This window comes from Tamandua tetradactyla, chromosome 5 (assembly GCF_023851605.1).
Source record: "Tamandua tetradactyla isolate mTamTet1 chromosome 5, mTamTet1.pri, whole genome shotgun sequence".
Lineage (NCBI taxonomy): Eukaryota > Metazoa > Chordata > Mammalia > Pilosa > Myrmecophagidae > Tamandua > Tamandua tetradactyla.
In genome coordinates, this window is record NC_135331.1 from 155,715,646 (window position 1) to 156,004,003 (window position 288,358).

At 37.2% G+C, this 288,358-nt stretch overlaps 2 long non-coding RNA genes across 5 annotated transcripts; both read right to left on the reverse strand.

Annotated features, from left to right (window-relative positions):
- Window positions 1-53,067: 53,067 nt before the first annotated feature.
- Window positions 53,068-54,976, reverse strand: LOC143682828 (uncharacterized). The gene is made up of 3 exons (XR_013175308.1): window positions 54,753-54,976; window positions 53,349-54,105; window positions 53,068-53,255 (listed from the first exon to the last, which is right to left on the reverse strand). It is a non-coding gene; the product is annotated as an uncharacterized LOC143682828 (long non-coding RNA).
- A 35,372-nt stretch (window positions 54,977-90,348) lies between these two features.
- On the reverse strand, window positions 90,349-203,085 carry LOC143682827 (uncharacterized). 4 transcript variants are annotated; one of them, XR_013175304.1, is made up of 8 exons: window positions 202,939-203,085; window positions 200,148-200,223; window positions 193,034-193,103; window positions 151,964-152,031; window positions 151,499-151,609; window positions 149,947-150,035; window positions 99,964-100,071; window positions 90,349-91,224 (listed from the first exon to the last, which is right to left on the reverse strand). It is a non-coding gene; the product is annotated as an uncharacterized LOC143682827 (long non-coding RNA). The 4 variants fall into 4 exon arrangements; XR_013175306.1 differs by lacking the exon at window positions 151,499-151,609; XR_013175305.1 differs by lacking the exon at window positions 99,964-100,071.
- Window positions 203,086-288,358: the final 85,273 nt, after the last annotated feature.

The following is a 288,358-nucleotide window of genomic DNA, read 5'->3' on the forward strand; positions in this document are numbered from 1 at the left end:
CTGCATCCTGCTCCACATCTGTCCCATAAATACAAAGCTTTAGACTACTGAAGGAAATAAAATTCCAAAGTAACCCTATCAAGATATTTACTTGTCACAAAGACAACAGAAGATCACGAATCACATGAAGATGCAGACAGATATAGCCCAGTCAAAGGACCAAATTGAAACTCCAGAGGAGAAACAGCCTTTGGAACAACTAATCAAAGATGTACATATAACTTTACTATACAAAATCAGTGTGATGGCTAATGACATAAAGGAGATCAAGAAGACACTAGAAGAGCATAAAGAGGTATTTGAAAGAATAAGTAGAAAAATAGAAGGTATCACAGAGATTAAAGATGCTGTAGACTTTAAAAAATATACTAGGGACACACAACGGCAGATCTGAAGAGGAAGATGAAACAATAAGCAAACTAGAGGACAGGACAACTGATTTCAAACACACAAAAGAGCAAATGACAAAAAAGATGGAAAATTTTGAATTGGTTCTCAATAAAATGATGGACAAAACAAAGCACATGAATATAAGAATCACTGTATGCCTCAGAAAGAGAAGAGAAGAGTAAAGGGTTGGGAAGATTAGGGGAGGATATAATGGGGGAACATTTCCCACACTTTAATAAAAGACATAAATATGCAAATCAAGGAGATACAATGACCTACAAATAGAATAAATCCAAATAAGCCTACCCAAGACATATACTAATCAATCTGTCAAATATTGAAGAGAAGCAGAAATCCTGGAAGCAACAAGAGAAAAACAATCTACTACATACAAGGGAAACCACATAAGACTGAGTTTCAACTACTCGACTGGCCCTATGGAGGTGAGAAGGTAATGGAATGATGTATTTAAGATCCTGAAAGAGAAAGAATTCTGTTCCTAGCCAAATTGTTCTTCAAAACTGAGGGAGAGATTAGAAGTTTCACAGACAAATAAAGGTTAAGAGAATATGTCAACAACAGACCAGCCCTACAAGAAATACTAGGGGAAGTTCTGCTAGCTGAAAAAAAAAAAAAGACAGAAGAGGGAGGTCTGGAGGAGAGCACAGAATTGAAGAGTACTAGTAAGGGCAACTTAAAGAATAAAAAGAGAAATATGGAAAAGAATATATAGATCTGACAAATAAACCCCAAAGGATAAGATGGTGGATTCAAGAAATGCATTTACAGCAATAACTTTGAATGTCAATGGACTAAACCTACCAATTGAAGGATACAGATTCACAGAATGGATTAAGATAATCCAGCTATATGCTGCATTCAAGAGACTCATCTTAGACACAAGGATGCAAATAGATTGAAAGTGAAAAGATGGAAGAAAGATGTTCTGCACAAGCTGTAAGCAAAAGAAAGCAGGAGTAGTTATACTACTATCAGACAAATATAGTAAAGACATCATAAGAAACAAAGAAGGGCACCATACATTAGTAAGAGGAACAATTAGCCAAGAAGAACTAATGATCATAAATGTCTATGCTCCCAATCAAGGAGCTTTAAGGTACAATGAGATAGAGATTGACAAAACTGAAGGGAGCAATAACATTTTAACAATACTAGTAGGAGACTTCAATACACCACTCTCCTCTATAGATAAAAAACAACCAGACAAGATGAACAAGGAAATAGAGAATTTAAAGAATTTGATGAATGAATTTGACCTAACAGATGCATATAATTCATTATACCCCCAAAACACCAGGATTTACATTCTTCTCTATGCTAATGGAACATTCTCCAAGATAGATGATATGTTGGGGCACAAAACAAAGTGTTTATAAATTGTAAATGATTGACGTACTTCAAAGCATTTCCTCTGATCACAACAGAATAAAAATGAAAATCAATTACCACCAAATAACTAGAACTTTCACAAATATATGTAGATTAAATAACACTCCCTTAAACAATGTGTGGGTCAAGGAAGAAATTTCTAGGGAAGTCGGTAGCTATCTGGAGAGAATGAAAATGAGAATATAACATATCAGAATTTATGGGATGCAGCAAATGGAAATTTATTGCCCTAAATGCCTTTATTAAAAAAGAAGAAAGAGCAAAAATCAAGGACTTAGCAGCTCACCTGGAAGAACTTGAGAAAGAACAGCAAATTAACCACAAAGCAAATAGAAGATGAGAAATAACAAAGATTAAAGCAGAGTTAAATGAATGGGAGAACAAAACAATAATAGAAGGAATCAACATAATGAAAATTGGTTCTTTGATAAAATTGATGGGCCAACAGTTAGGTTGACAAAGAAAAAAAGGGAGAGGATGCAAATAAACAAAATCAGAAATGAGAGAGGAATCATTATTACCACAGACCATGAGGAAATAAAAAATAATCATAAAAGGATACTATGAACAACTATACACCAACAAACTAGACAACTTAGATGAAATGGACACATTTCTGGAAACACACAAACAAACTGCACTGACTCAGGAAGAAATAAAAATCTCAACAAACCAATCACAAGTAAAGAGATTAAATCAGCCACCAAAATCTTCCATAAAGGAAAGCCCAGGGCCAGATGGTGTCACAGGGAAATTTCATCAAACATTCCAAAAAGAACTAACACCATCCCTGCTCTAACTTTTTCAAAAAATGGATGGAAAAGGAGCACTACTTAACTCATTTTTATGAAGCTATCACCTTAATACCTAAACTGGATAAAGATACTATAAGAAAGGAAAACTACAAACCAATCTCCTTAATAAACATAGATGCAAAAATTTTCTATAAAATATTAGCCAATTGAACCCTACAGCACACTTAAACAATTATACACCATGACTGAGTAGCCTTTATACCAGGAATGCAATGACATTTCAATACATGAAAATCAGTTAAAGTAATATAACCCATTAACAGATCGAAAGTGAAAAATTATATGATCATCTTGATTGATGCTGAAAAAGCTTTTGACAGAATTCAACATACTTTTCTGATAAAAACACTTCAAAAGGTAGGAATCAAGGGCAACTTCCTCAATATGAGAAAGGGCATATATGAAAAATCCATAGCCAGCATCGTACTCAGTGGTGAGAGACTGAAAACTTTCCCCCTAACTTCAGGAACAAGACAAGGATGCCCTCTGTCATCACTATTATTCAACATTGTACTAGAAGATCTAGTTAAAGCAATCAAGCAGAAAAAAGAAATGAAAGGCATCCAAATTGGAAAAGAGGAAGTAGAACTTACATTGTTTGCAGATGACATGATACTATACTTGGAAAATCCTGAGAAATCTACAACAAAGTTACTTGAGCTAATAAAGTCATTAAGATGGCAGGTTATAAAATTGATGTGCAAAAATCAGAAATATTTCTACACAGAAACAATGATCTAACTGAGGAGTCAGTTAAGGAAAAAAATCCATTCAAAATAGCAACTAAAAGGATTAAATATCTAGGAATGAGCTTAACTAGGGATGTAAAGGACTTGTACACTGAGAAGTACATAACATTGCTAAAAGAAATCAAAAGACAGTTTGAAAAGGTAGAAAGATGTTCCATGCTTATAGATAAATAGGGTAAATGTAGTTAAGATATCAGTTCTACCAAAATTGATCTACAAATTCAGTGCAGTACCAATAAAATTCCAATGACCTACTTTGAGGATTTGGAAAATCTAGTTACCAAATTCATCTGTAAGGGAAAGAGGCCCCAAATAGCTAACAGCATCCTAAAGAAAGAACAAAGTGGAAGGATTAACACTCCCTGATTTTAAAACTTTAAAGCCACAGAGGTCAAAATGGCATGATACTGGCACAAACATAGAAGTATTGACTAATGGAATGAATCAAAATAGACCACCAAATCTATAGTCAATTGATCTTTGGCAAGTCCCCCAAATCCACTGAACTGGAGCAAAATAGTCTTTTCAAAAAATGACATGGGAGAACTGGTTATCAATAGCCAGAAGAATGAAAGAGGACCCTTACCTTATACCCTACATAAAAATGAACTCAAATTGGACCAAACACCTAAATATAAGAACCAATACTGTATAGCTCCTGAAGAAAATGTAGGGAGACATCTTCACAACTTAGTTGTGTAAAGTTTCCTAAATTTTACACCCAAAGCACAAGCAAGAAGAGAAAAAATAGACAAATGGTAACTCCTCAAAATCAAATGTTTTTGTGCCTCAACAGACTTCATTAAAAAGGTGAAGAGGCAGCCATCTCAATGGGAGAAAATATTTGGAAATCACACATAAGATAAAGGTTCGATATCCTATATACATAAAAAAAAATCACACAACTCAACAATAAAAGAAAAAACAACCCAATTATAAAATGGGCTAAAGATATGAATAGACATGAAAAAAAGATATGAAAAGCACATGAAGAGATGTTCATTCTCATTAACTCAAAGGGAAATGCAGATCAAGATTGCTGTGAAATACTGCCTCACACCTATAAGAATGACTGCTATTAAACAAGTAGGAAACTATAAGTGTTGGAGAGGATGTGGAGAAATTGGGAAACTTCTGCACTGCTAGTGGGAATATATAATGGTACAGCCATTCTACATTATGGAAGACAGTCTGGTGGTTCTTCAGAAATCTAAATATCGAGTTGCCCTATGATCCGGCAATTATCACAATTTGGTATATACCCAGAAGAGCTGAAAGCAGTGACACAAACAGACATTTGCATACTGATTCTCATAGCAGAATTATTCACAATTGCCAAAAGGTGGACACAATCCAAGTGCCCTTGAACACATGGGTTGATTAACAATATGTGGTATTGTTCTAGTTTGCTAGCTGCTGGAATGCAATATACCAGAAACGGAATGGCTTCTAAAATGGGGAATTTTATGAGTTGCTAGTTTACAGTTCTAAGCCCGAGAAAATGTCCCAATTCAAACAAGTCTATAGAAATGTCCAATCAAAGGCATCCAGGGAAAGACACCCTGGTTCAAGAAGGCCGAAGAAGTTCAGGGTTTCTCTCTCAAGTGAGATGGAACATGGCAAACACAGTCAGGGCTTCTCTCTCAGCTGGAAGGGCACACGGCAAATACGGCGTCATCTGCTAGCTTTCTCTCCTGGCCTCCTATTTCATGATGCTCCCCGGGAGGCATCTTCCTTCTTCATCTCCAAAGGTCACTGGCTGGTGGACTCTCTGCTTCATGGTACGGCAGCATTCTCTGCCCTCTCTGAGTCTCTCATTCTCCAAAATTTTTCCTCTTTTGTAGGACTTCCGAAACTAATCAAGACCCACTCAAATGGGTGGAGACATGTCATCCCCTAATCCAGTTTAACAACCATTCTTAACTAAAACTCATCAATCAGGGAGATGATCTCATTACAGTTTCAAACATACAGTATTGAATAGAGATTATTCTACCTTTATGAAATGGGATTTATAGTAAAACATGGCTTTTCTTAGGGGGCATGCTTCCGTTCAAACCAGCACAGGTATATACATATGATGGAATATTATGCAGCAGTTAGATGAAATGATGTCTTGAAAATGGATGAACCTTGAGGACATAATGCTGAGTGAAATAAGCCAGACACAAAAAGATAGATATTGTATGATTCCACATTTGTGACCATGGTAAAGGTAAAATAAAAGACTTATAACACAGAATATGGGGACCTAGTGATACATGGAAGCTTGAGATGGGTGAAAAGCTAGCTAATGAGGTTGAACTTATTTGTAAGGGAATAGATAGAAGTAAAGTTTGTTCACCAGGGGGTGTATAAGTAATATTATCATATTGAAGGTGAACATAATTGAAATGGATGCCCCAGCAATTAACGCTACAAATATAAATAAGTTTTTGCATTAACTACTGCAAAGATATGAATCTCGTAAAAAAAGCATATAATTTGGGGCTATGGGGCAAAATGTTTTTGCATGCTATGAGCTATGCTTAACAGGAAAACATCAATGGTACCATATCAATACCAAGGGTGCTTAGTAGGGGCAGAGACAAGAGTTAAGGAGAGATTTGGATTTCCCGTTTGGTGAGGGTCTGTTTATTGGTTATCTTTCTCTTAGAAACAATGAAATTATCTAAAACTCAGAGTGTTGATGGACTGTTGACTTTGGACATTACACATGAGGCTCAGTGGATGAAGGTGGCTGAAAGATGCACTGACTGAGAGGTAGATTGGTAAATAATAGTGTGCACATATGACCAAACATTGTGCTGCTACAGAAAGGAAAGAAGTTGTGAGGTATACAACAATATGAATGAACCTGTGGGACATTTGATGAGGCAAAATAAGCCAGAAACAAAAGAGAAATATTGTATGATCTCATTTAGAAAATACTTATAAGAAAACTGGGGCCTAGATTCTGAGCTCGTATAGCAGTCACATTTAGTCCAGAGCAGTAATTGTTATTTCTCAATTTTAAGAGGCTGTTTTATGTATGTATAATCTGATATTTAGAGATAAGAATGAAGCTGACCAGGTCGGAATTAAGGTCATTCAGAATACAGAATTAAGGAAGACATTGTATTTTAGAACTTCATTTACTCTTTGAAATCAAAGAAAGGAAAGTTTATTTTGTTCAAAACCTAAATTTCCTGTAGCACGTAATCTAAGTCAACTTCTCTGGATAGATCATTTAAACAATCCAAACACGGGGAGCCCAGAATAAGAATGACAGCCTTTAATCCTATATAGCTTAATGTAATGCCTGGAGACATCCCAGAGCATATTAAACAGATAATCAAAAAGTATTGGCAAAGTCCCTTGAGGGGTAGGAGAAAAAATATGGACCTATTAAACTTTACCACTGGGGAAACCCTGGATACTGTGTCAAACATTAGGGACACTCAAATCAATAGGCCAAACCCTTGATCTTGAGCCTTGCTCTTGTGAAGCTTACGTATGTAGCAGAGATGCTTGGCCTACCTACAGGAATGCCAAACAGTCGCCTCCCGAGGATGTCTTATGTTACTCAGATGTGGCTAAGTCTAACTCTATAAATGAAAACACCGCCCTCCCCTCTTTGTGGAACATGACATCCAGGGTGAAAGTCTCCCTGAAGGCATGGGAGATGACCCCCAGGCATGATTCCGTCCTGGCACCATGGGACCGAAAATGCCATCCTGACCAAAAGGGGGGAAAGAAGTGTAACAAATAAGGTATCAGTGGCTGAAAGAATTCAAATAGAGTCAAGAGGCTACTCTAGAGGTCACTCTTACACAAGTTCCAGTTAGATATTGCTACCGATCATAGCTTGCCAACCCCCAACCAAAATCATTCCTGCCAATCCTAAAGAATACCTAGGGCATTATATAAGATTCTATAAATGTTCCATGCACTAGGGTAACTTTCCAGAAACTTACAACCTCCAGATGGGTCCCAGAACTAGATAAGTCCTGAAATGCAGAGGGGACAGCCTCTCCAGAACATCAACTAGTTCCCTCCCATTATTCCATATTATCAAAAACTCCTTCTGACATGGAAAACGTTAGAATGGGCATAGCAGAATGATAGAAAGTATGTAAACTTCCTTGGAAGCCGGGGTGCCCAAGACAGCCAGGAGCAGCAGGGGTGGAGATTTGGAGCAGGAGGCTCCTCCACCTGAATGAACAGAACATGGAGAAGCCTTGTCAGGTCAACAATGTGTGATTTCATCGCAGGTTCCCAACCCTGTTTCTAACTATGAGCTCTCCCAGGAAGACCTAAAAGGATAATAGATCTAATTTCTGCAAAAATATAAAAACAGATATATTACAAAAATATGTTGGAGTTGGAGTTGGAGTTGGAGTTTTGTGGTTTGTAGGCTTACTTCTTTGCTGTCCTTAAGGAAAAAATGTTAGACAGTATTTCTGACAAGCTATGCCAGCCCACTGGGATTCAAGTGGGGTTACCAGAGGATCTGAAAACTATACTTTGAAACATGAATCTACTTGTCCTTTCTGTAAATAAGTGATAACAAAAAGGAACATGTGTGCTGTGTATCCTCAACATCTAGCACAGAGCTGGTGGGTGTTCAGCACTCTGCTTTGTTGAATGACTGGCTGCTTTGTTAGGCTTTGAGCGCTTTTTCTTCCTGGTCAATAACATTCATTCCTGTCATTATGACAGCCTTCCCCCAAACACACACACACACATACATACACACTCACACACAAATATTTGCTAAAAAACAATTGAAGTACTTACTATCAAATATATTTTTCCTGAATTTTTCTAGGACACACTAATCTTTCTCTTCTGGGAATTTGTGTTAGTCATTATTTGCACATCACCTTCCCCACCCCCCACCCCTGCGCCACACAGAGCTAATATTGAAGTTTGAATATTGGTTTTGTTCCCTAATTGTTTCCTATGTGTATGTCTTGTTTCTCTTCCTCTGATTAGTAAAGCTTCTTGAAATCAGGAACCAAGTTTCATACACACTCTCATATCCCCCAAACAACCTGCTAAGGTGCTAAGGTAGGCTTTATAAACTACATACTGTCAACAAAGAGAATTAACCTTTCAACTCATGAACAAATATCTTCAGCAAATATTCCCTCCACATAAGCACATTCCCCCAATATTCTTCCATAACTGCACACACATACACACACACACTCTTTCTCATACACACATACTCACACACTCCCATGCATGACTCAGATCTTCAGCTTCTGTTTATATAGCCTCAGCCTATAGGCAGTGCTAGAAACACATGACATAACTCCCCCCAGCCCCATTGCTAAACTTCTCTGCCATATGATTTTAAAACTACTTAATTAACTGTAAAATCAGGTATTTTAAAATGCATATGTATTTTAGTTATCAATGCTGCTCAAGCAAATACCTTGAAATGGGGCAGCTTAAACAATGGAAATATATTAGTTTACAGTTTGAGATTAAAAAGAAAGACCAAACGAAGGCAACATCAACGTGATGCTTTCTTCCTGAAGGTCATTGGTCTGGGGCTGACTGCCAGCAGCCCCTGGCTCCTCTGTCACATGGCGATGCACGTGGCAGCCTCTCCTGGCCTCTCTTCTCTTCTGGGTTCCTTTGATTAGCTTCTTGCTTCCTGTAGCATTTTCCTTTCAGTGAATTTCTCTTATAAAGGTCTACAGTAATAGGATTAAGACTCATCCTAATTGAGGTGAGTCACACCTTACTGAGGTAACCTTATCAAAATGCCTTATTTACAATGGGGTCACACCCAGAGGAATGGATTAAATTCAAGAACATGTTTTTCTAGGGTACATACAGCTTTAAACCACTACAGTATATTCTTAACATCCATGGTGAAGTTAATAGACTCCTATTTTAGAGATGGAACATTGGAGACAGAAGTTCAGAGACTTAGTGAGGAAATAAGATCATCTACAGAAAGATGATATATCAGAGCACTACCTATTTAATATTACTTCTTTATTGCCAGGTTTCTTATGTTCTTAAAAATCCTCATTATTTTTAATATTTAAAACTCAACATTTAACTATGAAAGATGATTTATGAGGAAGACAACAAAAAACTTATTTTGAACAAATTACAACAATATACCTGGCTGCATTTTAAAAACTGTTAAGTCATATACAAATGTACAGTTCTATGTTTCTAAGGAAGCCTGGTACCCCTAACAAATTCTGTGAACCAGGATTGATTGCAACAGAACCTGTTAAATGTTATCCTTCATTTTCAATGATACACATTGAAAGATATAATTGATAGGAACTATCTGTAAAGGAGTAGGTGATATGCTGACAATAATTCATAGATTAAAATGTTCTGGTCTCCTACAGAAAGCTGAAATATTATAGCTATAAATTGTATACCAATATATTATACATGAACTAATAACCATATACATTTACACAAAATAAGATTGCACAAGAACTTTGCTTTAGATTGTTTTTATTAGTGTTATCAGGAATGTGTTCTTACATCTAAATAACACTCACTCTCAGTTCTAAAACAATAAAGTAAAATGTAGTTTTCAACTTGTCAAAATAACTGAATGAATTATCCTTTACCCAGAGGCCTCTGAATTGCTTCTGGCCAAGAATGTCATGCCTTTATATTTAAGTCTTGCTATTTCTTATTGCTTCTATTACCAGAATTTTATCATTTTAAGGAGAAAAGTTAGGTGATAGCTTAAAGGGAGAACTAGCATGAAAAAATTCTAAATACTTTAACTGAGAATGATAAGTCTTTCTCCCTGGTCTGGGTTGGTAGGAAGGGTCATGTGCCTGTCATAAGAATTCTGCTCCTATCTCCCTGCAATTACACAACCCCAGAGAAGGATAGGTGAGAAAACTGAAAGGGCATTCAACCAGGCAGAGTTTTCAAAATGGCCAAGGGAAAAGAACATTTTACAAAATGTTCCACCACCTTGAAAGTGTTCCAGGACATTTAAACTACCATTTAATTTATCAGCCTTTGATTTACTAGGATACATTTATTCCATTGAAACACACGAATTACTCCACATATATCCACTCTGGTGGTTGATGGAATACTTGAGTGATGTGAGATCACCTCCACTATTCTAACCTGAATCTGGGTACTAAATGGAGACAGCCCATTTCTTCCCCATTATTCAACCAGGTACTTTGTATCATCTATTACTTTATTTCAATCATATATGCTTTTCCTCAAAAAAGGTAAAATTCTGGGAATCTAAGCTAACACGGCTTAGCAACAACCAAATCTGCCATGTCCATACCGTGCAATGTCTCAACGGTATGTAGACATGCCCCAGTACAGCAAGGAGCCTTATCCAATCCAATCACTTGAAATCAACTGTATGGTACAAGTTGGGCTTTGACTTTCTCTAATCGATTTGGTTTTTATTCTTACAAAAATAATCCTTGGAAGTCCAAGTGGCATCCTTTACTCATGTTATGTTCTTCCTCTTTCTTTTTCTGATACTCCTTTTACCCTCTCAGATCCCAGCTTCATTCTGCCTCCAGCTTCTGAATTTGGGAGAATTGCTCCTTGTGTTTCAAGTTCTCATGTTCTTTTCCACCATTATGGTCAAAGCAGCAGAGTCCATTCACCTGTCCTTTTCATCTAGGTTTTCCCATTACTCAGCAATTATGTGGAAAACATTGTTAGTTTCAGTCACCACAAATAACTTTGCTTTGTTATTAGGCTAAAACAACCCCTCCCTAGTGTGGGTGAGGACAGAAAGGATGAGGAGATGAAGGGGATAGAGACATCTGTCTTGTCATATTCTCTACCTATTTGGGTCCTCCCAAAGGAGAGAGCCATCCTTTTTCAAATTCAGCTGGGATCCTGTCCTGGCTTCATACACACCTGGCAAGTGTCTCCATGGACACAGAACTAGTTTTTGAATATTCACCATTTTGCTAACTTTCCCTAAAGCTTCTTTAGGGAGCTGTCCTTGTATCATTAATGCTCAAACCTTCTGACACAGTACATTAGGCACCTTCCTGCCCAACATAAGACAAGACCGTGTAGACTTGATATCTGGAGCTTCCAAATTATGGTCTGGGTAGGGAGGGGATTTGTCTTCTAAAGAGTTTGTGGAAGATTCCCCCCCCCCATCCAAGGTGGGAGTGTTATTGAGTCAGTACCTTTAAGGATTGCTCATGCTTATCCCTTCTTTCCTCTCACATTTTCTCTCTCACTCTTCTGTGAAGGTGATGATGAAATTTCTTTCTTGTCTAGTTGGACACTGATAGTCAATTTAAATTATCTTTTATTTTCATTATCCTGGAATAGCATGAATTCACAATCACCTCCTTAAAGCAGTTTTCCATGTTGAATTGCAGATTCCTAATAGTCACCATTTGGCTTTGAGATGCATCTTATAGTGGCAATGGTCATAATAGACACACTAACACATACAGAGAACACTTTTGGCAGACTCTCAATTTTGCTGATCTCTTGTTCCCAAATCTTTCACAGGATCCTCAAACCTGATTGAAACTCAGGACATCTTACCCAGGTGTCACAGTGCTCAGTCTGGTGCTCAGTGTTATGATATACTGCCATAGCTGCCAGTCACAAAGGATCTTAGAGATCTGTTCCTTTTATAGCTGCATCCTGAGTAAAACCTTCCAATTGGTGCGTTTGTCACTAACCACAAGACATGGGTCAATTGGCAGCTGAATTTTCTTCTAAATATCCAGACAAATGTTGTAAAACTAGTGGTTTCTTCCATGGCCTGGTCTACATGGGTCCTGCCTTTTCTGACCTGCCCAAGTGTATCAGCAGATTTAACAAAGCCACATTAGATTCTTTTGGTTGATATGGGAGGGCTCTTTTGGGAATAATAGGCATGAGTCTAACTTGCCTATTGGATTTCTTTCCAAAGACACAATTCTCATAATTTCCGCCTAGATTAGAATGGATCTGTAAACCAAGAAGAAATTTGCCCTCCACACCTGTGCCACAGCAGAGCAATTTGGCACATGTCTCTGAGTAAGGGAAGAATAACCAATTGATTGTGCAGATTCTAATTTCATTTCTAATATCAATGAAGTCGCTAAATTTATTCTCTTGGGTTGGTGGACTGGTTTCTTTAATCAAGGTTCCTAATGAAACTGTCTTCCTACAACACCAAGTAATTGATTGAAGTCCAACCTGTTCTTCCTCAAACCTAAAACTCATGAAGTAATATACTTGCCTCCTGTTTCATAGGCTCATATATATATTTGCACTGGCAAGCACCAGAAGTTGAACCTGGGTCTCTGGCATGGCAGGGCAAGAATTCTGTCACTGAGCCACTGTTGCACTGCCCTTCATAGGCTCATCTGCAAACTCTGTTTCCTTCCTTGAGTTCTATAGATACACCTGAATCAAAGCAGCTACACTGAGCTCCCAATTCTTCACATTTGGGAACATGCTAGCTAAGGAATTGAGAAGGCTGCACTGAGCATCTGTCTCATCATTCTTCTTAGCCATGGAGTGACTATACAATCATACAATCACAGCAGTGAGCACAGTCATGGGATGATGTACAATAGAAGATGACCTCAGTTAATACCACCATGGCCAACAAACCCACTTATGACACTCAGCCAAACAAGTGTGTCCATCAGCTCTCTTACCCCATAAGGTCCTCAGCAACTCCAGGCTCAATAGAATGCACCTCAAGTAGATAAAATTACAGACTTAAACAGAAAATGTCTAGAATGTTGTCAGATCTTGAAAGGGAACTGGAGCAGGAACTCCTCAAAGGTAGAATAGTTGAAAAATAATCATTATTTTAGAGCCACTGTTTTGGTTTGTTAATGTTGCCAGAATGCAATATACCAGAAATGGGTTGACTTTTATAAAGGAAATGTATTAAGTTATAAGTTTATAGTTCTAAGGCCGTATAAATTTACAAACTAAGGCATCCATGGAAAGATACCTTGACTCAAGAAGGGCTGATGGGTCCAGAACATCTCTGTCATCTGGGAAAGCAAGTGGCTGGCATCTCCTTGTCCTTTGGCTTCTTGATTCATACAGCTTCCCAGGGATGTTTTCTTTCTGCATCTCCACATGTCTCTGTCTGTGTCAGCTCTGAACTCTCTCCAAAATGTTTCTGTTTTTAAAGGACTGTAGTAAATTAAGCAAGAGCCACCTTGAATGGGTGTAGTCATGTCTCTATCCAATCAAAAGGTCATATCTATAATTGGGTATGTCACAAATACATGGGAATAATCTAGTCAAAAGGTCACACCCACAATTAAGTGGGTCAGTCTCCATGGAAACAATATAATCAAAGGTTCCACTCTAAACAAAATTGAATCAGAATTAAAAGAAACATGGCTGTCCCCATATAATTGGATCAGAAAAAAAAGCTTTTTCAGAAAAAAAGGTGTATGTAACAGCCACCATATAACCTTGCTTGTCATATGTGGTGGGCAGAATTGTAAGATGGACCCCAAGACTCTCATTCCCTGGGTACAGCACCTGAATAATGCCCTTCTCTGGACTGTGGGCAGGATCTGTGAATCTGGTAGGATATTCATCCTGTGAAAAAGTGAAGAAATTTTGCAGATGAATTGAAGGTACCTGTTCTAGTTTGCTAGCTGCTGGAATGCAGTATACCAGAGACAGAATGACTTTTAAAAGGGGAATTTAATAAGTTGCTAGTTTACAGTTCTAAGGCTGAGAAAATGTCCCAGTTAAGACAAGTCTATAGAAATGTCCACTCTAAGGCATCCATCCAAGGAAAGATACCTTGGTTCAAGAAGGCCGATGAAGTTCAGGTTTTCTCTCTCTCATGTGAGAAGGCACATGGTGAACACAGTCAGGACTTCTCTCTCAGCTGGAAGGGCACATGGCAAATACGGTGTCATCTGCTAGCTTTCTCTCCTGGCTTCCTGGTTCATGAAACTCCCCAGGAGGCATTTTCCTTCTTCATCTCCAAAAGTCACTGGATACCTCTCGTGGCTATGTCGTTCTTCTCTGCTCTCTCTGAATCTCTTTCTCCAAAATGTTTCTTCTTTTATAGGACTCCAATATACCAATCAAGACCCACCCAAATGGGTGGAGACATGTTGTCACCTAATCCAATTTAACAACCACTCTTGATTGAATCACATCATCCAGGGAGATGATCTGATTTCAGTTTCAAACATACAGTGTTGAATAGGTATTATTCTACCTTATGAAATGGGATTTTGATTAAAACATGGCTTTTCTAGGGGGCATACTTCCTATCAAACCAGCACAGTACCAAATCAGTTGATTCTGGGTTAATCAAAAAGGATGTTTATCCTGGACAGGCCTCTTTTAATTAGGTGACAGCCCTTAAAAACACTAGGATCTTTGTGAAGAAAGACATACTTTTCTGCTGGTTTTGAAAAAGCAAACAGCTATTATGTGAACTACCTATGGAGAGGGGAGTGTCTGTAGTTGTTGATGGCCTCAGTCTTACAGGCATAAAGAACTCAAAAGAGATAAATGCAGAGAATCTGAATTCTGTCAACAACCCAGATGAAGTTGGAAGAAAACCCTCAACTTTGGGTAAGAATACAGCCCAGCCACACCTGGATTTCAGCCTTGTGAGATGCTGAGGAGAGAACCCAACTAAGTAGTGGCTATGGGTTGTAAATTGTGTGACAATAAATTGTGGAATAACATACGCATGTTCTCTGAAGCAGCTGAATTGTGGTAATCTGTTACAAAATAGAAAACAGCATACCTCTTTTTTAATTGTTGTTGACACATTTTCCTGGAGTCCCAACCAGCCTCCATGAGAATGATCTCATAGGAATTCTGTAGTCTGTTTGAAAGGTTTAGAGCTTGTGATGCTGGTGTGGATTTGAACCATGTGCTTCTTGTTTCCATATGATCTGTCCTGAAGCCCACACCGGTTTCCCAGGCACCTCCTCCATTCCCATTTTCCTCTAACATTAGGGAGGATCTTCCAGTGTTCTTGAAATTTGCCAGCATGTGCCCTTCTAGCTACAATAGTCAGCAGGAAGAGAATCATGCTCACTACAGGGTGGAGAAGAAAAGAAGTGGAGGGAGATGACCCCAACTTCCATCATCCTGTATAAGAAATGTTTATAAATTCCCCAAACCAGCCATTTTTTAAGGCAACAGGCAAAAACTAACCTCTCTACAGTTACTGTTACCTTATTTATTAAGTGATCTGAACTGAGATACCATCCTGTTTATTTCTCATTCATGATAATCTTAGTTTTATCTTCTTTCAATTAGAATTTGTTACAATAACAGGGAGAATCCAGAAGTGCACTCAGATCTGTCAAGCTTTCTAAGGTTGATGTACCAGTTTGAAGCTATTTTGCACCCCAGAAAAGCCATGTTTTAATCCTAATACACTTTTATGGGGGCAGTGAGAGAACCCTGGTTGCACCCCATGATTCTGGAGGGTTTGACCCTGTGCCCCAAAGATGGCAGAGATCCCTGTTATTGCCCCAAGCATTTGGAGACAGCAAGACTCTTGCATAGTCCCTTTGAAAGGGTGGGACTGCCTCTTTCTAAAGCTCTGAGTATGAATGACTCTCAGACTTTGACATCCAATGGAGTTTGCCCTGCAGGTTTTCAGAGCTGTTTTCGTCCAGTAACCCCTGTTTACCTTTCAATTTCTCTCAATGGAAACATGTATCCCATGACTGTCCCTCCTTTGTATATAGGCAGCAGATAGAAAGGCTGATGGGTCCAGAATACCTCTGTCAGCTGGGAAAGCAAGTGGTTGGCATCTCCTTGTCCTTTGGCTTCTGGATTCATACAGCTTCCCAGGGATGTTTTCTTTCTGCATCTCCACATGTTTTGCATTTCAGAGGTCCACAACTAGAGGAGAATTTTTGCCTTAGAACAGACCAGACCTTTGGCTGACTCTGATGAGATTTTTACTGGTTTTGACTTTGTATTGTATTTGTATTGTAACTGAAACCATTTAAGGCTTTGTGATAGTGTAAGGAATTTAATGTAGTTTGTATAAGGAAGGAATATGTCCTTTGGGGGTCTACAGGGTGGAATGTGCCAGTTTGAAGCTATTATGTACCCCAGAAAAGTCATTTTTTAATCCTGATCCAATCTTGTGGAGGAAGTTGTTTCTTTTAATCTGGATTCAATATTGTAGGGCAAAAACTTTTGATTAGATTATCACTGTGGAGATGTGGCATGCACATTTGTGGGTATGACCTTTTGATTTCAAGGTGAGTCCTGATTACTTTCCTAGAGTCCTGTAAAAGTGGAAACATTTTGTGGAAACTTTAGAGCACATGCAGACACTTGGGGAATGGTTGCTTCAGAGCTGACAGAGCCAACAGGAGACCCAGACATTTCAAGATGCAAGGCCCAGTAGACATCACCATGTGCCTTCCCCTGAGATGCTAAGCAACCCAGAGTCCAGTATTGTGTCTCAGAGAGGCTAAGTAAAGGTCAACAGATGCCAAGTGGGGAACCCCCACAGGAAACAGAAGCTGAAGGCAGCAGAGCCCAGGAGCAAGGGACCAGCAGATGCCAGCCATGTGACTTCTCAGCTGACAAAGGTGTTTCAGACAGCATCAGCCTTTCTTGAGTGAAGGTATCCTTTTTTTTTTTTAGTGCTTTAGCTTGGACATTTTCTCAGCCCTAGAACTGTAAACTTGTAATAAATTCCCCTTTTAAACCTGTTCCATTTCAGGTATATTGAATTCCAGGAGCTTACCAAACTAACACAGTTGATTACTGAGCTTGAATCTATGAGCTCTTACAGAACTCATTTTGATTCTTGTTGATTTGTCTCATCTCAACTACTCTACCTTATGAGATTTATCTAGCCTTATAGTAAAATTGGCACTCTTTTCATCTTCTTTCTCCCTGGATATCAAGAGATTGACCTATGATCCCTCATGAATTTCTATTCTAGTCAACAGCCTGTCTAGTACAGGTGCTGCTTTCTTTTAAACTTGTACTTATATATCACACTGAGGTGGGAGTTTCTGTGCTTCCCAATACTTACCTGCACTCTCTGTTTCTTTAATGTTCTAATCTTGTGCCATTATCTTAATTTGTTCAAGCCATAGTTCACATTCTTTTCCCCTTAGCATCTGATCTACCCTCTCCCCCACATTATGCACTTTGAACATCATCTCCTATCACTTCTTCTGTTGCTCTCCCCAAAGCCAGATCTCCTGTCAGCTACAATTCATCCACCAGTACAACCATATTGGTCCTAGATCTTCCATATTTCTCTGTGAACAATTATTTCTCTTTAAAAAATTCTTTGCTTGGTGTTTATTACTCTTCATGAGCTTTCCTTCTCAATATATAGCCCACAGAAAATGCTGGGATTTTCTTTTTTTGGGGGGGTGCATGGTCCGGGAATCAAACCCAGGTCTCCCGCATGAAAGGTGGGCATTCTAACCACTGAACTACCCGTGTACCCTGGGATATTTTTAATAAACCACGCAATAAAACATGATTCAATTTTTTAATTTACCTAGGGGAAAAAAATAAAAAATTTTAGTGAATGCAGTTAATAGATGAGAAAACTGCACCCAAAGATAATGATTTGCCAGGATTGCGTTTGTAGTAGTGACAGAAGCAGGATTAGAATACGATTTACCTCTTTGCCACTGCCCCTTTCTCCAACATCATATATTTCCAATTGTTTGGTATCAGATGCCAAATATTTGATTTTCTTTTAAACAAGTAGCTGTAGCACTGAGCAGGCAACGTAGGAGTGACATTTGCACAGATTTATCAGAAAAGGGAAAAATAATCCTGAATGTAAAATGGAGCACTGGTAGACCTCACCCAACTTTCACAAATGCAGCAATGCTCAGCTTTGAATAAGTAGCTTGGTTAAACACCAACTTAAAATCAATCGTACTGCAGAAAATATATGAAAGTCCATGTGCAAGAAACATATAAAAATATGTTCCAGGCACCAGGGCATCAAGATGGAAAAGTTCCTGTTCCAACTAGCAAGAAAAAAAATCTTATAGTTAAAAAATTCTCTCCAGTTTTCCTTCTCTTTTGTATCCTTGAGTCCGAGGAGTGTAAATATATAACAAGTTCAATGGCGAACAACATATTATTTGAAAATTTTTCTTAAAATTTGAATTTTTGCCATCTTAAATCTATCATATATTTGAAGATGCATGCAAATTTCTGAAGTGCCTAAGTATAAAGTGATCCCAACTTCTTTGCCAATTATTCCTAATCTTCCTGACTTGTGAACATAGGAGTGCATCAAGATTCAGCCTCAGATACTTTCTTTTCTACCTACATTCATTAGATGGGAATGAATGTAGTGATTAGTGACTCCCACTGATCTTAGGTCTTTAAATACCATCTATATGCTGACAACTTACAAATTTATAACTCCACCCTAGAACTTTTCCCTGAATTCTAGGCTCATATTCAACTACCTTTGGACACCTCCACTTCAACATTTAAAAAACTATTTTAAAAAAACCATCAAACTTGCACCTCCAAAACCATGGTCCTGATATTCTCCATTGTTCTTACAGGTATCCTCATCTCTATAAATGGAAATTCCATCCTTCTCTTGCTCAAGCTAAAGCCTTAGAGTCACCTTTGACCCCTCTCTTTCCTTCTCTTCTATCTCACATGCAAACCATCAGCAAATCCTGCTTCTATTTTAAGGCATAACCAGACTCCCCATTACTTGTCTTTACCCCACCCCCACCCCACCCCTGCTACCATCCTAGTCCAGGCCATCCTAAGCTCTTTCCAGGGTTAGATAACCGTCATCTCCTACCTGGTTTTCCTACTTCCACTCTTGCTTCCGTGCAGTCTCTCCATCAGTGCAGCAACCAAGGTGGTTGTTGTACGTCTCTACTCAAAACCTTCCAACAGCTTCCCATCTCACTCAGATAAAAAAAGAAATCAAAGCTCTTACAATTCTCTTATGGCCACGTTTCCCACATTAGTTGCCTCTTTTTTTCATATGCTGTTTGGCAGGCGTCCCATTTCATTCTTTTTCCACATGAGTATCCTATTATTGCAGCATTGTTTGTTGAATTTTTGTTTGTTTGTTTTTCTTTCTTTGTTCACTCATTTGTTTACTTGTTTGGGGGGAAGAGCATGGGCCAAGAATTGAACCCAGGTGTCCCACATGGTGGGCTAGAATTCTACCACTGAACTACCTTTGTACCCCCTAGTTGCCCCTCTCTTTATCTTCTTCCTGACCTAATCTTTCTCTACTGTTTGTCTCCCTTTATCACCAGACACCATCGGCTGGAAATCCTTTCACAGCATAGGATTCTTCAGGGCCTTTGCACCTGCAGTTCTCTCTGCTGGATGACTTTTGCTACAGATGTCAACATGACTTATTCACATCCTGTAAGTCCTCACTCAAATGAAGATTGCCTTAGCCATCTTATCTAAAATTGCAACCTCTCCACCAAAACACACATATCTACTATCCCCATTCTTGCTTTGTTCTTCTTCTTAATAAATATTTTTTATTTATATTTGTTTTTTTTTATTTTGTTTTGTTTTTGTCTATCCTCCCCACTAGATTTTTGGCATCAGCAAACTATAACCCACCAACCAACTCCAGCTCTTCACTTCTCCGGTTCTTCACTTATTTTTGCAAGTGAGGTTTTATTGGAACATAGTCACACAATTCCTTTATATACTGTCCATGTCTGCTTTCGTGTGGTCCCCAATGTCAAAATATTTACTATCTGGATCTTTGCAGATAAAATCTGCTGACTCCTGTGAAGATAAGCTCCAGAAGAGAAGGAAATTTTGTTTCTCTTCCTTGTCTCCAGAGAGTTGTAAAGTAATGCCTGGTACATATTAGACACTCAAATAGATTTCTTACCTGATGAGTAGAATAAATGAATTAATGAATAACCTGCTCTGCATTTTAAGGGATATCATAAGAGGGTAAAGTTGCATTGAACTTTCATATGAATAAGGATCTACAGGAAACATTTTAAAGATTTTGGTCGAAGTTCTTTTTGCTGTTTTTATTGTTTTTGTTTTTCTAAAATAGGAATTTCCTTTATGTCATCCATTCTATGTGACAGTGGTCATTTCCTAATGTTGACTTTAAATGAAATGTAAAACAACTGGTAGAGGTATTATTATTAAGCCAATTATATTGTTACAAAATTACATCTATAATAAAGCCATAAAACAGGTCCTCTGAGAGCAGTTATACAGGATTAAAAGTGTCTTAAGGTGCCAACTGAAGTCACCTGTATAACCTTTTCAGGCCTACTTGTGTCTTGTTACCCTCCAAGTGAGAGATAAGAGCTAATTCATTTTGAATGCAGCAGTGTGGTAGGTATTGATCATTTGGGTCCAGCAGAAGAGGTAGGGTCTACACTGGCTTTATGCTTTTAGGCAACAAAACAACCTCTTGCTTCCAATGAAAAGATAAGGTAGAGAATATATTTGGTTTGATGTCTGGCGGCACGAGATATTTCAGAAGTGAAGCCAAAGCAATTCTTTTCTCTTTCACCCTAACCATTCACAGAGACCCTAACATGTAAGCCCCTTCTCTTTAGAGAGAGGACTTGAAACTTTTTATGTGACACCTTCAATACTCCGTGCAAAAATCCCAGGTGTCTGGGTTAGACTGATTGATGGCAAAGATCGCAAATCCTTCAGCAGTCTGTTAGCTTGAACAGAAAAATGTGCTCTGTTAACTGCCTTAAACATTTTAAAATATATCTCTCTAGCTGTAGTAAAGGCTGTCGAGCTAAGATTTGGGATTAATTGTTCACTGTTCAACATGATTTGTGAATAATTGCAGAACCATAGCAATTAAATTGTACTTTCTACAAAACAGGCAGCACATTCTTTCTGCTTTAGAAAGAGACCCACATTTTTGCAGATTAGCAAACCTCTGTAGACTATTTGGATGTACAGGTGACATCTCTCTTTGAAACTACAGGACCCTAGGACCTCTGGGATATGTGCTATTTCATAAATTTGAATGATAAAAAAGCAGCAGGGTCCCTTCAGCCTGTAATTGGAACCACTCTATGAGGCAAAAGAATTGAACGACTCTTCATTATTCTATTTAATGGGTCTTTTTTACATTCATAAATCATTTATCAGTATCATCTATAAATGAAAAATGTTAAGCTCAGTAATATTTGGCACAATTCATCCAGTTTGTTACCCAAGAGTTGGTGTGTAGGTACAAAAGTATTAGCGATGAAGTCATACCCTGGAGAGGATGCAAAAAGAAACTTATTCTTCAAATCTGGCTGAATTCCCAGACTGTGGCCAGTGTGAGCCTACCGGAATCAGTGATAATGTTTTCTGTCATGGTTGTAAAATACTTTCAGAGAAACATAAAGTTTTTATGAGAAGAATAGTAAAAGAGATGACTTTTTCTATGCCTTGGGGTTAATATTTGTTCTTGTTGGCTCATTTGAGGATGGGAGAGGTTGAGATGGGGAAATGAAGGCACAGAGCCTAGAGTTCTCCTTTCCCTCTCTCTGCTTGTTACAAACAGTGGCTGCTAGAGAGGCTGATTTGAGGGCACAACAATTCTCTAAGTCACTAGGTTCAAACATTTGTACTTGCTGGTTTAATCTAGTCAGAGGCCCAATCGCATTTTCTTCCTCTCTCTCCTATTCCTTCTTTTTTTACATTAGGATGATAGAATTATTTCTCTGATAAGTTGCCCCATTTCCATTAATATTTATTTAGAACAGCTTAATGCAAAATGTCAGTAAGGTTTAGAGACCTTTCCAAAGAATGGCGACGTTAGGATGCTCAAACCACATGCTGTCAAAAACTATTTTAAGTGCCCTGTTTCATCAAGTAAATGCAGTTAGTTAAATTGAATTTGGAGGATTTTCCCCTCTTTGTGATGAACAGAGAATGATTATCATACCTGCGATACTCTCTTTTATACAAATAGAGTAGTCGTACTGATCTTGAAGTTTATTAGAGCTTTAAGCTGTCAGGTTATTACTGTCAGTTTCAAGAAAAGAAAGAGTTACTGATGTAAAATTAATTTATTGAATGGAATTGTTTTGCCCTCAGGGAATAACATCACCATTTAATTTAATTTCCCCATCATATTGTCTCATTTGTAGAGGAAAAAATAACTTTCCTTTTTAACAGAATAAAGTGCATTATGCTGAATGGTGTACTTCATCCTTACAGGTTTTACTTGTTCTAGATCGTCAGTTGTCATAACAACATGATATATTGTGCACTAACTCTTGCTTGCTGAATTTGGGAAACAGCACTGATATGGTTATTTACATATGAGAAAATGTTAGAAGAATTTAGTAACATTTTAAAGTTTTTCTTTTGTTTCATATTTCATATTTCAATATCAAATATGCTTACTATGGACTTACTATTGAAAATATACAAAAAACATAGCCCTGAAATCACAAACATCCTAGTCAGTAGTCATTTTCTCTGTGTTTGTCCAAACATACAGCTGTGTGCCGCTGGAGTTCAGAATACATGAGTACTTGGCCTAGTAGTGGTATTGCAAGGACATAAACACGAGCACAAAACAAAGAGCATAGCATTTCATTTATTATTAAGAAAGAAACCTACAGAAGAGCTGCAGGCAAAGGTGGGGTGTGAAAGAAAACATGTTCCCTTGATGCTTGAAACACAAAAACTCTTTCTGAGCCTTGTTCACAGAGGACATTTCTTTATAGTCAGCAGACCAGAATCATACTAGATTCTTCTAGCATCTAGCATACTAGAAAGTTCTAGCATCTATAGGTTTGGGAAAATAAACAACCCATGCCACTTACATCAGAAAATCTTCAAGGACTTCACTCTTCTCTTTGTACATATTCTAACTGAGCAATATAGTCTCAAAATCTTTTGTCTTTCTTTTCAAAAATAAGCCATAATAGAAAATCAGTATTTATTTTGCAAACATTTATTGAGCACTTACTATGTAAAATACTTAATACTAAGCACTTAAACTGTAAAAATACAAAGAGGGCACAATTTCTAATCTCATTAGCTTGCAATCATATAAGGAAGATGATAGTGTTACACAAGAGCACAGATACAGAATGGAACATGGTAAAAGAGTAACATTCAGGCCATATAATGCAAAGGTACATAGCTGCATTAGTTGTGAGAGTATGTATGTTGGTGCAGGCTGGTAAATAAGTGCTGTTCTAAACCACACAAGGGCCTACCCCTGACTGTCCCAGTCATCCCCATCTAACCCCTTTCCCAGGATACTCATTTCCCCAACTCTATCTCTAGTAGCTGAAGGACTAAAAATCTACACCACCTGCTCCAGAGAAGGAACCTATTCTGATTGATCAAGGGCCAAAGTAGTGCCTGTTTTTAAATGTAAATAGCATCTATAGTAAAAAGTACTATTAGAGACTTCATAGCTTGAACCATTTGAAACTGCCACACCTCAGCAATTTTACCTGGCTCAATCTGTAGTAACCAGGTACTATAGCCACTCAGAGAGAGGAGTGATCACGTTCTGTTGTGTTGAGAAAGGATCTTGATTCTCTAGTTTGGCGGTCCTCCAAGTTAAGCACGCATCAGAGTCATTGTTAAAACAGCTTGTAGGGTGGTGCAACGGTGGCTCAGTGGCAGAGTTCTTGCCTGCCATGCTGGAGATCCGGGTTTGAATCCTGGAGTCTTTCCGTGCCAAAAACAAAAAGCATAAAACATAAAACAGCTTGCAGTAGATATGGGGTGGGATCTGAGAATTTCCATTTCTAACAATGGTCCCAGGTGCTGTGCTGCACAGAGTCCTGGGACTGCATAGTGAGAACTACAAGTCTTATGGCTTTATATTGTTCCTGGGAGAAAATGTTAGTGCTTTTTGTATGCAACACTTACAAGCCAATAGAAAAAAGATGAGACCCTTGATTTAAAAAAATAAATTATAAAAACGCTAAAGAAGAAAATCACAAAAGGAAAATACAAATGGACAATTTGTATAAAAATGCCTAATCATTAGCTATCAGAGACATAACTTAAAGAAACAAACTACCATTTTAAAATCTTCAAGTGCCAAGACGGGAAAATATTAACAATACTACTCAATGTTAAGGAGGGTAGAGAGAAATGGAAACTCTCGTACACTGTTGGTCAAATAACATATCGCTCAGACCTTTCTGAAGGTTAATTTGGCAGTATGTATTAATTTCTATATTACTTACATTCTTTGCCCAAATTGTTCTACTTCCAGAAATTAATGTCAAGCATCTCATCAGAGCTGTACAACTGAGATTTATATATCCAAATAAATGCTCATCAAAACATTATTTATAATAAAATTAGAACTAACCTACCTCAATATTTAATACAATGATTAATAAATATTTATCTATAATACAAATACAGGATTAAACATTATGAACCATTAAGTAAAGATACCATAAAGATTATTTTTATACAGGAAAAGTGAATGAAATGAAGCTATTGAGAAACAAAGCTCCAATTAAATTAAATATATATATACACTCAGGAATATAGAAAAAATACTCAAAAGGTTAAGTACTGAAATGTTAACCATAGTCACTTATGGCTGATGCGATTATAGAACAGTTTTCATTTTCTTTCTTCTATGTTTCTGACTTTTCCAAAATTTTCATAAGCGTTTCACCAGGAGGGTAAACTGACTCGAGGATTCTATTGGTTCATTGCTTTGGGTAGAGTAAATTCCTAAAAGCTTCCTAGTTAAAATATTTTACTTCTTGACCTAGCAATTACTCTCCTAGGAGTATAACTTATCAAAATAATCAGAAGTACATGCAAAGTTTAACATATGGAGAATACTCATTGGAGAAGTCTTATAATAAAAAATTAGAGCCTTAGTAAATGCTCATTAATTAAGGAATGGTTAAATAATTTATGATTTATCCATAGGATAGAATTCTAAGTGGCTATTTGAAAGTACATGCTGTTGAAGATTAATGACATGGAGAAATGGCTGTTGTCTAACATGAAGTAAAAAAAACAAAAACACAAACTATGTAAAATTTAATACTACTTTCTAAAAATACCATAAATACACAAATACAAAGACTGGAAGGAGCACATCCACATTATTATGGGTGATTTTATTGCTTTTAGTTATATTTTTCCAGTGTCTTTAAAATTTTTAAATAAGCATGTAATATTCCCAAAATTAAACAAAAAGTATTTTTAAAAAGATTGACAGTTTTTTTCAATATCAAAGCTCTTTTTCTTAGGTTATAGCTGTCCTCAAATTATTTGTGCTGCTATATTTTTGTATCCACCACTTTAAAAGTAAAAGCTCAATTAAAGAAAAAGAGTGAGGGCGGGCCGCGGTGGCTCAGCGGGCAAAGTGCTTGCCTGCTATGCCGGAGGACCTCGGTTCGATTCCCGGCCCCAGCCCATGTAACAAAAACGGAGAAACAGAATACAATAAAACAAGAAAATGTTTAAAAATGTTTCCCTTTCTTCCTTCCTTCCTTCCTTCTCTCTGTCTTTCCTTTAAAAAAAAAAAAAGAAAAAGAGTGATTCCTATAAAAATGCAAAGAGAAATAGCTAAAATTATTTTAAAAGAACTTCATGCTTGAAATGATTGGAAAAAAGTAACACAAGCATCAGTTTCACCTGAGAGACTCTCTTTGCATAAAGATCACCTGAAGTAGGGCCCCTGAGGACATCAGTTGGGAGTTCCAGGCACAAATCCAGAAACAAAGCCCTTAAACTTACCCAAGAGTTCATACCTTAACAAGTCACACCTACTTATTTCTACTTGTAGTCACTGGAAAGCAGCGGCCAATAAACACTGAGAGGAAGTTTAAGTGCAGGCAAAACAGGAAGTGCAGGTGGTGATAATGAGCAGCTTCTGGGTAATGAGACCATTCCAATATGCCCAGCATCCCTTCCCTGAGTGAACACTTCTCTCCTCCATCTCTAGCAGGGAGCTGCAATGTAATTCTCCTGGAACTGGCAATCCGAGGGCCTTTCCTCTGGTAGACTTAGAGACAGGCACTTAGCCCAAGATAAGACAATCAGATTTTTCCCTCCTAGGACAAAACATGGTTGAAACTGAGCCATCTGATAGCATGGCTTAAAGGGGCTCCCTGGGAGTTCCTACTACTTAATTCCTTGAAATTGCTCTCATTGCTTCTCTGAGTCCTGATTATTCAACTCTCCCTTTAGTTCCTAAGTTACCCAGTTTCAAACCAACAAACTTCTTGTTCTAAATTGTCAGTGAACATTTGTGTTATTTATAATCCAGGGATCTCTCAAACGTGTTTGGAAACAGGCAAGCTACCCCTAAAAAGTATTATTATAAGACTTTCCTTCTCTCACTCTGCCTACTGTTCGGGTTTCAGCTGCTCTGGCCTTCTTCCATTTCCAGATGAAGGTTGTTTCTTGCCGTACGTAAGGTCTTGCTAGATGTTCTCCCCCTGCTTTGAAGAGTTACTACCATCACAACCACAGTCTTTGAAATCACATGCACTACTTGTCCTTAAGTCCCTAGTTGAATGTCATTTCCTTAGAGGAATCGTCAGTGACTACAAAGACAAGACAAGGTCAGATCTCCCACACCCCTTCAAAGCATCCAGGATAATTGCAATTAAATAATTCACTTTATAGTTAGGTACTCACAGGTTGTCTACCCTGCTATAATGTAAGCCCCATGACTATGTAGAACCACGTCCATTGGTATACAGCCTGTGCCTAGCATAAGGTCTTTAATCTCTTTGGTAGTTAAATATCTGTTGAAGGAAGAAATGACCTGATGAAATAATGCACATTGAACCTTTTGAAAACACAATACACCAGGATGAAAACATAAGGTGGTACAGTTCCACATTCTATAATAAGAGTATTTTTTTTTTTTATTAACGGAAAAAAAAAAAAAGAAATTAACACAACATTTAGAAATCATACCATTCTACATATGCACTCAGTAATTCTTAACATCATCACATAGATGCATGATCATTGTTTCTTAGTACATTTGCATCGGTTTAGAGGAACTAGCAACACAACAGAAAAAGATATAAAATGTTAATATAAAGAAAAGAAATAAAAGTAGTAGTAATAGTAAAAAACAACAACAACAAACAAACCAACAAGCAAACAAAAACAAAAAAAACCCTATAGCTCAGATGCAGCTTCATTCAGTATTTTAACATGATTACTTTACAATTAGGTATTATTGTGCTGTCCATTTTTGAGTTTTTGTATCTAGTCCTGTTGCACAGTCTGTATCCCTTCAGCTTCAATTACCCATTGTCTTACCCTGTTTCTAACTCCTGCTGAACTCTGTTACCAATGACATATTTCAAGTTTATTCTCGAATGTCCGTTCACATCAGTGGGACCATACAGTATTTGTCCTTTAGTTTTTGGCTGGATTCACTCAGCATAATATTCTCTAGGTCCATCCATGTTATTACATGGTTCATAAGTTTATCTTGTCTTAAAGCTGCATAATATTCCATCGTATGTATATACCACAGTTTGTTTAGCCACTCTTCTGTTGATGGAGATTTTGGCTGTTTCCATCTCTTTGCAATTGTAAATAACGCTGCTATAAACATTGGTGTGCAAATGTCCGTTTGTGTCTTTGCCCTTAAGTCCTTTGAGTAGATACCTAGCAATGGTATTGCTGGGTCGTATGGCAATTCTATATTCAGCTTTTTGAGGAACCGCCAAACTGCCTTCCACAGTGGTTGCACCATTTGACATTCCCACCAACAGTGGATAAGTGTGCCTCTTTCTCCGCATCCTCTCCAGCACTTGTCATTTTCTGTTTTGTTGATAATGGCCATTCTGGTGGGTGTGAGATGATATCTCATTGTGGTTTTGATTTGCATTTCTCTAATGGCCAGGGACATTGAGCATCTCTTCATGTGCCTCTTGGCCATCCGTATTTCTTCTTCTGGTAGGTGTCTGTTTAAGTCTTTTTCCCATTTTGTAATTGGGTTGGCTGTCTTTTTGTTGTTGAGTTGAATAATCTCTTTATAAATTCTGGATACTAGACCTTTATCTGATATGTCGTTTCCAAATATTGTCTCCCATTGTGTAGGCTGTCTTTCTACTTTCTTGATGAAGTTCTCTGATGCACAAAAGTGTTTAATTTTGAGGAGCTCCCATTTATTTATTTCCTTCTTCAGTGTTCTTGCTTTAGGTTTAAGGTCCATAAAACCACCTCCAGTTGTAAGATCCATAAGATATCTCCCAACATTTTCCTCTATCTGTTTTATGGTCTTAGACCTAATGTTTAGATCTTTGATCCATTTTGAGTTAACTTTTGTATAGGGTGTGAGAGATGGGTCTTTTTTCATTCTTTTGCATATGGATATCCAGTTCTCTAGGCACCATTTATTGAAGAGACTGCTCTGTCCCAGGTGAGTTGGCTTGACTGCCTTATCAAAGATCAAATGTCCATAGATGAGAGGGTCTATATCTGAGCACTCTGTTCGATTCCATTGGTCGATATATCTATCTTTATGCCAATACCATGCTGTTTTGACCACTGTGGCTTCATAGTATGCCTTAAAGTCAGGCAGCGCGAGACCTCCAGCTTCGTTTTTTTTCCTCAAGAAGTTTTTAGCAATTCGGGGCACCCTGCCCTTCCAGATAAATTTGCTTATTGGTTTTTCTATTTCTGAAAAATAAGTTGTTGGGATTTTGATTGGTATTGCATTGAATCTGTAAATCAATTTAGGTAGGATTGACATCTTAACTATATTTAGTCTTCCAATCCATGAACACGGTATGCCCTTCCATCTATTTAGGTCTTCTGTGATTTCTTTTAGCAGTTTTTTGTAGTTTTCTTTATATAGGTTTTTTGTCTCTTTGGTTAAATTTATTCCTAGGTATTTTATTCTTTTAGTTGCGATTGTAAATGGGATTCGTTTCTTGGTTTCCGCCTCAGCTTGTTCTTTACTAGTGCATAGAAAAGCTACAGATTTTTGAATGTTGATCTTGTAGCCTGCTACTTTGCTGTACTCATTTATTAGCTCTATTAATTTTGTTGTGGATTTTTCTGGGTTTTCTACATATAGTATCATATCGTCTGCAAACAGTGATAGGTTTACTTCTTCCTTTCCTATTTTGATGCCTTGTATTTCTTTTTCTTGCCTAATTGCTCTGGCTAGAACTTCCAACACAATGTTGAATAATAGTGGTGATAGTGGACATCCTTGTCTTGTTCCTGATCTTAGGGGGAAAGTTTTCAATTTTTCCCCATTGAGGATGATATTAGCTGTGGGTTTTTCATATATTCCCTCTATCATTTTAAGGAAGTTCCCTTGTATTCCTATCTTTTGAAGTGTTTTCAGCAGGAAAGGATGTTGAATCTTGTCAAATGCCTTCTCTGCATCAATTGAGATGATCATGTGATTTTTCTGCTTTGATTTGTTGATATGGTGTATTACATTAATTGATTTTCTTATGTTGAACCATCCTTGCATACCTGGGATGAATCCTACTTGGTCATGATGTATAATTCTTTTAATGTGTTGTTGGATACGATTTGCTAGAATTTTATTGAGGATTTTTGCATCTGTATTCATTAGAGAGATTGGTCTGTAGTTTTCTTTTTTTGTAATATCTTTGCCTGGTTTTGGTATGAGGGTGATGTTGGCTTCATAGAATGAATTAGGTAGTTTTACCTCCACTTCGATTATGTTGAAGAGTTTGAGGAGAGTAGGTACTAATTCTTTCTGGAATGTTTGATAGAATTCACATGTGAAGCCGTCTGGTCCTGGACTTTTCTTTTTAGGGAGCTTTTGAATAACTAATTCAATCTCTTTACTTGTGATTGGTTTGTTGAGGTCGTCTATTTCTTCTTGAGTCAAAGTTGGTTGTTCATGTCTTTCCAGGAACCTGTCCATTTCTTCTAAATTGTTGTATTTATTAGCGTAAAGTTGTTCATAGTATCCTGTTATTACCTCCTTTATTTCTGTGAGGTCAGTAGTTATGTCTCCTCTTTCATTTCTAATCTTATTTATTTGCATCCTCTCTCTTCTTCTTTTTGTCAATCTTGCTAAGGGCCCATCAATCTTGTTGATTTTCTCATAGAACCAACTTCTGGTCTTATTGATTTTCTCTATTGTTTTCATGTTTTCAATTTCATTTATTTCTGCTCTAACCTTTGTTATTTCTTTCCTTTTGCTTGCTTTGGGATTAGTTTGCTGTTCTTTCTCCAGTTCTTCCAAGTGGACAGTTAATTCCTGCATTTTTGCCTTTTCTTCTTTTCTGATAAAGGCATTTAGGGCAATAAATTTCCCTCTTAGCACTGCCTTTGCTGCGTCCCATAAGTTTTGATATGTTGTATCTTCATTTTCATTTGCCTCTAGGTATTTACTAATTTCTCTTGCAATTTCTTCTTTGACCCACTTGTTGTTTAAGAGTGTGTTGTTGAGCCTCCATGTATTTATGAATTTTCTGGCCCTCCGCCTATTATTGATTTCCAACTTCATTCCTTTATGATCCGAGAAAGTGTTGTGTATGATTTCAATATTTTTAAATTTGTTAAGACTTGCTTTGTGACCCAGCATATGGTCTATCTTTGAGAATGATCCATGAGCACTTGAAAAAAAAGTGTATCCTGCTGTTGTGGGATGTAATGTCCTATAAATGTCTGTTAAGTCAAGTTCATTTATAGTAATATTCAGGTTCTCTATTTCTTTATTGATCCTCTGTGTAGATGTTCTGTCCATTGATGAGAGTGGTGAATTGAAGTCTCCAACTATTATGGTATATGTGTCTATTTCCCTCTTCAGTGTTTGCAGTGTATTCCTCACGTATTTTGGGGCATTCTGGTTCGGTGCGTAAATATTTATGATTGTTATGTCTTCTTGCTTAATTGTTCCTTTTAATAGTATATAGTGTCCTTCTTTGTCTCTTTTAACTGTTTTACATTTGAAGTCTAATTTGTTGGATATTAGTATAGCCACTCCTGCTCTTTTCTGGTTGTTGTTTGCATGAAATATCTTTTCCCAACCTTTCACTTTCAACCTATATTTATCTTTGGGTCTAAGATGTGTTTCCTGTAGACAGCATATAGAAGGATCCTGTTTTTTAATCCATTCTGCCAGTCTATGTCTTTTAATTGGGGAATTCAGTCCATTGACATTTAGAGTTATCACTGTTTGCATAATATTTTCCTCTACCATTTTGCCTTTTGTATTATATATATCATATCTGACTTTCCTTCTTTCTACACTTTTCTCCATGTCTCTCTCTTCTGTCTTTTTGTATCTGACTCTAGTGCTTCCTTTAGTATTTCTTGCAGAGCTGGTCTCTTGGTCACAAATTCTCTTAGTGACTTTTTGTCTGAGAATGTTTTAATTTCTCCCTCATTTTTGAAGGACAATTTTGCTGGATATAGGAGTCTTGGCTGGCAGTTTTTCTCGTTTAGTAACTTAAATATATCATCCCACTGTCTTCTAGCTTCCATGGTTTCTGCTGAGAAATCTACACATAGTCTTATTGGGTTTCCCTTGTATGTGACGGATTGTTTTTCTCTCGCTGCCTTCAAGATCCTCTCTTTCTCTTTGACCTCTGACATTCTAACTAGTAAGTGTCTTGGGGAACGCCTATTTGTGTCTAATCTCTTTGGGGTGCGCTGCACTTCTTGGATCTGTAATTTTAGGTCTTTCATAAGAGTTGGGAAATTTTCAGTGATAATTTCTTCCATTAGTTTTTCTCCTCCTTTTCCCTTCTCTTCTCCTTCTGGGATACCCACTACACGTATATTTGTACGGTTCACATTGCCCTTGAGTTCCCTGATACCTTGTTCAAATTTTTCCATTCTTTTCTGGATAGTTTCTGTTTCTTTTTGGAATTCAGATGTTTCATCCTCCAAATCACTAATTCTATCTTCTGTTTCTTTAAATCTGTCATTGTAGGTATCCATTGTTTTTTCCATCTTTTCTACTTTATCTTTCACTTCCATAAGTTCTGTGATTTGTTTTTTCAGTTTTTCTATTTCTTCTTTATGTTCAGCCCATGTCTTCTTCATGTCCTCCCTCAATTTATCGATTTCATTTTTGAAGAGGTTTTCCATTTCTGTTCGTATATTCAGCATTAGTTGTTTCAGCTCCTGTATCTCATTTGAACTATTGGTTTCTTCGTTTGACTGGGCCATATGTTCAATTTTCTGAGCGTGATCCGTTATCTTCTGCTGGCGTCTGGGCATTTAGTCAGATTTCCCCGGGTGTTCGACCCCACAGCTTGAAAGATTTTTCTGCGCAATCTCTGGGTTCTGTTCTTCCTATCCTGCCCAGTAGGTGGCGCTCGTGGCACACGCCTGTCTGTGGGTTCCACCAGCGAAAGTTGCTGTGGGCCCCTCAACTCTGGAAAACTCTCGCCGTAGGGGAGGTTCGGCAACCTAAGCGTCTTGGAAGAATGCCAGCCGGCCCGGGGTTCCAAACGTGGGGAGGGTCGCCGGCCGTCGCAACACAGGAGAGCGTCCGGCCAAATTAGCCAGTCGGCGCGGGGCACCAAGCGTGGCGGGAGGGCGCCAGCTGTCGCAGCCCGGGAGAGTACACTGTTCCCAGCCGACGGGGGAGTCACATGTTTGGAAGGGATCCCCCGGTCACTGTTCTCCGCAGTCTGGGGGTTTCCGACCCAACTATCTCAGTTGTTCCGGGGGGCCTCGTGTGGTGGGGGCACCAGCCGCCGCGGCCTAAGGGGACCGCCTGTCCAATTCTACCAGCTGGCCCAGGAAGGTGGAAGGGAGGGACTCCGGTCGCTTGTCGTCCCACCCAGGAAAGCCCGTGCCCCTTGGTGATCTCACCGGAGCTGGTTCTCCCAGATAGTCAGCCGTTCCAGGATGGGGTCCGCTGTCCCTTTGATCTCCGTCGTGGGTCCGGGAGCTGCTCTGTATTATCTCCACTCCCCCAGTAGCTGTTCTGGAGGAGGAAAGGTGAGGGCGGCAAGGCTGTCGAGGCTGGTGGCGGAGGAGCACGGTGAAGGCGGGGGAAGAGGGCACCGTGGTGGTTGGAGAGCAGCCGGAGCAGGAGGGGGAAGAGAGGGGAGAGGGAGGTCGGGCGGCTCGGCTGCTGCGGGGCTTGGGCGCCGCGCGGCGGGCCGGCGGAGAAAGAATAAGAGTATTTTTGTTGCTTATTTTTCCAATATCATTACATTTCTTAAATATCACTGAGGGTCACTGAATGTCAGCAAGCTTAATTGCATTTCATTCTGAGTACTGAGTATTGGGAGGAGGGGATAGTTTAGAAAGTGCAACCTTATAGGTGGCCACGTCTCCAAGGATAATTAGCAGAGTCTTGGGGTAGCTTCAGCTCCCTACCCTGAAGAAACTCCAAAAGCACAAAGTCAGATTTAAAACTATATGTTTTCTAAGCAAATGGAGCTTCCAGAGAAGTATCTTTCCCTCCACTAACCTCTCTTATGCAGGAGCTCCGGAGATGACACTTTCAGTAAGGACTGGTCAATCTGATTTCTCCCCTGCTATGGATCGGATAGAAGACCTGTGCTATGGCAGATAGTGATCTTGACCCAACAGAACCTGAAGAATTAATGTTTTTATTAAGACAGTAATGAGAATCGGAAGAATTAGACCTGGATGTTATCACCTGAACTGCGGGAGAACATTTTAACCTATCGAGTGTAAGAACAAAGAAAATTTCGCAAAAGGTACAACAAGCATTAAAGACACATCTTTCAAAACGGACTTTTTCTTGTCAGTTTTAGTTACACCACTTGAAAGGTAATAGCAATATTTTTCTATGCATCCAAAGTGCAATATTACATTTATTTTCACGATAAAAACAGCTTATTTCTGGCCTAGCTGTCTTTTAAGGCCTATGTTTGCTTATGAACTCTGGGAGGAGAGCTTGAAATAATATGAATTTGAGGGGTGAGGAAAAATAAGCACAAACATTCCTTTGAAATGTTCTTAATAAATTTTTAAATTAATTTTAAGGCTGATAGGTCTCAGAAATCAATTGAAGCTATTTAACTCACCATGCAAGAATGAAATTGTAAAAAAAAAAGGCAAGCTGAAAAATGTCTAAGGCTATGCGTAGAGAGCCTTCAGCAGACAGCAGGAAGGAAAACTGCAGGCTTATAATGGAATTAGGAGAGTTTTTTTTTTCTTCTCTGGGAAAAGTGCTCACTGAAGAGTAGTAAGAGGTACAATTAAAAATACCATTATACTCTTATGAATAGTTGAAATTTCAGAAGCTCATCTTAAGATAAGGGTTCTTAATGGGCTCAGGCTAGCTTATCCTATCTTGGTGGAAGGTTTTCTTGTTAACACACCTTGAGTCCTATTTTTAAAGGGGTTTACATGTAGCTGCTAGATGATATCACTTCCCCTTCAAATTTTGTCTATTCCAGGATCCTCCACATATGCAAATAAATGCAAAGTCTGTTTTTGCCCATCAGCTCCTCTCATGAAAAGAAAAGTATCCTTGTCATATCATAGCTTTGGATATTGGGTTGAACACAAAAATGTAGACACATGGAGGAAATCTGTAGGCTTTTCAGGAGATTGAAATGGTTTATGAAAATATAAACCTCTGCCAAAAGTTCTCTCTGGGACTTCACCTAGATCATGGGTACAGAAACTCTTCCACACCCAACTTTTGTGTTTCCTGCTAGGTGGAAAATGCAAGTTCAATAAACATTTGAATCATTTGATGGGAATAGGGACCCTCCTGGCAGTACCTTGTTCACCTTCATATAATAAGTCCAATCTTCAGATTGCAAAGGTCTAGTATTGCATCAAAAAAAGCAAGAATGGAGTAATGTCTCAGGTCCAAGTCTCTAACGAAATTCAATTTCAATTACATTTTGCAACTAATTATTAAATATTTCCCTGTCCTAAACTGAATTGGTTTCTATCAAATAAAACCAAGAAACTTACCACTTATGCTGTCTCTTGGCTTCTTTACTTACTCATTTACCCTTCATTTGAAGGGAAAGAAGTAAAATATTCATCTAATTGAGCATACAAATCTGTCTATCAACCTCAATCTGTCTGTTTTTCTATCTATCTACCTACCTACCCTTCTATCTCTATGTCTGTGTATCTGTCTATTTATCTCTCTAAATAGCTATTAAAATCTATATAAACATGCTCTTATCTACCTATTTTAGAAGAATTTTATGAGGAATTTTTAGAAGAAAGCTGCAAAAATTAGTTTTACTAATATAGTTTCTTACCTCACCTACACACACTTGCACACTCATTCACTCACACCCACATCACACTCACACTTTTTTTTTGTCTTATTTGAATCAGCCACCACAGCTGCCAGTGCCTCAGGGGCTTTAAACATCAATCAGTTTCACAGCTGGAGGCAGAGTGATCTACAGCAATAAAGCTTAAAGTGCTTCCTTTTCTGATATAATTTGATTCTTCCATTAGTGCACACATTCCTTTTTTAAAGCAAAAGCAAATATTCTCTGTCCATACCAGGGCACATAAATAGTTACCTTAAAGAAGCAGAAGGTATTACTCACCGGTTAGGATGCCAGGTAGGGGAAATCTGTCCAGTAGCCCCTTACTTCTGTACTGCTGAGGGTTTTGTTCTTTTAATTAATTTATTTTTTGTTAGAGAAGTTGTGGGTTTACAAAATAATCATGCATAAAACACAAGATTCCCATTCGCCAACACCATGCATTGATGTGGAACATTTGTTATAATTGAAAAAAAGATTATTAAAATTGTACTATTATCTATCATCCATAATTTACATTAAGTGTATCTTTTCCATTTATCACCAGTTAATAACACCTTGTATTAGTATCAAACATTTTCTATAATTCCTGAAAGAACATTTCTATACGATTAACTATAGTACATTGTCTATAATAGGGTTTACTGTGTTGTACAATCCTATGTTTTATTTTATAATTTTTATTCTAGTAATATTTATATCTGGTAATTTACAACCACATTCACCACTATAGTTCAGTGCTGGTGACTAAATTCACAATAATGTGCTATCATCTCTACCATCTTTCTAAACCTTTATCATCAAATTAAATAGATACTTGGTACAAGTTAAGCATCCACTCCCCATTTTCAAACACCGCTTTTATCTCCTGGTGACCTATATTCTAGATTCAAACTCTATGAGTTTGCTTATTATAATTGATTCATATCAGTGAGATCATACAATATTTCTCCTTCTGTATCTGGCTTATTTCACACAACATAATGTCCTCAAGATTCATTCATTTTATCACATGCATCAGGACTTCAATAATTTCCCGTTGTATTCCTATACCCCATTTTGTTTATACATCATCAGTTGATGGACACTTGGGTTGCTTCCATCTTTTGGCAATTGTGAACATGCCGTAATGAGCATCAGTGAGCAGATGTCTGTTCGAGTCCCTGTTTGCAGTTCTTCTGGGTATATACCTAGTATCAGGACTGATGGATCATGGATGGCAATTCTATACATAGCTCCCTAAAGAACTGCCAAACTATCATCCATGGCAGCTGCACCATTTTACATTTACATTTCTACCAGCAATGAATGAGTGTTCCTATTTCTTCACAACCTCTCAAATAGTGGCCTAGTGGGTGTGAAATGATATCACATTGTGGTTTTGCTTTACATTTTCTTAATAAGTAGTGATGCTGATTGAGCATCTTCTCATGTGCTTTTAACCATTTGTCTTTCCTTTTTGGAGAAATGTCTATTAAAATCTTTTGCATATTTTTAATTGAGTTGCTTGTCTTTTTATTGTTGAGTTGTAGGATTTCTTTATATATTCTGAATAATAAACCCTTATTGGATATGTGTTTCTAAACATTTTTTCCCACTGAATAGGTTGTCTTTTCACTTTCATGACAAAGTCCTTTTATGGAAAATTAAAAAATCAAAAAATTTTTAATTTTGAGAAGGTCCCATTTATCTATTTTTTGGTGTTGCTGCTTGTGCTTTGGCTGTAAAGCCTAAAAAACACCATTGCCTCCACAAGATCTTCAAGATACTTCCATATGTTTTCTACCAGAAGTTCCCTAATCCTTGTTCTATTTAGGTCTTTAATCCATTCTTAATTTATTTTTGCATATGGTGTGAAGTAGGGAGTCTGCTTTCCTTCTTTTGCATATGAATATCCAGTTCTCCCAATACTATTTGTTGAAGAGCGTATTCTGTCCCAGTTAGGTGGACTTGGCAGCTTTGTCAAAAATCAATTGGCCATAGATATGAGGTTCTATTTCTAAATTCTCATGATTATGTTAGTCAATGTATACATCCTTATTCCAGTACCACATAGTTTTGACCTTTGTAGCTTTGTAATATCCTTTAAAGTAAGTAAGTGTGAGGTCTCCTACTTTGTTCTTCTTTCTTAAAAAGTTTTTTCGCCTATTGGGGATATTTACTTCTCCAAATAAATTTGATAATTGGTTTTTCCATTTCTGCAAAGTAGACTATTGGAATTTTGATAGGAATTGCATTGAATCTGTAAATCAATTTGGGTAGAATTAACATCTTAATGATCTTTAGTTTTTCAGTCCATGAATATGAAATGTCCTTCTATGTATTTAGGTCTTCTTTCATTTCTTTTAGCAATATTTTATAGTTATCTATTTACAAGTCCTTTATATCCTTGGTTAATTTATTCCTCAGAATGTTATCTTTTTAATTGCTATTAAAATGGATTTTTTTCTTGATTTCCTTATCAGATTGCTCTTTACTAGTGTATAGAAGCATTGCCGATTTTTGTGTGTTAATTTTCTCGAAAAATAATAGATTTTTTGAGACTCTTTGTAGGACCATATCATTAGTGAGAATTTTACTTCCTCTTCTCTAATTTTCATGCCTTTTATTTCTTTTTCTTGCCTAAATGCTCTGGCCATAACTTCCAGCACAAAGTTAATGACAGTGGGCAACCTTGTCTTGTTCCAAATCTTAGAGGACAACATTTCAGTTTTTTGTCATTGAGTATGATGTTAGGTGTGGGGTTTTCATGTATACCCTTTATCATACTGAGAAAGTTTCCTTTTATTCCGATTTTTGAAGTGTTTTTATGATGAAAGGATACTAAATTTTGTCATCAATCAAATGCATCAATCAAGATGATAGTGCATTTTTTCCCCTTCATTTACTTAATAAGGTATTTTACATTAATTGATTTTTCTTATTTTGAACCACCCTTGCACACTGGAATAAAACCCACTTGGTCATGGTGTGTAATTCTTTTTATGTGCTATTGAATTCAATTTTGCAAGTATTTTGATGAGGATTTTGCACCTATATTCATAAGAGAAATTGGTCTGAAATTTTCTTTCTTACTGTATCTTTATTTGACCTTGGTATTAGGGTGATGTTGGCCTCAGAGTATGAATTAGGTAGTGTTTTCTCCTCTTCAGTTTTTTGGAAGCATTTGAGCAAGATTTATATTAATTCTTCATGGAATGATAGGTAGAATTTACCTGTAAAGACATTAGTCCTGGACTTTCCTTATTGGTAGATTTCTTTAATGCAATTTTATTGAGATATAATCACACACCAAATAATTCATGCAAAGTATACAATCAATGGCTTACAGTATCATCATACAGTTATGCATGCATCGCCACAATCAATTTTAGAACATTTTCATTAATCCAAGAAAAAAAATGAAGATAAAAATAAAATGTACTCCCAAACACCCCATACCCCTTATCCCCCTCATTATTATTTTTTTTTTTGCTTTATTATGTTACTCATCTCTCCATACATTGGATAAGGGGATTGTCAGTCACAAGGTTTCCACAATCACACAATCACATGTATAAGATATATAGTTATATAATCATCATCAAGAATAAATGCTACTGGATTATAGTTCAACAATTTCAAGTATTTCCTTCTAGGTATTCTAATACACTAGAAACTAAAAAGGAATATCTATGTAATGCACAAAAATAACCTTCAGAATGACCTCTCAAATCTATCTGAAATCTCTCAGTCACTGAACTTTTTGCATTTCTTTCCCCCTTTTGGTCAAGAAGTCATTTTCAATTGAATTATGCCAGGGTCAGGCTCATTCCTAGGAATCATGTTCCATGTATCAGGGAAACTTATACCCCTGGGAGTCATGTCCCATGTAGTGGAGAGGATAGTGGGTTTATTTGCAAAAAAAAAGTTTCTCTGGGAATGACTATTAGGCATATTTATAAATAGATTTAGCTTACCCTTTGGAGAAGTAAGTTTCATAAGAGCAGGCCCCAAGATCAAGAGTTTGACTTATAAAACTGGGAGTCTCAAATGTTTGCAAGAATGTGAGGATTTCACCATGTAGGGAAGTTTAATGTTTCCACATTTTTCCACAGACCTTCAAGGAGTCTTTGCAAATTTTTTTTTATTTTCTGCTCAAAATACCCTGGGATGTATCAAGGTGTTACATTAACACCTTGTTACAGAATAACAAGAGCTCATTCCCTATTCCAGCCACCATGTAATTAAGCTGTTTAAATAAACTGATGATGCATGTTAAATTAGATAGTGTGCACCAGAAATACTGAAATACTTTCAGGGCTGCAGAACACAAACTCTGAGTCTCTGGTGTCCACAGATGCCCAGAGTTCCAAGTAACTACCAGGTTATACACAAAGGGCTCAGCATCTCAGAATTTAATAATAACAGTTAAAACTCAGGAATAGATGTGACTGTTGTAAGAGCTCACAATCTAGAAACCTTTACATTAAGCCTCATTGAACATTCTGTACTCCTTAGTCATCAGTTGCCCAATCTCTGCCGGCTTTCTATCCCCTGATAGCCTATGTACTCAAATTCAATTCTCAGCATTTGCTCATTTTAGATAGTTTATATTAATGAAGACTTACAATATTTGTCTTTTCTTTCTGACTTTTTAAACTCAACATAATGTCCTCAAGTTTCATTCATCTAGTTGCATGCCTCACAACTTCATTCCCTCTTACAGCCTTTCAATTTTCTTTTGCATGTATACACCACACTTCGTCCTTCTGTTCATCCATCGATTTACCCTTAGGCCACTTCCATCCATTGCAAATTGTGAATAATGCCACCATAAACACCAGTGTGCAAATGTCTATTACTGTCTGAAATCATCTAAAATTGAGAGTGTTGATGGACTGTGGACTTTGGGCATTATACATGATGCCTAATGATGCAGGTGCTGAAGGATGTACCGACTGAGGAAAAGTAGATTGGCGAACAGCTGAATGTTGTGCTGCTACAAAAAGGAACAAAGTCGTGAGGCATGCAATGCATTGAATGAACCTGTGGAACGTTTGGTGAGACAAAATCAGCCAGAAATGAAAGAACAATAATTGTATGGTCTCCTTTAGAAAATGTTTATAAGAAAACAGGGGCCTAGTTTATAAACTCTTATAGCAGACACATTTAATCCAGAGTAGTAATTATTGCCTCTGGAGTTTGAGAGGATGTTTTATATATCTGTAACCAGGTACTTAGAGACAAGAATGAAGTTAATCAGGTCAGGATTAAGGTAATTCGGAACACAGGGTTAAGGAAGACATTGTCTATATTTTAGAAGCATATCTACTCTTTGAGACTGAAGGAAGAACGGTTTATTTTATCTGGAACCTAAATTTTCTGTAACATATAATGTAACTCTACCCGTCTGGATAGCTCATTTAAACAATTGAAACACAGGGAGCCCAGAATAAAAATGAGGGCCTTGAATCCTGCATAACTTAATGTAATGCCTGGATACACCCTAGAATATATTAAGCAGATAATCAAAAAGTATTGGCAGGGTGGGCCACAGGGGCTCAACAGGCAGAGTTCTTGCCTGCCATGCTGGAGACCTGGGTTAAATTCTCAGTGCCTACCCTTGTAAAAAAAAAAAGTATTGGAAAAGTTCCTTGAGGGATGGGAAAAAAATATGGAACTATCCAACTTTACCATCAGGGGAATCCCCTGATACTGTATCAACATTAAGGATACACAAATCAATAGGCTAAGACTTTGATCTTGAGGCTTATGCTTGTGACATTTATATAAGTAGCGGAGAAGCTTAACCTGCATATAGGTATGTCTAAGAGTTACTCCTGGAGGACCTCTTTTGTTGCTCAGATGTGGCCTAACTCTCTCCAAGCCTAATTTCTGCAGGTGAAATCATTGCCCTCTTCCATACTTGAGACATGACATCCAGGGTTGAAAGTCTCCCTGGTGGGTGGGAGATGACTCCCAGGGAAGAGTCTGGCCCTGGCACCATGGAATCAACAACTCCATCCCGACCAAAAGGGGGAAAATGTATAACTAACAAAGTATCAATGGCTGAGAGAGTTTAAATAGAGTTGAGAGGTTACTCTAGAGGTCACTCTTATACAAGCTTCAGTTAGGTATTGCTACCTATCAAAACTTGCCAAACCCCAACCAGAATCACTCCAGCGAATGCTAAAGAACACCTAGGGCAATATATAAGATTCTACAAAGGCTTCATGCACTAGGGTAACTTTCCAGAAACCCACAACCTCCAGCTGGGTCCCTGGACCACATAAGTTCTGAAACCTAGAGGGCTCAGCCTCTCCAGAATATCAGCTAGTTCCATCTCCCTACCCCACAGTCTCTTCCAATACAAAAAAGTTAGAATGACCATAGTCCAAATACTCCTAAAGAATTGGCTAGAAAGATCAAGATGATGGTGGAGTTATACAGAAAAGGTAGAGTTTAAGAAGTAAATATGATTGCTGAATCATTAAATTGATATATTTTTTTAGTCTCCAGTATCTTAAAGCCACTAGAATTAAAAACCTAAAATTATGGAATTGTAACATACTAAACTCCGAAATCTGTTCTACAACTAATTGTTGTGCCATGCTTTGAAATTTATTGCTTTTTTGTATAAACATTTTTTTCACAAAAAAGAATAAAATTATTGTGATGATAAAAAAACATTTATTTTTTTCTAGCCTCCTCTGTTTTGGAGCAGCTAGAAGGAAAAATCTGAGACGGTGGTATGGTAGCCAATGACAAACTCTGGGATCTGTCCTGTAACAACTTGTTGAAGACAGCTTCAAAAACCATTGCTTTTTTCTTTTCTTTGTTTCATATATATGTTATATTATACAATAAAAAAGTTTAAATAAATAATTAAATGGGAAAAAAATGTCTATTAGTGCTCCTGCTTTCAGTTCCTCCAAGAATATACTGAATAGTAGGGTTTCAAGATCATATGGCAACCCTATACTTAGCCTCCTGTGGAATGTTGGCAGGTTTTTGTTGACTAACTCAGTCTCTTCATTATAATGGTCTAATGAGGTCTCCTATTTCTTCTAGAGTCAGTGTTTGTCTGTTTCCAAGAATTTTCACATTTCATCTTGGTTGTCTAATTACTTGGCATACACTTGTTCATAGCATCCTTTTATGATCCTTTTTATTTCTGTGGGGTCAGTAGTAATATTCCCCTTCTCATTTCTGATTCTGTTTACTCACATCTCTGCTCTTATTTTCTTTGCTGGTATAGCTAAAAGTTTGTCAATTTTATTGATCTCAAAGAAACAATGTTGGTTTTGTTGATTCTATTGTTCTTTGTTTTTTGTCTTGTTTTTTGAAATTGCGAAGTTTTTTTATTCTTTATTTCATTTATTTCTGATCTAATCTTTGATATTTCTTTCCTTCTGCTTGCTTTGTAATTAGCTTACTGTTATTTTTCTGGTTCCTCCAGGTGTGCAGTTAGGTCCCTGATTTTAGCTCTTTCTTCTTCATTACTGTAAACTTTTAGAGCTATAAATCTCCCTCCCAGCATTGCCCTCACTCCATTTCACAAGTTTTGTATTCTTGTTTTCATTCTTCTTGAGATATTTGCAATTTCTTCTTTGACCAACTGATTGTTTAAGAGTGCCTTATTTAATTTCTGTATATTTGTGAATTTTCTAGTTCTCCTCCCGCTATTGATTTCCACCTCCATTCCATTATGGTCAGAGAAAATAATTTGTATAATTTCCAATTTTTTAGATGTATTGAGGCTTGTTTTGTGACTCAACATGTGGTCTTTCCTGGAGAATGATCCATGTGCACTTGAGAAGAATGGTATCCTGCTGTTTGGTGGTGCAGTGTTCTGTATATGTTCATTAGATCTAGTTCATTTATTACAATGCTCAAATTCTCTCTTTCCTTATTGACTCTCTGACTAGGTATTCTATCTGTTGATGAGAATGGTTTGTTGAAGCCACCAACTATTATTGTAGAGATATCTATTTTTCCCTTCAGTTTTGCCATTGTTTGCCTCTTATATTTTGGGGCACATGTTTAGATGCACAAAAATTTTTGATTGTTATTTCTTCTTAGTGGACTTCCTCTTTTACTAATAATGTTGACCTTCTTTGTCTAGTATAGGAGCTTTGCATTGGTCCAATATTAATATAGTTACCCCAACTCTTTTTGTTTAATATTTGTATGGAATATTTTTTCCAACCTTTCACCTTCAAACTATTTTTACCTTTGAGTCCAAGATGAATTTCTTATAAGTAACATATAGTTGGATCATGATTATTTAAAAATCAGTTCTACCAATCTGTGTCCTTTGTTTGGGGAATTTAATCCATCAACATACAGTGCTATTACTGTAAAGGCAGTACTTACTTCAGCCATTTTATCCTTTGGTTTTTATATGTCATATTTTTTGATTGTCTCTCTCTCTCTCTCTTTTTTTTTACCCTTTTAGTTACCCTTACTAATAATCTTCATTTCTTTACTCTACTCCAAACTACTCTCACCTATCTTTTCCTTTCAACCTATGGAACATATTTTAGTAATTCTTGCAGGGCAGGTCTCTTTTTGCCAAACTCTCTGTTTCTGTTCATCTGTGAATATTTTAAACTCTTTCTCATTTTTGAAAACAGTTCTGCCAGGAAAAAAATTTTGAACTAGCAGTTTTCCTCTTTTTATAATGCTGCCTTCTTGTTTCCATGGTTTCTGATGAGAAATCGGAATTTAATCTTCTTTCAGATCCCTTGTATGTGACACATCACTCTTTCTGCTATTAGAACCTTCTCTTTAACTTTGGCATTTGACATTCTGATTCGGATGTGTCTAGGCTTAAGTCTATTCAGATTTATTCTGTTTGGATTATGTTTCACTGCTTGGACATGTATTTTTACTTCTTTCATAAGAATTGGGAAATTTCCAGCCATTATTTCCTCAAATATTCTTTCTGCCTCTTTTCCCTTTTCTTTTCTTTCTGGGATACCAATGATTCATATGTTTGTGTGTTTCCTGCTGTCACTCAAATCCCTGAGACACTGCTCAATTTTTCTATTCTTTCCTCTATCTGTTCTTCTGCCTGTAAGATTTCAGTTGTATTGTCTTCTAGCTCACTGATTCTTTCATCTGCCTTTTCAAATCTGCCATTGTATGCTTCTAGTCTATTTTTAATCTCTTCTATACTGCTTTTAATCTCAGTAATTTACGTTATTTTTCTATTTACAGTTTTGAATTTTCTTCATGTTCACACAATGTTTTCCTAATATCTTTTATCTATTTAACCATAAATTTCTTCATCTCCTTGAATTAATTTAAGAGATTTGTTTGAACTTCTTAGATAAATATTGTTCCAAAGTATGTGTCTCCTCTGAAGTTGTAAGTTGTTCTCTTGACTTGATCATATCTTCCTGTTTCTTATTATCGCTTGTAAATTTTTGCTTGTGTCTAGGCATCTGATTACCTTGATAAGTTTACTCTGAAGATGAGCTTGAGGTTTTATTGTTGGTTGGCTTTTTATCAAAACTCTTTTCTAATGCTTAGTCCTCCTCATTCTAGACCTTTAGAATAGCCTGTTTTTAATTGATCAGATTTTTACAGCTCTTCATCTGATTCTTGCCCTGGATATGTAGTACTTTTTGAGATTATGTTTTTATGAAACTCTTTTACCTCCAGAAGAATGCTTCCTTTCCTCTGTACCTCCCTTGGAATCTTGATTGCTTCTGTCTGTTTTTTTTTTTGCAGAATTTTTCCCCAGCTGTTACGATATTTTTAAATTCTCTTCCTCATTCAGTGCCCCATTTTCCTTGCAATTCTTAGTTCTGGGAACATTCTGTCCTACAGAAGTTCAATTCAATCCTTCCCCTTTTATGTTCTCTCTCTCTCTGAGGTTTTTCTGCCTCTAGTTTCTCCCCAATTAAAATATCCCCCACTGTAGGAAGCCAGTTGGGGTCAATGTAGAAAGCTGGGTCCCTCCAAAAAAGTCCAATTTGCATTTAGGTGTTCCAGCCAACAGAAACTGGATTTATTATACACACCACATTCCAGTCACAGCTTCTCTCTCTACATGTATAAAGTATCCCTTATACATGTGGCACTCCCGTGCAGCTTTTGTTCTGCCCTAGGTCTCTGAGGACTTGGGATCCAGTGCCTGGATATGCATGAGATTCAAAATCTGTGAACATGGTGGAAAGGGGTGATCCTGGCCTCTTTGTTTCTGAGGGACTCCCAATCTGCAAGGGACTGAAAGAGGGAAGGGAGTGTGATCAGCATTCCAGGACAGCCATTTCCTATCTGATGTTTTCCTCTTTCTTTGCGTCAATGTTTGTGGAGTTCTTCCCCAGTCTCTTACCATCCTCCAGAGTTTTAAGCAAGTGGGATTTTTCCTTTCATTCACTAAATCTCTGGGGAGGTTTGTTCAGGGAATGCCTTATGTCACCATATTGATGATGTCACTCCTAAGAATCTGCACTGCTGAGTTTCTCATCTTTGTTTCTCTGATTTGCCTCTCCTTCTTCCTCAGGACTGCCAGTGATCTTGGCTCTGTTGGGCTCAGAGTAAATTTTGGTAACTATAATAGAACAGCGAACAGATTTATTGAAGATTTTCTTAGGCTTCTCATCATATAAAATTCAGTGAAATACAGAAAAACATGTGCTGGTTTGAAGTTTCTATATACCCTAGAAAAGCTTTGTTCTTCTAATTCTGACTCAGTATTTTAAGGTGGTACCTTTTGATTAGGTTTTTCCCTGGAGATAGGATTCACCCAATTGTGGGTGTGACCTTTTGATTAGATGATGTGACTCGCCTATTCAAGATGGGTCTTGATTAGTTTACTGGCGTCCTTTAAAAGAGGAAACATTTTGGAGAAAGCTTAGAGCTAACAGAGCCAACAGGAGACCCAGACATTTGGAGATGGAGAAAGAAAATGCCCTCAGGGAAGCTGTTTCAAACCAGAAGCCAAAATCCCCAGCAGATGCCAGCCACATGCCTTTCCAGCGGACAGAGGTGTTTTAGACCCATCAGTCTTCTTTGAGTCAAGGTCTCTTTCCTTGGATGCCTTAGTTTGGATGTTTTCACAGCCTTAGGACTGCAGACTTGTAACTTAGTAAATTCCCTTTTCAAAAGCCATTTCATTTCTGGTATATTGCATTCTGGCAGCATTAACAAACCAATACACACTCCAAAACAATCACTGTAATAGTTTTTCACTGGACCTAAGTTGTTGAAGTTTCAAAGCTTTTCTATCACCCAGAAATCATCCCACTTGATAACCAGTTTAAATTACCTTAAACATGATTTCTCTTTCTCTGGCAAGCTCATTATACCTGCTATTCTTTAGTTTTGAAGTGTTTTTCTTATTTTAAAAAGTAGTACTAGAAAAAGATGGTGGTCTCTATTTCAACAAACTTAGACTTGAATAGTTAGGAGAATTTGTTGTAAATAAGGACTAGTATGCAAAGATTAATGGTGAAGTTGATCTGAATCCAGTTATGGTATATGTCACTGTAATTTGGTTCCTATCTTGGAGCTGATTAGAATTAGTTGTTTTGGTTTTTATTTCCCAAAATGATAGTTTTGATCATAGAAATCCAGATTTTTTGGCTAAATGAGGACTCACATCACAAAATGAATTCTGCTAGTCCAGTTCAACTGCTGCTACTGATACCATCCCTTCCCAGCTGCCAGAAGCATTGCTGCAATACTCATGATTGCACTTCTCCTGGCTCTGCCAAAGGTTCTCTCTCTCTCTCTCTCTCTCTTAGCTTTAGCTGAAGCTCAATCGTCCTCTAGAAATTTTTAGCCTGATCTTTTTTGTGTGATTCTAACCAGGTGATAAGCTCCAAGAAGTAAATTTGTGTCAAAACTCATAAAGATAGAAGCTAAAAATATTAAAGCTAAAATGGTTCTTAGAAATCCCCCAGCCTAGAAAATAGGTGAAGAATATGAGGACCAGAAAGTTTAAGTGATGAAGCAAAGGACTCACAGGTAGTCACTAATAAAACTTGAATTTTGCTCCCAATCTTCTAATCCTTATCTTCCCATTCTTTGTTTTATGACTAAATGCTGCATCCAAATCTTTTATGAGAAATTGCTTCTGCCATGGCACACTATGTGGGGTATGGAAGTGTCCCTGATAAAATGTGTTCACCGTCCAAACACACTATGGGCAATTGTTTCCGCTGTTTGTGTCCACGTTATCCTGGATAGCTCCAGGAAAGGAAAAACCTTAGGCTCCACCTGAAGTTGATTTTATTATCTCAAATTATCCTAACTTTAATCTCCCACAAAAGACGATGGTTTTCACTTTGTTCCACGCCCTAAATCTCTGTGCCTTAGCCCAATTACTTCCAAATTGGGCTGTGTGCATACCACCTAGATTCTATTTATTTTCTCCTTTTCCACTTTCTTCTCTCCTACTCTTCCTCCTACTTTCCCTGGTCTGCTGAATTAATTTTGATTTGTTATAGAAGTTGATTAGTTGTCATTTGCAAGGACTCACAAAAGGACCTTTCTTAAATAAATGTTTCTGTCTCTCTCTGAGACAGAAACAGGAGAGAGAGACAGAGACAGAGACTGAGAGAGAGCCTAATTGAACCATAGTGAATGGTAATTTTTTTTTCTTGACTGTTCATTTTACAATATTTCTTGGAAGAGCCAATTGTTTCTCACGTCTGAAATTAAATCTTAAGAGATTGACTTGGAATTTAAAATAATAATTACTAGCCGATAAATTTACTACTGATGAGAGTTTTTATTTGGCTAGGAAATTTTAAGGAAAAAATAAACATAGACTACTCAATTTTCTTAAAATGTGGGCTTGCATGTCATTTTTCGTTCAAAACTATTCACCTCCTCTTCCTAAAGAAGGAAGTAAAACTCTTAAACATGGTTCCTAGGCTTATCATGATTAAGCCCAACCTTGACCCAGTCCCTTTTGTGTCCTCTTTGCCCTAGACAAACTGATTGATACTTCATTTCCCCAAAACACAATGCGCATTTCTACCATTTTGTCATTATTTCTGAACTGAAATGTCCCCTTTCTCTTCTATCATTCATTACTAACTTTTCTTCAAAACTAGCTTCATGTCCCATTTTCTTCTCCTAAAACTCCCACTAACAGTAATTTCTCCTTCCTTGCTACTCCTATATCACGTAAAGTCTGTATTAGTCATTCGTTACTTATGTACATATTTTGGTTCCATAAGGGCCAATACTTCCTAACACTGTCCACCCTCAGAACTTATCGCAATGCTGTGTACATTTTAAGTACTCCCTAGATTTTTTAATAAGATAATGGTGATAATGAAGTTGTTTTGGTTTCCTAGATGCTGAAACAAATACTATACAATGGGTTGACTTAAAAACAGGAATTTATTGGCTCATAGTTTTGAAGCTAAACGAAGTTCATAATCAAGGTCTCGGCAAGGCAATGCTTTTTCCCCACAGATGCTGGCACTCTGAGACTGGCTATCTGTGACCTAGGTCATTGGCTTTTTCTGTCACATGGTAATGTTCCTTTCTCTTCTGGGTCTCATTTACTTCCAGCTTCTGATATTCTTTATGGCTTTTTCTCCCTCTCTCTGGCCTCCAGTAACAGGATTAAGACCCATACTGACTCAGTTGGGCCTCATCTTAAGGTCCTATTTACCAAGGATGCATATACACAGGAAGGGATTATGATTAAGAGCATGATTTTCTGGGACATAACTCCAAGTCACCACAGAATTTGTTTTACAGCCATTTTTCCTACCACATCTCTATCTAAAGTGAATGGAGTAATTATCATGAAGCAAGCACTGTGTTTTATATAGATTACTACATTTACACTTTACACAACCCTCTGAAGTAGGTTCTTTGCTGTTTTACAAAGAAAGAAAATGAGGCTAGAGATACCATATCAGATAATTTCATGACTGCAGAGTGGGAAAGGGCATTAACACTGGTCAGGGCAAGTAATTTATTGACAGTATATCATTTAATTTTCTCCAAGGCAAGTAATTTATTGACAGCACATCATTTAATTTTCACAACAATCCTATGACATGACTTTTGACAGATGCAAAAAATCTGACTGAGAGGTTAGATAACCTGCCCAAGATTAAGACATTTCTGGTCTCAGACACCAGTTTCCTCCTCTCTAAGGATAATAATTTTCAGTAGCTGTTCTGGAGGTTTGGAAAGAAAAAATATATTACAATATAAAATATGGTTTTACCAAACTTAAACTACTTTCTCCCTTTAAATAAGAATTGCCATACACAGGATGAATAATTAGTTTATGGATATTTAAGAATAAATAATCCACTTTAACAAATTAATGAGTATCATTCCAACATAATTTATGTCAAGAAAAGAAACTTCCTAAAATAGGGCACCCTTTCATGATAATTGATTTTAGGTGGTTACTATGAAAGAACCTCATTCAAATGGTTGCTTTTAGGTATGCCCAGAGCCTCTGATCACTGAAGGCTTTGCCTGAGAGCACCTCTGGAGTCTGCCAGGCAGAAGGATGGGTCTTTTCAGAAAAATGCTACATTTTAAAGGGAAGATGGCTTTTTCCCCCATTCAGAGAATTTTCAAATCTTGGCACTAAAGAGGGGGAAAAAGGTATGTCTTTTCTTTGAAATACTGGCTTTTTTTCTAAAAAGCCCACTCTCTCCCCAAGCCTTAGAAACTTCAAACAGTCTACCCGAGAAGTCAGAACTCCTCTGGTTGAAGAAGCTGTTATCTTGAAAGCTGCTACAGGCTATAAGCTCTTAGAGGATCCTGGAGCTCAGAGTCTGTTTGTATTCAGTTTTAATAAGCTAAATGAAAAGTGGAAAAGAATTCTGAGCATGTGTATAAATGCATACATATGTGTATATCTATATATATGCACATATTCTTGCCTTTTCACATTGTAAATATATAAAATTTAGCTAAATATATGCCTTATGAACTAAGGCTTTTTTTAAGAACTAAAATTCAAACACAAATGTAAATTTTATTTGAAAAATTGTGATTAGGCTTTTTTTCTACTAAATATACTTCTGCAGTGAATTTCCTGTGAAATTTTAATTGGAGTATGTACTTTTTGTCTTATTTTTATGCACCTCACATTTTACAACTCCAAAGAATTTGACATAATTTCCATGTGTTTCTCTTACCTGATATTATAGAGTTTAAATACATTTTTAAATGCTTGAATTAGAGGGCAATATTCAAAGTCACTGACTAAAGTGAATATTAAGTTTAATGCTATGTCTATTTTTGGCATGTTCTACTCTGTAGATAGTTTCTTTGTCACCTTGAAACTTCTTATTTTTGCTATTGTTTTATACAGAGAAAAAGCCCCAAGTAATACATCTATACCCACATATATGCCCTAATCTCTAAATACATATTGTGAAAAAAAATAGTGTCCATAATATTGAATTTCAGTCCACAGTATTTGGTCTTCCTACACTTCCTATTAATATACCCGTCCACAGTCTCAAAAAGTAAAATAATTCATCTTTTGAGGATCTGATAACATTTGGACCTTACCTCATATCTCTCCAACCCACTTTCTACTTAAACTGTAACTGTGGTAACAAACCACTCGTAAGTATAACCAGAAACCCCTTTGCCTTTGCAGCACTTCTTTACTTTTTGATTCAGTCCTATGAGGACTTGTACGGTGTCTATATGAAACAACCAACCATTCTGACACAAGCCCAAATGGGTGCAGTCAACAGACCATGGGGTGACCCCTGCCCAAGGACAGATGTGATCCTGAAGGTGAATATGCTCTTCTTCCATCACTAAGGTTGACAAATCAAAGATTCATCTTACACACTTCAGAGAGACACTAGCAAAACGAAGCCCTAGTGGATCCAGTAATGACCATCTTAATAACCTACCCTTGGATGCCCATCTTGGTGTCACTCTGTTTGTGGTTCTCAATCATGGGTGATTTTCCCTCCAGGCAACATTTGGCAATTTATGGAGACATTTTTGGTTGTCACAGCTTGGGGTGAGGGGACAGTTTGATACTGGCATCCAAGGAGTAGAGGCCAGGGATGCTGCTAAACATCATAGAAAATATAGGAATATCCCCACAACAAAGAATTTTCTGACCTCAAATGCCAATTTTCTGTCCTCAAATGCTGTTCTTCACTCCTTTTTTCATGAGATCTCTTACAAAAAAATGATCTACCTTACTTGAAGTACCATCTCTGGCTCTGCTTTGAAGGGACCATCTCTGGCTCTGCTTTGAAGGGAAGCTCAGCCCAAGACAGAAGTCATTGTGTTCTCCCAGCACCTACTACCAAACAGTCTTGATTAAAATAAAACACACTACATGTGTATATGTGCACATAACACACGCATGGCAGTTCGACTTGCCTTCTTAGACTTGTCAAAAAAAATTCCACTTGTTCTTTTAATTTGAGGCATACAGATTTGGGGGGTAAGAGCCAAATTGAAATCTAATGAAACTTGGAAGAATGAGGTTGAAAAGCAGCAATCTGATTTAAGTTTAGCTTGAATGAGTTTCACAGTATTTCAATCTGGGCAATGATAAAGCTGAAGTTTTCCATGAATCAAAGCTTACCTTTTCTAGATGATGACTCCAACTTCTATTTTCAGGGGAACGGTAATATTTGTTCTCACTGGACTGTGAGTTTCTTGGAGGCAGGGTCTTTTTTAATCTTGAATTTCTCACAACTTTCAGTTTATCTGTGCCCAGCAAATTTTCAACTGGTTTTGGAATTTGTTACACAGCGAGGATTAGGCCCCAATCTCTTGATTCCTAATATATTGTTATTTACATGGAATATAGCTAGTCCAAGAGTGTGTGCATAGGAATGCCAATTAGGCAAGCCTATCATTCTATAGACATTCCATAGTAACATATTTTTATCATCCTAAGGATGTATTTCCCATTTCTCCATCTCTCCAGAGTGTTTGGAAAGTTGATATTAATCACATTTGAATATACATTATTCTTGAATATTATAGCCAGGATAGCCTTGTTCCCTATGCTTGAATTAAAGGAAGCCTCTCAAAATCTATTGGTTTGGGTTCTACTTTCTCATAAAGTTAGTCAACAAAATTACTTTTCATAAAACATTTGATTCACTTCAGATATGCATTAAATTCTTTAAACCCCCTGAATCTACAAAATTGGCTAGATGAGAAGAAAAAGTTTCCACAAGTATTCTAATCTTCCAATTATACCTTGAACAGAGAGCATTTCTCCTTATCATTCAACTAAATCTTAAAAGCTTCGTGAAATTAAGTAGAACTCTACTTAATTTTTTGTGAAATCTAAGTTGACATTTAAGAGAGTGCATAGTTCAACTGAACTGAGTCCCTCATTTCAGGAATCAAAACATTTAATTTCTCTATAAACAGACCTAGAAGAATATTCACTGATCATTAGTACATTATGATGTTTCTTCTGAGCAGAATTTTCTTTAATTATAGAGCAGTGGCATTGATGCCTTACACTTTTGCTTCTGTCTTCTAAAGAGACAATCATAGCATTAGTGTCAGATATAGCACTCAGGTGGAAGAAGAGAACAAAAATGTAAGCAAATGAACAAATTATAGTATCTCATACTTATGATGCTTTTACTCAAGGAAAGAGCTGTGATATGTAACCTTGGATAAACATCTGACTTCAGTTCCCTTCCATGAACTATTGCTTAGAACTTCTTGGTCTTCTCTACAGGAAAGGGATAATAATATAGCATTCATCCTCCTAGAGCATTTACAGACACTTCAAGGATCAATGTTTAAAAAGCATCCTGGGGAGAAAAAAAAAGCTTGTAAATATTTAATATTTTATTAATCCCCCTTATTTTTAATGAATTATTAAAATTGAGCCCAGAGCAATCTACCTGTTGTGGATTCGTGCTTCAAGCTTTCTCTACGTTCCCCACTTTGAACATGAAACCTTATTGAGAATCGTTTTGAATCCACAGTTTTGTTTTGTTAATCATACTCTCTGCTGCATATGTTTTCTGTTGCAGTATGATGCTGAATGAGATTCCCATATTTATGCAATATATTAGTGGAACTTTTTTTATTAAGGATGTTCTTTATTAATCTTAATAAATCATAGTTTGTTGGGTCCTTTCTGACTGATTCTCAAGTAAAATGGAGCTTGACTGTGCTGTAACAGTGTTTATGTCATGCTCGAATTGTTTAAGGTGAAGCTTTGAGTAGTTTTATTGCTTTTGTTTATATAGGTAAGCCCAATCTGTGCATTTGAAATGATTGATGAACTGCAGCCCCACTTGAAGTGTTTGTCATCACTCATGTGCTGAAGTGACATTTCTTTATGTATTTTGGCATAAACATATGCAACTACTGGCAAAGCATTTGACCCTAGAGTCTGACTATTTGTCATTCTAATCTTTTTTTTTGCCCAAAGTCAAACCAGTTACTGTATCTTTGCACACATTGCTAATTATTCAACAGACAGTAAAATAGTCCTTGGCTTGGATTGCATAAATTGCTGAGTGTGCAATCTTCATTTTTCCAGCCTGGCAGCTAGGTACTATGACGTAAAATAAATAAAGTTGAGATGCATGTAAATGTCAAGGAAGACAGCCATATTGAACCACAATAGCTTTTCAGGAAAACTTGCAGCATCTATCAATGAAATAAGAAGAAAATGCCATGAGCATTGGAATTTAGCAAATCAAATGTAGGCAAAGATTAAGCAAAATTCATTAAACACAACTACCTTGGAAAATAATTTTCCTATAATGGGTCTTTATTGAAAACCAACTAAACAATGAGTCATATCAGATAGACAGAGATAAATGAAAGCCTTCCTAACCTCCAGGCTCAGAGTTCAAACTCTGTTTTGTGTTGTTTGAAAATTTCTGATTATTTATTGGTAAAAATGTCAGAAAAAAATAATTAAAGTGTGAAGTAATTTCCTGAGGAAAGCAATCGCACCTCATTTGGAGAACTTGGCTATGGTTTCACCTCGATGAGACCTGAATGAGCAATAACAGAGGGGTAGTAGGAAGGAGTAAATCAATTCCAAAACACATAATAGGGAAAAACCAACACAGAGGACATCATTATTACCTGGTTAACAGAGTATAAAAAAGAGATAAATGGTAAAGTACATAGGAAAATTGTAGCTTATTATTAAGAGCTAACAATTCTAAGCAGAAAACTAGGCATGATTCTTAGGGTAGACATTAATGAAAAATAAGGTAACATGTATTTTTTATGATACAGAAATATTTTATCTGCCATCAATCAATGTAATGCTAACTACTCACAGTGGGATAGTTGACAATAAGAAGGAGACACAGGGTTCAGCTGAGGTATTTCAAATCCTCCTCTGGGATAGGCACCCCTCAGTGGTATAATATTTGAAGAGAAGGTTCCATCTCTTCTCCTCTTTCTTCAGTAATCAAGATGATATCTTAACCCATTAGTGTCACAGAGCCGGGCCTTCTAAAAATGGTGTTTACTTAGTTCAGCTATGGAGAGCAAACTTTTAATTGACGTGCAAAAGAGTTAAAGAATAACATAAGAGGATGGTAGCTGGAGTCAGTAGCAATAAAGAACATTGGGGTCACAATAAATTCTCACAAGCGTTTAAAAATGTATTATTTTATTTTAACCTGAATGTTAGAGTTCAGTCAGGTAGTGTGGCAAAGTTCTTCTTTAATTTTCTTTTTAGGTTTATTTTGGGTTGTTTGTTCTATCAATTTTTTATACCATGGCATTGTTTAAAATATGTGTTGCCTTCCCCTGGAGGAGGATTACACCTTCCCAATCCAATGACTTTAGTATTAGTGATGTAACTTACTGCACCCCTCTCAGCAAAAGAATTATACATCCCCATCAGGGGGACTTAGGAGTAGCCACATGATTACATTGGCCAGTGAAATATGTACAGATTTGACTTGTGATATACCCAAACAGAAACATTAAAAAGCCATTGTATAATTCAAATATGCTCTTTTCCTTCTGCTACTAGACTGGTAATATTCTGGAAAAGTGCTACTCCATCAGCACTTGGTTCCAGAAAAAAGAAGCGGAACAAAGACACAACTAATCTGCAATGGACATGAAACATGAACATAAAATAAAATGTTGTTGGCCTGATCAATATGGTAGAGTGAGAAAATTCAGAGCTTAGTCACACCACTGAAGAAATCAGTAAGAACTGGCAGAGACATTTCTCAGAGCTCCAAAAAAGCAGTTAAAGGACTGCAGTAACAGGGACTCACAGAATGAAGAAAAAGCCTTAAAAGTGGAAGGATTTCATGGTGCCCTGGCTGGCTCTTGAACCTACCCCTCCCCAGCTTGGTATGGAGCCAGCCACGTTCCCAATGTGGATCCCTGGTCCCAGTTGCAGAAGGAGCAGAGGGGTCCTTGTGTACATGTTGGGAGAATGTATGTCTGGCCCAATCTGTCTGGTGGTGGCCTTAAAACAAATCTTATGTATGGAAGGCAACTCAGAGGGCTCTTCTACAGAATGCTCTGGAAAAGCAGTCAAGGTGTGTTGCTTGGAACAATGGATTGTTGGCTGTAGGAAATTCATGGCAGGGTCTGGGACCATGAGGAAACTGTTTCCTAGGGAAAGGGAGACACTTGCAACCCCATAAATGGAGAATTCCTAGGGCTACAAGCCCATACTCCAAACAAGTCATATATAGCAAAGACTGGGCGGGGGGGGGGGGGGGGGGGGGGGGGGGGGGCGTTTGCTATAATTTGTCCTGGAGTAGTTCTTATAAAATCCATTGTATGGCTAAATCCTGAAGGAGAACACTTGCATAGGCCAATCTGCAAAGAATGGGAAAGGTGATTTCCTTTGCTCCTTCATTTTGTTGTTGTTGTTGTTGTCATTATTAGTGCCTGACATTCAAGGGAAACTTGGTCATAACACTAGCTGGATACAAGCTTAAGGAATAGACATGCAGTGATAACTCATCAAAATATCAAAATGTCTAAGTTTCAATAAAATATTACTAGACAGAAAAAAAAAAAACAGAAATGATGGCCCAGGCAAAGAAAAAGTTTAAAGCATTAGAAGTTATCAATGAGGAAGAATGGACCTGGGACATACCAGACAAATATTTTTAAGACATGGTCCTAAATATGCTCAGAGAACTAAAGGAAAACATGGGCAGGGAACTAAAGAAAATCAGGGAAATGATCTATGAACACAAAGAGAATAACAATAGAGAGAAGGAAATTACGAAAAGGAACTAAACAAAGCAGAAGACCACAGTAAGAGGAATTGAAAATTCCCTAAAGGGGTTCAACAGCTGATTGGAGCTGGTAGAAGAAAGAATGAGTGAATTTGAAGATAATCCATTAAAATAATTCAGTCTGAGGAGCAGAAAGAAGAAAGAATGAAGAGAAGTGAGCAGAACCTGAGCAACCTATGGGACACCATCAAGCATAGCCATATATGCATTGTGGGAATTCCAGATGGTGAGGAAAGAGAAAAGGACATGGAGAATATTCAAAGAAATAATGGCTGAAAAATTCCCAAATTAAATAAAAGACATGAATATACAAATCCAAGATGTTCAACAAACTCCAAATAGGATAAATCCGAATAGACTCATGCTGTAACATATTATAATCAGACTGTCAAAAGTCAAAGATAAAGAGAGAATTCTGAAAAAACCACAGAGAGAAGCAAAGAGTAACATATAAAAGTGCCTAAATAAGATTGCGTTTATTTTTCATTGGAAACTACAGAGGCTAGAAGGTGGTGAGAAGGCATATTTAAAGTGGTAAAAGAAATCGCCAACCAATTGTTCTGAATCCAGTAAAGATTCAAAAATGACTGAGACATTGATACATTTGTAGAAAAGCAAATGCTGAGGGATTTCATTACCACTGTACCAGCTGTTCAAGAGATGCTAAAAAGAGTTCTTCAAGTTGAAAGGAAAGGACAGTAGACAGTAGATTGAAGACACATGAAGAAATAAGGATCTTCAGAGAGAGTAACAACATATAGAAATACAAATGCCTGTACTATTGCATTTTGATTTTATAACTCCACTTTTTACAGGATTTAAAAGGCTCATGCATGAAATATAATGATAGATCAGTGCTTTTGGACTCACTATGTATAAACATAATTTGTGACAGGAACTACATACAGGCTGTGGGACAGAAGGTTAAAGGAACATACTTTGTGAATGGTATTGAAATTAAGTTGATATCAAAGCAAACAAGATTGTTATAGATTTAAGATGTTAAATTTAAGGCCCACTGGAAACCACAAATAAAATATCAGAGAATATGCAAGCTCAAAGAGACAGAAATTAAGGGTACAGAGTGACTGGGGTGAGATGCTGTGGAATGGTGAATTAATGCATAATGAATGTAGGGTTTCTGTTTGGGGAGATGGGACAGTTGTAGTGATAGAAGGTGGTGAGAGTACTGCGATATTGCGAATGTAATTAATACCATTGAATGGTATGCTCAGGAGTGGTTGAGATGGGAAATTTTAAGCTGTTTATTTGTACACACAATTAAAAAGAAAAAGAAAGAGCAGCTAAGAGACAATGACAATTAAATGTAATACATGATTCTGGAAAGGATCTAACAAGAGAGGAGAAAAGTCTTGAGGGGACATTACTGGTCCCTTTATTTTCCATATGAAAAATTGGAATATAGGCTGTAAGCTTTATGTCAATGTTAAATTTCTTGAACTTGGTAGCTGAACAGAAGGTGGTTACATGTGTGAATATCCTTATTCTTAGGAAGTATTTATGGCAAAAAAAGCATGATAGGTTATATGTATATAACCTATATTCAAGGGTTGATAAAATGGATGGATGGATGATAACTGATATGACAAATGTGGCAAAATGTTAAATTGATGGATCTAGGTATCTGGGGAGGGCAGGAGTATTTTTAAAGTTTTCTACATGGAGTTTACAGTATTTTTATAATTGTCGTGTAAATTTGGACAGTTTTCAAAATTAAAAGTTAAAAAAATAAAAAACACATTTTTGTAAGTTACTAGTATTTGGAGTGCATTTATTATCACAAAAGACCATAACTTATGTTGCTTATAATCCAAAGGATTGGACATCTTTTATAAATCAGAAAATTGCATGTGAATGTTCACCAGGGGCTCCTCATACTTCTTCCCCTATTGATCAAATTTTGTTCTATAGATAATCTAATATCTAAATATCTAATACTCTACTAAAATTCAACTAAGTAGTATAGAGAGGTACCAAAAAGCATATACCATAATCCTCACCTTCAAGACTTTTACATTGTAGTTGTTGTGTACAACCTATATTAAAGGAAATATTTACCTTACTCTGAGAACTAGGCATCAAAATACTTCACATATATACATGTATGTGAACTGCAATTATAAAGCTGATTTCCAGAAAACCAAAAGAACAGTATGACTAATTTGCATATCCACCTAAAATACATCCACTGTAATGGATGTACCTCCAGAAACCACCTGATATTTATGCAGACTAGGTGTTTCTAAACTCCGTGCTGAGTATTTTCACATATTCACTGTAAGGCCTCAACACAGGCTTGTGAGGTAGACGTTACAGTCTATTACAAATGAGCCCTGTCTGAAGCCCCATGACTTAGAAGCAATGAATGGGACCCCAGGTCAGCTGGCTGTAAGTCAGGTCTCTTTGACACCACCTTGACACAGAACACAAGTATTTCAAAATGAGTGTGTGCTGGAACTGCAATGCATATGAGAACTAAGCTGAAGTCTTTTTTTTTTTTTTATTAATTAACGGAAAAAAAGAAATTAACCCAACATTTAGAAATCATACCATTCTACATATGCAATCAGTAATTCTTAACATCATCACATAGATGCATGATCATCGTTTCTTAGTACATTTGCATCGGTTTAGAAGAACTAGCAACACAACCGAAAAAGATATAGAATGTTAATATAGAGAAAAAAATAAAACTAATAATAGTAAAAACAGAACAAAACAAAACAAAACAAAACAAAAACCTATAGCTCGGATGCAGCTTCATTCAGTGTTTTAACATGATTACTTTACAATTAGGTATTATTGTGCTGTTCATTTTTGAGTTTTTGTATCTAGTCCTGTTGCGCCTTCTGTATCCCATCAGCTCCAATTACCCATTATCTTACCCTGTTTCTAACTCCTGCTGAACTCTGTTACCAATGACATATTCCAAGTTTATTCTCGAGTGTCGATTCACATCATTGGGACCATACAGTATTTGTCTTTTAGTTTTTGGCTAGACTCACTCAGCATAATGTTCTCTAGGTCCATCCATGTTATTACATGCTTCATAATTTTATCCTGCCTTAAAGCTACATAATATTCCATCGTATGTATATACCACAGTTTGTTTAGCCACTCGTCTGTTGATGGACATTTTGGCTGTTTCCATCTCTTTGCAATTGTAAATAACGCTGCTATAAACATTGGTGTGCAAATGTCCATTTGAGTTTTTGCCCTTAATTCCTTTGAGTAGATTCCCAGCAATGGTATTGCTGGGTCGTATGGCAATTCTATATTCAGCTTTTTGAGGAACCGCCAAACTGCCTTCCACAGTGGTTGCACCATTTGACATTCCCACCAACAGTGGATAAGTGTGCCTCTTTCACCGCATCCTTTCCAGCACTTGTCATTTTCTGTTTTGTTGATAATGGCCATTCTGGTGGGTGTGAGATGATATCTCATTGTGGTTTTGATTTGCATTTCTCTAATGGCCAGGGACATTGAGCATCTCTTCATGTACCTTTTGGCCATTTGTATTTCCTCCTCTGAGAGGTGTCTATTCAAGTCTTTTTCCCATTTTGTAATTGGGTTGGCTGTCTTTTTGTTGTTGAGTTGAACAATCTCTTTATAAATTCTGGATACTAGACCTTTATCTGATATGTCGTTTCCAAATATTGTTTCCCATTGTGTAGGCTGTCTTTCTACTTTCTTGATGAAGTTCTTTGATGCACAAAAGTGTTTAATTTTGAGGAGTTCCCATTTATTTATTTCCTTCTTCAGTGCTCTTGCTTTAGGTTTAAGGTCCATAAAACCATCTCCAGTTGTAAGATTCATAAGATATCTCCCTACATTTTCCTCTAACTGTTTTATGGTCTTAGACCTAATGTTTAGATCTTTGATCCATTTTGAGTTAACTTTTGTGTAGGGTGTGAGATATGGGTCTTCTTTCATTCTTTTGCATATGGATATCCAGTTCTCTAGGCACCATTTATTGAAGAGACTGTTCTGTCCCAGGTGAGTTGGCTTGACTGCCTTATCAAAGATCAAATGTCCATAGATGAGAGGGTCTATATCTGAGCACTCTATTCGATTCCATTGGTCGATATATCTATCTTTATGCCAATACCATGCTGTTTTGACCACTGTGGCTTCATAATATGCCTTAAAGTCAGGCAGAGCAAGACCTCCAGCTTCGTTTTTTTCCCTCAAGCTGTTTTTAGCAATTCGGGGCACCCTGCCCTTCCAGATAAATTTGCTTATTGGTTTTTCTATTTCTGAAAAATAAGTTGTTGGGATTTTGATTGGTATTGCGTTGAATCTATAAATCAATTTAGGTAGGATTGACATCTTAAGTATATTTAGTCTTCCAATCCATGAAGACGGTATGCCCTTCCATTTATTTAGGTCTTCTGTGATTTCTTTTAGCAGTTTTTTGTAGTTTTCTTTATATAGGTTTTTTGTCTCTTTAGTTAAATTTATTCCTAGGTATTTTATTCTTTTAGTTGCAATTGTAAATGGGATTCATTTGTTGATTTCCCCCTCTGCTTGTTCATTGCTAGTGTATAGAAATGCTACAGATTTTTGAATGTTGATCTTGTAACCTGCTACTTTGCTGTACTCATTTATTAGCTCTAGTAGTTTTGTTGTGGATTTTTCCGGGTTTTCGACGTATAGTATCATATCGTCTGCAAACAGTGATAGTTTTACTTCTTCCTTTCCAATTTTGATGCCTTGTATTTCTTTTTCTTATCTAATTGCTCTGGCTAGAACCTCCAACACAATGTTGAATAATAGTGGTGATAGTGGGCATCCTTGTCTTGTTCCTGATCTTAGGGGGAAAGTTTTCAATATTTCCCCATTGAGGATGATATTAGCTGTGTGTTTTTCATATATTCCCTCTATCATTTTAAGGAAGTTCCCTTGTATTCCTATCCTTTGAAGTGTTTTCAACAGGAAAGGATGTTGAATCTTGTCAAATGCCTTCTCTGCATCAATTGAGATGATCATGTGATTTTTCTGCTTTGATTTGTTGATATGGTGTATTACATTAATTGATTTCCTTATGTTGAACCATCCTTGCATACCTGGGATGAATCCTACTTGGTCATGATGTATAATTCTTTTAATGTGTTGTTGGATATGATTTGCTAGAATTTTATTGAGGATTTTTGCATCTATATTGATTAGAGAGATTGGTCTGTAGTTTTCTTTTTTTGTAATATCTTTGCCTGGTTTTGGTATGAGGGTGATGTTGGCTTCGTAGAATGAATTAGGTAGCTTTCCCTCCGCTTCAATTTTTTTTGAAGAGTTTGAGCAGGGTTGGTACTAATTCTTTCTGGAATGTTTGATAGAATTCACATGTGAAGCCGTCTGGTCCTGGACTTTTCTTTTTAGGAAGCTTTTGAATGACTAATTCAATTTCTTTACTTGTGATTGGTTTGTCGAGGTCATCTATGTCTTCTTGAGTCAAAGTTGGTTGTTCATGTCTTTCCAGGAACCCGTCCATTTCCTCTAAATTGTTGTATTTATTAGCGTAAAGTTGTTCATAGTATCCTGTTATTACCTCCTTTATTTCTGTGAGGTCAGTAGTTATGTCTCCTCTTCCATTTCTGATCTTATTTATTTGCATCCTCTCTCTTCTTCTTTTTGTCAATCTTGCTAAGGGCCCATCAATCTTGTTGATTTTCTCATAGAACCAACTTCTGGTCTTATTGATTTTCTCTATTTTTTCATGTTTTCAATTTCATTTATTTCTGCTCTAATCTTTGTTATTTCCTTTTGCTTGCTTTGGGGTTAGTTTGCTGTTCTTTCTCCAGTTCTTCCAAGTGGACAGTTAATTCCTGCATTTTTGCCTTTTCTTCTTTTCTGATATGGGCATTTAGGGCAATAAATTTCCCTCTTAGCACTGCCTTTGCTGCGTCCCATAAGTTTTGATATGTTGTGTTTTCATTTTCATTCGCCTCGAGGTATTTGCTGATTTCTCTAGCAATTTCTTCTTTGACCCACTCGTTGTTTAGGAGTGTGTTGTTGAGCCTCCATGTATTTGTGAATTTTCTGGCACTCTGCCTATTATTGATTTCCAACTTCATTCCTTTATGATCCGAGAAAGTGTTGTGTATGATTTCAATCTTTTTAAATTTGTTAAGACTTGCTTTGTGACCCAGCATATGGTCTATCTTTGAGAATGATCCATGAGCACTTGAGAAAAAGGTGTATCCTGCTGTTGTGGGATGTAATGTCCTATAAATGTCTGTTAAGTCTAGCTCATTTATAGTAATATTCATATTCTCTATTTCTTTATTGATCCTCTGTCTAGATGTTCTGTCCATTGATGAGAGTGGGGAATTGAAGTCTCCAACTATTATGGGATTTGTGTCTATTTCCCTTTTCAGTGTTTGCAGTGTATTCCTCACATATTTTGGGGCATTCTCGTTCGTTGCATAAATATTTATGATTGTTATGTCTTCTTGTTTAATTGTTCCTTTTATTAGTATATAGTGTCCTTCTTTGTCTCTTTTAACTGTTTTACATTTGAAGTCTAATTTGTTGGATATTAGTATAGCCACTCCTGCTCTTTTCTGGTTGTTATTTGCATGAAATATCTTTTCCCAACCTTTCACTTTCAACCTATGTTTATCTTTGGGTCTAAGATGTGTTTCCCGTAGACAGCATATAGAAGGATCCTGTTTTTTAATCCATTCTGCCAGTCTATGTCTTTTGATTGGGGAATTCAGTCCATTAACATTTAGTGTTATTAGTCTTTGGATAATATTTCCTCTAACATTTTGCCTTTTGTATTATATATATATATCATATCTGATTTTCCTTCTTTCTACACTCTTCTCCATACCTCTCTCTTCTGTCTTTTTGTATCTGACTCTAGTGCTCCCTTTAGTATTTCTTGCAGAGCTGGTCTCTTGGTCACAAATTCTCTCAGTGACTTTTTGTCTGAGAATGTTTTAATTTCTCCCTCATTTTTGAAGGATAATTTTGCTGGATATAGGAGTCTTGGTTGGCAGTTTTTCTCTTTTAGTAATTTAAATATACCATTCCACTGTCTTCTAGCTTCCATGGTTTCTGCTGAGAAATCTACACATAGTCTTATTGGGTTTCCCTTGTATGTGATGGATTGTTTTTCTCTTGCTGCTTTCAAGAACCTCTCTTTCTCTTTGACCTCTGACATTCTAACTAGTAAGTGTCTTGGAGAATGCCTATTTGGGTCTAATCTCTTTGGGGTGTGCTGCACTTCTTGGATCTGTAATTTTAGGTCTTTCATAAGAGTTGGGAAATTTTCAGTGATAATTTCTTCCATTAGTTTTTCTCCTCCTTCTCCCTTCTCTTCTCCTCCTGGGACACCCACAACACGTATATTTGTGTGGTTCATATTGTCCTTGAGTTCCCTGATACCCTGTTCAAATTTTTCCATTCTTTTCCCGATAGTTTCTGTTTCTTTTTGGAATTCAGATGTTCCATCCTCCAAATCACTAATTCTATCTTCTGTCTCTTTAAATCTATCATTGTAGGTATCCATTGTTTTTTCCATCTTTTCTACTTTATCCTTCACTTCCATAAGTTCTGTGATTTGTTTTTTCAGTTTTTCTATTTCTTCTTTATGTTCAGCCCATGTCTTCTTCATGTCCTCCCTCAATTTATCGATTTCATTTTTGAAGAGGTTTTCCATTTCTGTTCGTATATTCAGCATTAGTTGTCTCAGCTCTTGTATCTCATTTGAACTATTGGTTTGTTCCTTTGACTGGGCCATATTCTCAATCTTCTGAGTATGGACCGTTATCTTCTGCTGCTGGCATCTGGGCATTTAGTCAGATTTCCCTGGGTGTCGGACCCAACAAGGTTGTAAGATTTTTCTGTGAAATCTCTGGGTTCTGTTTTTCTTATCCTCCCCAGTAGGTGGCGCTCGTGGCACACGTTTGTCTCACATGTTTGGAAGGGATCCCCCCGGTCACCGATCTCCGCGGCCTGGGGATTTCCGATCCAATTCTCTCCGTTGGTTCGGGGGGCTGCGCGTGGTGGGGGCGTCAGCTGCCGCAGCTTGAGGGGACCCTGTGGCTGGTCACTGGCCGCAGCAGGCCTGGGGAATTCCCCACCGGACCAGGAAGCCGCCCGCGGGGGAGGGCCACCGCAGCTTGGGTAGCCCTCTGATCCGAGACTCGTAGCCGGACCAGGAAGCCGCCCGCAAAAGAGGGGTGCCGGCCGCCTCGGCTTGGGAAACTTACCTCTCCGAGACTCTCAGCCGGCCCGGGAAGGAGGGAGGGAGGAGCTCCAGCTGCCACAGCTGCCGCAGCTCGGGAAATCGCGCGCCGCTCAGGGTTCTCACTGCAGCCGAGTCTCGCAGTCAGACTAGCCAGTCCAGACTGGGGTACACTGTGTGTCCATTCCCTGCTGTGGCCCCAGGAGCTGTTCTGCACTGTTTCAGTTCACCTAGTAGTTGCTTTGGAGGAGGAACTAAGATGCACGTACCTTACTAAGCCGCCATCTTGGCCCCGCCCCTTGAAGTCTTTTTTGATTCTCCCAGAAGCTGTATCCCCTTGCTTCCCTCTGGCATTATGTTCATTTACAGTTATCTCATTTGTACCTTGTATTACACAAAATTTCATGACTCTTGACTGACAAGAAAGCATGGAAAGGACCTGCAAAATACTGTACTCTCCATTTCCTGCTTCCTGTCAATGGTTATAGACCCAATGCCAATGAACAACAGCATGTTGAAGAATACCAGAACAAGGAACTGAATTTTCAATTCTCTTTAAAATCCTCTTGCTTATGCACGAATATCTTCTTGGCTTGCCTCATTTCTGCTAAGCCCCAAGTTTATAACTTTCATTAATTTGCATGGTTGCACTGAAATAATGAGGACAATTAGTAGAGTCCAAAATATTAAGAATCAGGGAATTCATATCAATATAACCAATTACAATCATAGAGTCAAAACCTAGAATATGGGTTACTACAGACCAAGATGGGAGTAGGGAATGGAAAGTCAATATTTAAATTGTACAGAGTTTCTATTTCAGGTGATGAAAGTTTTGGTAATGGGTAGTGGTGATAGTAGCATAACACTGTGAATGAATGCAATTAACTGCACTGAATTGTATATTTGAAAGTGGTTAAAAGAATGCTGGTGAATGCAGAGACACATCTAGTGGCCATCTCCCAGCCCTGGCCTACCCCACCCTGCTTTCCTATTGTATGCAGATGTTTTAATAGATTTCCACTCTGTAGCCCTGGGGAAATGTTAGCTCTAATGGAATGGCCATAACTTAAAAGGAAAACTGGAAACAAGCATTTCCAACTGCTTATCATGGAGGGAACTTTCAGTGGCAGCGGCTCGTCCCCTGGAGTTATAGAAATATCCCTCCAGCAGTGCAGACTGATCTCTCCTCTCCTATGTAAAAATGGGGCATTTGGAGCTGCCATCCACTAACCATGACCAGAAGAGTTGGCCTTCCCAGGAGACCAGCCATAATGGGCTCTCTTCCCCTACTCTTTTGGACCAATTGTACTTTATAAGTAATTTAAGGTCATTTGTTAAAAGTTTCTATTCTTCCTGAGCCTATGTTCCCAACATTGTACCATATAGCAACTCACTACAATTTTTTACTGTATTTATGTAACTGGAGTAAACACTTTAAAAAAAAATAAAAAACATAGAACTGTACAGCAAAAACAGGGAACCTCAATGTAAACCATGAATTATACTTAATAGCTCAATTAAGATTCATCAATTTTAACAGATGAACCACATTAATGCAAGGTGTTTAAAATAGGGTGGTATATGGGAACTATGTATTTTCCTCATGATTTTTCTGCAAACCTACAACTTCTCTAATGAAAAGAAAATGATATGTGGGCAGGCCATGGTGGCTCAGCAGGCAGAATTCTCACCTGCCATGCCAGAAACCAGGTTCAATTCCCGGTGCCTGCCCATGCAAAAAAAGAAAATGATTGACATGTAATATAGAATCAATTCTACAATTTGATTTAAACAATCAATATTGTGTTTATCCCTTCGAATTGCAACCCAGGCATCCCAAATAAATATGAAGCCTGGTTCAAAAACACTGTAGAAAATTTTCTTCATTAAGTGACCAAGTCCTTCAGCCCTTTCTTTTGTTCCTATTCTACCCATGTATTAAATCTTATCTGAACCTTCTTCTGGATACTACTAATATATATCCTATTGCATAAGACAATCTGACACTCAGATCATTATTGAAAATAAATAAAAGTTGCTATATGAGTATAGATACATGAGTGTGTACAACTCTGAATGCAACTTCAGCTGTTGAGTATGAGCAATATAAAATTATAATAGTTGAATATACATGTGTGGGAACCTAGGGGATGAGCCATTCCCTAAGTCTTTGTAAAACTTGAAAGCATGCAGCCATTTCCATGACCCGGATCAGCTAGTGTTTAACCTAACTTCCCTATGGAAGGAGGAATGTGCAGATGGTCAATGTAGGAGAGAGACCAGACCCTTCTCTATGTGGATATTAATCTATACTCTACCCCTTTTCTGGAGTCCTTGTGATGTTACCACATTTACTGTTATCTACAAAGCAATCTGTAATCCTTCCATTGTGTATATAAACTGTAATCAATCTTACCCTTGTACCATGAGACCCCTCTGCTATGTCCATGTTCTCACACTCAATGGAATGTTTTTATCTCGGGTCCATATAACTGACCCAGCTGATTCCCACCTAAGTACAGAACACTTTCATGCTGTGCTCTGTACCAGCCTGCAGCAGCAGCCTGGCTGTTACTGAAAGTGGCACCTGCCAACACTGAAAAGGCAGTGAAGGCTGAAGCTGCAGTTCATCACCTAGGAGAGAAACTTAAGTTAGAAAGGAACATGCAGGTATTGCAAACAAAATAGAAGGAGGCTTTGAATGTGAGGTTAAAGCAAGTGAATTAAAACGGAGACTTTGGCATGCCATTATGCTAGAATAAGGGGGCAAAAGTTGCATCAGGTCTAAGTAAGTCATATCCTTATTTCCCCGAGTGGGATCCCAAGGTTAAGGACCCCATGGACTTTTCCTCAGATGAAGAAGAGCCACAATCTGGGAAGAAGAAGTGGGAAATTCAAATTAGGTCATCTTTCAGCACAAAAGAAGATCAAATCTGAAACTGCTGATGTCCCAGAAAATGGGTGCAATGAGGGCCTCCAGGCCAAACATAAGATACATGTTACCTTACAAGATTTCCCTAACTCTGAATTGAGGGGATTGGGCCTTCATTATAAGTAAAAGCACAAAGAAACTTTTGCAAATTAACTGTTGCAATTATGGGATACAGGTGCTGATGATATATTGCTCTCAGGATATGAGTTAAACAAAGTAGCTTCTCTTTACTACTCATCCCCTTGCTGCATCAGTGCATGATTGCAGTGACCCTAACCAAGAAGAACACTTTCATGTATCAACTTGGCCAGGTGGTGGTGCCCGGTCCTCTGGTCATACAAGCACTGGCCTGTCTGTTGCTACAAGGACACTCATGGTCTTAAATCATGATTACATCAGCTGTGGATACAGCTGATTGTGTTTGCAATCAGCTAAGGGGAGTGTGTTCTGCAGTGAGTGATGCTTAATTTAATCACTGGAAGGATTTTAAGGAGGATTCAGAGGACACAGTCATTCTTTCTGCTTCAGCCAGTGTGCCTCTCCTGTGGAGTTCATCCAGACCCTTCATTGGAGTTGTCAGCTTCACAGCCTGCTCTATGGATTTGGACTCTTCCATCCTCACGGTTGTCCAGCCAGCCTATCCTGAGAGTTCTTTGAGATACTTCATCGTAGTTACCAGCTTGCGGCCTGCCCCACAGACCTTGGACACTTACATTCCCATGGTTGCCCAGCCAGCCTCTGCTGAGAGTTGACTGCAGATCTTCATCAGAGTTCCCAGCTTGCAGCCTGTCCCACAGACCTTGAACTCGACATTCCCATGGTTAGGTGAGACACTTTTATAAATTTTATATCTACGAATATCTCCTGGTGATTCTGTTTCTCTAGAGAACCCTAGTTAATACACACACTCATTACTGGATTAGCTTGTACTCATATGTAAGGAAGCATGACCCAGTAAGGAAGATTTTCCCCACTCGGCACCCCCCTCCCCCCATGATGGAACACTAGTGACGAGCTCCAAAATATGCTACAGGGATTAGGCATAAAGACAGCAATTTATGCTCCTGACTTCGCTGAGCCCAATACTGTAAATTTCGCTGCAGGAATGTGTGAAGAAACCCTGCAGACCACCCCCAACCGGTGGTATTGAGTTTTAATGTCAGCTCTCAGTTAGATGATTAAGCATCATTAGAGGCTGCTCAAATGATAGCTCATTTGGTAGAGTATATATTAGGCATTGATATATTATAAATATTACTTTGCAAACTACTATAGGTGAATTCTGCCTCCAGTGCTGGATGGTTAAGGCAGTTGTGAGAGGCTATGCTAAGTGGTCGCTAGTGAAAGTACCCTCTTCTAGACACATGGGGGCAGGATGCCAATACAAACCCCCAGAGGCCATCAGAAAATCACTGCCACTATTAAAGAGCTAGAAAAAGTAAGCATTATTATCCAACTCATAGTCCTTTCAATAGCCCTGTTTGGCCAGTAAAGAAACCTGATAGAACTCGGTGGATGACAATTGACTATAGAGCACTAAATAAAGTAACTCCTCCTTTGTTTGCTCCTGTGTCAAGTATTGCCATTCTGTTATAAGACATAAGTATTCATTTAGGTTGATTTCACTTTGTTTTAGACCTTGTTAATACTTTCTTCAGTATTTCTCTAGATCCCTCCAGCCAGCCTACATTTGCATTCACATGGGGAGGAAAACAATGGACATTTACTGTGCTACCTAGGATTATCTTCGCAGTTCCACTATTTGCCATGGCACAAGACCTAAAAGTTTGGAAACCCCCTGAAATGTGACTCTATTTTATTACATTGATGATATCATCCTAACTGGTAATTATTTTCCAGAACTGGAAAATGTCGCTAGCACAGTGGTAACCCACCTTGAAAGCTGAGGATGGGCAGTAAATCAAGGCAAATTACAAGGACTTGGATGGCTCTGCCAAATTTTGGGGTGTCGTTTGGTTGGATAAGACTAAAATTATTCCTCTGCTGTTGCTAAAAAAGTACAAAATTATCCTACCCCCTATACTGTCAAACAACTATTGACATTCTTTATTAGGCTGCTGGAGACCATTCATATCACACTTTTTGCAAATCCTAAAACCTGTATACACATTAGTTTGAAAGGGAAAAGCTTGGAAATTGGATATCCCCCAGTAGGCTGTCTTTGAAAAGTCCAAATGGGCTATGACACGGGAACAAGTCCTAAGGGATGGGGGGACCCAAACATGCCTTGTGAATTGGATGTAGCCAGTACTGATATAGGCTTTGGTGGGGCTTGTGGCAATGGCAGTAGTCAAAATTCTTACCCGTTGGACTCTGCTATTAATTGTGGAAAGAAGCAGAGCTTAGATATAGTCCTTTAGAAAAAGAGTTGTGTAGAGCCTATAATACCTTGCTGCAAGTAGAAGGACTAACTCAAAAGTGCTTAATGACTACAAAATGCCATCCCCATACAGGGGACTCCCATTCCAGGAGTACTCAGCTTAGCATGCTGACAAAAGGGAAGACCTATCTCTTATACAAAATGCTTTCCACAACAGCCCATTAAGTACAGAGATGCATGACATTTTAGAACCAGTCTCTTACGTGGAAGAACAATGCTGCCCTCTTCCGGCTAACCCTCCCAAATTGGCTGTTCCCATACCCACAAATGATGGTGGCAGGAGCAAGCCTAGCTCTGCCTGGTACACTGATGGGTTGGCACATGGGCAACCTGCTATGTGGACAGTTCAGCCTAGCACTGACACCATCTAGTGGGAAACTAGAACTATGCAAAGCAGCCAGTGGGCTGAACTAAGGGCTGTATGGATGTTCATTATCCATGAACACAGCGACTCACTGACCATTTGCACAGACAATTGGGCCATGTATTGAGGCTTAACTGTATGGATGGCCACATAGAAACAGGAACAATGGACAGTGGTTAGTCATCCCCTGTGGGAGAGAGAAGTGGGAGGACATCTGGACTGCATGCCATAAATGCAAGGTAACTGTTTTCATGTTTCTACCCATAGTGCTAAATGCATTATCAGAGAGCACTGAAGTCAATGCTTTGGCAAAAATCCACCTGAAGCTGCTGAGTGGCTGCACCAGAAAACAGGACCTTATGGTGGCTAGCACAAAGATTTCATCTGTCTATATCGTGACAGCAGATAAAAGAATTAATAGATGCCTGTCATTCATGCTCATTGAGACAGCCTAGGGTGCTTCATATCAACTTAGCCACATTGGCCAGAACAGCTACTGTTCCTGGTGGCAAGTAGACTATACAAGCTCTCTCACTGTGTCTAAAGGGGCAAAGAATGCCTTCACAGCCATATATATGGCTACAGGGCTGCTGTTGGCCTTCCCAGTAGAAACAGCTAGCCAAAGGTCTATGATATAAAACCCAGAGAAAATAAGTGCCTTCTTTGGGGTCCTTACCCATGTGGACAGCAATAGAAGGACACTGCTCACCAGACAGTTGACTCAGGCTTGAGCAATGGAGCATGATGTTTTATGGACTCTCCACCTACCTTATAATCCAACCACAGAAGGATTAGTCATATGGATGAATGGCCTCTTAAAGGAGTAACTGGAAGACAACAAAAGGTCTCTACTGCAGTGGTCTCTACAGCTGTACCCTGCTGTGTTAGCTTGCAAGCTGCCAGAGTGTGATATACCAGAACTGAATTTTTTTTTTAAAAAGAATTTAATAAACTACAAGTTTACAGTTCTAAGGAAGTGAAAGTGTTCAAATTAAGACATCAACAAGTGGTTACCTTCACTCAAGAAAGGCCAATGGGTCAGGGATCCTTCTGTCAGCTGGGTAGTCATGTGGCTGGCATCTGCTGGTCTCTTGCTTCTGGGCTCTGTTGCTTTCAGCTTCGGCTCCTGTGGGGATTCCACTTCCCAAGGGATGGTATTCATCTCTTGGCTTCCCTTGGCTCTCTCTAGGTTCTGGCTTGCTTAACATCTCATGATAATGTCTGCTGAGCTCCAAGCATCTCCAAACATCCATGTTTGTGTTCTCCACATGTCCACATCTGTGTCAGATTTTCTGTGAAGTTTCTATTGGCGCTGAGGCATTTGTCATTTCTGATCTTTTCCAAAATGTTTCCTCTTTCAAAAGATTCCAGTAAACTAATTAAGACCCACCTGGAATGGGTGGAATCACATCTCCATTTAATCAAAAGATCATACCCACAAATGGGTGCATCACATCTCCATGAAGATAATCTAATCAACAGTTCCCAACCTCAGTACTGGATGAGGATTAAAAGAAACAGTTTCTCCCACAAGATTGAATCTGGATTAAAACATGGCTTTTCTAAAGTACATAATACTTTCAAACTGGAACACCTGCCTTGACCAACTCTAGGCCCAGGAAGGCAACCCTGGCACCCATCGAGATGGTGGTGAGTGGACCCATGAAGGCCCTGAGGATACAGGTAAAGGGACCAGTGGCATTGCAACCACAGAGAGATAATGATGGCAACTTGCTCTTGCAAGCCACGCTGGTTGGGAATCCTAAATCCATGGGGTGTTGGGATTGTTTGGAATTTACACAACAGGTCACAGTTCTTTCACAAGATGCCGAAAACTGTTTATATTGTTATCTCTTGACCCCTATAATACAAGGCACTGTATTATGAAACTATAGACTCTTATTATGCCCAAGTTAACTGTACACACCACTCTTTGGGACCTCTCATCACCTCAGGGGGAAAAATATGGTATCTGAAGTACCCCCTCCCCCCCACCATAACACACCTTCTCCAGGGACCCTTTTATCCACTAATGGGAGTTTAGCATATATATATTATTAGACCACCAAACTTGCCCCTTATTGTTCCCCATAAATATCTTTCTTTTTGCCTGTAGCATTGTGGGAAATACATTTCTACAGTGGGGTTCTACTGTAACCTACATATGCAATGGGTCTCAGAGCTATGTAGGCACTGAGTTGCCACTGTCTAGCGCCACCAGCCTCCTGTGGACTCTCACTCCTGCCAACCGAACCATGTGGGATGCAATTCTGACGTGGCACAACACCTGCTGGCAGCAAGTTTGGGAAGACTTCTTTTCTTTTTCTTTGTCACCAAAGACTGCCTTCTAGGACTGATTCCTATCCTTACATATACTCCTTGGCCCAGGAAAACGTCAACAAATCCTGGCCTATACTTGGATATTCAGTATCTGATGGCTTGGAGTGACTCACTTCTGAGACAGATCACTATGGAAAAGTGGTGCCCATTTTCTGGAGCGTATTGAAAGGTACAGGACATGGGGTGGCTGCCTACTGAACTTTGTCATGTAACCATCTGTTTGCAAAATGACAGCCTCTTCCAATGGCAAAATTTAAGTAATAAGCATGGTGACTCTGGGCCTGCAGACAAAATGGCTGGCGCTATCTGCCCTATAACTGGACCAGATGATTTACACGGGGGCAGCCCTATATAACTGCTACTTTTTATGATACCTTGCCGCACATGCTCAATAATTGGAAAATGGTAAAGACCCAATATAGAATGAAGCAAACTGGCTGGTGGTTCTTTCCCCTAGCTATATTCATCCCAGGTGGCCCTGCTATAGAAACTGAAAACCATGTAACTGCTTTAGCCAATCACACTGTATTTGCACTCAGTGAATCAAAATTAGCTATATCCTTACTTAATGAAGAAACCACATAACTTAGAAAGGTAGTTTTGCAAAATTGATTTATAGTACTAGATATTTTCACCGCAGCGCAAGGTCGCATCTGTGCTTTAATAAATATTCACTGTTGTGTATATATACCTGCACCTCACAAAATGCTATACAAACTTTAAATCGTATGCAAAGTCACATACAAAACATTGAACACTTATCAGATGAGATCCCCTGTCATGATGGTTTAATTCTCTAACTTGGCCATGGCACCACTTGCTTGTAGGACTACTTTCTGTATGTGCTAGTTTATTTGTACTTTGTTGCTTACTATATATTGTTGTTGTAGATTATGGAAGGCAATGCCAGTCCTATGGCCAATGCAGACTGCTGCATGGGGGTGGATTGTGGGAACTGAGGAGCTGAGCCATTCCCTAAGTCTTTGTAAAACTGGAAGGCACGCAGCCACTCACACAACCTGGGCCAGCTGATGTTTCAGCTAACCTCCCTATGGAAAGAGGAATGTGCAGACGGTCAATGTATGTGAGAAACCCAACTTTTCTCTGTGTAGGATGTTAGTCTATACCCTACCTCCTGCCTGGTGTCCTTGTGATGTTATCATGTTTACTATTATCTACAAAACAACCTATAATCCTTCCACTGTGCACATAAACTATAATCATTCTTCCCCTTGTGTCAGGAGGCTCCTCTGCTGTGCCCATGTTCTCACACTCAAAGGAATGTCTTTGTCTCAGACCCCTATAACTAGCCCTGTTCATTCCCACCTAATTGCAGAGCACTTTGACCACACTAAGCTCTGTACCAGCTGCCATCAGAGCAGCTTGATTCTCTGATTGACTTCCTTCTTTCATTCCTGTAAGTAAATTCCTGTAATAAAGGTTCATGTCTCAGTCTGCGTCTGGTGTTTTCTTTGGTCTCTTAGCAGGAAAAGCCCCTTCAGGCTGGAACAACATGGTTATGTTTCCATACATTGCTTTATATCATTCGTCCATTCAACAAAGAAATGTTGAGTACCTTATGCCAAGGTCATTTTTAGGAGTTGAAGATAGAGCAGTAAATAAAACTCTGTATTTCATAAAGTTGACATTCCAATGGGGGAAATTGACAATAACACACAAATAATAATAAATATATTAATTTTTTAATAGCAACTAATAACTAGAAAAATATAAGAATGGCAAAATAAAGAAGATGCAGATGTCATTTTAAATTGTGTGGTCAGGGAAGGCCCTTCTTAGGATGTACTTTTAAACAGAAAGTTGCAGCTGGGTATAGCATGATAAATGTAGGTGAAAATGGCCATTGATGGTTTAGTTAAGGGTTCTTCTCCTCAACAAATTAGCCATTCTTTCTCTGCCTTTTCCTCCTAACATCTCCTTTCCCTACCTTTATTTTCCCAGTTATATTGTTACGCATAAAACGCTGCCATTATTTTCTTGGCTTTTCACTATTCACATAAAATCATTTAGACAATAATAGCTCCTCTTCAAAGATCAGAAATGCCATATATTCTATTATTTTATGGTCATTCTCTTTAAATAAGCTCTCAGAACTTTTTTTTGCCAGCTATAGTTACTTTTAAATATTTTTTCTTTGAATTAAGGGAAGTTTCGTTCTTCTATATACAGATGATTTATCAACCCAGCTTTTCCTCTAAATTACTAAACCAATTCAGGAGAGATGGAAGAATTATTCCTAAGTAAACAACGAGAAAAATCAGAAAGAAGTTGACATCCTAGTGAGACAGAAAAGCATACTCATTAACGAGAACCCTTTTAAGAAAAACTTGTAACATTGCCTCTTTGAAAAGCTATTTCTGTCCAACAGCTATCTGGCTACTTGTATAGCTAAAACTACTGTCAGGGACACAAATTCTAGGGCAGATGTCTCTCTTAAACCCAGGTACCTAAAGTCACGTTTAAGTCCACATTTCTTTTCATCCTAAAGCTGGAGCAGAAGAGAGGTAAGCAGATGCCCTGTGCAGGGTGGGGAGTACACAAGCTCATAGCCTGACTTTGCACTCCCTGGGTGAGCTAGGGCATGTTACTTAACATACGACTTGGTTTCTGTAACTGCAAATGCTGACAATAGTGCCTGCCTCATGGGTTTTTAATGAGGGCCCAATGTCCATAAAGCACACAACATGGGGCAGTAATTATGAAATCTAATTATTACTGTGTGTCCCCTTTTCCCTTTCCTCTTTTCTCATTCTCTAATGCGTTCTCTGGAAGTATGGGCAAGAGGAGTACCTGAAAGAGTTGAAATGGGGGGATAACTAAAAGACACTATACAACAATTATCTGTGATTGTCAAAACTGTAACTCCTATTATTGTGAAGTTTTGTGTCTTACCAATGACTGCCGTTCTATAAATGCTTGTCAAGTGAAAGAAGTCTGCTTGGCTGGAGGTGAACCATGCCAGGTCGTTTTACCCATCTGAATGTGCATTATATTGACCATAGAAGAAGGTTCTGATAAGGCCATCATAGTTTAGATTCCATCCCTTGAGGCCCCTGAATATAATAATCTATAGCTGTTGCATTGTCCCAAAAGGTAGGAGTATGAGAGCAGGGTACAGCTAAGGTTTACCAGTCTTGACAGAGACTTGGTGTATTAGTTAAGGTTCTCTAGAGAAACAGAATCAACAGGGAACACTTGCAAATATAAAATTTATAAAAGTGTCTCACGTGACTGCAGGAATGCAGAGTCCAAAATCTACAGGGCAGGCTGCGAAGCCGACGACTCTGATGGATGGCCTGGATGAACTCCACAGGAGAGTCTCACCAGCCAAAGCAGGAATGGGACCTGTCTCCTCTGAGTCCTCCTTAAAAGGCTTCCCATGATTAGATTTAGCATCACTAATTGCAGAAGACACTCCCCTTTGGCTGATTACAAATGGAATCAGCTGTGGATGCAGCTGACGTGATCATGACCTAATCCTATGAAATGTCCTCATTGCAACAGACAGGCCAGTGCTTGCCCAATCAGATAAACAGGTACCACAACTTGACCAAGTTGACACGTGTCCCTAACCATGACAATCCACCCCTTGTCAACTTGGCACCTATATATATATCGCCTTAAACCATACTTAATTTCCAAATGAAAACAAATAAGCACACATTTTTTCTTTTACCTGACAATACTCAACTGTCCTGCATATAACTGGAAATACATTACATCTCTCCAGAATAGGGTGCAAATCCTTGGGCAACATTCATTCTTAAACTTGATATCTTACAACTTAAATAGTATAACATGAACAAAACAGAATTACAGTCCTCATTTCTGTAACTGATCACGTGGTTGAAGTTCATATTTATCACTTCCTTCTTCCACTACCCATTCCATGTTCCCTTTACCCTCAGCAAGCACTTCAGCTGGCCGTGGTTCTTTGTCTGGTGGGGTGACCCAAACCTTCATTCCTGAAGGTTCAGAGTCATTAGTAGTCCTGCCTGGATTGTGTTGTTGCAGTTTTCCATTGATTTTAATCACAGGGCATGGTAGTACTAATAGATGCCCTAGGGGATCTCCTATATTCCAAGAAAACTCTTCTTTACCTCCATTATGTAGTTGCAATCTTACTTCCTTCTGATAGTCAGGGTCAATTACCCCAAACAATAATGTAATCCCCTTCTTGGCTTGTTGATCCAGAGGCATAAGTAGCCCAAAGTGACCAGGTGGCAATCTTAACTTCCAGTTCAATGGTATCACTGTTGTTTCTCCTGGAGGAAGCACACCCCGTTTTGGAACTAAAACCTGTACACCAGCAGAACTCAGGGTAGCAGGGACAGGAAGCAAAAATTTTCCTAGTGGATCACTAGGGGTAATAGTGAGTGGTACTATGCCCATTTCCACCCCTTGGTTCCTGGACCCATGGATCCTGGCTATGGGAGAAACAGCACCATACAGCGGACGCTGATTCAGAGCATACACAGCTTCCTGGAGAACATCACCCCAGCTTTTCAAGTTTTTGCCACCTAGTTGGCACAGTAATTGAGTTTTCAAAAGGCCATTCCACTGTTCTATCAATCCAGCTGCTTCTGGATGATGGGGAACATGGTAAAACCAGAGATCCATGAGCATGCGCCCATTCCCGCACTTCATTTGCTGTGAAGTGTGTTCCTTGATCCGAAGCAATGCTATGTGGAATACCATGACAATGGATAAGGCATTCTGTAAGCCCACGGATGGTAGTTTTGGCAGAAGCATTGCGTGTAGGGAAAGCAAACCCATATCCAGAGTATGTGTCTATTCCAGTTAGAACAAATCACTGCCCCTTCCATGAAGGGAGTGGTCCAATGTAATCAACCTGCCACCATGTAGATGGCTGGTCACCTCGGGGAATGGTGCCATATCAGGGTCTGAGTGTGAGTCTCTGCTGCTAGCCAGGTCAGCCTTTGTGAGTGGAAGTCCATGTTGCTGAGCTCAAGCACAACCTCCATTCCTACCACCATGACCACTTTGTTCATGAGCCCATTGGGCAATGACAGGAGTTGCTGGGGAAAGAGGATGACTTGTATCCACAGAACAAGTCATCTTATCCACTTGATTATTAAAATCTTCCTCTGCTGAAGTCACCCTCTGATGTGCATTCACACGGGACAGAAATATCTTCATGTTTTTAGCCCACTCAGAAAGCCCACATACTTCTTCCCCAGACCTCTTTGTCACCAATTTTCCAATTATGGTCTTTCCAAGTCCCTGACCATCCAGTCAAACCATTAGCAACAGCCCATGAGTCAGTATACAAATGCACCTCTGGCCAGTTTTCCTTCCAAGCAAAATGAACAACCAGGTGCACTGCTCGAAGTTCTGCCCACTGGGAGGATTTCCCCTCACCACTGTCCTTCAAGGACACCCCAGAAAGGGGTTGTAATGCTGCAGCTGTCCACTTTCGGGTGGTACCTGCATATCGTGCTGAACCATCTGTAAACCAGGCCCGAGTTTTCTCTTCCTCAGTCAATTCACTGTAAGGAACTCCCCAAGAGGCCATAGCTCTGGTCTGGGAAAGAAAAGGTAATGTGGCAGCAGGAGTGGAAACCATGGGCATTTGTGCCACTTCTTCATGTAACTTACTTGTGCCTTCAGGACCTGCTCTGGCTCTATCTCGTATATACCATTTCCATTTTACAATAGAGTGCTGCTGTGCACGCCCAACTTTATGGCTTGGTGGGTCAGACAACACCCAACTCATGATAGGCAACTCAGGTCTCATGGTAACTTGGTGGCCCATGGTTAAGCGCTCAGTCTCTACTAAGGCCCAGTAACAGGCCAAAGCTGTTTCTCAAAAGGAGAGTAGTTATCTGCAGCAGATGGTAAGGCTTTGCTCCAAAATCCTAAGGGTCTGCGTTGTGATTCTCCTATAAGGGCCTGCCAAAGGCTCCAGACAGCATCTCTATCTGCCACTGACACTTCCAGCACCATTGGATCTGCTGGGTCATACGGCCCAAGTGGCAGAGAAGATCGTACAGCAGCCTGGACCTGTCGCAGAGCCTCCTCTTATTCAGGTCCCACTCAAAATTAGCAGCTTTTCTGGTCACTCGATAAATGGGCCGGAGTAGCACACCCAAATGAGGAATATGTTGTCGCCAAATTCCAAAAAGACCAACTAGGCATTGTGCTTCTTTTTTGGTTGTGGGAGGGGCCAGATGCAGCAATTTTTCCTTCACCTTAGAAGGGATATCTCGACATGCCTCACACCACTGGACACCTAGAAATTTTACTGAGGTGGAAGGCCCCTGAATTTTTGTTGGATTTATCTCCCATCCTCTGACATGCAAATGCTTTACCAGTAAATCTAGAGTAGTTGCTACTTCTTGCTCACTAGGTCCAATCAACATGATATCATCAATATAATGGACCAGTGTGATGTCTTGTGGGAGGCAGAAACGATCAAATTCTCTGCGAACAAGATTATGACATAGGGCTGGAGAGTTGATATACCCCTGCGGTAGGACAGTGAAAGTATATTGCTGACCTTGCCAGCTGAAAGCAAACTGTTTCTGGTGGTCCTTACTAATAGCTATTGAGAAAAAAGCATTTGCCAGATCAATAGCTGCATACCAGGTACCAGGGGATGTATTGATTTGCTCAAGCAATGATACTACATCTGGAACAGCAGCTGCAATTGGAGGTACCACCTGGTTGAGTTTACGATAATCCACTGTCATTCTCCAAGACCCATCTGTTTTCTGCACAGGCCAAATAGGAGAGTTGAATGGAGATGTGGTGGGAATCACCACCCCTGCATCTTTCAAGTCCTTAAGAGTGGCAGTAATCTCTGCAATCTCTCCAGGAATACGGTATTGCTTCTGATTTACTATTTTGCTTGGTAGGGGCAGTTCTAGTGGCTTCCACTTGGCCTTTCCCACCATAATAGCCCTCACTGCACGAGTTAGAGAACCAACGTGGGGATTCTGCCAGTTGCTCAGTATGTCTATGCCAATTATACATTCCAGAACTGGGGAAATAACTACAGGATGGGTCCGGGGGCCCACTGGACACACTGTGAGACAGACCTGAGCTAAAACTCCATTGATCACCTGGCCTCCATAAGCCCCCACTCTGACTGGTGATCCAGAGTGATGTTTTGGGTCCCCTGGAATTAATGTCACTTCTGAACCAGTGTCTAATAATCCCCAAAATATCTGATCATTTCCTTTTCCCCAATGCACAGTTACCCTGGTAAAAGGCCATCGGTCTCCTTGGGGAAGACTTAGAGGAAGATTAACAGTATAAATTTGTGGCAGTGTAACAGGTTTCTCCCCCATAGGGACCTGACCTCCCTTTCATTCAAGGGGCTCAGGGTCTGTAAACTGTTTCAAGTCTGGAAATTGATTAAGGGGCCGTGACTCTGTGTTTTTGTAATTCATGTTAGACTTCTGTTCCCTTGACCTAGAACTCTTTTGTTTATATAGCTCTAACAAGAATTTAGTAGACTGCCCTTCTATTGTATTTCTAGGTACTGCATGATTTACTAGCCAATGCCACAAATCTCTGCGTGTCATATAACTCTGATGCCTCCTTTGAGTTTGCTGTCTATTATAATAGCCGCATCTACCCTGTCTTTGGTGATTAAGTGCTGCTACCTGGCTTCTGCTAACTTGGGATCCTGTCATCCCCATTGTGTTTAAGGATTCCAGCTCAGTGACAGCAGTTCCTACAGTAATATCTGACCTACAGAGAAGTGCAACCACAGAGCTCTTTAGGGATGATGATGCTAGTCTCACAAATTTATTTCTCACTGTTCTGGTAAAAGGTGCATCCTCTGGACATTCTTGGGGTGTAAGAGCAGGCTTTGCATGATAAATCCACTCTAACATTCCAATCTCTCTAAGCCTCTGGATCTCCTCATGTACATTATACCAGGGCAGTTCTGGCATTTCAACCTCAGGTAATGTTGGCCACCTTTTGATCCATGTTTCAACCAACCACCCAAATAAGCTGTTAACACCTTTTCTAACTGCTCGAGCTATAACATTGAATGCAGAATCTCTGCTTAGTGGGCCCATATCAATAAATTCAGCCTGATCCAGCCTTATATTCCTCCCACCATTATCCCACACTCTTAAAATCCATTGCCACACATATTCCCCTGATTTCAGTCTATATAAATTGGAAAACTTACACAGTTCTTTTGGAGTATAATGTACCTCCTCATGTGTGATACTTTGTACCTCACCTTTAGGGGCCTGTTGGGACTTTAGTCTAGTTATAGGCCTAGAAGAAATGAGGGGTGGTAGGGGTGGGTCATAAAAAGAATTAGAAATATCTTCCAAGGCATTTGCTTCAGGGCCTTCATTTGCAGTTTCATCTGGTGAAACAGGAATAATCACTCCAGGGCTAATCCCTTCAGGAGAAGGCTGGGTGACCAATTCCTCAAGGAAGGGTGGAGGTGGGGCAGCTGTGTCCTCAGGGCAGACTACTAAAGGGTTATCTAGAGAAGGCTCAGCATGGCCTAGGGTTTCATCCTCACCCCCAACATCATTATCAATCCATATGCCACCATCCTATTTTTCAGGGTCCCACTCCTTTCCAATCAATGCCCTCACTTTAACAGCAGACACCATGCAAGACTGAGATTTCAGTTTACGTTGTAAAGTTGCTACTCTAACAATAAGATTCTGAGTCTGATTTTCAGAGATTTCAAGTCTACAGCTACAGGAAATAAGATTTTCCTTCAGGATACTCATAGAGACATCTACATCTTTCAGACGGCGCTTAAGCTTCTCATTTGAAGCCTTAAGCCCATCCCTTTCACCCCTTAATGTAGACAGTGTATCTAACAACAACCAACCAACATCTCTATAACTCTTATTTCTACAAAACTCTGTAAAGGTGTCAAAAACATTATCCCCCAGAGTCTGGCTTCGTACAAGCGAAGCATTAGGGGAATCGAATGATGATATTTTGACTATCTCCTTTGCCAACTCAGTCCATGGATTGGGAGTGCCATTCTGATTATGGGAATCAGAGTCCTTAGTGTCTCTGAGTCCAGTCAGAGTAGAAAACCATTCATAAAAACCCATTTTTAAGATTCTGTTTCTTAAGAACCACTCCTGGTACCAAGATGTATTAGTTAGGGTTCTCTAGAGAAACAGAATCAACAGGGAACACTTGCAAATATAAAATTTATAAAAGTGTCTCATGTGACCGCAGGAATGCAGAGTCCAAAATCTACAGGGCAGGCTGCAAAGCCGACGACTCGGATGGATGGCCTGGATGAACTCCACAGGAGAGGCTCACCAGCCAAAGCAGGAATGCAACCTGTCTCCTCTGAGTCCTCCTTAAAAGGCTTCCCATGATTAGATTTAGCATCACTAATTGCAGAAGACACTCCCCTTTGGCTGATTGCAAATGGAATCAGCTGTGGATGCAGCTGACGTGATCATGACCTAATCCTATGAAATGTCCTCATTGCAACAGACAGGCCAGCGCTTGCCCAATCAGATAAACGGGTACCACAACTTGGCCACAACGTGTCCCTAACCATGACACTTGGTTTAGGAGAGATTTGTTCTCTGTTTTTCAAAGGGAATTCAAACCTATCTTTTCCAATTTTTGTTTTTATTTTCTAAATTATGAAGAAAACTAAAAAGTTAAATATAAACTTATTCTGTTTAATTACAAAATTGTACTGTCAGATTCTCCCACTAGAATATAAGATCAGTGAAGGCAGCACCCACATTTACATATCTCCAGAGTTTAAACAGTGCCAAAAATCTCATAGATAATTCAGTAAAATGCAGTTATATGAAATAAATAGATACATATATGAATTAATGGAGTATTGAATGAATTAAAAAGACCCAAATTTTGAAATGTCTTTTTTTTATCCCCCTTTCAGAACTAGAACTGTGCCTGGAATCCAATGAATGTTAATGCCTGAATAAATATTTAAGTTCGTGGACCTCAGATGTACCTTGGCTGAAGAATGGCCCTCTTTTCTACAGAAAAATTGACCTTTTGACCCTAGGATATAGCTTCAAGAAAGACAAAAGCAGAGTCATGGAGCCCAGAGAGTAACCACAGTCAGCTTGCTTTCACATTCAGCTCAACGCGTGCATTCTGAGTTCCCTTTTAGAAAGCTTGTTATCTAAACTCCCCCCAATTCAGAGGACTCTCCTCCAAAAGTTCTTTAAGATTAAGTATCTACTGATTTATTTCCTATGATGGGAAGCTCTTTACTTTTAGAGTCATCCTTTCAAATGGTAGGAAAACTGTAATCATTAGAATTTTCCTCCTTCTATGGAGTGAAAACCTTCCCTTCTACTGGTACCTATTGGTCTTTGCTGTTTCCACAAGAGCAACAAAAATCAACTTGAAGTGTTGAAAATAAGACTCTTCTCTCTGTGTTTTTCTCCAATCCTAGTCCTTTAGTCATCTCTCATTTAGGGAAAATATTTCTGATGACTCTTTTTCTACATGAGGGGCATATAATGTACACAGTCATTTATAATAATATAAGAAAGAATAAAATAAGAAGATATAAAAACTGTTATATTTTCTCATGTATTATTTCAGTTGGGTGCTTTCCACTACCTTATGAAGGGACAACTTCAATAACTAGGAAACTGAGGTACAAAGAAGTTAAATAATGTCAAAGGCAAAGCTAGAATTTAGAACCTAAAACAACTGACTTGAAAAAAAAAAGTTTTTTTTTTGTTTTCCAGGTTCAATGTGATGCCTTTCTATAAATTATGAATCAAAAAAATATCAATTTCGGCGTGACTGAAAGTAACCTGATATTCCCCAGTAGTGAAAGGTTTGTTTCAAAGCGAACCAGTGTTTCCTTTAGAGATTTGGGTATTGAAGGGATTGGACGGACATAATGTCATTTTTGAAGGGACAGGGGTAGTTGAGAAGTGAAAAAAGCATATGCATAATAAGACAGAAACTGCTTGGCAAATTCTCTCAATTGGGTCAGACGCTTCTAGAAGAATCTAGGAAATACAAAACATTGAAAGGAGAGGTCCATTCTGAAAGACACTGAGTAAGGACAGAGACATTGGACAGCTGCCATAATACCCAAAAGCAAACCCAAAGTCTGAGAATTCGACATTAACAAGGTGAGCATTTGTAAGCACTTCTTTGTCGCTTCTGTATAAACTTTCATATTTCCAAAAACAATTTAAACATTTTGGCCTGAAAAACACAAGTTTAATAAACCATCAAAATAAAGATAAATAGCTCAAAGCCAAGTGATGAAGGAGGGAACATATTTATACCAGTAACTCTATGTTATGATTATACTCTACAATTGTGCACAACAATGAGATCTGAGCTTCCTGGTAACCAGGACAGCATTAGTGAGCAAGAAGCCACCAGCATGTTTGAGACTAGATCAGAGGCTATTGCCATAAGCCATAAGTCTTTTCCATGTCTACTGATAATACGTGTCCTAAATATATGTCATTCTGGACTAAGATAGAAGCTACATGCTGGATCCCCTGAGTTTCTTTCACAAGGGTTGATACTGTCACAGCTTTCTGTGAGTAATACTTATTTTTGTATAGACCTGATATAAATTTATTAATCAGTGAATATAATCAATAAGTATTCATTGAACCTAAACTAAGTACCAGGCACAATTCCTCTCATTAAGGCCTATGCAGTTGATATAAAGAGTCCTTGATTATCCCCCAAATGGTGGCTATAAATCACGGATTTCCAAGGTATTTTTATTAAAGAATCACTCCTTTAGCATGCACTGCATGTGCACATACCAGAAACCTAAGAGGCATACAGCAGTGAGAAGATGGAGAGCCCTATCCTCCTGGAGCCTGCTTTCTAACGCTGTTTAAACCTGACAATACACTATGAACTGTCTTCCTCATTTAACCAAAGAGGAACTGGGGCCTGCAAAAGTTTTGTTTAAAGGAGAGACTCAGGATTAAATATGATGATGAACAATACTTGGCACGAAATAAGTGCTCAAAACTAGTTGGTTGCTATTGTTTTATAGATGAAGAAACTAAAATTCAGATATGCAGAATGATTGCCTAAAGTTACTCAGATAGCTGCTGGAAAAACTTGCAGTCACATCCAAGCAATATCACACAAATTCCTGTGTTCTTCACCAGTATGTAGTGACAGATGAGGTCATGATAAGTTGGGGACAGATTTCAAAGGCTCTGAAATGACATGCTAACAATTGTGAACTCTGTAACTCCTCAACAATAAGAAGCCAATAAAGATTTAGGGGTCATGTCAGTAAAATGACCAAAATACTATTTTATGGAGACTGGTTATATGGCAATATGCAGAAGTATTAAAATAAAATTAACAAAGTCTGAGATATATCTACATTTCAATTTAAACAAAAAAGGAAAATGTTGCCACTGTAGCTCAAAAAATAGCCTTTCCATTGCGTGTTTAATTGCTCAGGACCAGGGCAACCCTAGGTAACTAAGCCCTAGAACTGGTTACTCCCAAAGATGGAATCATCTCTGGATACTAGAGAGCAGAAGCTAACACAGTTTTCAGCTGTCCAGGAGAAGCTGGTAGATGGAGGTAGAGGTGGAGCTCAGAGAGGACACTTCGTTCCCTGGTGATTTTCAATCACATTGCCCGCTATTTCTTAGCCTCACTGGAGTCTTACTTTCTCCATCTGTAAAATGGGAATAATAACAGAACCTATCTTATAGGGTTGCTGTGGCTTTTCGATAGCTAATATATAAAAAGTGTTTAGATATTTATTTCTTCAAGCCTCCTATGTTCTGGAGCAGCTACAACGAAAAGTCTGAGATGATGGTATGGTAGCCCATGACAAACTCAGGGATCTGTCCTCTAACTACTTGTTGAAGAGTACTTTGGAAACTATTGCTTTTTTCTTTCTTTGCTTTGTGTATATATTATACAATAAAAAGGGCTTAGAACAGTGTCTACTATATATGTGCTCAACAAATCACAGCTATTATTATTATTATTAACATTTTGACTTTGTGAAAGTTACTTACGTTGTTTGAACTTCAGTTTCCACATCTGTTAAAAATGGAGATCATACTGTATTTTCTCAAGTCTATGGTTACTTTGTCCATATTTCAAAATTATAGAATCAGGATGAATCTTACACTTGATGGGTATTTTTAATGCATAACTTTTCCTAAAAATTATTATTAACACTATTGAATATCTCATAATCAAAGGCATCTTAGACTCAAGGGAATACGGAAATGCCTACTTTAGACGGTTGTTGAGAAGATATAGAGGCAATATATGCCCCAAGGCCTAGTCCAGGAAATGGTAGTTTGTCTCTTTTTACTTCTTATTTCGTTTTTATTATTTCCAGAATACCTATATCCATTCCACTGATGCATAGACATTTGCATACATCTTAATTCATCTTCCTTTGAAATCAATGACTCATTCATTTTCTGTTCTTCTTCAGTCAGACTAGGATATACTAATTTTATAATGCATTTTAGGACATTAATTCTGAGATGCCAATACTGGGCCAATTCATGAAATAGTTTAGCAGCACACAGGTCAAAAGTCTCTGAATTACAGCTTCAAAGATTCATCTATAAGTTGGTAATAATTAAATCAATTGTAAAGGTTGAGAACTTAGTAATATGTTCACTATATCTGGAAGATAGTAAGTTCTCAGCAAATGATAGCACTTATTGATAACAATAATCATCTAACTATGTTCAACTTCAATTGTCTAGCTGTGACCAATGCAATCATTAACGTAAAAATTCCCATGTAAAATATCTATTCCATAAAAATTTACTTATTATTTAATATAATGAGTAATAAATTATTCCAAAAGATTCATTTAATACTTAAGGTACTGCATTCTAAGATCAGAGATACCTCTATACCCAAAATACTGATTTCAAAATATTAAAACTCATATTAATAAAATATAAATAAATATATAAAAAAAATGAGCTGTGTATTATAAACTCAGTGTGATTAAAGAAGCCTTTTGCCAGATGCCAAGGCCCAGAATATCGCTATTGACAAAATTGCAACTAATATGGGAAGGACATAAAACAACTAAGAAATAAGTTCATTCAATGCTAAGGGTATTTTTGAAATGAGTATTTCTAGAGTAACAGTCTAAAGTACACAACAAATAAGTATTGCAGCATGAGAAACTGAGGCTAAAAGTCTCTGGGTACCTATACAAATCCAGGGAAAAAACTCAACATTCAATACACACATCAAGTGCAAGATTGATTCTTACTCTGGATTCTGATTATATTACCTTGAAATGTGAAAAATGTGGTCCCAGAACTCAGTCGAGCCAGAGCCACCACTCCTGGAGGGAGGACAGGGGGGAAGGCAGCTGCCTCATTCCATCCTCACCCACCTCTTAAAGTCTCACAGAACACTCCTTTGGATCAATAAGTTAGAATCTAGTTATCATGATGATGATCAAGTCAAATAGGAAAATTACTAGAACTTCACCTATGATTAAATGTCTTCTTGAGAATTGACAACTACCCCTTCTATTAAAAATAACAGGCAACCATATTAGATGCTTACTATCTGCAAGTCTCCATGCTAATTAATACAACCCATGTAATTAGTTAGGAAGCCTGTCCTGTTGGTCTTTATATTTATACCTAAGAGAAATTCTATTAACATTGATTACATTGAAAAAAATTTATTCATATAAAAATGACAATAAAGACTGCCACATTCCTTTAGTCCTTTTGAATTAACTCGGTACCTATAACTACTATTTAACATCTTCCATCTATTTTTATTTGCCTAGATAACCAGAGTGCACGTTTGCAAACATTGTGTTGATTAAACAACACAAACAAACAAATACTTCATTTTGAAATGCTACTCAATTTCAAATTCTTTAGTATTCAAATTCTTTTTGTATTTTAACTGTAAAAATGCTTCTCTCTGGATATAAAAATAGTCTCAAAATGTCATTGTTATGTAGGTCTTTAGAATATTTTCCTTTTCCTTAACTTTAATTATTTTTGAGGTTTTTAGGGGCCATTTTCATCTCTTTTTGTAAATGTAAGTAGAGCATTGTATTTTCTTTCCCTTTCATCTCTACTACTCCCTAGATCCCCACAGTTTTTCAAAAATAGCTGTAAATGATGCAGTTAGCATGCTTGCCAATTTCTTTCATCCCACAGATAGAAGGTACATCATCTGGACCTGCTGATTTGTAGATATGCCGACTTTCCAAGGACTCACTTAGCCTGCTTTTGTGGATAGCTATTTTTATAAGATCTTCATTACTTCCTGATTGCCCAATATTTTTCTTCTTTTATTCTTTCCAAGGACCAATTTATAAGATAAGTTCAAGGCCTTAAACATCTTAAAGTTGCCGTTAATTTCAAGGTACACTGCATTTATGAGTCCATTGCTCACAGCATTGATTGTGTCCCTACTGTGTACAGAGTACTGCCCTTAGCTTTGCTAAGGACAAATCGAGGCTTTTCTCTTGGAAAGCCTCTCCTCCTTCCTACAATTTCTTTGTGATTTTTGTCTCATTTTATCTTTGGCTGTAGTTTCTTACTCAAACAACGTGTCTGTTTGGGTTTATTATCTTCATCTCTCCTTACAAGTAAGATTATTTGCTCCCCTAAATACTCATGAAGGCCATTCTAAGAAAACATACTCAATGTTTACATACTTTTGTTTTGCTTTGTTTATGGAATTTTTTAAGTTACTCTACCTTCCTTTATGTCACATGCTCCCAAAGTGCTTGTTGTTTAATATTTCCCAAAATCTGATTCAACTAATGAGTTTATCTTGATTGGAAGAGCATACAACCAATGGAGTAGGGAGGGTTGGTTTGTCCTTATTATTATCCCAGATGCACCACAAGAATATTTACCTACATAATAATACAGCTGACTCTATTTTCTTTAATAGGCAATTTTGAAATATATGTTCTGACTATTAACATCCTAACGGTGTATAGGATTTCCACCTCACATTGTGTTATTTGGAAATCACAGTTAACCACAGAAGACGGCAATCAGACACACACTGTACATGACTGTCTTACTTAATAAAATAGAAGCAACAGGCAACTGTCCACTTTGAGCAGCGTGCTAATGGCCCATTTACAAGGCAAATGGCTGACTTTTATTAATGCTTAAGGTTCTCTGGCACATTTCTGACTATATTTTGAAATGTCTTGAGGAACATGAAAAAGTAAAACATTTAGCTCACTTTCTTTTGCCTAAAACCCCAAACTCTTCATTTTCTCCTACCCATTCATTTCATTCTGACCCCTGCTGAGAGAGTGGCCCTCCTGTAATTCCTGCCACAGTCCTGGCACCTGAATCAGTCCCTCGAAAAGAAACCCTACATTAAACAGGGGCTTATTAAACAACTGCAAATTTTGAGGCCCTAAAAAACAATTATCTCAGGTCATTTGATCCACCACTTCTCCAATATTTGAAGAGTCAAAAACATTTTGTGTAATGATGGAAATATGTTATAAAAATCAGAATTAAAATAAATGGATTCATGAATGCATTCCTTCTCAGTGCTACTGTCTGTGAGGTAAAAAAATTGCTTTCCAGGAAGAATTCCTGTAGGAATCTTGCTTCTTTATAAATACGTTTTCTTTACAAATATTAGGGGTTCATTGATTTTCTGTTTTATTTTGGGGACTTTTGTTAAAATTAGCACTTGAAGAAAATGCTTTAAAAAGATATCAGCTAGTGGGCAGGCCATGGTGGTTCAGCAGGCAAGAATGCTTGCCTGCCATGCCAGAGGATCTGGGTTTGATTCCCGGTGCCTGCCCATGTTAAAAAAAAAAAGGTATCAGCTAGTGCATGGGAAGTTATGGTTTCTTTTGTCATAGATGATAGCTGATAGAGAAACAGGGAAATAGATAGGTGGACAGACAGATATAGATACATAAATTTGCACAAACAATTTGAATATTTATGTGCTAAAGTTGAACATTTACATTGCCCAGAAATTTCTCTCTGACATAACCTAGGCTCTTCAGAGCAGCACTATTCATAATAGCAAATGTTGGGGACATGCTCTTCAACTCCTGAGAAAATAAACAGTGGTATATTCAAGCAATAAAATATTATATCAAAGTCATAACAAATGGACCACATGACAAGCATCAGTATGATTGAGTCTTAGCAATACCTTACTGAATGAAAAAAAAAAGAAGTCCAAAAGATGAGAAATGGTACACTATTCCTTTAAAAATATAAATATATACTTTTATGGTACAGTGAAACACTCAATAAAACTATATAATATGGAAAGTTATGATAGAAGAATTTGAGATTCAGAATGATGGTTACCTCAGATGGGTGTATCAGTGGGATAAAACTGGGAACCATATGATCACACATATGTCTCAAATATTATGGCTGTGCAAAAAATTTTAATAGCCCATTTACAAGGCAAATGGTTGATTTTTGTTAATGCTTAAGATTCTGTGGCACATTTCTGACTATATTTTGAAATGTCTTGAGGAACATGAAAAAGTTACGCCAAAATTTAGTGGAATAAAACAACCATTTATCAAGTTCATTGGTTTCTCTGGGTCAGGCATGTGGACAAGTTACAGCAAGAAGCTTGCTTCTGTTCCATGTGGTCTGAAGTCTCAGCTGGAAAACTTTATGAGGACAGAGCCATCTGAACACTAATTTACTTACAGGATTGGTAGTTGATAGTAGAAATAAGTTGGTGCAATCAGGTCCTCTTCAAGTGGGTTTCTCTCTGTGGACTCTGCATGATCTAATTTTGGCTTTTTTACAATTTGGTGGGTGGGATCCAAGGGCACTTATTCCTAGAGAGAACCTGTTAGCAGCTCTCTCTAGAGATTTAATCTTAGGAGTTTATGAAAATCTTAGGAGTCAGGCAGCAGCACTTCTACCACATTTTGGTCAAGAAAGTAGACACACAGCACTGGCAAGATTCAAGGCAGGATGGGAAGGGAAATAGATTCCACCTCTTTGTGGTTATGGCAAAGCTTTGGAAGAACATATGGGACCAGAAATATTGTTATGATCATTTTTTGGAAAAGACAATTTGCCAGAGTTCCCCCTCTGACCACAAAACTTTACACCCCTACCACATACAAACAAAAAATACCCACTTCCCTTTAAAGTCTCAACACATTACAGCATCACGTTCAGTCTCAAGGTTAAGGATATCATTCTCTAGATAAGGTCCGGTGTGAATGAATCTTCTCAGGTACGAGTTATTTAAGAATTGATTGTCAGCTACAGTCCCTCTAGATATGAAGACCTGTAAATGAAAGAGACAAGTTATCTTTCTCCTGAGATAGACATAGAAAAACTTCTATATATCTGTGATCCAAAATGAGAAAAGCGGGAGGCACACAGGAATTACTGTCCATAGAAAATCTGAGACACAACTGGGTCCATGTTGTCAATTCCTTGATTGGGTCCAGTATATCTGCCTGGGAATTAGTCACTTTAACTCTTGGCTCTATCCTTTGAGTTATCTTTTCTTTTCTCTAAAAAGTACCCTATGCTTGATGCTGAATTGTTTTCTCAGCTTTCATCCTGTCTTTAAAAGATGGGAGTAAACAGGTTTTATTTTATTTTATTTTACAATATCTCTATACCTTTCAACCCAAGATGATGCAATTATTTTAAAGATTTTATAGGCCTCTTTGTGTACTCACACTGAATGAGCTGATCTGGGCTTCCTCACAGCCTGGTAGCTATGATCCAAGGATGCTTATTATCATTTTTGTTATTGTTAAATTACAGTTAAGAAATTTTATAGAATTAAAAGCATAGGGCTCTAGGTAATATCTGAATGGATTCTTATTCAGACTCTGCTGCCATGTGACCTTGCTTCCTCACCTCTCTGTGCCTCAGTTTCCCTGTCTGTAAAGTGGGAATAATAATAATACCTACATCATAAGGTTGTTTTGGAGACTGAGTAAGCTAATACATGCTTATTATGAGAGATAAAGTAAGATGTAGATAAATAGAGATGAGTTAGAGATAGAGACAAATGAGAGACAGAGACAGTGAGATAGATAGGTAGAAAAGATAGGTAGATAGATAGATAGATAGATAGATAGATAGATAGATAGATAGATAGATAGATAGATAGATACAGAATTTGTATCACCTTTTATGAACTAGCTCCAGAAATCAAGTGGTCTACTCACATGTCATGCTATTTATCAGAGTAGTCACAAGGTCCATCTCAAGGTGAAGGAGAGAGGAAGAAGACTACACCATTCGATGAGGATTACCAGGTTTTCAAAGAGCATATGAAACTGAAAGTGTTACTGTGGCAATGCTTAGAAAATAGAATGTGCTACAATACCTGCAAAATGGGTGGAGCCAGCATATGCTCCCATTGTGGGTCCCTGGCCGTGTTCCTGAGAGACCTTTGTGTGCATACCAGAATGCATGTGTATCAGGGACAATCTATCTGGCAGGACTTGTCTCAAGGTCACCCTCCCACAGTTGGTTTTAGGACAGAGAAGCAGCTTGCAGACAGCTGGGACAGTGTGAGAAACAATTAAGTCAAAGTGGCTTAGGGCAAAGTACCTGCATTAAGTCACACAAGAGAGCACACAGAAGGGGCTAAAAGTGTACTTCACCTCCAGTAAAGTGTATAAGGGGGAATTTCTAAGGCCAAGAGTAAGCACACGACCTGGCACAAAACAAGCAGGCTTCATGATTCCTGGTAGACCTAGATAAGACAAAAAGGACCCTGCACTTCACCTTTGCCTCATGTTGATCATCTTGATGAGAGAGCTGAGCCTTGAAAGAGACCATTAGCCAAAGCAGAGCTAATTTGCATACTGTTAGAGGCTGTGCTTTCCATTGTTTTGATTAGCTCCTGGCATTCAAATAAAAATCTCTGTAATATCATTAGTTGGATAAAAAACTTAAGGAACAGACAGCTCAGGAACTAAATCCCAGAGAAATACATTAAAATGTTAGAAAGTACAGTGTGCGTCAAAAGATTACAAGACATACAAAGAAACAGGAAATGATGGCCTAGCCAAAGGGACAAGATGAAAATCCAAAACCATCAACAAAGAGGACCAGACTTTGGACTTACCAGCAAAGAAATTTTTTAAATGATCCTCAATGTGCTGAAGAAGATAAAGCAAAACATAAAGAAAGAGAAGGATACAAGGAAAACCTTGAATGTGCAATATAGGGATCTCCTTGATATTCTCAATAGTAACAAAACAGAAATACTGGAGTTGAAGAACACAATAACAGCAATGAAAAATTCCCTGGATGGTTTCGATATCATTTTGGAACTGGCAGAAGAAAGAATCAGTGATCTTGAAGTCAAGGCAACTGATAAAATTCTGGCTGAGAAGTAGAAAGAAAAATGAATAAAAAAGAGCAAACAGAGCCCCACAGACCTGTGGGACACTATCCAGCATGCAGATATATGTATCATGAGAGGCCAAGAATGAGAAGAAAGAAAGAAAGGAGCAGAAAAAACACTCAAAAAAATAATGGCAGAAAACTTTCCAAATTTAATGAAAGACATGAATATGTACATTTGAGAAGCCCAAAGAACCTCTGTTTTAGTTTGCAAAGCTGCTCAAAACAGATGCCATAAAATGGGCTGGCTTTTAATTACCTTACAAGCTTACAATTATGAGGCCATGAAAATGACCAAGTCAAGGTATCATCAAGATGATGCTTTCTTAATGAAGACCAGCTGCTGGTGATCCTGGACTGTGCTGTCACCTGGCAAGGCACACAATATTGGCTCCTGTTCTCTCCCTTTCTTCTGGGTTTGATTCTTTTCAGCTTCTTACTTCCATAGTGCTCTTTCTCTTTGTCTGAATTTCATTATCTTATAAATAACTCCAAAAAGAGGATTAACATGATCTTGAATGAAGTGCATCACACTGTAACTTAACCTAATTGAAAGGTTCTCTATACAATAGATTTATCTCTACAGGAATGGATTAGCTTTAAGAACCTGATTTTGTAGGGTACATACAATTTCAAACCACCACAAACCAAACAGGATAAACTCAAAGAGAATCATGCCCACACACATAGAAATCAAACTGTCCAATGCCAAAGGCAAGGAGAGAGTTCTGAAAGCTGCAAGAGAAAAGCAATGCACAAAGGAATACAAAAAAATAAGTACTGATTTCTCATAAGAAACAATAGAGGCAAGAAGGCATTGAGACATAATATTTAAAATGCTGAAAGGAAATCATTTCCAAGCAAGAATTTTAAATGTGGCAAAACTTCCTTTCAAAAATGAGGGAGCAATTAAGACATTCTCAGATAAATAAAAACTGAGGGAGTCTGTCACCAATAGATATGCCCTATAAGTAATACTAAAGGGAGTTCCTCAAACTGAAAGGAAAGGACACTAGATAATGAACCAAAGTGGCATAAAGAAATAAAGACCCACAGTAAAAGTAAGTATGGGTAATTATAAATGCTAGTAATATTGTATTGTATTTTGGTATGTAATTATACTTCATACTTCTAACAGATGCTAAAATGCATAAAAAGTAATGATAAATTTATAGTCAGAAATACAATATACAAGGACATAATTTGTAAGAACTACAGGAAAAGGTGGAAGGACGGAAGAGTATAAGAACAGTATTTATGTATGCTACTGAAATCAAGTTGGTTGTTGAATCAAATATGATTATTTTAGGTTTGATGTTCAGTTTCAACCCCATGGCAACAAGAAAGGAAAAGAATTGAAAAATATATTTAGAAAGGACTACGAAGGGACTCAAAATGGGAGAATAAAAAAAATCAAACAAGTCTGGGAGTAGGTATTAATGGAAGACTAAAGGATCAAAAAAAGGTATAACTTAAAAGACAAAATATCAAAATGGCAGAAGAAATCCTGAATTATCAGTAGTTACTTAAATATAAATGAATTAAACTCTCTAGTCAAAAGGTATAGATTGACGATGCATATGTACTAAGAAATGATGATCATACATCTATGTGATGATATTAAGAATTACTGATTGCATATGTAGAATGGAATGATTTTTAAATGTTGTGTTAGTTAATTTTTTTAATTAATAACAAAAAAGGTATAGATTGACAGAATGGATTTTTAAAAATGTCCCAAATATATATTGTTTACAAGAGACTTAGTTTAAATTCAAAGACATAAGTAGGTTAAAAGTGAAAGAATGGAGAAAATATGACATGCAAGTCATAAAAAAGGAGCTGTAATAGCTATACTAATATCAGATAAAATACCCTTTAGGCCAAAAGGGACAAAGAGGGTCATTATACATTGATAAAGAGGTGAATTCAACAGAAAGATATAACAAGCATAAATATACATGTCCCTAAGATCATAGTCCAAAAATATTTGTAATAAATATAGACAGATTTAAAGGGAGAAAGGACAGTTCTACTGTAATAATAGGGGACCTCAAAATATCACTTTTAATAGTGGATAAAATGTCAAGACAGAAGATCATAAGGAAATGGAAGGATTGAACAGTATTCTAAATCAAATAGACCGAACAGACTTCAGCCAACAGCAGCAATGTACATATTCTTCCCCAGTGCATATGGATCATTCTCCAGGATGGACCATATGATAGGACACAAAATAACTTTCAGTAAGTTAAAAAATATTGAAGTCATATCATGTATCTACTCAGTCACAATGGGATGAAGCTAGAAATCAACAACAGAAGGAGAAATGAACAATAGCCAAATATGTAGAAATTAAACAACATACTCTTAGAGAACCAATGGGTGAAAGAAGAAATCACAAAGAAAATTAGGAAATATCTTGAGTCAAATGAAAATTAAAATACATACCAAAGCATATGGGATGCAGCAAAGACAGTGCTCAGTGGTAAATTTATAGCTCTAAATAGCCATCTTAAAATAGAAGAAAAATCTAAAATCAGAGACCCAAACTCACAGCTGACAGATCCAGAAAAAGAAGAGCAAACTAAGCCAGAGGGAGCAGAGGAAGGAAATGGCAAAGATTAGAGCAGAAAAAAAAAAGGAAAGAAAACATGAACTATAGAATAAAAATCAACAGAGAAAAATCAATGAAATCAAAAACTGATTGTCCAAAACCATCAGTAAAATCTACAAATCTTTACCTAAACTGACAAAAAAAAAAAAACAAAAAAAACCAGAGGGCACAAATTGCTAAAATTAGAAATGAAAAGGAGAAAATTATTACTGACTCCACAGAAATAAAAATGATCTATAAGAGATGCAACTATGAAAAACTGTATACCAACAAATTAAATGACCTAGAGGAAATGGGCAAGAAGAAACATAGAAACTACCTGCTCAAGAAAAAATAAAGATTTCAGCAAATCAGTAACTAGTAAAGAAACTGAATCAAAATCAGAAACCTCCAAACAAAGAAAAGCCAGGACCAGATGGCTTTACAGAAGAATTTTACCAAACATTCCCAGAATAATTTACACCAATCATGCTCACACTCTTCCAAAAAATTGAAGAGGTGTGAAAACTCCATAAATCATTCTCTGAGGACAACATCACCTAATACAAGAGATTTAAAAAGATATCACAAGAAAAGAAATTTACAGACCAATATCTCATATCACTAAAAGTGCAAAAACAGTCACAAAATACTAGGTAAGTGAATCCAAAAGCATATTTAAAAAATTATATATCATGACCAAGTGGGATTTAACCCAGATATACAAGGATGGTTTAATACAGAAAAATCAGTTAATCTAATACATCATTTTAATACAACGAAGGAAAAAAACACACGACCATCTCAATTGCTGCATAAAAAGGCATTTGACAAAATCCAGCATCTTTTCTTGATTAAACCACTTAGAAAACCAGAAATAGAAGAAAATATCCTCAACATGATAAAGAGCATATTTTGAAAACTCGTAGCTCACGTCATATTTAATGTTTAAAGGCTGAAATCTTTCCCTCTAAGATCAGGAAAAAGACAAGGGTGCCCATTATCACTATTGTTATTCTACGTTGTACTGAAAGTTCTAGACAGAGAAATTAGGCAAGAAAAAGAAATAGAAGGCATCCAGATTGGAAAAGAAGTGAAACTTTTCCTATTTACAGATACCATAATTATGTATACTGCTATCGCAAGTACCTTAAATTGGTTTTGGCTCAACAACAAGGATTTATTAGCTCAAGGTTTAGAGGCTAGAAGTCTAAAATCAAGAAATGGGCAAGGTTTGCTTTCTCTCAGAGTCTATTCACTATGCTTTGCATATATAAAATCCTGAAAACTCTGCAACAAATCAACTAGACCTAATAAACTTATTCAGCAAAGTAGTGGGATACAAGGTTGACATGCAAAAACCAGCATTGTTTCTATACACTAGTAGTGAATAATTTGATGTTGAAGAAAAAAATCCCATTTGCAACAGCAACTAAAAGAAGCAAATATATAGAGATAAATCTAACCAACGTTGCAAAGGACTTAAACAGAGAAAACTATGTAACTTTCTTAAAGGAAATCAAAGATGACTTAAAAAATGGAAGGATATTCAATGCTCGTAAGATTCATTCCAATATTTAATTGGAAGATTAAAGATTATTAAGATGTCAGTTCTATCCAAACTTATTTACAGATTCAACACAATCCAATTTAAAATGCCTTATTTGTAGAAATGGAAAAGCCAATCATCAAATTCATATGGAAGGTTAAAGAAGCTGAATAGCCAAAGCCGTCTTGACATAGAAGAACAAATTTGGAGGACTCACACTTTCCAATCTTAAAACTTATTACAAAGTCACAGTAATCAAAACAGCATGGTACTGGCACAAGGACACACATGGAATAAAATTAACAGTTCAGAAATTAGTCCTCACATTCATGGTTAAGTGAGTTTTTTATGAGAGAGTCAAGTTCAAACAATTGGGAAAGAGTAGTCTTTTCAACAAAAAGTGCTGGAAAAACTGGATATTCTTATGCAAAATAATATAAGTGGACCTGTACTTCACACCATATACAAAAGTCAGTTCAAAATTAATCAAGACCAATATATAAGAGCCAGAACTATAAAATTCTTAGAATAAAACATAGGGAAGTTGTATTAGTTAGGGTTCTCTAGGAAAACAAAAACAAAGGAGATAACTGTTAATATTATGAGGTTTTTAAATAAGAATTGTCTTGCATGACTGTGGGGATTCAGAAATCCAAATTCTGTAAGACAGGTTGCAAGCTGGGAATTCTAATCAAGATTCTCAATGAATTTCTCAGGAAAAGCTGACTAACTGAAATAGAAATGGAAATTCTCTGTTCTGAATGTGGAAATCATCACTTCTTTCAATGCTTTCAATTGATTGGATGAGATTTCTCTCAATTGATTGTAGATTCAACAAGCCATAGATGCAAATCAACTTACTGATGATTTAAGTCCACAAAACGTCCTCACAGTAACTATCAGGTCAGTGCTTGCCTGACCCAACAACTGGAAACCAGACCTGGTTAAGTTCAAACTTGAATTTAACTCTTGCAGAGGCATCCTCAGGACTTTCTGTTAAGCAAAGTATTTCTAGGCTTCACCACTAAAGAACAAGCAACAAAAAGAAAAAATAGATAAAGGGAATCTCATCAACTTTTTTAATGAGCATCAGAAGACTTTATCATGAACATAAAAATAAAACCTACACAATGGGAAAAATATTTGGAAATCACATATTGGATAGGGGTTTAATATCCAGAATATATAAAGAAATTCTTCAACTCAACAACAAAAGGACAATCAATGCAATTAAAAATGGGCAAAGGACTTGAAAGGCCTTTATTCCAAGAACATGTACAGAAGACCAAAAAGTACATGAAAAATGCTCACTATCATTATCCATTATGGAAATGCAAATCAAAACCACAATGTAATACCATCTCCTATTCACTAGAATGGCCATTAAAAAAAACAAAAAATTACAATGTTGGAGAGGATATGGAGAAATGGGGACACTTATTCATTGCTGGTGGCAATGTAAAATGATGCAACTGCTGTGGAAGATAGTTTAGTGGTTCCTTAGAAAGTTAAGAATTTACCATATGATGGCAACCCTCTTGTAGGAATATACCCTAAAAATATAGCTGGGACTCAAACAAATATTTGTACACTGATGTTCATAGTGACATTATTCATAATTGCCAAAAGATGGAAGCAATGCAAGTATCCATAAACTGAGGAATGGATAAACCAAATGTGTTATATATTCCATATATAATGAAATATTGCTCAGCCATGAAAAGGAATGAAGCTCTGATACAAGTAACACCATGGATGAACCTTGAAAACATCACATTATGTGACATAGCTGGACACAAAAGGACAAATATCACATAAACTCATTTGTTATGAAGTAACTAGACTAACTACCTCATAGAGTTAGAAGCCAGAATATAAGTTGACAGGGGCTGGGGGCTGGGTATTGAGTGGGGACTTAATGCTTAAATTGTGCAGAGTTTTGATTTGGGTTGGTAATGGTTTTGGTAATGGTAGCACAACATTAGAAATGTAATTAACACCACAGAACCATATATATGAAATGTGAATAAAGGGGAAATTTAGGTTGTATATATGTTACTAGAACAATAATTAAAAGGAAAAACACCATAGGACTGTACAACACAAATAGTGAACTATAATATATACCAGGGACTATGGTAAAAATTCCATTATAAAAGTGTTTTTTCATCATTTGTAACAAACATGCTACATTAATGTAAGGTGTTTATAATAGGGCAGTATATGGGAATTCTGCATTTTATGCATGATTTTTCCTGTAGCTATACAACTTCTGTAATTTCAAAAAAGAAAGAAAGAATTCAGAGTGAGAGGGTATCAGTTTTTCAAAACTGCTATCACAAATACATTAGCCAGTTTTGGCTCATCCACAGACATTTATTAGCTCAAGTTTTCAAGACTAGAAGGCTAAAATCAAGATATTGGCAAGGTTTGCTTTTTCTGAGTCTATTGATTCTTTTGTGGGATGCTGCTGATCGTTGGGGTTCCTTGGCCTATATGCCTACCTCCTGTCACATGGCGGTATCCTCTCCTTTCTGGCTTCTGTGACTTCTGGCTTTCCTTTATAAGTCTCCAGTGATGCTGGTTAAGTCCCATTCTGATTCAAGTCCCACCTAAATAGGACATTTAAAGAACTATTCACAAATGAATCCACATCTGGACTCACTTTGTATATTGAAAGATACTATTTATAATGGGCTCACACTCACAGGAAACCAGATTAAGATTAAGAACATCTTTTCTGGGGGACATAATTCAATCTACCACAGAGAGCTAACCGTTAATTCATCAAGTCTTCTCTAACATTTCTTGGTTCGGTTAGGCTTCCCTTCAGGTGTCCCCATTGCCCCCCACCCCCCATCATACTGCATGTCTCACTGTTTCGCAATTGCTTGCTTATGTGTTGGAAACTTAATAGCAACTTGAAAGCAGTAACATACCCATCTTGATCATTGTCGTATCCTAGAGCTTTACCTACTGCAAGCCACTAACCAGAGCTTAATAAGCATAGTTAAATTAGTCGAATGAGTGAAAGCTGTAAATCTATATGGTATGATTAAGCACAAGGGGGTACGGCAATGGAGTATGGGAAAGAGCGGTGGGAAAGTTCAGGTGTGAGTCTGATGAGAGCTCATGTTTGACTGAATAAAAGCGGGAAAAACAGAGAAGCTTGGGTGAGGGCACCTGCGGTTGTTGGTAGAATGTGTGTGTGACTGTGTAAGTGCTTTTGTAAAATGTGAGAAGGCTTGCCTTTGTGGGGGTGGTGAGCAGAGTGAGTGGGGTGTATACTGAGCTCAGTGAATAAAGTAAGATTCATTGCAAATTCTATACGAATTTTGTCTAGATTTGTTCAGGGATAGGACATAACAGTTTTCCCTCATTTGAAAAACTTGCACTTGAGAAGGACTTGAACAAGCCAAGGATGTACTTTTCCAAATGCAACAAGCCTAATACCTCAGGTCTTTTCTTTTGGTGCAGTTAAGGAACTTGATCTTATATATTGAAGAGTTCACAAATACAATACTACTAAGGAAACTTAGGAGGAGACTCTAAAAATTAGCAACAAAACTTTAATGTCATTTCTTAGTGCCTGAAGGATATATATTAGGTTTGCCTGTAAATTCAAAGCCATTAATAGATCAAAGGTAATCAAATTTTATAAGCCTGGTAAAGGTATATAGTACACATTTTGCAATAAAAATACTGGAAATATAAAGAAGATAGGCTTCTTATTACCAATCCAGAAGAGTGGTACATTCACTGCCAGCATATGATGAGTACAAATTAGCCAGAATTCTATGGATGTTACCAAATTATTTTGGATCTGATTTTCCTATAATTGGCCAAGATTTTTAGAGATATCTCATAATGAATACTTCCAGGTGTGTTATTTACTTATAAACTAAAGTCAAAAGCTCTACAAAAAGATCATTCTGTATTAAAATAACACTAAAGAAAGAAAAAACACATGCATATTCCTTTGATCCATTATTATGACATTGGAAAAATTTGATGAAAGGAAAACCTTTTCCCTCCGGGCTGGCTGTGGATATCTGGGAAAGCACAGCCCTGTTTCTCCTTCCCCATAACACAAAAATTCTCCTGACACCATCTGTCTGTCCTCACCTACCAAACATATCTGCTCTGTTCTGAGAAAATGTCTCTCGGAAACTTTATTCTCATAAAATAAAGCTATGAAAATAAACTAGCATTATTCATGAACATTTCAGCAAGCTGAAACAACACGTGCAAAATAAAAATAAAATTTGGAGAACCTCATCTCGGGGAAAACAAAAATTCAAACTATGACTAAATAAATAAATAAATAAATAAATAAATAAAAGGAAGGGGTGGGGGGAATGAAAGAAAAGGGAAGCAAGCCAGCTCCCTTATAATTCTAAAAGTTTCTTCAGTCGAAAGTAGCTAGGCAAGCTCACTTGCCTCTCAGACCTGAGGTTGAGAGGATATAACCTTCCTTTTTTTATTGCATTACATGAAAAAGCTTTGCTCCAAAAAAAAAAAATCCACAGTTGCTTTACAACCCTCGTGGTTATTCTTAAAGCACAAGAGGATGGCAGTGAAGACACTCAGGAGAACACAAAGGAGTGAACTGCCTGTCTTTAAAGGAAGTCAGAAAACGACCTCCAGAGCGGTAATCTTCATAGAGATATTTGTATTTTAATATTGCTGGAAATTTGACTGTGTATCAAAGCTGGAAAATAAAAAGTTCTAGCTGAGGCTGAGCCTCCTGTCTCCTGGGAAAAGTCTTTCTCCACAGAGCCTTAGTTTTTCATAAATCCTGCCTTGAGGCAAGTCTCCTTTTGGTGATTTTGCTCACGTTTCTTATTCCTCACAGCGTATTTGATGCTTTACAAAGAATAGAAAAATCCCAGTCCTGTCCTTAAGAAGCTTATATTTTACTTCAGTTATTTTCAAACTCTTTTCGTATCTGTAGTTGGAAATGTATTTTATATCACAATTAAGAATACATACAGACACACACACACGAGGAATAGTTTTAACAGACTGCATTTAAGACTACAATATTTTCTCTTTTCTTCTTATCTCCTTTGTTCTGTTTCAGTATTTAAATGTTAGTAGTGACCTAGTAAATGATTTTCACCACCCACTAACAGGTCACAATATTACAGATCACAAAAGCAATAATCCAGATGGTAGGCTTCCACTTTTGTTTACAAACACATAGAGCTTCCAAGCAACACTTGATGTCATGACACCCTCTAAATAAACTCATTTTTAGCTCTAAAGTGAACTCAATTCTTCCCTCTACTTGAGCCATAACCTATGAGGTCAGACAGACCAAATAAAAAGGAAAACTCAGCACAGATTCAGTTGGGACCCAAAACATGTTTCTAGGTTTATCTGGAACTTGAGAGTAGACTTAAAATTAAGTACAAAAATTAATTAACCACAAGAGAAGCAAACATTTGTATTATGCTTTCCAATTCTGAAAGATTCAACAAGTTTTCTTCATTACTTATGATCACTATACATGTTGCAATATTAGTGGTTCTAAAACTTGGGGAACTTGCTTAAAATGGGCCCCACTTCAGTGATTCACCTCAGTAAGCCTGGAGTAGAACCCAAAATATCTGTATCTTTCTTTTTCCATATAAGCACCCCCAAGTGATGCTGCAGCAAGTCCCCTGAGAAGCATGCTGTGTTATGCAGCAGTACAATTTCGGAACAGAAAGCAACATCTGACGCGTGAATCTCCAGCGCCTCGCACCTGCACGATATTGGCTCATTTAAATTCTCAGGACAGTCTACCTTGCTTACCTTGTTACTGAGAGAATAAAGAGGTGCATATTCTTGAAGAATAGGTTTTATTGCCTCCCTTTCATTCTCCGTTTCACAGTAAGATTAAATGTGCCTGTGAGATGCATGTAGGCATAAACCCACACAAAAATTAGTACCATGAGCAGCTTGGAGTTTTGAAACATGTGACTAATTGCAAAACCCATATATGGTAGCCATCATTTTTCAAAGACAGCATCCTTACAGGGAAAACTGAGTGAGTCCCTACCTTGTGAGCTGATTTAAGCCGGTACAGTCATTGTGGAGGTTTCTAGGACCAGCCCCTCGAGAGGAGTGCTACACTATCCAAAATTGGGTGGCTCTGCCAACTGGCTTTCTAAGGTCTAGATAAATATTCTCTTGGGTGGCTCCAAGAATATAACGTTTGCCTGTGTTTATTCCAAGGGCAGTTTGCCACAATTACATTTCAGTTTATGATGATGAGTTACATTAAGTCATCTAGGTCCTTCCTTACTCTTTTCAGCAACATGCCATGCAGATACCTGAATGTCTTAAGTTGAAATTCATGATTCTGAGACCACTTCTCTGAGCCTTCTTCTAAGCTATAACACATGCACTCATCTTCAGCAGTACTGTCAAACAGGAAGAGCCGTGGATAGAGAAGCAGAAGACTTATGTTCAACTACCAGTTCTCCTGCAAACCACCTACACAACATGGCACAAGCTATTCAGCCTCTCTGGACCTTCAGCTTCTCAACTATAAAGTGTATTGAACATACTTTACCTATATTAAAGAAAATTTGTTATACCTGCTTCAATTTTTTTTGTGATATTTAAATGAGATAGGACTCTATTCATAAAATGATCTGAGAAAACTCTAAAACACTCTAAAATTTAAGACTTGTACTAACCATAAAGATGAAATAAAATATAGCCTCCTTTGAGTTTTGTTTTCTGCTCTTAAATTCATATTGTCTAATTTGTTTTTTACAGCCAAGCATCAGTGGATTCCCTAAATCTTTCTTGGTTCTTCAGTATAAACTTATTTTTCTGGGTGAAAGAACAACAGATAAAAATGAAATTTAACTGGAAATATTAGAGTTGAGGGAAAATCCCTTCCCAAGTGTTCTCTTCGTCGTAGCGACTCTGTATTTGCCATGTAAGTAAATACGTTTAACAGGGAGAAGAATGTATCTGTATATCACAAATAGGTGTACTTGCCAAATAGCAAACCATTTTGGAAGCGCAATTAGATAACTAATTAGGTTGAAAATTAAGTTTCGTGATTAACTAACTCTTGGCCCACCCAAGATTGTTTGATTCTCTCTAGAGCCTGGTATGTTGTAATTTACTAAGCACCACAAGTTTGAAAATAATATCAAAATCATTGTAATGTACAAATCTTGAAAATGAAAAGAGGAGAACAAAAGATTCCTACTATTTATTTAATGTTTACTCTGTGACAGACACTCTACTAGGAACTTCACATATGGTATCTTGTTTAGACATCATTACAATACCGTAAGATGGGTAAATTAATTGCCCATTTTTACAGGCAGGGTAACAACAAAAGCTCAAAGACGTGAAGTGACTTGCTGAAGCTCACAGACATGGTAAGTAGTAGGGGAAGAATGCAAACATCTGGCTATGAGACACAGCTGAACTGCACCTGTCCCTGACAGACTTGCATATGGTCACATGTAGTCAGGCACACACATGCATCAAATTGCATCTGTAAAATGGGGATAGATCCAATGGAAAGGTCTGCCATACTTCCCCAAGTCAAAACCACAGAGAGGCAGCCTTAGAGAAGAGAGATAATGAGGCAAAAAACGTGTTGGAGCTGGCAAGTTAAACTGCTTAGCTGAGTCAACTGTGACACTAAACTCTGCAGGAACCCATGCCTTTTGCAACTTTTTTTCTTTTCTTTTTTAAATTTTTACAGATGTAGCAAAAATGAAATAATAAACTTCACTTTCCACAATTTCTCCTTTTCCCTCTTCATCTCCTTTCAGGATCTTTGCCTTACTCATTTTGAATAAAATAAAATGTCATATGCTCCTGATGGTCTTTTTTATTCTGGCGGGATTTTCCATTGGTCCATCCATGTCCTCATGTAATTCCTTAGAGGAAGGATACATACTTGCAAAATCATCTAGTTTTAAATGCACATTGTAATTTTTTTCTTAAGGTACTTCTTTTCTGAGGTCAATTATCCACCTAGTACTTATTAATAGAAAATAATAGAAAATATTAGGATTTATAATTTCTGGTTCCATTGGGATTAAATTAGACTGGTCCTTAGCAGGTTACTAAGGAGAGGTATATGCTAAAGATTCAACTTTAAAGTTAAGCTGAAATGCAAGTTGAATATATGTCTTTGTACTGATTAATTTTACTTCCTGATTATTCGAAGAAGAAATGTGGTGCTCTCCATCTAGTTCAGAATTGTTTATGAATTCATTCCTTCTATTTTTTTCTTTCTTCATTTCTCCTTTTCTTTCTCTTTTCATTCTTTCCTCTTTTTGGGCTTACAGAAATCATAGTTGTAGACAAGCGAAGAACTCTGCGGGTATATGAGGAAGTAATTTAATTATGCAAAACAGGAAGATGCTCTTTATATTTGGTCTTCTGGGCTTGAAATAATGTCATTAATCAGACTCTATTAAGAGTTATTTCAGGTTTCTCAAGTCGTCAGATCTCGTGTGTTTTTTTTTTAACTCATAGAAATTCTAAACCATTTTTCTATCTACCTTGTATCCAGCAAGTAATGATTAGGAACTGTTGAATCTTTATATTTCTTGTAATGTGCCAATTAAGAAAGGAGTTTTATCCAGATTATAAAGATCTGTGTGAAATGGCCACTACTTTGTTAAGGCTGTTTTGTGGACATCTTCATAATTAATGGAAAAATCATTAGGAATTCAATCTTTATTAACCCCTATAGCTGCAGGGGCCCATTTCATCTTAATTGCATTCATTTGGCACTGGCAGTATTATACAGCATAATCACTAATAAATGATCTTTTAATTTGTACCAATCAACGGAGCTTGCTTTCATGCCAATATTCCTGTTTCTTTGATGTTGACCTGTCTTGATTTTTGATCATTTGGGCTTAAGATGATTTACTGGAAAATCAATATCAATACCAGAACTACTTGTATTCATACGTCTGCAGTGAGGTTCTGTTTGAGTGTATTTTGATTGAAATAAGTAGTGCTTGATTACCTATTCAGATGAGGGGGAAAAGCATAATCAAGTTGGGAAATCTGGTACTGTATTCAAAGGAAAATAATTAGAAACTGTAGGGAAACTGAAGATTCAGGAGAGCAGTAGAGGTAACACTTCAGATGCCACTAATTAAGCAACTTTGTCCGCTGTCTCCTAAAGGCCTTCGCCAATAGAGTAATATGCTATTACCCATTAGCAAGGCCAATGGGGGCTTTGGTTACACTTGTTAATGGGAAACCCCGAGACAGTTTCTCTCATTATCCCCCTGTCAGCACTGCCTCTGCAGTGTAAAGTGGTCGTCATTGTTCTGTGGGTCAGCTAACCAGAAACCAAGCTACTGTAAAGGAACATTCTGCAGCTAATTGAAAATGACTGGAAAAAATCCCCTTATCATCCAGTCACCTCTCTTTATTTGTGGAACAATGGAACGTCTACGGACGATGTGGAGGAAAAAGGAAAGTTCAGGTTATGACATTGAATTTTTCCTGACTAATACAACTACAAAGAAGTCTTTGAAGATAATTCCAGGCGAAAAATCTGCTCACTTTTTTTTTTTTAAAGATAATGACAGTACGACGCAAGTTAGTGTAGAATATAGCAGTTGCTGCTCTGAAGAGTACTTTATGGTTATATGATTCTCCCTTCACTAGCGGAACTCAAAGTCTTTTCCACGGAACTACTGAAACCCTCATTATCCTAATGAGCAAATGGCACAAATCTGGAAAAGCCATAAGGAACATGAAGCTTAATCACATATTCTTAGCTGGGTTGTTTCCCTGAAGTCTCAGTAGAGTTTTGTTTAAGGTATGTCACATGCTAGAAAACTCAAATTTTGTAAACACAAACGTGTATGACAAACAAAGCATATCTTATATACAGGAAGGAAAGGGTAAAGTAGGACTAGAATAATTCCTTTTTGGAGAATTCTATGTTGTGAAAAGGATTCAATGTATTGTTATTTCCTTTAAATTGTAGGTTTAAAATATGGTTTAATTGAAATTCAAATTGATAGCTAAAATGTTATGATCACACACCTCAATTAGGAATGCTTAATTTGGGAATCTATAGAAGTTTTCTCTTTTACTCTCTTTGGAAAGATGTAGCAGTGCTCCATTTTGCAGCTGGCTAGACGAACAATTGATCAATCATTCATTCATTCATTCCTTCAACTAATATTTATTGGCAATTGCTCTGTTCTAGGCAGGGTACCAGGCATTGGAAATACAAAATGAGTCACATATAACCGTCCATCTTTAGGAACCCACAATCTAGTGGAGGAAATAATAACGTCAATTGCTAATTATATTACAGTGTAGTAAGTGAAACAGTGGCAAAATATGTATATAATGAAAGAGTACACTGAGGAAAGATACCTAATGTAACCAGAGAGAGTCAGGAAAAATTTCTGTGAAGAAGTAACACATCAGCTGAATTTTGAAGGATGAGAAACAGTTACCTGAGTAAGAGGTAGGGTAAAGTTGTGGTGGTCATTGAGTAATTTTAAGAGACGTCATGAGTAAGAAGAGAAGCAATAGTGACATATTGTATGCAAAATACTAAAACAAGGAGGTCAGTGACACAAGAAGTTGAGAAAAAGGACCCTGGAGAGATATAAAGCAAGCAAATTTGCCTTTAGATGTGTCATTCTGGCCACCAAATGGTGGGCAGATTTTCTGAGGAAAGGAACAGATTCAAGACTACTATTAGGCAGTATCCTGCTTCAGCAATCCAGAAGGGAGAAAAAAGGGACTTGAGGTGAGCAGAAAATATGGCATATATCAGTTTACAATGGGAAATCATAGGACATAAGCACGAGTAAGATCCCTTGGGGATTGCACCAAAAAAAAAAAAAAAAAAGAACAGGGTGCTGAGGAAAGGACTAGGATATCAAACAATTTATGGTGTCACAAAAAGACACCTTTGTCTTTGGCTTTAAGGGGTTGGCAGTAACTTCATGAGAATAGCTTCACTGGAGTTGAGAGAGTAGAGGCAGGGCAGTGAGGAAATGGGAATGGTTAGTGGACTAGTCTATCAAAAAACTTGAATGATCATGCTCAAATTTGATCAAGGAAACACTCTCTAGGATGAAAAAGGCTTGAACATATTTTCAAGCTGAAAGGCTCTGATAATAAAAGAAATGCAGAAAACAAAACTTAGAGATAATTGTCTAAGAGGAGTATAAAGATAGATGGGATCATTCTGAGTTCATGTGGGGGAGAGTACACTTGAGAAGAAGGTAAATATGTTGGGCCATATGCAGGGTAGTGATAATCTCCAAGGCGATTATTTTCTCCAGCAATGCTCAGTTATTTCAGGGAAGGAGTGGAGAAGGTAGCTGAGCACTGATCTGGGTGAGAGTGTTAGAAAAATGGAGATACAAAGGATGCAGAGGTGCTCTGGAGCAGTTCAGATGATCAACATGGAAAACCAATCATATTGAGTGAGCAAAGGAAAAAAGTCAGATTGGATAAAACAGATTAAGAGGTTTCTATGAGATCAAAAGATAGTAGGCAAAGTAACAGTGGAAAGGAGCTGGAAAGCTAGGACTTGCCACTAGGGAGGCCATGTCCATTCTGTACCCTTTCAGAGGGTCTGTCAAGCTCTTGATAATGCAAGACTTGCTTTGAAGACGTCAAAGGAATTTAGATGAATTAGGGCAAGTCCAAAGTTCTTGAGTTCATCCAGGCTTATTTAGATTTCTGTCATCTAAATCTCTAGAACACTGTAGACTGAATAGGTCTTATGCATTATGGCCATCAACAAGGACAAATGACTCCAGATCATCAATTTCTCAACTTCTTTCTAGCTTCATGAGATGTCACTGGTAGTTGCCACCATCAGGCAACTGACTTTTTTCCCTTTAAGGAAAAAAGTTCTGCAGATAAGTAAGCTTGGATAATACTGGGTCAAACCCAATTGGCAGGCATTCATTTTTTTACTGAAAGACTTCCTAGAGACTTTAATAAAGAATTTAAATCTCTGAGAGAAAGGTATGGTCTGTGGTTTCCCAGACATGCTTGATAACATACTTTGGTCCACAGAACTCCATTAACATCTTAAAGTTAAAGCTAGTGGCAAACGCTGCTCTGGGTTTTCATTGAACAATGGCATCTGTTGATTTTAAATGCTGGCAAAATTAACATTAGCTTTAAATTTTAGTTTGAGTTAGTGAAGTAATGCAAGTTAGTTAAAATGATACTATATTAATATATCAATTTTATCAACAAATTGAGCTCCACTAAATGTTTTACTATATTTGTGCTATAAGTTTACCACCCTGCTTGATGCAGAGTGCTAACAGGCAAGGGAAATTTGAGTTGATTCATGATGCCAGGCACAGGACGAGGAGGTATGCATAATAGAAAGATTTGTAAGTACAGTTTACACACTCAAGGTGTTAATTATTTATTCCTCTTTAATACATATTTCCCCAACCCAGGCTAAGTATTTTGACATGATATTCTTTCTTGTGTAATATTTTCCTGCATTTTTATTATTCCCACGTGAAAAATACTTACATTTGTCCCAAATTTGTTCTTTTAATATCCACTTACGTTCTTGTCCTGTCTTCTTTTGCCACACTGAAAATAGCAATTCATGTTGATATTATCTGTGCCATTTAAAATTTTAAATACTTAAACCTATGCAAGTGAATTTTTCCTAGACTTTACACTTTCAGGTGTTCCAGTCTGTCCTCAGATTCCATATCTTCAACCTTGCCATGTTTTCAAGTTGCAGTAATAGCCCATCTGCAATTTCTTAAGGTTTGTCATGGTCTCCAAAGAGCACCATCTACCCAGAGTCTCACATTCTTTTATGAGTGCTCTAATTATCTAGATGCATTTGTCTTTAAATACCTTTCCAAAGGTCTATGGAAAAGTCATCCTGCATTTCTGAGATTTTTATCTCTCTCTAAAAAGTATTTTAAAGTTCTGATTTTCTTAGTAACAAAATCAAAGTTTTTCTATTTTTAAGTTATGCTTTTAAATGGAACATTTAAAAGCTTGATTAAAAATTATCCTGTTAATTGAGAGTCATTATTTCCTTCAATTTAATAAGGTCTCATCCGAGGTTATGTTAAAAATATGGCATTACCTCACTTTGATGAAGTTCTTGCATCTTATTTTTTATCACTAAATTATACATTGTCACCACTATAATTGAAAGGATATTAGTACAGCAAAGAACTACACTTTGCTAGAAATTTCAACAAAACATGATTCCTACCCTTTCAGTATTTTCCTATTATCTCTGATAATTCTGATATTCAGGATGAAATGTGAATTAAAACCCAGGGAAAGCCCCCCTCCTTTCAAATCTATAAAAGTAAAATGATTACAAAGCTGGGAACTTCAACATTTGAATCGTGGGATGCTACCAGCAACAACAAACTCCTAATATTAGAGGATATTGTCGCAAAATGAACTAGGTTATCAGTTAGGAATTATAGTGAGGTTTTCCATATATGCTCACTTGAAGATTTCTGAACTTTTTGATAGGATTTTAAAAAATAGAGTAGAAGCGTTTTGGATTTTTTCCTTTATTTTATTCATAATAACTTTGTCCTGTGACATCACTTTCATCAAACTCCCAAGTCTACAAAATACAATCAGAGCTCTCCATGTTTACAGAAAGGCTTTGGAAAGCAAGGTAGGGACCCTCTACCCAAGTCTCTCTAGGCAAAGCATACCGCAAGTCAAAGCCTCCATGCTCTGACTTCTTGGAGGGAGCCGCTTGCTTAATTGCTTAGTTGCCCCCTGCCTGACCAACAGAGAAATAACCTTTCTAGGACATTTGCCTGCAGCTCTGTGTGATTTGATCTTTCTTTGGTGACCTGGGCCATGCGATCTCAATTTGAGAAGAAGCAGCAAATTGAAGTCAGATACTTATTGGAATGAAACTCTCATTTTAAGAAGAAATTCAGATCTATTTAGCTTGACCTTGGAACTTGAATTAAATCTTTAGACACTCAACTTTCTCCAGGGAAGTGTGAGGTGTATATGAATTTGAGTGTATTAAAGCTAGTCTCGCTCTGATTTACGTACCAAGTTGGTTAATTTTTCATTTAAAGGACAAAGCGTTTCACTGGAACTAATTTAACTGACTTAATTTGTGATATTCACATATCGGTTTATATTCTAAACCAGGAGAGGTTTTTAAAAACCATTAACATGTCATTAAAAATATATCATACATTCGCTGATTGATATTTTGAAGTCAGCCACCGTTGCTTATGGCTGGAAACTTCGGACATGGTTTCGGTTTTTGCCGCTGCTACTCACCCCTTGTGTGACCCAATATGAGGCGCTTCACCTTTTTCTGATTCACTCTCTGATTAATAAACTGGGGTTATAATAATTCCCTTTTCTGTCTTTTTGGAGGGGTATACTGAGAATTAACTAGTTAATGGTTAAAGCACATCAAAATGATCCGTTAAAAGGCAACTTTTAGTTATGGAAATATATCTGATTTATATTTTTTAGCAGGAAAAAAAAAATTACTGCTCTGAGATTTATCACGAGTAAATGTGAAGATAAATGACTTGTTTTGTAATTCATTTGCTAATATATGGGGCTATTTAGGAGTCCTGAGTTCAAAAAACAAAAAAACATCATGCGCACATTTGAACATGGCATTCACAAGATGCCCTTCCTAAAGAACTTTCTTTCCTATATCCTTTAAGTGTTCAAAACCCAACTATTACCAGAAGCTACTCTTGATTAATCTAATCTCACCCTATATCTCTTGTACTTTATTACTTATTATGCAATGTTTACACTGATTTTATTCTGTATGCTCTTTGCAAGAGTTTTTAAATAATTTCCTATCATTGGTTTTGCTCTCCCTCTTGTCAGGGACTGGGTATCTGTTTATTTTCCTTCAAAGCACCTGTGACTAGGCTACAGGAATTATCAGGAATTGTCATTTACTAACTTATCACACATGTGGAGGGAGTTGGATTTGATCAATAGCTCCTTTATCATCTTATTTTTTTAATCTACCTTTTTCAATAACAATGGATTGTATGATGATAGAAACCAAATAACCACTTGTTACTTACAAGTTTACAAATGTGGTTTTGTTACTTTTGATAAATGACATAAAATTTAATACAAACTTGTTAGTAATTATTATGTTGAACATAAAATAAATGATAATTGCATTACCAGTTGAAAGCTGCACTAATAATTTCCGTTATAAATTTTGCTGTTTTTGGACACAATATATAGATACTAGAAACACATAGAAATATAGACATTGGAAAGAGCAAGATAGATTTTGAAAAGAAAGGAGCTTGCAAGAGGAAGACGATGGGATAAAGGGAAGAGAGTGCTAGAAGCACAGTAGCACTTTAATTTTCAAAGGATGAATTTCACAACATTTATTCACTTATAAAGTACATAATTAATATTAAGTATCTATAAACAAGTTCTCAGGCATTCTTTCCAAAAAGAAGAAAAAGAACAAAATAGGAGTTCTAATTAATGTACAAGTGAAAATGAAAGGGAAATCTTACAGCATCTGGTATGATGTTTTGTTCATTTTTTTCTTTGTATTTTATCTTTAAATTTATTGTTTCAATATTAATATTTGCAGAAAATAGTTATTTTGCTAAAGAACAAAAGAAATACCAGATACTATTTATTTTACCACTAAAATCCTTGGAGGACTTTCCTAGAATTAGTTATTCAATAAAGTCAAAAGAAACAAATTCTCAAGCTGAAGCACTACTTTCACCATTTTCTATCCAATTGCCCTTACAAGTTGTTTAGTTTGCTAATGCTGCCAGAAATGCAATATACCAAAAATAGGTTGGTTTTTATAAAAGGAATTTATACAAAGGAAGTTACAAGTTTATAGTTCTAAGATGATAAAAATATCCAAACTAAGGCATCCAGAGAAAAATGGTTTGACTTTCTTGACTCAAGAAAGGCTGATGGCATGGAACACCTCTGCCAGCTGGGAAGGCATGTGGCTGGCATGTGCTGGGCCTTTGGCTTCTGGTTTCAAATAGCTTCCCTGGAGGTTTTCTTTCTGTATCTCCAAACATCTCTGTCTGTGTCAGCTCCGAAACTTTTTCCAAATTGGTCCCCTTAAACGACTTCAGTGAGCGACCCTCTTCATATGGGTAGAGATATATCTCCATGAAAACCACCTAATCAAAAGATCCCACATGCAACTGAGTGGGACACAGCTCTGTGGAAACAACCTAATCAAACAGTTTCACCCTATTGTCTCCATAGGATCAACAATGCCGTCCTAACCAAAAATGGGTAAAGAATAGTAACAAAAATGGTACCAGTGGCTAAGAGAGTTCAAGTAGAGTTTAGAGGCTACTCAGGAGGTTGCTGTTATGTCAGCTTCAGCTAAACATTGCTACTAATCATGGTTTGTCAAACCCCAAAACAAAACTACTCCTGCCACCCTAAAGAATACCTAGGGTGTTATCTGAGATTCTACAAATGTTCCATGCACTGTGATTATTTTCCAGAAACCTACAACCTCCAGATAGGTTCCTAGGCCAGATAAGTCCTGAAACCCAGGAAGACCAGCCTCTCCAGAACATCATCATCCTACATCCCACATTCTCAACAGCCCTTTCCAAAAAAAAAAAAAGTTAGAATGAGCAGAGCCCAAAACCCCTAAAGAGTGGGAGAAAGGTGGAGTTACAATAGAGAAGACAGAATTTAACAAATGAGTATGATTTCTGAATCATTATACTGATATTTCTTTTAGTCTCCAGTGTGTTGGAGCAGCTAAAGTACAATTGTGGAGTTGTAACCCATAGAAAACTCTGAAATCTGTTCTACAATTATTTGTTGCAATCCACTTGAAACTTATTTTTTGTACATATATTAATTTTCATAATAATAAAAGGTCCCACCCTAAACAATATTGAATCAAGATTAAAGAATATGGCTTTTCTGGGGTATGCACAGAAAATTTCAAGCTTGCATACAAATCTATTTTCTTCTCATAACATGGATAAAACCATCTCCAAGAACAAAGCTCTCAGCCTGCTCTGCAGAGTTTAAAGTATATTTTGCACCATAACCATCATGACTTAGAGCATTGATAAAATGGAGAATAAAGGCACCTGAGTACTATTCTAAAATAGAAGACATGAGACGTTACCCACTTCTTGGCAATTTTTTTTTTTGACATGAGCAAGCTCCAGGAATCAGACCCAGGTCTCTGGCATGGCAGGTGAGAATTCTGCCATTGAGCCACCATTGCACTGCCCTTGGTAATTTTTATTTTCTTAAATTCATTCACTTCATAAAAATTTCAAACATTTGCATAGAACTAGGCAAAGCATTCTCATACATTCCTCTATACATGCAGTTATATTCAAATTCTTCTTTTTAATTTATGGTGTATTTCCTGCATTTCCAATATCCCTATTTTTTTCTTTGCGGTAATGAACATTGATATCACTTTTTTGTTTTATTTGTTGTTATTTTATTCTGTTTTGCGTTTCCAGAGAGCAAGCTTCTTGATCTATTTCACAATTCAAATTCCTTATTTCCATTAATATATATTTTGCTTTTATCTCAATGAATCCTTTCCTCCTCTTTTGGTTGTCTTTTTTTCCAATACTTTAAGACTAATGCACCAGAGTTTCCTCTGAATACAGCTTGAGCCATGCCCTACAGGTTCTGCTGTATGGTATATTCACTCATTTTTATTTTCTATACAGTTTGCCATTTGGTTTATAGCATCCTGTTTTAATTTGTGGTTTTGTAACTGAGAAATTTGGATTGAAGGGATGATTCTAATTGCTGAATATTTGTATACATATTCCTTTTTACTTTCTGGTATATTGGAGTAGACAGAGGAAAAAATACCTGAAATTTTTGTGTTGTACTCCATGCCTTGATCTCTGATAATGACTGAATAGCCTTTATCTTATGCCCTTGGGATCATAAAAACTTTCTGACAAACCTTCACTTGTACCCATTTATCCCAGTATTTCAACTTCAGAGTCTTGTAATCACTAATGGCAGCTCCTAATGTTTATTAATGAAGGGTCCTGGGCCAGCACAGAACTGACACAATCAAAGCCCAAAGTTATCTTGATAACCAAGACTGGGTCTATCCAAAATGGCTTAGACATGTGCAGTAGCTTAGACTTTAACCTAAAATCACCTATACCTTATTATAATACTAAAAATGATGCCCATCATCATATTAAAGCTGCCATTTTCTTACATAAGTTCTGTGACTAAGCATGTTGTCAATCTATGAATGCATAATAATTAAATCATCACTAATTGCATCATCTGAGCCGTTATGCTCATTATCCTAAATCTTGCCTATCTTTTAATTCTATAAAACTATCAGAATTACCGCAGTTCATTGAGACAGATTTTGGGGGCTGTTAGACCATCTGATCTCCTGCTATTGCCTAGTGATAAATTTTTTATCTCATTGAAACCCCGATGTCAAATGAATTGGTCATTTGAGCTCATGGGCAAAAGAATCTACTGCCTTGGGTAACATTTTCTCATGTTTTATAGAGAGCCTTTATGTTTGAAATTTCCAAGATATTCATATTTTTGCTCACAATTCCATTATTAATATCTAATTTTACCACACTGTTGACATAAGATGCAGTCAATCTTCACTGAGCATTTTTAAAATTGCAGTGTTTTTCTGTGACCTAATATTTAGGCAATATCTATACAGAGTCAGACACCAAAAACTAGGTAATTTGAAGTATATAATTATCCATAGCACTAATAATTTTGTTTAGATCTCAATAGTTATACTTATTATTGACCAACTTGATTAGTTAGGAATTGAGACATATTCTTATAAGTTTCCTGTAATTCTTTTGGGTGGGTTTTGTACATTGTGATTCCATGTCATTTGGCACATCTTTACTACAGTTGTGTTTTTATTGTGAAATATAACCCTTACTATGACAAAATTTTGCTTTCAATATGCATTTTACCATTTATTCAAACCTTTTTTAGATGTTGAGATCCTAGCATTTTCTCCCCTCCTCCTATTTGTTTGTCATTTTTCAACTTTTACATTCCACCTATCTGAGATGTTTCTGTTGGTTGTGTGTTTTATAAATGCATAAAGTTGAATTATGTTATGTTATCCAGTAAGACTATTTGTCTTTTTATAGGTAAATGAATCCCAATTATATTTTATTATAACAGATGTTTTATTTTAGTTCTATTATTTTATGTAATAAGTTTTTGTGACTGTTTTTAAGCCTCCCTTCTGCCTCCTCATCCCCATTTTTGAAGTATATATGAAGGTTTTTATTCTTGGAATGATTATATTTTAACACCTTGTAGAGTGGGAAACAAAAGGACTTGTTCGATATCTCTTTTTGTTGAATGAAAAACAAAAAAAGAATAGAACCCTATTAGCTGATTTAACTATCTTCAAGTATATCTCCTAATTATGAAAGAAAAGAGAATACGTAACCTTGCATTCTCTTCCATCTCCCTTCCCCTGCCAATCTTCCGTTTTTGTTTAGGGGTGTTATTATCTTTAAAATGTCAAAGTTTCATTGAGTTCTAGGCCCATAATTTCTAAGTTATTTCACTCCACAGCTTCCTCATTCTGACTTATTGTTTGCTTGATTCTATATTATCAAATAGTCCCTTTCAATAAGGCCTCTGGGTGCCTTATTCCTTGAGTCTTTACAGGCATTAGAACATCTTTCTGTTGCTTTTATACATATTCGACAATTTGGCTTATCAGAAAGTTATTAGGTCGACTTTTTAAGCTTATCACTCAGTATACTGTAGATGTTCATTCATTGTCTTCGGAAATTTACTGTGTCTGTGGACACTTTATCTCTTTCCTCTAGGTTATTTAATATTTCTGGTCATTTTCCCATTGGATGATATTTTTTTTACCTTCATAGTTAAATATACATATATCAGAATCCACCTGACTATTGAGTATTTCTAAATATGTGCTTTTCAACCTAAAATCTCATGTGACATTCAGATTTCCCATTTCATAGTTTTCTTTATTTCAGGGACGTTTTCTTCTACTACAACTTTGATTATTAGTTTGGTTCTGCTCACTCTGTTCTCTTCTTTAGAAATACAAATGCTTGGGTGGGATATCCTTTATCTTTTTCCAGTATCTATGATGCTCCTTATCATCATTTTTTCCTTCTTTTTTTTCTTTTCCATTCTGTCTTATATAACTTTTTCAAGCCTCAACTGCATGACACTATTTGCAGCAGTATCTATTTGCTTCATTTTACAGTTTTTCTTTCTCAAATGGTTTTACTACTATTTAGTTTCTTCTCTAAACTCTGTTGGTTTATATGTCATAGTATTCTAGTACATTATCATTTTTTTAACCTCTTGTACGTCTTTTAGGCCCACTATTTCCATTACCAATTTTCTCCTTAAATTTATGAGAAAAACAAAAAAATTGTCTGAAATATATTCTGCACTTGATTTTTTTGTTTTTCTCATGTACCTTATTTTTCTGCTCTTGTTCCATATGTTCTTTCCCTTTTTTTGATGGCACGTATTGAGAGTTATCTGTGAGTTTCTTCCGAGTGTTTCTTGTTTGAAAAGGACAGCTCTCTCCGTGTCTACTATTTCCTCAAGATTAATGCATGAAGGATGAGAAAAATAGGGTGAGTCAACCAGCAGCTGTGTGTGTGTATGTAGAGTAATTTATGGATTATTTATGTTTAACATTCAAGTCCTTTCTCAAAACCCAGTTTTAAGAGAATACAAAGGTACAATACATTTATAATCTATTTTTGCAAAATTTTTTACCAGTATTATTTATTAAAATGGTAATACTATGCAAGTGAATTAAAATATCTTAGACACTTATCATGTACAAGATCCTGGAGTGTTTGTTTAATGTTTAAGAGTATCCATAATTTCACAATTTAATGAAAAACAACACAGAACAAGATCTATTAGTCTGGGGTCTACGTATAACTTTGCCTAAAACAAATCTCATTTTCAGTTTGAGAATATTATTTAAACTCCCTAGGCCTCTGACTCCTGAGATGCTTAAGTAAGACAATCACTTATTCTTTACGAATTGAAATCTCTTCCTACTAGGAGACAGAGCAGAGAAACAGAAACCTACTTAAATCACTTGAAAGATTTTATCCAATGTATGATGATAATGATATCAACAATATAAATGAAACTCAAGAAATTTTATTTACATCATTAAAAAATTCTGTGTGCAGAAAATATGTAGGTGTGTTCTCATTTATGGCTGGCCTCTTTCACAAGTGAGAAATGCCATATCACAGGGTGTCTGCAGAGTAATGAAGCTTGGCTAAAGTTTAGACTTATCAATTAGTATTTTTTCTTTAGAATTTATCTTTTTGCCTTCTCCCCTATGAGGGAGAGTGAAAGTAAGTCAACAATTGTATTTTACAAAATTACAACAAAGAATCTTTTTTTGCTAAAATGAATATTAACATAAAATTCAGTGACAAGCTACATACTATCAAATAGTATGGTTTTCTATTGAAAAAATAGACCATGACTTGAAATTTTTGCCTCAAACTATAACTGTCTCTAGGTTACATAATAAAATATCTTGCAATGTCTTGAGTGTGCTGAAAAAATATATTTATTTTAAGATCTGCAAAGAAAAGACAAGTAATAAAAGACCTGCATTTTACTTGCACTGAAAGCTATCAGAGACAAAATTACAAAAGAAAAACCTATAATTTGATGAGAAAGGTTAATAAGAAAAAGCAAGGAGATTCTGATAGGTCACTTTCTCATACACAAGCATTTAGACTACAGTAATCTTCCAGGACTGTCAGATTTGATTGAAAGATAATGCAAGATTTTCTCTTGCCACAATTTATAGCATGTATCCATTAGGAATAATTATGGTTGCATGATTTTGCTAGCTGTTATCTCTACAAGTGTTACTAATGGTTTTATCAATTACTCCCTGTCCAATAACTGCATGGTTGTAACCTAATTTAAAGACACTCTATCACCAGGCTGATTTGTGTAGTAGTAAATGACAGCATTTGAAACACCAGCCAAATGACTCACTTCAGTGACTTAGTTAGTCTCTAATAATTAACAATTAGTAGGTATCTAGAAAAAGCTCAAGAGATTGGAGCTCCCACATTTCTCTTTCTTATCTAAATACAAGAAGTTAGAGAGACTTCAGTGATTCATATTAATAAAGTTGAAGGCCTCTGTGGGTTTGGAGTACATGTGTATATAAGAGCTGTTAATAATTCTTATTTGAAAGGAAAGAAATTGGAGTGATACATGTTCATAAGGCCATGTCTCATCATATTGCATTTGGTAGTTATGCTAACACTCACAAGTAGAAAAAAAAATTTTTTTCCGGTCATGTTAGTGCTTCAGTTCAGAAGTAAAGTCAATGTGCTGAAGGGGGAATAGTGTTGGCAAATTCATGCTATTTCTTGAACTTGCGGGAGAAAATGCTGGATGTGCAAAAAGAAGCACTTCATTACAGATCATTAGTGGAAACTATATGTACAGCTGAAGGCTCAGAAAGGTATTGCGTGCTTAGAACTAGCTGGGAAGAAATTGGGAAGCATTTTATTTTTTTTAATGAAGGTAAAAGATGATTTTTCTCTAAAGATATTATCTCTAAGGACTTTTTAAAGAATTTGGCTCATTTTTTAAAGTCTAAGTAATACCCTGCATTTTGAGTCCTCAGTGGGACTACATCTTCTTCATGCAGTTTGGTTTCTCAGGCTGTAATATAGTGAAACTAAAATGGTGAAAGCACAGAGGATTGGGCCCTTGCACTGCTTCTCTGCACATTTCATTATTATGTCTGGATCTAGCCTGTGAGGCAAAGCTGCTCTAGGATAATAATATCATGTCAGATGTTAGTGCCTAAGACCATCATGTCACCCATATATTTCAGACAGCAATCATTTGAGGAGACAGGAGATCTGGTAGAACCATAAAAAGCTGCAAGCTACACTACAGTGACATTTCTGGGGTTCCTAGAAGACCCTAGCAGCAGAGAAAAGCATAACATGCATCACTCTCCACTAGATTAATCTCAATAGTCCCTGTGAAGAAAAGCCAAGCAAAGCCACCTGCAAAGATATATCACTGCCTTGACTTTTTAGCAAATGTTATGGAAAGGCATCTTTAAAAAAATCTTCACACCTACAAGTAAACCTCTTCTGATGATTTCATTTTACTAACTATTCCGATTATTTCATTTCACTAAACAGAGTCATAGCCAATAAAGAGATGTCCTTAATAAGTTCTGATGGACATTTGTAACTCCCATTCCTTTAGCTTGCTCCACAGATGGGCTAAAAGAGTCACGCGGGCAACTGAATTAAAAGACTCTGGTCCCCAGCCACTCTTGCTAGAAAGCATCATTCCTTGTGCACATATTCATGCCCCCATTTTGTACTAAACACAAAAGAAATCAGTGGAAAAGAAAAAAACTAAATCACCGAGGATCTGATCATCTCCTGGACAAGATCACAATGGCCAATTTGCAGAAATGATTTTCTCTAATTTTTCCTTGTAGTGGTGATGAGGTTATGAAATCATCATAATAGCACAAGAACTGCACTTTCTGGAAGCTGCTAAGAAAACTCCAACCATAATAGAAAATAAGGATTTGCTCTCGGTGTTTCTTACAATGGAGTTGAAGCCCCACCCCTCCTTAGCCAGTGGGATTTGCATATTCTTTTGAAAAGCACACATTGAGTATCTATAGCCCCAGCTGATGTCATCGGGCACAGCATGCAGCCACTAGAAGTGGGACAATTATAATTTTTGTAGCTGATTAATCATCATGAAAAAGTAACAGTCAATTGACTCAATCATACATCCATGGTGATTAATCACACTTCACTTGTGTTTTTTTTCCCCCAAGTATTTTACTGACAGTGCAGATGTTTGTTGATTTTCTCCTTTAGCCTTTTACTTGGTCACAGATGTTAAGTAATCACCTTGTCCTGATACTTGACTTATCCATAATCTTCAGTATTACAAACCCTTAAAAGAAAATGTGCTCTTTTCTTAGAAATCAAATGTTAACCTAGTTATTACATTAAAAAAAAACAGGTTAATCAATATATGAAATAGCCATAATTGTACTCTGTAATCACAGATGCTTTTTTTAAAAAAATAATCACGCAACTCCCCTATTTGTTCCCTGTTAAGCATGGAAGGCATGATTACTAATAAAACATTGGGAAAGAAAGCTGTTTTCTTTCTCCTCTTCCTGGAGTGTTAACAGCTCAATTCCATTTAGGTTTAATCCAAAACTAGATTCAGATTCATAAAAGGCCTCAACTGGTAGCATTTCATTTCTGGGGCAGACATACACAATTTACTAGTGAAATTAGGACAGACATGGTACCATGCTCTCACCTGAACACACTATTTGAAATTTCTCAGTTATTGGCCTATAAGCGAGCTTGAAAAGATTCCACTAGCACTGTATTTATAAAATTGTCACACATGAATTGTTGATATTTAAGAAGCAATTACAAACACACCAGTCTGTTGGTAAAGGAGCAATATTCAAGGAATATTTTAAATGATTATGAGTCAATTAAATCACTTTTAGGGACAAGTGATGTCCTCGTTTATATTCAAGGCAACAGAAATGCTTCACTTCAGGCTTCTTTTGTAGAAGTGGGATTAGTGGGTGAGGTTTGTCGAAGACACGCTGCCGTGAAGCCCTAGCAGGCAGACTTGCCTGTCTAATTTCACAAATGGAAATGCCCGATCCTGAGGGAGAAAGAAGGTGGCTGTCACAAAGTGAACCACCTCCTCTCTCCCACGCCCCCCAACTGGCTTCCGTGATGTCTGACTCTCCAATCTTAGAAGAAGGGATCCCCCAACGCTGACCTTCAGATAATCTTTGCGATCGCTTCCCACGTGGGAAATTGCTTTCATGCCAAGATAACACAGCAGCATTGAGCTCTGTCCTGGACGACTGTCTTGATATTGCTAATAAAGAGCCTTGGGTTGGATATAATTGTTAATAAACTAATTCTAAAAATCCACTCAAATGTCACTTATAATCAGGATTTTCTGCTGGGCTGGGACCCCTGGGGAAACCTTTGAAGCTGTGAATCTCGCATGCAATGGCACGGATGAACATAACAAGGTAGACAGAACCACCATTGCTTTATAGCTGAGTTGTTTAAAATGATCACTTATGATGAGGCTCAGAAATACTCACAGCTGCGAGAACCAGGAAAGAAAGTGAGGGACGGAGAGCGGAACCAGTAGGAACCTCTCCAATTGGACCCAGTCCTCTTCGGATGTGCCAGAGGGAGAGGTGAAAAGATGTTATTACTTGTAATTTATAGCAGGAACATCAGGGCACAGAAGATAATATAAAAGCATTTCAGTGAAAAGATACCCATGACATGAAACTATTTAAAACAATTAATCAAAAAAGCCTAATTATTCAATTAGATGAATAAATGAATCTTCTTAAAGTGGATATGCAAAAAGAAAGAGTGATGATGAAATCTTTTAAAGGGAAATGAGCGTAACAAATCAGCTAAATATGATCTCTAAAAAAATTCTGAATAATAAGTCAGTGATTATGTTTTAATTGGGCTTTAGCTTTATTATAATTGAGGACACTCATTATCTTGTTTTATTGTATTTATGATTTTAATATTCATACCATTCGGCACATTATCTTTGTATACTTTCTGCCAGTGCTTGTTGCGCTTCCTGGCTGATTAGTGCTCAGGTCAGTGTGAAGTGAATACAGATGTCTCAATAATGATCGGCAGGAGCATTGGGCTGATTTTCAGCATTTGAAGGTCTCCTATAAAGTCATTCTTTGTGCAATTGTGAGGGTGATTTTTCTGTTCTCTCCCCCCCTACCCCCCTGACCATGAGCAGCTCCGTTGGTAGGCGTCATCTAACAGGAAACTGTTTTTCACTCTGAATGGGATCAAGGGATCTCGTTTGTGGGTATGATAAGTATTTTTAAAGTGATGACTTACACATGCACATTTATCTTCTCTTAGAGAAAAAAAATATGCAAAGGCTAATATCTACCTGAAAATTCAAGATCTTTTGAGATATCTGGAGATAAAACTGTTCCAGAGCTCTTCTGCTTGTAACTTTCAGGCAACTGCATAAGATACTCTTTGTTCAAAGAGAAAAGCAACGGAGCCAGAGATTATTTCCAAGAGTTTGCCAATGACCGTGCCTTGTAAAAGTTGCACCCAGGAATGATTGCTTACACAGTCAAAATCTGCCAAAAAGTGCAGTCAGAATGGGGTGGCGAGAGTTCAGCTGCTTTATATGTAGGGGGAGCTTTCCAATGGGTCTTTGAGAAGCAAGGGGACTAACCCTTTCACCCATGATGTGGTTTTGTGAACTCAAGCAACATACAAGGGTATTTAATCCATTTTTTAAACCTTTCAAATGAGTCAATGAAAAGAATTGAACTTAAGATTTTATTAAGTGTATAGCTTTGCTGCTGGTTATATTGAGATTAAGAGGTAAAAAAAAAGGTGTGGACTCTATTTTATCCTATTGCCAAATAAATACATATTTTCCAGCCAATCCTCTTTGCAAAATAACTGAATAAATGAATGAATGAATGAATGAGTGAATGAATACATAAATTAAAAGTAAAACACTCACACCTAAGAGCCTATGAGATTCTGTCTTGTCATTTTTCTAAATACAGAAATAAAATTATTTTTTGAAAACTTGGACATAACTGATAGGTATTTTTCAAGATCTTATTTTCAAAAAAGAAAAATTGATTTTAATGTTAGATAGGAGTGCATGTTTTCTAAGATGTGCTTTCTAAATAGCAGATCTTAGACAAGTACTCATACTTTAAGGTAGGATTTCTCAATCTCAGCACTATATTGACATTTGGAGTCATACAATTTTTGATTGTGGGGGACTGTGGGTTGTAGACTGTTTAGTAGTACCCCTGGATCTGCACACTACCTGCTCTAACACCCACTGTTCCTAGACCCCCAAGCTGTGACAACCAAAAATTTCTTCAGACTTTGCCAAATGTCCCCTGTGGGCAAAAGAATCTCCCATTGAAAACAGCTGCTTTATAGTCTTTTAAAAGTCTTTAAGTCTTTAAAAGCAGTGTAAAACATCCTTAAAGCAAAGATAGTCCATACTCATGTAGCAATGGACAATTACAATAACAGGCTGTTGATCACATATACTATACTTCTAAAAATGTGCTAATGTTGCTCAAAGTTCAGCTTAGTTTTCTGATACTAGCCCTTTTATCATACACAGCATTTTTACAGTTCTCTCAGAATGAGAACAAATCTTTCAAGATGCTATGATGTTTTAATTTAAGAAAATTGTTAATTTGTCAGAATATAATAATGATAATAATAAAAGTAATAAAGTAGCATTCATCTATCAAGCACAGTGCTTGGCATCCATATATCCATCAACTCATGGGGATTATTTTACAGTAATTTTTCAGGGTAACAAACCCAGAATACCTACTTAGTCAAGTGTATTCCCTGCCCTGGTGCTGGCTGGGTAACCAGAGACCATGTAGTAAATGGTTTGCACCATCTTTCAAAGACATCTCTATCTGGGTTCTTGGGTCAAGATCAGGATTTTAGTTGAGTACCATGCCCTAAGTGTTTCCATTTTAATGGTGTAAAGCTGAAGTTATTTTAACCGAAGATTCTGCAAACAAAGAAATCCTTAAAGAAGAAATAAAAACTCTCTGTCAGTGATTTACACGTGCACATAAACACGTGTATCACTAATTGTAGTAGGTCTAGCACATACATAATTCCGCTTCACTGATATCGGAACAAATCTTTCCATGGAGGAACAGGGGTGTGGTGGTTTGAAACTGTATATATCAAAGGAAAAAATGCTTTTACATTTAATCCATTCCTGTGTGTGTGTGCACCCATTGTAAGTAGGATCTTTTGATGAGGCTACTTCAATTAATGTGTGAGCCACCTCATTCAGGACGGGTCTTAATCCTCTTAACTGGAATTCTTTATAAATGGAATGACCAGAGAGAGAGAGAGAGAGAGAGAGAGAGAGAGAGAGTGCACGCCACAGAAACAAGAAACTGAAAGTAATAAAACTCAGATGAGAAGGGAGCGGCCAGCAGATGCCACCATGTCCTTTGTCATGTGGCAGAGGAGCCAAGGATTGCTGGCAGCCAGTCTTTGGGAAGAAAGCATCTTCTTGATTTGATAATCTTCTCGACCTCAACTGTAAGCTAATAAAGTCCCATTGTTTAAGTCAACCCATTTCATGGTTTCTGCTTTGAGCAGCCTAGAAAACTAAAACAAGACCCAAAGGCACACATACATTGCTGGACTCACATGGTGTCCTCTCAGTGTTCCATATGTTTCCTCTACAGAACTGATGGTTACAGAAACAAATAGGTTCCTTTAAGCCCAATTCATTTCACTTAAGCCTGTTTTATACAGGAGCACAATGTTCTCCTTAACCTCTTTGTGGCTGTCACTAGGTTTATCTTTCATCTAGCTAGATATACTTAAACAAAGTATTTTGCTTCTTAAACCTTGCATGTCCTGAACTGAGATAGCCTATGTTTTATAATTTCTAAATTAAACTCAGCATGACTCACTTCTCATTCCACTTCTATATATTTTTCTCAAGACTTGACTTCCCTTTGATCTTCTGCCCCTAGAGATAAGTCCCTAGTCCTTTAAGATTTTCCATATAAGAGTCACATGACCTTAGAGTAAGTGAACTTCAGGCATCTCACTATCATTTTTCTCTCTGGTCTTCCTAAACACACTAGATAACTATTGGCTAGTCTGTTCTGAGTCAGTGTTTGTCATATACGGAACTTCTCCATGTAGTGTCCCCTAGACTATGAGATATGAGCTCTTCAAGACCTCTTGCTTTTAGTCTCCATGTCCCTGATCCACAATTAGAAGCAAGGTTCTGAATAGAGTGATTTCAGGTATGTGAACATGGAAAATTAAAGGAAACAACAGTTTTCTCTAATGCTACTCTTATTTGTTTTCTTTTTTTGAAAATCTACCTCTTCTTTCTCAATTGCAGGATAAAAACAGAATTTCTAAGTATAATGTAGAGAAGCTGTAAATTGCTTCCAAATGTCCATAATTCCTTTTCCTGCATTTAAGTCTTACAACTATTTGTACCATGTTGTGTGTTTCTTTAATATTATTGAAAGTCTGTGTTAAATACCTGTATCTAAGGGGGAAGTACTTTTTCCACTTACAAGAGTTGTATAAGGCCTGTATCCAAACTTCCATGCAGGAGATTTTCTTAAAATTCCATTCAGAAGCCAGTTTCATAATTATATGCCAATCATACTGATGAGGAATTTAATTATTTCTCTTTATGTGATAATGTATATCAACACATGAATTCAAATGATATATTTCATAACACAAACAAAAATAAAAGCAAAATTCAGTCAGTATTTTAAGTCGTCTGTTATTATTTTCTGCTATTAAGTCCATAACAAAAAGTAAATGATATAAAATTACCCTCTCATTAGCAAAATTAAAGAAAGAAACACAATAAGGAATGTTCACAAAGTCAACCATCACATTTTCTTTTTTCTTTGCTGGGTTAGCTAAAAGACCATGAAAAAAATCCACCTGCCATTCAGTTTAATTTCTTGTGTTTAGAGTTCTACAGCATTCTGTGTAGAACTAATCAATAAAAAGGATTTATGGGACCTTGAAATAGAACAGTCGAAAGGAGGAAATTATAGTCAGTTTTAGTTATTAAAGATTTTTACCACTAAATTTACTATAAGGGAAACGTTATACATCTTTTTTAGCTGAAACAGGATATTTATCAAGCACATGGAGAGACAATTGTGCTTAGACCCACTGTAATGTGTCTTTATTTGTTGCTCACCATTTATTGTTGACTGTAGCGAAGTTGGTCTGGACATAAGGGAAGCAAGATTGGAAAAACTATATTTAAAAAAAAAAAAAAAAAAGACAAGGTGAGCCATGACTCAAACATGAAAGAGAAAAAAGGGTATTTATGAATTCAGTTCCAGTCCATATTATATTGCTTCATTTAGTTATATTTTTAAAAGAATAAAGGCAAGGCAAGGAAAAAGCAAATAAGACAGGGCAAGGAAAGATGTAAGAGAGAGAAAGATAAAATCCACCAGTACCTCAAATGCTTTTCATGGCTATGGAATCAAAATTTAGGTCCAATAATACTGGGAGACCAAGTCATTACTGATTTTCAATTATTTTCAGTTTCCTGATATTTGCTGCTCCACGTGCATTCCTGAAAATAGTTACATGGACCATGTAACATTGTTGCTTAGTGACAGTGGGCTCTGAGATAACATCTCAAAGTGCTTCATTACTGTGCACCCTGCTTTGAGACTTTTATTTAGATACATTTCTTAGCAGGGCAATTTGAAAAAAAAATCAAGAATTTGCTTTTGTTTGATGAATTACAAATGACAGATGGAAAATTGCAATATTTTGAAACAAAAAAATGCAATGATGCACAGAACATAAGATTGCCGTAATAATAATGGTACTTAGCATTTACACTGAGCTGTTCATCTGCAAAGTCTTTACAAACAACTAATTAAGCCTCTTAACACTCCTGAAAGACAGGTAAGAATCATTTTCACCATTCTACAGATGGAGAAAATGAGGCTTGGATGTTAAGTGTCTTCGCCTAAGGCTACTGGAAAAAAGTAGCGACACTTCAGTTAAGAGTTAGGGATTTAGTCCCTTCTGGATAAAATACCAAGTGACTGGCATTCTTTCAACTAAAATGATGACGTTTTTTAAGACTAAATATTTTCCCTTTTGAAGCAGACCATAAGTCATTCAGCTGATAATGAATATTTTATAAGTAGAAATTATGCTTGCCTTTTAGAGAACAACATTAACCTGTTCCCAGTTCCTTTATTTGCCTCATTCATTTTTTTCCCTGTTGCCACAATGATCCCTATAAAATGCCTTTTCTGAATATCTAGGTGACTAGGGTGTTGGAGTCACTATCACCTGGTAGAAAAGCATCCAGACTAGGGATTTTGCTTTATATTAAAGTTGCAAATCATATCAATGGGTGTCATTTCAAAATTATGACAAGGTTTTCCATTTCTGATGGGTGATAATCATTAGCAATTTCAAAATCCTATACTGTATAAAACAAACAAAAACAATTGATTTCATTCTTCTCTACTAGTTAGCTCTCTCCATAAATTCACCGGGATCCCAATGTTATTTTTCTACTTGTAAAATGTTGCCAAAGAAATATTCTCAGCTTGAAAGCAGTCACCAGTAGAATGCATATTTTGGAAGGTTAGGTTTCTTGTCTTTAGGAGTCAGTCAGTCATTAATTAATGTCCTGCAGATTTGGAGGCACACTGTGGAAAACAACAGAAATTTCAGGACAAGATTCTTTCTCTTTCTCTTTGAAAGATCAGTAAGCTCAGTGACCATGTGTTCCTAGGTAAATATTTGTAAATTCTCGGCCCCTAGGATCTTACACACCAACTGGGGAGACAAGAGGAAGATATTGGAAGCAAAGTGAGCAACGCACGGACACTGTGCTATATAAATGTATAATTAAATCACACACTGCCACCTAATAAATGTGCCGAAGGAATGCAGTGGAGAGAAGCAGATGTTTATTTTTTGTCTTCTTATGTGGTTGTAACTGAAAAAAGCACTTACCAACCAGCTTCTGACTTATGCGCCTGGCCAATATTTGAAGACTGTGCTTCTGAAAAAAGTGTTACCATAATCTTGCTTTTTAAAAAAAAGTTCAAAATGATGGAAATGTTCTAACTTAAGATTATGGTTATGGCTGCACATCTCTGTAAATATACAAAACCCAGTGATTTCTACATTTTAAATATGTGAATTTTCTGGTATGTGAATTATATCTCAACAAAGATGTTAAAAAATGTCCAAAGGATGCCAAGCTATCTTGCTCTACCTTTATTGCTGTACTGTTTTTAGCTTCCAAGAACTATGTTCTATCATTTGAACACTATATAAGCTTCAGCATATTTTAAAGGACATCTTTGTCTTCTCATTTTGTTTCTGCTGACTCTTTAGGTACCACTTGGTACATAGCTGCCATCCATTCTCCACACTTATCCTACCCAATGGAACACTGTTGAGAAAAACATCACTTCAATGCTTTGTACACTGATACCCACCCACTAGAAGTGAAATCGTCTTCCTATTCAAAGGATGAGTTTTGGGAAATAAGGAGGGACTTCTCTGCCTTGACTGTTACACAAAAGTTTGGATGCTATGATTTTACACAGGGTTTAATTTGTCCAATCTAGAGTTCAAGTCCTTATCTTGACTCCTCCTTGTTTTAGTGCCTGGGTAGGCCTTTCTGTCAATGGAAGACTAATGATGGGCATCATCCATTATGATTGTGAATCCCAAAGGAAATAATATAATACATATATTGAATATTTTCTAAATAAATTAGTCTAAGATTGAATTGATTGACTAATGTGTGAATGGGTTAACACATCATTTATATTTTCCCTTTGCTTCCCCACTTCTTGTTAAAATGATAACATTCCTAATTTTATTCTTCTAATCCTAGCCCTTTATATAATTCGACAAGGGAGCAACTTGCAAAGTAAATTTGGATTGGCCGTGAAATACTGAAACATTCTTCAAGTAATATGAGGGTTCTAAAAACCATATAAATCTGGTAATTGTTCTGCTAAGAATCATGTTTACACAATGAATAAGACAGTCATGTAGAAATCAATGGTAGGTTAATGAGACACTTATGTTTAAATTTTATTAATATAAATATCCATGCTTATATTAACATGTGTATAAAATGTGCAAGAATTAAATATATATTTTTAACTCACAACCTTGTAGTAAAACACACACACTGAGAATGCATGCACAAACATACACAATGATACACTTCGGTAAATAAAGTTAGTATTTTACTTAGTACAAGATATTACAACAGGAGCATTTTCCCTTGCCAACAGTCTGTGACAACTTAATTGTAATGACTACAGAATATTCTAGAAAGTAAATATACCATGATTTATCCAATCATTTCCCTATTAGCATACATTTAGGTGAGTCTAATTTTCTACTAATGTGAACAATACCTAATTGAATAACCTCATTTATAAATTTTGTTCCCACTCTATTATTTTCTATTTAATCTAATGTTAGATTTTTACTACATTAAAATGTGTACATTAGTATAATTCTTTTTCTACTTGTTGCCAAAATCCTTTAGAAAATTTGACCAATTACAGTACCATGTCCAAACATGTGAGAGTTTTCCTCTCCCTTAATCTTTGGCATCTTTGCGTTGTAATTTCTTTCAGATAAATTAAGCAATTCATTTAAAAAATTAAAGAACATTCCATAGTGCTTCATAAATAGTAAGGTATTATACAGAATGGCATTTACATAAAATATTGTTACTAATATTGACATACATGCTAGAAAAAAATAATACTATCTTGTGGACATTTTAATTTTCCTTCCTTCACTATCAGTGAGTTTGAAAAAGTCCCATGTACATTAATCATTTGTCTTCCTTCTGTGAATTTTCTTACTGTCTTTTGTTTATTTTTCTAGTGGGATGTCTCTCTTTTTATCTAGGTTTTTAAGACAGCTTTCTTTTTTTACGTAGTAACAATATTGACCCTTTGTCATTTTTGTTTTAAATAGTGTCTCCAAATTATCCATTGCCTTTTTTTTTTGTATGCTGTATGGCAGGGGTCATACTTCATTCTTTTTCCATGTGAGTATCCCGTTATTGCAGAACCCTTTGTTGAATTATTTTGTTTTCTTGTTGCTGGTTTGTTTGTTTGTTTTTTGGGGACATACATGGGCTGAAAATTAAACCCAGGTCTCCCACATAGCAGGTGAAAATTCCACCACTGAACCACCCTTGCACCCCCTATCCAATGCCTCTTAATTCTTATGATTTTTGACATAAAAGATGTTTAAAATAGTTAATGAAGTACAATAATCTTTTTGTTATTATGTCTGTCATAATTTTTAATACTTAGTTTTCCAAAGGTGCTGTCTGTGAAACACTAAGTTTCTGAAATGATTTGTTAAGTAAATATAAATACATGATCTAAAAAGTGTGGAGAAAACAGATGTCCAAATGTAAGTGATTGTCTTTTGTGCAGTACCCTTCAATGCTTTCAAGAAATTAATAGGCATTCTAGGGGAGAAAGTATTCAGCTTTCATAAAACATATGAGGCCATGGAAACTTTCGTTCATAGAGGATGCCATAGTATGACCCCACATAGAAACTAATTCCCAGTTCCAAGGTCAGTTTTTCCAGCGAAACTGTACCCTACCCATTACTTCTAGTTTTTTAAGGTCTCATTATTTATTTTTTTCATAAGGGGTTTATCTAACTTTTGTTTTTTTCCAAATAATCAATTTTCTAATACCATTTGTTCGGAAACATGCATTTTTACCTTTTGGCTTACAGGCACTCTTTTTTTTTTTCTTTTTGTCATGAGCTAAATTCTTATACATATTATTATGTGCTAAAGTACTATCTCTTCTGTTGCATTAATCTGATTATAATTTCATGAGCCAAAATCACAGATTGTTTTAGTATAACATAATGTAAACATGATTTTTCTTTCTGCATAATGTTCACAGGTATTTTATTTTCGTATCTATACTTTTTTAATTTTTATTTTTTAATGTTTTTTAATTGTGAAAAATAACATATACACAAAAAAGCAATAAATTTCGAAGTACATTTCAATAAGTAGTTATAGAACAGATTTTAAAGTTTGATATTGATTACAGTTCCCCGATTTTTCATTTTTTCTTCTAGCTGCTCTGAGACACTGGAGACCAAAAGAAATATCAATATAATGATTAGCAGGCAACTCATTTGTTAAACCCTATCTTCTCTGTTATACTCCTTCTCTTTTTTTTCTTTTTTTTTTTTGTGAAACATAACATATATACAAAAAAAGCAATAAATTTCAAAGTACATCACAATGATTAGTTGTAGAACAGATTGCACAATTTGATATGGATTACAATTTCACAATTTTAGGTTTTTCCTTCTAGTTGCTCTAAGGTACTGGAGACTAAAAGATATATCAACATACTGATTCAGTACTCATACTCATTTTGTAAGCCTGACTTCTCAGTATAACTCTACCATCACCTTTGATCTTTCTCCCACTCTTTAGTGGTGTTTGGGCTATGGCCATTCTAACATTTTCATGTTGGAAGGAGCTATTGATAATATGGGATAGGGGATGGAACTAGTTAATGTTCTGGAAAGGCTGGCTCCTCTGCATTTCAGGACTTATCTGGCCCAGGGACCCATCTGGAGGTTGTAGGTTTCTGGAGAGTTAACCTAGTGCATGGAACCTTGGTAGAATCTTATATGTTGCCCTAGGTGTTCTTTAGGATTGGCAGGAATGGTTTTGGTTGGGGGTTGGCAAGTTATGATAAGTAGCAATGTCTAACTGAAGCTTGCTTGAGGGTGACCTCCAGAGTAGCAGTTCAACTATATTTTAATTATCTCAGCCACTGATACTTTATTAATTGCACTTCTTTCCCCCCTTTTGGTCAGAACAGCAATGTTGATCCCACAGTGCCAGGGCCAGACTCATCCCTGGGAGTTGTTCATAGGTATCATCACCTGTTTATTCTTCTAAATAAACTTTAGAATTATTTTATAATGAGCCTCAAAAATTCTGTTAGTTATTTTATTAATACTATAATTAATTAATTTAAGAACATTCTTCAGATTTTACAAAATTGAGTATTCCATTATAGAAATGCACTTTCTGTTCCTAGTGTATTGAAGTTTTCATTTATATTGCCCAGTAAAGTATTTTAACACTTCATATAGATAGTTTGCAGTTCTTAATAAGATATTACTATTAGGTGAATAGTATCTTTTCTCATTATGCACTCTAATTGGTTATTGCTGCTATACAGAAAAACTATCAATGTCTTCACATTTAATTTGTATCCAATCACTGTAATGAATGTTAATATCAATTCTCAGAGTTTTGTAGATTATTCCCTTGTGTTTCTGTTTACATAGTCATATTATCTGCAAATAATAACAAAACTCTTCTTCTCTTATTTGGGTACCATATATTTTTGCCTTGGTAAGAGATTCTATGACCGTATTAATTAGTAAGGATAATAGCAAGCATTCTTATTTTTTATTAAATATTATGTTGGCCATTCTTTAATTTTAAAAATACATTGTAGTGTTTTATTCCTAATTTTATAAGAATCAATCTTTGACAATGACAGCAGATAACAAAAGAAATCCCATAAGATTTCATATTGAGTCTATTGAAATACACACACACACATACACCTACATGTATGTTTAATGTTAGTAGAAGATTTTACTTCCCTGGGCTTAATTCTCTTTAATTGTAAACTAAAGAAATTTCCTAGAGGCCATGTCTTAGTGCTTAATACTGAGGCTACCTCACAGTTTCATTATATGGTTCTCAAATTTCTGTAATAAATCATTTTCAGATTATCCTTGTTCTTGAGTCTTCATTTTCGTTTTCTTAGATGATGTGTTGTTGCTATTTCCTCCTTCCTTATTCTTAAATCAGAATCAACCAGACTCAGTATTTGCCTTCAGAAAATGTATCTATTTCCTTGACTCTGCTCATTGTCTACTAGGTGCTAACTGATGCCCCTTTCACAAGGTGTAAATGAAAGAGTACTTACCATGTGGGGTTCTCAGCCCTATACCTGGGTCTAATAAAAGCTCACCTGGTTCAGTTCTTCTGGCCTGAAATGGAACCAGTTTCCAACTCAGACACTATTACTTGGGTGTCTGATGCTCTACAGATGATGGTCAAGGGAAATCCTATGGTCCACTGCTTTAGGAGTTTCTGCCTTAGCTTACTTATGGCTCCACACGTGAAGTGCAATGCTTTCTAGGACATAATTCCTCAAGATCAATCCCCCACCAACTCAGTGGTTGATTTCTTTGAATGTGCTCTCCATATGGATAAATATGTGTGCGTACGGAGTGGTTGGGAGAAGTGGAGACGTGCATGACAAAATTGCCCTGTACTTTAAGAAGCAGCACTTTCATTTCCTCAGGATGACAGCACAGTTTTCTATTAGGTGCTAACTGGAAGTCACTATACTACAGCACATACAGTGAGGAAGGAATGAGGTAACTTGCTACCATATTTCAGGAAACAAAACTCTATTTCAGGGAATGATGTTAATGTAGACCACTAACTATTTCTCTTTACTTCCTTCACTCTGCTGTTCAGTGGACTTTTATTACACTCTGGTATAGGGCTGAGAACCATACCTGTTAAGTTCTCTTTCATCTACACATCATGAAAAGGGGATTCAGTAAGCACCCAGTAACCGGAGAGCAGAGTCAATGATATTCTCTGCTAATCTTAATTTTCCATGTTCCTATGAGTTTTTATCATTTGAAACAATGAGAAGAGATGAAGATATGCTGTACATTAACTATCCTTCAAAATATTATCATTGTCCATAGACATAGCACAATTTTTATTCTAAAGAGTAACAGAATGCTTAAAAATTGTGGCATAACCACTATTTATCTGATCACTTGATGAAATCCTTCAAGGGGTTTTATAAAATGTGGATCTGCCCCGTGGTGTGCTGTAATTATTTTTACAGCAAGATAGCAAGATATTGGCATAATAAGTGAAGAAAATACATAAATATTCAGGTGACAGATTTAAAAACAATATGTTTCTATACCTTCTAATGTCATTGCTTTATTGAGCAAAATATCTTCTATAAGGAAAGTAAATGGAGTGAACGGTAATTTGGTTCCTTTCAACATTTATGTGTACTATGAATTTCTCTTTCCTGCGAGGCAATTTCCTGAAAAGTTACCTGAAACTGCATCACTTGTTTATATTCAGAACCACTCAGTCAATGTGAAAACTCAACATGTTCCAGACCTGGATAACTTCTGACATCTCACAGGCCTTCCGTACTCTCTTTCCATGATTTAGAAATAAATAAAATGTATTACCCAGGAAAATCTCTCCATAGCTAATATTTCCACATTTTAAATTTATAAATTAATGATGTGGTATCAAAAAGTTCTAAAAGGCTCCTTGGTTGAAATGTACCACAGAAGAGTCTTAACATACTTTAATCCCATTATTGCCATTTTAGAGATAGGGAAATTTAAGTTTGGAGAAATTAAATTATATTAATGTCAATTAAATTAATATCTCTCACATAACCAAAGAACGAGTAAGGGATAGAGCCAGGAATGTGCAGGATAAGTTATCTAGTACAAATTAATTTAATCATATTTACTCTTAAATAAGTACTCTATTTTTTAAAAACATAATAAATTCCATACTTCAGTTAAAGATTTGAGCTCTCTGCCTCATACCTTTACCTCCCAGAAAGGTTAGTTAACAAATTATAGACAAGGAATATAAAACAAATATTAGGATGGCATTTGAGCCAAGGGTACATTTAGACCTGGAAAGAACTTGGTTGTGATTTAATTTGAAGTTAGTGAACTATAAGGCACTGAAATTGAAAAATCAGAATGCCCACTATATCACAGCATTCTCCAAAGAAACAGAACCAGCAGGAGATTTTTTTGCATGTATATAAATAAAGAGATGTATTTCAGGGAATTGGCTTACACAAATTGTGAGGGCTGGCAAAACTGAAATTGGTAGGGCAGGCCAGCAGGCTGGAAACTCTCCGGCAGGAGCTGAAGCTGGCATCTTGAGGCAAAATTTCTTCTTTCTCAGCCAGAGCTCAGGTTTGTTCCTCAGGCCTTTCAACTGATTGAAGGAGCCCCACTCACAGTACTGATGAGAATCTTCTTTATTGAATTCAACTGCTGTAGGTATTAACCACATCTACAAGATACCTTCACAGCACTACCCAAATTAGGGTTTGACTGAAAAACTGGGTGCTATATCCTAGTCATCTTGAAACCTAAAACTAACCATCCAGGAAGTAAATAAATTTTGTATTATACCAGCATTCCTTCTGTAGAAAAGGTTAAAAAAAAAAAAAGTGCAACCTATTTATTCCACTATTATAGGGGCATCTAACGATAGTGACACTTCACTTTCATATCTCAAATCATCTCAAAACTCAAAAACATATTGTAAATATCAATTCATTAAAAAATACTTTTAATCAGGAGAGGATAGACAAGGAACCTCACAATAGTCCCATCTTTTTTTTAATGGAACCATGCTTATGAGTTGAGACTATTAGTCTGCTCTCCACATTTCCCAATGATATCCAGATTGCAGAAATGTCTTGAGCTGCATCAGTTGTCCTTTATAAAAACTGATGAAACTGACCACAGTGTTATTTATTTCACAAAGAACTTCAAGCCCAACTTGATCTGAAGAAGTTTTTTGAGGTATTCTTTCTTTCTTTCTTTCTTTCTTTCTTTTCCTTCCTTCCTTCCTTCCTTCCTTCCTTCCTTCCTTCCTTCCTTCCTTCCTTCCTTCCTTCCTTCCTTCCTTCCTTCCTTCCTTCCTTCCTTCCTTCCTTCCTTCCTTCCTTCCTTCCTTCCTTCCTTCCTTCCTTCCTTCCTTCCTTCCTTCCTTCCTTCCTTCCTTCCTTCCTTCCTTCCTTCCTTCCTTCCTTCCTTCCTTTTGCATGGGCAGCACCTTTTTTAGGCATTTTGATGGTAGCCATTGCAAGGTTACGTCTATCTCTGTATCCCTTTTCCCCTCAGACTGAACAATGCCACTGTTTTATACAGGCAGTTCATCTCCAAACTACCCTATCTGTGCTAGTTAGAGAGAAGTTACCAACTCTCAGCAGCAATCGTTGAAATTCTTAACAATGTGTTCCACCTTTTATTCCCTACTCACTTTTGGTATACACTACTCATTTTTCTGAATATAGGAGTTAACCCAACACAGATGGCTTCTGTATCACATTTGATGATGATGTTCATTTTTGTATTTGTTGCTTAGGTTTCATATAGACAATGAAGATAGGTTCTAAAGAATTTGTATATAATGTACTGGGAAATATCTCAGCTGTATAATAGAATGGATTTAATGTCTATGCAGACTTGTCAAGGATGTGGAGCTGACTGGTATGCTGATTTCACCCTTTGGTAACTAGTTTTCTATATTTCAGGAAATATACATTGTATATCTATGGATTGCATAGTGGAGACTAAATTCTTACAGGTGATTCACTTAAAGATCTAGATTTCTAAGTTGGGCATATATCTGAAACATTTCTCATACTATTTCTTGCATGCCTCATTAAATTGGATTATTGTTAAGTTTAAATCTACTTATTCTTGAATTTGGTATTTGATAATTGATGTTCAGTGTATCTACATAGTGAAAATGAACAAATGTAGAAAGGTACTTCTCTTCAAAGCCAGGTATTCATTGGACTACAGAAATCATTATCATCTGCATGGATTTTGGGTTTCCTTTCCAAGTGCTCACCTAATAATAGTCAACATATAAATTTTCAAAGAATCAGTACACGCTCAACTATATAACTAAAGACAGGGATGTATTAATTTTTTTATATGTAACTCTACCTGCATGCATTTTTTAAAAATCAATATGACTATCTTTAGTGCAATTTGATCAGTCTAGAAGCATTTACAATTGAGTCTATTGAATATAGAATTGAAAACCCCTTCATATAATAAGTCAAGTATTGGTGAGACTCTTTTTCACCTTTCTCAGTGCTCATCTTGGCTCAGCTGAGCTCCTCCAAACTTCGAGTAAGTTGAGAAATGGGCTCAGTGCTCTTGTTAAGTAGAATCACTAAATTTTTAAAAGTTGAGAGTATTTCTTGAGAAACATAATATTAAATGAGCAACATAGAAATGCATCTTTAATTATGAAGAAATAGTCTGTTTTGTGGGAAATGATTGTACACAACATATCAAAATCAAGTAAAAAAAAAAAAAAACACTTCATTGAAGTTGTACAGTCCTAAGGTATATTGCCTGAGATCCAGAGGAAAGCTCATAGATTGATTTTAAATGAAGGTTTCAGTTAAAGCACATGGTTTTGGAGAATATATGATTTTCTGTCCAAAAGACAAGCATCAACTAGCTCATTTTAGATTCCTTCACTCAATAACCCTTTACTGAGTGTCCACTCTGTACTTGAAATTCCATACAGAAATGGCTGAATAATACCTTCTACTGGTTCCTCTCCAATAAAATTTTTGAAACTCCATGTTTATGTACACTGGAGAATAGTTTAATCTTCCCATTTTGAGTTGACTATAGTTTTCATTGCTATGTATTTTAAAATGGAATATTAATTGGAATTATTTTGGTCTATTTGATTCAAGTGTACATTTGCTACAAGGTAGACTATGTATTTTTTATTTCAAAAATTAATTCTAAATGCATATTAAATTATCATGTCACTTTCAGTCCTTCTAAATATCTTTAGGATCCATGGACTTGATACTTTCTGGACACCTCTAAGGAATTACAGACAACTTGGAAAGGAATTGTGCTATTGATTCTAAATAAAATGATGACACTACCTTTTAGAGAGTCACCTTAGAACACATTTAGAGTGAGTTCTGGAGCCAGACTTTCTGCATTCAGTTGTGACTCTATCAGTTGCTAACTGTGTGACTTTGAGCAAGTTATTTACCTCTCTGTGCCTCCTCCTCATCTATAAAGTGAGGATAATAGTAGTGCCTAACACTGAATTGTTTTGAGGATCAAGTGAGTTAATACATATGAAAGCACTCAGAAAAATGACTGGTACCTAAAGTACTCAACTAGGAACCTCACTTTCCCAACCTAAATCAGCAACTTTTTTTGAGTAGAAGGGAGGTGAATTTTAAGGTGAAATCCAATTGCATAGTGCTACACTCATTCTCCCCAGGATCCTCAGGCTGCCTTAAGTTAGAGAATCTAAGGATATCCGAAATGAAATCTGCCTTTAGTTTGCATTAGTTTTCCTTTTCCGTTTGCCACTTTCCTCTACCCCCAAATGTCCTCAGATGATAAGACATTATTTTGTCCTACCAAATATGCCTCATGCTAATCATTTAGCTCCAAGATGCTCTAGGCACTGAAATACTTGAAAATTAACTCTTTCATGAATTCTTCCTTGAATGACTCATAGGAAAAATTATACGGTAAAAAAAAATTAGTTGTTCGATTTTTAAAGTCTGCAGTTAATTTACTTAATCTCAAAATATTTAACTAGGTTTTATCATTCACATTTATCTTAAACTCTTCAAAACAGAGAAACAGCAAATCAATCTGGTTAATTTAGAATATTCATAAGACAAAACTCTATAAAAAAATGCACCAAATTATAAATTAAGATACAGCTTAAATACTATATATAATTCAAATACATTGAGAAAACCTTAATAAAATACCCAATGTCAAAATTAACTTCATCTTTTTATCCACATTCTGTGACACAGAATTACAATTTGAGGTTCCAGAGAGGGAAAAAAGGAGGTCTTCAAAGTTGCAGAACATTACAGTATCAAATGGTTGGAAGGAAACTTGAGGAGTTATTTCAGGCCACACTTAAAATGTCCTAGGCAAATGAAAATGTACATGAATCTTAGCTATTAAGGAAGCTCCATATCTCCACAGCCAGAGTAAGAGAATGATAGCTCCATCAGGCAACGATTCTTGCATTTTTATAATATTTCCTGACTGGCCATAAAACTCAGAGGCTAAAGCTTGCCTTTTTGGAAATTTCCCTATACACCATTCAATATTTCATTGCTTTCAAACTGGTTAGCTCTCAGGTGAATGACATCAGATTTGGGATGATTCAATTCTATGGGATTTCTAGAAAATGCGTTCTGTTCTTCCACAGGGAATCAGAGGCACAGGAATTCCTCCATTTGGACAGTAGAATAGAAAGGACTGAGTTCCTATGGAGCAATATATAAGCCTTGAAAAAGAGAGTTGTCTAAGATAAAATATTTTTATTTTACAAAGGATACTAAATATAGTTGATGCTTGAAGATTTGCTAGTAGGTTGTAGCAGGTTTTTTTTTTCCCTCCAGTTTAATTAGTTTAGAGTGATAAGAAGAAATCCCAAAAAGACATCTGTGAAGATTTGTTATTTTAATTAGCCAAGTATATAAACAGGAAAACCATCATCTAACATGAAGAAAACTGAAGGCAACTTAAGCAGTATCAAGAGATAAGACCATCTCACCAACAACTCTAGGCTAAATTAAGAGTTTTATGGGCTAATGCAAGCCCATAAAATAGCTGAAATGTTCTCCGCCTTTGTACATGAGAAAAAATACATTGCAGGTCTCAGATAATGTTATCTCTGCAATGCAAAGTAACACATCAACTCTATGCTAAATCCATAAGCAGTTGGATAACTTCAAATGGTGAAGAGATACGCCATGGCAACTGCCCAACCTGTGTGCATTGTATATACCAGTTTACAAATGACACAGGACACAAATGCCATTAAAATAAGAGGGCAATGGAAGTAAGATATAATTTTTATATTACCAAACCAAAACATTGAGAAAGAACTCAGCGTTCCTAATGGCTGGAATGTCAAATAGTTCACAGAATTTAGACTGAGGAAATTTTATGTGCATAATTGTAGATTGATTATCATAGATATGTTTTTTTTATTTGGCGCGGTTACCTTTGGCTTAGATATTTTAAGTGCTTCGCGTGTAGGGTTTCTGCATTAACATTGTGCTGTGTCTATTTGTGATCTCTCATTAGTATTATCAATTGGAACTCAGGCAAACTTTTATATAAAATGAAGGCAAGAAATGAAAATCGTCCATATCTTTTAACTGTTAACCCAGGCCCGAGGTAGTCTGCATGCGCATCTGTTCTGCATTTTTAGAGATAGCTGTTTTTCTACCTTCCCTTCCTAATTACACCTTCTGGGAGACAGGAATTTGTACCATTTTGCCCTTCATTTGCATCATCACAGCAACTCTAGCCTTCATGTCCCTTTGCCTGATAAGTTGCAGGGTTTTTGGTTTCTGCACACTGATTATTCAGCCAGGCTTGCCTCTCCTTGGAAGGCTCCAAGGACGTTGCTATTCTTCCTTAGGGCTTACAGCATACACTTGAAAAGACCCGTCTTGCCTTCCATCCTGCTCAAACAGTAGTGCATGACATCCTATCAGCCCAGTTTCACCTCTGTGAAGGCTGGAGTGTGCCTACATATGGGCTGAAAGTGCAGACCTTGTTGGAAGCTGAATACATCCTTGCATTCATTTGAGAATTAACCCTTAAGAAGCATGCCTTGCAGCTTACCCGTGGGTCTGGCTTTCTGAGCAGATTCATTATTTTCTATATCTGGCAGAAAAGTTAGACATTCAATGTCTGTCCTAAGACTATACAAGTGTGATTTCTTAGTATATGTACATTTAGGGCATTTAATCAACTGTCTGTTTGAAGTGTTGCATTGATCATAAAATGATGTTTGGCATAGACCATATTTCTTTTTAGCTTACAAGTTCCTGTGTAGAGGTTACTGAGAAAATTACCGAGGAACTAACTGCAATTCTGTAAAAATCAGGTTGATACAGTGCAAAATGATGTCTTCAGGGACTGCCAATGAATCATCTGCAAATTTACTTGAATGCAAATGGTTAAACTGGATGATTTAATGGGAATATTTAGATCACTGTGGCTGTTTATACCATATCTGAGTAATTCATATAATACAAAGCAAAATGCCCATTAAGGCCACATAAAGACCAATTCCTTATGAGCATTGTGATTTGGTCAGACATGTTGATCAATTTGGTAGTTAGGTATTGTTATTGATTGAACTGGGTCCCCCCAAAAAGATATGTTCAAATACTAACCCCATGACCTTATTTGAATCACAGAAACTTTGAAGACGTTATTAGTTAAGATGAGGTCAAACTGGATTAGGGTTGGCCATGTTCCAATAGGACCAGTGCCTCTATAAGGATAAGAAATTTAGAAACAGAGGGACAGAAAGAAAAGACAGCCACATGATGGAGGCAGAAACAGAATTATGCCACAAGCCAAAGCACCCCATGAATTTGCTGACATGTCACCTCTAGAACCCTACGGACTTCTGAGACACTAGGGTGCCAACCAAAACCTTGGTTTCAGACTTCTAGTCTCCAGAACTGTAAAACCATATCTTTCTGTTGATTTAGCCTCTGCCATCTGTGGCACCTGGTTATGGCAGCCCTAAGAAATGAAGACAATTTTTAAGCAGGAGAAGAATGTTTCCAACCAAACTCTAGTTGACCAGAAGGATTTTTCTCCTCTACAGTATTGATTGTAAATGAGGAAATGGCTCTGACTTTGTCTAGTCTCACCAATCATGAAAATTTTGCCTGAAAATTGCCCCACAGTTTAGTATTTACAGGAAGAGAATAAAAAGAATTCACTCTGCCTAAGTATTGAAGCAGAAGATATCCAACTACATTAAAATGTAATAATTTCATCAGATGCCACTTTATACTCATTTCTTAGCACCTTCGCAAGGTAAATGTAAAAATTAAGTACACTAGAATCGAATGCTCTGTAATGCTCTATAATCATAATTTGACAAACATGCAAATCATCATGCAGCAGCATATTTCTGAGCATTGTCGCAGAGATTAAGCAAATAGATAATAACAGCAAGGAAAAAAATGATTGCCTGAAGCTAACAAAGTCTGAGAACACTTCAGGTGTTTGAAGATGGTTATTGTGGTCCAAATGAGCCTTTCCTTCTTGTGCTGTCTACTATTATTCCTTAAACTGTTAACTTACGGGACATTCCTGAACATTCAGGCTTTACATACACTTTTCCTTTCATCAACAATCTGAGTTCTTTGCTGCATCTTTAATTTTCTGTACGATTAATTATCATTGTAAGTATATATTTTATAGCATCCAACAATGAATATAAGCTACTCGGATGCAGGAACAGAGATAGGTAGAGTGAAAAAACACATTCTCTTTTTCTTCCTATGAGGAATTTCTCTTTGTACTTTTCCCACTCTATCAGGTACAGATCAAGCCTATAACAGGAAGTTGGTTTGTCTCAGAGATTTGGGTAGAGCTATGGAAAATCTTAGGTAGGATTAAGTGAGGCTAATTCTGGCTTCAAGGAAACCTTTAGGAAACTATAGGAAGTTGAAACCCAGACAATGAGAAAATGTGTTTTACCCAAGAATTCATATGCCCTTTGGGAAGGCAAAAATGCTAGTAAAGACCTAATATATGTTTCAAGTTGACATACATCTCAGGATGAGAGAATGTTTATAAATTTATTTTCTGCAGATTGAAAAGTCATATTTAAGAAGTATTGGCTACTGAAAGTCTATAAACAAGGGAATGCTTAAATAAACTTGGGACATACAATGGAAAGTCATACAGACTTAAAAAATGAAGTTATTATGTGTACACTGACATGGAAGTATGTTCATGTTATATAGTTAACTGAAGCAAAATAGAATTGCATTTTTTAGTTGCATTATAATGTATTTTATGACCCCTTTTTGTTAAAGACACGCACACACACAATTGTATAATATGGAGTATAGGGACATATAAGGACAGAAAGAATCCAAGTTGAAGTTGGTGAAGGAGACTAGTCAAATAAGACTTCTCAGATTAAGGTGTATAAATAGATACACACACACACATATATGTCAAAATGTAAAGAATGAGTAGGAGTTACACTGACGAAAGTTAGGAGAGAAAGAGCGAGTATTCTAGAAAGTTAGGAGAGAAAGAGAGTATTCTAGGAAGATAAAATAGAATAGGAAAGTATTTGAACATTTCAGAAATCAAAAGAAGTTCAGAATGTAAACGAGAAAGTACAAGTGGACAGTAAAAGAGACCAGCTTGGAGATAAGCAAGAACAAGATTGTGAAACATATTATAAGTCTTATTAAGCTTTATCCTAAGAGTCTCTGAAGGATTTTTAAAGGTGAGTGACACCATCAGACCACAGTCATAGATGTAACTGTGCCTGAGACCTAGAGAACAGAGTGTAGAAAAGCAAGTGTGGAATAATGGAGAACATTTTTGAAGATGCTAAAATGACCTAAGCAAGAGACAGTTCTGACCTAAATTAAGTATCAGCAATAGTGATAGGGAAAATTGTTTGAATTCACAAGTCTTTTAGGCTATGGAACCGCCAGTCATGCATAGAAATGAGGAATCCAGAGGGAGGATCAGCAAGGGAAGTTGAGGTATTTGGCTGGCATACACGGAGCTGGAGTTGCCTAAAGGACATCCACGTGGAGAAGGGCAGTGGACAAATAGAGAGATGACTGTGAAATTCAGGAGAAAGATCTGAACTGGGCATACTCATTTGAGAGCATTAGTCTATGGATTGTAGTGTTGACCTAAGCTCACACAAGGGAACTGCAGCTCGATATGAGAGGAGTTCAAGGTGGATTGTGGAATATCAATGTTTGTGGGCCTGGAAAAAGAAGAAAACTCACCAAGGAAGAGATAGAAGGAAAACCAGGAGGCTAAGGCAAAAGAATCAAAATAAATGAACACTTTAGTAATCTTTAGTAATTAGTCCTGGCCAACCATGGAACAAAATGCCTCATGGGGCAATCTGATCTCTAATAATTCAAAAGCTTTAAGTGTGATTCTGTACCAAATTTATATTATCATAGAAGGGATTCCTATATTGAGCAACAGTTCAGGCTTAATGAACTCAAAAGAATTTTTTTTTTCCTTTTATGGTTTCATTGATACCCTATAACACTAAATACTTAGTAGAGTTTATGGAATGATGACCAGTTTTGCCTCTTTCTGACAACTCTCTTGGAAAATGCACAAAGGCCGGGTAGCAGGTAAGTGGTAAATTACAGTCCAGTCCTTTTACATAAATCCAGGTTATTCACACAGTTTGGAAGCAGATAAGCATGCAAATCCATACATGTCTCCATCTCTGGCATTAATCCAAGCCTATTTCTGATCACCAGCTCTAATCCACTGTATATTGCTCTCACCTTCTGGGCTTCTCTGGATCCTCGCTTTACTTTAGCTATTTGGAGCCTAATATTTGTTCCCACTGCTTGATAGCTATTGGAAATGCTTTACTAGCTTAACTTTGGTACTGCTGTTGAACACTATCTTTTTTATTTCTCTATTAGAGTAACACCAACTGATATGAAAATAAATTTCAGAGGCTTAACTCAAAATAAATTTATTACTTGCTCACATGACTAGTCTAATGCATATTTTTCTAGTTGGCAAGGGGGTTACCTCAACGTGTAATACACAGACTAGGGATGCTCCTACCCTCTGCCTCTGTTTATCCCCTAGGGACTCAGAGCTCTCTGCAACTCACTAATCAGGAGAGGAAAGAAAGCAAAAAATCTACACTATGAAAAGTGGAACATGAAATTTTTTGCACAGTTAAATGGCTTTTCCAAAGCAAACTTCCACAAGCAAATAGTGTGAATGTATAGACCAATTCCTATTATCCATTGGTTGATGTTTCCTGGGGTGTTAATTCTCTTTGAATTTCAGCTTTGCCTGCGTTGGGCACAGAGGACTTTGTCCTCAGGCAGAGATGCAAATGCTGTGATCTGTAATCCAATACCAGCATATATCAGAATGGTTTCTTCCAATGGCATATTAGTGGGATACCACCAATAACTGCTATAGGAGCTCTCCATTTCTGGTACTAATTTCTGTAGGGTAATGCTAACTTTTGTAACAAATAAACTACACATTTTTAGTGGCTGAACAAAATGAAATTTATTCACACTCATATAACAGACTAATACAGTGTTTCTAGTTGGTAGGCAGTTTTTCACAACTTGCTGTTTCAGAGAATCAAATTTGGGACAACTATCCAACAGGTGACCCTGTGCCAAATAATGGAAAAGACAGTGGAGAAGTAACATCCATTTTTCTCAGAAGGGACCCAAATAATTTTTGCTCACATTTCATTATTGTTTTAATTCCTGGCTGCTAAAACCATTATCATGCAATGGGTAGGCTTAAACACCAGGAATTTATTGATTCATGGTTTTGAGACTAGAAGTCCAAAATCTAGAGTCATCAAGATGATGCTTTTTTCCAGAAACCTATGGTATTCTGGGAATGGCTGTCAGCAATCTAGGGTCCTCGGCTTTTCTGTCATATGGCAGTGCACACACACAGCTTCTCCTTTCTCTTCCAGGTTCTGTTGACTTTCAGCTTCTTCCCATCACATTCTTTCTTTGTGGCCTTCCAATAAGGCCTTCAGTAATAGGATTAAGACCCATTCTGATTCAGTTGGATCATGCTTTAACTGAAGTAACTCATCCAAAGTTCTTATTTACAATGGGTTCACAGCCACAGGTATGGATTAAGTTAAGAACATGTTTTTCTGGGGTTCATAGCTCCATGCACCACAATTAGCAAGCACCAGTCACATGGCACCACCTAGAAGCTATAGGGAAAGGGAGAAACGCAGTCTCATGAAACTCCAAGATTTGAAATCATAGGAAAGGGATTCTTCTACTTTCAACCCTGATGATGAGGAACCACCAGAAAAGTGCACTTAGAATTGAGTTAGATCCAAATTTGCCCCAATCTCTTCAAGCACAGAAACCTTGAACCCAACATACAATTATGCCTAATGCAAGTAAGAGACTTCCATAAAAGAAACTGAAATAGCTAAGCAAATACTTTTTTCAAAATAGTTTGAAGAAACATTTCTCTACTTACTTGTTCTAAACCTTGAAGCAGAATATTATATGCAGAACTGAATTTCCATATGTGAAAACTGTAAAATTGCTATTTGCAAGTCATGTTCATTTGTATACCAGAAACCTGCCAATGATGCACCCAAAATTCATCTGTAGCTGTTATTAATAGCAATATCAACATTCAAGTTTTTATGTAAAAATAGCAGAGTGGATCTATTGGTATAATAGTAGCTACATATTTATTCATTCATACATGAATGTTTATTTGCTTCTTGTAGAAAAACATATCAGGGCTCACTTTTAACATTGGATGGAAGAATACTGTAAAGAAGCCCAAGAAAAAGGTTGAGGTCAAATATCTGGATGAAAACTGGAGAAATATATCAATCAGTATTTAGATTCTTTCAGAATATCTCAATATTAGATATTATATGCACAAACATAAAGGCTTTATACTCTCAGACTTGGGCAGCCTTCCCTTCTAACCATAACTTTCAACTGAGTTGGTCAGTGAGACAGCTGATCTCTAGCTGAAAAATAACCCACTCTGCACAACTTGTAAGCACTATGTATACAGATCTTGGCAAGCAAGTCTCCAGATGCTCTGGATTAAATGGTTAATGATTGTCCATATATATAATTTGTGAGTAAATTAGTTTTTTGTTATGGATGTTTTACTTCTTAAGCAAACTACATTTCATAGCTAGAATTAGAATTGAGGGACATTTCCAACTTCAACTACAAAATGTAAAAATCTTGGAAGTTATCACTTTTATTCTCATAGCAAGAAAAAACTGGACAAACTGAAAACCAGTGACTTTTGTTGGGCCCATCAGAGAATTGAAGTTCCAGGTCAAACTGCCACCATAAAATCTGGAAAGAAAAGCATATCTAGAGAGAGACAGCCAATAAGATTTGCTCATCATAAACTGAAGCTGCTGCTTGGAGAGCTTCTAAACTGGTAGGAAAATTTAAATGGTAATTCAATGAATTGCTGAAAGCTAATTGTGGATTAGCAGGAGAGTGAGAAACTAAGGTCTCACCAGCACTGCCACCACCACTGCAATTTTGACACCCCCACCCCCCAAACAGTTTAGTAAGTTTCCCCTCAGGAACACCACCAGGTTCTCACAGTGAGGATCTCTTGGCATTCATAGGAGGAGAAGAAGAATTAGATCCAGAACTTTATCCATAACAAGATCTATTCTCCAGGGGCAAGGACTTCTCCAGAACACAATTCTGAAAATTTATCCCAGCTAAAAGAAAGTTCCTTCCTAGTATCCTTCAGCCTTCTCATCTCAACTAAAGGTCAGGGGCACCCCGTAACAAGCAGGAGATAGAGTGCTTGGGTGGTTCAGTGGTAGAATGTTCGTTCATCTTCCATGTGGGAGACCTGGGTTTGATTCCCAGACCATGCACCTGAAAAAACAAACAAACAAACAAAAAAGAAAAAAAAAAAAACGGGACAGGACTTTGAAGGAAATAGAGAGGGGACACTACAGGCATAGAAAGAAGAAAAGGGACAGAAAATTTTTGGAGCAATTAAAATATTCTCAAATAGGTTGTGGCGATGAATGCACAACTTTGTGATCATACCAAGAGGCATTGATTGTACACTTTAGATGGATTTATAGTATGTGAATAAAACTGTTTTAAAAGCAACCAAAAAAATCCCAGCATTATACCAGGAATGGAATGGCTTTTTAAAAGAGATTTATTAAGTTGCAAGTTTATAGATCTAAATCCATGAAAATGTCCAAATTAAGGCATCAAAGGAGGTTACCTTCCCTCAAGAAAGACTAGTGCCATCCAGAACACCTTTATCAGCTGGAAAGGCACATGGGGACATCTGCTAGCTTTCTCTCCTCATTTCATAAGACTTCCCCAAGGGCACTTTCCTTCTACATCTCTACAGGCCCTGGCTGCCTGGGCTGTCAAGCTTTTTCCAAAATAGTTTCTTCTTAGAGAGCTCCAGTAAGCAACTCCACCTTGAACTCCATGGAAACCACCTAATTAAAAGGTACCACTCACAACTGGAAGGACCATTCTCCACGGAAACAATAAAAAAGATCCCACCCAACAATACTGAATGAGGATTAAAGAGCATCGCTTTTCTGGAGTTTCAAACTGGCACAACATATCATACTCAAACTACATAAAAGCATAAGCAAAGAGAAAATTTTGAAGAAAGCAAGAGGTAGGTAGGAGCACCTTATCTATAAAGGAAGAAGGAAAATAATCATAGTAGACTTCATATTAGAATCATACAATCAAGAAGAATGGAGTAAAATCTTTAAAGTGTTGAGAGAAAAAACCTACCAACCTAGAATTTTATACCCATGAATGTTATTCATTTATATCCAGAATGTTTTCCTTCAAAAGTGACAAAGAAATACTATACCAGACATACAAAAACTAAGGGAAACCATGGCAAGCAGACAAGAAAATTAAATGAATATCTTTGGGCTGAAGCAAAAAAAAATGGGATATAGGTCAGAAACTTGGATCTCCATAAACAGAGAAGGAGCTTCAGAGAAAGAATTATTGCAGGTTAAAGAGAAACTTTAATTTCTCTTATTTTTAATTGATCTAAAACATAGCTATTGTTTAAAGCAGCAAGTGTAGCAATGAATTGGGAATTTATCCATATGTTAATATGGCTAAATAACATTAATGACAGCAATATCACAAGGGACAGAGGGTGGAATTGGGAATAGTCTGCTTTTAGGGCCCCTGTACTACACCTAAATCACTATAATTCTATTTGAAGGTGAACTTTGGTTATTTAAAAATGTATATTATAAACTCTAGGCAACCACAAAAGATTATTAAAAGAGAAGTATAAAAGATACCCAGAGAGTTATATGAGGGCAGGCCACGGTGGTTCAGCAGGCAGAGTTCTCACCTGTCATGCCGGAGACCCGGGTTTGTTTCCCAGTACCTGCCCAAGCAAAAAAAAAAAAAAGTCAGATGAAGCACTCATTAAAACTAAAGAAGGAAGAAAAATAACCAGCAATGAATACTAAACGAACACAATAGATATTAATCCAGCTGTATTTATAATCACTTTTTGAATGCTGTTCTAAACACACCAAATAAAAATAGAGATTATCAGCATGTATTTAAAAAATGACCCAACTGTATATTTTCTATGAGAAATTCATCCTACACATAAAGACTCAGATAGGTTAAAAGGAAAGCAGTGGAACAGTTATATCATGCAACTGCTAATCAAAAGAAAGCTGGAGGATTCCTATCAGAGTAGACTTCAGAACAAGGAAATTTGTCAGGTACAAACAGGAAAAGAGGAACATCACACAGTGGTACAGGGGTCAATTCTCCAAAAGACACTACAATCTTAATTGTATATCCACCTAACAGCACATCAAGATGCGTGAGGAAAAGCTAGTAGAACTGCAAGAATAAATAGCCAAATATTATAGCTGGGCACTTCAATATCCTTTGTCAATAACTGATAAATCAAACAGGACATAAGAATATAATTGTAAGGCTATAAATGACCTGATCAGCACTAACAGTTAACTTGATCTAATTGCCTATTATAGAATGCTCCAAATTCACATGGAACATTTACCTAGAGAGACCATGGTTGGGGCCATGAAACACACCATAACAAATTTAAAATAATGGAAATTTCAGAAAACCTATTCTCAGATCATAATGGAATTAAACTAGAAACAATACAGAAAGATAATTGGAAAATACTTAAATATTAATAAATTATACAGTATACCTTTAAAAAACCAAAGGTCAAAAAAAAAGTCTCAAGAAAAATTGAGAAATATTTTGATCTAAATGAAAACAAAAAATTTTCAAAATTTGTGGAACATAGTGTTTTGAGGGAAATTTATAGCATTAAATGTATATATTTAAGAATGTAAATGAAGTAATAATGTAAAAGAAGAAAAATCTAAAATCAACAACTTAGGCTTACGTCTTAGGAAATTAGAGAAAGAATAGAAAATTAAGTCTAATATTGGCAGAAGAGAGGCTATAATAAAAATTAAAGCAAAACTCAGTGAAATTCAAACCAGGAAAGTAATACAGAAAATTAACCAAATCAAAAACTGGTTTTTATCTATAAACCTTTAAGACTAACAAATCAATAAAACAAGACACAGTTTACCAATATCAGAAATGATCCCGTAGACATTAAAAGGATAAGAAAGGCATAGTACAAATACTTCTACACCCACAGTCTGATAACTTAGATGAAATGGACCAACTCTTAGAAAGAAATAAATGACCCAAATGCATACAAGAAAAAAAAATAGATAACTTGAATAACTCCATGTTCATTCAATAAACTAAATTGATTAATTAAAATATTCTCCCAAAGAAAATACCAGGTCCAAATGACTGCATTGTTGATAGTTACCATACCTTTAAGGAAGAAATAATACAAGTTCTCCATAATATCTTCCATAAAATAGAAACAGAAAATACTTCTCAATTCATTCTATGAAGTCAGCATTATCCTGATCTTAAAATGAGCTAAAGAATTAGAAGAAATGAAAATTATAGACCACTATCTCTCATGAATATACATGCAAAATCCTTAAAAATACATTAGAAAATAACATCTAGAAATATTTTAAAAGGATAAGTCATCATGATTGAATGGGATTCATTCCAGAAACGCAAAACTGATTCAACATCCATAAATCAATAATGCAATTAATCATATTAGCATGCTAAATAAGAAAAAAAAATTTTATCACTATGTACAGAAAAAACGTCTGACAAATTCAGCATTCATTCATAATTTTAAAATCTTAGAACAGAAAGGAACTCCCTTAACCTAATAAAGGGTATGCGTGAAAAACCTTTGACTAACAGCATACTTACTGGTGAAGGTCTGAATGTTCCTCCTTTAGAATCCTCTTTCATTATTTCTATCACACTGGAAGTCCTAGCTGGTATGGTAAGGTAAAGAAATAAAAATCCCAGTAAATAAATCAGTGGTTTCCAGGAATTTGTGGGATGGAAGCATTGTATAATTGAGACATACAGTGATTAAAATATTTTAGGGTTAAAAAATTTTTAGGGTGATAAAATTGCTCTGTCTTATACTGTAATGGTGAGTACATAATACTATACATTTGCTAAAACCTATAGAACTTTACAGCACAAAGAGTTAACCTTATGCATGCAAATTTTTTCAAAAATAATTTAAGAGATCTAGAGGTCCCAGGATGGAATACAGGGTCTAACTCTATGACACATGTATAAAATAATCTCACTGAAAGAGACGGGAGTGTGTACTGACTTAAGTAACTTTGGAAATGAGTAGAGAAAAAAGGAACTGTACATAAGCACATAAGCACTGTATCAACTCTAGAAAATAATGCTATTTTCACTAGGGGTGAGGCAGATTGGCAAGTCTGAAATCATTATGCATGTATACTGGAATTGAGCAATTAAATAAGACTTGTGGATAGTGGGAATATAGTTTCTAACTGTGGGAATGGGAGGTTACAGCACAGCAAAGGGTAGGAGGCTAGAATGATCCATGAGGTACTGGATTAGAGTAGACAGCAACAATACATGTTTAGTTTAATATAGATGTAGATATATATCACCACATTTATAGATAGGCATATGTACAAGGCTAGTATACACATAAATTCCCTCACTCTGTTAGCTGAGAGAGCCTAGAAGCAAAGTATTCCAGCAGCAATGAGCATTACCAGTGTTCAGATCTTGGTTTCTGATACCATTCTCCATGAAAGGGAAAAGGGCTCTTTGGAAAAATGGCTTATTTTTGGACCAGGGTTGGAATATATAAGATGATTTTGGGGTATCTTATAATGCCAGAAAGAAAGTAAGTATTAAAAGAAGAAAAGAATAGGTGAATGTTAAAGAGACATAGGAGCCAAATGAAAGAGTTCCCAACAGCCAACCCTGGAAAAATTGGAGCAATAAAATAAATGAAGTTGTACTGGATAATTAGCCAAAGTATAAATTAAATATCTATGAGTCATAGTGATGTAAATAAATAATCAAATAAATAAGTGATGAAGAATAGACAAGTCTCCTGCACAGAAGAATTGCCATTAATTTATGTAGGTGGAGTATAATTACTCATTAAGAAATGGCTCTGCATAGACTTCTTAGCAGAGTCTGTGATGGTTTGTATGTACCCCAGAAAAGATCATGTTCTTTTAATCCATTCCTATGGGTATAGACCTATTATGGGTGGTATCTTTTGATTAGGTTATTTCAGCTGAGGCATGTTCCAGGTGGGTATTAATCCTCTTTCTAGATTCCTTCATGAAGGATAAAAGACAGAGCTAAGACAGTAAAAAGCGTGAGAGAAGTTTGGAGAGAAAAACCAGAGAAGCTTAGGAGAAGGACACACAGAAGCTAAAAGACAGAACAAAGCTCCAGAGAAGTTAAGAAAAGCCAGAAGCTAAAGGCAGTGAAACCTAGGAGACAAGGCCCAGCAGATACGATGTGGCAGAGGAGCTAAGGATTACAGGTAGCTGGTCTTTGGGGAGAAAGTATCGCCTTTGGATGCCTTGAACTCGACGTTTTTACAGTAAGTTAATAAATCCCCATTGTAATAGCCAACTCATTCTGGTATATTGCATTTCATCAGCTTTAGCAAACTAAAACCTAGTACAATAAGGGGGGGGGCAGGAAATAAATTTAAAGTGAGTAAATCTGACAAACACTATCTCAGCTAGGTAATCAAGTTTAACTCAACAGTCATAACTCATGTTACGTACTATGTCCCCTTGATGTGCTGTGATGAAAATAGCACTTTACCTTTGTCATTTTCCACTCCCAAACCCAAAACCATAACCCCAGTCTAATCATGAGAAATGCATCAGACAAAACCCAACTGAAGAACATGCTACAAAATATATGACCAGTACACCTCAAAATCAAGGCCACAAAAACGAGGAAAGTCTTGGAAATTGTCACAGTCAAGAGACTCCTAAGGAGACAGGAGAACTAAGTGTAATGTGGTGCCCTGGATAGGGACCTGGAATTTAAAAAAAGACATTAGTAAAAACTAAGGTGACCTGATGAAAATATGGATGTCAGTTAACAGCAATTTATCAATGTTGTTTCACTTGTTGTGACAAATAGGGAAACAGGTACAGGCAATTTAGAGAATTTAAGATATCTTCACCAAAAAATATCTGGAAAATTGGAAAAAAAATTGTTTTGTGGTTTTTCATTGCCTTTTTTATTCCTTCACATTTCTTGACTTCATTTTCTCCTTAAATTGTTCTAAACTTTTAAAGACAGCATCACAAATCCCACATATTCCTGAAGCCCTCCCTTGTGGGGTCTTAAATTTTTATATAAACTTCTCCCTACCTGTGCCTACTACCCACTATCATTCTGCAATTTCCATTTCTTCTTTTTCTTTCTTAAATTTTCTCCCACATTTTATTGCAACATATCCTCAAGTAACTTCTTAAAGAAGCAGTGTGCTGGAAGTAAATATCCTGGGTATTCAAATTGGCTTTATCCTGTCCTGTGATAATTTGGTTGATTATAAAATTCTAGATTATATTATATTTTTTTATCAAATATTTGCAGGTGTTTTTCAATTAACTTCCAGTTACCAGTGTTCCTTGTCAATTATTTTTCCATTATGACTCTCCTTCTTTCTAGAAACTTTTAGAGTTTCTAGACATCTTTGACATCAGTTTTATATCTAGATGCATCCCTTTTTCACTCATTGAACCATGTACTTGATGGGCCATTTCAATTTGATGACTAGTTCTGTCAGCTTTGGAGAGAAACTTCTTATTTATAACGTTGCCTCTTCTTCAGCACGCAGTTCTCCATCTGGAAGATTAAGAGGAACCTCATAGGTTTGAATGCTGGTGAGCTCCCCAACCTTCCTATTGATACCCCTGCAGTAAAATACTCAGAGCCTCTTCATTATCTTCTGCCTTGATATGATTAAGGCTAGTCTCACTGTGCTACTTATCACTATCAGTCACCAGAAGAAGCTGAGGATTCCCAGGTCACTCCTTATATCCATTGTGCAAATAAGTCACAGATATACATTACTAGAGTTACAGATTAAATTATGGAATTTATTGGGGAAAAATTTAGAAACACACATTCTCTCAAACTCTTATTATTCCTTAGCATTGTCCAGGTAAAGATTTTCTACAAGCTCCATGGCCAATGTTCTAGCTGAGAGAGTCCTTCATCAGCCAGTATACTATATGTGCAGCGCAGAATACTCCAAGTGCAAAAATAAACCTGGCCCACACATCATGGTTCATATTTATAGGTTAGCCTAACAAGGGGTAGAAAATGCTTAATTCTTCAATGAGTGTGCATTCTGAGAGTGAGAGTGTGCACACAAATAACCCTGTGCACACTTACCAAAGGTTTCCCTGTCCTCCCACACTGGCTCAGTCTTATTGATACAGATCTCACCAAATAAGGGCAGGAAATAAACTTCTGGGACTATCCAGATTTGTCACTTATCAAATCTTCCACATGCTAAACTACATATGATTCAGAACATCTCCTTTCCTCTCTCCATCCTCCTCTTTTCTCTAATTTCTAAAACCCTCCTCCTGTGCTCTCTGGGACTCAAAGTCAATCACCAGCAAAATCCCCTTACATTTGACTTTTTCTTGAAACATTATTTCACCATCTGGCTCTATGAAATCTGGTTCTCCTCCAAGGACACTGCTTTTCAAATTCTTTCAAGGTGGATGTTTCCTCTCCCAGGTGCTTCAGCTCTTTGAGGCTAAAGAATAGACTCATTGCCCTCCATACTCCCCATTGCTATTTCTAGATAACTCTTGCCCTCTCCCTAATAGCCTCCAGCTTTGAATTCCATTATCCAGATGTTATTCCCACAGTCATTCCATGTTGCATCTATATATCAACCCCTAAGAGTTTGAAGGTATTGCTGAATCACCTTCATTTGATCTAATACTATCATTGACATAGTTTTGATAATTTCAATATCTACATGGATGATCCTCTTGATTCTCATTTTCCTTGTCCTCCTCTCCTCTGTTGATCTTCAACCGCTTATTCACATAGTCTTATCCTAGGCATGGTCATTTCAAAAATTAGAACCTCCTATAATCTCAATTTGAGGAGATCTATTATGTAATCATGACCTTTTGTCTTTATAGCTCACTCCCCTTTTAATCTCAATTCTAACAATCATCCAATTCAATAGTCCTTTGATCTTACCACATAACCATGGCTCCCCCCCTTCTCCTGTTCATACTTCACGCCTTACTTCGATTCCATTGGTGATCATTATAATCACTTCCTTGTATACACTCTCAACTCCCTTGTTTTCTCCCACCAAAACCTCTAACTGATTAGAATCAATTGCCTACTCACTCTGCTTCTCTAACCACACAGCTAGATGTGGTTTGAGAAATGGATTACTCATTGATCTCACTGAATTCATTGTCAATGGTGTCAAATTGATCCACAGTCCTGCTAGTCATCATGCTATAATTCCTAGGGCCATTTATTCCCCAACTCTCCTAAGGCAAAAATTTTCAAGCTTTTCCTTTTTCCTTAAACATCCAATATCTTCACCACTATTTTAACCTAGACTCCATTAAAAAAAAAAAAAACACAGAGCCTGAAGAAACATTTTAAAAATTAATGTTTTATTTGACAAGTGAGATCCTAGAGAGAAGAATGAGGGATAAATATTTGAGACAGGGTGTATGGGAGAGCAAATATAAAGGGGTATGTTATCAAGTTGGCCACAGCTTTGTGACAAGCATAGTTGGTTGATTCTAAGTCACCATGAAATGAAGGCAAAAGAATTTGTCTGCTGGCTCCCACCTCCCATGGGTCATTTTTTTCCCACAAGACACTGATGCTACCATACCTCCTGGTTGCACCAACTACAAACTCCAGCTGCCACTGGGGAAGGTGGAGTCCAACACAGCCATGGTAGCATACAGAATGTGAGTCACAGAAGCAGGATAAGGTAGTACATATTTGAGATCAACAAACTGATCCTACAGTGTCTTGTGCCTTAAAAGCAACAGGGAAACATAGAATGCAGATATGAGAGACTTTCAGGGTAGGCAAAAGCCAAGGCACTGTGAGATTGGGTGAGTTTGTGTGAAACTGTAAATTGCAGCAATAGTCACAGTATCAAGAAATAATGCAAGTCCTTGCTAAGGTTGCTGTATTAGTTAGGGTTCTCTAGAGAAACAGAATCAACAGGGAACACTTGCAAATATAAAATTTATGAAAGTGTCTCATGTGACCGTAGGAACGCAGAGTCCAAAATCCACAGGGCAGGCTGCGAAGCCAATGACTCCAATGGATGGCCTGGATGAACTCCACAGGAGAGGCTCACCAGCCAAAGCAGGAATGGGACCTGTCTCCTCTGAGTCCTCCTTAAAAAGCTTCCCATGATTGCATTTAGCATCACTAATTGCAGAAGACACTCCCCTTTGGCTGATTACAAATGGAATCAGCTGTGGATGTAGCTGACGTGATCATGACCTAATCCTATGAAATGTCCTCATTGCAACAGACAGGCCGGCACTTGCCCAATCAGATGAACAGGTACCACAACTTGGCCAAGTTGACACCTGTCCCTAACCATGACAGTTGCTTAGGCCAGAAAATAAGAGAAGTTCATGGATCTGGGGTGGCCGACACACTAAGTTCTGCAAATCACCTTCACTCTCAGCTCGTGCTTTCATTTGCTATTTCACTGAAAAAAACTGAAGCAAGTAAATGAGTACTTTTACAAGTTTTCACCTCCACATATGTCAACATCTGTGCCCCTAAGCTCTGCATTCTCTCCATTTACTATGAAGAGACTGTTTGAGCTCCAAGTCAAGGCCACTCTTCCCACTGTTCATGAGATTTAATTTCCTCTCATCCCTCAAGGACACTTCTTTAGCAATTTTCCCCTCTCTATCCTCTACTATCTTACATTGTCATTTTTCCTTCTGTAGTGGACAATACTCTTTAATATATAAACATGTAAATCTCCTTCAACTGTGGTACCACTTCTCTGTTCTTTTTCATAATCAAACTCCTCGCAAGAGTCAACCATATTGATTATCTCCATTTTCTCTCCTTATAATAGTTTTGAACCCATCCATTGGACTTTGAACCCACCACTCTTCCAAAACTGTTTTTTCCAGTTTTGTTAATATTCTTCGCATTGCCACATCCAATGGCCAGTTCTTCTGTCTTTTCGTACCTGACCAATAAGCAGTATTTAACATAATTTCTCACTCTCCTTCTTGAAATTCTTTCTCATCTTGACTTCCAGGACACCACATTCTCCTGGTTTCCTTCTATCTCACTGTCTGCTCCTTCTCAATACCCTCTGTGGGTCTACCTCATCATCTCAACCTTTCTGTGCCAGATCCCCCAAGTCTCACTCCTTGGATATGTACTTTTTCTGAGCTTACTGTATCAGTAATCTCATTCAATCTCATGGCCTTAAGGGTCATCTATATGCTGACAACCTCTAAATTTTTATTTCCAGTCTAGATCTCTCCCATGACCTCCATATCCATATAACATATAGCTTATTCCACATATCCACTTGGATGTATTACTAGACATGTAAAGAAAAAATTAATAAAGGGACTTAAATAGAGATGAAATGTTAATGAAGATCAAGGAGTATCTTAAGATCAGGTACCTCTCTAAGCCAAAGCATGACTCAGAGTTTTTATAGGGCAAGGAGAAGAGAAAGATATTTGACTGCGGAATCTCCAGGATGCAATTTTCTTAATCTGTAATTGCTGCATAATTTATGGTTGGAATGATTGGAATATGTTAAGTTTTTCAAGTCTCTTGCTCTAGATCATTGTTGCAGTTCCATTTGGACAACTGTCAGAACCATTCTTTCAATACTTATCTTTGTAAATTGTGTGGTCATTTGTTAACTGTCTAATGACAATCAAAGTCCTGGAGATGATAAGAAGACAAGAAAAACAGCAGAGAAAAAGAACAGCAAAAATAAAAAAGGAAGAGGCAAAGATCAAAGCAAGGAAAACTGGGATCTTTATGCATTATTTTACAGTTTTCTTAAACATAGCAATTCCAAAACAAAATTCCCAACAAACCAACCAACTTCTACAGTCTTCCACATCTCATTTAATGAACTCCAGCCTTCAGTTGTTCAAGCCAAACACTCTGTAGTCCTCTTGACTCTTCTCATTCTTCCACATTCCATGCACAATCAATACGTGCAAATCATAATGCATATACTTTAAGAATCTATTCAGTGTCAACCACTTTTCACCACCTCTATTACTACATCCATGGTCTGGCAGTATAATTTCTCACCTAGATTATTGCCATGGTCTTCTAGTTAGTCTCCCTGTTAATTCCCCTACTGTCCATTCTCAACAGAATGATCCTGGTAAAACATTAAACAAAGTTGCTCCACTCAAACCTATACAATGGACCCTCATCACAATGAGATTAATGTCAGTTCCTGAAATGGGCGCCATAGCCTTACAAAATCTGACTCCTCGTTATGCTCGTCTCTTATAACTTCTACCTTGTTCACTCTGCTTTCCTTGAATGTATCTGACTCTCTCCCATCTTGAGCTTCTGTACTTGCTAATTCCTCTGCCTGAAACTCTTACCCCAGATGTCTGTGTGCCTCATTCTCTCATCTCCTTTAGTTCAAATACCACCTTATCAATGAGGACTTACCTGATGGCACTTTTTAAAATTGCAACACCTGTACTTCTTCTTCCAACACTCCTCATCCTCTCACCTGCTTTATTTTCTTTTTTTCAGCACTAATCACTATCTCAATATGATATATTTAACTGATTTGTTTGCCTGCTTAACTTATTTTTCGTCCACATTCCACAATATAAGCTTCATGAGAGCAAGAATTTTGACTGTTTACTTCATTACTGTGTTTCCGGCACTTAGAGCGTGTCTGAGTATGAATACCTGAGTGAATGAATGAATGATTCTTACAATTTCCCACCCTTTATTTTTCTATATTTTCTATATTCTGTTTTCTAAATATAGTCTATATTTCTATACATTTTTTTATATTCTTTTTTTCTAAAAATACCATTCATATAGCAGTAGATATTCTGGATGTCCTTTATTTCTTCTCATATCTTCATCTCTTTGCCTTTTGGCTCAACTTTCTGAAATACTTTTTCAATTTTATCTTCCAAGTCTTGTGTTAGATTATTTGTTTTGCCAATCATATTTTAAACTTTCCAGAAGTCCTGTCCTCTGATTATAGCTAAATTGCAACGTACGTTATTATTTTATAGATCTAATATCTTTTCATATCTCTCCAAAGAAACTTTTTGGAGATTTGTTATTTTTTCTAAGTTCTCTTTTATTCCTTGGACCATCTGTCAATGCCATTGTCATATTTTTCTATATGTGTGTAAACATGCATAGAAAAAAAAAAGGTCTAGAAATGTTCAACTAAAACAATTACCATGTTGACAATGGCATCTGGGTGGTAGGTTCTTTTATGGGCTGCTTAATCCTATGAGTGTATGGCTCTCTCTATGGTTATTTGTATTTTCTATTTTCTCAATGAGCCAATACTCCTAATGTATAGGAGAATATTACAAAGTATTACAAGGAACAAACAGAGAAAGAAAATTAGTACAGAAAAAAAATGGATGAATAGGGTACCTTGAGGTTTCTGGGATAAAAGACTGAAAGACAGAACATCAGATGTAAATCTAAAAGGAGAAAGCTAAGAAGTTCTAGTGTCCAGAAGTTGACATAATTTACAATCCTAATTTTCTTCTCCTTATATACTGTGCTGGTTTGAAATGATTTAGGTACCCTAGAAAAGTCATGTTTTAATCTTAATCCCATTTTATAAAGGCAGCCATTTCTTCTAGTCCCTATTCAGCATTGTATGTTGGAAACTTTAATTAGCTTATCTCCATGGAGATGTGACTCAATCAGTGTGGGTATTAAACCTGATTAGGTGGAGGTGGGTCTTAATTGGTTTTACCAGAATCCTTTAAAAGAAGAAGCACTTTGGAAAAAGTTAGAGAATGACAAGAAAGAAAGCCATGAGATTCTGAGAGAACAGAATATCACAGAACCCTGAAGCAAAGGGTCCACCAGCCAGAGATTTTTGGAGATGAAGAAGGAAAATGCCTCCCAGCGAGCTGGAGAGAAAGCTAGTAGATGATACCGTGTTTTCCATGGGCCCTTCCAGCTGAGAAAGAAACCCTGACCATGTTTGCCATGTGCCTTTCCATTTGAGAGGGAAACCCTGAACTTCAGAGGCTTTCTTGAATCAAGGTATCTTTTCCTGGAAGCCTTAGATTGGACATTTCTATAGACTTGCTTTAATTGGGACGTTTCCATGGCCTAAAAACTGTTACCTTGTAACTTATTAAATTCCCCTATTTAAAAGCCATTCCATTTCTGGTATATTGCATTCCAGCAGCTAGCAAACTAGAACATATACTCTGAAGTCATTACCCTATATTATAATCACTGTATTATAACAATGTGTCCAATATAAAGTAGAGCATTATATATAAATAGCTCTCTCACATTCTATTTATATATAAATAGTTCTCTTTCCAAAAGTTCCATTCTTAATTCCCCCTCTTTGGAAAAAATGCCCAGGGAAGGGCAACTGAGTTGCTAGAGTTTTTCAAGTCATATGGCTATCACCCTACCCAGCAGCAATAATTACGCACTTCTGGAAGAATTTTTCTCAAACCAACCATAAGCTTGCTAAGCAGGCTTCTCCTCTGGTCACAGACACTGGGGGTTGAATTTATCAGGAGTGGGATTCTGTCTATGGGAGAATTCTGTGGCTCAGGCAATTGAAGCTTATTTGAATCCTGCTTGAAAACTTAAACGTTTATCCATTCAAACTATGGGAATTGAATTGAAAAGAGAGCAAAGTAAACATTCATGTAGGCACATTGATTCAGCTTAGTACCTTCATCATAAAGTTTAGAAGTTCTCTGCTTGTGAGCAGGATTGATAAGTAATATAATGCAAACGAACATTTTTGAGTAGAGGTAATTTTCTTTGAAAGTGAGAAAGTTCAAAATTCTAAAACCTTATTATTTTAATGCTGGAGGAAAATTTCAGAGCACTGGTTGAGTAAGATGAGGTACGTGAAGCCACCTAGCATAGTGCCTGGCTCAGAGTAAGTTCTAAATAAATTTTCATTAAATCTGAATACTGTCCATGTCTCTCAGTCCTCAGAGAAGGAAACTAAGGCCTGATGAAGTTAACTGATTTGCCAAAGGTACCAAGGAAAATAAATTACAGAGCCAGGGCTAAAGCTTAAATTTAGAAGCAAACTTCCAAACCGATCGTGAAAACCCCAAATCATGATTTTAGCCATTGGAAACTCCAAATCATGATTTGTTCCCAAGAGACAAGAATTCTGTCTAATGTGAGTACACAAACAATTGAATTCATAAGAATAATATTAGAGTAGTAGCCCAACTGTCCAATATTACAAGCATTTAGATATTACTGACTTTTTTAAAAATCAGCTTTCTTGAAGTGTAATTTGCATGCATTAAAATGTACCCATTTTAAGTTAAAAGTTTGATGAGTTTTGATAAAGTTAAACATCCCAGTAATCAGTAATCACCATCACAATTAGGATCTAAATATTTCTACCATCCCAAAATATTCCCTCATGTCCCTTAGAAGTCAATCCCTGCCTCTCCAATCCCAGCCCCAGGCAAACACTGATCTGTTTTCTGTCACTATAGGTGAGAGTTGCCTGTTGCAGAATTTCACATCAGTGGAATCATAGATGCTAACTGTATTTTGTCTGGTACCTTTTGCTCAGCATGATTTTTTGAGATTCATCTATGTGTGTTCTTTTTTTTTGCTGAGAAATATTTCATTGTATGTTTATTAATTCATGCATTGATGGGCATTTAAAGTTATTTCAAGATATGGGCTATTATGAATTAAACTATTCATTTGTGTACAGACATGTATTTTCATTTCTCTTGGTAAATATCTGGTAGTAAAATTGTTGGGTCATAGGTTATGATAGCCACTTCCACCAACTGTGTAGGAAGTTCCAGTTATCCTGTGACCTCACCAGTATTCGGTATAGTCAGTCTTTTTAATTTTAGCCATTCTAGTAGGTGTATAGTGGTATCTCATTGTGGTTTTAATATGCATTTCCCTGATATTGAACCTCTTTTCATGTACTTACTGGTCATTTGTATTCCTCCTCTGTGAAATAGCTGTTTAAATCTTTTACCCATTATAAAGAATTCTTTATAATCTCATTAAGCTATATGTATTGCAAAGCCTAGTCCATGCCTGCCTAGTCTTTTTATTTTCTTAATGGTATCTTTTGTAGAACTTTTTAATGTTAATGAAGCCCAATATATATATATATTGTTCATATATTTGTATTGTTCATACATTTGTATCTTCTCACTAAGAAATCCTTACCCTGAGGACATAAAGATTTTTCTCCTATGTTTTCTTCTAGAAGTTTTATAGGTTGAACTTTTACATTTATGTCTGTGATAAGTTTTTGAGATCAATTTGTGTATGATGTGAGGTCAAGATTCTTTTTTCTTTTCCAATAAGAATATTTATTGATACTGTACCGTATATTGAACAGGCTGCTCTTTCCTACATTAAATTGCCTTGGCAAATTGTAAAAAATCCTTTGACCTTATATGTTCTGTTTAATTGTTCTATTACATACAACTTTATGCTAACCTTACTGTCTTAACTGCTGTATTTTTATGGTACAATATGAAGGAAAGGGAGCAGTTGCATACAAGAAAGGAAGGAAAGGGTCAAAGGACTTATTCTGACAGGAATTGGGGCTAGTTTTCATATATTGAAAGTAAAACCATAAGCTCTAATTCATAACATCGATGTTCATCTCAACTTTTCTTGTTCTTAATTAGAAAGTTACCATTCACTAAGCATTTCTGTGGTCTATAAATGCATTTAGTTACTCCTAAAAATCATAAAAGTCATACCTAATGACTTCCATTCTGTTGCTCACCTTTTTTGTGGTATCTTATTGACAAGTGTTATAATTCATTAAATCAATATTTTTCCAATGTGAGACTTTATTTAGAAAGTGGAAACATCTTGGATAAAACGACATTTATAACAATAGCTACAAAGGTAAAGAGTCCCCTAAAATATTTTCTAATGAATGTTGTAGTTAAACTAAGCAAGAACAGGTGACTGGAAATAACATGCATTGATCACTTACTATTTGCCGGGTGCTATGCTATGTGCTTTACCTAATAATCAAATACAAAATTGCCACAATTTATTGCATGCCTATTGTGTTCATGACGTTTTCTCACTTAATTCCCCTAATCCATCCTACAAGGTATGTGCTATTATCCCCAAGCTGTATGTGATGCCACGAAAGTGAAATAACTTGCTCTGCTATGAAGCAGTGAAAATGCCCTCCAATCTTGTCTGAGTTGACCTCCAAGCCCAGGATCTCCCCACTTGTGCTAGATCACATTCACAATACCACAAGGCTGCTCCATACAGTGCATGAATGTCAGGGAAAGCTCTGAAGTTTGTGCAGTTTAAACACCTCCAACAAGTCTATCAGTTTCCTGCAAGATCAGCACCAGCTTCCTCTAACTCAGAATCAAAAAGGAAACAAAGAAACCACAAACCAACAAAACAACAGGCAAAAAAAACAAAACCGAGGAATTGAGGACTAACCGAATTTAATCAGAGAGAGAACTCCCTTTACCTTTGCAGGGCTGGAAATCTTCATCTGGCTCACTATGAGTGAGACACATGAGAGAGAGTCTAAGGGGAGATGGCAGAGAGAGAGCAAGGAAAATAGACGGGCCTATGTAGGATGCAGTGTAGTTCTCTAATGAGATAACCTTACCATTTAGGGAAATCCTTTGAGGCCAGGTATCATTACTTTAGAGACAGAGCAAGCAAAGGTTGAAAAATGAATGTATTTAGCCAGTCTTATGGCTTGTAGGAGAAGGAGCTGGAAGGCTAACGTGGGCACTTTGCACTGGCTGAAGAAAGAAATGGAGTACAGAGGTGAGGTTAGAAAACAAAAGACTGATTTATGAGGTGAGAGAGCAGGGAGGAGGGAGGGTAGATGTAAGATCACTGAATTGTTCTTTCTGAAGCTAAATTCAGCTCACTCATCTTCTATCCCTGCTCTTGCTACTCTGGAATCTACATACAACTAATTCCTTTTCTTTTATCTCAAGATTTTAAAGTACCTCTGAGAAAGACAGGGGTATACAAATCAAATTAGAATCAAAATAGGTTGGGAACCGATCCAAGGACTTAATATAAGCCCTAAATAATAGAAAGCAAAAATAGCAGAAAACTAGGGTAGTTTGCATTCCTATATCTTATGAATAAAACTAAAATAATGACATCATTCCTTGTTCTTTAAACGAATAGTGCTCTTAACATTTTGACTTGAAGAAGTGGAAAATGGCCTTTTAAAATACGATGCCAGAGTGATCCACTGGCCTTGAGACAGGAGAGTAGTGGTTTTCCCCACCTCCACCTGGACCACAACGGCACAGATTCTAAAGTAGGATTAAATTGCACTTTTTTCAAAAAAATAGTTCATATAGCTTCAGGTGTGGATTTTATTTGTATGGAGAAGCCCCAGTGTCTTGATTCCACTTTTATACCATTCTCTCAGTTACTTTGTCTGCTACATAAATTCTTTCAATTTAAGTGACTAGTCAGGGGTCTCAAGTGTAAGTGCTTTCAGGGGTCAGACAGGGCCTGATTATAAGGCAATAGGGAATGGTAAGAAGCTGAAACAGCTGTGCTTTCTATAAAGCCGGCCCAATATTACCTGTTTTAAAGACTACACTTGCTGAAAAAACCACACCTGCAGACACCCAATTTGAGACCTGTGGATGAGATGAACTATTTTGATAAATTGTCCACTATGTTTAAAAGGAAATGTCTAATTGGCAAGATTTAATATTAGCAGACACTAACGAATTATCTGATTATATGATTGTGTGCGTGTGTGTGTGTGTGTGTGTGTGTGTGTGTGTATATATATATATATATATATATTAGGAATTCCGATTGAATATGCATAGCTGGTTGGAAGGAGGAGAAAATGCCAATCGTATTTACTTATCTATTCAATAAAAACAATGAGAATAATGAGCTTTTGGACAGAATTGGCAAGTTGTTGAACCAAATTGTTACATTACCTGTCTAAATGATCCAGTAATTATAGAAAATAAATCTATGCTTAAAGATAGATCTTTTTCTCAACAGTTCACTCAAATTTTTTTTTTTTTTGGTGTCAGGTGACGCTCACTCAAGTTAAACATGTCTGCATCTTAACAATGAGCAAAACCTTGCTTAATATATAAATAATGTTATAATACTCTTCTTTTGTAAGGAAAGTAAGATGAGATATTAGTGGTAGACTGGGCAAAGGGAAAAATCGCTTTTTATCGCAAAGGACCAAGATTTTGTGTCCTCACATATTCAATCTGATGCACACATTTTAAAAAAGCAGTGGGGGGAGGGGGATGATATCCTCGATTTTTTAAAATTTCAATGCTGAAAAGTCGGTAAATTTGTATTTCAGATTAAAGTTTTAGCAGTATCTAGCCTCTGTTGATTTTTATGTTTTAAGAGCAGAAGGAATTCATGTCATCTTGATATTAACTCAAGCTGCTACATTTAAATGGTCACTGACCAGATACTTGATTTAAAAGAAGGCATATTTACAGATGGACGTGTCCTTCTCTTCAGCAGGGGAATAGGCTTTAAGAGCCAAGAGATATCAAGTGAATAACACTCCATAAACCAATATTCTTAATAGACTAATCTGATTGTCAATCAGATTTTGCACCTATCTAAGGAAACATTTGACATTTTGTCTATATTCATTTATCAAGGGCCTAAAAATAGACTTAATTTAATAACATCAGTGTACAACTTGTCCAATGTTCGGATGTTATTCCAGGGGGAACAATGCTTGTAGCAACGGTAAAATTAGGAAAGTTGTTTTATGTCGCATTAGTTAACATATGCAAGATTACTTAACATGTGGATGGCAAATAAGTGTAATTACATTAAAACAAGGAGCTGCAGCACAGAAGCAATAAAAATAGACTAGGTTGTATTATTAATTCTTGTGTTAAGGGTTTTGAGCCATGTTGATTGGCCTGAATTTTTTGATTTTGTTATGGTACAAAGGGATTGTTTGAAGTAATTTGTCCCCGAGAGAGGCTCACAATCCCAAGCGGGTTTCAATTCAGCAAAGCAAATCTAATTTTGTTTGCTTTATGCAAACCAGAAGGGGCTGTGGTTCATTCTGTTTTCACTGGAGGGGAAAGGCGCACTAATGGGACCTGCTGAAATGCATGCATTGCAAACATCATACCCCTGCATATATTAAATTTAGCTATGTGATGCACTGTGTTCATCATCTCATTGTGTACACAGATACGCTTTAGAACAAAGCCTTTTAATAGCGCAGGAACCTTACTACAATATGTCAATACTCTATTGTATTTATATTTAATGCTGCCATTGGAATACCTGCCCTTAGCTAGAGTATGTTCATATTTGTGATCGTTTTGCATTTCAACTGCTCCCTATGTGAATGTGGGCTATAATACATTGAGCCTATTATGCTGAAGCTTAAAGCCAACATCTGAAGATTAATTATATGTAGATCAATAAAGGTTTCTAATTTTCTCAGTCCCTACCCCCACACATATTCCCCTTGTATCCCTGAGTTCAATTGAAGAGATGCTTAGTACCCTTTGTAGAAAATAGAACACATCCACGTCTGAATATTCAGGTTGGGAGATAAATGGAGGACCAGAACCTCTGCACAACAGGTAAGAAGTATCTTCATTCCTTTGACAAGTCACTGCCCTTCTACCTGCCCACCCACCCTGGTTCGTTATGGTCCTTCCCTTGACTGGCCACATTCAGTCATGCTGCCAGGGACATTTCATCAAATTCGTTACAATGAAAGGGTGCAGAAGATGAGAAAGGCCCCGCATATGATAGATGATAATGCAGCTATTTGCTAGGTGAATTTATTCACATAAAAATGGAATTATTTGTCAATTAAAATTGCATAATCACTGAATCTCCTGTCATGCCAGCACCGTTTTCAGTGTGTTTTTGTTTTGAAAACAGTTCCAATATTGCAAATAGACAGACACATCTCCAAACCCTTCAATTTGTCATTAGACATTTGGCGGCATGCCTACTTTGCTGTTAATTTTCCAAAACTACATTAATTTGCTGAATGACTTTTGTGAATCAGTTCACATAAAATTCAAGATGATACTTGTCACGTATCAGAGAGTGACTATTAAAAGCATAGGTTACTTGTAAAAACACACTGTGTGAAACAGTTTGAATTCTGTGTTTTAAGTTCAAACATGGGTTAGCATTAATGATTTTTTTTCTTTCCTAATGGAAGTTGCTTAATGAAACATTACAGAGATAATCTTCCTATTGTTTTTTTTCCTGCTTCTACTTATCTGCTTCTTCAATTTACCAGTGTATACATTCTTAATTTGACTTGATTTGGAACATAAGCGGCACCTCAGGCAGTTGAGAGTCAATGGTGTAACCAAAAATAATTGTTTCATATTGTGACATAAGGAGCTTGATCCTCAAGGTATACTGTATGTGACAATTGTACAATTTAAAGATTGAAAGAGAGTACGCTGTGCATAGAACCAAATACCATGATCACATGATATTCTTAGAGGAATTTACTCCCTGACAAAAGAGAAAGAGGGCACATGGATGAAGTACGTTATAATAGTTATTGGGTTCTTATAGCCTAAACTCACAAAATGGTATGGTAGCTATTATTAATTCTGATTTCCTTATATATGTACTTGCATGGTTTCAAATAGATTTCCTTGAATGGAAAAATGGCTACCTTGGTCTTGAGATACACATTGTCTGACCAGTTTTTCCAAGTCAAAGCACATACTTTATTTGAATATATAGCACATATTTTATTTGAATAAATAGACATAGATATACAGATAGATAGAGACATATCCCATGTTCAGTATATTATACTATGTATACAGACATACACATGCATATATACATAGTATAATACATGGATAGAAAGCATGTGCCTAGTGTACTGGTATACAAATAGGCACACACATATATACATGTACTATATTATGCTCTATAGATGTGTTTATATGTGTATTTCGTAAATATATATTCATATTCTTTGGTAGAAACAGCCATGGGCATCATATGAAATATTTGTATTATGACTTAATTGGCTTAATGGAGTCATAGGTACTAGCAGGAGAAGTATTTAGATGGCTGTTGCTAAAAGTAAAAGTTTCTAAAAATTACCAAAGACCCCACTCAAGTTTTTTCTAATAGCAAGAAATCAGGTTCTGGAGAAATCAGACATCATATGAACCCCCACTGAGTTCAAACCTGCAAGAAATACCGTAGGAAATTTTAACACTTTTAGCTTCATTCCTCGGGAAGCACTACATCGTACAAAAGCCCCAATATGGAAGGATACCTAATTCAGTGCCACTCACTAATTTTGATCCTGTATTTTCCAACCTTGCTCACATATTCCCAGTCTACCTCCTTAGTCTGACAAGCACAGGAAGCTTGGGAAACGTATAAAGAGTGGGAAGTGTGATGGCTAAAAGAATTGTTTTGAGCTACACTGTTAAGCTACACTAATGTTCAGCTACCACCATTTATTGCTAAATTTGCTTTACTTTCAGACTGACAAAATATCATTTTTGATGAGAATGAATATAAACATTTCCTAATAAACCAATTCATTCTAATAATAAATATCTTCCCAGATGGAGTCCTGGTGTCCCAAAATCAACTGGAGATGTCATATTGGGGGAATTTACTTTAATCCATTAGCAGACTTTTAGAGAAGGCAGCACAGTGAGCAAACTCTGCCCCAGGACACCAGAAGTACATAGATACGTCTTTTTGACCTTGAAGTTCTGAAGGCAGTCCCTACCCAAATACCCCTTCAGCCCAGTAATATGATGTTCTCAAAGAGCTTTCATATTCTCATAAATATAGCAACTGGCTCTACAAGATGGGTGGAGGGCAGCTATAATCCCAATTTGCAGTGCAGGCCAATTCCAAGTTACCAATATGGCAGCACGAAATGTAGCATGGGAAAAAGACAAGAAGTATCAGACTGTTACATAGCATTTCCACCATATCAACCCAATAGATGAATTAACCTCAAGAGCCAGACAATAAAAAAATGCAGTGAAATATTTTTAAATAATTTTAAGTATTACCTCATTTTATTACAATTTATTGAATTGAATGCTTACATAATTTTATATTAATTTTTAATAATGGCTGTCTATAACAAAGGATTTGCAAATTCCTGAACATTTTAATCGTCGTCTCTCATCAGCTGGGCAAGGTAGCTCCAGCACCCCACTGCCTGCAGCCCATCTCAGCGCACACACCACACAATTAGCTCCTGGTTCATTAGCATTGATCCAGAGTTATGCTTCATCAAATGTGAAAATATTTGTTCTGGCAATAATCAAAATAGCTTCTTGCTAGTTGATTGTTCCTCATATGGTTGTACAATACTGTCTCTACCTGTATTTGCTGTGTTGCATTATTTTTCTTTGCCACCAAAATCCCTAGTCAGACCTTTATTCCATTCAACTGCATGGGGGACATGGCCTGTCTCTGCACTCCTTTGTCTAAGAACAGGGATTCTGCACTCACACATAAAGAAAGCTACTACACAATGGTGTGGAGTGCTATGAAATTTTACTGACATGAGTCTGGGAAGACTGCCTGATCTGTATTTGGAACAATGCGATTTTGTTTAATTTGATATATGTGTGGGCTTTTTATTCAAAGACAGTTGAACAATTTGTTCCAGTGGGGGAAAAAAAGGCTGCTTGTTACAGAAAGGTTATTTATCGTTCACTATAACACTTGGCATTCTGAAGAAAATTGTGAAGATTCTCCTTCTGGGGCTGTATGCTGTTATTCCAGTGTCTTGTGCAAAGAGATAAAGCAATGGTTGAAGGAAAGATCCTGGGAGCCTGATTTGGGACAGTGTTTTAGATACTATCAAAGGAAAGTGCTTCTTGGCCTTTAAAAATATTCAGTTACCCATTCCATCACTCATTTTTGTAGCTAATTGGACATTTTACAGTATGAATTCCCATCACTTCAAAGATTCAATGCCAACATCAATTAGCACCTCTGTGGGATGATTATTATGGAAAAGCAGTTAAAGAACCCTTAGTGGTGTAAGCAAAATTGAACTTTGGTATCCCAGGCAGTATTTTTATTCAACATTGCTCCAAAACGTTCATTTTTACACTGAAATTGCAGCTGTTGCTCATGTTTATTTCCTTGATCCCCCCTCAATTACTGTTTATTCAAACTCAACATGTTTATAATCACTTTCAAGCTGACTTTTACAGATTAACATATAAGTGGCCTTCACCTTAGGAGATAAAGTTATACTATGGGAATCAGATGCTACAGGCTCTTCTAAGATCACTAGATGTGAAAAAGTCAATTGAATGGGAAAACTTTAAAAACATGTCATTTCTAATGCAAGGAGTGTCAAATTCAAATTCTTCTTCAGTTTTCCACTGTTGGGTCATTATGCCTGATCTGCCAACCTTCTCATCCCTAATTCCAGAAGTTCTTCCCATCCTTTCATTTCTATCTCAATGTGGTCCCAATGGATCAAACGTTGTCTCTAAACCAGGCATTTCCTGTGTATCTCCTTATTGAATTTGCACAACATCCGTGTGCAGTAGATATCTTTATTTTCATTTAGAGATAAGAAAAATGAAGATTAGAAAAACTAAGAAACTTGCTATGATGGTTAAGTTCATATGTCAACTAGGCTAGGTTATGGTGCCCGGTTGTATTCTCCCACAGACTTGCTTGTTTTTTGTGAAGGTTTTTTATAGATGGGATTTGCATCAATAATCAGTTGATTGCATCTGTAATCAGCAAAGGAGATTTCCCTCAGCAATGTAAGGAGTCTTCTCACCCAATTAGGTGGACCTCTTAAAAGCCAGAACTGAGGGTCAGAAGAATTTCTGCCTCATTTTCAACATTGGTTCTTGCCAGAATTTCTAGTCAGTGAACTTGCCCTGGGGAATTTCCCCTAAAGACAGTAGCAGAGTTTCCATCTTGGACCTGCCCTACAGAATTTGAGCTCACCAGCCCCCGCAGTCGTGTGAGCCAATTCCTTATAATAAATACATATTTACACACACACGTATATGTATGTATACGTAAATATATAGAGATATACATATATAAATCCCATTAACTCTGTGTCTCTGGAGAACTCTGACTAATACACTCACCTAGAGTCTCACTAAGGAGTGGAAGGCCTGAGTTTCCATCTCATTTGCATACGATTCTCAACTGCCCTCTTTCCACTTTAGTGTATACATCTGAAATGCCTCATTCTCACGAGGTCTTTTTCGATACCCCTAAATCGATATAATCTCTTGTCATGGGTCCCTGGCCCTATTTTACTCCTCTTTGCTTTGCACTTTCTGTCCTTGTCTTCCCACAGCTGTCCCAGCCCCTCTGAAATGTAAGCGCTTGTAAGTAGAGGTCGTTCACATCTCAACATGTTACCACCTGCACTGTCAGCACTGGGTGGTCAGTAAATATTTATTAGATTGAACTACATTCTCCCAATCCTCCAGGACCCTCCCTCCCACTAAGGCAGATATGATATGTGTAGGTTCAACCACATTATCTGATGATATATGGTTATGGAAAATAAAATATTCAAGCTTCCCTCTAGGCTCAAAAGATCATCAGGGTAAGCCAATGGTAGGAAAGGTAGACATTTCAATAGGACTTCAAAGGGTAGCTAGAACTACTTTCTATTTAAATAGAAGGTAGAATTAAATAGAATTTAGGAGAACTTGTTATTAAATAGAATAGAATTAAATAAAATTTAGGAGAACTTGTTATTGGGTATTCTTCTGGTCAAACTATAACCCTAAATGATACAAGCTGTTTGAAATGACACTAAATACAACTCATGAGCCACCCAGGAGAGTATTCTCTCTTCCTGGTATGTAGATTCTGAAAGTACCTGGTGAAAAAAGTTTCTGGAAGAGAGCACTGAGGTGTGGTGAGAGACAGGAGCAAAGATGGGGAATGTGCTGTCATCTTCTGAGAAGGATGGCAGATTAGCTAGGAAACGATTCAGTAGCCACTTAACATAATAAATAATGAGGTGCCATTTATTGATCGTCTATTAAGTGCCAAGAATAGTGGTAGGTACTATGCATGCTTCAGCCCTGTCTTCAAAACAGCCCTGCAAAGCAGATGCTTTAAGAAAAAACTGAGACTTCAATAATTATACAACATACCCAAAGTCAAGCTAGGAATTTTGGAAGGAACAGAGGGGTAAAAGAAAGAAGAATTTTAAATGGAATTACTGGGTTCTGGAATTCAATTCTGTAAAGGAGATATAAAGAAAGAGTTTCCAGGAAGCCCCAATATTTAGAAAATGGTTTCAATGGCCTGGATAGAAGATCCCTGAGGTGGCCTGGGTTAGAGGAAAAAACTGCCTGAATATCGATAGTGACTGTAGAATTCAAAAAGAGGAATGAATCTAAGAGAAAATTGGGAGAAAGCTTTAGAAGAACAACTTGACAACAGGATTTCCAGACTAACAGAATAACAGACATACATGGAAGGACTGGACTCAAAATTTATCATGTGGATACAATGTGAAATGTATTCATTTGAAGTAAGACATTTGTTAGAAGTTTTCTGCATTAATGATAATAGCAAATTTGAACATTCACAAGTAGAATATTATTTCTCTTTTGACATCAATAATATTTGTAATTGTCTGGAAACTGCCACCAGTCCTACTCTGTTACTTGGCACTTTTTTTCCCAAGAACTTATAATGAAAAGTAAGTAGGACCAATAATTACAATCTGCAAAAAGGGAAACAAACCAAATAGATTCATTTGGCTAGAATTCACACGATATGACTTTGAAAGTCTTGGAGTCTTCAGGGGCTCTTTGACCAAGAGGAAGGGCATGTACCAGGCAGATGGGACATGGTTCCAAGTACAGCTTGCATAGGGGGTCTGAAAAAAATCAGGCAGTGGAGCTTAAAGAGGAATACAGAGGTAACAGCAGGATAAACGGAGATAGGGAAGGCCAGGGCAGAACTTGGGGATGAAGGAGAGTGCTGGGTATTGTGTTGATGTGATAAAAGAGAGGCTTCTGGAATTCTGGAGCAGCACAGAGGAACTGAGCTTAACAATGCTACAATACCATGAAATATGTGAGAACAGAGCAAAAAGAATGCCCAAGGTAAAACTGGCGATTAGGAAACACTACTGGGCCATGGTAACAGCAATGAGAGAACCTTTATAAACTAAATTCCATGGCTAAATGCCTTCCATGGATACAGCACCTCTCATGTAAGGTCTTATAAAAAATTTACACACATCCCATCCAACATTCACTTTTACAACCTCCTTCAGGATTAAGTGAACAATGGAAAGGCAAATACTGTTTATTGCATGTGTTCTTACTTGTATCACAGGAGAAGGCCAGGTTCCCTTGTTTCTATGCTAGAACTCCATTAGCCAAAATGTGAGGTCCTTCTTACGAGAAGCAAGTCAGTCCTTTAAAGACTATGCTATTTATTTTCAAAGATCGAACAGATAGTGCTAGTAACATTATTAAGATTGCTTGACCTCAGTCCAAGAATGAGTATCCATGTTCTTCGTAGCTTCAGTGATAACATGGAAAATATGTACAAAGTCAGGAAATAAGATATAAACAGCAAGTCAAGAAAATGGGGACTTGATGCTGAAATTACACCATTAGAGTCACTAGAAGAGGGAGGAGCTATCACTACATAGAAACCTTGTTAATTGCATTTTACAATTATTTCAAATCCAGAGTCTTTAGAGTTGTGATGGGTTAGGTTCAGGTGTCCATTTGGCCAGGTGATGGTGCCCATTGTCTGGTCAGACAAGCACTGGCCTAACCGTAACCACAAGGATATTTCGTGGCTGGCTTATACAAGAAGGCTGGTTTATGAAATCATCAATTAGTTGACTGCATCTGTGAATGATTATATTTAAGATCAACTAAGGGTGTGTCTTCCACAAAATATAGAATTTAATCAGCTAGATTTGATCCAATCAGCTGAAGACTTTTAAGGGAGAAGAGATCATTGTAACTTTTCTTCAGCCAGCCAGTCTCTCCTATGGAGTTTGTTCAGACCCTTCATTGGAGTTGCCAGCCTTGTGGCTTGCCCTATGGATTTTGGACTCTTGTATCATCCACAATTGAGTGAGACACTTTTATAAAATCTCATCTTTACAGATATCTTCTGTTGGTTTCGTTTCTCTAGTGAACCCTGACTAATGCAAGTGTACAGAAAACTTATATCATCTTTGTCATTTTGACACTGAAAACTATGAGAAACATTCAAAAATGTCAAATATTCTGTAAAATTAAATATATGGTAGATTGTACTGCATGTTTTCAGGGCAGGGGAAGTGAATGGAACTGATTAAAAGGTTAACCCTTCTCATTGATTTAAGAGTTAATGACAATCGTCTATACACATGAATTCGAAAGTGTTGGGCTAGCTCAATATATTGGAAAGCAAAACTATTTCCCAAGTGCAAGGGGAAAAGACTGGCTATCATTTTTCGTGACTGATCACCATTATAAGAAGTTTCACATAAACCCTTCTTTATGGACACGTTTTCCTGAGATCAGAAACATTACCTTTCTTTTCCTTTTTTCTTTTTTTTTATATATGAAGAATGACATCATGTGAAGATTAGAACATTTTTTAAGTTTCTTTCCAGGTTTGGAGAGTAGCTATGGGGTCTATCTCATAGGGAAAAGCAGGATTTACCTCTGTTAATGTGCTCAATTTTCACAAAAGCTAGGACCCTGCCCACATGCCAAAGGAAGTCTGATGTAATTGTCGGTCCGTTTCCCCATAAATAAATCTTCCAAAACAATGAGTCGTGCATGTAAATATTGCCCTTGCTGAGCATATTTATTGCATGTTGATGTTGATTGTTTAAAAAGGGGTTATGGTTCAATAAATTGAACACCTGAGCTGAGCGCTTGTAGGATGAAATTGAGAGACAGGCAGATCAATTTAGACTCACTTCTACTTTTCGATCCGTTTAATAGATTTTTTTAAACGACACTTAGAGCTCCACAGAGGAGCAGCATTTCAGACTAGCAGAACCTTCCTGAGACCTACCTCACCCTGGCACCACCAGGACTGGCCACACCTGGAGAAGTTGATGCTTCTATGAGCAGAAATTCACAGAGCATGCTCTTTGGCCCTGGCTCTCTGTTGAACCACACTCATTTGTTCAGCTGGGATTGAGAGTTTAGGGACATGACAGTACATCTGACCCCTTTGGGGTAAAATCTGATGTGGCATTTCATTTCAAGGGCTCAGCCTCTGGGCTGTCAGATCTTCGTTTGGCGGGTGCCCACTAGAACTGCTGACGCTTGTCTCTAGCTCCCTCAGCTTTCATCCTTCACTGGCAATAAACATGTCACCCTGCAGAGGTGAAACACAATCTGGAATTAAATTTACTGCATATAAAATATAGTGCCCTCTTTATTGGTTCAAATACTTGTCACTCATAATTTATTTGCCAGTGTACGGCCTTCATGCAGGGAGAACACGGCTATAAAGGAGGAGGGGTCTTTAATGTTCGTTTTTGCTGGGCTCTTTCTCACTCTTCATTCTTTCCCATCCTCGCTCCTAAAATCCCACTTACCCACTTGGGCTAATCTGTTTATCCACGAAGCTCCTCAAATAAAGTGGGAGCCCGTCGCCGAAGCGTGGCGAACATGTCGCGGAAAACGTTGGCGCCGGGGTTTCCTGGCTGAGTTGCTGCATGTTTGCTAGGAAGTGGCAAGAGCATGGCACCTGGTAATGCTCTCCAGTGAGCAAAACCGAAATGCAAATGTGTTCGGGGATGGGGGTGGGGGGCGAGGTAGAGGGGGTGGATTTAGCCCTCCTCAATTTCAATCTCCCACTTGCCATGCCTTCCCTTCTGGCACTCAACTTTTTCATGATTTATTCCAAATACTGTCGATCAGCTTTAACTAATACAGTTCTTGTATGAAGCACCTCTCTAATCTCTTCAAACACAGATGTGGAAGCGCGGCTTAGAGCATGGAGGCCAACAAAAGCCCTTTGCCTGTACCAGTGATTAGCTTTGATTGACACAGAACTCTTCTGCTTTCCCAGGCATCCTGCAACTCCCCAAAATGATTGTTTTAAAATGAGACGCACAGGGTATGGTGGGCGCTTAGCTTTAGTACATTTGCCGTACAACCATACTAGTGGATAACTCATAAAGTGCAAAACACGAGATGCCAGATGTTGGATTCCCCTCCCCCACCCCGTTGCCATTTGTTTTTTTGGTTTTTTTTTTTTAGGTCTCTTTGTAGATAGGTTTTAATAAACATTAATTTCTCCTCTGGAATTGTTGAAACACACTCTGAACCTCTATTTTGAACATCAGATTGTCTCAGATTTAAAAACCTGTAACAGGGATGTTCGGATTTTGATTTGCTTTCGAATTGTTTTAAAAGATGAGTCCAGAATTTCCATTTAACATTCAAATAGAATTAAAGATCACTAGAAATAAAGTGTCAGTGTCACAAATCCAGATTCCTACCCACTATTTAAACTACTTAAAAAATTAGTAGTTATAGTGAAAGATAGTAAGTTTTTACTTTTATCAACTCTGCCTATCTTGCTTCATTCTGGGTAGTGAGGTCTGGGAAACTTCCCATCTCTCCCTAGTTGTTTGGTACTATGTTCCAAACTGATACTGGATAAAGATCCATTACTTCTTCCCTTACTCTTGGAAGAAAGAATGACCTTTGCAGGAAGACAAACTCTAGACCTCTCTTTAGTTCCCAGATGCCTCAAGGACAGCCCTGGGGTTTGTATTGAACTTGCAGAGACTGTCCCAGAGGCCAAACCCCTGAAGGTAAAGTTTTCCAGAGTTTGAAGATATCATTTCTGTCTTACCATCCCCAGAAAACATAGTCACTTTATGGCTAGCCATGGATGGGAAATGCTTCTCTCTGCATGCCTTTTTCAAACAGCAACACAAGCGAAAAGAGAGACTTAGAAAAGGAATTCTTGCTCCAGCCAGCTATGAAATGCATAATTTTATTTGCTTCTGTACAGAAACACAGTTAGATGTTTTATTCATTACTTACACTTTTAAAAGAAACTTGTGAAAAACAAAAGAAAAATCATATTTTCTTTAAGTTTTCATTTTAAGATTGCAAAATATTCTATTACGTTTAAATTGATTTTCCAAATGTTTTCCAAAACATTTTTTTATACTGAATAACAGATGAAAAAGCAGAGTAAATTAAAGGAGCATGTTCTCGTTTTAGAACCTCCTACATGGTCTTGAAATCATACAGGGTAGAAAAATAATTCATTTCATCTACATTTATCATTAAGGCTATGAAAACTGAGACTGAGATAGTTTAAATGATTTTCCCAAGATCAGCTAGTTAGTGAATAGCCAGCATATGTGTGTTAGATAAATAATAAAACCCACTTTTCTCCAACATTGTCCCCAGTATCTGTTACAGTGAGTTCCTTATAGTAGACTTAGGAAATGAATGAATGAATGAATACCAATATCCCTAGACCTTAAAACCTGGGGATTGTCACCGATCTGCCAGTGGTACATATATATTTATACAGGCTGCTTGTCCTACACCCGGGGAAAAGTAAGAGAGAGAAACTTTTCCTATTAAGGAAAACTTTAGGAAATATTTCTTTTACACATTTTTGAGGTCCATTAATCCTATCCCAAGGGTAAAGGTTAGATACTCTATTACCTTTAAAACTTTTAAAGTCTGAAAACTCAACCATTATTTCAAGAAATTCAACAAACTTTGAGTATCTACTCTGTTCTTGAGAGAGTGCTACTGCTTTCATGGGCACTATTTTACAAGAGTCCAGTTGTATTATTACTTCTTTCACAGAGAGGGAAAATGAGGTGCAGAGAGGAAAAAATGACCTACCAGAATTCACACGAAGTCTAAATGGTAGAGTTCATTTTAAGCCAGTTCTGTTGACTCAAAATTGTAAAACTCTGTCAATAGCACAAGGCTGCTGAAAAGTAACGCTGCTTCCCTTTTAGGGAACTAGCAACATGGAAGACAAATTATAACAAATAGGTATCTAATTTCTTTGTTCCTTCTTCAACTAACCCATGTATATGTCAGGGCTTCCCTAACCTTATTTCTTTTTCTTAACCTATTTGCCAAGGAAGCGTCTGTACATTATTATTTGATTTCCTAATGCCCTTTAACATCCTTGAGAACAAAAAGCTATTGGTTCTCTTACTGTTTGCAAAAGTCTGCAAGATATTTTAGAATGCCCAATTATCACTCACTGTAAGATTAGATGTGACCAATAAAATAAGCAATCATCTACAGTCCTTGTCAAAATATTTCTATTTTCATGATTATGCAGATTTTTATTTTTATTTTGGAGTGTATGGTGTCTCTCTCTCTCTCTCTTTTTTTCTTTTGCTTTATTTTTGCATTGTATTTTCTCTTTTTTACTTTTATTTACAGTTTTATTGAAATGTAAAATCCACCACATAAGCACCAGTAAAATCAAATGTGAAAATACATATCTTCTTTGAGATCTTGTTACGTGATTGTATGTGAGTATATTATCCCAGTGATTACAATGAGAATTATCCTATACGTGCAAGTCCAGCATCTATTTGGAGCAAAAAAAATACTCTATTGTAAAATCTATTAAATGTGTTCTTTCAAAGGGCTGTTATTTAACTTACTATTCTACATGAAGTACATTTATGTCCACTGAACTTTAAAACACTTTAGATCATGTGTGTCAGATAAATGTGTTTAAGTGGATGTATCCCAGGGAGGACTAACAGAGAGAGAAGCAGTGGACTGATAACTGAGTCCTTGGGAATCCTAGGTTTTAGGAGTGTGAGGAGGAAGAGGACACCACGATAGAGACAGAACCAAAGACGTGTGGAAATTAAGGCAAGAGAGTGTGTTCTAGGTGAAGGGAGGGGTCAGCAGAGAAGGGAAGCAGCCAAGAGTTTCCGTTCAACAAGGATAGAGAGTCCTTTATTTGGAAAGAGTGGAGGTCATCTTGGCTCAGCTAAAGCCTTGGAATAAAACTGGGAGGGTGAAGTTCGATGGCAATGGGTTAAGAAGTGAATGGAGAAGATGGCGGCTTAGTAAGACTCGCGGATCTTAGTTTCTTCTCCAGGACACCTACTAGGGGAGTAGAAACGATGCAGAAAGCGCCCAAAGCCACAACAGAGATAAAAAAGACAGCGTACCCCATCCTGGAACGGCTGGCTGGCTGAGAGAAGCAGCTCGGGTGAGATCGCCGAGGCGCGCGGGCCTCACCGGGCGGGGTGGCAAGCGGCCGGAGTTACTCCCTTCCCCCTTCCCGGGCCGGCTGGGAGAATTGGAGAGGCGGTCCCCTGAAACAAAGACGGCTGGCGCCCACACCACGCGCAGCCCCCGGACCAACTGAGAGAATTGGATCGGAAACCCCCAGGCCGCGGAGAACGGTGACGGGTGGGGGAGGCCCCTTCCAAACCCGTGACTCCCGGGGAACGTGCACTCTCTCGGGCGGGCCGCTGCCGCTGGCGCCCTCCCGCCATGCTTGTTGCCCAGGGCCGACTAGGAAATTCGGACGGGCTCTTTCCCTGGCTGCGGCGACCAGCAACCCTCCCTGCGTTCGGACCCCGGGCCGGCTCAAGCCGTTTCGGCTAGCGAACCCCCAGGACGGCGAGAGTTTTCCAAAGTTTAAGGGCCCACAGCACCTTTTACTGGTGGGACCCGCAGACAAACGGGTGCCACGAGCGCCACCTACTGGGCAGGATAAGAAAAACAGAACCCAGAGATTTCACAGAAAAATATTACAACCTTGCTGGGTCAAACACCAAGAGAAATCTGAATAAATGCCCAGACGCCAGCAGCAGAAGATAACTGTCCACGCTCAAAAGATTGAGAATATGGCTCAGTCAAAGGAACAAACCAATAGCTCAAATGAGACACAAGAGCTGAGACAACTAATGCTGAATATACGAACAGAAATGGAAAACCTCTTCAAAAATGAAATCGATAAATTGAGGGAGGACATGAAGAGGACATGGGCTGAACATAAAGAAGAAATAGAAAAACTGAAAAAACAAATCGCAGAACTTATGGAAGTGAAGGATAAAGTAGCAAACATAGAAAAAATAATGGATAGCTACAATGATAGATTTAAAGAGACAGAAGATAGAATTAGTGATTTGGAGGATGGAACATCTGAATTCCAAAAAGAAACAGAAACTATAGGGAAAAGAATGGAAAAATTTGAACAGGGTATCAGGGAACTCAAGGACAATATGAACCGCACAAATATACGTGTTGTGGGTGTCCCAGAAGGAGAAGAGAAGGGAAAAGGAGGAGAAAAACTAATGGAAGAAATTATCACTGAAAATTTCCCAACTCTTATGAAAGACCTAAAATTACAGATCCAAGAAGTGCAGCGCACCCCAAAGAGATTAGACCCAAATAGGCGTTCTCCAAGACACTTACTAGTTAGAATGTCAGAGGTCAAAGAGAAAGAGAAGATCTTGAAAGCAGCAAGAGAAAAACAATCCATTACATACAAGGGAAACCCAATAAGATTTTGTGTAGATTTCTCAGCAGAAACCATGGAAGCTAGAAGACAGTGGGATGATATATTTAAAATACTAAAAGAGAAAAACTGCCAACCAAGACTCCTATATCCAGCAAAATTATCCTTCAAAAATGAGGGAGAAATTAAAACATTCTCAGACAAAAAGTCACTGAAAGAATTTGTGACCAAGAGACCAGCTCTGCAAGAAATACTAAAGGGAGCACTAGAGTCAGATACAAAAAGACAGAAGAGAGAGATATGGAAAAGAGTGTAGAAAGAAGGAAAATCAGATATGATATATATAATACAAAAGCAAAATGTTAGAGGAAAATATTATCCAAACAGTAATAACACTAAATGTCAATGGACTGAATTCCCCAATCAAAAGACATAGATTGGCAGAATGGATTAAAAAACAGGATCCTTCTATATGCTGTCTACAGGAAACACATCTTAGACCCAAAGATAAACATAGGTTGAAAGTGAAAGGTTGGGAAAAGATATTTCATGCAAATAACAACCAGAAAAGAGCAGGAGTGGCTATACTAATATCCAACAAATTAGACTTCAAATGTAAAACAGTTAAAAGAGACAAAGAAGGACACTATCTACTAATAAAAGGAACAATTAAACAAGAAGACATAACAATCATAAATATTTACGCACCGAATCAGAATGCCCCAAAATACGTGAGGAATATACTGCAAATATTGAAAAGGGAAATAGACTCATACACCATAATAGTTGGAGACTTCAACTCACCACTCTCATCAAGGGACAGAACATCTAGACAGAGGATCAACAAAGAAATAGAGAATCTGAATATTACTATAAATGAACTAGACTTAATAGACATTTATAGGACATTACATCCCACAACAGCAGGATACACCTTTTTCTCAAGTGCTCATGGATCATTCTCAAAGATAGACCATATGCTGGGTCACAAAGCAAGTCTTAACAAATTTAAAAAGATTGAAATCTTACACAACACTTTCTCGGATCATAAAGGAATGAAGTTGGAAATCAATAATAGGCAGAGTGCCAGAAAATTCACAAATACATGGAGGCTCAACAACACACTCCTAAACAACGACTGGGTCAAAGAAGAAATTGCAAGGGAAATTAGCAAATACCTCGAGGCGAATGAAAATGAAAACACAACATATCAAAACTTATGGGACGCAGCAAAGGCAGTGCTAAGAGGGAAATTTATTGCTCTAAATGCCTATATCAGAAAAGAAGAAAAGGCAAAAATTCAGGAATTAACTATCCATTTGGAAGAACTGGAGAAAGAACAGCAAGCTAACCCCAAAGCAAGCAAAAGGAAAGAAATAACAAAGATTAGAGCACAAATAAATGAAATTGAAAACATGAAAACAATAGAGAATATCAATAAGGCCAGAAGTTGGTTCTATGAGAAAATCAATAAGATTGATGGGCCCTTAGCAAGATTGACAAAAAGAAGAAGAGAGAGGATGCAAATAAATAAGATCAGAAATGGAAGAGGAGACATAACTACTGACCTCACAGAAATAAAGGAGGTAATAACAGGATACTATGAACAACTTTATGCTAATAAATACAACAATTTAGAGGAAATGGACGGGTTCCTGGAAAGACATGAACAACCAACTTTGACTCAAGAAGACATAGATGACCTCAACAAACCAATCACAAGTAAAGAAATTGAATTAGTCATTCAAAAGCTTCCTAAAAAGAAAAGTCCAGGACCAGATGGCTTCACATGTGAATTCTACCAAACGTTCCAGAAAGAATTAGTACCAATTCTCTTCAAACTCTTCAAAAAAATCGAAGTGGAGGGAAAACTACCTAATTCATTCTATGAAGCCAACATCACCCTCATACCAAAACCAGGCAAAGATATTACAAAAAAAGAAAACTACAGACCAATCTCTCTAATGAATACAGATGCAAAAATCCTCCATAAAATTCTAGCAAATCGTATCCAACAGCACATTAAAAGAATTATACATCATGACCAAGTAGGATTCATCCCAGGTATGCAAGGATGGTTCAACATAAGAAAATCAATTAATGTAATACACCATATCAACAAATCAAAGCAGAAAAATCACATGATCATCTCAATTGATGCAGAGAAGGCATTCGACAAGATTCAACATCCTTTCCTGTTGAAAACACTTCAAAAGATAGGAATACAAGGGAACTTCCTTAAAATGATAGAGGGAATATATGAAAAACCCACAGCTAATATCATCCTCAATGGGGAAAAATTGAAAACTTTCCCCCTAAGATCAGGAACAAGACAAGGATGTCCACTATCACCACTATTATTCAACATTGTGTTGGAGGTTCTAGCCAGAGCAATTAGACAAGAAAAAGAAATACAAGGCATCAAAATTGGAAAGGAAGAAGTAAAACTATCACTGTTTGCAGACGATATGATACTATACGTCGAAAACCCGGAAAAATCCACAACAAAACTACTAGAGCTAATAAATGAGTACAGCAAAGTAGCAGGTTACAAGATCAACATTCAAAAATCTGTAGCATTTCTATACACTAGTAATGAACAAGCTCAGGGGGAAATCAAGAAACGAATCCCATTTACAATTGCAACTAAAAGAATAAAATACCTAGGAATAAATTTAACTAAAGAGACAAAAAACCTATATAAAGAAAACTACAAAAAACTGCTAAAAGAAATCACAGAAGACCTAAATAGATGGAAGGGCATACCGTGTTCATGGATTGGAAGACTAAATATAGTTAAGATGTCAATCCTACCTAAATTGATTTACAGATTCAATGCAATACCAATCAAAATCCCAACAACTTATTTTTCAGAAATAGAAAAACCAATAAGCAAATTTATCTGGAAGGGCAGGGTGCCCCGAATTGCTAAAAACATCTTGAGGAAAAAAAACGAAGCTGGAGGTCTCGCGCTGCCTGACTTTAAGGCATATTATGAAGCCACAGTGGTCAAAACAGCATGGTATTGGCATAAAGATAGATATATCGACCAATGGAATCGAATAGAGTGCTCAGATATAGACCCTCTCATCTATGGACATTTGATCTTTGATAAGGCAGTCAAGCCAACTCACCTGGGACAGAGCAGTCTCTTCAATAAATGGTGCCTAGAGAACTGGATATCCATATGCAAAAGAATGAAAGAAGACCCATCTCTCACACCCTATACAAAAGTTAACTCAAAATGGATCAAAGATCTAAACATTAGGTCTAAGACCATAAAACAGTTAGAGGAAAATGTTGGGAGATATCTTATGGATCTTACAACTGGAGGCGGTTTTATGGACCTTAAACCTAAAGCAAGAGCACTGAAGAAGGAAATAAATAAATGGGAACTCCTCAAAATTAAACACTTTTGTGCATCAAAGAACTTCATCAAGAAAGTAGAAAGACAGCCTTCACAATGGGAGACAATATTTGGAAATGATATATCAGATAAAAGTCTAGTATCCAGAATTTATAAAGAGATTGTTCATCTCAACAACAAAAAGACAGCCAACCCAATTACAAAATGGGAAAAAGACTTGAACAGACACCTCTCAGAAGAGGAAATACGGATGGCCAAGAGGCACATGAAGAGATGCTCAATGTCCCTGGCCATTAGAGAAATGCAAATCAAAACCACAACGAGATATCATCTCACACCCACCAGAATGGCCATTATCAACAAAACAGAAAATGACAAGTGCTGGAGAGGATGCGGAGAAAGAGGCACACTTATCCACTGTTGGTGGGAATGTCAAAGGGTGCAACCACTGTGGAAGGCAGTTTGGCGGTTCCTCAAAAAGCTGAATATAGAACTGCCATACGACCCAGCAATACCATTGCTAGGTATCTACTCAAAGGACTTAAGGGCAAAGACACAAACGGACATTTGCACACCAATGTTTATAGCAGCATTATTTATAATTGCAAAGAGATGGAAACAGCCAAAATCTCCATCAACAGAAGAGTGGCTAAACAAACTGTGGTATATACATACGATGGAATATTATGCAGCTTTAAGACAAGATAAACTTATGAACCATGTAATAACATGGATGGGCCTAGAGAATATTATGCTGAGTGAATCCAGCCAAAAACTAAAGGACAAATACTGTATGGTCCCACTGATGTGAACGGACATTCGAGAATAAACTTGAAATATGTCATTGGTAACAGAGTTCAGCAGGAGTTAGAAACAGGGTAAGACAATGGGTAATTGAAGCTGAAGGGATACAGACTGTGCAACAGGACTAGATACAAAAACTCAAAAATGGACAGCACAATAATACCTAATTGTAAAGTAATCATGTTAAAACACTGAATGAAGCTGCATCTGAGCTATAGGTTTTTGTTTTGTTTTGTGTTGTTTTGTTTTGATTTTACTATTATTACTTTTATTTTTTTCTCTATATTAACATTCTATATCTTTTTCGGTTATGTTGCTAGTTCTTCTAAACCAATGCAAATGTACTAAGAAATGATGATCATGCATCTATGTGATGATGTTAAGAATTAATGATTGCATGTGTAGAATGGTATGATCTCTAAATGTTGGGTTAATTTCTTTTTTTCCATTAATTAAAAAAAAAAAAAAGAGAAGGGATAATTGGAGATGAAGGGATACAGACTGTACAACGGGACTGGATATAAAAACTCAGAAATGGACAGCACAATACTACCCAATTGTAATGCAATTATGTTAAAACACTGAATGAAGCTGCATGTGAGGTATAGGTTTTTTGTTTTTGTTTTTTTTGTTTTTTTTCTTTCTATTATTGTTTTAATTCTTATTCTGTTGTCTTTTTATTTCTTTTTCTAAATCGATGCAAATGTACTAAGAAATGATGAATATGCAACTATGTGATGTTATTAAGAATTACTGATTGTACATGTAGATTGGAATGATTTCTAATTGTTTTGTTAATTCTTTTTTTAATTAATAAAAAAAAAAAAAAGAAGTGAATGGAAACTGAATAAATGGGATAAATCTAAATGTTTACCTGGATAAATAGTACATAAACAGAATAAAGATAAGATGGGACACAGGATCTAAGCTTTAATTATTAATTCATAAAATGTGTTTTGAGAAAATTTTTTTTCTGCTAATAAAATAATATATGCGAAGTGTAGGAAGTTTAGAGACTACGGGAAAAGATAAAGAATAAAATTAAAGTAATCTAAAATCCCAACACTTTACTGTTGTAAAATTTGTCTATTTCCTTCCAGACCTGGTTCTATGAAATTGTTTTTATGAAATTGAATCCATTCTACATATACAACACTTTATCCTTTTTTATTTATCACTATATTGTATTGCACATGTATTGTACAAATATTGATGGCTGTTTTAGAATGAGCAAGTCTAATGTAGATTTACAGTCTTAGGAGGAAGAAACCTTTAGTGGGGAACATTGTATAAAGAGATAAACCACTGGGTTAATGTCCTTAACATGATAGAAGGAGCAGGGCCAGGAATATAGAAGGAAGGAAGAAATTAGAAAAATGCCAAAACATCAAGATATATTTGCAGAGCATAGGAATCAGAGGTTGAGTGAAGGAATAGGAATCAGTGACTGGATTGAAGAAGGCAGATTGTAATATTGATAGGTAAGTAGAATAATAAGGATTTTAAATATCAAAGAACCAAAAGCTAGAATAAAATACATGATCAGCAAGGAGTCCAGGATAGAGAAGCAAAGGAAAGAAAATGGAAGACTCATGGGCTAGGAGATTTCTATGAGGCTGAGGAAATTATATAGCAGGAGTGAGAGATTCAGAGATAAAAGGATGGGGATTGTGATCAGAGTCAAATTTTGGAGTTAAATTGGAGAACAGCTTGGTAACAAAGTTCAGGCTGTGGTCACGGGGCTGAATGGTTCAAGAAGAGAAGTTTTAAAGGTACTAGAGAAGAGGAAATACAATTCCATATGACTTTAGGTCTCAGGAGTCATGAGACTGGAAACTGAAGTCACCTAGGTTGCTGGCATGTCATGGGAAATAAAAGAGGACTGTGTGCAAGGTATCTAGTGAATGTGAAATAACATATAGTTAGATGGCATTGAAGAAGAAGGTGGTAGAGTAAAATGGTATGAATCTTAGTGGAAGAGATTTGACGTGTCCTGGAAGCTGATTTGAGATAATAGGTAAAAGCAGATTCAACCTTGTAGTCCCATGGTAGAACTCTACTCCTTCAAGATCCTGGAGAAGCAATATTCTAGATAAAAATCAAGTTTTACTTCAAGCCAGAATGGAACAAAGTATTCTGTGGAGAAGTTATGTCATAGGGTAGTTTATTTTCCATGGAACAGGAACTCCAGAGGGAAAGCCCAAAGGAGAAGAAGGAGAGGAGTAGAGAGAGGTTGAGTCAGGAGATAGAAAGCACAAAGGAGAATAGGAATTACAGTTCCCCATGGTTTCTCGAAGGGCGGTGGCCAAGACAGCTGGAATAGAGAGGTGGGATATAGAGGACTAGGTTAAATTAGGACATAATCACAGGAGCCTCCATTTCCGTACCTATCCCATAGAAAGTGATTAATGAATGTTAAAGTAAATGAATGAATGAATGAGGTCAATTTTAGAGTTTAAGGTGATAATAAAAACAGCTAGGTAAAGATTATACACCAAAGGCTATTGAAAATATAAGATGAAAGGACATAAAAGTGATATTCTATGAGAGACAAGCTTTCTTCTAGTCTATACTTTTTCTACTCAATTTCATCACCTTTCTCCTACTTATGAATCAGATAACTTTTCCTTAATCATCTTTTGTAACTCTGCTAAAACAAATCTGAAATTGATCACTGGGGTAACGGACTGTTTTTTGCCTAAAATCGGCCTCACAATTCAGGATAGATTAATTATATTTTGGATATTCCCCCCAAAAAAGATTGCATGTGTTCCATCTCATAATATCTTCACAGATCTTCATGGGCCAAGCTGAGTTTGAAAACTGTGAAATTATAATGCCAGTAATCTGCAGGGTGATAGAATGCCCTCCAGTCAATCATTCTTAGAAGACTGGGTAGGAGATGACAGATTGAAATATTGATAGGTAAATAGAATAATAACAGAGGTGTAAAATATCAAAGTACCAAAAGCTAGAATAAAATACGTGATCAGCAAGGAGTCCAGGATAGAGAGCAAAGGAAAGAAAATGGAAGACTCGAGGACTAGATTTCTACGAGGCTGAGGAAATGATGCAGAAGGAATGATATAGCAGGTGTGCCATATCAGAAAGTGACTTGCTTTCTTTATATATTCTGTGCAACAGTAGAAAAAATGCTGTTTATACAACTTTAAAAATAAAAAAATCTATTCATTTTTAATAGTTATAGTCTAGTGCAGAGTTGAAAATTGAGGAGAATACTTTTCCCAAAGCTTTTATGATTAATTTGAGCACCACTCCATCATAATTCCTTGTTCTTTCCCACTATCATGTTCCCTCTTATGCATGTGTTGAAACTTTCAATCAGTCTTTAGAAAGAACAATTTTCTTTCTTTCTCTATCTTTTTTTTATGCAGTACTGTCTCAGGGCATTAAGTCCTCAGATTCAAGCTGCTTAACCCAGAGAGGATATGTCTGTCGAAGAGCAGGTGCCAGCCCCAGAAAGTAAGTCTTTCTCAGTGGCTAGTCATACTGCTTAACATAAGATAATACATTAAACCAAGAATTGACACAGTGAAGATATCAAATGTGTACCAGAATTGTGGGATTTCCATCATTTAAGTTTACCAACATCTCAAAGAGGAGTTGAGATGATTAAAAGCATCTTCACTGTATTTTCAGCCAATATACTGTAGGTGGTACTGGCTAGACAGTTTGTACTTAAGAGTATTTGCATTTTCATCTGTAATGAGGAAAACTAAACATGTAGTCCATATGCAGACTCTTCCAATGACAGACCATAATCGTCCTTTTGCAGCCTTTATAATATCTGTTGTCAGGCTCTTCTGAGAGATTTCTAATAGAGTGTTGGCAGGATGCCACATGCAGGCACTTCCGCTGCAGCTGATTCATAAATGCCTTTGGGGTTACATTACAAACCCAATAACCCCTGAGGTTTGTCAGGAAGGTCTGCCAAGGTTCAGCTGGGATTGACTATTAGCCCATTGAACTCCCCTGAGTCCTAGAGACTGTTGAATGGGATTCATCCAAACAACAGGGGGAGGAAAAATGTGATATCATTGTTTCTGCTGGGCAGGTAAGTTATATACACTCCAAATTAGAAAGAATGGTTTGAAGAAAGAGCCATTGCAACCACTCCTTCCTCGCTGTACTTTAATGCAGAAAACTACAACTTTTAATTTGTGATAAATCCAATTATTAAATAAAGGAAGATGTGGATTTATGATGTGATCTTATTTCCTTCTTAATGTATAGAAAGGACACCCATGTTCCATATAGAATGAGTACTTGGTTTCCTTTTTCCCTTTCTTCCTCTGACTTGGTGTTTATGTGTGTATGTACATGTGTGTAAGTGTATGGGTATGTGTGTGTGTGAGGTTCACACATGAAGGGGATATGTCCATTTGGTTCACTATTGTGTCACTAGTCTAGAACAGGGACAGCTGTTAATATTCAATAAATAATTGTGGAGTGAATATTTGTGTTAGTAAGTATGTGACAATGGAAATAGATGTGAGGGCTGGGACCATGGAAAGTGCCAAGTTGCCAGTGTCTCGGGGTGCTAGAACATCACTGAGATGAGATTAATCAAATTCAATGATCAGAAATCTTCTCAGGGGCAGGAGCCCAGGTGCTGAAGGGAGGGTAGGATGCCTGCTTCCAAAGGGACAGGTTCAAAGAACAGCAGAAGCATGAAGGATATGGGTTTGGTTAACTGTCAAACAATTTTGTGGGGTGGAAAACGAAATACGGGACCAGAGAAGAATTACTCTGGACAGTGGTAGAGTGGCTGACCCCATCCGTCAGCCATCCTTCTTCACCCTCCCCCTGCTAAGGGCACTATCTTTCTAAATAAATGAGAAGAGGAGCTCATTTGGGGAGGTAAAACCCTTTCAGCTCTTTTGCGCTTGAGGTGTGAAAAAGGAGAAGAGGTTCATGCTAGTTTCCTCAAGTAGAATTTCATTTCTCATTTTATCCTGATAATTCTATTTCTCTAACAAGTTCAATACACATTTTCATTTTCTTTCTACATTCAAGATTCCCTTTCCCTAGAATCTTATTTGTCTCTCAGCTTCATAGAACACTTTGAAATTCTCCGTGGTTGTCCTCCCATTTACCACCTTCCTGCTTTGTGACTCCCTTTGCAGATTTCCTCTTGACCTGCCTCCCATCTGCTCTCTGCCGTTTATTAAAGACCTAGGGAGAGTGTCTTACACCCTTTGGATCTCAATTTCTTCAACTGTAAAATTGGATTAATAATAGCGCCTTTGCAAAGTTTTGTTGATACTTTGATTATGCAGACAAATATTTAGCAGGTGCCTGGCTCCTATTAGGTGCTCATTAAATGGTTGTCAGGAATAATGTTGAAGAGGAAATGAGGGAGATGAAGATGTGGTAGGAAGAGAAGCAGGATGAAAAAGGTGAGATGTAACTATAATATAATGAGCTCGCCCTCACAAGAGTCACAAGTAACGCAGTCAACACAGCATCTGAACACTTAGGGGCCAGCCTAGGTATGTGCCCTATGAGGTGAATGTGTCACATCTTGGTTGGTTTTGTCAAGCCATGCAAGAGGATGAGAAATCAACCTTTAGGAAGGGAACCATAAAACTCATCTGGCAGCCTTGCCTGGGGCTATATCATCCCCCCTGCAGCAACCCTCTCGATTTCCAGAATATCTAGGAGAACATTTTTTTAAACATTGCTGATTTTTGCTGCCTTAAAATCTTTTTATTTTATTTTATTGCTCTTGGGAGTAATGGACGTATAAAAAGTAAAACATAGATTGATTCAAAAAATCATTGCTCTGTACACAATGTTGTATTATTTTTGTGGAATTAGAGGACATTGATCAGATTTCACAATTTCATTAAAAACATGCCATCAGTTTTTACAAAAGAAGAAATAAATCTTTAAAAGAGATGATTGCTTAATTAATCATGGGATAAAGAGAGATTGATGCTATGAGCTGTTTTACAGATTAAGAAAAGTATAGCAGGGACTGGCTGGCTCAGAGAACTAGAGTTATTTACTTTCAGCTGGAGCATTTACCCAGATAAACTAATTCTCTCTTTTGGTGATATTCCATTGCATCTAGGTGAACAGGGTTCAATTTGCCATGGCTGTTTAGTAAGGTGAGTTACTACGGAAAGCCTCATGCTTCTTAGCTATTGACTCAACTCTTTCTTTGGATGGAATTATGCTTCAATTTGCATAGTACCTAAGGAATTTAGTCAGTGCACACTCTCTGTATGCTAAACTTGCATACTGAGATTTTCCTTTTTTTGTACATAATGAAAACTGAGGTACACTGTGTATGTGATGTAATTAGCCATACAACCCATTTAAGGTGGTAAAGGAGAAAACACAATTCTGGTTCATGAATTCTGTGGTTCTTGACCAGGGATCTATTGAGTCCTAGAAAATCCATGTTGGGTTTTTGGGGTATTTTAACCCTTGAATTAAGAAATATTAAATGACTGTGTGTATGTACATTTTGGGAGGAGAAAGTTCATGCTTTCATCAAATCTTCCATTAGTCTATGACACCCAGATGGCTAAGAATCAAAACTAAATTTTCAAAGGTTTGGTCTAATTCTGAATTAGGTATTCATCTAATCTCAAGGAGATATATAATTTACATGGTCATAAGTCAGAAATACTTTCAAGGGCTCTGGCACTAATATTGACAGAACAGATGGATTTAACCTGTGGTTCCTCAAACAATAGCTTTTTCTTCTTCATAGTTTAACAAGATCTTAGACAATTGGAATACTGAAATTAATATTTCTGCAGTAAAGTATGTCCATTTAGGATCCTCAGGCTTAACACTATGTAATTTAAACATTAATATAATGGATAATGTGATGAAACTTCTCTGGACCTTATACAATAGACAAAACTATGAGGGATAAAGAGAGATGCAGGATACATTCCTTGACTCCCAGTGTTGTATACTGTTTGCTTACAGACAAGCATATTAAAGGTTAAATCGCAATATCTGTCTTGAATAGCAGTGTACAACCAAAATATTACACAATTAATTAATAAATGACTACATTGAAAACTCACCCAATGTGGAGTCTGTGTATAGTCAAAATTCACATTGTCAAAAATTACCCTTGGCATTCTCTTGAATCACCTATAAAGTAGAGCCGAACAATTATCAATTAGTGCAACACATACAATTACGTCTATACTACTGGAACAAACTTGCTCTTTCTCCATCTAAGCACTAGATAAAATTGCTGGTTTATACTTAGGTGCAATATTGCACAATAAAATGTTTGCATCTTTAAAAAGTAGAATCTTACTCATCTATATGAAAAGGACATGCTGTGCAAAGTTTGCAGAAACTGACAGGAGCTGAAGACACAACAGATCCCCTTGTCCTGCTTTCCACTCATATGGAGGTTAATGCTCAATGAATGGAATGATGGAATGGCAGGCAGAATTGTTCACACCAATTAATGTATCTTTTTTCCACTTACTTTTTCTTCTATTAAAAATTTTGCATAATGCCTATAAGGGAAATCCAGTACAGCTATGTGTTCTGTAAGAGTTAAGAGAAAGAAAAGATCCCTGTGATGTGAAATGACATGGGAATTGTTCTAGGAAGGAGGCTCTGAGTGAGGTCCTGAAAATTTTAGAAGGCAGAAAGAAGCAGAGGATTCCAATTAATGCAGAGACCAAAGCACATAAACCTCTCAGCTGGAATCAGGAAAATGAATATCCCATGGGAAAAGAAAAGGCTATTTAAAAATAGCCCTGATTTTAGCACAGAGTGAGATGAGAAGCCTTTGGAGTTTTCTGAGCAGGGTTCCAAGCAAAGGAGTGACATAATACATTTTAATAAAATCGCAATATCTGGTTTGATGAGGACAGATTGAAAGGTGACAAAGACATGCGCCAGAAGGCCAGTTAGGGGCCATACCAAACTCCCAAAGGAGGATGGGAGCTTAGACCAGTTGGGAATCAGAATTTTAGATATATTTTGAAGGCAGAATTGGCAGGATTTACTTGTAACTTTGATATAACAAAGGAAAGAAAGAGAGGTATCAAAGATGAGTCCAAGGTTTTTGGCTTGGCCAACGAGAAATTAGGAGTTGTCACATCCTAATGCAGGGAAGACTGGGAGAAGAATGGTTTTTAAGGGGAAGATCAGGAGTTTGGTTTAGAAAGCAAGTTTGAGATGCATGTTAGAAGAAAAAAGCAAATCAGAGTCAACTTTTCAGATTACATTTTATTCAGGACGCCAGAAATTTTGCTGCAGCAGGGAAGCTGGATCACTTGGGATAACAGAAACAGTTTTGAGCCTCTAGGGATGGCAAGAGATATTTATAGATGTAAAAAATAGAAGTCAGCTTGACTCCTATTGATTGGTCAGGGATTTATCCATCTTCTAGGAGCAGGTTTAGGGCAGGTGGGCTTTATTTTGTATTAGGGCAAATGTAATGAATTTGAGACTTGATTGGCTCTGTGTGTGCTGCGTGGGTGAGGATTTCAAATTTCAAAAGATATCAAGAGGAAACTCAAGAGGGAGTTCAAAGAGTAGTAAGTAATGGGATTTTGGACTCTGAGTGGTTTCCGGGGATTTCTCAGTAAAATTTTATCATAGGTAAATGCATAAGCCTAGAGGTCAGGGTCAGATGAGGACAGGTGATGGAATTTTGAAAGCTTTTATTGAAGAGATGGTATTTAAAAGGATTAGACTGGATGAAATCACTTAGGTAGGGAAGGGAAAAGGAAAGAAAGGGAGGAAACAGAAGGAATGAAAAGGGAAAGAAAGGAAACGGGTTAATTGCAGATATTTCATTATGACTGAAGCCTGAAACATGCACCAAAGCATGTTAGAAGGTAAAATCAGAAAGCTAAGTTGAGGCTAGACCAGGGAGGGTCTCATATGCCATATGAGTATGACGAGAACGTATCCTGTCAGCAATGGAAAGCCACTGAGGAATTCTAAAGGGAAAAGTAGCATCATCACATTTGTGTTCTAGAAACTGGCAACAAGGTAGAGACTGATCAGAAGGGGTCAGTCCTGGCAGAAGAAACCCAGAGAAGAATCTATCATAATAGTCTACAGGAGAGCTAATGAAAACCTAGACTGTATCACCACCACAGGGATAGATGGAGCTGAGCAGAGTGTACAAGGGATATCAACGGAACTTAACTATTTGGATAGGAAGGGTAAGGGAGAGAGGAGAAGCGAGATAATTCAGATTTCTTTCCTGTATAAATGAATATAGATTAGAATCATTAACTAGAATGAGAATAAAAGACAAGTTGGGAAAAAAGGGGCTATGTGGGGAAATGAAATAGTTGGAGCACCATGAGTTGGAAATGCCTATGAGATATCTCAATGCTGATGTCAAGCAGCCTTATGGACATATGATCTGAAACTCCAAGGAAACATCTCAGCTAAAGATAAAAGTTGGGGGAGGGGTTCATTGGCAAATAGGTGGTAATGAGAAGGTAAGAGTGCTAAAGATAAAACTGTAGGAAGCACTAGCTTTGGGGGCTTACAGGAACAGAAGTCAACAAGAGGATGCAAGGAGCAGTCAATGTATGGCACAATGGAAGTTAGGAAAGTACAGGATTTCCAGTAAAAGATGGTGGCCAGCAGAGTCAAGGGCTTTGTAAGACAGGAAGCTGAGGTCTAGATAATGTCTACTTCTTTTAGCCTTTAAGAAGCTTTGGCTACATAGGGTGTGGTGGGGGTTGGGAGTGAAGGCAAAATCGTAAGGTGTGAGAAAATACACATGCATAAGAAAGTAGAGGTAAAAAGTATACATGGTTATTCTGACACATTAAAACGTGAATCAAAGTGAAGCTAGAATGAGGGGGAGTTCAAAGGTAGGAAGCATATTGTGTTCCTCTGTTGCATTTAGACAATACTGTCTTTGTCTAAATCTAGATATGTTATAGCAATTAAGGCATTAACTCCCACATAGGCCAGTTAGTGAGGATCTATTCTAGGCCCTGCAAAGTTCACCCCCAATCCTGTGAGTCAGATCACTCTCAATTATGTGCTCCTACAATAAAGGGATAAAAACTGAGGGAGAGATATATAGCAATATTTTCCAAACATGTATGAGAACACCCTTCTATTTGATTAAAACTCTGTCCATTGATCAACTTTTATCAAGTATCTCTGCATTAAGGTTTATGTTTACTGCTATTTTTCAAGTTAGCAGTAGGATGTTCTTGCTAAATGACTAGGTCCCAAATGTATCTTGATTGTATTTCTGTATCCTATACCCATTGTCCTGCCCTCTTTTCTAAGTGAGGTACCCAAGAGGGTGAAAAGATGTACTGGAGAAAATTGTATCGTGTGTGTCTTTATGAGTGCATATGCGTTATGGTCACAACACAGCTCTGTCCTGGGAGGCATAGCGTTACAAATAAGGCCATGGTGCTTCCCGTTGTGGCATAATTAAAACTTCTGCTAGCACAACCAAGGTGGATCTCTTAACAGCCATTCCCACACTAGCATCCAAGATCCAAGGTCCTGCCTTATCTTGTAAGAGTCTTTGGTGTCCTAATTGTGTGTAAGCAAGGTAGAGGAAAGAACTGTCTTCTCTACCAGGTTTCATCACCTTCAAACAAATTATGAGGACTTGGAAGAAATCACACGACCTTTTGAGACCTTGATTTCCTCATGTAGTAGTCACAAGACTAATTTTTTTTTTATTTCTGTTTGGCTGTATTTATCAATTTCTGATTGTCGTTTGCTTCAAAATTATAAATAAGTGTGCATTTGCATCAGTGTGAGGTCTAAGAAGTGTTCTGGGAAGCTTTTATTCAGGGTAAATCTTCCTTTCCGAAATTATATGAAAGCAGCAGCACTTCTTCAAGAGGAAAGAAAAAATCCAGTATCACAATGGAATATTTAGAGACAACTATAATGATGTGTTAACCGCAGAACTTTCAAAAAAATTAAAGGATGCTTTGTACTGGAAATTATCAAAGCATTGATGCACTGATTCTGTAAATTAGACACAATGCAGGTGGCATTGTTTTGGCACAGAAAGCTGTGTAGCTTCCTCTACCAACTAGCATAAAAAATGAAGAAAAGAAGCAGCGTTTCTTGAGGCCGTGCTGATGGTTTAGTATTGCTATTCCTTGCATCCTCAATTCGTTTCCACAACAGGTAGTTTTGAACTCTTATTTTTGGCAATAGCTGCCAAATTCTGTGAGTCCTATAATGTTCCACTCCCTAATGAGTCTGGTAGCCAGTAACTGTTTAAATTTAAGCCAGCCCTCAAAGGCTGCCAACCCATTCAAGCCGGATTGAGCAGAAGCTAGGAGAAATGGCTACATGTCGTTACTTGCTCATTGATTTAATTGTGTCTCTTGATCAAATAATGATGCTAATAGCAAAAACAAACACACTAAAATTTCACAACCAAAAAGAGCTTCTTTTAAAACAGCTAGAAGCTGGCCTTAGTTCTTCAGACCCAGCAATTTCATGTCTGAGCGGTCCCGTTGATATTTAGAAATTGAGCACAGACTCTCTGGCATGACCCTGGAGGTCAGACATACTTTGGATAAAATCTGCAATAGCGATGAAAAAAGTACATCATAAGAGAACTATTATGTTACGAATGAGATTGGACATGTGAGCAGCTCTACATAGTGTCTGTGGTCACTTTTGTATGTGTTTAACAACAACAACAAAACTTGGAAAAAAAAAAATATGTGTGCACCAGAACAGTTATAGCACTGTGTTTAGAATTTGTCAGTGTGCTCAAAAGTTTGTTAGGTAATAAGATCCTATGCACGTTTCCACTTGCAATATGAAAAATGTCGAGACTGATCACATTTCATTAATTGTCTCTGTGCATCCTCTGTATAATGGGGTTGTTGATTGTTGTTTCCCTTACACTTATCAGTTGTTTATATTATGAGCACAGAGGTAGTATGCATTCAAGGAGTGCAAAATCTTATAGGAAGCGGCTTGCATTGGCTACAACTGCACTTCCTGAGGGAATCATGATGGTGTCTATTTCTGAGTGTTTTTTCACAAGCTCAGCCTGAATGTCCCTATAGAGACTTTACGTGATTTTAGATCGAAACTCCTCAACTTTTTATAGCACGACCAGTTTCTACTTTTTACTCTGTAGCACTTATTGTTCATGTGTGTGCTTCTGGAAAGATGCAAAATCAGGTTGCTATGGTTTGAATCTATCCTGGCTGGAGAATGATTATGGACTTTTGTGAAGTTGTCTTTTCCTTGCAATGAAAAGCATCAGCTGGAACTCTGGAAACTGTATGTTCCTACGATGATCACGTAGAATTTAAACTTTCCTAGTTATTGTTGGATGCTATAAAGTAAGGACCAACACCTACAAAACTTTGCAAGGTGGTTACAGATTACATCATGATTGCAATTTACAAGATGTATTCCCCCAGACATAACACAAAAACAAACCTTATTATACTTGAGATGTTATTTTCAACTGAAAAAAGATGTGGCTTTAGTGACAGTTTTCCCACCATCTAAACTATTTCTATTGTCAGAAGGAGTTCTGAATCTCATCCCATTATTCCTAGATTTACCCATCATTGAATCTCAATAATTCCTCCTGTACCTATAGACTCAGCATGCCTCACCACCACCAGCTCATTTCAGCCACAGTTCAGTCCCTCCAACTCCTCTCTCACTCCCTCCAAGTTATCTCAAATGTCCAGGTAATGAAGGACCCAAATTATATCTCCACCTTGCAGAATAATCTACAGGGTTGAGCGGATATACTGTCTCCTCTATTCCGTCACCTGCCTTCATGACCCCCTTCAGTTGTCACCTCAGTGTTAAAGAGCATCATTCAGAGGACACCCAATAAGCCCAGAACGACCCTTAAGGAACACTAGCTTTCCTTTACCAAATTGCAGTGTAACTTTAAGGCCACAGCCGTCCATCTCTTTGTGCCTCAGTTTTATAATGATAATAGCTCTCCCCAGCCTTCTCACTTCACCCCCTTGTCTCTCACCAAAGTCCTGTACAAAGATCCAAGCTGAGAATTGTCACAATCCAGTTTCCAGCTGAATTTTCAGAGTGCAAGATCACTGGGCTTCTTAGCTCCCTGAAATGCCCTTTGCCCCAGACACTTTGCCTCAATGTCATTAAACACATGATAAAGTCTCCAGCCGGCAGGCTGGCCGCATCCCCCATTGCTGCGATTCGGGCTACTCCACACAAAAGAGGGCAGTGCTGAATGAGATAATACACACCCGAAGCGCTTTGAAATCTCCAAAGACAGATGCTTTATGAATACCAGACATTATTATTATCTACTCTACTGCTCCCTGTCACGACAAAGTCAGTCCAGGTTGAGCATCTGCAGCTTCAGTGTACCATCACAAATGTATTTTTACTTTTTCAAGCTGTTGTCCATTAACTTTTCACTAATATTTCTGGTTATTCTGGGCCTCTTTTATTTAAACACTTGGTTAATATTGGCACTTGTCACCCTTCTGCCTTTGCAGATGTCACTTAGCTTTCTTTACAAATTAGCAACACAATTAAGCAACACTGAATACCCATTTTTGCCCTTCTGTGTCACACCTCACTTTCAGATATATTTAGAATTTACCACCAGCATTTGAAAATCAACTTAATGTGGCTTTGTACCACTTTCAAACCTGCCCAAGACAATCTGGGTTAGACTGAAGGATAAATTTTAAGAGTTTACCGAATGTTTTGCTAAAATCAATTTATAATATGTCCACTGGGCTGTTCATCAGTTATTCTTGCATTCCACTCTTCAAACTACAAACTTTGTACAATGCCTTATGCTTAGAATGGAAATTGTTAACTTACACTTTTTTTTCTCTCAGATTACTTCTATAGTTGGATTTTGTTCTAATTTCCTCCCACTCTTTTGCTAAGGGTTGAAGAAGCTGACAACAAAGACCTCTGGAAAAAAATAGCTTTTTAAAACTAAAAATCCTTGAATGATTGATGAACTTTTTAACTAGTTGCCTGTACACTGGTAGGCTTTTAAAGAGCCTACCAGTTTGGGGGCAATTAAAAGCAGTCTCTTGTTATTGTTTCTAATCTTTGTTTCACAGTAAATCAAAGACAGATTATAAAAATAAGAACAAGAGGCAGCATTTTAGTCCAGTGTCATTGCTGATCCATTGTGCTCAGAAGTAGCAGTCTGCCGATTCTCAGTTAACTTACCTTCTCCCCTCCATTGGCGCAATTCTTCCTTCCAGGCAGACATACATGAGTTAATATTTCTAAAAAACCAGTAGTCCTGCAATGAGATGCAATGTACCAAAATTAACAATTATCACTTTGAAGCATCTAAAGCTTTTTCCTATCATTCCCCTCATAAGAGTCATCTTTCTAAGGGGCTATTTATTCCATTATTCTCATTCTTCCTGATAGTCAAATGCCTTAAGATTCAATAGACTAATATTTTGGTCATCTACAATAGAAGTCTGTGTTTCCCATATGTTGCAGAACCAGATGGTTCAGGTTGGTCTTTTATTTGTCAAGCTCAATATAAAACACTGCTCTCTCTCAGGGTTTTAACAAAGGCCATCCCCTTCACCACCAGCCCCAGCCCCCCACTCCAGGGTTTGACAACAGGCTGAACCGAGAGATGAGCAACTTCTCAGCTGCTGGCTTCTGAAGGCACTCTCAGCATGGCCAGCCCCCACTTCTGTTCCTGCTGGCTTTTTATGCAGATCCTTGATTGAGAACCTGTCCAGCTGGACAGCATGCTAACTCCTTTAACCCGTTCCTATCCAGCCCGCCTCTATCAGGCTTGGCCCTCTTTCTGCTCAAAGCTACCATTTCAGTGAACCTGTATTGAGCACCTACCCCTCTTTTGGAACCTAAGTGCCCAATTCTGACCTGAAAGAGAATCAAAAGAACTAATAATTGTTGAGCATTTACCATATAACAAAGGTTGTGCTGGGTTCTTTTAGGAGTCACCATATCATTTAAGACACAGAAAAATGTGCGAGGAGGTGTGATTTTTCCCATTACCTAGAAAAGTAAACTGAAGCTCAAAAAAATTGGACAACCAGTTCAAACACCACACATGTGATAAACGTGAAACAGGATTACTGTACATATATGAGTGGTTCTAATGTGACATCTACAGCTCCCCTTAGACCATCAAAGACAGGAACATGGGCATGCACACGCGCACACCATTCCAAGCACTATTGAATATAGGATCAGTTTCTAGCATTTCCAAATGTCTGATTTCAGGTTATACATCTCTGAGCTGAGATCTTTGACTTTCAATATGAGGGAGAAGGAGAGCAGTAGCACAGGAGGTCCGAGAAGTAATGCTGGTCAGAGAAATAATGGGAGCCAAAGAACATCAGCCTTCAGCAGCCACAGTAAGGATGCTATAAAGACGGTGGCTCTTACTCTGAAAGAGAAGGGAGGCTTTGGTGGCCTTGAACAGAGAAGTGCCTTGATTGGATAGACACTTTAATGGGATTACTCTGCCCCTGGTTGGAGAACAGACTGAAATGAGGTGAGGGCAGATGCAGAGGGTCCAGACTCTTGCCATAAAATGTGAGGAGGCCAGGAAAGTCATGATGGCAGCCTGGACAAGACTGGAGGTGGTGATAGGTGGTCTGATTCTGAATACATTTTGAAGGCGAAGCAGACACAATGTTCTTCTATATAGTCTTGCTGAGACGATATCTTATATTTCTCATTGGTCCTTCATGGTGCCCTTCCCAGCTAGATTGTAACTCTCTTACAGAGGAGCATCATGCAAGCAGTTTCTCCTATCTCTTTCATAAAAATTAGATAACTAGTCCAACTTCTAGGACAAGGTGTGAGCTAGAAAAACCCTTTGATGTATAGACTGGGTAATCCATTCACAATTTCTTCCTCCCATATAGTACCTCCCGCCATCTACATGATGCTCTTTGAATTCAAAGAAGACATAGTTAATGCTTGGTGTGAAGACCAAATATATCATTATTGACAAAAATATTTAGAAAACATAACTTTAAGTAGATTCATACAGCAGCCAAAAAAAATTTGACTTCATCCTAAGCAGAATTCTCTCTCAGGTTAATGCTCTTGTATTAAACTCTATTATTCAGTTAGGCACCAATCATATGCTAGATGCTGTTAGATGCTAGGAATTCAGGATCTCAGACTTAAAGGACTAAAAGGGAAGCCAAAGGTAAATACATCTTTTAACTGCAAAGTGATAAGTTGTTTAATGATATGGGAATGTATCTATTTCCAGAGAAAAATACATAAGAGAAAGAAGTCATACTTTCCCTAGGGTAGGGGCAGAGTGGTATCTTCAAGTTTGTATCACCCTCTACCCATATTTCCTAATAACACACTTTTCCCTGCTAGTTCTTATGGATACTTGCCATATCACCACATTTGGAGTATGTGAGCCACCCAAAACTCCATGGGGAGCATAGGGAATCAACCAAGACACTGGAACTTTGAAGCTGGAGGAGGCATTGGAGAATATCTTGTTCAACCCCACATTGTATAGATGAGCCATTTAAGGCACAAAGAAGTTAAATGGCTTCCCCAAGGATGCACAGCTGAATGGCAATGACACTAGAGTTAGAGCCCAGATTTTAGACCCCTAGTCTAAGACTCTAATGGCATCTCATAAGATGGGTCAAAGTATATTCCATTTTTTGTGTCATACCACTTCCTTTGAACTTATCTTTTAATTTGTCTTATCTGACACTTTTAGTTATTTATTCTATAAATATTTATCTTATAACTCCTATGTGTTGGGCACTTCCTTAATTGTGCCAGTTATTAAGCTGTAAACTCTCAGCTCCAAATTCACCCCTCCAAACTCTGCTCTGTGACAAAAGAGCTGGGACCTGCAAACCCCATATCTGCTTGCACTGTTAGGTTCTACCATTGGGACATCAGGAGGAAAGACAGAAGATAGAGGAGGAAGAAGGTACTAGCTCTTTTTTGTGTGTTTGCTGTTCCAGTCAACATTTGTCACCTGGCCACAGCAGTTGGTCCTGTCTCCCACTGTCTTTTTTCCCAGCACTGTCAGTATTGCCTCATTGCTATGCCTCCTTGAGTGTCCTTGGCGATCCTAGCGTGCTGACAGCACGCCCTCCACGGTGGTCTGAATCCCAGCTCTTTAGAGCTCTCCATCAAGGTTCTAGATTCTAAAATCTGTGACCGCTTCCTTTGTCTCCCCAGACCCTAGGGTAGTAGCGGCTTCCTGTGCCATTATCTCCTCCAGTAGTTACTAGATCCTCCAATGCTTGTGCCAGGATGTGCTTTCACATTAAATAATCTCTGTTAAAGTAGGTGGTGTGGTTTCCATTCTCCTGACCATCAGACCCTGATGCACCTACTCTGTGTTCAACTCTTTTCTGGGCACTAGAAATGCAGAGGTTAACAAAAGCAGACACAGTCGCTGCCATCACAGAGCTTATATGCTAGTCCAGGGATAGACACTAATCAATTAATTACAAAACAACAAAGTAATTACAGACAATGAGAGTGACATTGGGGAAAATCATATGTGGTAGTGAAGGCAGAGCATGGGCTGTGTGGTCATGGAGGGCTTCCCAGAAGAGATAGCAGAGACCTGTGCCCAAACTGCTTTGGCCAAGGGCATGTGAAGGAAGAGGAAGAAACTGTGTACATTGGAGGAGCAGAAATATATCCGGTGGGTGGTGCTAGAGCCAGAGAGCTGTTTGATAACCTTGCATTTATTCACAACTAAGGAATTTGGACTTGGGCTTAACAAGTCCAAGCTGTAGCAAATTTGTTTTTTAATTTGGCTGGATGATCTTTTGTCCCTTGGCTGCCTGTGCCTAACAACTACACAAGATCCTATCTGTGATATGAAGTCCCTATTGGCATCTTTAATTATACAAATACAGATTTTATAATCTATCCCAAAAAGAACTTTGATATAAAGAATATGTATATGTGTTGGTTCTTGTTTGTATATATTAACATAGTTTTTCTCATTATTTTCCAACAATTCCTTAGAATATGTGCAAAATTTATTCTTTTAAAGGTTTTTGAGGGGGAAGAAATAGTTGCTTCACATGAACAGTTAAGGTATCCCCTTTGCATGGATTTTTTTTATGCTGAGCAATTTGAAGGATGACATCTTACTGAATTGAGAGGGAAACTGGAAGTTTGGAGGAGGGAGAAGGGGCATGCTCCTTTCTGTTTGCTATCTGTTCTCATAAGGAAAGAATGTTTCCTTTACATGTTTCTGTTTTTCTCCATTTTAATCCTGTTTCAGACGATCACCTTCCAGCTGCCCCATTATATGAGCCTCATAATTCACGGCTTTTGTCTTCAGTCTATACCACTTCCCACAGGCATACATACCCCTCTTCCATCCTGCACCCAGGACACATGCTGCATCCTGCACTGTCTTCATCTTAATCAACTAGTTTTCTACTGTATTTCCTTTTGACTATCAACTCAAATCCTCCTACCATGACCCAAAAGGTATCATTTTTTTTCTTTCTAAACTTGGTCCTAATGTTACCTTAAATCAATGCTTCCTAATACAGCTACGTATTAAGAGCACCTGGTGGTGGGCCCTTTAAAATAATCAGTTGCTCAAATTCTTTTAAAGCTGCTCAAATCCCACTCCCGAACAATGAAAGCACAAATCTCCGGTGGTGGAAACCTAGGATCTGTACCTTTGTGAAGCTCCCTAGATGGTCCCAAAATGCAGCCAGAATTGAGAGATACCAAATGTCAGTTCAATGCAACAGTTAAATTGGACTTTTCCACATCCCATAAAACCCATTCTTATTTTCGCAGTTCTCCTCACTGACATTGGCATGAATTTTGGTGGAGGTTATATCTAAATAAGTCTCCTCTTTAAACCTGACTTCAGCTTTAGTACATTTCATTACAGTTAAGAAAGCGAAGACCACTGAAGGGTAGCTTTCCCTTTATTAAAGTGGCATCAGTACTTCTAAATACTTACAAGATGTCTTTCCACCTTGGATGTTAAAGTCAGGCTTGTACCCAGAGTACCCTGAGAACCCGGTGTAGTACTCACTGAGATGACATACTTGTCGCTGTCCTCAGAGCACAGGAACAGAAGTGCTGTGCGTCCCTGACAAGTATGCTTAGAGGTCTGATTTTTCTCACATCCATCCCTGGAGCAGCAGTAGATCAAGCCAGTAATGATAAGGAGGCCAGATTGTGCCAGAGAAATTTTAAAGAACACATTAAAGAAGTGAGCATAGTGTCTAAATTTTAGTGTCTAAAATTGTGCTCAGTTCCTGTTTCCTGAGAGTATGATATGAACAGACAAATAAAGGACCTCATAGGTATGTCATGGCCCACCTAGACTCACGAGCCTTATAGAACAAATTAGTTATATGACTTTGAGCAAAGCCTCTAACCTTTCAACTTTCAATTTGCTCTTCCATAAAATTGATGGTGATGTGGGTAGGGAGAAGGAATTGGAAATTCATTCTAGCTCTGGCACTTTTTTACAGTTTAGAAAATTTCTCACTTAAATCTTTTGGGTCATATAGATGGATAATGCATGGGAATCAAACACATACATTGCTTAATGAATTTGAGGAAAATGTGTACCCTCTAAATTTAGTTAGTTGACGGTGTTTTATATTCTTAAAATACTGCCTTGAATCATTTCTAAAACATGTTATTTTCAGTCAAGTAATATGATTTCCAGTCAGAAAGCTCACTCAAAATATTCATAATAATGCAACCAGAAGCTATGATGCTTGGGACCCGTGGTGATTTTAGTACTTTCCTACATCATCCCATTAATTTCCCACATATGCTTCATTTTTCTTATCAATTTTCTCATCAAACTTCCAGAATAAAATAAGTCTAACTCATAATATTGCTTTAATATTTATGAACCTATGATATTGGTGAACAAAATTTTTAAATGTTATTCCTTCACTGAATTAAAATTGTGATACATATCATGTGTACTTTTGTATATTTATTATTTGTCCAATATATACTGATTTAAAAATATAATCTAATATAATTCATTCAACAACCCTGTTAGTAAATAGTGCTGCCCATATATTTACAGATAAAAGAAATCAGCCCATATTCCTTAAGCAACATATCTGCCAAGATCACACAGCTGGTAAGAGGAGTTGGACTGGATCCCAAGTCTCTCATTCTAAAGCTGGTCTTTATCCCATCATCACCATCTGAAAACTTAATAAGTGGGACCACTGGTCAATATTTTTGGCAGTATTAAATAAAGGTTTGGAAATATTCACCGCAGAGGATGAACCAAAATGTCTTTTACGTATATGCATTTCTATGTGTTATATGAGCATACATATTCCACATTTGCTGCTCCTGGATTATCTACTTTATGCATTTACCTACAGGTTCATTCCCTCTCCTACTCAGCTAGGTCCCAGGACTTCAATAGGAGGTGTGACGATGATGTTCTGGTCTCAACTTGGCCAGGTGATGTTGCCCAGTTGCCTGGTCAGGCAAGCACTGGCCTAACAGTTACTGCAAGGATATTTCATGGCTGGCTGATAAACCAGAAGGCTACTTTATTAAATTATCAGTCAATTGATTGCAGCTGTAGCCAATTACATCTACTATAAGCTAAGTGAGCATTTCCTGCTAACAAGATAATCCAATCATCTGGATTTGATTTAATCAATTGAAGACTTTTAAGGGAGGAGAGAGAATTTTCATTTCTTCTTCAGCCAGTGAGCCTCTCCTGTGGTGTTCATCAAGACCCTTCATCAGAGTTGCCAGCTTCACGCCTGTCCTATGGATTTTGGACTCTTGCATTCCCATGGTTGAGTGAGATACTTCTATAAATCCTATATTTACAGATGTCTCCTGTTGATTGTATTTCTCTAGAGAACCCTGACTGGTAAAGTAGGGATAAGCAGTATAAAGCTATGATGAGCTGAGTTGGGCTGGGCTTGGGCACAGAATAAGCATGAATTGTATCTGAGTATTTTCCATGCTCTACGACTGCCTTCCAAAGACCAACATATATCATGGTCAAATTATCAATGTATGAGCTTGAGTAGCATTATGAGGTGTGTCAGAGTGTAAGGTTGTGAACTTAAGTGTGGTAGTGGTTGTGAAGAAGTGAAGAGGACTGTACAATCTTTATTTGTTGATCTAATACAGATTTTCTCATTTCTTTTTTTAGTTTCTTAAGAAGATACATATCAGGCAGGAATGTAAATGTGAGTGTAAGAAGACTCTTATAAAACAAACAACAGAAACTAATTCAAGTGAGAAGAATCTTGAAAGGATGATTCGACAGCTTTTTAATTAATACATATTTGGATATTTCTCTCTCTAATTTTAAGCATTAAATGGAATTTATGATAAGTGTCCCACCATGAATGTGCATCTTTCACTTAGTAAGAGTCACAAGTTGAATATCTCATGCTCATAAATATTTCCCAGTGAACTTCTGCCTCAGCTAATCAATATTTCATATGTTTTATCAACCATGAGATCAATCTTCAAGTAGACTTTTCTCCTATTTTATATCATTGTGAATGTTATACATAGTTATATTAATTATTTGTAAAAAATAAAGCCATTAATAAAAACGGAATAACTCTATTGCATTGTCTATGGATTTTTTTCACTTTTACTCTGTTACCATATTTACAATCTAACATTTCCCATTTACACATATTCAGATATACATATTTCAGTGCTGTTAGCCACATTCACACTGTTGTGCTACCATCACCACCACCTATTACCAAAACATTTCCATCATTCAAAAAAAGAACCCTGACCTCTTAAGCCTTAATTTCCCATTCTTCATCCCCATTCCACCCTGTCTTAACCTATATTCTATATGACTCTGAGTTTTCTTATTCTAATTGTTACAATCACTGAAATTATACAATATTTGTCCTTTTGTGTCTGGCTTTTTTCACTCAACATGATGTCTTCGAGTTTTCATCCATGTTGTCACATGCATCAGGATGTCATTCCTTTTGAGGGTTGAATAATAGTTCACTGCACGTATATTCCACATTTTATTTACCTATTCATTGGTTCATTTTGATGGGTCACTTCCATTTTACAGCAATTGTGAACAATGCTGCTATGAACATCAGTGTGAAAATATCTGTTCAAGTCCCTGTTTTCAATTCTTTGGGGTACATACTGAGTAGTGGGATTGCCAGGTGATATGCTAGTTCTATACTTAGCTTTCTGAGGGATTTCCAAACCGCCTACAGCAGAATTTCCACAGTAGCTACCCTATTTTACCTTGCCACTAGCAATGAATGAGTGTTCCTATTTCTCCATATTCTCTCCAACATTTGTTATTTTCCAGTTTTTTAATAGTAGACATTTTAATAGGCATGAAATGTTATTTCTTTGTGGCTTTGATCTGCATTTCCTTGATTGCTAATGATGTTGAGCATCTTTTCATGAGCATTCTGGCCACTTGCAAATCTTCTTTAAAGAGCTGTCCATTCAAGATTTTTGCACATTTTTTCACCGGTTTGTTTGTCTTTTTGTTGTTAAGTTTGAGTTTTCTTTATATATTCTGGGAACTAAACTTTCATCTGACATGTGGTTTCCAAATATTTCCTCCCATTGAGTTGGTTGTCATTTTACCATCATGATAAAGTCCTTTGAGGTTCAAAAGTTTTTAATTTTGAAGAGATACCACTTCTCTATTTTTTGTTGTTGTTGTTGCTATGCATTGGGTATAAAGTCTAAGAAGCTACTGCCTAACATAAGGTCCTGAATATACTTCCCTACATTTTCTTCTAGGGGGTTGATAGTTCTGGGTCTATATATAGGTCTTTGATCCATTTGAGTTGTCTTTTGTGTAAGGTGTGAGGTAGGGATCACCTCTTTTTTTTTTTTTTTACAAATCCAGTTTTTCCAGCATCATTTGCTGAAGAGATTGTTCTTCCCCAACTGAGTAGTCCTTGAGCTCTTGTCAAATCAGCTGGCTATGAATGTAAGGGTTAATGTTGCAGCTGTCAATTCAATTCCTCTGGTGTAAATGTCTGTCCTTCTGCCAAGACCATGCTGTTTTGATTACTATGGCTTTGTAATACATTATGTGTTCAGGAAGTATGAGTCCTCAACTTCATTCTTTTTTTTTTAAAGATTGATTTAGCTATTCAGGGCCCCTTACCCTCCATATAAATTGGATGATTTTTTTAAAAGGATTTGTTCAGTATGTCTACATTCTGGTCTTCTTCATCAATGCGTTCTGGATTTTTATCCTCTTCCTTTGGATTGGCCACCATATCCTGCCTCTTTGTCTTGTACTCCTTTCTTGCAGTCTGTACATTTTAAAATATTAAAATGTTAAGTCTGGATTTAGTCCCTGAGATGTCTATATTCTTGATTTTGTAATCAGCTTGTGATACACAGAGATTTTCTTGAGCTTCAGCCCTTCTATCAGGTAGGTCTGCCCAAGGTGAATGCAATGTGCAAGGTTATCCCTGTCATTCTGAACCTCTGTCTTGTCCTGGGTTTTGCTTATTAGTTATTTTGAAACTCCTCTGTTTATAGGTGTTTGGTTGTCCCCTCTGTCTCTCTGGAGAAAGACTTCCCTCTCCCAGGTGTTTGAAGCCCAAAGGCTTTTGCCCTAGTCTGTCGCCTCTATAGTTTCTTCTACTCCTTTCATTAACTCAATCTGATTTTAATTATCTCAATCACATTCTTGGAGCAGGAGCACACAAGAGAGAACATTCCCAGCTGTCTTCCCCACATGGGGAAGGGGACTTACAATGGGGGCATAGACTGGCTCCAAAATGCTCTGGGGAGAGATCAGGAAGGGTGCTAAGAGCTTTTCAACGGCTCTCCAAAGCTGAGCTTTCCTGTCCTGCCCAGCAAATGCAGCCCTTCCACTAATTGTTCCCTATGGTCTTCAGGGAGTGCAGCATCCTTACCTCTCCATCATCACCCTTATTCGGGGCAGATTGAAACATTGGCTGCCCTCAGAGCTGGGCCCCCAACAATTTGAATTTGTTCATCAAAAGCTGTGATCAGGGATCATCAGTGTCTAGTCCTGGTCTTAGGAGGAGAATTTTGATGTTGTGACCTAGCCAGAGGCTGGACCATGCTGCAAGAGTGACGCATTGGTGAGAGTAACCACTGCGCAGGGAGAACAGGTTGCTGTTCTTTACTGTAATTTATCAGCCTCTTCTTCCTGCTCTTTTTGGATACTATACAGTGTTCTTATGGGCTCCAGAGTTTCAAAATAGTTGTTTCATACAATTTCTGCCTGTTTAATAGTTGTTTTAGTGGAAGGACTGAGTCCTGGAGCTCCATACTCTGCCATTTTCCTACAATCCTCTCTTCAACATGTTTTTTTAACCATCTAAATTTTAGAAATAATAAGCTGGAATCACACAAGTAAAATTCTAGATTCATGTAGATTTTAACCATCTGCATGTTTCAAAGAGGAGATAGATATTAATAGCATTTAATTAACCCAATCTAAGCTTTTAAATGCCAAAACTTTGATGCAAGTTTCTAGAGAATTTACAAAGACAGAATAAATGCCAATCATAGATAAAATTTTAGAGGCAAGGATCAGTTGGTTAATTTAAAATGCATTCGAATCACAGAGATGTATGAGGCACACAATGATTTCATAGATCCTGCTTGAGATCACTGAACAATACCGATGACATGTATCAGGCTACATGTACACACCATCTCCTGATCATCTCAACTTCACCCATTCCTTGTGGAAACTTCGCTTGGGTTTCCACAATTTGACATTATTTCATGTCAAATGCTATATGCCTCTTGCTGCCTGTGATGACATTTTACTGTTACCAATGCCACAGGACCACTGGACCCCACATTCACTTATATGCAACCTGGAAAGGCAAGGAATTATTGTCTTATGGGGAAATTTGAAAAATAGAGAAACCAGTGGACAATTTTTCTTATTCTCCCATCCCCACGTTCCTGAGACAGAGCTTCCCAGGGGTGTGGTCCCACAGATTCAACAATCAGTAGCACTTAGAGGCAGCCAGCTGGGCCATGCTCCCATTCATTGGTTCTTTTGTTTCTGCATCATTTCCCCCTCCCTTTCTCCTGCCATCCGGGATTGCACTCCATAATGGAATAGTAACACATTAGCCTGGGGCTGCAAACTCTGCTCTTGGGGAACAAGGCTAAGGCACAACAACACCAAGAGCTTCATGTAGCAGCATATTTAGCGACAAAACAGAACAACTCTTTCTAAGTCTTATCTGTTACATTCATTAGAGCTGGTTATTTTCTTTAATTAAACATTATTATCAACTCTACTAAAAAACGTCTGGCTTTCTATAGCAAACACGCATCGAGTACTCTATCCAAGCTGTGTATTAAATGTTTGGGATACAAAACAAATAAGGACACAATTGAATAACACAATGCAGTATTATGAAGCATGTTTTAGAAAAATACTTATTGACACAACAAAAATATCGTGACATATTTTTATGTGAACAAAGCAACCTACAAAAGAGAGTGCAGTGGAGTTTTGCTTCTGCTTAAAATGGAGAAAACCATAAAAAAAATAATCATTCCCACCATGAAAATGACAAAAAACTGGATAACATACAAAATCTTTCTTTTTTTTGAGCCCATTAAAGATATGAGGTTACAAGATACCTAAATGACCTGAATTTCAAAAGTTGACAAATCCATCCAAGGAGAAATCAGGCAGGAGAATCTGTTCTACTTTGGCAAAAAAAAAATGAGCGGAAGAGAAAGTTACCATAAAAGAATGAAGAAAAGAAGTGAAATGTTAATGAAATTTTACAGGCCAAGATAGACTAATTGACAACAGCAGACTAGTTGAGAATGCTAGACCCAAGGGAAGTTCATATCCACTTGCCAGCTCTTTCCCTTGTGCTTCCAATGGATACTTGTGAGAAAGAATGAGAGAGGCCCCCTCAGTGGCCTGCCTAAGTCTGAGAATGGAACAGTAGTAATTGGAAAAACCCATCCATGCTCTGGACACTGCATAGGTATAACTGGATAATTGCCTGTAGTTGGGCACCAAATCCACCCAAACCGTGACTCTTCCTTTAATGCAGGATCAAAAGTCATTTTCCCCTGGGGGAGGGGCTCTTTTCTGACATAAGGAGAAAGCCCTCTGATTCTAGGGAAATAGATGATTCAAATGGCCTGACATCTATTTAAAAAAATCAGCTCATCATAGATAAAACCTTTCCACAAAAATAAATCTAGGTCCAGAATACTTCAGTAGTAAATGCTATCAAACATTACGGGGCAAAATAATATCAATTCTACATCAATTTCCTGCAAACTCAACAGAAAGGAGGACTTCCCAATTCATTTTTTGAGACCAGCATTACCCTGATATCAAAACTGAAAAAAGATACTGCAGGACAAGAAAACTTAAAGACTAATCTTCCTCATGGACATAGACATAAAAAAAATCTTTAACAAAATATTATTCATTAATAATTAATGTTAATTAATATTAGTAAAAATGAAAACAACATGACAGTATCACAACAACCGCAAGTGAGGCGGTTGACAAAATGCAACACTATTCTTCATAAAGCTCTCAGCAGATTAAGAGAAGAAAGGAACTTTCTTTTTCTTTATATGTTAAATATTAATGAGTTATGCTATTCTTTTATTTATTGTTAGAGAGGTTATAAGATTACAGAACAATCATACATAAAATAAAGCCTTTCCAAATACCACCCCACCAACACCACCTTGCATTTGTGTAGAATACTTGTTACAATTAATGATAGCACTTTCATATAATCGTACTTTTCTAAAGCAGTATTTACCTTTGGTAAAATTGATGAAAGATTCTTAAAGTAATATTAATCACCATCACATGCTCAGTTTGCATTAGATGTACTTTTTCCCATATACCTGTTATTATTAACACCTTGTCTTAGTGTTGTATATTTGTTACAAGCCATGATAGACCATTCTAATACTTGTACTATTAACTATATTCCATTATCTATCATGTTCACTGTGCTATACACTTCTGTATTTTATATTTTCATTTTTCTCAAGTAAATTATATAATCTAAAGTTCCTCTTTTAACCACATTTACCTATATAATTTGAAGCTGTCTGTTACACTCACAATATTGTGCTACCATCACCACCATCCATTTCCAAACCTTTATGATCAACTCAAATTGAAATTCTGTACAAATCAAGTATTAATTGCTAATTTTCCAAACTCAATCTTATCTCCTGGTAAATTATAATCTATATTCTAATCTATGAATGCTTATTATACAATATTTGTCTTTTCATGTCTGGCTTATATCACTCAGCATAATATCCTCAAAGTTCATCCATGTTGTTGCATTCATCAGGATTTCTTCCCTTTTTATGGCTGAATAATATTCCATTTGATACATATTCCACATTTTGTTTACCCATTCAATGATTAATGGACACTTCAGTTGTTTCCATCTTTTGGCAATTGTGAAAAAGACCACCATAAACATCACTGTGCAAACATTTGTTAGAGTCCCTACTTTCAATTCTTCTGTGTATGTACCTGGTAGCAGGATTGTTGGGTCATATGTAATCTGTACTTAGCTTTCTGGGAAATTTCCAAAAATGGTGCAGAAACTACACCATTGCCCATTGCCACCAGCAATGAATGAGTATTTCCATTTCTCTACATCCTCTTCAACACTTGCAGTTTTGTGTTTTATTAATAGTAGACATTCTAGTGGCTGTGAAATGATATCTCATTGTGGCTTATTTGCATTTCCCTAATGGTAATTGATGCTGAGATCTTTTCCTGTGATTTTTAGCCATTTGTATATCCTCTTTGGAGAAATGTCTACTCAAATCTATTGCCCATTTTTTTAAATTGTGTTTTTGTCTTTATATTTGTTGAGTTGTAGGATTTCTTTATATATTATGGCTATCAAACTCTTATCAGCTGTGTGGTTTCCAAATACTTTCTCCCATTGAATAGTTGTCTTTTTACTCTCATGATGAAATCCTTTGAAGCAAAAAAGTTTTTAATTTTGAGAAGGTCTTATTTATCTATTTTTCATTGCTTGTGTTTTGGGAGTAAAGTCTAAGAAACCATTGCCTAACCCAAGGTCCTGAAAGTGCTTCCCCAAATTTTCTTCTAGGAGTTTTATAGTTTGGGTTTATGTATTTAGGTCTTTGATCCATTTCGAGTTAACTTTCATATATGGTGTGAGATACAGGTCGTTTTTCATTCTTTTGCAGATGGGTATTCAATTCTCCCAGCACCATTTGTTGAAGAGACTATTCTGTTCAAATTGAGTGGGTTGGACTCTGCAGTCATGTCAAAATTATTGGTCATAGATGTGAAAGTCTATTTCTGAACTCTCAGTATTTCCATTCATCAGTATAACTAACCTTGTGCCAGTACCATGCTGTTTTGACCATGGAATACATTTTAAAGTCAATACATGTGAGTCCTCCACTTTGTTCTTCTTGTTCAAGATGTTGATGGCTATTTAGGGCCACTTACTCTTCCAAATAAATTTGATAATTGGCTTTTCCATTTCTGTAAAGTAGGTTGTGAGAATTTTGATTGGGAGTGCATTGAATCTATAAATCATTTTGCATAGAATTTACATCTTAACGATATTTAGTCTAACAATCCATGAACACAAACTATTCTTCCATTTATTTAGGTTTTCTTTGATTTCTTTTAACAATGTTTGACTTGTGTCCGCGTCCTTTACATCCTTGGTTAAGTTTATTCCTAGGTAAACTTTGATCCTTTTTTCTGTTATCATAAATGAAATCTTTCCTTTCATTTCTTCCTCAGGTAGAGCTTTAGTAAATATATGGAAACACTACTGGTTTTTGCATGTTGATCTTTTATACTGCCACTTTGCCAAATTCATTTATTAACCCTTGTAGCTTTCTTGTAGATTTTGGGGGGACGTTCTATATATAGGATCATGTCATCTGCAAATGGTGAAAGTTGTATTTCTTCCTTTCCAGTGTAGATGCTTTTATTTGTTTATCTTGTCTAGCTACTCTGGCTAGAATATCCAGTACAATGTTGAATAGCAATGGTGACAATGAGTTCCTTGTCTTTTTCTAGATCTTAGAGGAAAAGTTTTCAGTCTTTAACCATTAAGTATGATGTTAGCTGTGGGTTTTTCATACAATAAATACATCCTTTATCATATTGAAAAAGTTTCCTTCTATTCCTGTTTTTCTAAGTGTTTTTATTAAGAAAGAGTGCTGGATTTTGTCAAATGCCTTTTCTGCATCAATGGGGATGATGGTGCATGTGGTTTCTTTAATCTTCATTTTGTTAATGCAGTGTTTTATATTAAATGATTTTCTTATATTGAAGCACCCTTGCATGCTAGGATGAAACTCACTTGATCATGGTGTATATTCTATTAATGTATTGTTGGATTATATTTATAAGTATTTTGTTGAGGATTTTTGCATTTATATTCATAAGAGAAATTGGTCTGTAATTTTCTTTTCTTGTAGTATCTCTCTGGCTTTGGCATTAGGGTAATTTTGACCTCATAGAATAAGTTAGGTAGCGTTTTCTCCTCTTCACATTTTTTTTGGAGAAGTTTGAGCAGCACTGATTAATTCTTAATACTTCTTGTATAGGTCAGTGGTATTCACCTGTGAAGCCAACTGGTCCTGTGCTTTTCTTTGTTTGGAGGTTTTCAATCTCTTTACTTATGATTGGTCTGTTGAGGTCTTCTATTTCTTCTAAAGTCAGTGTAGATTCTTTTCTGTGTTTCTAGGACTTTGTTCATTTTGTATAGGTTGTCTAATTTGTTGGCATGCCATTGTTCATAGTACCCTCTTATGATCCTTTTTATTTCTGTGAAGTCAGATGTCCCCTTTTTTCACTTCTTATTTTGTAGATTTGCATCTTCTGTCTTTTTTCCTTTGTCCATCTAGCTAAGGGTTTGTCAATTTTATTGATATTTTCAAAGAACCAACTTTTGGTTTTGTTCATTCTCTCTAATGTCTTTTTGTTCTCAGTTTCATTGATTTCTGTTCCAATCTTTATTTCTTTCCTTCTCCTTGCTTTGAAACTAGCTTGCTGTTCTTTTTTTAGTTCCTCTGGGTTTGCAATTGGGTCTTTGATTTTAGCACTTTCCTTTTTTATAATTTTGTAAGCTTTTAGGGCTATAAATTTTCCCTTCAGGACTGCCTTGATTGCATGCTGAATGTTTTCATTTGTTGTGTTCTTGTTTTCATGCATCTCAAAATATTTACTGATTTCCCTTGCAATTTCTTCTTTGAGCTACTAATCTGTTAAGAGAGTTATCAGTGTTATTTAACTTCCGTATATTTGTGGATTTTCCAGTTCTACATTTGTTACTGATTTTCAGCTTCATTCCACTATTGACAGAGAAGATGCATTGTATAATTTCAACCTTCTTAAATTTATTGAGATTTGTTCTGTGACACAACCTGTAGTCTATCCTGAAGAAGAATCCATGCACACTTGAGATAAATATATATCCTGCCCTTTGGGTGTGCAATGTTCTGTATATGTTAGGTCTAATTTATTTATCACAGTTTTCCAATTCTCTGTTGCACTAGTGATCCCTTGTCTAGATATTGTATCTATTGATGAGAATGGTGTATTGAAGGCTCCAACTACTATTGGAAGGTGTCAAGTTCTCCTTTCAGTTTGCCAGTGTTTGCCTCATGTATTTTGGGGCACTACTATTAGGTGCATAAATATTTATAATTGTTATTTCTTCTTCATAGATTGCCCCCTTTTATTAACATATAGTGTCCTTTGTCTCTTATAATAGCTTTTGACTCAAAGTCTATTTTGTCTAGTATTACTGTAGCTACCCCAACTCTTTTTGGTTATAATTTTCATGGAATATCTTTTTCCAACCTTTCACTTTAAGCCTGTTTATGGCTTTGGATCTAAGGTGAGTCTCTTGCAAACAACATATAGTTGAATCATGTTTTTTATCTATTCTTCCAATCTGTGTCCTTAGATTAGGGAGTTTAATCCATTTACATTCAGTGTTACTGTAAAGGTACTACTTAGTTTGGCCATTTTGTCCTTTGGTTTTTATATGTCAGATCTTTTTCCATCTCTCTTCTCATTTATTGCAACCTCATTTTCTGTGTAGTTGTTTTTGTGTGTGTGTGATGTATCTGATTGATCCTTTTTCATTTCTGGTTCTGTATATTTTTAAAATGCTTTTTTGGTAGTTACCCTGGGGATTATGCTGCAGAACCTACATCTATAATCGACTAAAACGTACTGACTTTTGGCTTCAATAGCGTGCATATTCTCTGAATCTTCATTTCTTCACACTATTCCAAAGTACGGAAATAGAACCTCATATATTAGTCAATTTCTTCTCAACAAAGATGCCAAGGTAAATGGGGCAAAGACAAATGGTTTTAGAACAATTGTTTATTCATTTGCAGAAAAGGGGAGAGAAACAAATGAATCTTGACACTTACCTTATATCATATACAAAAATTAACTTCTAGAGCTCTAAAGCTATAAATCTATAGAAGTTTTATAAGGGAAAATTGTTGTGACTTTCATTCAATCAGATTTCTTAAAAGAATAAAAAGATTGCAAAACTTAACAGAATAAAATGATATATAGAACTTCATCAAAACTTAAAGGTTTTGATCCTTGAAAGAGAGTGTTATGAAAACAAAAAGACTTTCCACAAATTATGGCAGAATATTTGCAAAACACATATGTGATAAAAGACTTGTTTGCAGACTCCTTAAAGAACTATTACCACTCAATAATAAGAAATAAAAACTAAAAAAAATTACTCAAAAGAAGTGAACATTCATCAGAAAGAATTACCAAAAGACACATTATCAAAAAACACATCATCAAAAAGAAATAACAGGATGGCCATGGTGGCTCAGCAGGGAGGGTTCTCACCAGCCACGCTGGAGACCCGGGTTCGTTTCCTGATGCCTACCCATTCAAAAAAATTAAATTAAATTAAAAAGTTTTTTAAAAAAAAGAAATAACAGTGGTAAAGAAACTTAATATTAGTCATCAGATAAATATAAATTAAAACACAATATGGTGACGGGCGGGCCTGGGTGGCTCAGCAGGCAGAGTCCCCGCCTGCCATGCCAGAGACCTGGGTTCGCTTCCCAGTGCCTGCCCATGCAAAAAAAACCCAAAAAAAACCACAATATGACAGCACTGCACACTTACTATAATAGATTAAATTTAATACGCTTAAAATATTAAGCATTGGTAAAGATTTGGTGTAATTGGAATCTTCATATGGTGGGAACACAAAATAGTATAATCACTTTGGTAAACTCTTTGGCAGGTTTTCACAAAGTTAAATAAACTCTTATCATATTACCCAGCAATTCCACAACTAGGTATTTACTTAAGGGAATTGGAAACATCTCTGCAAAAAGGTTTGTGCATGACTGTTTATAGCAGCTTCATCATAATAGCTAAAAAGTTATTTCTGGACAATGTTTAAATGAGTTAATATCTTTGATTACTTGTCAATCTTTGATATACTATTGATTGTTTATGGCAAAAATAATCTATATCGAAGTAAAATAGGTAACAACAAGAGGACAAAGGGTAGGAGTAAATGAAATTGTATTAAGATGTTAATTTTCTGAAGTTGTATAATATCCGTAGATAAACTAATAATTTAAAGATGTATATTGTTATCTCTAGGGGAACTAGAACATAAAATGACAAAGAAAATATGAAAAAATCAACAAAGAAGATAAACTCCAATAGTAAAAAATATTTGATTCATGCAAAACAAGAAAGTAAAGAAGGAACATAGGAACTGTTACAAATAGAAAACAAATATTAAGATGCTAGACTTAAACCCAACCATATCAATAATCACAGTAAATATACATGGGCTATGTTTGATTTAAAAGATAAAGATTATTACATTGGTTAAAAAAGCTAAATACAGCTAAATGCTGGTTATAAGATTTTTAATAATTTCTATGCACTTTAATTATAAAGACACAAGTTGAAAGTAAAAGAGGAAAACAACAAGCATAAGGAAGCTAGTGTGGTTGTATTAGTGCCAGGCAAAGTAGATTTCAAGACAAAGGGTTTTACAGAATTAAGAGGTGTGTAACAAAATGATGATAGGGACAATTCCTCAAAAAAGTATTACATTCCTAAATATTTATGTTAGTGATTGAGCATTGAAAAGCATGATGCAAAATCACTGATATTAAAATGAAGAAATAATAAATCCACAATCATAGCAAGATATTTTAATAGCCCTCTCTCTGTAACTGAAAGGACAAGAAGAGAAAAACATCAGTACGAATATGAAATATTTAAGTAAGCATCAACTAACTTGGCCCAACTGATATTTCAGAGCGGTCTACCAATAATCCCAAAATATGTACTCTTTTTCAATAAGCAAAGAACATTCACCAAGTTAAACCATATTCTGGGTATGAAAAAATCTCATTACATATCAAAGGATCTAAAGCATTCAGTATACGTTCTCCAAATATTTAGAAATCGAACGACACACTTCTAAGTAACTCATGGATCAAAGACAAAATTACAAGCAAAGTTAGAAAATACTCTTATCTAAATGATAGTGAAAACACAACATATTAAAATCAGCTGGAGCCAGCTAAAGTGCTGCTTGAAGACAAATTTATGGCTTTAAATACCTATATTAAAAAAGAATAGGTGCGATGGTGGCTCAGTGGCAGAATTCTCACCTGCCATGCTGGTTCAGTTCCCGGTGCCTGCCCATGTAAAAAAATAAATAAATATATGTGTTCAAATCAATAATCCAAGCTTTCACTTTTAGAAGCTAGAAAAAGAAAGCAAATTAAGCTTATTTATTTACAGAACGTTAAAGAGAGAAAATAATAAAAAATTAAATCAGGAAGCAATAAAATGGAGAATTGACAAATAATAGAGAAAATAAAGTCGAGTTGGTAAAATTGACAAACCCCTAGCCAGTCTCATCAAGAAAAAAAGAAAGAAAATACATATTAATTAGTAATATGAGGAATGAAAGGGGATATATGATATATTTAATAGACATAAAAATTACAATAAAGAAAAATTATAAATAACTATTTGCCAATAAATTCAACAACTTAGATGAAGTGGACAAATTCCTGAAAGATAAAACTTACCAAAGCTGTTACCAGTAATAGAAAATCTGTGTAGCCATGTATCAATTAAAGAAATTGAATTCATAATCAGAAATCTCTCACAAAGAAAACTACAAGTGCAGATGGCTTTAATGCTGAAGTCTATCAGACTTCAAAATACCATTCCTAACCAAATACTTTCAAAGAATACAGAAGGAAATCATTCCCCACTCATTTTATATGACTGTCAAAACCCTGATTACAAAACCTGGCAAATATATTGCAAGAAAATTTATTTCCAGCTCAATATCTTTATTGAGCATAGATACAAAATCCTTAACAAAATAGTAATAAATAAAATCCAGTACAATATATAAACAATAATACCTCATGGCAAAGTGCAGTTTATTCCAGGAACCCAAGGTTGGTTTAAACACTGGGAAATCAAAGTGACTCATATATATACAAAATAAAAGAGAAAAAAATAGTGCATGATGTAACTTAAAAATAAAATGCAGAAGAAAACATTAGAAGCACTTACACCAAAATGTTAGCAGTAATAATCATTGTATGTTTTGATTATGAGATAGATTTTTTTAAATCTGTGCTTTCCCGTATTTCCAACTTACTGTATGAATAGGTATTGTTTTTCATAATCACATCGTTGCGTGTGTACATGCATCATAAATAAGGTATTGACTATGCCTTTGAAGAAACTAAGGCCAACAGGAGTAGATATATAGACTGCTGATTTTAAAATAATAGACTAAGGATTGCAGACCTATGTCAACTCAGAGAAATGGCACAAATAGAGCTGAAGGAGAAACTCTGTTGCTGGTGGTAGTGAAACTGAACAATCTTTGTACCTTGACAGGAACGAAGACTTGTAGTTTGTTGTTTCTTCTTTTTTTTTCACATGAGCAAGCACCGGGAATCGAACCTGGGTCTCTGGCATGGCAGGCGAGAACTCGGCACCGCGCCACCATTGCCTGCCCTCTGAATTTACTGTTTTTACTGTTTTCTTTCTCTTTTTTTTTCACTGTCCTCTTTTCTTCCTTTAACAGTATTACTAATTCCAGAAGTTTATAACATTTTCAGCAAAACCAAGAAGAAATTTGCAATAAAAAAAAATAAGTATCTTCAGCAGTCAAATTCAAACAATTCCAATTGTGGATGATTAGGTTAAATTTATTTTTAGATGACATTTTAATGATGATTTGGTTAAATTTATAACAAAAAAAAAGACTGTCTTAAACGCTCACCATCTTTCAGAATGCCACTGAGTATTTTCTGACAGAAAAAGGTCATGTTAATCTGAGTCACCTATTGGTAGTTTTTAATCTTTATCTCTTAGAAAGTGATATTGTTTAGGTGCAGACTGAATTCCTTTCCAAAATTTACTCTGAAGTTTAACAGAAAAATTACTGAGGAAAGTAAAAGGTTCTCTCAATTCGTGAGTGAGCTTCCTGTCCCTCTCATCCGGAAGAAGTTCACATGTGCACCTGTCATCACCTTGGGAGACTCTAATCATAACAATCATTACCGTTTGGTTCTTGTCCATCCTGAAATTGCAGCGCTTTGGTTAAATGAGAAGCCCTCCACCCAGAATAAGGGCTTTTTGCTTGCTATAGGCTTTTACTGTTTTTTCTAATGAAAATTGGCCACGTCACATAAGAACAGTGAAGTAAAAAAATAGCATAACACAGCAATCAATTCACCAGTACTTTTCAGGCCAGGTTCTGAAATCCGAAGATCAGTGGAAGGATTTGGATACTGTAGTACTTCAGGAAAAAAGGCCAAATTTTAAAACCAGCCGCATTACATTGAGAGGCATTTTCTGTAGTGCTTTGATACGTAACGCGGACTGAAGCTCAGCGTGAGGGACATTAATCTCCACTTTCATGTAATGTACCACTGATGCTCCAGCAAAATAAAATTATAAGACTCTCATGTTATTCCAAACAGATTGAGAAATGTGCCAAGAGGAGTTACACCTTAAAATGTTCTATTTTGTTTTCCATAGCAGGGGCGAGAGAAGGGAAATATTGTGTACTTGGCTATAAAATCTTAATGAATATTTATTCAACGCATTTTTCTTTTAGAAATTGTATGTGAATTGGACGAGTAAAATGTTTCATTTTTCCATATCATATTGGGTGGTACTCAGGGTGTGTGTGTGTGCGTGTGTGTGTGTGTGTGTGTCTTTGCATGAGCTGTCATAACCTATCTGCCCAAGCGTGGACTGTCTCCAAAGATTAAGTGCACCTATTTTGAACCGGAGGCTGCATGCCATAATTTTTAGCTAACCCGTTTCCTTCTTAGTGAAAACAGAAATAAAAATATATTGTGCACACTCCATTGCTAGAGCCTTTGACCTCAGCTGCCTGTCTAGCTGAGACTGTGATGAATGCTTTGTGTCCCTTCATTTTTAATTGCTCATAAATTGTTATCCCACGAAACACAAAACTAGCCTTGTCCTCATTTTGGTTGGGGTTGGAGGTCAGCCTAACAGTAATACAATTAAGGAGTGTCTTTGTGTTGGGGTGTGGGAGTGAGGAGGGCACGAGGGTTGTGAAAGAGGAGTAAAGAAATGTAATCGTCTTTTCTAAGGAAAGCACAAAGAAAATTCCAACTTTTGAGCAAAAACGTTATACATAGAGTAAATCATGCTTGTTTGACAATTGTGTTCAAAGTGCTTTGAAGGGCATTTGTGGACAGCAACAAAGGAGGTGAATTATATTTCATGCCTGTGTTCAGGCAAAAATGTGTTTGTGTGATTCATGATGTTGAGGATAAATTCTGTGAAAAAAAAAAGTCTGAATTCAGAAGTGCCATGTTAGCCCAGGTTACTTTGAAAAGAGACTATGTATGGGAACCGAAAGGTAGAAGTTAGCCTTCAGCTTGGTGCCACTTGGTCATCACCTGGATAGCAGCTTGTGAAGATTTCTCTAGCTGGCATCTGATTACAATGCACTGGAGATCTTTTCTGGAAAAAAGGTTTTCCAGAGCCAGTCATTATTTCCCATTTCACTTCTCTATCGCTCAGCAACTGAGGTATGACCTTAACCAGTCAGGTTTCGATGATCAATAGGACTAGAGCTTTGAGTTTCTTTTCTCATTTGTGAAGATTCAAAAACAGGGGAGATTATGCACTTTCTTTACGCTGCCTAAAATAATGTTTAAAGCCCAGCTAGTGGCCTACTGACTGATTTGATTATTTTGATTGAACCAAAAAGCAGCCTGACCTAAATGGAAACAGAATTGGGCTTACTATAAGACCACGCCTGTCTTTTTCCTCCACTTATTTTTCTGACTTCTTTTAACTTCAGACAAGTGGTTTGATGTCCCTGGATTTTAGACTTCTATTTTCAAAATTAAAATGTGGATTCAATACTTACTTCACAAGAATATTGTGTAGGCATGGGAAGATTATAATTATGTTATAGCCTTGTTTCTCAGGCGTGATACATGTTGGGTGCTGCTACGACTTTAATTCTCACCTTAATCACTGTTTTCTCCTTTTCACCACATTTCACAGCACCTTGGGTATATTTTGTCCAGCTTGGTCAAATTCTGAATAACCAAACAATATTCCTGAATGTTATTTGTAGCAAGTTAAGTTTTTTTCCAGTAGTATATCTACTTCTCTCCGGCTTAGCTTTGGCAAAATAGACAATAGCTTAATTGTAAAACCACTCACTAACGCACAGATTTGACTGCCATTTATTCCTTCTACATATATTTTTGGAGTACTTATTGTGTGCCTGGCACAGTTCTAGGTATTGGGGATACAATCATGAACAAAATAGAAAAAAGTTCTGTCCTTCATGGGGGTGATATTCTATTTACTTTACCAATTTAGTCAAATCAAGATGCCAAGGACATTAACAAGAATATGAGTAAAAGTATAATATTTCACATGCAGGGACAAAAGCAGGTGTGTTAATAAAAACACTGGATTGATTATAAGTCAAGAGCATCAAACTAGAGACCAGTTATGCTATTCCCCAGCTTTTAGATCTTGATCAAACCATTGAACCCCATTTTCCGCATTTGTAAATTAAAGGACATGGTCTTTAATAATTCTAAAAATATGGAATTGTCTATATAAGGGAGAAATAATATCCCACTCTTCAATAGAAGAGAGAGACAGAAAGAAAAAGATGCACTTATCTCATATTTCAGAATGAAGAATACCACTACCTTTTACTGGATTTTTTTGCCAGAAAATTTCAGGGCTTTAAAAGCCTAAGGACAATAAGAAAAAGTAACTTCTTTTTTTAAGGGAAATTTTATTTTTCTTCCCTTTATACTCTGAAAGTAAGCTCATCGCAGTAGCAAATGAATCTGGTGCTTAGTTTCCTGGATGTTGACAGTGTTGGCACTTTGTCATAAGAAGGAGGGCAGAACTAACTGGTTCATAAGATTCTCAGTGGTCCAAGTAGCAGAAAAATCTGTTAGAGTCATGATGAGCGAGTTGTTGGCTGAGTTCGGCAGCACACAAGTCTAAAACTGATCATCTGTGCCCTCACCGGTAACTGCTGCTTGATGGTAGTAAGAATCACTACAGTTTTACATGCCACCAAAAATGATAATGATTCCCAGAAATGACAGAGAGAGAAGTTCTATTTTTATTTCTAAAAACATATGAGAAAATCCTTCAAACTGAAAGAAAAATCTACTTCAAAGTATTAAATAGCAGACATAAGAATTAGAGGTGTATCAAAACTTTCACTTAATACCTGTGCCAGTTTGAATCCATGTTAGACCCCAGAAAAGCCATGTCCTTTAACCTTCATTCGATATTGTGGGCTGGGAACTTTTTGGTTGTTCCCATGGAGATGTGACTCACCCAATTGCGGGTATTAACTTTGATTAAATGGAGACGTGACTCTGCCTATTCCAGGTGGGTCTTGATTAGTTTAATGGAATCCTTGAAAAGAAGAAGCATTTTGGGGAAAACTTCAGAACAACAGAGCTACAAGAACCATGAGAGCCCACACAGCAAGACACCTTTGGAAATGAAGAGGGAAAACACCCCTGGGAAAGCCTCATGAAACAAGAAGCTTGGAGAAAAGGCTAGCGGATGTCACCATGGCTGCCATGTGCCTTTCCAGTTGAGAAAGAAACCCTGAACATCATCGGCCTTTCTTGAATGAAGGTAACCTTTCATTGGTGCCTTAATTTGTCCATTTTTATAGACTTGCTTTAATTTGGACATTTCAACAGCCTTGGAACTATAAACTAGCAACTTATTAAATTTTTAAAAGCCATTCCATTTCTGGTAGTTTGCATTCCAGTAGTTAGCAAACTTGAGCAATACGTGATGCATAGAATGAAAGTTATTTAATTTTAAACATTCAAATATATTAGATATTAATTAGAGGGAATACTCGGTATAGCCTTTCATTCTCAAGCAAATGGCTCAAGGTAATATTTTAAATAAGCAAAATATTTTTCTAGTTATTATTGTATTTTAAATTTTTCTCCCATTTTGAGAAGGTTTTCTCCCTATTTGAGAACTTGCTGGGGCTTTCTGGTTTGTATCTTTTATGAAGGCCAAAAGAACTGGGTTCACATAACAGCTTATTTAGTTTTCAAATAAGTGGTGAAATCAAGAGAAAGCACACATCTCCATATGATAAATGTATATTTTCCTTATTATCTTGTCATTGTCTATCTTCTCACTACAGTGTATATTCCATAAGAGCAGAGGATTTTGTCTGCTTTAATTTTTACCTATTGTGTATCCACATGGGCCTAGAACAGTGATTGAAATATTGTAGGTGCTCATTAAACACTAATTGAATCAATATGTTTATCATTTTCTGAAACATAAACAAGAGCATTAAGCTTCTGCGCATCAGTTCTCAGATCCAATGAGTTCTAATCCTAACTTTCTCGAAATGTCACTTACTAGTTTCTTCTTCGACTAGCTTTTCCCTGCCCAGTTGAGATAACCAAATTAGCTTTACTCATCTTCTGTCTCAGAATACTGTTTAGTATCTCATTTGGCATGGCAATAAATGTAGTTCAGGTTTGATATTTCAGTTCCTGGTACAATCAATACCCTTTCCTCAAGCCACTCTTTGACTGCTAACTGTTCTATACAAGAAGGGACAGGAACCAAACTAAAAAATGCCCTCATTAAATTAGATAAACACATCCCCTTTGAGGTTGGATATGATAATAGTATTTTTATATGCTATCTGTAAAATGTGCTTATTTTGTGCATTGCTAAAGTTTATTTATATAATTATTTAAGCTACCCTTGAAAATAGTTTTCAACACAGATTTTGTTGTTGTTGTGCAGAATTTGCACTTGATAAAACCCTGTCCCACAAGAAGAACCCACAGCTATTTATCTACCCACAGCAGAACTTCAAGAACATGCATTGAAATTTGGTATTCAAACATGGCAAACTAATGAAAGCTGTGTGAACACATATGAGCACAGCATTATTGAATTTATCGTTCAAGCACTTTTTTAAAATTGCTTATGGAGATTCAAATGTGAGTACTTAACATTTGAAACTGAACAAACTACAATTTGCATTTGAAAATCAATGTATATTTTCATGTATCACTTCTAAGAATCTCCCTCGCAGTGGCCATCTCACCAAAAAATATTGATAATTTTTGACATTCACATGGTTAGAACCCCATGGTAATTCAATATATCACTTGCATTTGTCTCAAATTAGCTAACAAAAGAAAAACAATATAATGCTTTATATGAAACAAATATTTCACATAAGTTGGCAGTGATGTCACTTTATCATTAACTTCTTACTCAAATGAAGATGATCATATCAATTTAGTTCCTATGAAATCACTCTAGAAAACACTGTTTTGCACAATTTGGTACTTTGAACAACTTAATGGCTAAAAATGTTACACTAATAATTGCGTGTCTCACTCTTTCCTCTTTGTATCTCCAATCTTTTTGCACTGATTTTGGCAGTCCACCTGGCTCAGCATTTAACCTCTTCAGTCTTCTGTGTTCATCCGCTTAGAACTTTCTGGCAGATGGAGGCTCCCAATGTATATCCCTTCGCTCTTCAATTACCAAGGGATAAAGCTGTGTATAAAAACCATAATGTCGGCTTTGTTAAGAGCCTATCAAAACTGGCTGAATTGTGAATTGCATCCATTTTTAAACAATGACTTGTAACTAACAGTTGCAGTCTTAGTATTCAATGACTCTCAAAACTTACCAGAAAGCGACCTGAGCAGTAGAGGAAAGTAAATGTGGAGCCTAGGACCTGGGGAAAAGTCAAAGCAGCACACAATCAAAACAAGTCTTTGCAATCTCGCATTTTATCTGAAAAGATGTGCGTGTTCATGTTTTACATCCATTAACATATATAATTATTTTAATATTAAGTAATTTCTTCCCAAACTTCAAATAAATTTTATGATCCCAGAAAAATGTATCTTCCCCCCTTTGGCTTTTCGTATCTCCAATACCCTAACCACTCACCAGCATAAACATGTTCAAGTTTGAGAGGTACATTCAGTAATCCACACAATGATACATAACTAAAGTTTATCGGTTTTGACAAGGGTTTCATGGTGGTGCCTGCTGGAACCCAACCAGCATTTCATGTCTTTTGTCAAATCAGAAATACATAAAAGATTAACCATATTCTATTTTTGGAGTTCTCTGGGAGATAGCCTTAGCCTGGCCCACCTGAACGAACAGATCTGTCTCCTTCTTTCTTTCTTCCATTTTTCTTCCTTTCCTTTTTTTTCCTTTGACATGAGGGGAAAAAATGTATATATATGTATATACACACACACACACACACACACACACACATATATATATATATATATACACCTATCACCAGGTAGTCATCAGAGGGAAATACTGGAAATAAAAGACCATGCAGGGTGGGCCACGGTGGCTCAGCAGGCAGAGTTCTTGCCTGCCAAGCTGGAGACCCAGGTTTGATTCCCCATGCCCGCCATGCAAAAAAAAAAACCCCATCCAGAGGCAAACAAAACAGGTAGGGTAGCTCTGCCTCACCAACAATCCTCTGAAATTCCTTTCCCTTTGAAGAGAAGGCTCTCTGGAACATCACTATTTTCTCTATATCTAGTTGTGTCTAGTCTCAATCACTTCACATGCACAGAGCTGTTAAGGGGCTACCAAAAAATAATGAACAACCTGCAGTTGTTCACCCCATATTATAGAAATGCAGAATTTCAGTTTTTTGATACTATTCATTTCTCAGCCCCTATGCAATGGGTGTCACTAATGTCATCTTTCAGCAAGGTAGCCATGGCCGGCAGAAGGGCCTGGAAATGCCAATTGTAATTAACTTTCTTTTCAAATATGTTTGACAGTTTCATGCTGAGAAGTGCTTCTTACCTTTTGAACTTTCAGATTGCTTGGCTGAGCAAAATGTGTATCATTTTCTTTTAAAATTACCTTACAAAGAGCTACGTCCTATGATATTCTTGCACACGTCAGCCATTTATAAGAGATTTAGATTTTTAAGCAGATTATCCCTGTTCCAAATGAGAGACCTTGATTTTGTCTAAAGCATGGTCTATGTTCGGGTGCACAGCAGAGCCTAAGAACAAGAGCACTCATATATTCACAAAGGTCAAAGAAGATGACCTTCTTCTTAGGCCTATCATCCGAACTGCTCGGCAAAGTAATATTCTTGAAACCTGTGAAAGCCAGAACCATGCTCTTTGGCAGTAGTTAAAGATAGGAAAGAAATGCTCCTTGGGTCCAGTTTCCTACAATATGGTTATTCATCATTTTTAAAATGACATCAAAAATCAATAAAAATGGAAGAACTCTATAAATGCATCTTTTCCTAATTGAGAGGCTTAACCTGACTTTTGCAGTAAGAATAATATACCTTACTGTGACCTACTTAAAAAATGTAAAAAGTCACTTTATGGCTGCTTGTTTCAGTCTTTCATTTGGTCTCTTTACTTTTTTTTCATAGTGAGAGTACGTGTGTTAAAAAAAAAAAGTATAGATCCTCAGCAGCATTTTGATCAAGGAGAAAGGTTTCATACTTCAATAGTGCACATAATGGAATTGGTCAGATTTGAAGCATGGGAGCACATTTTATCTTGGATCTTTAATTTTTTACAGTTCAGCTGACAGAGATTTAACTAAAATGTTGGTTATATGACCAGTAAGTGGACTCCCCAGAATAACATCATAAGCTCATTTTTATAAGTCCTTAGGTTAATTAGAAATTATTCAAAAACCAGGTCTGTAAGATTATTTTTTCCTAAGGATACAAATATGTCAACTACTCATAATTTTCACATACAGAGAAAACCCAGAGAATTACTGGGTACAAAATATACAAAGATACATTTTTAAATTACCTTCTTTTGCCACCAAGAAAATAGAAGAGGCAGGGCATTGAGGTTCAGATTGCCCTAAAAGATGGCAGTGTGACCTTTTTTCTGAAAATAAAATAATAGGAATAAAAATCACCCTCAAAGCAAAAAAAAAAAAAAAAACAAACAAAAAAGGAGAAGAAGGCTATAACTTACCTATGGTACTATCAATTTTCAATGAGATTTTGGAATTATAAAAGCTTTTTGGTCCAAAAGTCAGGAAAAATTATGGGTCGGTTTCCTGTAATTAAACTGTTTGGTGTTCTGTTGAGCTTACTCTTAATAAGACCTCTGAAGCTCAAGAATGGACAGCTGTCAGTCATATTCTCTATTAAATTTGGAAGGGACTGAACACCATTTGTTGCTTCATTGCAAAAACCTAAACCAATGCAGTCTTTTGAATTGAAGAATCGACCTAGAGTCTGTCCTCAGTTTCAAAAAATGAGTCTTGAGATTTTGAGAGTTTGACTGAAGTCTCTTCCCACAGGATAATGGTGCTTATTTAATATCCATTATTAGGACTTATTGCGTATTTCAGAGAATATCTACAGGTAAATCTCATGTCCATGTCAGCCCTGTCACTTTGCCATATAGTTTTTGAGGGCAGATGGAAAAGGGGTGAGATAGAGGAAGTACCTGATCCCACTGATATTTTAATTTAAGGGTAAATGGTATGAATGAAACATTCCTTGAGAAACTGAATATGATATTGACTAAACTTTCATACAACCTCAATAAAAGTCTGATTTTGATTGTGAGATTGTGCTCTAGTTGATTTGAGCTAAGAATCATATTCTTAAACTAATAAAATAAACTATAAAATGAATTGTCTCAGAGCAGTTTCAGGGATGTAGATGACAACATGGAAAAGGGCACGGTATTCAGGGTTTAGGAAGAGACATGCAAATATTTTGGTAGTCATGATACACGTGGTTGTACTTACCCTACCATAACACAAAATAAAATAAAACAAGGAAACACTGGTGATAAAGTGTGAGAGAACTTGGTTTAACAATACAGTTGACATGTGGCTCATATTTAACTTCAGTTTTCAAGAGATCCTAAGAATAAGTTGTATAGTGCTAGTTTTAGTAATAAATCTGTGGGAAATTTACAAACTCTTAATCAAAAGTTCTTAACAAATTTTGATGCTCTAAGACTTAGGCACATATAGGGTGGACCACGGTGGCTCAGCAGGCAAGAATGCTTGCCTGCCATGCCAGAGGAACTGGGTTTGATTCCCGGTGCCTGCCCAGGTAAAAAAAAAATAAATACTTAGGCACATATATATCTAGAACATCTCTAAAATTATCTAAAATTTCCACCTAGATTTTGAAATTGCTCCAGTGCCGAGAAGTTGGCATATACAATCTATGTCCATTTCTTTCCTGATTAGCTTCCTTTTCTAATTCAAGTTCCACTGAGAGAGCTCAAACAGTACCTTTTGACTTGGTATATGGAAGCCCAAGTTCCACTGATCCTAGAAGACATTTTTATATGTGGATGAAGAAATGATTCTGGGTGTATGTGGAAGGGAACTTTTTGTATCTGTTGCATCTAATGTTAGAGATAGTTGAGAGAGAAAAAATAAACATAGAATTTATAATATTCATGTTGGCCAAACCCCTATAAATGGCTTGACCATAAGAGACTGGTAAAAAAAAAAAAGATGAGATAAAAATAATCAAAGATTATTTTCTAGGCAGAAATATACAAAGTTAAAAGAGTCATGCCATTAAATTTTCAGCTGTTCATTTTACTATTGCTATATATAGTTAAGTTTCCTTGACTCCCAGCTGGGCATCCATACAGTTGAACCAGTCCATTTTTATTCTATTTTTTATATCTTAATAAAATAGAAAATGCCTAACCCATCCCTCCTGTATTTCTCTATCGAATTTGCTTTCACTGGCACACAACTATTACATAAAATGTCACATGTAGATCAATAAGGGTTGACAAAAACAAACAACAGCTTTACTACTTTTCAATATTTGTTGATGAAAACACATAAAGCTAATGTTATAGTTGATGGAATAAATATGTGGGATCTATCCATATCTCATCATTAAACACTTTTACTGACTGGGATGGACTTATTCATTTATTTGAATAGGTGTATCAAACATGATTTTGAAAGAGAAGAAGGAGAAGGAAGAGCAAGTGGTAGAGGGAGAGGATAGAAGAAGGAGAATGAGAAAGAGTAGGAGGAGAAGGAGAAGGAGGAAGAGAATAAGAAGGCAGAGGAGGAGCAGGAGGAGAGGAGAAGGAAGAAGAAAGAGAAGGAGAACTCAGTGCAACTTATACAGATATTTTCATTTGTAAAATAACTACTGAGTAAAAATATCAGATACAAGGTTAGATGGTCCAAATGTCCATAGCTGTTATCCCAGTGAGGTAACTCTCCATGGCAACTTAGGATGTACTATAAGGGTCTATTTATGACCAATATACTAAAGTTAGAATACTAATTTTCTTCTCTGTACATGTGCAGCATACATTATTTTTACATATAATATTGTTATGGGATACTTTAAGTGTTGTGCCATTGTTTTTTGCCTAGGCAGTGGCATATATCTGAAAGGTTTTGTGGGGGGCAATCAAGGTAAGAAACACAATTTTGTACAGCAGGGATTAGATGGAGAAGGGTAGGAAGTTCAGTTAGTTTAGTATCGCAGAGGGGCTGAAAAAGGTGTGGCTCACACTTAGGAGAACAGCTGCTACTCAATGACTGATTGGATGCAGGAAATAAAGATAAAGGGAAAAGCAAGATGATCCGTCGTTTTAAAAAGAAATGACTGGTCATTTCACAAGATCTGGCTTCTGGGTTCTTTTTCTATCTTTATATCAAGAGCCATAAGCAGCCCATATCCTTCAGCTATCAACCCCATACAGATTGTTCCCAAATCTACATTTCTTACCAAACCTTCTAAGTGCAACTGCTACATGTTTAGCTCCTTCTAGGAATTCTGGCCATAAGTAAAAATTCCACTAACAAAAATTAGATGAGTTCTCTTCTCTCACACAACAAACCCAAATTTCCTTCGGGCTTCTCAATTTCTCTTGGTGTATCCTCCATTCTCCCAAGACAGAATTTCACTCTGAGCATTCCCCACCAGGTTCCAGCAATTCTTTGTTTTGTTTTGTTTTCAGCTTTCTTGACTTTGTATTTCTTTTTACATTCTCACTGACACCACCTTAATTTTTCTTCATTACTCAACTGCAGGCTATTCCATCAGCCTCCAACTAATTCTCTTATCCAATCCCTCTCCAATTTATGCTACATACAGCAGCTATCTAACCTTCTTAAACATAGCTATGCCTCCCTGGGCAATAGCTGTGCATGGTTCTCCTCTGCCTACTTAATGCCTTTCACATTCCTTGTTTGGGTTTTTGTGGTCAGTTCCTAACCTAACCCCCAACTTTCTGCCTTCTTTACAGTAATCTCTTATAATAAATCCTCACAAAACTCCAGCTTCTGAAATTAGTATTCACTATTGTCTTTTAAAGTGTACTAAAATTTTCTAAGTTTCAATCTTTTTCTCACATAGTACCCACTGCCCATCTTTTGTCATATACTCAAGTTTCAGCTCAAGTGCCTTCTCTTCCATGATACCTTTCAGAGTCACTCCAGCAAGAAATCATTTTTCCTTCTCAAAGAAGCTATCACTTTTGAACCTCTATTATATGGCAGGCCCTGGGCTAGGCACCAGTGAATCAAGGATGAAAGTACTACAGTTCCTGATTCAAGGACTTCAAGATTTATTAGAGGAAATGAATGCATTGTCATTTTCAACCCTTTGTTACTTCAGTAAGTATTTATTAATCTCAAGTTATGTGGCAGGTATCTACTAGGTATAAGGACAGACAAGGTGTCTACTTTCAAAGAGATTACATTCTAGTTGGAATAAACATTCTAACAACAGACAACATAACAGACAGTGAAAAGTTTTAACATAATAATTCAATCGGGTGATGTGATAGAGAGTGACTATAGGGTTAGATAGGATGGATAACGATGCCTCGCCTGATATGTAGATAAGGAAAAAGCAGCCAAGTAAAGCTTTGGGGAAGAGCCTACTAAACAGAGGAAAAAACTATTGTAAATTTTATAAGACCAGAGCCTGCATGGTATATTTGAGGAACTGAAAGAGATTGCAGTTGAGAGATATAAGGGATTATTATGAAAAGGGGGTGAATTCTGGAGAAACAAGAATGGAATCAGATCCATTAATTATAAGGTTCTTGAAGAGAACCAGGCAAATAGCTGATAGGAGCTTAGAAAATGTGGTGGACATGGAGATGGGGAAAAGTGGACAAATTGAAAATAAATTTGGTGGTAGGGTTTATGAGACCTTCTGATGAATTGGATATGTGGAATAATGGATAAAATATAATCAATATTGATAGTAATATAGTGTAATAGAAACAAGCCCAGAGGTGCCATGCTTCATGCAAACATTGAGCAGAGAGGGATAAGCCCCAGGTTTGTCACAGAGCAGGGAAAGAGACAGCATCATGGAAGAACTCCCTGCAAACAACATTACCTGTCTCAAAGGGCTTTCAATCATAGTTATCTAAGGTTGTGTCTCCTCTCCTAATAAAATACAGTCTCAAGGGCAGAAAGTACATCATATATTCTTATATTCTGCCTCTCCTAACACTTAGAACAGTGCTTATATGATAGCAAGCCATACACCTTTTGAATGAATAAATAAATGAACAAACATTATACTAAATGAATAAAAGTAAGAGGGTGTTAGTACTGACAGAAACAGAAGAGTGAAGAGAAAAAGTTGGTAGGGAAAAAGGGAGGCACAGAAAGACGTTGATTTGGACATAAAGATGTGATGCTGAAGATGAAATGAACAGTGGTTAGAGGAAATTCTATCCCAGGATAGCAAGGAAACATGGAGGCAGCTATTTTTTCAGGTTTATAATGTCCTGATTTTTGGTAGAGTTGTCTCATTAGAATAGGCCAACCACATACTATTACAACTATTATCATGGGTACTACAGGTATTATTATAACTAAGAGCACCTCTTTTCTGCTAAGCCTGGTGGATATCTCATTTAATCTGAACACAGTTCTATGAGGTAACTACTTGTACCAAATTACAAATAAGAGACCTGAGTCACAAAAGGTTAAGTAGTTTCCTGAGGCCACAATGTTAAAGCTGAAGGGACCGGTTTAAACTCATGTTTCAACAGTTGCTTGACTTGACCAAACTTTAATTTTAATTTTGCTGTCCTTGTAATTCTATCTACTTCTAATTCAAGATCACTGACAAATTAATTAATTAATCTTCAGAATAGACATTTGTGAAACTGAATTTTCTAATAAATCTCATCATGAATTTTCTTTAAGTGAAATTCACCCCACTCCTATTTTTAATTGTTTGATCTAAACTGCATAAGCAATATACACATGACAATTAGATCCATAAACTCACTCTACAGTTTCAGTTTCTGTGAGATATCAACCTTCATCATTCTGGTTAGTGGTGCCTATAATATTATAAGGGAATTCACATTTCTCCTGACACTTAACAATATGTGGCTGGGAGTCCTCAAAAAAGAACGCAGTGGTAGCAGGTTCAGGTTGTGCCACCCAGAAGCAATGAAAATCCTTCTCTTGGCTTTGCAGATACTGTGTCCAGAAGCAAAAGTAACCCTAAAATAATCGATTTCTTTTAAACAAACACTAGAGGCTTCTAAACATTATTTCTGCCTACATTTCCCTGGGTCATTTTAATCAAATATGAAAATGAACTTCTATTTTATAATAAAGGGATTTTGCCCTCATTTCAAGAAAATTGGGAATCTTGGTACTTAGAAGGAAATGAGGCCTATTACCATATCTTGATAATGCCAATCAACAATGTAGGAGAGAGAAATAATAGTTTAGCTGAGTAGAATACATAGGGTGAGCTGGAAGCTGATGAGGCTTATTGCTTTCAAATGTCGACCCTATTTATACTGAGCATTCAGTTAAACAGGACTAAATTCCATTTGCACACAACTGTGGCAAAGATATGCCCTCTTTCTCAAAAGGAGAAGTTTTTAAATTTTTTTAATCTTTTCATTCTATTAGAGAAGTTGTAGGTTTACAGGACAATCATGCATAAAATACAGGATTTCCATAAACTACCCTATTATTACAACTACCTTGAATTAGTATGGCACATTTTAAAATGAGGTAGTCAGTGTTATTGGAAAGCAAGTGATCGAGACAAATGTCCGGAGGGGGCTTTGATCAGCATCTTGGAAAGCGTTGGCCCTAAACCCTCATGGCTCAGAATCTATTCTGTTTTCAAATACCAGGAGCAAAAGCGATTGACAACCCCTCTTTCAGATCCTTAACCAAGCTTGCCCTCTTTATTAGGGCATCTTTGAGGAAGAAATCCAGGAGCATGCTTGGGCTGGTGGAAACCTTGTCAGATATTTTCCTTAGCGCCTTTTCTTATTTCTTCCACATTAGGTTCAGTCTGCAGGCCCAAGAGTCCCCACTCCTCTCCCTGGCCCTCAGCCAGGAAAGCCTAACGGCTGGAGGGACAAGGTGTTTGGGTTCTGATACCACTTGCCAAGCTTGATTGGTCTGTGGAATCACTGCAGTTAGACTGGTGTGTATTTCCCCATCAAAGAGGAATTCTGATGCTTTACACCATAATTTGTATAATTAATCTTCTGAGCTTTTCAGAAATTGCATTTTTTTGTTGTTGCTGTTGTTAATAAATGCCACAGCCCCCATCAATCCACATTTAGTGCCAAAAGGAAATAACAATGCACGTGGACATGGAAATTCAGACCCAGCTGCACCAAAGTTATCACTAATAGTGATGGATAAAATGCTGCCATCTTTTGGCTATTGACAAGTGGTGAAATGAGGGTGGAGAGGTAGGGATGTAACATAGAGTTTGTTATTTTTAATGCAAATTTGCTGGGTTGCAAAGACCTTATAAAATAGCTCAGAGGAATGGTCTTTAGAATTTCCAAGTTCTTCCTTTTTTACTCACCCTGGGTTTCCGTTGGGTGGTAGGTTATAGCACAAAGGGTTTCTTCCTCTAGCGGCAAAGACTTATCTGTGCAGTCCAGTAAGTAGAAGTGGATGCAATAATACAACAGAGGGCTTGTAAGCACTAGTAAAGAACAAGTGGAATCAGGTGAATGTAAACAGTCACTTCACCAGGACTGTGCTACACTCTTCCTGCCTCAGAAATACTTGAGAGCACCTTGCATTATGTTGCATTGAAATCATGTTTCCCAGGGTAATGAATTATGTGCCATTTGTATTCCAGCCTCTTTTGAGCACTCAGCTCTAAATGTTTGCATCAGTGCCAGTGAGTGTAAGGTGATCTCATTAGGGCAAGAGAGGTGGAATCTCTATTAGTAGACACAGAATAATCCCCAATAGCTTAATGTCACCATTCGGTTAAAATGCAGCTACACATGCCATTTCTTAGGAAAATACAAAGTTCAAATTTCATCACATAGCCCAAAGGGAGACATGTTCCTCAAGTGCTGAGCTGACCTAGTCAACATCTTGCCACAAGGCTAGAATCCCTCATGAATGCAGCTGCTGTGAGGTAGCAAGTAAAAGAAGTCCTCTAAGGAGGCATAAATTCTACTGCCATACAGTCCATTAGAACTTTCATTCTTCACTGGCCATTTTGGAGGAACCAACAGGTCATAGCTTGCATTCTGGGAAAATTTCATGGTGGGCTTTACCTAGTTGAATGTTCTCTCCCTGGTAAACAAGCCTTAACTATTTACTAATTTATCATCTGTCTTGTTTCTTAAAGAATTTAAAAGAGCTTAAAAACAGTTGATCCTTTCATTTGTGAGTGAAACTGGCAGGGGCTGCAGCATGTGCTGAGGCCAGGCTGTTTTCTAGAATTTAACAAAGGCCCACAGTCCATCTATATGATTTAATTATCTAGAGATATTTGCTATTAAATGCCTGAGATGATAAATTTACCTATTTCGAAGTACAAAATTAGACAGTATAGTCCTGTAAGAGTAGATGGCTTTAAGACAACATTTCAATTGTTTTAGGTATACCCTTGGGATCTGACTCATCTCTCTGAAAAAATGTTTAGGCACTCGTCCTAAATATCTGTAAGCTGACAGCAGGAAGAGATGGTCTTTTATTTTTTGGTCTATAGGCTCCCTGTTTTATATACACATGCATTATTAAATACATGTATTTATACACACATATGTAAATAGTATATATGTGCACATACATATATAGTGAGCTTCTAAGTGATGGCAATGAACACAGCTTAGTAAGTAAGCTGTCAATTTGAAGTGAACATATGTTTTGATAACACCACCAAAGAAATATCATCTTTGAATGCATGTGTGAAAGCAAATGTTTGAGAATGCTTGCTTCCATACCTTTCTGTTGGTTAAAATATTGCCTTGAAAGAATGCTATTGACAACAATGAAAGAACTGAAATTTTATAAACATTTCATGCCTCTTCTTTCAGATACTCTCAATTAAAGGATAAAGTAAGCAGATAGCAAAAATTAAAATCACTCCCCAAATCATAAAGTGATATTTCAGATAAATATACCTGAACAAGAGCAAATCCCAATAAAAAAAAATGGACCAAGGTGAGCTCATTTCAGGGCAGCATCTCCTCTCCCCTTCCTATATCTAATCCTGTGCATCTGCTCATTCTTTTGCCCCCCCCCCTACTATGATATGGTTCCTTTAGGTTGCTTGGCAACCATTATAATGCTGCTGCACATGCGTGTTAGATAATAAATCCTATCTTGCTTTATTTTTTTTTCCCTTCTTTAAAACAAGGGACTACAAAACAAGATATCCCCCCCCCCTTTTCTAATGGACAAAAAAACATCTGTGGGAATTTCAAAAGCACATAAGATGCCTGAAAGGATGTAGATAAGTAATTAAAATTCTTGATGATCGTTGCCTCATGTGTCTTCACGCAGTTATTATTTGCAGTGGTCTCCTTCTTTAAATATGTGTACGTTAATGCACATGTTGATATACATTTGTGCAGAACTAGAAAGGGAAAGAGAGAAAGAGAAGACAGTGACAGCTGCTATTCCATGAACAAAGAAAATGAAGGAAATTCCTGGAAATAATCTTGTTTTATCATTTTTTTTTTTAAACAGTGGATGAAGTAGTTAGAAGACAGGACCTGGACTAAATCCATCTACTTTTTTCTGTAAGAAATCAGACAAAGCTTATGGCCTTCCCCTTCCCCTCTTTGGCAAATCCGAGTGTCCTGCTGCTTTCATTTGTTTTTGATCTGCCTCATTAAAAGACTATTGATGGCTTTAACTATTGTCCTTGTTTAGGTGCTGATTTACAAGCACTAATATCTGACTGTGCGAGATTAATGGGAGTCCAGGCAGTTTACGATTATCCTGAGATCCCCGACCACACATGTAGGGGTTTGGGTAGGGGTCATGCACTCCCATGAAAAACTCCAAAGAAGGCTTAAACCTGGGAACGTTTTAATAGGATTGAATCTGTAATAGGATTTGGCAGCTTGGCCGAAACTAGATGGTGTGCGTTGTTTAGGGTTTCTTTCTTTTCTCTGCCTTTTTTTTCTTTCCATTTTTTTTTCATTGTAGACTCTATATTGTCTTGGAATAAAAGAGTAATATTTTATGTTGAGGTCCAAATATTGTTACTGTAGTTTAAAGGAGTCCTTAAGAGAAAAAAAAAAACTGTACAGTATAGGATCTTAAAAGAAAAGAATGTTGGGACATGAAAGGCTGTTTCTATTATGTAGTAAATTAGGAAGTAAAAAATAAAAGGTGAGGAAAGCACACAATTTCTGTTGTGAACGGCTCTGTATTTTTAGCTGGGAAAAAAAAATGCTTTAAGAAGTCGAAAAGTCACTGGCAACGTAAAGCTATTTACAAAAGGGGATATTTCTCCCAGGCAGGCACAGCGCGGCTCCTCCTGGCACAGCGTCCTGCTGAATAGCACGGCACCCCGAAGCTGAATTCCGCCTTAGCCAAACAGCAAGGGCACTCTGAGTGACAGCGGAAGTATGGTGAATTCCATTTCTGAATAATACCACAAACAAGAATAAAATTCAAAGTAAAGGTACCGCACTCCGAATAATCTCTCAAATGTGAGCCTATCAATATTTCAGTTCCCATTTGAAATCCTGCACAAGGAACCGTGAGCTCTGCCTCTGCTACCTTCTATGTCAGTGCACTTGATTATAGTGACTAAATTCAAGAACAGCGATGGTAGAATTGTTTAACCTCTTGTACTCCAGCCATTTGAGCATTATAAGGAGGCTGTCATTTAAAGATGCCCTCATTAATTTTGGTAGACCAGAAATGGAAAGGAAAGATATACAGCTGGCCTGGAGGGTCATACGAGTGCCCTTTTACAGGACCTAACCTGTAAATCTCAAGGCACAAAAGAAGTAACGGTGGCTGTAAGACCTCATAAAAAGGTAATAGAAAGATAAATTACAGATTTTGTTTTGGATGGCTTTAAAAGTCTAGTTGTAGCAGAACTTTTAGGAAATCTGAGCTTTAACTAAAACTCCAGAGTCTATTTATGACTTCAAAGAAATTCAGTTTCACACCCAAATATGTAGCACAGCCAAATCATTCGACTGTATTATTTGCTGTCATTCTGCTTCAGAAAGTCACACATTCCTCAAATAGAACTATATAGTTGAAATCAACATATTATTTCAAACAGTGTTCCTTCACAGAAGCATTTTACTCTTCGTTTATTTTTATTTCCAAGGATAATTTTTCAAAAGCCATTTTTGTATTAGTGCTATCACAATAATCCCTCAGTCCAAAGATCTGAGGGAATTTTTAAATTATTACTAACATTCTTTTCTAAGTATATAATACGTCTTTCCTATAATTCCCGTGTTCTCTAAATATGATAAAAATTAAACATTTACTGCATTTGTGACTTTTCTCATAATGTGAAAGTTATACAAGTCTCCCCGTCATGAATGAAGCAACTTAGAATGGTTGTAGGGTCCATCTAGCAGGGCTGTTAAAAGAATCACAGGAGTGTTTATAAACCATGTCTGTCCGGAAGCCCCTCATCACAATGCTTTGACCCCTGGTCAAGGCTGTGGTGATCCCAGTATCCTCTGAGGCAAAGCCCCTGGGGGACTTACAACCAGTCTAAGAATTCTGGATGCCCACCAACTGAGGTTCATTCCTCATGAACTCCAAAAATTTTCCAAGCCCAAGTCCAGCTCAGTTATCATGATCATTGATTTTAACTATTTCTAGCAATATTTCTCATTGTTCATACCCTAGGAAGGAAGAAAAATCTAACACTAATCACCTGATGAAACCATGATCCTCTGTTTCGCTGACCCAAGATATGAGATGGTGAGATATAAATGGCTTGGCAAAGGCTAGCAAAATACCATCTCATCTAAGAATTCTACCTGAGTTCACCTCAAAACTGATTCAAATCTTTTAATTATGAAATTGTACATTGCCCTGGAAATGAGCTATAAAACAATGGTTCTTCTCTTTGGATGCTAACATCCTGATAATGTTTCTTTAACATTTAGAAGAGCTTTATAGAATAACTCAGCAAAACTTATTCTCAATCCTACAAACTAATCGATTAACATCCTGGCTATAAACACATACCAAGGTTTTTAAACTTAAGACAAAAATGTCATTGTAGTAATACTCCTGACTCTACTTTTCAGAAATACCAATTAAAACTAAAAGGAACTTGAAAATTCTCAGAAGTTTTTCCGTTTTTGACGACAGTTCTGATGCAAAGATGACACAGAGCATATATATATACAAAGAGAAAGATAAGGAAAAAGAAAAAAGATTACAGTTCTTTAATTGTAACATTTACAGAGCTAAAATTACAACATTATGGATAATCATCCTATGTGTAAAGCCTCAGAAGAGTGAAACTGAACATCCATGAAGCAAGTTAATTTGCTGTGCTTCTTCCATAATATCTTTTCATATCAGCTAACTGAGTCCAGCGTGCCAATCACTGCTCTAGAGGAGAGATGGCAATTTTCATTTGATCAGATTTTTCTCAAAAAGAAAGACCTAATCTATCTATTTGGAGAGGCAGGGCTGTTGTATTGATTCTGGTTTGGGCTTTGCTTGGTTAAAGATATCATTATATTTTACTTTCTAATTTTTGAATGCAAGTTGTACTTAGAAATGTGCTCAGAATAATTTCTGGTTATGTTTAATTACAGCGTTCATGACTGCATGTAACAAATGTAAACATTCATCAACATGTATGGAGATTGTTTTATGGTTGCAGTGTCTGCTATACCTGATCTTTCCCTCATCCCATTACTACAAGAACCTTGCCAGAAACCGAGGAGGGAGCTAGGAAATGAGGCAGATATATAAGTGGTGTTGTATCCGTAATATATGTGCAGACTCTTCTCACAAAAACAATCCATGTAATTCAGAAGAAAAATTCTTTGAAGTGATTTCATTTAAAATTTCCATTCTTCAGTGAAACAAGACCTCTATTCCAGGCATGAAAGTAAAATGGTAGTTCCTAGATAAAACTCATAAGGTTTCTCACATTGGCAGACCAAATCACCATCCCAGAATCCCTCAAAGACTGAGATGCTCTGTTCAGGTACTCTGGGAAGAAGCTGACAATTCCTTGGTCAAGAATGTTTAATAATGTGCTTTGCTAAACCAAGTTAATAGAATTTCTTTATTGCAGGTTTGGAGTGTTTAATATACTAATGTATATTTTGAATTTTCCAGAGAATAATAGCATGAACAGCATTTCCCACACCCTTTTGACCACAAGGCTCCTTTTCCTCAGAGCATAACATGTCAAGAGCTGCTTTCTTTTTCTGGTCTGAGGAAGATTGCAGGCTTGTCAGAGAACTCCTAATTGCAATAGAGCTTGGCCATACCTGCGACCCTGGAAGCATTACTCACTGGTATTATATGACTATGCCAAGAACTTTTTGAAACCAAGGTTTGGAGGGGACAGTAAGAAGAAGTAGATGAAGCATTGGAATTTGCACCTCTGGATTGTCCATCAAGCTTCATCCCTCTTTGCTTCATTTGCAGTATTGTTTCAGAGCACCCAAGTTGCTGGAAGGAAACAACTCAGTTTAGCATTTCCTTTATTTCCCTGGTTGAGTGGGTTTAAAGGAACTATGAAGAACTGGCAATATGTGGACAAATTATGCCATGGATGTCACCATCATCCACACTCCAACCAGAGATATAGGAAATGGGCAAATGATTGTCTTATCTGTAGCCTTTGAGGAAGAAATGACTACCTTCCTCAGACAGAAAGCTAGGTAATGGGATAATAGTGATAATTCTTAAGGATTTACAAAGGTCCTGATAAGGACTTCACATTCATTATCTCAATTAGTCCTCATAACAATGACCTTATGAAATATAACCCCATTCTATAGATGTGGAAATTGAGGCTTAGAGATTGCAGAGGACATTGAACCAATGAATGGTGGAATCATCAATTGAGCCAAGATTTTTCTTATTCCAAGAATGTGGTATTAGCTATTCTCTATACTACCTGCCCCAGTACCTTATATCTGACTCCGCTAAAATAGAGCACAAAGTAAGCATTTACAAACAACTTGTCATAATCTGAGTAGTCTTCTGACAAAGAATTAACCAGAATAAATCCCACTAGATGTAAGACATTTATGTATATTTGGATTCAATTAATAAAGATAGAGCAATTTTGAGGCACTTTTTCTTTCAAATGAATTGTAGACTTTTGGTATGTGTTAAATCAGGGAAAGAAGAAGAGATGGAGAACTATAAAATAAAAGAGCTGCTGACAAAACTGAATATGAATATTAATTAGTAAATGGCTGAGGTACAAAATCATTTAAAATGCAATCGGTTTCTAAATTATTGCAACTGCTATTTAAAATATGATGCTAAATGGAGTCTATAGCATTGCCACAATGCAGCGCTCCCCATCAGGGAAGGCCCAGCCAGCAAACCTCAGAAGGCTCTTCTATGCTTGGGCAAATATACATGAAGTATCAACAGTTCTACATCTTTTTGTACTATGCAATGGCCTGAAATACTGACCAGGACCTTGTCCAATAGCCAGCTCCAATCTAGGCAATGATTGCCCAGTATTACATAAATCATTATGAATGAGTAACAAACCATCTATCAGATAAGCCCATGGCTCCCATATATTCCCGAGAAAGGAATTCCTCAGGAAGGAAAATGTTGTCTTCAGAATGCACGCTCATAAGCTCTTTTAGCTTCTAATCTCCATTACCCAAACATAAATCGGTAAACTAGAGACACAAGAGGGTTAAGTAGGCATGTTTGCTCTGACAATTAATTATGGTAAATTTGTGGTTCAACAGGATATCCTACAAAGGAGATTCATATTGATGATAATAATAGTTATTATTATTATTGGTGTTATTTAGGTGTGTCCTTCTATCTACATTTTTCATTCACATAATGAATTATCCGTTGTAATAGGAAAAAGATAAATCTTATTTCACTATATTGTTCTATTCTCAGGAGTTTTGCCAATATATACATTTCAATGTACACATATATATGAGGAAAGGTAAAGGTGCTTGAGTTCCAGGTAGGCAGTCCAAGGAAAAGGGCCCTCAGACACAGGAAAACCTCCCACATACAGCATGTCAGGATTGCTGTGGAACCGCCTTCTGGGATTTCTGCAAGGTAGAGAGCTAAACTTGAGCCAGGTTGTGGAAAACCCCAGAACATAGGAAGGTAGTGTCAGCGTCTTTCTAATAACTCAGGCTAAGAGGACCTAGATCAAATTTCCTTGGATCAGCTCTAATCTAAAACCTGTTGCTGGAAACTTTCCTTTCACTGCCACCTCCAATAGCTTCTTCCAGCACTTTCACTCCCACCCACGTCCTTTAGACCCCAACTGTTTGATAAAATACCAAGATACATGCTCCTTTTCTCACTCTAATTTCAATTCCCAATGCAAGAACCTGTCCCAGGGATATTCACTAGCCTCGTTGCTGAGATTGGGGTCCAGAGTTCAGAGCAGGCATCTGGATGCCTAAAGGACGGCTGCAGTCATGTGACATATAAATTGTTTACTTTCCAAATCACAGTTGCTGCAGCCCATGAGAAAACTTGTCGAGCCTGCAGGGTGCAATGAGACAATGGAGGTTTGCTCTGATACTGTAATGGCTGTCTTTGTGTTGCACTAATTGCTTGGCCCTAGTGCCTATTTGGCTCAGCATTTGGAGGAGGAGCCTTGCCTTTGCTCTCTCAAGTTTGTGTAACCTTAGATAAGTTTACAGCATTCCCTTTCTTTAACACGGTACAACTCTGAACTGAATATTTCACATGGTCACTTAAATATGAAGAGGCTGTTCATAAAGAGCCAGAGTTAAAAATTTTAAATGATCAGTACTTGTTATTCAAATAACATTCAAAAGTGGTTTAAGTATCATAATAAGACAAAATAGCATAGCATCATATACAGGGGTTTGATTCTCCTTAATTTTAAGAACTTTAATCCAAAATAAATTAAGTCCAGAAACACACGTGTCTCCATTGAATGAAGAAGATCCTACCGCCCTCCCTTTAACTAATAGTCAATGCCGTATTTCCAGTGTCACATAAAAGGTAATAAACTTTATTTCTAAAAGCCCAAAACAGAATTCAGCCTTGTGGCTTTGGCTGTGTTCACACAGAGTCAATGAGGAGGCTGACGTGTGTCAGTACTCAACCGGGATAATGGGCCTCGATCCAATAAACTCCGCAATGATTTCTCCAGTGAAAGTGGCCAGGCTCTCACCAGACACTCTAAGGTTTTCCTTACAGCCCTACAGGGACAGTTCTGACTTCTTCATTAATACCACAGTGATTCAGTTACCTATAAAATAAACTCGATTGACAAGGATTATTTACAGAGAAAGGGGAAGATTTAAATACGTGGACTGTGAAAAGCATCTGGAAAGCTGTCAAAAAAGCAAAACTAAGCTGCTCCTTGAGAAAGGCAGAGAAACTCAAGCACATGACAAACTTCCCCTTTCATAGATGGTATGAAGGGACCTAACTAAACATGCAAGGGAGTTTGTGGCTATAAGGACGTATACACACAGAGACATAGAAAATTCTCTGAAACACACACATATTTATATAAAACTTTAGAGTTTATATGTGCTCTTATATTGGTTACATCCTATTTTTAGATGCAGCTGCTGTTAGGCAGGAAAGAATGATAGGCGGTGAAGAAAGCTTTCACTTATAGGCTTTCAGGTCTGAACATGCCACTTACCTGGTGGAGTTATTTCAGTGGTACAGATCAGGAGCTTCATCATTTAGTTTCTAATTGAAAAAGAAATATGCAGAGTTAAACACACTTCCTAAACTCTACTGGAAGGTGACTTCATGACAACATTCCCAAACTATTCTTTGAAACCACTGTATTCATTTACTATTGTGCTGTATTACAAAGAACCACAAACTTAGAGGCTTAGCAACACCAATTTATTAGTTCACAGTTTCTGTAGGTCAGATATCCAGGCATGGTGTGGCTAGATTCTATGCTCAGGGTCTCACAAATCTAAACTCAAGGTGTCAGCCATTCTCATCTGGAGCTCACAGTTCTCTTCCTAGCTCATGTGGTTGTGGCTGAATCCAGTCCTGTGTCTTTAAGGGGGTCACATGATTATGGCCAGTTCACAGAGGATAATCTCTCTTTCTTCCAGAGAAACAGGAAGATGCTTGACAATAGTAGAGATGATTGTTTAGTCAACTTTCGTTGATGCTCTGTAGAGGAGCCAAAATCCTCTATTCCAAAGCAAAAACAAAGCTAGCCTGGGGCTTGCTCTTGAAGCTTGCTCCAGCACAGACTAGATGAAAAAGGCAGGGAAACCCAGTTAATAGCTGTCTTGGTTTCCTAGGGCTGCTGTAGCCAAGTACCATTAATGAGGTAGCCTCAAACAGCAGAAGTAAATTGTCTCAATATCTTTGTGGAGGTTAGAAGACCCAAATAATCAAGGTGTTGACAAGTACGGACACTGTTCTAAAGTGCTTTATGTTAACTCTTTTATCCTTACAACAATATATAATGTAGATAATATTATTATCCCCATTTTATAGAGGAGGAAACGGAATTCAAGGTAACTTGCACGAGCATGCATAGCTAATAAATCATGCAAACAGCAATCTGTGGGAATCAGCTAGCTACATATTAAAAGAGAACATTCTCCCAGGATACCACAGTGGTCTCCACAGCTCAGAAATTCACTCTGAAAATGTACAATATTCCATAAAATAATATAACTTAGAGAGGAGAATACTATAGATATAGAAGTGAATTAGAACATGTTTTCTCCGTGACAAGTAGAATAGACACACAGAGAGTAAGCTAAATGCCTTCCTCCTTATCATGTAGGGATTTATTTCTCATCATTAAGTTAAAAAAGAAGCTACAAAATGGGATGTTTCACAACATTGTGGGATAAGCGCTACTAATTTCTAGGAGATCCGGATTGCATTTCTATTATTTATCTGTGAGAACTCCAATGTTAATTGTTTTCTAATGATCAGCATCTGTGTCTATACAATGAATATAATACTGCCGTCTTATTTTATATCAGTAGGTTTTTATGAAAGTGAAATAAGAGTTAGATGGGCATATAATCAGAAAGGAATAAAATGCTCTTGAGGAATAGCTTCTGGACAAAAGTTTCTAAGAACTCGTAACAGTTTGCAAAGTTGCTTGCTTTGTTCAAGAGAAAGAGAAGAAAGTTCATGGCAGAAATGGTTCAGGACCCCATTTTCTTACATAAAGAAAGCTGGGGATATGGAAATGCAACTGGTTCATACAAATGATATCTACTCACAGATGACCTGTCACAGGTAGACAGCATATTTCTAAAAACAGAGACAATCATTATGCTTACGTCTGTGAACAAAACAAAATCTCAGACAGGCATCATCTGAAACATCAAGAAATTGAAAGGAAAAAATATACCCAAACACTGGCTTTTGAAGCTGTTTACTGACCAGTCGGGTATAAAGACATTGAAAGGAAAGAGGAAATTGTAGCACATGCATTCTGAATTACTATATCCTTCTAGAGTCAACAACAGAAGAAGGGTATACTTAAATTAATCCAACAGTATTACTGTTTTTTCCAAGTTTAGGTAATGCCTCTTTCCTGTGGGAGTCAAAGTTATTAACAAATTACAAAACATATTTTCTAATTTTCCCTTTATTTCCCGTCTATAAAATACACGAAGACATTCAAGAAAAGCAGATACAGTCAAAGAACAAACTAGAAGCATTCTATGACAATAAAAAGCAGAATAAATTCTGTAAAATCTAAGTGGAAAAAGTGGAACCCAGGAATTCTATATATAGCCAAATCTATCATCAAATATAAAAAGTTGAGAGAGACCTTCTCAAGCATGCACGAAGCCAAGAAGTACATAAATACTGCTTAAAATAGCAACAACAATAGCAACATAACCATTTGCTCAATGAATTCCATCCAATTAAAGTATATATCAAAAATGGGGATGGGTGGTGCAATGATGGCTCAGTGGCAGAATTCTTGTCAGCCATACCAGAGACCTGAGTTCGAGTACTGATGCCTGCCCAAGCCAAACAAACAAACGAAAAAAGTATGGCAATGCAACCTTCCTAGCATCACAGGAAGAAAAGTATATCCAATGCAATAGATTTAATATGATCACTGCCCACTAGGATGGATATTGTGGAGAATTTAAAAAATCTAAAAAGTTGAAATCCAAACAGGGTATTAAAAGGGATATAGAAGTAACAATAGTTTCTATTGCTTCCTGTACTACAAGAAAATTACCATATAAGACGGACATGGCAATGAAGAAGATATTTAATTGAGTCTTAAGTAGGCTTTTACCTATGCAGCAGGATGGGGTGAAGGCTGAAAGAGAGACTTTCAGAGCAAGGGTACATTGTAGGCAAAACTTTGAGAGTGGGATGGTGCAGGGCTTTCTCCAGAAAATGGAGAGCATAAACTGGGTGGAGGCGGAAGAGGGAAATAGACATAATGACATAATTTGTAAAAGACTTTAAAAGCCAAGCTAAAAATTTTGACAAGAGGTTTTAGGAAAACTACTGAAGGCTTTTGAAAACAGCTGGGATGTAGACTGAACTATGCTTTATAATGATTAATCTCACAAACAAATGGGGTCAATTTGAAAAGGGAAAGACTGGAAGGCACAACCAGTTAAAGACTATTAAGAAGTAATAAAAATTATGGCAGAATTGCAAGAATTGAAAGGAAAAGAAGACATATGGAATGGTGCAAAGAAGAGAACAAAGAGAATTTTGCTCTACAAGCATATAATAGCTATAAAGTCATAATAATGCAACTGAGCTTATTTGTTTTCATCTTAAAATTAAATGACAAATAAATTTTGGAAGATCATCTGTTATACAAGAAAAATATAAAACTAATGATTTTGTTGGCAATAATGGGGAGGTAGAAGGAAGAAGAGGTACTGAGGAAGTTTTGCGCACCAGTGTCCTTTTCTCCCAACATAGGAAGTCAAAAAATACCGTCCGTGTTTGATTAAACAAAAAGTTGAGACCTAATTGAGATTGCAGAGTCAACCAGTGATGGAACTAAAAATAGAATTGTAACTAGATTGGGGGAAGGGTGAGAAAAAGAGATGGTATGAATGATATAAATTATCACATGTCAAAAGAAGAGGTCAAGAGACACATACACATTTGATAAATCAAGAAATAATAGTGCAAGATATTGTTTACCTCTATGAAAGCTATCACTGTAAAAGCAAAAGCATAAAAATAAATGGTGAGCAAAGGTAGGATGGGGCAAGAGGTTGTTGCTTTTCATTACAAACTCTTCTGTACCATTTGATTTTTAACCATGTACATGCATTACCTTGATTAAAAATGTAAATTAAAAATCAAAACTGATGAGATTTGGCAAACAGTCTCAACAGGAAAAGAATGAGAGGTTGACTGATTTTCCACATCTAATTGACTGAGAGTTTGGTGAGTGAAACATTAATGTTCAATGAGGAAATCAGGAAAGGAGCAGACTTAGAGCAAGGTGAGACACGGGGTTTGGTTCTGCACATAAATTTAAAAGTTAAAGTGAGTTTTGATGTAGTCAGTGGTGGATGCTACACGGGATGGTTGTCAAACATGTGGGCTGGGTCAAAGAACCGATTCATTGCTTGGACTGAGTTGATTCAATGCCTAAGCAAAACTACAGTAGAGAAAATATCAAGCTTGTTTTGTTTATTTCTCAGACCAGCATAACCCAAACTGACATAGGGGGAAAAAAAAGAAAGACACTGAATGATTCCTTAATAGCTGAACTAAAGAGAAAAATAAAACATCCATCTTGTGCTCTTGCTTCTGCTGAGTTCAATGCGTTTAGGCTAATTTAAGCAAATAGAGGACAAAAGAGCAACGAAAAGAAAGAAATTTGAAAGAAACATTGCACATTTTAGCGAAAAATATATTAACTACAGCATCTCCTGTTCTAGGCAGTAGCTATTATTTTTAGTCATTTTGAAATATTAAACATAAATGTAGAAATTTTCAAAAAATAAAAAGTCAGATAGTAACCTCACCCAATATTTGGCGTATTAGAAAATTCTATCAGAAACAGTATCCCTAATGGGATATATATCATTCACAGAGTTTTCAGTATTCAATTCCTATACCAGGAGCTAAATGTGTATAGACAGAGCCACAATCCAGCTGGCAAAATGGTTTGACAAATCAACAGAACCCCTTTGAAAGTCCTTTATTTGGGGGAGAAAATATCAAACATGAGTAACATTATTAAGCAGAGATAAATCCCTGCAGCCAGATTTATCTTCCTGACCAAGTCACCTCCCCTCTGAGACTTTCCAGACCTGCCTTTCTGCTTTCCCGTTCAGGCCCCACATCTGGGCAAGATGATAAGAAAGTCTAAGTCCTCTTCCCTTGGTGCAGGTGAAGTTCAAACCACCTTTGAGTGAGAATCCTAACCACAGTCCTGTCCTCTAGGACCACAGTAAAGCCCAAACACTCGCATCAGCCTTCACTGAAGCCACTTTTGACCAGACTTGGGTGACTACCTTACTTTCCCCAGAAAGCCTCATTATGCGTGTAATAAGGGGTGGGTATGGTTTGGTCAGTCTTGACATCTAAATCATTTTGGGGTGGGAATCTTACCCCACCCTCCACAGGGCAACCACCAAGCAAGTGGTTTCCCATCGTCCTTGTGATAAGCAGCAAAATAATAATGGCTAACATTTATAAAGTGCCAGCATTTTTAGGGCTTTTAATTAATGAATCAATTTAATGTCTGCATAGCAGCCCAATGAACTAGGAACTATTACTATCAATCGCACTATAAATCATTCTGAGATCTAGAAAGATTAAGCAACATACCCAATGTCACACAGCTAGGAAGAAGCAGAACTGGGATTTGAACCCAGGCCACCTGGCTCTAGAGGCTAGACTTTCTACTGCGTGACTGCTGTACTACTACAACTCAAATGCACAAATGGCTTGGATAACCTGGCTTATACTTCCAGACTCTTCTCACACAGTGCACTTACCATCACGCAGGTCTCTTTTCAGATGGGTTCTGGTACTCACCCTGTGCCCTCCCACCGCTGGAACTTGTCCCCGCTACTTTCTCTGCTCTTTGCCAAGACAGCTATTTCCCTATCTTAAACTCTCAGGAAAAGTTTTTCTGACCACCTGCCACCAGGCCTCCACTAGCTCAAATCTCCTAGTACCAGCTTTGCAGAATATATCATGTATCTCTCCTTTATGCCCTTATCCATTTGTGAGTTTGGTTGATTTGTATGATTATTTGTTTGTTTTCTCTCCCAACAGACCATAAGCTCAGTGGCAGTAGGGACCATGTTTATTATCATTCATTTTTACACTTTGGCTGTGCCTGGCACCAGAATTGGTCCTCTGTAAATTTTATATTTTATATTTGCTGAATAAGCAAATGCTACAAAGACATTTTAATTTCAGTTGGCTATCTAACCCTTTTAGCTGAAATTTATAAGCAAATGAACTGTATGGATTTATCCAATTTTTCTTATTCTGAGAGCCCCTGTGGGCTTCTCTAGAGGGAAAGGAGGTGTGTGTTTCCTCTCCCAGGGCCCTGTATAAGTCATCTTTGAAGCTGTCCCATCCTCCAGTGGTGTTCGACTTGGAAAGCCCATTGGACACCCCTCCAGCATCAGAGGAGGGAAGAAGCCAGGGCCAATTTCTGAGCCACCACGGGGTGCACCCCTCTCCCCGCGCCCTGCACAGATGGATGTGTCTGGGCACCTGTGTGACACTCTGGGGCATCTCACCATCACCTCCAGCTGCACAGATTTATCTGATTTCCCATATTGCTGGACTGAAACACTCAGAAGTGGAGAAGGGTGAAGATCTAAATTCGAGAGGTCACATCTTCCAAACACTTTTCACAAAATTTTCATTAAATATAAACATCATGTCTTTGAGGTAGTGTGCCTAGTGAATGGCCCAAATGACTCCAAATCCCATGCTGTCTCCATCCCCTCTCATCAAGAATCTTTATTGTATCGGGGTATGAGGAACTGAATGCTGTAAAGCATACTTTACAATTTTTTAAAAGGGACTCTCTGGGCTCGGGAACAGATTTGTTTTCAAATGCCATTTTAAAATGCTGCAAAGAAATATTTTATCTGTCAAAAGCTTTTCCTCTTATCCTCTTGAAACTTTCTTAAAATTAATAATCGCCAAATAAGAAGGCAGAGGACATAATTACTAAAGATCCTTTTTGGAGATGAAGATATTAATTAATTAATTAATTAATTAACAAACTCCTCTAAAATAACACTAGGATAAGAAGTCCACATGTGACTCCCATTTGATAGAAGAAAAGAAATAAATGGGAGAAAAATGCAAACCTAATCCTATAGGGTGCAGCCATAGGTTCTAGGAGAGAGAATGATCCAGAAAATGCTGGACAGAAAGGGTAGCTGAAACTGAAAAATAAAAACATGAATTGGACCCCTAAGTTATGAGCACACTCCTTAGCCCGAGTGGCTGTGAGTCTCATGAGGTAGATGGAAATCGGCAGGTGTGTGACCACAGCGGGCAGGAGGCAGGTAGCTGCTGGGTGGCCTCACGGAGACTCGGAGTGGGAGGGTCTGAGCCAGGAGAGCACAGGCCTTGAGGGACTAGCGACACGCAGTTGCATCACCCACGCAGGCGGGAAGCAGAGGTAAGTAAGTTTCGCTTCCCGCTTCTCTTCCACTGCTGAAATCGTGCAACCTAACCCAAGAGCCACCTGGTAGATGCCTAAGCATCCCCTGAACAGATCTCACTCAATCATCCTGCCTTTTCAGTAAAGGGAAACTGAAAGAGAAAAGGGAGACACACCAGGACGAAAGATCTCGTCGTTCTGGCCTTGGGATGATAGATGCATAGGTGTTTGCTGTTTGTTAAAGAGCAGCAATGTGCAGTTCAGCCTGAGTGTAACTCTAGAGACACTTTGCCTGAGCAGATAATTAATCAGTTCTAGGCCAACCGTCCCTCACAAGGTCCAGGGTGCTGTACCCTCTGCAAATCTTTTATTTCTGCTTTATCAATTCTTCTATCTGTTCATCAATAACAAAAGCAGGGCTTATCCTTGTATTTGAGAAGTTTCTGGCACATAATGGATCTCGATAAATATTTACTCGGTGTGGGATAAACTATATGCGAATTTGTGTTCCCTTAGCAAAATTCATGTGAGGATCATAAAGAATGAAAAGGAGTCCAAGTCCGATTAGAGTTGACTATTAGTAAGTGTCAATTGCACACTCTAATGACAAATGTGTAATGCAGGAATCATATATAATTACATGGGCAACTGGCTAAGGAATCAAGCTAGCGAAGCTGAAAAGGAAAGATTCTTTTTTGAAAACGGACCTCCTTTAGAATTGACTTTGATACTGAAATTTTAACAGGAACTTGCTTCCACTTTGGATACGTGGCTTGGCAGACTACAAAAAGCTGAGTGAATGTAACTTTTCACATGCAAATATTACTGCTGCAAGGAAATTGGGACTCTTTTGTACAGTGCCAGAATCGAGAGATTTAAGCAAGAGTTCATGGGAAACGTCTTGTTCCTCATATCCAGTGCTTCTGGGAGCAGAGAAATCTTAGCATATAACGCTATACATTAGTAATGTCCTACTATGTAGAGCACCATTCTACCATGGTCAAGCAGTGGGATGTGAGTGGGAAACCTGCAAAACCAAATACTTAAGTGTAGGCGAGGCTTCTTTTACTCAGTGTTCTGCAGAGAAATTCCCATGTGGAATCAGCGAGGGAACATATTGGTATACCTTCAAACAGCTGACGTTTTAATGAATGCCTACAAGGAAACAACTGGTGATAATGAAACATCCTTGTCAGAAGCTCTTCAGCTGTCCATTTCACCTCACCCTAACCTGCGTCATTCAATTTAATTGTCTTTCCCAACTCCCTCTTCCAATTTTTATTTGTTATTTTTATATTTTAGTGTTCAGTGGGGGAGGGGATGGCAGTAAGTAGTAGAAACACAAGAGAAAAAAAACTAAGAAAATTACCATAATGCCAGATGATAAATGAGTTTATGTAAAAAGATGCCTACCCTTGAAATGGTGACATTTTTGCATCGTACAATTAGTTTATGGAGTATGTATGCGTGTGGTCCTAAGTATCTCTGAAGTGCAAGGGTGGTATTTCATAAATGTCAGTTTTACCTACCTCTCTATTCTGGACTCATATGGATTTCGTATCTGATACAAACTTGCAGAAAAATAAACTGGACGTATACAAATGAGGCTATTTAGTGCCTTGCAAATCTGCAGAACTAGACTCACCAAGCACCTAAAGGATTTTTTTGTATGTCAATTTTTGAGGAGCCAAAATTAGAATCTGATCCCTTCCCTTAGATGTGCCTTGACTGCATTGTAACCATTTCCAATGTCCTTTCAAACTCCACACTATTCTTATTTTCTCTACATCCGGTCCCGTCATTGTGGACTGCTCATTATTCCTAACCTCAATAGCAAATTTTCATTGGGAAATATTTTTACATAGTAGAAAAAAATTATATTAATGCCTGTCATCAAGGGCTAACCAAATGCTTCAAAAGCGAAGGAGTCACAGGACGGGAAGGGATTTGCCTCACAGGCAGTGATTTAATGCACATCAGATCATCTTAAACCATCTTCACTCTTCTGTAGGGGAAAAGTAACCGATGCCCAGAAGTTAAAAAAAAAAATTGTCCCCACTCACAAAAATGCTTTCACAACTAATACTAAAGTGACCCCCTGCCTAGTAAGCTCGAAGACTCAAAGAGGCTGTTCAGGAAATGAGCCTCCTTCCCCTTTGGAAGCAGAATGGAAGGAGCACACAGAGAGATGCTGGGACGTTGTTGCTACTGGTCTCCTGGGTTTGTGATGAGAAGACTGGACGGCCTCTGGAACTAACAGCAGTAAACTCTTCCCAGATACTCCTTCCCCATTAAAGACTTTTAAGGGATTCTCTTGAAGATGGAAAGTTATAATGGCTATGAATTTTAAGTTATTTGGTAGGTCACAGATTTTCATTTAGCCTATTGCTAAATGATTCCTAAAGGAAGAAGTCCTAAAGGAAACGATTATAATTCTTTGTTCTTAAGCAAATAAAATGTGTTCTCTATCTCCCAGGAAGCTGATAGCATGAGAGGTGCGGCTTTAAGGACTAATTATACTAAATAGCAGGGCATAACTCAAAAGGCAGACTACATCTATTATGTAGAATTCCCTAAAGAAACATTAGAAATTTTACATGCATTGATTGCTAGTTAGCATTAGAAAGACAGTTACAAGTTGACTCCACCAAAACCACAACTGTTTGCATCAGCAAGCAGGCAGGCAACATAAGCTAACAGATAAGAATGCAGTGATATAATGCAATTAATACAGTTAAGTCTGTTAATTAGTGTTTTCCAACTGTCAAAAGAAGCTGCCTTTCAGGAGCCAAACTTACTTTACTGATTAAAAATTAGAATCCGTCTTGTAAAACTGAGATGGACCTTCCTGTGATCTAATTAAAAAGGGAGTATGGCAAATTCAAAACTTGTGCCTCTCCGACATAAATTAACATACTCATACATGAGATAGATGGATATTTTGCAATTAACAGGGGACAACGAGAATAAAACCTAATTAGCAAACATGTTTTCTTTATTAACTTGCAGGTCAAGCTCTGTTTTATTATAAACCAATAGTGATAGAACAGAATAATTTTTTTTCCCAAAGAAAAATGATTGGCTCTGGAATTCAATGGCATGCGATTACAGAGATGTGACTCATTTCCTCATTTCCAGACACCTGTTGCTCATAACTGGTGCATACATAGACTGCTGTTGTTTTTTATGCTCAACTGGAGAATTTCAGCCCAGAGCAGGTTTATGGGTTGCTGAAAGAGTCCAATTTTACACTTATAACCCTAGAGGCATTTTTACACTGTCTGTAGACACCAAAGGCTCTCTTAATCCTCTAGTGGAGCTGCTTCCTTCCATGTTCTGCCTCCGCAGTTCTCATTGGATACATTTCTTGGCTGAGCTATCAGCCTAAAAGGAGCTGTCTCAGACAGATTGCGCATTTAGTAGAAATGTCCACCTTCCAAATTAGGTTCTTGACAGAAACATATTATGGTTCATTCATTCATTCATTCATTCACTTTGGGTTCAAACATTTCCTAGAACATGACGTGAAAACTTTCCCTCAGTTATGATGTCAAAACTTTCCCTCAATTTCCTTGCCCCACACCTCACCCTTTCTTGCCTTTCTAGGGTTCGAATGAAGCCAGGTATCCCTCAGAAATCAACACACAGACAACTTCAAGCTATGACTTATTGCCAAGCTACTGCTTCCAGGGGGTAGGGGAAGTTCCAGATTGAAACAGACATTCCAAATACAGTCTTTCACAGTCTCAGGGTCAAGTTCAGTTTAGAATGGCTGAGATCATCCCAGGCACCCAAGTAGTATCTTAGAGACACCACAGATCAGGGAGAAACAGATCCCACAAGATGTATGTCAAAGAGCTGTTTAGCGCTGCGAATTGAACAAATACCCTATTTTTATCTGTTTCTCACTAAGACACCGGTACTCATTGTTTATTGAAATGTTCAAAGGACTGAGCACAGCTCTGAACACCTGTTAGTTTCTCAATAAATCACTTTTCACTGACCCAGTGGTTTCTGGCTTGATAGAACTAAGTCATCCTGGTGTAAGAAGGACAACATATCAAATTAATCGATCGGGAGTTCAATGAAGCTTTATTAATAGTCTACACTGAAGTTCAGAGTAGAAATGCCTCTGCTCAGCCTGTTCATGTGGATCAGGAACAGCAGAGCAACTGTAGAGACAGTGAGAGCTCCTACCCCGAAGGGAAACGATCAAAGGGTAAGGTCACCCCGAAGGGAAAGCTGGGTAGCCTCATCCTTCCAGAACACCAGCATACAGGTTAGTTCATTTAGGAAAACAACTTTAGGAACAAACATTTTCATTCCACGATTTAATTTTTCTACTAAGTAAGAGAGAAACCTATCTCCGCTGAAGTTGTCTGTTGCCGATCAGAATATTCTTTTGAAATTATTTCAGGACAAGGGTCAGGATAATGTCATACCAAGTTCCCAGCCTCTTAATAGACATGAAATATTCATAGATTTCTATTGAGATGTGCTCCTTCCATGGCCCTAACCCTCCTCCTTACATTCCAAATTCAACATGAAAGTTTATCTTTGAGTAGCCAACCTTTTTTTCAGGGATAAAGGTCAATTATGACCTTGCTTTACTGACAGCTATCACTGCTATCCAGGATTTGAATAATATACCCAGTAATATTGTACCATGAATAAATGTGGCTAAAAAATATCATGTGAGTAAAATTTATATGCAAAACGAGAAGAAAGCATCAACCTTTCCCTCCCGTTACCTTTGTTTATTTGAATGAATGTCAGGAAAAAAACAAAGTCTTAGACTTAATCTTCCTCAATCAGTGTCGGCCACATTACTACTTAATGGGAGTTATACTGCATAATATTATTTTCTTTGTATGGACCATTTTCTGACACCTTACATTTAGTTAAATGATTTATCCATGGACATTTTGCATGAGGATAAATATGAGAAATGTTTTCTGCCTATATTCAGTGGCATAAGGAAGCAATTTTAAAATACAAAGTCAATTGGCTCAGCCACTCAGGCACTGATGTCAACAGGGTTTGCATGCATGTACAAAGAAAATCTAGCTGAATAGCAATAGTGAATGAGGGATAACATGCTTTTATTATGTCTGTCTTCATAGAAACTCAGAGTGTCCTCTACCCATAATACCTTCTTAATTATCCACACACGCTTGCTTTAGGTGGTATATATACCTTCACCCAAAAGTTTAATCTATGTCTATTTGTAAATGATCCCTGCAAGTAAAGTTGATTTTAGTGCCGTGGAATTTGCAGCTGGGGTGTTAAGCTTGATTGGTAAATTATAGAATAATGCTTATTGTGAGAAAACAATTTTGCTGCCCATGTGTAACTTACACATTTGTAAATAACTTGGACTGAGTTCTTTTGTGATATTTTTAGGTCCTTAGATGAAAACCCACCTAGCTGGAGCTTAGATTTGTGCAAAAGATGGTCCTCCATGAAATACCTGGGAGATAGCCTAGGAGTTTTTCAGGTTCTATGATCTGAAATTGAAGCTTGTAGTGAATAATTTTACCCAAGCTTTCAAATCCCATAATTCCTGTTTTATTATTGTTGTTATAATTTGTTATTTGGTTCATTTGTGTTTTTTTAATTAACAAGAGAATTAAAGATACTCATTAGAAGTAAAAGTAGCACCTCTTTCCAAATTAAGCTTCTGTGCATTTTAGGGAGAAGAGTGCATGATACTATAAGTGGGAAAAAGAAGTCTGGCCAGTCCCAGTCTCATCTTCTCAGCCACATTTGATTCTTTGTGATATTTTATGGAGCTTCAGACCATTTCCATTTCTGGCACATAATCAACAGGAACAAGTTGAGATGAAGTAAGGCCTAAGATTGACACAAACTTGACCAAGCAAAAATAAATTTGGAAAAGGATATATGTAAGTCTATTTTTGAACAAAACTCACCTTTATGTATAATTTTTTTTTATTTAAAGAATATGCCTCTAAAAGCACTTTGCAAAGCACAACATAAGTGCCAATTCCCCTTGAAGCCTTTTGCACTCCACCCAGGGAGAATTAATTGCTCCTGCATCAAGATTCTTACCACAGGGTTCTTGCACTTCTAATTGACACTTTCTTCATTCCACCTTCACTAGAATGCATTGTTCGTATGACTTGCTCCTACGCTGAGACATAAGGTCCTTGATGATAGGTTCTGTGAATCAGTACTTGTTTACTCTCCACTCAGAAGCTAGAGAAATGCTGTCCTCTGCTAGAAAGCTCATACATGGCTAATGAGCTTGCTTCTTTGTCATCTTCTACTAGATTTAAATCTGCGGACCAGGATGACATCTTACTCATCTTTTGGTTCCCAAGGCTTCACATTTCCCCAAGGACACAGTAAAAATTAGCTGAGTGAATGAATGAATGAATGAGTTCTACCAACTTTTTCCAAGACTCTGAAGTGTGCCCTATAGTACTATATATGTTATACGTGTGCCACGCCACCCTTACCAAATCCTCCACCCCAGCCCACCCCAACCCTCCCTTCCAAGCGCAAGATGCAGGCAAGCAACTGAACAGAAGAGGGAAAGACCAGAAGGCGTTCATCAGATCAAGTCTATGGCTCAATGAATTATCCATTGTTTTTAGTTTGATGACTCTTGGAAAATTCACAATAGTTTTTATTTGGTCCTGGGTCCCCTCAAATACCCTCATGCAGAGCCACAGAGGGAGAATATCACAGAATCTTAAGAGCCTCTCTATTCCCAGGGATGACTCTCTCAAGTCTGTGCACTAACTTTCTTCCTCTGAAATTGCAGTCAGGCTGCCTTCCAAGCAGCCAAAGTTCCTTCATTTTGAAAGATATTGGACTCTGGACTTGGGATAGAACTTCTACTTCTCCACCTACCGTGACACCTACTATTTGTCTGGGTATACTGTGCACTACAAGGCCTCCTATCTTCTCTGTAGGCAGAAGTCACTCCCCACCTTCATCCCTTCCACCCTGCGCTGTGGTAGTAACACATGCTTAAGAATAACATCATCTGCATTGTTCTGCTTTAAGAAATTCAAGGACCATTTTTTAAAAGAATCAAAAAGATGACAGACTGTAGCTGTGTGAATCTACAAAGCCATTCTCTCATTTCATGGTGCAGAAGTGTTTCAGAGGAAGCCAAGGCAGCTATGCAACCTCCCAGCTGAAGAAACCAGGTAGCAGAGAGTTAAAACACTTGCTCATTGGTTTTCCCAGATCCTATTTTAATTTGCTCCCTCTTTTTGGACAGCTCTGTGAAGGCAGTCTGGTTCGCTGCCTCGCCATACTAATGAGACTCATCCATCTGCCTCTGTCATTGCCAGCCTCTCCTTTCTGCTGGAAGTCAGAGATGAACGCTCAGGACAGGTCCTTTCTAGGCTGCAGTACTTAATCATTTCTAAACACGCTAGATGGCCTCAGGCAGTGAAGGCAACAAGCATTTAACCCAGGCTTGGCAGCTCCGGCTTCCCCACACTCTGCCTGTGAGCTCTGATAATGAAAAGTTGCTGTGCCTTTACTCTCCACTTAACCAGATGCTCTTTGCTTCTTGGGGCGAAAGGTTAAATAGATATAAGAACCCATGCTAGTTTTGAAGGCTTTTATTAGCAGTCCTTAAAGTAATGGGAGAAGAGGATGCTACTGTTCCTGCTCCATTCGCCCCTTGAGATTCATATTTAGGCTCAGGTCCTTGATTTTTATGAAAGGAATGATCTTTTTGCCATCAGGCTTATGTTGTTACTCTGCAACCAAGACCTAATACAGTCGGGTTGGATTTCTGACGTTTAATTATTTAATGTTCAGTTTTCATAGAAAGAACAGACCAAGAGGAGAATAGCAGCATTGCTTAACAGTGGCAACACCTTTATTAACAATGTAGATATAACGTTTTTTTTTTCCAGAATGGCTAGGGCCTCTGATTTATTTTTCCACTCCATCTACTGCTCCATATGTCTGTGGAATCTGCCTTTCTCCCAGAGCTCATGTTAGTATAAAGCAATTGTCTGGGATGCGTAAGAATTAAGTATCCCATCATTCAGGCTCGACATGCAATTAGAAGAGTTGCACTAATTTCCACTGCTGAGACCCTGTCACTTTAATTTATCCTTACTTTCCTGTATTTAGGCCTTCTCTGGTTGGAGGCCAAGGATTTTATATAGTTTCAGCCAATGGTGCTTTGATGTAGGAACTAGAGTATATAAGGCTTGGAAAAAAAGAACAGGGGGCTTACCTAGAACTGGCCAGAAGAAACGAAAGCCTTGTTTAAAGAAACATGGAAACTCTGTTATTCTACCATGCTAGCTAAAGGGTGGAGAAGAAGGATTTTAAATCCAGAAAAGATCAGGAATTATAATATCAATATGCAATCATTTCTTCATGCTGTTTTCCTCTGATGTTATTTCTAAAACTTTGTTTTCTATTGTTACCCATCAACATGAGAAAGATTACTATTTATCTGACAGCTTAAACTATCATCTTGAATGGAGTGTTGAAATTTAATAGCGATTTTATTTTTCTCAGTCTTATGGTGCTATGACCAGCCTCCCCAACTAGTTTTATAGCCATCGTCAAAATCCCTTGCATAAGTTTCAGACAAGCACGACTCAAAAATACATGGAATTTTCCCATGAATAGGTAGGAAATACACCTTCTTAAACATTTTCTCTTATAGACATAATAAATCTATGCAGGTGAAGTATCACGCCTTCTTTTACCTTTCCTGACTTGAGCCGGGCCCTGGATTGTGAAAAACTCCCAGAACCCAAACTAATTTCACCCTCAGCTTAGGGTGGCAGAATTTAATTTCAAGTGGCTCTAAAATCTTGTGTCCTAATAGTGCTAAACTTTTCATTATGAAATAAGGACATGAAAAAAATTAATTATAAAGCAATTTAGCAGTCAGAGAAGTACTGGAAAAGATTTGCAGAAATAATATATGGTTGTTTCCACCAACTCGATTCCAAACAATGAAAATATATGCATGTCCTGATTCTTTTGAGTGGAGACTGATGAGTTGAAACCACAGACCAGCGATTCCTTGATTTTGTGATTGGATCTGATGACCTACAATGTTCCTTCCAGTGCTGAAAATGTCATACTTTGCCTCCCTCAGCCTCTGGGTCTAGCATTCTCTTCCTCGAAGAGTGAATGATGATAGCTATCCCAATAGGTTTCGATCAGAATAAATCAGGATTAATTAATTTACTGCATCTTTCGTAGAAGACTGCTTTATAAGTCACATAATAAATTCATCTTTGAAGCATTCATAGGTATAGATGAGCCATAAGTAAATGTTTAAATCTCCACTTAGGAGCTGAGTAAGACTTAGGGGACCTGATCAGGGAGACACTTATTGAGTAGAAAATTTCTGTATGAATTTCACTTCTGACTCCCAAAAGTTTGGGTTATTTACAGGGCCAAGCATTCACTGATGTTCAAAGCAGAGGAAGGAACCAGAAAATCAACCATTTGCTTGAAGGACCTAAAGTAAAGGCCATATCAACTATTTCTTAGGGAATCAGCAAAGAAACTTTTTGTAACGCTTTCTAGGTTTTTGCTCTTCTGATGTCCTACTAACTATGATCATTCAGCATTTAGATAAAATATTTCCTATGACAATTTTAGAACATATTTTATATACGTGTATACCTGTGTATCATGAACATAGGAAACATATCAGTTATTTATATAAGCACATATTCTTACTTCTCAGTTTTAATAAATGGCAATAGAAAAGCTACATCAAGAAGCATAGTTAGTGAAGTCTTTTTGATTCCTAGTCATTCTTGAAACTTCTGTAATTAAGCGATCACATCTGAAGGATGAGCAGTAATGGATTAAGAGAAGTTAAATTGACAATACAGAGTCTTTCCCTATGCCCTCCAATAATATTTACGAGTAAGTGCTCCCACACAGAAAAATAAACCTTGGCTGAAAATAGAGAATTTATTTATGCCATCAGAAAAAAAGCTGCACAACCTTGATTGGAGTAACTCTCATCAGAAATGAGCCATCAGAAATCCAGATGTTGCTATTAGCAGGAGGACCTATATGCAAATAACTTTAAAAGTAACAAATAATGGAAGAAAAATATAGAACATAAATGACACACAAGAAGAATTGCTCCTGAGGAGAATGTTATTGAAAATTTTTCTAGAAGGCATTTGAAGCTCTTTAAAATCGATGGACTAATTAAAAATGAGAAAAATATGGTAGCGAAAGGAAGTAAAAAGACTGGATGTGGAAAATATTAGATATCCTTGAATAGTCTTGGAACCAATAAAGGACATCAAAAATGAAAAATAGAAAGGAAAAAAAACTTTCCTCAACTTATTCTCTTGAATCTCCAAAGTCTTACTGCAGCTCACTTGGAAAGGACACAGTGCTGGATTCCTATCATCTCTTGACCATTTTGAGAACTGTCTGCCTTTGCCTCAGACTGCCTCTTATGAGCATTAGACAAACAGAATGTGTGTTCTTGAACACGCTAATCTCATTTGCAGTTCTTCGGCCACATGTCTGTGTTACAGAGGACATTGTTTGATAACACGGGTCTTCAGATTTTCCCAGTAATTAAAGCAAAAAGAGTCCATGTCTTACCTAATGCAATATTAGCAATTTCTGGGAAAGAGTGGGCACATAACACATTTGCCCCTTTTGCATAATCACCAGTTACCCACCTGTATGCATATAATCCTCTATTTTCTATCTGGGAATTCTCTAACATTAGAACCTACCCCAGTCATATATCAGATGGGCTATAAGGAACTGTGAGAGGTCAGTGCAGCCAATCAGTCAGTTCAGTATTATTGCCTGCCACAGGATACAGCAGGTACAAAGAGTCTGTCTCCCTGCCTTGAGGCAGGTCTGCAAATACACCAGAGTAGGCACACAAGGTTCAATTGGCAGCATTCTGATTTTAATTATTCAATAGCTTATTAGTGTCAAATGGACTGAACAAGCATCTTACCACTGTATAATACTACTCTGTATGCAGCACATATATGTGTGCATCTATATGTGTGTATGTATAGATAGATATATAAAACTTGGCATCTCTTCCAGGAGATATGCCAAGATATATTCACAGCTTTATATACACATGTAATTCATGTATTTCTGTGCATATGGCAGTCAGGGGAATATATCTAATCAGTAGAGCATGTTTTATTCCAGATGTTTTTGGTTTTTTTTTTTTTACTTTTGTCACCATCACTAATAAAAAATCACCATAGTTGTTCAACTTGGACAGTTTGATTAGTCTTTAATCCCAAATCTCATTGAAAGAAGGAACACAAAGCATTTTATGCTCCCTAGAATGTGACAAAAATGTTGGTATATCAGCCACTTGGAAGGGATTGCAGAAAGGAGGTCCGTCTTCACTCAAAACAAGCTATAAATCAAATGCATTCAGATCAGAGGTCTCCGAGATGCTTTATTTTTGATGACTTGCACTTCTGTCTTAGAGATTTACTTTTCAATATTCACCTCTGCCTATTTGTTCAATACTATATCTTCTCCTGCGTTTCCATAGAATGGCTGAAAATCTCCTTGCCCTGGCCAGCTTAGGAGCACTGAGACTGAATTCTGGTCCTTCCCTTAATTTTTCCTCTATGCGTCCCTTCCACTCAACCTGAGAATCATCACCAAAATGTAACATGCACAGTTCCTGGTGACTGCACACGTCTCTCTTCTACCAACAGCCATCAAGCCCCAAATTCTGCTATTTTTGTCTATAAGTACCTCTGAAAGTCATAATTTCTACTGAACTCTTACTTCCAAATGGAGATCTCCCCATAATTGGATTTCTCTGTCATCCGGCCCTATTCTTAGTGACTTCCCCATGTTATCCTTCTTTCCAAGCAATTGCTTTTTTCATATCATCTTAAGTCTCACAGCAATCCTGTGAGGTACTTTTTTTTTTTTAATTTTCCTCCTTCATTTTACAGGTAGGGAAATCATGACTAAGAAAGTTTACATGTTTCAGAATCCATCACTAATAAATAGCTGATCTGGAAATACTTTTTTGGGTTTTTTTACATTTTTTTTTAAATTACAGAGATTGTAGGTTTATAGAAAAATCATATAAAAAAATACAACATTCCTATATACCCCCCTATTGTTGACACTTTTCATTGCTACCTTTGTTCCAACTGATGAAAAGATATTAAAATTGTACAATTAGCTGTAGTCTATAATTTACAGTAGAGGTAGTTTTTGATTTACTACCCTTTAACACCTTACATTCATATGGTTTATTTTTTATAATTCATGAAAGAACATTTTTATACTTATACTGTTAACTACAGTCCATCATTTACAACAGGGTTCACTGTGTTATACAGTTCTCTGTTTTATCTTCTAATCTTTATTCTAGTAACATATAAATTTTCCCTTTAACCACATTCATATATATAATTCAATGCTGTTAATTACATTCACAATATTGTGCTAACATCATCATCATCCATTCCAAAACTTTACCTAAATAGAAATTCTGTACAAATTAAGTATCAACTCCCCATTCTTTATTCTCAACCTAGCCCCTGGTAAGCCCTGGTAACCTGGTAGTATTCTAATAGAATATTAGAGATTCTAACTCTATGAGTATGCTTATTCTAATTATTTCATATCAGTGAGTTCCGATGCAATATTTGTCCTTTTATATCTAATTTATTTCACTCAGCATAATGTCTTCAAGCTTCATTTATGTTGTCGCATGTATCAGTACTTCATTCTTTTTATGGCTGAACGATATTCCATTGTATGCATATAGCATATTTTGTTTGTCTATTCATTGATTAATAGACACTTGGGTTGCTTTCATCTTTTGGCAACTGTAAATAATGTTGCTATGAACACTGGTTCTCAATGATCTGTTTGAGTCCCTGCTTTCAATTGTTTTGGGTATATACCAGGTAATGGGATTGTCGAGTCATATGGTAGTTCTTTACTTAGCTTTCTGAGAAACTGCCAAACTGTCTTCCACAGTGGCTGCACCGTGTACGTTGCCACCAGCAGTGAACGAATGTTCCTATTTCTCCACATCCTCTCCAACGCTTGTAGTTTTCTGTTTTTTACCAGTAGCCATTCTAGTGGGTGTGAAGTGCTATCTCATTGTGGTTTTGATTTGCATTTCCCTAATGTCTGATGAGGTTGAGCATCTTTTCATGTACTTTTTAGCCATTTGTATATCCTCTTTGGAGAAATGTCTATTCAAGTCTTTCCAAGAAAATTTTTAAATGACTGTAGAAATGAAATCTCTTTGATAGGCTCTTGGTTTAAAGTTTTTCTTTGACTCCTTAGTTCTACTTGAAAACAATCTGACTTTGTCGTTTTAATTTTCAAAGCTTTCACACCAGTGAGATGGCGCCTCCTCCTCTCCAGACCACCCTAGCAAAAACATGCCTGTTCTCTGCTCCTTCATTACTCCTGCATACAGAGGCCACCGGCCCTCCTATTCTTATCCTCACTGCAAAAGACCTCATCAGTCCAGACAGGGGAGCTCTGAAATGCCTTACATCTTCATCTGACAATTACGATTCGCCTGTGTTTTTCAATGATTCTTTTAAAGTACAAATCAGAAATCAAAATCAAAACTAATTTTAGGAAGTTAACATTGTACAGGAGGAAGAGTATGTCACACTGCATATGCTCTGTAAAGATCTTGAAGGCAGGAATTATTCGGTAGGTTGTATTTTCTAATTTGATTATCTAGTTCAAAACACAACAGCTCAACAAATATTAAGTCACTGTACCAATAATTAACTGAGTGCTGTGGTGGGACAAAGTTGCTCTTTGCTACCACTGCTATGAAATAATGATCCTTATGAAGAAAGCTTTTTTTTTCCTGGTTCCTTTCAAATAAACTTTGCTGTTCTATTGTAATTCATATTGATTAAGCAAGACAGAGTTGAAAACTGTTGCTAAGTGGAACCAACTGAAAAATATTTAAGTAGAGAACCTGTGCAACAACAGGAAAACAACCCAAGGTTCAGAGTCAGGAGACCGTGCGTTTGACTTTTCCCTCCGATATTTAGTACTTCTGTAATCTTGGTTGGACGAGTTATTTCATCTTTGTCTCCCTAATCTCAGCTTCCTCACACAGAAAAGGAGATAATAATTGAACAGCAAATGTTAATGTTGTTTAAGCATCTGGCAGAGTGCCTAAAGCAGAGAGGGCTCTGAAGGTAAAGAATGTTGTCAGCTTGTGGAGAAATTCAGAGCAAAGGAGCTGGAGACGCAGCAGAAACCTGTTTTGCTGACTGATGCAGGTAGGCTGAAAATTAAGACATTCCTTTATTTAGTTTTAGCAGTCTATGTGGTAATTGTGTGTGGGGCTGAGACAACACACAGAAGTCTGTGACAAAACTGGGGGAAAGGCGATTGAACTCTTAAATCCCTACCGCACCTCAAATCCAGGGCTGTTGAAATCCAAGGAAAATTTTAGCTCCAAATTAAGATGAGATTGTGAATTTAAAAAAAAAAAAGCTCCAGGGCGGGCCACAGTGGCTCAGCAGGCAGAGTTCTCGCCTGCCATGCCGGAGACCCGGGTTCGATTCTCGGTGCCTTTCTATGCAAAAACAAACAAACAAGCAAGCAAAACTCTGACAAGATCTGTTTTTAGATTAGAGTGAATTTTGTCAAGACAAAAAGGTAATTATTAGGGAGAAATTTTTCAAATTTATTTTAAAAGGTTGACTTTTAAAGTTTTTTTTTTAATTATCATTAAATGTAGTGACTGGTCCATACCATCAAAATCTCACCATTTTAAAAGATGTATTTTTAGATGTCAAAAGAGTGGCCAGTCATGTTTCAGTACAGTGGGCTTCAGCAGAAAGCTACAGAAGATACTGCAAAAATACTAATTGTTCCGGAAAAGCTACATGTTAGCAGTAGTGTATCTAATTCCCTGCTTTCCTTTTTTTTTGTGAGGAAGTTGAATGTGTAAAATTAAGATGACAAAGGAAAAGCAAATGTGATAGTCCTGGCTGATACCTTGAGGCCAAAAGGGAATATCTGTTAAAATACTTGGTATATAAAGTCTATCCATTGGGCACAACTGTTTAACATCTTGAAGGTTCTGTCCTCAGTCCTACACACTGTTTTATTCAACCTTCTTTGCTATAGACTTGGGTCTGACATGATTAACCATTTCCTATTTGGGATTCTGATAAGATTCTGCTACCTATTTCAATATTTGCAAACTTTAATGTACTTTGGCATAGATTTTGTATTTTGGTTTCATAGCAACAGATTGCAACTTTTCACTCCAGTGATTGGTTGGTTTGCTTATTTGTTTGTTGGTTTGTGTTTTTATTGTAGACTATTTCCAATGAATGTAAAAACAAAGAGGATAGTAAAATGAAGCTTCATGTACCTACTGCCCAGCTTCAAATGTTATCAAGTTACAGTTAATCGTGTTTCATCTATACCCCTACCTATTCTCAACTTTCCTCACCTCCAGGTCATTTTGAAAGAAATCTCAGACTTCGTATTCTTTTATTCATAAATGTATCAGTATCAATATCTCCAAAAGATAAGGAATCTTTCAAACACAGCTACAATACTAATAACATTCCTAAATAATAATACTTGTGGTAGCTGATGAAGCATTGCATGTCGGAAATGCCCAATCTGTGTCTATCCCCCATTTTGATTTCATTTCCCACTGCAGTAAGTCCAGTCACCCTTTCCTCTATGATTTTCCTTATCTGCCCGTTTCACCTAAACACCCCATCTGCTCTTCTGAACCTATGGCTGGGGAACCGAGGACTGTTAAACACAGTCTCCCATCCCAACTGATTGGACCAGACTCTATGAACACACACAGCCAGCTGGACACCTGTAAATGTGTTCCCAGTGTGGTGTTTGGTCCCCCAAATAGATGTAAATCTTTTAAATCAGCACTCGCTCCAAAGCCTCGAATATAGTATTTTGTAGAAAGAAATTGCTCAGTAAATGTCAGGAACTCACTGATAATTTAGTGAGGCAGTTTAATATACCAGTAAAAATTATGGGCTCTGAAGTCAAGCAAACTTGGCTTCAAATTCTGACCCCGCCGCTTACAACCTGTGCAGTTTAGGTAGTACTGTGCTGGTAAGCGTTTCATAACTGGCTTTCCGGGAGATGGAAAGAAGGAATCCTGATTTGTAACATTTACCCATTTCCATGACTGATTTCAAGTTTCCAACAGAAAGTCACTGGAGTTGGAAAGAGATAAGTGCAATTGCCTCTCAAGGCAGTCATAGCTGTTTCGTCACCAGTGGATCTTGGGCAAGTTATACAAATTCTAAGATTTATTAATTATAAAATTGGGAAAATAATAGTACTTGCCTCATTGTGTTGTTGAAAGGATTAAAAGAAAGGTAGTATACAAAACCTTTATGTACCACAGCACCACGGAACTCATCATTTCTGACAATGTTAGCTCTTTCTATTATTAAGTAGTATGAGATAAAATGTCACCAAAGGTTGTTTTTTTAAAAATCATTCTTTTAAAAGAAATTTTGACTAGCCCTTTACGCATTATAGTACTCAATGAAAAGTCTGCAGTATTTCTATTTCTAAACATTAAGACAAGAAAGCAACATAGCACCATGGAATTACCAGAGAGAGAATATAATTGTATCTAGCATATTGGCATTAAAAATAAATTCAGCCACAACAGTTCATGGTTAAATGGGATTTAAATCTCAGGCAAAGCCATATTTCACTCTGATTTCTATGTCCTCAGCAAAACTGACTTTGATGCACTACAATTATTTTTTCTTCCCCTTCTCTGCTTCAATCACAGACAGAATGTGGCAGTACTAGTGATACCATTGAGAAGGTATGACCATTTGTTCCCATTTGAAACCTAAAATTTCATAATATGATTGTTTTGGCTACAAAAGCGCCATCCCAATGTTTTCAAAATATATACAAAATGAATATTTTAAGAATGCAAAATTAGCATTTGTTGGTATGCGATGAGAAAGCAAAATTTGCATTTGTTCATTTTCTCTTACAGTCCTTACTTTTTGCTAGAAGCCTCACTCCAGTTGTTTACGCTCATCCGCCCTGAGGAATCTGTCTTAAAGACCTCCCTTCCCCGGCTCTGACCCACAGTGTTGATGTGCTTCAGGCCTCACATATAATCTTCCCTTTGAGAAGCTCAGAGAATGAGCTCAGAAATGATCCAAGCATGGGGATGCGCTCCATTCGGAACCCAGGTCTCCCACATGGCAATCAAGGGGAGGGAATAATACATCAACCTGGCTGCTCAGCCTGCTTTTATTAGCTGCACTGCAGAGCTGAGGCTAAAACCAGGACAATTTTATTTTATTTACTTGTGACACAATGTCAGTAGCTTAATCAATAGATACGGGCTAGTGAGAATGATGCCAACACTTTCCTCATGGACCGAAGGTTTGGAAGAACAGCGTATTTAGTGAATTAAGATAAAAACTTACCAACTGAGGGTTAATTCTGACACGTAGCCCACTATTTAGAGGTAGGGGAGAAACGATCTTAGAAACCTCACTCTCTTATGTGTTTCCTCTAGAGACTCTTCAGGCAATAAAATAATACCTTGTGAAAAAGGATTTCATTTGGTCCATTCCAGGAAAAAATAATGCTTTTGGAAAATAGTTTCTTCTAACCATGGATGGTTTTGGTTATGAATACTTAACCCATATAGGAACATTCCCAGGTTGCTCCATAAAGAGAAAGTTCACCAGCTTAAAAAAAAAAAAGTGTTCAAGGACAGCAGTTCAAGAACCCCAAACCCCAAAGGGCACTGGAAAAGATGCCTTTTCTCTGAAAAGTATAGTCTCAGGTACCCTTCTCCAGACACCTCCTCCTCTACCAACGCCCCAGGACCCCCGAAACCACAAAGCTGTGTGCACGACTTTTCTAACATGCCTCAATGATGGGTTGAAGAAACAATTTGAGCCGCTTGCTTTTGTTATTTCAGTCCTCTTTCTGTTGTCAAGAAATAAAATACATCCATCACTTTTATTAACCACACAAAGCCAGCCAGGGGCTCTCTGAAGCCACACAACCACGCTAGCGTGCATGTCATTTAGCATTCTTAAAGTCGGATCTGAAAGTCTGGCACCCAAATATCAATATTTGAACATTCCGTTCCCAGACTAGACATAAATCTTCTGCATCCTTGCTCGGTAGTCGGCTAAATCTTGGACTGGAGGAAAGAGCAAAATCGGGACACCTCGACCCTATCTCAATTTTGCCCTGTGCAGAGACAAACCCTCATTTGAAAGCACCTCGTCAGCCAGAGAGCGTGTGTCTTGCTCCTCGCTGAAATGTGTATTTCCTTAGCCAGAGACAAAGGAGTTGGTTTCTACTCCCAAGCCCTTTGCTACTTAAATAAAGTTATTGGCTGCCTAATGAATGTTAGCTGCGCTACTCCCTGTGGTCAGCGGGGCTGTTGTTTAATGAATTGCTTAATGTGCTTGATTACTGTTACAATGCTGAATGAGGAAACGGCAAGAGAGATTTGAAAGATTCACTGGAGGATATGATGAAAATGAATTGGATCAATAGGAACTTTTTGCTCATCTCTGAACAGCACATTATGGGCTGGATTGTCAGAGTTGGGGGATAATGTGATTTTGTGGTTTGTTGTCTTTTTATAATTCGCAAATATAAATCTCCTTCGACAGTGAGTTTTAGGGCTGGCCTTCCCGGAGTTATAAATGATCCCCAGACTCCAACCCTGGTTACTTACACGGACAGATAAATTAATTAGGAAAACTTTTATACCAATTACTTTATGCCCTTGGCTTTCATATGTTTCTGAAGAGCAGCAGCTAATTAAAGATATGATTCATAATTACTGGTCGATCGAGTAGTTGAGTAATGGAATCAGGAACTGTTCCAAAGAAAATTATCCATCACATCATTACTAATTGTTACATAATACATAAGGATGTAGGATGCAAATAAAAAATCACTCACTTTGAAAGTTTCATTCAGGGTTTTAAAATTTGACCGTTGTAAGCAAGAAATCAGTTTTTGCAATCTCAAGCATGTGGTAGGTTTTGTTTTCCTTTAAAGAAATACATCCGCTGTATGAATTCAAAAAACAAATGCCCAAGTGACTCCAAAGTTTGTAATCAATGGGTTCTTTCTCTTTCCTGTAAAAAGTTCAAACTTGAGGAGGTAATAGTCAAAAGGCCTTGTCCTTTCTCCCAGCCCCACCCTTAAGGGTAAGGCAGCCAGCCTGGAGGGGAGGGGCTGCTAAGGACCACCCATTGGCATGCATTGGATTAGGAAAGTTCCCAGGCTCAGAAAGCCTAAGAATGTTAATACCTGGAGAATACCGAAATCTCTGCAAAGGAGACAGTCATCAAGGATTGTGTCTAGCCCAGACCTATCCTAGCTTAGGGTAATTGCAGCCTTTGTTTGAAGGAAACACAGGACCAGAAAGGTGGGGATAATCTCATACAGAGCAGAGTTTTGTGAGGCAGGGCGGAGGGAGGGCCCTGGCTGGGAGCTGGGTTTGCATCTGCTGGGGCGAGAGCCTCACATCTGTGAGCCATTCTATCAGTAAGAGCTCCTCATTCACCTAAGTCCACCTTCTCTACACCCTGATGGCTGTGTGGAAAGCTCCCTTCCCTTCCCTCCCCCTTAACATGTCCTTGCCTCTTCCCTCTCTATTCTAATCCTTGACTTTATCCAGAGGAACCTGTGCAGTGACAGGACAGAAGGCGGATAAAAAAAGAGACTGAGGGGAGTAATAAATAAGGGTGCCCGGCCGCTCCTTTCATCTGCAGGTGCTCAGTCAGTTGTAGTCATTAGCGATTCCCCACTTCCAGTCCCATCTCCTTCCCCTAAACCATTGCCTGGATCCTCTGATTACTCAGAGGGCACAAAGGAGGACAGTCTGTGTCTTCCTCTAACAAGAAACATTTCTTGCCAGGTACTGTGCAACATTCTGGAGAGAAATACAAGAGGTGAAATCAGTACCACCACATCTCTGCGTCTCCCAGGACAGCGAACCTGAGAAGTCCAGGGAAGGGAACCCCAGGATGAGGTAGAGAACCGGAAGAGGCAGAGTTCCAGGCACTTAAGAACTTCAGCTAAAAAGACTACCCTGGTGAGACAACGGATGTCAGAGGAGACTTCATGATGTTACTGGAGACTCCTTGGAGAAGATCGACTTTAATTTAAATTTGAATATTAGAAGAAAAGAAAAAAGCAAGTTGGAGGCAGGTGTTTTCCTCCCTAAGAGCTAAACTGCATTAAGTGCCATAGATGGTGTCTTAGTCCTCTTAGGGCTATTATACCTGAGCACCTCAGACTAATTGGTTTAAATGAAGAACTTGATTGTCTCACATTACTGGAGGCTAGAAGTCGGAAATCCAAATGTCTGGAATCGAACCCGGGTCCTCTGGCATGGCAGGCAAGCATTCTTGCCTGCTGAGCCACCGTGGCCCACTCCCTGTTCCTTCTTAAAAGGGAGACTCCATCCCATGCCTCCCTCTTTGTTCCAGCGGGTGGCCAGGATTCCATGGTGTTTCTTGGTTTGTGGCAGCAGAACACGGTCTCTGCCTCTGTCACATGCTCGTCACTCCCTCCCTCTCTCTCTCTCTCTCTCTCTCTGTCTGTCCCTCTGTGTCCAAATTTCTTATCCTAAGACCCCAGTTGTATTGGATCAGGGCCCACCCTAACCTGGTTTCACCTCCTCAAAGATCCTATTCACAAATAAGTTCACATTCACAGATCAGCAGTGAAGATTAGAACTTGTCTTTTGGGGGAACACAATTCAGTCCTGATTGCTTAGGATGAGGACAGGCTGGGGAAGAAGGAGCAAATAAAAATGGCTGAAGAGAGTAAGCCAGTTGCTCCAAAGCAGAAGGTAAAGCCCACCTGGAAAGTGTGATGTGGCATAAGCATTTGTAGTCCCAAACTAGGAGTTCAGGAGCCACTATTTGGACAAAAGCTACAGCATTTCAGTTGTGAGACAAAGCTGGGAGGATGTCAGCTGATCCCCATGAGAGGATTGAACATGACCTTGGACTGGGCTTCCACAGAAGCAAGAAGATGCAGACAGGAATGTGAGCAAATACTGACTTTGGGAAGGGTTATGTGTATGTTCGTTCTACAGAGACACAAGGGCAAATAGCATGCATCAGGTCCTTAATTAGAAGAGTCCATCGTGTTTTTCTTCAGGGTGGGTTCCGTTTGTGCTAAAAGTAAGTAAGAGTTGTTCAGTAGCTGGAGTTGCAGATCTCAGACTGTTGAATGAAAATCTCCTTCGCCAAAAGGGGGATGGACTCCTTAGGAAGCAACTACCACATTGCCAGGGCTAACATTTCACTCACTTGAAGAGAAGCAGCCCTCTGTTTTGAGACTAGAGATTTGACCAAGCAGCTTCAGTTGTCTTTGTGTCAGTTTTCAAAGCATCATGCCTTGGCAAGAGCAGCAAGAAACAAGCACGAAAAAAAAAAAAAGAAAAGAAAAAAGAAAAAGATTTCAGACACACCACCTGCTGAGCTTTCCCAATTTAACAAACTTATGTGAGGTCTGGAGAGAGCAAATGAGTGTTTTTTGGAACTTGGATCAACCCTTTACTCAACTGGTGGCAGTTTCCAAAGGCTGTACTGTTCCTAATTTTACCCCAGAGGACCTGAGGACCGCCTGCATGGTCCAACAAGGTGAATTTAATCAGATACATCTAGGCGGTGGTTACAGGATATAAGAAATGGGACCGCAAAATTGGTATCTTCTGTTCATGCACAACTCGTCAGCACGCTGCTTGTTTATAAAAGGGAATTCTATGGATGTTAGGAATATTTTCCTTCAACTTTGACATCAGACCCAAAACCCAAGAGTACCCACCTCGAGACTAAACCATTTTCAGTGGTGATAAAAGTGAGGCAACTAAGGATCACTGTCTAAATCCACCAAAAACTAGTGTCATATGAGCCAGAAGAAACCCCAAAATGTCTCCTGGTTCTGCACTCTCTCCACCCTGTGAAGGCACAGTCTATTAAGAAAGATGGATATCTAGCAGATTTAATTAGTATTCCCTCTACTGTGCTCTATGTAAATGAGAAAAGTTGTTCCCAGATTGTGCTTTCTGAAGGAACAGATCCCCAGCTCGCCAGTGATATTCATTCAAAGAGTACATATGTGAGCAGTGAAAAATTGGGTGGGAAGGGGCAATCTGTTGCTAGGATTCCTGCTCTGTGTTCTTGTGGTTCCTCAGCCTTGACCTGTCTCCCAAGACCTCAGTCTTCCCACCAAGCTTCAATGAAACCATGCACGTGGAGGAAGCGTTCAACAGAATGAAGGAACTGAAGCAAAGCATGCTACTACAGTCCCAGGGTCTGCACATGGCTTATATGGGGAGGAGAACCAGACCCACACCTAAAACCATGGGCCAGTTCTCTTCTTCCCTTTGCATAGTAATGTCACATATCAACTCTCAAGTTATTGATATTTGGCCACCAACCTAGGACAGATGCTGAAGCGTGAGTTTTATACTCAATCTCTGTTTGGCATTCTCAGATCTCTGTTCAGGATGGCAGCTACAGTAACAGAAAATATTTTCATGACTGTTTCAAGGACAATTTCTCCAAGAAAAATTATGTTAAGTTGAGGCTTGGCAAAATTCCATTTTATGCATTTTTAAAAATTGGCATTCTCTCTTGATGGGAACTGGAAACTTGAGCAGGGTTTCTAAGGCTCCCGATCATGGCCACTCTCTCAGGGGCAATGATAACACATGACCCTGAACCAAGGAGGTAGATCACAGGGAAGTCAGCTTGACCATGTTAGAACCAGTGTCATTCAGTTGTTGACATTTGAGGCATGTCACTGAGGGACTGACCACCCAGCCAAAAGCAAAAGCCTGACAGTTTTCCCTTCTCTTTTTATCTTGTTTTGGGATCTAAAACTCATTTTTTCACCCTCCCTATTTGTGGTATGCTCAAATGCAAAAGAGAAGCCAATATTTATTGGAATTACTGTTTAACACTCTCTTCTTTAAACAGTTTTCTGATTCAGAAAGTCTTGTGTAGATCATTATTTTCAGCCAGATTCTCCCAATGTGGAAACTCTTTAGTATTACCTTAGGGTCTTTGTAATACTCTTTAAGGTCTATAGTGTATCACATAATAACTACTGTTCAATAACTAAATGAATTACAAAGTTGAGCAGGCTTCACCATTAAGCAGACTAGTTGTTCTTAACTCTGACCACAGAACCGGAGAGATCTCTGATCCTGGCTGCAGACCAGTCTAAGAATGGTTGCATAGCAACAAAGACACACAAGTATGAAGGAGCTACAGAGTCGAAGAGAACTTGTGATGGTGAAGGCTGGCACCTGCTTGACACTGAGTTCTTAGAATATGCAGTGGTATCATATTGAAGGGCATTTTTTTTCTTTTTATGCTTCTTTTCAGCAGGAAAATATTCACCATTTGATTATTCCCTTTAAATTTTTTAACCTTTAGGGAATCTCAAACTTGACTGAGAGGAAACGCTCACCTTTCACAGGAATTTGAAAAATCTCCTTCATTGAGAGTTTTCTGTCAGTTCTTGGCCTTGAATACCATCTTTATGTTGACAACTTCGTAGTTTATATCTACAGTGTAAACTTCTCCCCTGAATTCCAGACATGCATATTCAACATCTTTTCTTACATTTCTAATGCACATGACTAATTTAAGGTATCTAAAATTAATGCTGTATGTTATCCTTTCCCAACTTGTTTTACTCATCAGTTTTCTCATCTCTCTAAATGGGAAATCAATCCTTCTACTAAGGCCAAAACCTTGGAGCAATGCTTGACTCTCATCTTTTTATCTCACAGTTTGTATCTAATTCATCAGCAAATCTTTTTCGCTCAATTTTCAATGTATATCCAGAAATCAACCACTTCTCCACCTTCGCTGATGTCATCTGATCTACCCATCATCACTTCTCACCTTTACAATAACAATAGTCTCCTAACAGGTTCCCCTCTTTGCACTCTTGCCCCTCAAAGTCTGTTCTCAACACAGCCACAAACATTCTATTAAACATTAAATCATAGGTCACTCTTCTGTAAAATATTCCAATGACTTACTGTTTCCCTAAGAGTGTAAACCAAAATCCTCACGGTACCTAAAAGACACAACAATTTGTCACCCAGTGCCTACCCAGTCACATGTCTTATCTCTATTCCTCTCTACCTCCTTTGCCTCTTCCCTCCCTCTACTCTGCGCACACTGGCCTCCTTGCAGTTCCTCAAACACACAAACACGCACTCCTCAGGGCCTTTGCAATGGCTGTATCCTCTGCCTGAAATGGTCTTCCCCGCTGATGGCCACATGGCTTGCTTTCTCACTCTTTTAAGCCATAACTCCAGTATCATCCACCTTTAGTGGTTATTTTAATTGCAGCCCCTGTCCCTTTGTTATTCTTTAGATCATTCATATCTGCTCTATTTATTTTTCCCAAGTTGTGATCACCTTCCAAATTACTTAAAGTGCATATTTATTATGTTTATTATTTACTGTCTGTTCCCTACCACTATTCACTTAGGAACAAAAATCCCCAGATCTTCAGTCTACATTCTCACTGTGGTAGCCCCATAACATAGAACAAATCCCAGCACATTTTAGTTTCTTGATATATATCTGATGAACAAAATAATGTCTTTTTCCTATGAAGTCATTTGCTTGACAATGAAAACCTTGAATCTGCTAACCCCAAAGAGTCACAAATAAGAGGTAGCAACCAGGTCTGTACCACAGAAGTCTGAAGCCCATGTGGCAATAAGAAATTACACTAAAATGTTTTAATAACATTTATAGAGTGTTATAAAGCTACCTGTTGACTCATTTTAATGGAGAAGTAGGGAGGTGAGAGAAGATATCGTTACAATTTTAAAGCATATTTAAAGCCAAAATTCTCCCCCAAATAAAATAGCCTGCATGTTTATACTATCTAAATAAATATTAATAAAGAAGTAGTATTACAGACTACAAAAAAGAATTTTGTTTGCCCTCAGGGATCTGTTGTTGCCAGCACTGTTGTTCAGGAGCTCAGTGTGTATATGAGTATGAACACCAAATAATATGTAATCCTTATGGGGAGTGTTGAGGTATTGGGGGGTGATAAGAGTAATGCCCATTTCCTCTCTGCATTTCAAGCTAACCAGCAGATCAATTGAGAATATGGACAAGTGGAGAGAAATGTCTGTTTTGTTGTTGGTAAAAATGAAGAAGAGAATATGGCTTAAGGTATAACTCAATCAAACTTCCTTCTGCTCCTATCCCCCATCCCCACCCTCAGGTCTAGACCTTGGGTCTATCCACTTAAGAAAGAGTCTGGGTCTTCAGAATAAGTAGATCATTGTTTCCTGGCCAACTAAAATGGAAAACATTTCTGAGTGCCCATAGTGGGGACAGACAGAAATGTACCCACGGAGCTGCCCATAAGGCAGCCCTCACCCCAACAAGGTCCGTTTATCACACAGGCAGGAGCAGAGCAGAACAAGTCTGGACAGGCAGGCTTACTAGACACAGGAAGAAAAGCCAGAGTTCAGATACCCAGATCCCTCTCCTGACCTCATCAGTTGTCTTAGTTTCCCCACTGCTATGACAAATGTCAAACAATGGATTAGCTTATATGATGGGAATTTATTGGCTTATGGTTCTTCCAGAAGTCGCTAGTATTCTGGTGGACTGACAATCCTTGGGCTTCCTTAGGCTTTCCCATCACACGGCAGAAAGGAGAGGTCCTGTCTCTTCCAGGTTCCTCTGACTTCTAACGCCTACTTCTCCATGTGGCTTTTTATTCATAAAGTAATAGGATTAAGGGCCAACCTCACTTATTTGGGGCCACACTTTGACTAAAAATAACATCTTCAAAAGTTCCTATTTACAATGGACTCATATCTGCAGGAATGGATTGAGATTGAAAACAGGTTTTTTTCTGGGACATAATTCAGCCTACCACACCAACCAAATAAGGCATTCCTTTTCTGTGGGATAGTTGTTTGTGATAGACAAAGTAAAGGTGGGAAACCTTCTCTTCTCAGTGACCTGTGATCACTGGGAAATTGGTCTACCTATGGAGCAAGGTAATTGAAGGAAATTAAAGGTAACCTATTCGTGTACATTAAATTTCTTGTTTCTTTCAAACCAAAGGACATTGAACTGGCTACATCTTACTTAAAATCCTCGAGTCCAAATAGTATGTTTTCTACATGCATATACACACATTGCTCATTCAGATTTGAAATAGCCTATGTTTCTATCACCATCTCTACCACCAAACCACTCCTCCACAACCATCTTTTTGCTTTGCTTTTCCTGCCTGCTTCAAGAAAACTTACATTCCGGGAGTTGCAGATGAAATATCACAACATTTGTTGTCATTGTAAAAGATCATTTAATATTCCGTGGGCACATGCCATATGTTTTGAAGGAAGATGATAAGTACTGTTTTGTCACTTTTTCTTGGCAAAATGCAAAAGGGAGTGAAAACAAAGACACTTTCCATACATGAAGCTTAAAGAAAATATTGGAAAAATATTGCAAACCGAGTTACAATGTGCCACTTCTGAATTTTATTGGTTAGAAAAGAAGTTCACAGTTATCCACTTATCACTTTTCAATAGATAGTTGTTAGCACACAGCCTCGGCCAAGATGGCGCTACATCTTATGGAAATATTGTGGTCTGCTCAATGAATGAATAAGGACCTGCTCCTCCAACTTATGATGAATTCAGCATGCAGATATTTTCTTAAATAAAAGTAACTATCCCCCTAGACTTACACTAGGGAGTAAATTGTGACAATGTGACACATAGGCAAGTGCGCTGCAATGAGATTAAGTTTCACACTATAGAATTAAATATTTTAAAATAACACAGTTAATATCCAGAGGAAGAATAAAGGAAAACACCAAGTAATATATAATCACAGTATCCTACTGGATAGGAAATCAATGGGAATAGCTAGGTAACCATGCTACAGTAGATTGTTCACATTGCAGCAATAATGCATGGAATTCTATAAGGTATAGAGATATTAAGGTATACATTTTCTAGGCACTATCTCACAAAAAACTATCATCTTGCTGGAATTAAAGAAAGACAATTAGCACTCTTGGAATTAAGTTATATGTTACATATTGTAAGGGCTTTAAAGCCGCCACTGTACAATCTTTATGATCAGTCAAAACACGCAGATGTCAATCAAATAAGAATCGCATGCTACTCTTAAAGGGTTCAGACCAACTTCAGTTCAGCTGTGTTGCTATTCATTGCTAATATACCAATTTGAAAAGTTGTGATTCTTAAGCACATAATGCTAAACATTCAGTTCTGAGTGCATGTGCCCAGCGCTTTGAAACATTTACAGTATGCAACAACTTCAGGAAGCAACAGCACCCAACAGGGGAATTTTAGGTACTTATGATTGATGCTCAATAATAGTTTTCCCCGCAAAGTGGCTCATTACATAACTTCAGAGAAAAGAGCTTGTGTGCCTTGGTTTTTACAGCTATAAAATGGGCTTAGAGCTAATGAAATTTCCATCTCATTATGAACTTGCCCTTATTTCATAAATGGCTGTCATTAGAAAGAAAGGTATGATTGAAGCTTGTTCTGAAATGAATACCCAACACTAGAAAAAACACTGGTTAGCCATATGCTTACTAGCCTTATACATACCCAGCCCAGTAGCTGCCCTGTAGATTTACACTTTCTATTTTCTGGGCAAAGCCTGTGTGGCAGGCCTTAGAAAGAGCCAAGTTTCCCATGCCAAGTGAGTCTGCTAAGGAGCCTCAATCCTGTAGCTCCCTGAAATGTGTTCCATTTCTCTGGGGGAGTATAATTAGCTAAAAATATGATGTCAAAGGGAAAAAAAAACAATTAAAAATGTGTCTAAACTATACAAAAATAATCATTTGCTGTAATTTTTCCAAACATCAAATGCAAATTGGCGAATTGTCAAAAAGATATCCAGGCATGGAGATTTTAATTTTATCTCCAACAATTTGAGAACCTAAATAAAGAGCCTGGAAAGTCATCTTGACTCAATGGTTTTTGTGTCTACCACATGCATTCCACTGGCTGTTCCTGGCCAGAGCTGACTTCTTGCAAGTCTCTCTGCCAGACATAACAGAGACAGGCACAATCACTGTGATTAGCATTATGTGAGGAATAAACAGTCTGTGGCTGAAGCAGCAAGCTCCAAATAGCTTTCTAACCTAGGTATGACCAAGACATGTAATATATCCAGCAATTTGCTCAATTATATATGTAGTAATTTTCTTTCATATTTATCATGACCTTTGCAATTTCAGTACATGTACGTCTAAATAATATCGATTGTAATTTTTGTACATTATAGGTTGCAGTATATTATGTCTGGTTGGTGGAATGCGTGCATCTTGTTGAATTTTTTTATAATAAGTCGGAAAGCCATGCCTGTTGCTTTTTTTTTTGCCTATTAAATTTTGGAAATAAGAAGGAAAAAACAATAAAAAAGAAATGAGTGTATTTTCTATATAATGATTAATATTTTAGTGGATATCTACAAAATATAGATTTAATGTATTCACCTGTAGGTGTTCGCACACACACACACACACACACACACACACAAACATACAAAATATGGTGTCAATGTTCTATCTGTTACATTTTATAGCATGTAAGGATATTACATAAATATTTGTCTCAATTCACTCATTTGAGAAATGCATCAAATCAAAGAGCATTTTTACATGCTCAAATACATATTGGTTTTTCAGCTTTGGGGACAATGTTCGAGAACTCGTGCAAAGAGTTTCTTAACAACTATTAGAAAGATTATTTATAATAGGAGCACCTAGAAGTCATCCCAGGAAATTCACTCAGATGTCTACATTGAATTAGAACCAAATGTATACCACTCAATTATATCCACATTTGTATTCTCATCCTTTGCAAAATGCGCACGGTGATCAAAGCAGTTGTAATGCTGATAACACATCAAGTTTGGAGTTTCTGTTTAAATAGAAAGAAAAGTTTCTGTCATTTTTTATTTAATAAAACTTATTTTAATAAGAAAAACTGGACTTGGAGCGAACATGTTGGATAGGAAGCCTGTTGAGCAATATAAACTAAATAAAATAGTGAGTCTCTTGTAAATTCACAGAAATAATTTATTCACATATTCAATTAATCTTTAATATTTTGGCAGAGATTTAGAACAAGTTGAAATTAATAATACAAGTCTTAAATTGCTAGCATGCTTTTCTTAAGTATGCTTTATTCCAAATCTCTTGGAATAAAAAGGGATTAAAAATTTTTCTTCAACTCACAAAGAGATTTTTGTGAGAATTGACGAGCTTGGAGAATCCATCCAGGAGTATGCAGCATACCTGACATGTATCAACCTTCCAGTGATTTCCAAATATTGTTTAAATTCAAAAAGATAATTCCATAAAAATTTAGCAGAATATTTGAGTTTACCCCAGCAGTCTTAGAAACCTCATGCCACCACTTCCACTATTATCAAGCAAGGTTCAAATCTGTAGATTAATATGAAAATGCTAAAAGCATTCATTAGTATGGAGTTTTTATAATTTAAATGGGAGCCTAAAAATATAAGATGATTGTTTAATAAGTGTTTTATTGTTTCTTAAATGCACATTAAATGTGTCTATTTCTTACCCTTGGAAGACATTGTTAATCTACATAATATGTAAAACCTGTCACCCTAAATTGCTGTAGCTACCCTGTAGTCCAATTTACCACTAAGAAGCAACTCCTACAATGGCAGAATTGATTTAATATGTGTGAAGTTGTTTTAAGCTCTTCAGAGAGGAGATGCCACAGAAATGTAAAATATCAGAGTAATCTTTTCAAATGAAATTATTATTATTATTATTAGCCAGCTAAAAGACCCTAGAGAGAAGAACAGATAACCAAGGAAGCAGGGTGTTCCTGCTGGTACATGAAGCTGGAAACCAGGAGAGTCAAAACTTGCTCCCGATTGGCCTTCAAGGAGCTGAGTAACCCTAAGCAAAGTCACATAACTTCCCTTGGGCTTGATGTCCTCTTTTTTTTTTCTTTTAATGAAAAAACTGAATTAGAGCAGGGGTCAGCAAACTTTTCTGTAAAGGATCAAATAGTAAATATTTTAGGCTTTCAGGGCCACATGTGATCTCTGTTGCATATTCATCTTTTTTTTAAACACATATAAATAATTATTGCTTCACAAGCCATACAAAACATGTGGCAGGCTAGTCATGGCCAACCCATAGATTAAAGAGTAATATTTCTCAATGCCCCTAAATTTAGTGATGCTGTGGTTAAACATGAATTCAAATAACCTTTCCATAGAATATGCCCAAACATTCATTCCAGGGAAACCTAGTGACCTAAAAAGAGAGAATGTCAACACCATCTCAAAAATGTCTCAAACTCTAAGATGAAGGGCAAATGCCCCGTGTAGCTTCCAATCTTCTGCAGTACCGTGGGTGGAAACACCTCTGATCACTTACCAGCTGTAATACTGACTGTTTTACTTACGGAATATTATTGGGTCTTATATATTAATGAATACAAATACAAATGCTATATACTTATCCTGTTTTTTAATAAATGGAAGGAGAACTATCATTTATTGAATACCCACTATGTGCTAATCCCTGTAAATGAATTAATGCTGGTAATCCTCGAAGTCTTGCTATGAGCCAGGCACTGATACAAACACTTTACATGTAATAATTTACTGAAACTTAAGGATTATTCTATGTGTTGTGTATTACTATCAATTGTATGAGGTAGGTAGTATTCTTGATGACATTTTACAATCAAGGGAACAAAGAACCAGGGAATTGAAAAACTGTAATTTACCCAAGGATATAGGTCTAGTACCAGAACCAGTCAACTCATGTCTAATCTCTTCTATTTTCTTTTGTTTTCACTTTCTTTCCTTTATGGTTTTAATGAAGAGGGACAATACACTTAGATCCATTTATAATTACTTAAAAACAAATTAGAGCTGAAATTTGAATGCATGTCCTGGTCCAAACCCCAGGATTACTGGTTCCCTGTCATCCTCAGAATATATGTTCTCAGTCAGGGCTGAAATACACCCAGCTTGGAATCATATGCAGTAGATCTTGATATAGAATATTTGTCCCATATATATCTTTCTTTCTTTATTAGAGAAGTTGTGGGTTTATAGAACAACCATGCATAAAATACAACCCTATTTATTAACACTTTGCATCAGTGTAGATGTTTGTTAAAGTGATGGTGATGCATTTTAATAATTGCACTATTAATTATAATCCATGGTTTAACTTAGGGGTCACTGTTGGTGTAGTGCCATTATGAATATTTTTTTAATTTTTATTCTGTTACCATTTATACACTCTAACATTGCCACTTTTGATCAGATTCAGATATATATTTCAGTGCTGTTTACTACGTTCACAATGCTGTGCTACCATCATCAACACTGATTATCAAAGCATTTCAATTATTACAAATATGAACATTGTACATTTTAAACCTTCCCGTTCCCTATCCCCACCCTCTCCCTTAGTAACCTGTATTCTAGATTCTTACTCTATGAGTTTGTTTGTTTCAAATCAGTGAGACAATACAATACTCGTCCTTTTGGTCTGGCTTATTTAAGTCAACATTTGTTCTTCAAGGTTCATCCATTTTATTGCACAAATCAAGGCTCCATTAATATTTAAAACTCAGTAATAATCCATTGTATGCATATACCACATTTTACTATTCCATTCATTGGTTGATGGACATTTGAGCTGCTTCTATTTTTTGGCAGCTGTGTTTAATGCTGCTGTGAACATCGCTGGGCAAATATCTGCGTTTCAACCTCAATTCGTCTGGATATATACCCAGTAGTATGATTGCCAGGTCATAAGGAAGCTCTTTGCTTGATTTTTTAAGGAACCACCACACTGTTTCCCACACTGCTGTATCATTTTACATTGCAACCAGTAATAATGAGTGATCTTATTTCTCTGCATTCTCACCAACACTGGTTATTTTCTGTTCTTTTTAATAGCAGCTCCAGTGGGTGTGAAATGTTCACTCAATGTGGCTTTGATTTGCATTTCCCTGATAGATAGGGATGTTGAGCATCTTTTTTATGTGCTTTCTGAACATTTGCATATCTTTTTTGGAGAGCTGTCTATTCAAGTCTTTTGCCCATTTTTTCATTGGGTTGTTTGTCTTTTTGTGGTTAAGTTGAAGGACTTCTTTATATATTCTGGATACTGAACTTTTATCTGATACGTGGTTTCCAAATATTTTCTCCCATTATGGAGGTTGTCATTTTACTTTCATGGTAAAATCTTCTGAGGTGCAAGTTTTTTATTTTGATGAGATCCCATCTTATCTATTTTTTTTTCTTTTGTCACTTGTGCTTTGGGTATAAAGTCTAAGAAATCATTGTCTAATAAAGGTCCTGAAAATGCTTCCCTAACTTTTCTTCTAGAAGTTGGATAGATCTGGCTCTTATACTTAGGTCTTTGATCCATTTTTTAGTTAATTGTGACAGAACGTGTGAGCTAAAGGTCTTTCCTTCTTTTTCTGAAAATGGAGATAACAGTTTCCCAGCACAATTTGTTGAGTATACTATTCTTTCCCAAATGAGTGGTCTTTGCCCCCTTGTCAAAAGTCAGTGAGCCATAAATGTCAGGGTTTCTGTCTGAGTTTTGATTACTGTGGCTTCGTAATAAGTTCTAAGAACAAGAGGTATGAGTCCTCTAACTTCATTTTTCTTTTTTTCAGGATAGCTTTAGCTATTCAGGGCCCCTTACCTTCCATATAAATTTGATGATTGGCACGTCCATTTCTGAAAATGCTGTCATTTTGAATGGGACTGCAATGAATCCATAAACTGCTTTGGGTAGCATTGATATCTTAGTAATATTTAGTTTTCCAATTCATGAACACAGAGCGCACTTCCATTAATTTAGGTCTTCTTTGATTCCTTTTAGCAAAGTTTTGCAGTTTTCTGTGTACAAGTACATCCTTGGTTAGATATGTCCCTAGATTTTTTTATTCCTTTAGTTGCTATTGTGAGTGGAATTTTTTCCTGATTTCTTCTTCTGATTGTTCATTGCATATGTGTAGAAACACTGCTGATTTCTGGGTGTTGATCTTGTACATTGCCATTTTGCTGAATTCATTTATTAGCTCTAGGAGCTTGGTAGTGGATTTTTCATTACTTTCTGTATATAGGATCACATCATTTAAATAGGGAAAGTTTAATTTTTTTCCTTTCCAGTTTGGTTGCCTTTTATTTCTTCTTCTTGCCTAATTACTCTGGCTAGAACTTCCAGTACAATGTTGCATACCAGTGGTGACAGTGGGAATCCTCTACTTGTTCTTGATCTTAGAGGGAAAGATTTCAGTCTTTCACCATTGAGTAGGATGTTAGCTGTGGACTTTTCATATATACCCTTTATCAGGTTGAGGAAGTTTCCTTCTATTTCAAGTATTCTAAGTATTTTTATAAAGAAGGGGTGTTGGATATCAGATAGGATTTATTATCCAGAATATATAAAGAGATTCTTCAACTCAGTAACAAAAAGGCAAAACAACCCAATTTAAAAATGGGCAAAACACATGAATAGACACTTTTCAGAAGAGGAAACACAAATGGCTAAAAAGGCACATGAAAAGATGCTCAACTTCACTGGCTATTAGTGAAATGCAAATCAGAACCACAGTGAGATATTATCTCACACCCACTAGAATGGCCATTACCAAAAAAAAAAAAAAAACAGAAAATGGCAAGTGCTAGAGAGGATGTATAAAAAGAGGCACACTTATTCATTGTTTGTGAGAATGTAAAATGGTACAACCACTCTGGAAGGCAGTTTGGCGATTCCTTAGGAAGCTAAGTTAAGAATTGCCATATGATCCAGCAACCCATTACTAGGTATATATTCAGAGAAACTGAAGATAAGGACACAAACAGATATTTGCACACTGATGTTTATGGCAACATTATTTATGATTGCCAAGATATGGAAACAGCCCAAATGTCGATCAATAGACAAGTGGCTAAACAAGCTGTGGTATATACATACGATGGAATATTACACAGCTGTAAGACAAAATAAAGTCGTGAAACAAGTAATAATGTGGATTAACCTTGAGGACATTATTTTGAGTGAAATTAGCCAGAAAGAAAAGGACAAATACTATATGGTCTCACTAATATGAACCTATCTTAATGAGTGAACATTGAAAAAAGTTAAAATTAAGGGCACAGGTTATCAGGAGATAGAAAGGGGGTTGAGACTGGGCATTTGGTGCTGAAGGAATACAGATTGTACAACCGGACTGATTGTAAAAATTCAGAAATATATAGGGCAATACTACCAGACTGTAGCACAATAATATATGAATAATACATGAATAAAGTTGAATGTGAGTAGGGTTGAGGGAAGAGGGTTATGGACACATATGAAACAAGAAAGAAAGATAGAAGATAAAGACTGAGATGGTATAACTCAGGAATGCCGAAAGTGAACAACGATGGGAATTAAGTGTACAAATATAAAAACGTTTTTGTGGCTCAGTGGCAAAATTCTTGCCTGCCATGCCAGAGACCCAGGACCCAGGTTCAATTCCTGGTGCCTGCTCATGCAAAAAAAAAACACATTTTTGCATGGGGAGAACAAATACATGTCAACATTGCAAGGGGTTTTAAAAACGTGGTATACAGGAAAAAGTTCAATCAATGCAAGCTAGGGTGTATAGTCAACAGTAACACTGTAATATGCTTCCACTGAATGTAACAAAGGTATTATGCCAAAACTGAATGTCAGCAAGCGGGAGCCATGGTGGAAGAGTATGGATTATATGCAGAAGAAAGGGTAATGTCTTCATATAGGTTATGGTGGTGAAGTCATGTCTATTTACTTAGGTTGCATTGTATGATGTGCAAATAAAATTGGTTAAAAATGAGCAGAAAGAAACAAGTACTAGAGAAAATATGGAGAAAGAGATGTACTTATTCACTGCTGGTGGGGAAGCTGAGAAGTGTAGCCCCTCCAAAGGTCAGTGTGGTAGTTACATAGGAGGCTAGGGGTGGGGTTGTCATATGCTCTTTCAACCCTGTTGCTAGGTGTATACCTAGAGGAACCACGAGTGGGGACAAAAAAGGACATTTACACACTGGTGTTTATGGTGGCAGTGTTCCTGATTTGCAATGGATGGAGATGGCCTAAGGGTACAACGATTGAGAAATGAATGGAAAGGGGAGCAAAGATTGTTCAGTGGAAAGCTGCTACCAGATGGAATGAAATTGTGAGGCATGCAACTAGGTGAATGAAACTTAAGGACAGTTTGTTGAATGAAATTGCAGAAACAAAAAAACAAATATTATCATGTTTCACTCATATGGACTAACTAGAATAAACAAACAGAAAAAAATAATGAAGTTTTTAAGCATGCAACAACATGGATGAACGCTGAGGACATTATGTTTTAGTGAAATAAGTCAGGCACAAAAGGACAAATATTGTATGATCTCACTAATGTGAACCAATTATAAAATGTAATTTCATAGGCATAAAATCTAGAACATAGGTTACCAGGATATAGAATGAGGCTAGATAATAGAGACCTATTGCTTAATACGTACAGAATGTTTAAGTAGGTTGAGCTTAAACGTTTGGAAATGAATAGATTGGGGCCTATTGTAAAGAGTCCTAGATTGTATGCTCTTTCAGCAGTTACATATA